General features: G+C 40.6%; 3 protein-coding genes across 8 annotated transcripts; 2 read left to right on the forward strand and 1 right to left on the reverse strand.

Moving 5' to 3' along the window:
* The first annotated feature begins 1,324 nt into the window (after window positions 1–1,324).
* sparc (secreted protein, acidic, cysteine-rich (osteonectin)) lies at window positions 1,325–24,760 on the forward strand. The gene is made up of 10 exons (XM_042493781.2): window positions 1,325–1,471; window positions 12,968–13,033; window positions 13,369–13,422; window positions 16,155–16,248; window positions 18,373–18,494; window positions 19,128–19,248; window positions 20,932–21,065; window positions 22,272–22,420; window positions 23,358–23,506; window positions 24,303–24,760. Exons 2-10 carry the CDS (start codon window positions 12,977–12,979, stop codon window positions 24,329–24,331), a joined length of 909 nt encoding a protein of 302 aa, XP_042349715.1. The 5' UTR covers window positions 1,325–1,471; window positions 12,968–12,976; the 3' UTR covers window positions 24,332–24,760.
* Window positions 24,761–29,175: 4,415 nt separating this feature from the next.
* g3bp1 (GTPase activating protein (SH3 domain) binding protein 1) lies at window positions 29,176–41,875 on the forward strand. Its single transcript, XM_042492923.2, has 12 exons — window positions 29,176–29,323; window positions 34,450–34,566; window positions 35,110–35,191; window positions 36,334–36,507; window positions 36,598–36,688; window positions 37,554–37,647; window positions 37,750–37,990; window positions 38,084–38,188; window positions 38,935–39,052; window positions 39,584–39,709; window positions 39,816–39,925; window positions 40,417–41,875. The coding sequence occupies exons 2-12, from the start codon at window positions 34,472–34,474 to the stop codon at window positions 40,663–40,665; spliced, it is 1,485 nt and encodes a 494-aa protein (XP_042348857.2). The 5' UTR covers window positions 29,176–29,323; window positions 34,450–34,471; the 3' UTR covers window positions 40,666–41,875.
* Window positions 41,876–45,391: 3,516 nt separating this feature from the next.
* glra1 (glycine receptor, alpha 1) lies at window positions 45,392–193,523 on the reverse strand. Of its 6 annotated transcripts, none has more exons than XM_088080727.1 (11): window positions 190,140–190,265; window positions 157,142–157,266; window positions 155,770–155,781; window positions 144,081–144,119; window positions 116,616–116,683; window positions 101,799–102,022; window positions 94,008–94,090; window positions 92,391–92,528; window positions 79,316–79,530; window positions 72,912–73,058; window positions 45,392–52,131 (listed from the first exon to the last, which is right to left on the reverse strand). In XM_088080727.1, the coding sequence occupies exons 1-11, from the start codon at window positions 190,208–190,210 to the stop codon at window positions 51,847–51,849; spliced, it is 1,407 nt and encodes a 468-aa protein (XP_087936853.1). In that variant the 5' UTR covers window positions 190,211–190,265; the 3' UTR covers window positions 45,392–51,846. The 6 variants fall into 6 exon arrangements, with proteins under 6 accessions (XP_087936853.1, XP_087936852.1, XP_087936850.1 ...); XM_088080726.1 differs by lacking the exon at window positions 155,770–155,781 and adding an exon at window positions 156,866–156,877 and having other exon boundaries at window positions 45,392–52,155; XM_088080724.1 differs by lacking the exons at window positions 144,081–144,119; window positions 155,770–155,781; window positions 190,140–190,265 and adding an exon at window positions 192,886–193,523 and having other exon boundaries at window positions 45,392–52,155.
* Window positions 193,524–288,358: the final 94,835 nt, after the last annotated feature.

Genomic DNA, 288,358 nt, shown 5'->3' on the forward strand with positions numbered 1-288,358 from the left:
ACCTCAAAGTGTTAATATAGCGGCGTTACAGAGGGTGTGGCGAGAGGTCAACGTCAAAGAGCCTCCTTAAATTAGACCCCTGCACTGCTCCCCCCTAAAGTAATGTTTCTCTTCAGGTAATTTATTTTCATGATTTATGTCCACAAGAAACTTTTACTTCCAGTTGATGAAGTCATGAGAAGTTATGAGTCTTTCTGACCCACAGAGATTTACAGGTGTGACTTAAACCTCAAGCCCGTGTTGATTTATTCATCATTTAACCGCAATATTTTCCTACATTCATCAGATCGTTTGGCCGCCTGAACATAACCGTAATCATGTCATAATCATGCTTTAGCTGGCACAAGTAAATGTTGTAGGAAAAAAGTGAAATATGTTAATAATTTTGCAGTTTAATATCACTCATGTTGTAACTCTATGACAGAAATCTTCTCTAAATACTATACATTAACCCTTTGAAACCTGGCACATTAGTTTTCTTGTGCTGCATTGAGTTGCCTTTCTCATGCGATTAAACCTTTGAAATTTGAGTTTAAGTAGTTTGATTTCTCATGAAAATTTCCTAAAAAGGCAATGAGCAACTCGACAAGTGATGTCCTGCAAAATGCAAGAAGTTAGGGGAAAAAAAAGACCTGAACTTTGCTCTAATGAGGAGAGAGAGGTTTTGTGAGTACACCAAAGGTTGAAAGTAATGAGGGGGCACTCTAGAGGCGACGTGCCATGCACAAACCCAGGTGCACCACCAAACTTAAAAAAATAAATACATTTTAAAAATCCTGGTTTAAATGTATTACATACATATTAGAGATTAAAAATGAGAGCAGTGATCTGCTCAAAATTCATGAACATCAAATGAGCCTTTGGGGGCGCTGTGGAGCACTTTGACCACATCCAAGTCCAATCACTGCAGAATCGCAAGTTTAACTTGATGTGCATGCAGATTTTAATGAGTTTTCAAAAAATCCAAAGCCCCTTGAAAATGGGTTTGTGCAAAAAAAAAAAAATCTATACAGGAATAGTACTTGAACCCTGACACTAAAAGTGTTAAACATAAATCCAAATGTTTAATCAATACACCCAACTGTGTAATACATATAATCAATTAAGAAAGTTAGATTTACTTTCATTTTTCAAGGCAGTTAGTTTCAAAGATTATTTTGAGTATAAATAAAAATTTCCACTAATTTCTACATTTTCAGACTGGGGCAGTTTCAGCTCCACACATCAAACAGCCGGTGCAGAAACTTAAAATAGTTTATTTTTTCTGTCTTTATTTTTTCAGTCCAGACTCAACATGAAGTCCCGCCTACCAGGGCAGGAAGAGAGGGGGAGGGGAGGGGGGTCTGCTGTGTCCTAACTGGGACGTCCCACTGGAAATGTCTTCTGTGTGAACTGCCAGAGCAGTTAGATTGTCCCGGACTCCGCTCACAGCTGACGTCTCTCCTGGTGTCCCTGCTCTGCAAAGAGAAAGGTAAGAAAGTCTGTTAGTCACTCATCAGGTGACCCCGCTCAGCCTGTGACCTCATGTTTCGCTCTTTAATCTGCAAAAATGTATTGTATGGAGGGGGAGAGAACAATCAAAGTTTGCAGAAAGTCTTTGGAAAGTTTTGGTTTGAGTATTTTGTGATGCTGTAAGCTGCTCTAAAACTTTTTTTTGCCTTAAAACAAAATAAAACCAAATAACCAAAATAAAGCAGGCAGCAAAATCTATTTTTCTCCATACACGTTTTGACCTGCTGCAGTCTCTAAATCCACACCAGGACGAAAAAATCACACTTGATTACCTGCAAAACATTCTCCTGCACTGCTGTTTGTTGGTGTTTTATCTATTTTTCACATTTGAAATGTACTTTCTGAGGTGACTGATGTGAGGTGTAACAGGCAGCCTCAGACCTCAGCCTCCTCCGTCATTACTGCCAAAGCAGCTGCGAGGAAAATCGCTCCCTGCAGGTAAACAAGCTGTGATTATGAGGGTCCATTCTCTGTGGAGGTATTGTGTGCCACATCGGCAACACGAGGGGGAGGAGGGGGGAGAGAGGGGGATTTAAAGCACGAGGGGGAGGAGGGGGATGTGGCTGATGTGTGGTTTGATTTTTGAACATTAAAGGCTGATTATCTGTCACATAATTCACCGTCAGACTTCAGTTTACACGTAGAAACTACAGCTTTGTCTTTGGTTTTGAAGATTTTCCAGTTGGATTCTGCAGCAATAATCTCTGTGGAAATAACTGAGTAGAAAGAAAGAAAATAATGAAGAAAGAAAGAAGGGAGGGAAGAGGAGAAGAAGAGGGGCGGATGCACTGTAAAATCTGACAAGTTTATCTGACTCAAAAAGGAAAGTAAATAGAACGGTTTACCGTTATTTATGTTTACTTTACATCAAATTGTTGCATTTACTCAAAATTTAGCCAAATTTACTTAATTTTAACCCTTTGAAACTCGACCAAATTAGCTTGATTTCTCTCAAGAACATGGGAAGAAAGCAGAGAGCAACGAACGAAGAAATGACCCAAAAAATGAGCAAGAAAAAGTACAACAAAAAAAAACCCACTTGAAAATTAGTTAAAAATTAAAAAAGAAACAAAGGCAAAGACTTGGCAAAAGGTGCTTTAAACTTATATAATCTTATAACATAACTTTTAAAAAATATTTTTTTCTTCTCTAAGCATTTTACCCTAGCTTTTAAATAAGTATTTCTCCAAAAAAATAGTTACTCACAACTCAAATAACATTTTTTTTTTTTTTTTTCAAATCACAAAAAAGTGTTAGTAACTTCAGTCAAGAAAAGTCTGACTTAACTTGATTATCACAGAGAGGATTTTGCCAATGATGAAGTTCAGAGATTTTTTCTTGAAACATGTTTAAGAAAATACAAATATGACAGATTTACAGCACGGTAAACTTGGTTTACCGAGATTGATTAAAATAAACTTGTTAAACTTCTTAAGTTGTAACAATTTCACAGAATTAAGTAAATATAACTAAATTTTAAGTAGCAATTAGATATAAAGCCAACATAAATTGAGACTAATTATTAGTTATATTTATTTACATTTTTCAAGGCAATCTTTTTAAGTAAAATCAACTAGTCAGATTTTAGAGTGCAGGATGCAAACAAAGCCTGATCTTTTCTCCGACAAATATCTCCTCTTCCCTCCCTTCATCCCTCTGTGACTCCCCCTCTCTGATTACTCCCATGTAAAGGAATGCGTGTTGCCATGGCGATCGGTTACCAGCTGTTTGAGACACTCTGTTAGTTAGTTCAGATGCCTTCAAGTGTCGAGACGTCACCGGAGCTCACACACAGGGAGAGGGCTCTGCAGATGACTTTGGGTGCACGATTGGTCCGCGTGGAGCTGTTTTTATTGGCTGTGATTTTTAACTGTCGAAGGGAAAAAAGTCTGAATTCTGCAGCAGACAATGTGTCCACAGTTTGTCCCTTTTCCTGTTTGAGCATGACAACATCAGTGTGCACAAAGCCAGCTCCACAAAGACAGGGTTTGCTGTAGAAGAACTTCAAAAATCTGTTTTACTTATTGCAGCTTCAGTCAGATGTTTAGTTTAGTTAAGTTAAGTTTAGTTTAGTTTAGTTAAGTTGAGTTAAGATTTGTTAAGTTTAGTTTAGTTTAGTTAAGTTTATTTGCACACAGTGTTTGAGCTGTGCAGAGTCGTGCATTTGTGCAGAGTTTGACACTCTTGTGCTGAATGAGGGAAGTTTCTCTGTGCGTCCAATTAACATGCAGGGGCGTCACAGTGGGGGGAAATACGAGACTCTGCCATTAAAAGTCTGGTTTTGTTTGCAGTTTTTTGTTTCTAATGTGCCAGAACTAAATCGAAACTGTCTGAATAAATCAGTGTAAAGCTGAACATTTTATAGTTTTAAAAAAACATAGTGGAAGCTCTCTGAGGCCTCTTTCACCCCTTAAAGGTGCAAAATGGTTCAGTCCGCCCCTTCACTAGGAATCAACAGCAGTTAAGAGTCAGGGCTGGAGCACCAACATACACGGTCATATCTGCGCCCAAAAAAGGGAAAACAGGGTTCCAAAAAGAAAAGCAAGCAAGAAAGAAACAGGTGAGAGTGACATGGATTAAAAGAGGAGGAGCCCACAGAAGGCCGGTTTCTATTACAAATTTGCGAAAAACTAAAGCTATATTTATGAAATGTCAGTAAAACACAATTGTGAGATGACTGTGTTTCCAGTGAGTGATGCTGTGCGACTTCTCTGGTGATAACATCCCAGTAACCATGGCGATGGATGTTCAAAACATTAGCAGCTTTATTTCTATTGCAGCCACCGATCTAGCCGTCATTATTTCCAATCCAAGGCCGTGTAGGCGTGTTAAGGAGCCATGATGGAAAGACGAGCCCCTTATACGTGGGAGCGGCCACGTATGAGGATTTCTGGGAGATGTAGTCCACGGTTTCACAGAGGAAATGTGGGTTAAAAACTTTCTCAGAGTTATGTGATGCAATAACAGCTCTTGTAGCTCCTGCTGCATCATGAGGGAGCCAGTTCCTACTGACAAGCACATAGACACAGCATCATGTGACCTCACAGCATCATGTGACCTCACAGCATCATGTGACCTAGTAAAGCCAAAATTGCAGTTTTGTGAAATATGACTTTTTTGAATTGCCTGAAATACCACCTCATGCGGGAGTTGTTGTATTTTTAATTGATGCGTTTCCATTAGACGTATTTTATATTCGCAAATTCACTGCAATTTTAGGGTTAATGGAAACCTGCTGCTTATGCACAGGCTCTGGTTGCTCCGCCCCTGCTCACATGTACGATGTGATTTTCGGAAGCCCTTTCTTGGTCTACTATGCAGCAACGATGTGTTATTGGGTAAATCATTCAAATATAAGACACATCGTGCATTTGAGTCTGCACTGTTACATTTAGTGCAATATTTTCAATGTTTCAGTGTCTTTGAAAACTTGAATTTTGAGTAAAGTTCCTCCATCTTTCCTCTTGCTGCTGTTTGAGTCCGGTCAGAGCAGTTTGTTTCCTCTCCGCTCACACCGACTCACACGTTTAAGAAAGATGCCATCGCTGTCTTTGGATTCTGAATGAAGCTCTTGTTCTCCGTGTTTGTCACACCTGTCGAGGAGGACAGAGGGACAAAGTGTGAGCATTAGTATGAGTGAGGTGGAGACAGAGCGTCTCTGGCTGCTTAATTGTTGAGGTGGACCCAAGTGGGAGGAGGACTGGAAATACTGGGCCAGTTTGGCAATCTGTAGAAAAACTCTAATCCCCCCCAACAGGAAGTAAGGATTGTGCTGCTGTCTAAACTCGACGTGGAGAAGAAGAATCTGGAGTTTAGTGAGAGCAGGAAGGACGGGAAGACGGAGCAAAAGATCGAGACAGGACAATAATGCAGAAATTTAAAGGATGAAAGAGAGAGATTTGGGGTTTTAAAGAGAGAAACAGAGACAGAAAGTAAAGGTGACTCAGTCTGTTAAGATGGAAAACTCAGCGGCTTCAGGTTTTCATCACTTCCTGAGTAGGAAGCGAACAGACAGCTCATGGAAAATCCTCCCTGAGCCGCTGGAATCACCGTTATTAGTGATTTTAGTGCAGGAGAAGCTACATTTATATAACCGTGCTGTGGTTTAAATCTGCATTTTTTCTCTGAAGCTTGAATTACTGCAGGTGGGACGTTTATAATGATCAGAATTGTGGTGATATTCAGTGATTTTTTTTACTCGCTGACCACATACAGTCGATGCTTCCTGGCCTCTCAGAGTTTACATAAAACATAAAGATGGAGACGGATCACTGGACATGGCGAGACATTTTAAAACGAAATTTGCACCAATGAGACTTTGACAGGTGATGTCTTAAAACAAAGATTTCAGTTTGTCTTTGCAGGGAGGCGGAGGAGGTCTGATGAAAGTTTTATGCTTTTAAGTGTCGACGAGATTCAACTTTATTTAACAAATTTGATGATTTTAGACACAAAATTACAAATTAGAAAAAGACCACCAAGACACCAATGACTTCACTTGGACTTGAGCCTTTTGACTTGAAAAAACTTCATACCCTTCCCCCTGAGAGCAAAGATTAAAAAGCAGAAACCCAAAGTCAAAAGTTTGCATTTTCAGGGCCCCAAAACACTGTTGTCGTGTGAACCAAAGGCCAAACTGCAACAAAAGTTTAATGTTTCATACCTTGTCAATGGCTTCTAGAGCAACATATCGCCTAAAGTGAGTGTGAAATGTAAAATAATAGTTACACCGAGTGTAAAGCAGGAAGCGGCGGGTCTGTCCTGATGGAGGGATGACTGAGTCAAACAGGAAACTCAGGTTACATACATCCAAAACTCCTTTTCCCACAAGCGCTCCTCCGCTCTGCTCTTTATCTTTGTGCTCTTTGTGCTTCCTGACTGATCGGGATGACTGCTGCTCTCTCTTTCAAACTGCTCTTTGTCCAGAAAACTTAAAGGGGGTTTCCTCCCCCCAAAAAACTCCCCGGAGAGAAGAAGAATGTGTCAGGTGTCTTATTGCCGGTTGAGGTGGCAGCTCGAGTAGAAGGGGCCTCGTGATATTCGAAACTAGAAAGCAGCGGCAGCACGTCGCTGAGATCGACCTTTAAAATGAGCGAGCGTAAAGATTTCACCTCTGAAAAAAACTATAATCGACCATTTGTGCTATAACTTTATAACAGTTTACATCCTTTGGCTGATTTTTACGAGGCAAAACTCAGAACTCTTGACACTGTTTTTAGCACCTGCTGGACCTTTTTACATTCCCCTTTGGTCCCAAAAATCAGTCCATCATAAAGACCAAATGGAGACAGCTGTTGTGGAAGAGTCTCTTTCCTCATCCAAGATTTCATTGCTTTCCCTTGATAGTGATCCGCACACCAGGAGGCTCCCATTAAAGGATTTTATTCTGCAAAACAAGTGATGTTTCAAGCCAGTATGCTCCTCCTCAGACTTGCAAAGTCCTGGTTTGCAGATCTGTTCATCATGGATCCAGCAACCACTGAGGGATGTGTCTTATTTTGAATTTTTCTCGTCTTGATAGTGAATCAAAATCAAGTTAGAAAGAAGAAACAGGTGTAAAAGAAGCAGACAGAAGACGATATATAGAGACCCCAGTAAAACTGCACTCGGAGGGAGTCAGCTCATATACTACGTCAGTTTAAACACGTTGATCTGAAAGGTATGAAAAATACAAATTGAACGTGTTTGTGGTTTGCAGAACGTACGATGGTAACATGTGACCGAGGAAGAAAGTTGAAAGTCCAAACTGCATTTTTTGAGGTCCGATTAGTCAAGAGAGAATAATTGTGCAGAATAAAAAAAAAGCCAACACATTTATTGTTGCATTGTCTTTTTCCACCTGTCAGATGGAAATCTTTCAGTGCTTCACGCAGAGTCGAGGCGGCGCTTTTACAATGGCGACCAGTGTTTCTGAAGGTTGCAGTGATGAGAAGTCATAAGCAGCTCAGAGGTGGAAAAGTACAGAAACCCTGGCAGAGGACGCAGACGGTGACGTCTCCAAATAACCTGCACACAAGAAAAACGTCTCTGTACTTTAGAAAAAGCTCGGCTGAAAAAAAAAAAAAGCAAGGTGTTCTGCTGACGGGAAGTTTCGTCAAAAGAACTTCTGACACACAAATAAGTGGCGTGTCTGACGGTGGAGCGAGAGCTTAAAGAGGAGGAAATGAAGTGGTGTCATCTCCAAAAGTGTGTGTTTGATTTGGAGGGACGCGGTGTTCCTGTCGTATGTCCACTTTAACATATTCCTGTTTGGTCCGAGTCTTTGGGCAGGAAAGAGGAGGCCGGACGGACTGACGTAACAGCAAAACAAATTATTTTATTTGGAAAGCTGCTCTCATAATCAAACAACGCCGTGGCTAAAAGGGAAACTTCAGGCTCATAAAGAGGCCTTTTTTCTCCTCAAATGTATTTAATTTGGGAGGTTAGTTGGGTGAGCAAGTGTAAACTGGCTACGGAGGAAAACAACCTGCTGCTAATACAGATATCCGCCTCACTTTCTCTCTGATTTCTCTCTTTTTTCAGCCTCTCTGGGCTTCAGATGCTCTTTAAAACGAACAGATTTAGTAGAATTCTTTCCTCCTCTCCTCGGTGACATAACTGGCGGGTTTGCAGGCCTGGAAAAACAACCTGTAGCCGTCTGTCTGCCAGCAAACAGTGCAGACAAACAACGCTGGCATGCAAAGGACTCTGAGGAGGCAAATACTGCGAGAGGAGAAACAGTGATTTCCTCAGTCTGTGCACAGAGATTCTTATGATGGAGGAAAATCGCAGTTAATGAAATGAAATCTGATGTTTGTGAAGTGTTGTGGTCTGTTTGAAAAGTGCAGACACATTGAAACTCAGTTGCCAGAGAAAAGCCCAGAGAAGAAGAGACGTAAAAAACAACAACCCAATCACCAGAATCTATGTTTGCATTGTACGTTTCTGCAAACCACAGACACATTACAGTTGTACGTTTATACGTATCGTATCACAAAGTGATGTAGTATCTGAGCTTACTTTGTCATCGCGAGGTGGAGGAGATAGTGGATGGTGTGATACCGAGAGCAGATGCAACTAACATCAAAAGCTGTGTTTCCAGCAGCTTTTGGGCTCCAGAGAATGGGTGTTTCTAGAGACCTGTTGCTGTATTTTTAACCATCACAGTGCCACAAAAAACGATTTTTTTCTACCTAGATATTTCTGCATTTCCAGGTGTTATAGTATCACCAAAACCTGAGTATTTCAAGCGCATAAATGATCTTTTTTAGCATTCCAAAGTTGTCAGATACTACCATTTTTGCAGTGCTTTTGTCGTTATATATCTAAGTGCCAAAAGCCGCCTTTCGATTTGCATGATACACTGCTGGACAGCGTAACCTCAGAACGCGGCCGGACAGAACGGCCACGTTCACCCATCGTGATGTTACTATACATTAACGGACAGCTGAACAGCATGCTGCCGCTTCAGCATGATGCCCAGATGGGTGGCGTCATTTGAGAACGCTGCTGAATGCAACCTGTCGCATCTGCTCGATACACAGCTGGATGGCATCAGGTTGAATATAAGTGACTCAGAGTCTGGAGTCTGCTTTCAGTCTGGATGCAACTTTTTTTTTTTTTTTTTTTACACCGAATCAGCTACCCTTTTCGCCCAATCCTAACCATTTGCTTTTGCTGACGTCCCAACACCTGCCCACAATGTCCTTCAGCATTTCATGTGAATGCGTCTAGTATCAAGCAATGCCACCGATGCACGCTGCATGAGGACGCGCCCAGTGCCGTCCAATTGACTGCTGGCATATACCAACATGGCCACCAGTTCTGTCCAATCGCATTCTCATCGGACACCGTCCAGTCTCACTCGTGTTGGATGCAGAAAGTGGCTTTTTGGTGTCACTCTTGTGCGCCAAAAGCACTTTCAGAGTAAATGTATACGAGGAGTTCTGAGTCAGGACGGATTGACAAAAGACAGTTGACTTTAGCTTGTCATTTTTATTTTCCACAGGGGAAATTCTGTATTTTTAACCACGATATGTCCTCAAAATTTAGTTTCAGCCTCAAGAAGTTTTGTCCAAACAGTGACAAGACTTCAATGTCTGGAAAGAAAAACAGTCGTAGTAAAAATGCCAGATACATGCATGGTTTACTCTTTAAATGCCCTGTTAGATGGTGGTACAATGTTAGCAAAAATGTCCATCATGTTGCACTTTTAAAGCACATCATTGTGGGAGGACGTGGCTCTAAAGGGTTCATCTGATGATAAAACATGTTTAAACTTGCTCTTAAGAAAAAATGCTAGATCGTCAACAGCTTTACACGTCACTCATCTCTGAGCTTTGACTATTTTGAGGGTAACATTAGAGGAAAAATGCGCCTACAGGCGACTATCAATAATTCTTTGTTGTCCAGATGACAGAAAGTCCTTTTGTCGCTTGAGGACTCTTCAAAAAACGCACGTCAACACTCTCCACTTCTGTGCAAACTTTCCCCTTTTCACTGCATCTGTCCAAACATGTCGCCCTATTCAGACGCTCCGTGTCAAGAGGCCCTCCTGCGTTTTTCAGGACGCCCGGCAACCAGCCAAGCGAAGCCAGCGTCACGTTAAGTTTCCCTCAAGGCGATGTTTTTTTCCAGAGGCATTCATCTCCACTTCCTCCGAGTCTGATTGCTGCTCATGTTATAAGAACAAAAAAGAAAATATTTTAGAGTATAATGTTCCAAAAGGAGATTGTATGGCTTGTTTTTTATTGATTTATTGTCGGGTTGAACCTGCTGCCCTCTGATCCGAGGCGCAGGAATTCCAACTATTCCCAGCTCTGTTTTGTAAATCTTATTATCCCCCGCTGATCTCCTGCAGCGTTTCGGTAGATTGTCCAAACTGTGTCAGCTCGTTTCAGTGTTGTTGACCTGCATGAGGAGCTCCCTCTGCAGCAGAGACTCAACAGGAACAAGAGATACTGCTCTTTTTGATATCAAGCCAAAAAAATGCAAAGACATAAAGGAAACCGGGCGCATGAAACTACAGAGCTTTGATCTTATAGTCGGCCTTCAGCTCGCCCAGATATACCATACGTCCTTTGATGTCGGGAGAATAGAGATCGTTTGTGGATGTCTGGGCGAAACAGCTGATTTAATGGAGGTGGAGAGGGAGATAACTAATAGAGGAAGAGGGAGGAAGACCAAGCAATGTCATGCTCCATTACCGAACAAAGGAGCCCTTATTTAGTCCCTCAGACGAGACGTGATGAAGGAAGAGAGGCAGCGACGAAAAGAGAGAGGGTTCCCAGCAATAAAAGCTCAGACAATCAGATGGAGATGGAGAGATAGCGGACTCATGGAGATGACACACGGGAAAACTATACATTTTCTGATGAAAAAGTCGTGTTAGTGATGTAGTTACATGAAAAGGAGCCTGTCAGAGTGTGCAAACTTGACCAAGATGGTTTTTTGCTTCAAAGAAAGCAAAAACCTGGAGGTTCGTGCGCACTTTAGACAAATACGTGAGAGGAAAAACGTCCATAGGTAAGAGAATGAATGCATACTGTCCTAACACTTGCAAAAAACTTTATTTAAATACACAACATTTCAGTCCTTAAAGCAGTGATTCTCAACATATGAGCCAAATCTGGCCCTTGATAGAGTGCTTGATGCTCCCCCCAAACATTTTCATATTCATAAAAAAAACAGACTGATACAAGACATGTGATAGAAAAGAGGAGACAAACATACAAAATCGGGAAGGAAAACCAGACGTGACAAACGAGGAGTGATGTTACAAAATAAAACAGGACACAGAACATGAGTATCGAGAACAAATAACAGAAAACACAATTAAAGAAACCCAGGATCATGACAGAAATGATAGAAATGTCCTAAAACTCTAGAAACATTGTAAAATCTGAGAAATGACCAAAAATCCTAGAAATGTGCCTAATATCCTAGAAATGTCCTAAAACAAGAGAAACATCCCCAAATCCTTGAAACATGCTGAAATCCTACAAATGTCCTAAAACTTTTTAAATGTCCTAAAATTCTTGAAATGTCCAAAATCCTAGAAATGTGCTAAATTCCCAGAACTGTCCCAAAATCCCAAAGTGGCCCTGAAAACAAAGCAAGCTGAGTTTCCCTGTTTCCAGCTTTTATCTAAATCAGGTATAAATCAGGAACTGAATCTTCTCCACACGTTCAGATGCACGAACACATCGAGCTCTTACATAACCGGCGGGAGTTTACAGATGTAAATATGTGTTTGGTGAAGCTGTGTGGAAAGTCATTTTTCCAAACACGGGCCTGGTGTAAATATTAGCAGTGTGCAGCCTCGGGTCGTGGAAAATGTTGCTGTGAAGGTGCACGCAGAGGCGGGGGCCATTTTCACGCCTGTTTCCACACAAACAACAGAGCGAGAAGTCGAGTCGTGTTTCTGAAGCCTAATTTAGTGCAATCAGCTACTGTGAGCGCCGTGATTTACGCGCCACAATGACAGAAAATCCCCGTCAGCGGGTGAAATGATGTTCTGGGAGAGTCTCTACAACAAACAGGCAGAGGCAACCTCAACGCGAGCTGCCAGTAAACAAAGCGGACACTGAGGGTTTTGTTTGGGGAACTGGAGAGCTTCCAGCGGCCCGTGAGAAAAGAAGAGTTGTGTTACATGTTGAGTCCAGATGCTTTTGTTGTCTTCAGAGTGACTGCAGGGATCCGTGAGCGCAGGACGAGTCTGAGTTTAGACTTTATCATCTCCAGTTCAGATGATTCTTATTACTCTTGGCTCTTATCATATCCCGATGCTGACTCGTCTTATTATATTTGAGTAAAGTAAAAACTTAAAGTTAAAATCCAAATATTTCTGGTGTTGTCAAAAAGTTTAATATTTCCCGTTTTATGCTTTTTTTTCTTTTTTTTTTTAGATTTTTCCATTCTTATACTGTGCAATACTACTACTACTCTTACTAATAAGTATAGCCTAACCAAATACTACTAATAATAAATTAAAAACGAATCAAAAATAATTAATGATCTGAATTATTTAAGATCAAACTTAGTTATAGCCAACATGATACTTATCAGTAGATCCACATTTTATTTTTCAGAAATTAGAAAGCAGAATAGAAAAACAAGTTTACATAAAAATCAGTGATTCTTATACATCTTACCAAACCAACTTTTCAACAGACATCAACTGTCAGTCAAAGCCCTTAAATATGTGTCAATTTAAACCTTAATTACATTTAACAGACGCAAAATTCACCCACGTAAAGTTGATGTGAACGTTGAAATGAACTACAGAGACCGAAACTGGTTTTTGTACCAGGTCGTAAACGTGTTTATTTCTGCTGTAAAGTTGGGCATTTTAACATGGCGGTCTTTGGGAATTGACTCGTTTTTGGAGCCAGCCTCTAGTGGACATTTTAGGAAGTGCAGTTTTTGGAAAAGAAAAGAAAAGTGGGTTCACCTTTTGCTCTTTTTGTCTCCGCAGACTTTGAAGATGAGGGTGTGGATCGTCTTCCTCCTGTGCCTGGCCGGCCACGCCATGGCTGCTCCTGTGAGTGTGTGTGTGTGTGTGTGTGTGTGTGTGTGTGTGTGTGTGGTCTGCTGTTGTCTTTACGAGCGTGTTCCTCTCTTTGTGTGTTTTCCTGAGTGTGTGTTTCTCCTCTCCTGATGATCAGTTCACGTGTGAGTGTTTCCCTGTGTGTGTGTGTGTGTGTGTGGGTGTGTGTGTGTGTGTGCGCGTGTGGGTGTGTGTGTGTGTGTGTGTGTGTTTCCCCGGTGTGCTATTGTGTGTGTGTGAGCTCACTGTCTGCCTCTAATTTCCTTTTCTCAAGCGCTTTTTTTTGTTCACGTGCACGAGTGTTAATGTCTTGTGTGTGTGTGTTTCAGACTGAGGAGGAGCCCGTCGTGGAGGAGCTGGTAACTGAGGAGCCAGTTGTTGAGGTCAGTCCAGATGTTCCTCAGAATTTCGTGTTTTTCTTCTCTGCTTAACCCTTTGAAACCTGCAGCGACATCGCTTTTTTGTGCTGCTATCAGATTTCACTCAAAATCAAAAAAGCAGCGGAAAAGCTATATTTATAATGATCAAAATTATGTTGCAAAATGATTCTTTTCTTAAGCACCCTTCCAGGACATTTCCTCGTTTGTTTGTTTTTACCTTTAGTTTTCTAATTTTCAGGTAATTATCTTGTACTTTTTAATTTTTGATAATTTCTTCTTCCCATGTTTTTGAAAGAAGTCAAGCCAACTTGGTTTCAGAGGGTTAAAAAATTAAATAAATCAGATTAAAGTAGGTGTTAAATAACTAATATGTGAATCAAAGACTTCAACACTCAGATCTCTGATGGAGTTTCTGCTTAAATGAAACAAACTCAAACATGAAAGCCAGATGTTCATGATAAAAAAGCTGCTGGAGCTCGTTAGAGGAGCCTCTCCAGATGTTTCTTTGTAGTTATTCTGTTATCACTTATCCAACATGGTGACTTCTGTTTTGTCGAGCTGATTATTTTCCCACCGTTCTCCAAAACGTTTGTGTCCGTCCTCCAGGAGCAGCTGAGCTTTTTCAGTATGCTGATACCATAAATTTGCCTTCCTCAGCCATGCGCATGCAGCTGCAATGATATTTTAGAAGAGTTTACTCTTAATTTACCTCCAATTAAAGTAGATAATCTGTATAAAACGTTGATATACAACCTGCTTGAGCTTCTTGGTCCTTGGATTTCATTGTTATTGTAATTACAGATAGAATTAAAGGACAAAACTACAAAATAAAAGCAAAGCTCTGTTTGGTTCACGCCGCCGTCCACAGATTGTTTTGGGAAACTCGACCCAAATACTTTTGCTCTCATGTGAGTTTGATTTGGCGTGCGTGATGTGTTTCCTGAGCCGTGCAGCTGCTCGCAGAGACGATGTGATCTGTGATGGAGCTTTAGGGGTTTCATCACTGCGGCCAAAGACTTTCAGGGGTATTTATTCACGTGACGGCGGCAATGAGCTCCCGCAGCTGATTTATGTCGTTATTGAGGCTAAGAAACAGTCGATCTGTCACAGAATCATTGCAAAGTGAACGTAGGAATGTGAAATTAAACTGAACCAATCACAAGTTCTCCGACTGCGTAGTTCGTTTGCTCCTGCCTGAATTTTTAGATAAACAAAGAGCTGAAAGTTTGCACTATTTCACAATAAAACTGCATAAAAGTCTAAAGAAAATGGATGTAATTTTATGCAGCACATTTAAAGTTTTCTTTCTCACGTTTTGTTAATCATCTGGTGACTTTTGTGATTTTTCTTTGGACTGGTTTTTGCGTCCCGACCTCCAGATTAAACCGATTAAAACGTTAGTGTTGATGCATCATCGGTAAGAAGATCCAGATGTTGTTTTGCAGCTGACCTGGAAGCTCCGATGTCAGTTTGTCCCTCCCGAGTTTAATCTGTTAACGCTGGAAATCCTGATCTGGATACTTATCCAAATCTAATCAATCTGTTCCTCCCAAATCCTTTTGTTTCCTCTGAGGCTTTCGAGAAATCTTTCCAAATAACAGAAAGCAGCAAAAGCATGAAATCCTTCCAGCTCGCTGCACGATTTCGCCTTTTTAGGAGCGAGAAAAATCCCCTTATTAAAAACGTTTTCTGACTGGGCACAATGTCCAAACTTTCGTCAGCGACACTAAACGTCCAAAATATCCCGGTATGAAACGCTCGAGCGAGACTTGATGTGAACGTTTATGGTTTCCTGCTCCAGAGGTCCAGCGGGACCAGCGATCCCACAGCTGTTAATTTTAGCCGCCAGCCGGTCAGGAAGCCATTACGTTCTTCATGGCTTCACCACATGAGGATCCAGCTGCTTGTTATTGTTGGATATTATGGTCTGGCTGCTCCCAGACTCTGTTTGGCCTTCAGGGAGGAACCTTCCTCAGCGGTGACGTTTAAACCTTATTTTGAGGAAAACCAGGGATATTTGAGCGGTTTGGTTTTAAGTGGACGTCGAGCAGAAATAGACCTGCACGAAAAGCCAAAAAAATTCAGAGAGTGCATTAACCCTGGAGTTCTCTCAAAATACGGGAGGAAGTCGATGAGCAACTCAAGATGAAATTAATAAAAAGTGCAAGAAAATTCACTGAAAATTAGTGGAAAAAAAACAAAACAGAAAAAAAGGAAATAAACTTGAAAAAAATGAAAATGTTTGTGTAAAAAAATATAAATAAAAATATATAAAATATAATATAATATAAAATATATTTATACTTAAATAATAATTTATTCAATAACTGTTTTCATATTTATTTTTTTCTCTTTTTCTGTATTTTAATTTAACTTAATTTATTTATTTATGTTTTTATTTTATTTTATTTTATTTATTTATTTATTTTTGCAGTTTCTGGGACATCTCTCGTTGAGATGCTCATTGCCATTTTCCTCTATGCTTTAAAAAAAACATCAACAATATGCTTGGGTTTCTTATGCTTAAATACTTGTGAAAGGTGTCTCAATGTAGCTCAAGCAAAGTGATGTCGATCCTGGTTTTAAAGGGTTAAGGGATCAGACAGGAGGAGCTCAGATTTTCTCTTCTGGTCACACACTCTCTTCGCTCTCTGTACTCCAGAAAACTTTAAATTCTCTGCATGTGACTCATAAAGCTGCTCTCCGTCTGACCTCTGACCTCTGCCATCCCCCAGGAGCCCGAGGTGGGAGCCAACCCGGTGCAGATTGAGATCGGGGAATTCGACGAAGCCATTGAGATCGTTGAAGAGGAGGAAGTTGTTACTGAGAGTAAGTTCAAAAACTTTTGTCACTTTTAGGTGAATTTTGCATAAATTCACACAAATTCTCAAGAGATTTACCCAAATTTTCCCATAAACGCTGCACCCCTGATCCCATCCCTAAAATAAAAATCAAGTTCTACCACAAATATGGGGGGCAAAACTCTGGTCCCCACGAAGTAAACAATTTAGTTTTGGGATTAATTCCCCCCATATTTTAACATAATTTTATTAAAAGCAGAGCCATATTGTTTTATGCTTTGTTTTTGTATTTTTATGTTATGCTTGTGTTTTTGTTGAGGACAAAAAAACACGAGTATCATTAAATGAACGAATAAATAAATAAATTCTAAAAAAATATGGGAATAAATAAATAAATGCATAAATAATGAAAAAAAAAGTCATGATGTCATACCACATGCAGACACAGAAATACATCATGAATGTAGCTCTACAAAAATGTATAATCAATATTTTTATTATGAATAAAAATGTTACTAAAAAATGTTACTATTTATCAGTATCAAAATGTAAATTCAGTTGTGTTTAACATGTGAGAAAAAGATTTTATTAATTTTAATTGTTACAAAGGTAGAAAAAAAATATTATAAATACAAAATATGATGAAGTAAAAATTATCAAAAAGGTCAAAACTTCTTTAGAAACCCCTGAAAAATTACATCACATCACTGTACAGACGTGCAGACACATTTAAATGTGACACTTCTGACCCAAAACAAAAAGTCAGACCTCCATAAATCTGTCAGACTTTCCGAGTTTCAGTGACTTTATTTCACACATCGCCCTCCTCTGACGCACGCCAACATTTGATTGAGCTGCGTTTCTCTCGTCCGTCCTGCAGCGACGCTCTCTGAGCTCCAGCGTTTAGTGAAGCCTCAGACGGGCAAATCAAACATCCGTAATAACAGACTGTCGGAGGAGACGGCTGTAATTACACGTTCCAGCTTTAAGTAGAACTGAGCCGCAGCCTGCGGCCGACAGCAGCGCCGCCGCAGGAAATCAGCCCGACTGTACAAAGTGTTCAGATACTCAGATCTGCCTGAGCTGCAGTGTAGAAAGATTTACTGCTTTACTGCTGTAAAAGGAGAAAATATCACTACGAAAACCTACACTTAATTTGTGTCTTTAACTTTAATATCAACTGCGGCCATTTGTGTCGTCATTTTACTTATTAAAGTTGGAGTGTAGGACTTTTGCATATAAATGAACGTCTGTTACATTCAAGCCTGAACACGTGAAAATATTTTCGCTGAGAGGTGCTGCACACCACAGGCAGGTTTCCATTACAGATTAGCACAAAACGTAAGAGATATTTTCAAAATGTGGATAAAACACAATTGTGAGACGACTGCATTTCCACTGAGTGATGATGTGCAACTTCTCCTCTGGTGATAACATCCCTGTAACCATGGCGATGGATGCTATGTGATGCAATAACAGCTCTTGTAGCTCCTGCTGCATCATGAGGGAGCCAGTTCCTACTGACGAGCACATAGACACAGCATCATGTGACCTCGCAGCATCATGTGACCTCGCAGCATCATGTGACCTCGCAGCATCATGTGACCTCACAGCATCATGTGACTTAGAAAAGACTAAAAAAAGTGTTTCCATTGCAGGTTTATGAAACATGGCTTTTTAAAATCGCCTGAAATGTGACCTTGTGGGTGTAAAAACGTTTTTTGAAATAAATGAGTTTTTTTCAAATAGATAAACGCGTATTTTATATTTTGTAATTATAATTTGTGATGCATTTTACGTCAACTAGCCAGAGTGAAAGGGGCTCTAAAGAAAGAGATCTTAGTGACAAAGCAGCGGATGTTGCGAAAAACTTGAAAGTGGGTACAGAGGAGGGATTAGGAGTTAACCTGCAGATATATTATGCATCAATAATTCCTCCTCACTGCCAGGAGGGGGAGACAAAAGATCCACGCTGCAGCTTTAATTCTTTCCCACAGAATGATGAAATTTTTCTTTGGCAAAAAACACAAACGGCAGCGGGGGACTGTGAAGTAATTGTGTCTGGACCGGGTCATGGTGTCCGTTTAGTCTCTGTTAAATTAACGTTTCCTGAGAAATTACTTGTAATGCTTCTGTGTGTGCTCGTCCACAGACCCCTGCCTGAACCACCACTGCAAGAAGGGCAAAGTGTGCGAGGTCGACGACAGCAACACCCCCATGTGTGTGTGCCAGGACCCCTCCAGCTGCCTCGCCGCCGAGGCCGAGTTCGAGCATGTGAGTCCAAACACATTTCTTGGACGCATTTTTAATTTTCCCAAGTATTAAAACCTTTGAACCCTGAACAAATTAGTGTGAATTCTTTCAGAAATATGGAAGAAGACAATGAGCTGATGATCAGAAATGTTCCACAAAGTGCAAGAAATTAGTAGATTTAGAAAATGTTTAAAAATCAAGGGAACAAGTCTCGGCAAAAAAACAACAGAAAGCAAGGGACAATATATACTTTTAATTATTATCATTACTTAGTTTACTTTTTGTATCAGAATTATTTCAACTTTTGAGCATCTTTTGTATTTATTGTATTTTATTTATTTTTACTTTTTTAAACTTATTTTCAGATAATTTTTTGGGTACTTTTTACTATTTCTTGCAAATTTTTGGTTAATTTCCTCTGCCGTTGCTCATCATCTTCTTCCCATGATTTTGAAAGACTTCAAGCCAACTTGCTCAGGTTTCAAAGGGTTAAGATGAAATCTAAAAAACACTATGGAGCAGAGTTCAGGGATATTTGGTGAAAAGTGAGGTAGAATTTCATATATTCTGTGTGAATAGTGAACGCAGCTTTTTATGAACTCTCATCAGGCAGAAGCTCAGAGCTTTGAGAACTCATCTTTTTTCTTTTTTTAGGTTTGCGGCACCGACAACAAGACCTACGACTCTTCCTGCCACTTCTTCGCCACCAAGTGCGCCCTGGAGGGAACCAAGAAGGGCCACAAGCTGCACATCGACTACATCGGATCCTGCAAATGTGAGTGAATCTTTCCCAAAGAGTTTCCCGAAGAATAACGGCTCTGCACGTTATTTCTAAAGCTGCTGCTGCTCCACTGGCTCCGACTCTACACTCAGATATTTTAGATTATCCGACACTTACAGCGACACTAACCGTCGCTCTGATTCAAACTGAGTCTCATGAAAGTGATCATAACTCCAAAACTTCAGCTGATTTGGTCGAGGATGGTGACAAACCACTGAGAGGTCAAAAAATAATTGTATCAAAATTTTGATCATTAGGAAGAAATGACCCAAAAATCTGCAAAAACAACAAAAGTAAAAAGTACAAGAAAATTAAAGAGCAACATAATAAGAAATACGAAATTAGTAAAAAGAAAAAAAACAACCAAAAACAAAATTAGTTTAAAATGAGCATGTTGCTGCCTCCATCCCGAACACGCCTGTCTCTCAGCCGCCAGAGCTTCACGTTGGCATTTAATCAAATGAGCCAAAAAATTTGTGTTTGCAATTTAACACTTGAGATATAAAACATGTTTTGGTGTGAAGGAGACAAATGAGAATGACTACTTTGAGTCAACAAAATAAAAAGAAACACCATAAAAAATTACACAAAAAATGTCAATGAAATGAATAAAATTAAAAACCACAAGTTACCGGACACACGTATTGATCTATCTATTAATCTTAGCAATAAAAAATACAATACACAAAAAAGAGCGATAAGAACAAACACAGAGACGAAAGGAGTTCGCTCCGGTACACACATAAACACATACATACACATAAACACATACACACATACATAACATAACTCACAACTTTTGCAGGATAATCTTCCTTCATGCCTTTTTTTTTTTTTTTTTTTACAAGATAAGATAGCCACTTTAGCTGGAATTTTAGCTCATTATCTCTGAACTTTAAGGACGCTGTTTTGTTTTGACATGTGGTTTCTGTTGTTTATGTGTTTCTGTGTTCACTGTTGAGGGATCAAATAAAGGTTTTCCTCATCGAGCTGAAAAGCTGCAGCTCAGCTCTTTGTGTCCTGAGTGACGACCTGCAGGCTGCAGGGAGAATCTGTCCCAACACGCAGGCTGCATTTCTGCCACTGTTCAAACTAAACACGAAACACACACACACACACACGCGCACACACACACACACACACACACACACACACACACACTCTCAGTGTGTGATGAGTCAGAGATGAGTCAGGGCTGAAAGGTTCACATGGAGATTCAGGTGGTGTTCAGAGCACAAGAATTAAAACTAATGAAAGTCATTAATTTGTGATATTATTTAGATGCAGATAATTTTTTTGCTAGAATTTTTTGCAACAGTTTTTTTTTTTTTTACCTGTGACATTTCCATTTAAAAAACAAGAGAAGAAGGCAGGGCGAGAAATTTATTTTAAAAAAGAAAAAGAAAAAAAACACCAAGAAATTACCTGAAAATTAGCACATAAAAACCCCAAACAAACTAACAAAATGTAAAAAAATAAACACATAAAAACAAGGAAAATACTTGGAAAAAACTTAAAATCTATATTTTATATATATTTATATATCCTGTAAAATAATAAAATAATTTTAAAAAACTTGATATTTTTCACTGAAGACTTGAGGTCGAATTTATAGCCTAACATGTAAATTACCATCATAAATTAAAGGTAAAGTTTGTGTTTTTTTTCTCCCCGCAGTCATCGAGCCCTGCATGGACTCGGAGCTGAACGAGTTCCCCCTGCGTATGAGGGACTGGCTGAAGAACGTTCTGGTGACTCTGTACGAGCGCGACGAGGACAACAACCTGCTGACCGAGAAGCAGAAGCTCAGGGTCAGTACGCACATTTACGCTGCACTCCTCTGCACAGTGCTGCACATTCGTGTGTACGATTCCCACCAAAGTCATTTTGACGAAAAGTCAAAGACATTAATATGTTGTTGGTTTTAAATTTTGTGTCCAAGTGACCAAAAAACATCTTTCAATTGTCATCTTGACCTAAAATGTTGTCGTAAGGTGTACGGTGAACAAATCCAACATCTGCAAAATGCCATGATGTTAAAGTTTTTTTGTTAGATATTTAAAATATTGTCAGTCCCATTTTCATTACAAGCAAAATTTTAACATCTGTAGGCGGGTTTATGTTAACCCTCAACCATCGCCATGGTTACTGGGATGTTCACCAGAGGAGAAGTCGCAAAACATCACTCAGTGGAAACACAGTCAGCTCCACGTTGTGTTTCAATCACATTTCAAATATCGCTTAATTTTGTGCAGATCTGTGAAGGAAACCCGCCTACTGTGTAAATACTGAATACATGTGCCAAACGCAAATTCTGTCACATTTTGCGTGTGGTTGAGTGCTAATGTATTTTATTCTGTAAGATATTTGGGAACATAAAACAAAAAGGGCACAATGTAAGTGTAAAGTTTTGCACATTGATTTTAATGTGTTCTCATTACGCTGCACATTTTGTTCTCGTTAAAAAGCTGCGTGCACGGAGACGTTCATCCCTCCTGAGCAAATATCCCTTTAGCACAAAACTTTAAAAGCAAATATTGTCCTTATAAAGACACGAGCGTTATATATTTACAGTGAGCAGAGACACTTCACACACAGAGGAATTTAACTAAATGAGGGTTAGTTTGCTCTCAGAGTCCTCTATGAGAGAAATAACACATAAATGTCACAAATATTTAGAGATATATAACTATAACGACAGTAGAGATTGCATTTTTTATTGCACTTCTTTAAAACTCAAAGGTTTATGCTTGAAAAAAGCCCCTAAAAACTATCTAAACAGTCTGAGAAGGTAATAATTCAGACTGAGGAAATGTTTATATGAGTGAAATATTTCTAAATACCAGAGAGGAGTTATGGTCACTGTATCTTTAATAATCCACACATCTCTCCACTCTGAGCAGAGCTCCTTTAACTTTAGTGGATCATTAAGGAAAATGAATAAACACCTTTTACAAACAAAAGAAACTTTGTGCAGCTTTGTGTTTGTGCTAAATTTGAGCTGTTTGATGTTTCAGGTGAAGAAGATCTACGAGAACGAGAAGAGGCTGCAGGCCGGCGAGCACTCTCTGGACCTGCTGGCTCACGACTTCGAGAAGAACTACAACATGTACATCTTCCCCGTCCACTGGCAGTTCGGCCAGCTCGACCAGCACCCCGTCGACGGGTACGATAAACACATCACTTAATCACAGCTGGACGGGCTCATTACAGGCCTTCACGCTCAAATACGGGAGGAAACGGGGAGATTTTCTGGACAGATTTGAGGTTATATTCTGATGAGTCAGCACTTTAGATCTTAAATCTGGGTGGCGCTGCGGTCGTGGTTGAGCTGCTGGCAGACTGAGAGCTGATTGGTTTTCCTCTGATGTCACACCGCAGCAACCGCGCTGATGGATCCAGCAGTCACCAGCGGCTGCTCGCTTTAAAACGACTTTTTCTAAAACGCAGCGACGTGACTGCTAAACATATTTAAAAGCATTTTTCCTTTTGGTCAGCAATAATCTTAATTTCTTATTAATCAGTTAACCCTTTGACATAACTTTTCCTGGGCTGCATTCAGAGGCCTTTTTTATAACAAAGAAAACCCTGAACCCAGGTTGATTTCTCTCGAAAACACTGGAAAAAAGGCAATGAGCAATTTCGCTAGAAACGTACAGCAAATTGCAAGAAATTAGTGAATTTGGAGAATTAAATTTAAAAAAAACAAATTAATATTCATAATTCAAATTATTTTTTAATTTAATTTATTCTAATTTTCAAGCCTTTTTCCCCCCAGGTCATTTTAAACTTTTCTTTTTATTTATTTATTTATTTAAAGCAGTCAATACTTGTACAATAACATCTGCAATCAAATGTATGGTTTTCTTTTTGTTTTTTTTTGATCACAAAAAAGTGACCTTGTGATCCTGAAATTTCTAATTACCTTCTGTAATCATGACACAACACTTTTTCCAAGTATTTCCTTTAATTCCACATATTCTTTAATAGAATAATTAAAAGTTTATAATGTAAACACATCAGACACTCGCATCAGTTAACCGTCAGACGTCTCCCACAGACGTTCCCCTCATGTTCTGGTTCTTGTGTCCGTGTGTCATCAGGTATCTGACCCACACTGAGCTCTCCCCCCTGCGTGCTCCTCTCATTCCCATGGAGCATTGCACCACCCGCTTCTTCGAGCAGTGCGACTCCGACAACGACAAATACATCGCCCTGGAGGAGTGGGCCTCCTGCTTCGGCATCAAGGAGCGTGAGTATCCGCCCGTTCAGTATAAACCGAGATCACCGACACAGAATAAAGATTACTGGTTCATACATCAATATGAACCTCACCTCGTATAATACTCCGTTTGGTGTCACAAACATGTACCCTGAAGCCCTTTAGTGCCATTCAAATAATTACCGATGTGCCTTACATGTTTTCTCCCCCCGAAAGGTGCAACTCAGGAGGATTTTTTCTTTCTTTATCTGTTGACGGTGTTTTTTTGTTTTTTTTGGTTGATTATTCAGACTAAAAATTGTCTGAATGACCTTTTTAAAGTTCTTTTTTTGTCCTAAATTTAAATATTCAGTTTGCCATCATAGAAAACAGCAGCAAATTCTCATATCTGAAGAGTTGCTTTAATTGTTTAGTCCATAAACAAATAAACAAACAAACAAATAAATGAATAAATAAATGAAAAATGAAAAAAAAACAACCAGTGACTGATACCAATTTCAGGATGTCTATAATGCCAATACCATTTTGACGTAGAATACTGATGACAGATGACAAAAATATGTTTTTGGTTTTAAATTTTGTGACCAAAAACTCGACATCTTTCGAAAGTGTCATGCCATCTTGACACTGAATTTTTGTTTTGAGGTGTGGAGAGCGGGGCTTCTCCATACCTAACCCTAACCCTAAAACTAACCCAACATCTGCAAAATGTCATAGTGTTAAATTTGCAACATTGATAAATATTTTGAAATGTTTGTTGAATCCATATTGCTGATTGATTAATAAGTGCTGACGGACGTTTGTGTGTGTTTGTGTGTGTTTGCAGAGGACGTTGACAAAGACCTCATCATCTGAGCTCCTCCGAGCTGCAGCAGTTTGACAACTCCTAGTCGCTACTAACGGGACGAGGTGCTGATCCCTAAGTTAAAAACAAATCACAGTAACGGTGCTAATTGCAAATTCTTTTTTTTTTTTTTGATTTTGTTGAATAATGACCTTTCGTACCTATACCACTAAAAAAAAGGTAACTAAAGAGAAATGTGCACAGTCTGTACTAACATCACTCTGAATCCTCTTGTTGTTGAACAAAACACCCAGTTAAAGAAAAACTAAAGACCTCTGATGTAAATGTATGTTGTTGACGATATTATATATATATGTTAAGATTTGTTCAAGGTTTAAATTGGAGATCAATTTGAAATATTATTGTGAGGAGACAAAACTGTAAAGTGGAAAATAAAGTTTCTAAATAAATGCTCCCTCTGCTTGCTTTCTACAAAACAACGATTTAGTTTTTGCACTCTTTTGGTGGTGGACTTTTTTGTCATTTTGTGTATTTTTGATCTTTTGACTACTGCTTTCTTTGTTCATTTTTATTTGCCACACCGAGTCCCAGACGAGGACACGCGTGTACTGATATTTGACACAATAAAGACGATATATTGTTTGGACTTTTGATGAGGGGAAAATCTCGCAGGCTGAGAGTTTTTCTCATAATTAACATGTTTCTATACTGACACTGAGAGCTCGACCAAACTCTTTTCATGAATAAAAGTCTATGAAAAGATCCTGAAATCTCTGCATGCATTCGTATCTTTCTCCTCTGCTCGGGAATTTTTTATTGAGATGATCTGACGTGATATCGACACGTCTCCACGAGTCGTGAGTTTGTTTATGAGTGAAACTTGATCAGATGTCTTGTTAACTCAGATCTGCAAAACACAAAAGCAAGCATTACATGGTGACATTAAAAAGCTGCATTTTCAAAAGATTACACTCTTGAACCTGATTTCAAAAATTGTATTTTTAGGCACACAAAACACTCTTGTAGTGTAAACAAAAGACCAAACTGCAACATTTCATGCAACTGTTGCTGTGTAAACAGCCCCTAAGAGAAGAGCATTTAACACAGTGTCATGTGTATAAAAATGCACGGCGCGATGTGGGGGAGCAGAGACGATGTTGTTTATATAAATGGTGAACAAAAGAGGACCAAAAACTGACCCTTGTGGTACACCTGTACAAGTGTCAGAAAGGTTTAAGATAAACGAGAGGAAAAAGCAGCTAGTTTGTTTACAGTAAATAAATAAATAAAAATCAGCCACCAAGTTCAAAGAGCAACTCAAATGCTGTTAATCCACCACATCTGGCATTGTTTCTGTTTCTTGTACGTTTCTGCAAACCAAAGCTACGTTACATTTGTACACTTGGTCACGTATCATTTGAGGTGTTAAAGTGCAGCCAGTCGATGCAAACGCAGGTCGACTGCTGTCTTCTGATGTTCTTGCAGTTGCACATATAGAAAAACTTCTTATAAGATTAGAGATGAGACTGACGTGTTTGAACTTTTACAGCCTGTCATCATGATCTTCATTAGAGATGGGTCTCTTCTCCTTTAGAATAATTAGTAGGCGTCGGCCGGGACGTCGCCTTGCTTTTGATGTTTTTACTGTAAGAGGATGTCTAATGAGGCACTAAGTAAAAACATGTGAGTGGAGAATATACGGCCTTTAAAATAAACATTTAAACAAGTTTTTTTCAACATATTTTTCAGTTTTTAAATTTTCTTTTCAAGTTTCTGGGGGGGGGGGTAGAATAGTACAAACAAGTACAAACAATACAACATACATTTCCATGTCACCTATTACAGTTTTTTTTGGTCAGTTTGTGGGATATTTCTTGCCGGGTTACTCATAATGTTTTTGTGTGTTTTTAAATAAATCAAACCAATTTTGTCAGGTTTCTTTATTTTTTATGCTGTGCTCATTTCTCGTCTGGTTCTGGGTGCAGGGTTATTGATTTATAATTAAAATGCGTGTGAAAGGAGTCTAAATGTAGCACGAGAAAAACTCATGATGGTCCAGGTGTTAAAGGGTTCATGTTGTACAATAAACAGTGTGTTTGCTTGTGATGTATACATGCAAAATGTATGTATTTTCTGACATTATTGTGGGCTGTCACGGCGTGCACGCAGAGGAAAGAATGCAAAGCAAACCGCAGGAACATTTTGTTCAGGACAAAACGTGCACTGAAGTATGCACTCTGACCACAACACACGGCTGTTGTGTGTTTGCTGCACAAAGTGTTCAGTCTCCTGTCTGCAGCTACTGCGATACACTTTTATTCTGAAGGGCCTGGCTGTGCACGCAGCTGCTCGTGGTCCCCTGGGAGACGGGCGAGGGAGAGCCGGAGCACCCTGTTACCATCTCCACCCGTTCATCCAGACTCCAGCGTCAAGAATGTGAAACAACAGCCGAGCCTCGTCCACAAAGCCCAAGTCCCTCCTCTCAGCTTCCTGCTGCCGCACGCCGACGCTGCGGCTGACAGAGGGCCCCGAGGGCGGGACGCTGCTGCAGCTTCAGAGGGATTTTTTAAATGTTAACACAGCAGAAGCTCTTGCTCATGAAAGTTCACCTGGCTCAGTCTTTAATCAGCTTTTCTGTAGGGAGACGTCCCTCCAAAAAACTTTAAAGTGAACCTCAAAAAGAGCTTTGAGAAAGACTGATCTTGATTTTTACACCTGCTGCACATTTTACCACAATTATACATTTTATGCATTAACCCTTTCAAACCTCTCGTGCTGCGTTCAGACACCTTTCACAAGCTACTCGACCCTCTGAACCCTGATTTCTTTCGTAACCAAAGGGAAAAAAAGCAATGAGCAGCTCGGAAAGAAATGTCCCACAGATTGCAAAAAAAAAGAAAAGAAAAGTTAAAAGTAACAAGAAAAATAATGAAAAATTATTATTAAAAGGACAGCATTATTAGAAAGCAAAAAAAGTATTTTTATAATGACAATAATTTTATATTTAAAATCATATTACATAAGAAATATAAAATAAAATATATAAAATTAATTCATTTAAAGCACTTTTTTAAAAGTTTTTGGTCATTTCCTTGTAACTTTTTACATACTTTTTTTTTTTTTACAAATTTTTGGATCATGTCTCGTGTCTCGTGAAGCTGCTTGTTGTCTTCTGCACATTTTTTATTTATTTATTTATTTTAAATCAGATCAATTTTCTCAAGTTTCAAAGGGTTCAAATTCAGCCCTTGTATGTCACATATTTCTTGCAGGCACTTTTTCTTGTTTTGCCTGATTGAAATAAGCAGCAGTTTTCCACACAGACAGACGTCTGCTGTGGACGTCTCTCTGCTGCAGAGGGCGACAACATGAAATGACAGAAAAAGGTCAAAACCTGTTTGCAGTTTGATCGAGCAAACAAATAACAAAAGAAACATCTAGCGTGGCTCAGACGGCTGCAGGTCAGCAGCTGCAGGTTTGACAAACAGAGAGCGTGGAAATGAGCCGGTTTATACGCTGCAGGACTGATGAGGGGAATGGGGATCAGGTGTGCAGGTGGTTTGCAGGTGTGTGGGAGTAATCAGCTGATGGGGATGGCGGGAAAACGGGGTTACTGCAGGGCGAGACGGTGCTGGTGCAGTTTGTGTGTTGTACAGAAAACAAAATATATCTAGTAAATGTCTTGAGGCGTCTTTTTATTTTTATTTTTAAGCAGACAGGGAGGAGACAGTTTGTCTTCTATGACACAAAACTTCTGCTCTACACATTAACCCTTTGAAACCTGATCGAATTGGTTTGATTTCTTTCAAAAACACAGAGGCAACTTCACAAGACATGGCCCAAAAAATAACAAAAAGTAAAAAATGTACAAAAACTTACCAGAAATTAAGCCAAAAAAAGGCCTAAAAAGTGCTGAAAATAAAATATGAAATGATTTTATATATTTTATTATATATTTCTCCTGTAATATAATTTTAAATATAAAATTACTGTAATTGTAAATATATTTTTCTGGATATTTTCCCCCTTTTTTAAAAAAAAAACAAAAAAAACAATAATCTTCTCTTTTGTAAAACTAAATTTTAGATATTTATCTTGTCACCAACCATTTTTCTCAGGTTCAAAGGGTAAAATAACTCGTGAAAGACGCAGGCGCAGCACAGGAAACCTCAGGAAGGTTAAAGCATTAAAATGAGGAAAATTTCTGCAGAATTTGCATTAAAATAAAAAAAATTATTATACATTTTTTAAAAACTGACAACTTTTAAAGAAAACGCATCTTTTAAATCCCCTTGCAGGTTCAGGAGTTCTGAGGATGTTGGTTAAAAAAATAACTAAATGAAAGCAGGAAATTAAGTATTAATGTCGAACATTTTTTAAAGCTTAAGTATGGAAAGCACATTTTGTGCGCAGAGCGATATGACTGTGTGTAACATCAAAGAGGGCCCTAAGGGTTCATTTAGACTAAAGACACACACACACACATAGTGGTATTAATAGGTAATAGATGTTAATAATATATGAAGTATACCGTATGTGGGTATATTTTGTGCATTTGTGTGTGTCCTTTTTTCAATTAAAAAAAGGGAAAAAAAGAAAAACTGAATAAAACTTTGTCGCCCCCAAGCGGGTAAACAGCTGCGGTGCACCACCCGCTTCAAACTTAAAAAAACAAAAAAACAAAAACGCACCGGTAGACGCCAGTCGGTAAAACAATCGCACCTTCAGCCATTGCTGTAATTTGATTGGCCCTGTTGAGAAATCCAGGTAGAGAGACAACCCTTCGGGATTGGCTGTAATTCAGAACTCCTCACAGAGGCGCCATATGATTGGTGCATGTCTGACATAGCTTCAATGTGATTGGCTGCCTCGCTTTTAAAGGGGGCGGGCTGTCAGGTTCGGTTGCGGGGCTGTGAAACCGGTAACCGAGCACTCCAGCACGTTGTGAAGCCGCTAGTGTTTCTGGCTGCCGCTGAGGTGATTCACGGAAATCACTCGTTTCTGAATCCACGACTTTTTGTTTTTTGATAATTGACCCACTGGTAAGTTCCTCTTTTAGATGAAATATCAATAAGTTTCGTTAAAAAAGGTCAGATTTCGTTAAAAGAATCAGCAGATTATCTGGGTCGCTTTTCTCGGGCTCCGTCTACGTCCTGGAGTAGACATGGTTAGCTGTTAGCACACTTTAGCATTAGCACGGTGATCGTGGCCTAGTTCTTGAAATAAATAGCACTTTTGTTATTATTGTGTTATAAATCGCCGTCAGGTGATAACATAGTTATTACTATGTAGAAACATCGGGGAATAGTCACCACCATCACTGTTTAGTTTCACTCTGGGTTTCCAGGAGTTAGCCACCGCCCATGTGTAGCCCACTTCTAGCTCTCATTCAGTCGTGACTCCCTCCCTCCCTGTCCTCCCTAACGTCCTCACTCGCTACTTTTCCTCAAATTTTTCAATTTCTGCTTCCCGGGAGTCTGGTGGCTGTGATCTCCCCGGCCTGGCGGCTTTAATCTCGGTGTTCGCGGGTGTAAATGTTCCCGGGGACCGGCCGGGACACGTGCTGGGGCTGCTCCTGACGCCGGGCTTTAGCCGGTGTCTATTGCCCTAGTTTTTTGGGGCTCTTCCAGCAGCTGTCGCGGTTTTTAGCTCCGCGGAGGGCCAGCCAGTGTGCCATGTGAGCCCGGGTTAAATCTGGAAACCGCCGGTGGAGTTGTCCTCAAACGTCCCGCCGCGGTGCGGGGCCGCCATGACGGGAGCGGAGTTAGTGTAGGCCGGTGAACGGCACCGTGACTGCGGGCACGGCGTGGCCTTTGTCTGCGTGCCATGCTGTGCACTTTCACACGGAGCTGCCGTGTGACTCCGCTGCTCTTTATCTGCGCGTTATTCCCAAAATATTCCCCGCCTGATGCCGGCCCGTAACATCACGTCTGCTCGGCGCTTTTGTGTTTGTGGCGGCTCGTTTTTGTGTGCTGGTTGCTGAGTGTGTGCCGGGACAACAGATGGCTGTAGGCTGTGTGGACAGGTGTGGAGGACAGTCCACGAAAGACTGGCTGCTCAAAGACACCAGTGTTAGCCAGGGCTGTGCGATACAAAGAGATCACGTGGATCTGAAACATAAGGTTATATCTCAGCTTAGGTAGCAGATATTTATTTTTATGAGATAAATGTTGTTTTTTCCTGATTTTAAAGGTTTTCACAGTAAAGTGATTCTTAACTTGTTTTAATATTTGCATCTGTAATATTTGTCATTACATCTGCGTTAGTAATAGTTATTGATGAAGAATTGTGTTAGTATTGTAGCAGTGACTATTGAAATAAAATATTGTACATCAAAGAGGGAATTTGGCTTAAAGAAAAAAAAAAGTTAGATTCTGTTTCCCAGTTTGAGCATTACGAAAGTGCTTTTGAGGAGGTTTAAAAAACATTGAGATATATATTGTGTATCGAGATATTGCTTAAAAATTCTCTGGTGTTTTGGCGCAGAGAAAAAACACATACATGTAGAACAGAAAGAAAATGACAGAGTCTGACAGAAATGTGCACAACTATTTTTTAGGTGACGTTCGAAGGTTCACAGTGTCAAGAATAAAAAGAAAATGAAGTGTACTGAGAGGGTAGTCTGAAAGGATGTACATTCATGTGTACTTACCACAACTGTTTCAACATATTCTTTGTACTACAGGGTTCAAAGTGTACGTCTGGTGATACGGCTCGGGGATTCATCGAGATTATATCCATCGTAATATGAGATCAGTCTTAGATTTTATATATAAATATCTATCTCGAGGGTTGTTTTTTCCTGTTTTTAAAGGCTGTTAACTTACATCCCCGTTGATGACGATATCACCGCACATTTCCAGCATTACACAATTACTATCATCACGATTGACAACAATATCCTGCAAATTAATGACAACACCTTTTTTGTTTGTTCAGCAAGTGCTTTCTTATAATTAAAATTTAAACCATTTATTTATTGGAGGTGTGTGAAAGTCTGACAGGAAGTCGAGGAGGAAAGGAAATGAGCAGATTCTCCTTCACGTTGCTCTTAGAAGAAGATATAGAAGATACACTTTATTAATCCCTGAGGGGAAATGGAATTTCACTCTGTCATGCAAAAACAGGCTATATATACACACACACACACACACACACACACACACACAGGACCTAAATGTGCATATATATATATATGTGTGTGTATATATGTATGGGACAATGCACTATTATATGTCTTTACAGTCCCACCCTTTACTCAAACAAATGTATTCCTACTTCATGTTGTGTTGTGCTATTTTATTAATACAATACACTTTTGACTCATTTCTAATAACTGCTGCAAATGACTGAGGAATGAAACTACATTTGTTTTCTTTTTGGGGAATTCACAAAGTGAGACAAACTGTTGGTTATCATTCGATTGTGGATTGTAACAGAAACAGAGCAACAGCAGTCGCGTCCTTAATTTGTTTTTCCTTCCTCGCGGGCAGGCATTGGTTTCACTTCATGTCAGAGTGTGAAAGTCAACTCGCAGAGACTTGAAAGTCGCTATAAGTGGTCGATCCATCAAACGTGGCGAGCGTGTAGGCACCGCGTGCAAATATTCATGTAGGTGGCTGCTTTTATTCAACATGAGCGCTGAGTTAACAAATACAAACATACAGGAAGCATGTGTGAAGCTGAAATCACAGCAAACAAGCTTCAAATATGCTGTCAAGCCTGAAAACACAGATTAACCCTTGAGGGACTGTTTGGTGCATTTTAAATGTTTATTCTTCTTTTCTCCTACAATAAGTCTCAAATACACTGTGGAAACTAAATAGTTACATTCAGACTGTTCAGGTCCAAAAATGCTCCATTGAAACCCATTCAAACTGACATTTTTGATCCCACAGCCATCAGAGCAGAAAAACAGGACTTGTATTATTTCTGGGTGTCATTCTGGGCTTTTGACTCTGAATTTGTCATTTTGACTATTTTCCACCTGATGAGGTCATTTTGACCATATTTGGCATATGGAGGAAATACATGCTATTTCCACTAGGTGACCTGTCACAGTCAATGTAGCTGCTGATCACTGACAGATCCCAGACTGTCAGCAGCTACACTCACACACTGACATATCCCAGACTGTCAGCAGCTACACTCACACACTGACGTATCTCAGACTGTCAGCAGCTACACTCACACACTGACATATCCCAGACTGTCAGCAGCTACACTCACACACTGACATATCCCAGACTGTCAGCAGCTACACTCACACACTGACATATCCCAGACTGTCAGCAGCTACACTCACACACTGACATATCCCAGACTGTCCGTCCTGGAAGAGGGATCCCTCACTATCCTCTACCGCTCTTCCTGAGGTTTCTTCCTCTTTTTTTTTTTTTTTTTTCCCCGTTACAGGGGTTCTTTTTGGGGAGTTTTTCCTTGGGTGATGTGAGGGTCTAAGGGCAGAGGGATGTCATACACTGTAAAGCCCTCTGAGGCAAACCTTGTTTTGTGATAATGGGCTATATAAATAAAACTGACTTGACTTGACTTGACTGTCAGCAGCTACACTCACACACTGACGTATCCCAGACTGTCAGCAGCTACACTCACACACTGACGTATCCCAGACTGTCAGCAGCTACACTCACACACTGACGTATCCCAGACTGTCAGCAGCTACACTCACACACTGACGTATCCCAGACTGATTAAAAAATAAAAAATCCTCTTGGCATGTAGTATATTGAAAATGTATTTATTTTTCCATCTAAAAACTTGTGACATTACACAAAAAAACATTTTAAAGGGTTGAATTTCTATAAATTAATGAATGTTTGATGTTTATGATTAGGACTGATAAAAATAAATTCGATTAGAAAATCATATTATTGTATAATATTTTTTAAAGCTTGATTTTGAAAAGCGCATTTTGAGTGCAGAGCGTAATATTAAAGCGGGCGTTAAGGGTTAATTTTGAAGGTGTCGGGCTGCACGTCGGGGCCGACTCAGTGAAGGGAAGAAAATGTTCTAATAAGAAACGTTGAGGCGAGTGAGGATTACATCCCATCATCCAGCTGCCGCCTCACATGGACGTCGCTGCGTTCCTGATCAGCAGGTCGTGATGCGGCCAGACTCGTCACCCGCAGCCAGAACTTCCTGGTTTCAGTCCAGGCGCTTATGCAGACGAAGGATGAACGGCACCAAAATCAAATCAAGGCGACCTCCAGCTCAAACGTCACAGTGTGCGACACACGTGGCTGAGGGTTCTGTAGCGGCGCGGGTTCGATTCCCTGTGCTGCACGTCGCTCCTCTCCCACCTTTTCTGTCTCTCTGAACTGTCCCATCGATAACGGGAAAAATCCCAAAAATAATCATCTTAACCATCATATCCCGCATGTGTCAGTGTGTGTTGTACGTTAACCTGAACCAAAGATGATAACGGTTATTAATGATCAGTTAAACGATCATTAAGAATTTCATTGGTGTGAAATCCAGTGGATTTATTCATCAGCTGTTAGATTCTGCAGTATGCTGCTGTGAACTTTGACTGAGGATAAAACACGTTTGTTTGAAATCAGCAAAGTTTTTATGTTTGTTATTTTCTCCAAATAACAATTAATTAATTAATCAATCGAACGTTCATTTTACCAATTGATCGATGAAGGAAAGTGTACATGTACACTTTACACTATTTAGAGAGTTTTTGTTTATCCGAAATGATTTACGCTTCAAACTGGCGGCAGGATCGGATCTGACTGATCTCAGATCAGGACACAAATATACATTTTCGGAAGTGTCGCTGCTGCAAAATGCAAACTGCCGCGTGTTTGATGTCAGAGGTCAAAGTGGTCTTCAGCGTTTTGCACAGCAACAAAAAATAGACGGACAGTCGTTGAGGCGTCCTGAAATCCACGGCGGGTTTCGGATATTGACATTAATTTACAATTAGACAGCGACAGATAACTTAATTGTTGGCTTGACGACACTAAAGATATCACAGTGACGTGAAACAGAAAGTCACCAATCCTGACTCTGGAAAAACTGGAAACGATGTTTTCTGGATTTATTGATTATTGAAATACAGATCGATTAGCGGCCGCTGTTTCTGCACCCGTTCTTTACGTTCCGGGACATTATTTCTCTGACCTCTTCCTCCTTTCTGCAGAGATTTCCAGTTGACCAAAGAAATGGTGATGGAGAAGCCAAGTGCCCAGCTGGTCGGGCGAGAGTTTGTCCGACAGTATTACACACTCCTGAACCAGGCCCCCGACTACCTGCACAGGTGAGACCGCCGCCGGCACCCGTCGGGTGATTGTTGCTGAGTTCAGCAATTATTCCATCGAGCAATATTCCTCCAGCTCGTGCCTGTAGGCTGCAGCATGTGACTCATGTTGTGAATAATGTGTTATTCTTACTTATGTTTCTCTCTGTTTTTCATTGCAGCATTACATGTATTTATACTTTTAACTTGCATAGTAGTTTTACACACTGCATTGCATAATAAGGCACAGTTTTATTTGTACACACCTATACATACATTTATTTTTAAATATTGACATATTTCAGTTTTATATTTCATGTTTGTATATAGTTTATGTATATACTTGCTGTAATTCTCTGCTGGCATCAGAGCGACTTTAAAGAACCACAGTTTCCTCTCGGATCAATAAAGTCTTTCTGATTAATAAATGTGTGCAGACTAAAGGCAAACGTTGTCTTTGTTTTCTGCATTGAAGTCTGCATTTTTTACAAAATATTAATATACGTATCATGACCCCCCCCCTCAGTTTAAATGGAACAAATGAACCTTTTTGTGTCCCCTCAGGTTCTACGGAAAAAACTCGTCCTACGTGCACGGCGGCCTGGACAACAACGGCAAACCGGTGGAGGCTGTTTATGGACAGTCTGTAAGTGGCCTCATCTTGCAGATAACAGCTCTTAAAAATGTTATTTCCATAAAGCGGCGCTGCACTTTCACTCCCACGCACCCACACTGAGTGGAAAAAAAACTACAGAGCTGCAGGAAAAATTGTCTGCTGGAGCAGTTTAGTCCAAAAAGGACAGTTAGTCTGTCTCTTGTTCTCTCTGCTGTTCGGGAGTTTTAAGAAGCTGATAATGAGCCCTTTGGACAGCTGACAACACCAGTCTCTTTCTTTCGCTATATATATATATATATATATATATATATATATATATATATATATATATATATATATATATATATATTACATTACGGTTTACTCTCTGGTGCGATTTCCGAATATTTAAGTATTTTCCTCTAAAATACGAAATACTGTGAGGAGTACGACTCAGCAGCAGGAAACACCTGCACGCACACACACACACACACACACACACACACACACGTATACATATATGTGTGTGTGTGTGTGTGTGTGTGTGTGTGTGCTCAAAGGGTGAGTCGTGACAATAATACCTAATGTGATGAGGATTTCAAACCTCATGAATCAGAGTCTTCATCACAGCAGCTGGAAATCAGATTTTTTTTTGCCAAAAAACTTTATTTTAAGGTCATATTAGGCACCACTAACATACACTCTGATTTAAAAGCTGTGCAGAATAAAGTTCAGGCTGCTGCTAACTCCTCAAACTGAATAAAAATGTCTTATTTCTTGAGAGAAAAAGTTCTTTTAAACAGTCAGATGAAATTAAATTCTTACATTTTTCTGAATGAGTTAAAGTAGTCATGAAAACCACAAAAAGTCATTGAACTTGCAAGAAGAACTTTGTCTGGAAAAGTTATGGGAAAACAAAATATACCCTCAAGAAAAATTGGCCAAAATAACTTCATTTAAAATCACGAAATAAATTTTAAAAAATCTGATTGGCAGTAAAATAAACAGAAATACAGTCGTTTAAAAATAGCTGTAAAATACAACCATTTAAAGCTGTATGCTCCTCCCCTAAAGCCCAAATGCATGCTTCAGTATTTTAAATATTCAAAAAAAGCTATTAATTACATCGTAATGTAAAAGAATCTGAGGAGAGTTTCTGTCTTTTTATTGAACGTGAACTCGTCTCTCTGCAGGAGATCCATAAGAGGGTGATGGCTCTGAGTTTCCGCGACTGTCACACCAAGATCAGGCACGTGGACGCCCACGCCACCCTGAACGAGGGCGTGGTGGTGCAGGTGATGGGCGAGCTGTCCAACAACATGCAGCCCATGAGGAAGTTCATGCAGACCTTCGTTTTGGCGCCCGAGGTTCGCGGTTTGGCCTTTAACAGTCGGACGCACGCGAAGCTTCGTCACTTCTCTTTGGGCTTTAACGTCTGTGTTTTTTCGCTCCTGCAGGGCACCGTCGCAAACAAATTCTACGTCCACAACGACGTGTTTCGTTACCAGGACGAGGTGTTCGGCGACTCTGATTCGGAGCCTCCGGAAGGTGAGATCACGTCCATGATGTGTAATTAAAAATATTTTCCTCCTTTTCATCTTCTCCGGAGACACGATCCCTCTGATCTCTGAACTTCATTTTTCTGTGCTGAGACGCGTTTCTCATTTACGCTCTGCAGATGCACGTCATGTACGAACGCCGTCGCATCATAATTCAGCTGCTTCGATCGTCTCTCTTTGAAGCTCGTGTCTTTTTTAATGACGCAGCTGAAGAAACCTCTCAAATGTTTGAGTCTGGGAATATTTGATTATAGGTGCATAAATCAATTTTCAACACCAAACCAGCCTCATCATAACAAATCTTCCTCTGTCTTTGTGGGAATCGATTTCAGCGGGGCGATCAAACCTTTGAAATAAAAAAACAAATTAAAAAAATCAAAGGAGGCAATGAGTCACGAAAGAAGAAATGATCCCAAAAATTCCAAGAAATTTAACTAAAAATTAGTAAAAAAATAAAGAAATAAAATTAAATTTAAAAAAAAAGAAGAAATTATCCCAAAAAATACAAGAAAATCAGCACCAAAAAAGAAAAGAAAAAAAAGCACAGAAATGACCGGGTAAAAGTGCTTAAAAATTCGAATAATTTTGTAACATAATTTTAAAGATGTAATTTTGATGGTTATCAACTCAATTTTTCCCAGGCTCACTCAATTTTTCTTTTTTTTTGACCAAGACATTTTTCACCAGCTTTTTTTTAAAAAATAGTTTTCTAAATCTTCTCATTTGTGAAAGATTTCTCAGCAGGCTGCTGATTTTCTTTTTCCGTGTTTTTGAAAGAAACCGCAGCTCTGTGCTCAGAAGGTTAAAAGCAAAAAGAGGCTGATGGGCTGTTTTCTTTGTTTTTGTGTTTTCAGAGTCGGAGGACGAGGTGGAGGAGATCGAGGAGCGGGTCCCCTCGCCTGACGTGGCCCCCGAGGAGTCTGCTCCTTTCTACGACCCGTCGGCCTGGTGCGCATCCTTCAGCATTTGATCTGATGTGTGAACTTTCTTTGAGGTCTGTAAAGGTCGCTCAGCTGATGTGCGTGGTGTGTACCTGTCCGGTGCTTGTAGTTCGGAGCCGGCGGTCCCCGGGGACGAGGAGGAAGCTGCGCCCGTGAGTCCGGAGCCGGAGCCGGAGAAGGAGGCGGAGGCCGCCGCGGTGGAGCTGAAGCCGGAGACGATGCTGGAGACGCAAACAGACGCAAACACATCCGACGACCAGACAGAGAAAAGCCCCGTCTCCGCCCCGCCCACCGCAGAACCCGCCGCCGCGCCCGCCGAACCCTCCCCCGCCGCTCCAGAGGAGAACAGGGTGAGTGTGAGCGGCTCAGGGACACTTTTTGTTTTAAAATCTGATGAATGAGAACTGAAAGACCTGAACGTCTCCCGTGTTTCGTCCTCTCAGCCGTTCTCCTGGGCGTCCGTCACCAGTAAGAACCTCCCTCCCAGCGGGGCCGTCCCCGTCTCAGGAATCCCCCCACACGTCGTCAAAGCCGCTCCCACAGCACCGGTACGTCCTCTAAACCACCTCAGGACGTCGCTGAGGACCCTCCGTCTCTGTCTCTCTGCATACAGACTCGTGAAATTAAAAATTCTAACTATAAAATCTGTTTTTGCTCTTTCCTCTGTGATAAATGAGTTATTTTTAAAGACCAAAAAATCATTTAAAAAAAAAATTCTTTTAATCATTCCTCCGTGGCTCACGGTTTTGAAGGCATGTTGTCTTCAAAAGAGAGAGAGAAAAAAAAGAAACATTTTTCATGTGAAATCATCAATAATTTTAAACAAAAAAAAAAGAAAGATACCAAAACATTTTTTAAAAATTCACAAAAATTCTATTTAAAGAAAAAATTGCCACATTTTTTTTTTAGTGTTTCTAAATTATTTTATTACTTTAATTTTATTTAATAAAGCCACGATATAATCATGAAAAAGAACCAGTGAAGATTATAGATGTTTCAGAGAACGCAGTCTTTAAAAGTCCTGGAGATTAAACAGTTAAAATGTGTTTGAAACGTGTAAATAAAGACGGATCTGTGATGAACTCTGTGTTTTTAGGAAGTTTTAGAGAGTTTTTCACTGCAGACTTGGTTTCCCGTGTGCAGATGAAGGCAGCAGGACACGCGTGTCCCCTGCTGGACGCGTCTTCATGATGATAATCACAGTTGTTGTTTTGCCTGAAGTGAAGCGATGAATCTCCGCGGCGGAAAAGCCGCTCGTCTCTTTTTTTCTTACAAAGTGTGTCGACCGTTTCAGCCCAGAGCCGAGGTCAAGACAGAGTCCCAGACAGCAACACAGAGACCACAGAGAGACCAGAGACCCAGGGAACAGAGGCCCGGGGGTCCTCCGCCGGTACACAGAGGAACCAGACCAGGTACGCACGCACACACACACGCACACGCACACGCACACGCACACACACATACACGCACACACACGCACGCACACACACACATACACACACACGCATACACGCACACACGCACACGCACACATACACACACGCACACAGTCGTGGTGTTTTCTGCTGAATGTGAGAGCGAACGTGACTGCAGGTGTGTGAACATTCAAACTTTATCCACAGACATAAGAAACTTTCCTAAACTTTATTTATAGCACTTTACTAACACGGTTACAAAACAGCAATAAAACAGAAATACAGTTAAATGCAAACAGTCGTTCGCGGCATGCGTTCACAGTCCAAAAATAAAGCAAAGACCACTTCCTGAGCTGGTCTGAGTTCGTTTTGAGTGTTCAAATATGCGCCAAAAAAATGCTGAGTCATCGATCTGAGTCCGAGTGTGAAAACAGATTATTCGCGCAAAACCGCCGTGAACTGAGTCACGAAGCAGGAGGTTGTTTGATGTGTTCTCACAGCGTTTGTCGCTCTGTCGGTTTGTTTCAGTTCGGGAGGGCGAGCAGGGCGAGCAGGAGGGGCGCAGGGTGGCCCGGTACCCCGACGCCCAGCAGCTGTTCGTGGGAAACGTCCCTCACGACGTGGACAAGACGGAGCTCAAGGAGTTCTTCGAACGTGAGTCGGATTTGACGATGAAGCGAGAGCTTCTTAAAAGTTGTTTCTGCTCTGAATTTGGCGAATCCGGCGATGAATTTACGGTGAAGTGTTCTCTCCTCGGCAGAGTACGGCACGGTCCTGGAGCTGAGGATCAACAGCGGAGGGAAGCTGCCCAACTTTGGTTTTGTGGTTTTTGACGACTCTGAGCCCGTGCAGAAGATCCTCAGCAACAGGGTGAGACTTTAACACCAACTCAGTCTGCGTTTGGGTCTTTCGTTCTGCGTGTGTGTGTGTGTATGTGTGTGTGTGTGTGTGTGTGTGTCTGTATGTGTGTGTGTCTGTATGTGTGTGTGTCTGTATGTGTGTGTGTGTCTGTGTGTGTGTCTGTATGTGTGTGTGTCTGTATGTGTGTGTGTGTCTGTGTGTGTGTCTGTATGTGTGTGTGTCTGTATGTGTGTGTGTGTCTGTATGTGTGTGTGTCTGTATGTGTGTGTGTCTGTATGTGTGTGTGTGTCTGTGTGTGTGTCTGTATGTGTGTGTGTGTGGTTTTAAATACCCTCAGTTTAAGTCTCTCATCGCCCTCATCCCGTGTTTGTGGAAGAAATCGAGCGTTTGCTCGGGTTTTAAAGGGTTAAGGTCACAGACACCTCGAGGTTCTCGTGACTTTCGTTCTGTTTAAGTTTTTTAACTATTAACGAGTTTTAATCTTTATTTTTTGTCTGCAGCCCATTAAGTTCAGAGGCGACGTGCGGCTGAACGTGGAGGAGAAGAAGACCCGGTCTGCCAGAGAGGGCGACAGGCGGGACGTGAGGCCCCGCGGCCCGGGAGGCCCCGGCGGTCCCAGAGAGCGAATAGGAGGCGGCGGCGGACCCCGAGGACCCCCGGCCCGCGGAGGCATGGCACAGAAACCCAGCTTCGGCTCCGGGCGGGGAGCGGGGCCCAGCGAGGGCCGCTACTCGGCCCAGCGCCAGTGACCCTCTGGCGCGCTCCGAACCTGAGTCAGATTACGATCCGGATTCTCCCGAGCCGGTTTCCTGCGGCGGGAAACAAATTGGACGAGCCTAAAATAAACAAAAAAACCTTCTTTACGCTGCAGCCGGGAGCAACAACGAGCAGGAATTAATCACGTCAGTCAAATTCTGGGTCGCTGCACAAACACGCGGCCCGATGTCTGACGTTTCCTCCTCGCCGTTTCTCCTGAAAAGTATTTTGAGGGATTTCGGAGAGTAACTGACGCAGGTTTGGTGAAGCTTTCACCGTCAGATCACGCCGGCTCCTGCTGAGTTCAACAGCCCGTCTCAGCGTCTGTCTCTCCTGAGGACGGCTGCCTCCTCCTCCTGCCCCTCCTCCTGCTCCTCCTCCTGCCCCTCCTTCTCCTGCTGCTCCTCCTCCTCCTCCTGCTCCTCCTCGTCCTCCTCCTCCTCCTCCTCGTCCTCCTCCTCCTGCTCCTCCTCATCCTCCTCCTCGTCCTCCTCCTCCTCCTGCCCCTCCTTCTCCTGCTGCTCCTCCTCCTCCTCCTGCTCCTCCTCCTCCTCCTCCTGCCCCTCCTTCTCCTGCTGCTCCTCCTCCTCGTCCTCCTCCTCCTCCTTTCTCACCTGCTGCTTTTTGTTTCCCTCTGAGGAATCCAGAATGTCACTCCTCTTTTTTTCGTTTTTTTTTACCCATCTCTTCCTCCTCTGTCTCCTCCTCCACCATCACATGTATTATCTGGACTTTTTTTTGTCATTTTTTTGTTTTGTTTTTCATGCTGAACTTGAATTTATTAAGAAACAAAATCGAAACACGCAAACACATGAAAAAAAGGGTAAATACTACTTGAATTGGGGATTAAAAAACCCAGAGTTTAGGTTTTTTTCGCGTTCTCTCTCCCTGTTTCTTAAAGGAACGTGTACTTTTACTGCTTGGGCAATCCTGTGTATTGCTGCCACCGTTGTATCTAGCGATGGATCTGTCTTATCTTTTTATTCTATCAGGTCAAGAGCTGAACTGTAGTGGTTTTATTTGAGTAATAATGTTGGCTTGTAATATGTGGATTCACGGACGCGTCTGAATGGAGCATGTATCAAATCATGTTATCAAATCCTGTTAGCTTCTTCTACCGATGCACTTCATTTGTCATCATGTTTAAAATGAGCTCACCTGCCGATGAGAGAACTAAATTAAAAGTGATTTACTGTTTTAAAACCTGTCGCTCTGTTTCATCGTGTTTTGGCCGAATGTGCAGATTGTGTGTTTGAAGGATAAAACACTGACAGAAAAACACTTTTTTTTACAATACAGCTCTAAAAGGAAATTATTACAACAAGGAATATTCTCATAAATGACTAGATAACTGAGTCAAACTAAAACTGAAATAACTGTACAGGTTTTTATTGCAGGTTATTTTCCAAAAAACGAACAAAATAAAAAAAAAAAAAAGATGGTGCAGGTTTAATTAAAGCAAAGAAACAGCCCGGACATCGGTTTCGATTTCAAAAATATGAGAAGAAGACAGCAACTTAAAAAAAAAAAGGCTAAAAAAATAGCAAGAAGTTTAAAAAAAAAGTTAAAGAATAAGCACACAAAGAAAAAAACAAAACAAAAATGACCTCATTGAACAAAAGCGCTAAAACTTATATTTTTCTTTCTCCTGTAAAATCATTTTATATATATACAATTGAGACAATTATAGGCAGAGTTTTCTGCACATTTTGCTACATTTTTTGATAATATTTAATAAGCTTATTTTCGGGTCATTTTCTCGTCAGCTCTTACTGATATTCTGCAGTTTTTGGGACATTTCTCGATATGTTTCAGAGGTCTAAATGCTAGTTTAAAGGCATGTGACTGCAGCAGGTGTTAAAGGGTTAAATCTGCAGTTTGAATCAGCTGTGAGCGGGTTTCTTCTTCTTCTCTGCTGTCAGCAGTCTGATGGACGTGAAGTGCCGCCTGCGAGTTCGTCACTGTTCAGCTCTCAGACAGAAAACAGCAGGCAGGAGATTTATTCACCGGAAAATCCTCAAAACAAGGAAAACCAAGAACGCTGTGAAGTCAGCTTTTACAGTGTGTGTGTGTGTGTGTGTGTGTGTGTGTGTGTGTGTGTGTGTGTGTGTGTGTGTGTGTGTGCAGGTGCTGCTGTGTGTTAAATACAGTTCATGTGAGTTTTAACATATTGAATGGAAATTACAAACTGTTTTTGTGCCTAAGTTTATCTTAGAGAGACAGAGCAGAATAAACAATAAACCAAAGTGCATCAGCACAACAACCAAAAATACCAGCAGGGAAAAGTTAATTTAACCGTCTGAAATCGGAGCAAAGGACTTTACAAGACAGCCCAAAAAGCTGCAAAAAATTTACAAGATTTACAAAGTTACAAGAAATTATCTGGAAATGAACCAAAAAAATACCACAACACAAAACAAAATGACCTAAATAAAATGCTGAAAAAAATATATGCAATTTTTTACAAGTTGATTTTAAATATAAAAAGATTATAAAATATAGTTTTCTGAACATTTTTTCTTCACAATTTTCTAATAATCCTCCTCTCTTTTTTAAAAACTATAACTCATTTTCTTGTTGCCTTCACTAATTTCTTCCAGTTTGTGTCTTTTCGCCGATGTTTCCCAAAGCAATCAAACCAATGTGCTCAGTTTTTAAAGGGTCAAATAAAATAAAAAAAAAAAACAAAACAGATGACATCCAGGTTTTAAAGGGTTAAAGGACTCATATCTGATTTGAACTCTCAGCTGAAGTTTGAGGTTTTTAAAACAATATTTCAGATGCAAACGATGCTGCTGCGGCTCTTAATGGACTCGTGAGTGGTGCCGGGTTTGAGTGTGTGACCTGAGTGTGTGTAACAGCACGGTGTTGACACATGCTCACATGGTGTGCACACGTTGTGTACATTTCTGAGTGTATCAGTATTCTGTGTGTGTGTGTGTGTGCAGCTCCTCCTGCAGTGAACACACACATTATTAGTATTCGTGGCTTCCAGCATGTTCTGGTCCAGCTGGCAGCAAGACCCCAGACATACAGGCACTGTGTACACACACACACACACACACACACACACACACCGTTATAAGAAGTCCAGACAGGAATATATTTTATATATTTTTTTGTCCAGCTTTAATATTACACACACAAAATGCTTTTCAAAATCAAGCTTTTAAAACGATAAAACATGATATTATTTTGTACTTTCATTGAGTTTATTTTTTTAACCAACATCACTTCTAATCATAAATATTGTTTTTCCTGCTGACAGTCTGGGATATGTCAGTGTGTGAGTGTAGCTGCTGACAGTCTGGGATATGTCAGTGTGTGAGTGTAGCTGCTGACAGTCTGGGATATGTCAGTGTGTGAGTGTAGCTGCTGACAGTCTGGGATATGTCAGTGTGTGAGTGTAGCTGCTGACAGTCTGGGATATGTCAGTGATCAGCAGCTACATTGACTGTGACAGGTCACCTAGTGGAAATAGCATGTATTTCCTCCAGATGCCAAATATGGTCAAAATGACCTCATCAGGTGGAAAATAGTCAAAATGACAAATTCAGAGTCAAAAGCCCAGAATGACACCCAGAAATAATACAAGTCCTGTTTTTCTGCTCTGATGGCTGTGGGATCAAAAATGTCAGTTTGAATGGGTTTCAATGGAGCATTTTTGGACCTGAACAGTCTGAAGTTAACTATTTAGTTTCCACAGTGTATTTTAGACTTATTGTAGGAGCTGAGCTGCAAATTCACTGATTACACTCAAATACACAATCTGGACTACATTTATGCATGAACAAAGCCAAAAAATCAAAAAATGAAGAATAGAAAGTGTGTAAATGCGCCAAACAGGGTTAAAATAAATGTTTAATCTTGTCGTGACCAGATATTTGTTTGCGGTCTTCGCGCTGAGAGTCAGATCAAAGTGATGCAGATCAAAAACACACCCTGTATGAGGATATAGCTTAAATTTGTTTTTTGTGTCGTGATTTTCTCATGTTGCTGTAAGTCTTTAACGTCATTGAGCGTCGTGTTCGCTCTGTTGTATTAAGGTGCTCCGCAAGTTAATGAAGTTCACTCACTGACGCACGAGCTTTCTTCTTTTTGCCACAACAAGAAGTGTCTCAAACACACCGAGCCGGATTAATCAAAAGCACATTAACCCAACATGTCTGTGACCGTCACATCAGTGTGACCGTGTGGCTGCATGACTTCAGAGAGCTGTGTGTGTGTGTGTGTGTGTGTGTGTGAGCGCAATGAATGTTGGTAAAACAACAAAAGCAGCAGCAGAGGTTTGCTCTGTGCAGGAGCTGTGTTTTGTAAGAAGTGAGCTGAGAGCTCAGCAGCTTCAGGAGCTTTTCAGAGCTGCTCACAGCTGATTCCTATCAGCTGATGATCCTCCTGCAGCCGCAGCTGCTGGATCCAGAAGCACAGCAGAGAATCAACACTCTTAATCTGCATGTGCAATGATGGAAACTGCTTTAAACAGGATATCATGCATTTCATTTTTGATAACCTCATGGCAAAAAAACCAGCCATTTCCTGTTTTATTTTCTTGAAATTAATTAGGCCCTTAATTTAAGCTATTTGTGCTTTAAAATGACCAAAAAACTGGTACAAATGAAATAAAATAAAATAAATAAATAAATACACATATAAAAATAGACATTAACTGAAAAAACATGTCTGTAACAGTGATGTCAGTCAATAACGACGCCCTACAGCGAGGATTTATTTGCAATTTTTAATACTTTTTCTTTAATGATTACACAGATCCTTGAGTCGAGTAACAGAAAGCAGAAGATCCAACTCCAACAACCTTGACAATGTTCAAAAACAGGTAAAGAGATTTTTGTTCAGAAAACCTTTAATCGTTAATAGAATTAGTAGTATGACATATTTCAATAAATATTTAGATATATACAGATACAGCAGAAACGGTACATTCTTTTTTTCTCTTCAAATTGCTTCACATTTTTTTGTACAAGCCAAAATATCTGCCATTTTATTTATACTCATGCAAAATATTGTTTCTCAGATTAATGAAAAATAAAAAGGATTTGCTGAACTTTTTCTTTTTTTTCTTTTTTTTTTCATCCTGCTTTGATGTGCACTCTCGGATTATAAGCGTCGTAATGAGCATCGTAATTTTTCGCAAATCAAACGGGTGCACTTTGTGCCAATACACAATAGAAGCAAGTAAAGCAAAAATTAAGGCCATTCCAACTTGTGCAAAGAAAATAAATAAATAAATATCATAATCATAATGTTTCCTTTAAATTCACAGCAGTTCAGGAGTCACTGTATCCCCCCCCCCACCCCCCCCAGGGCATCGGATTGTACAATACATACAATAAAATACAAGAGAATCAAACAAAACCCCCCCAAAAACCAAGAGAATCATTAATCATTGACAAATCAAATCATGCTACTTTAAAATCCAGTTCAGAACCGAAGGATTTAGAAACTTCCGCAAAAACACGTCTCTCTTTGTTCAGTCCGAATGCATCACGTCGTAATGCAATATAAACCCAGAATCTATCTGACGTTATGAACCCCTCCTCCCCGACCCCGTACAGTATAACAATGATTAATACAATGACGTGAGGCCTCATGACCAAGCTTTAAAATGACGATGATACACACAACAGCCACGCCTGAGGAGAGGGGATGACTCATGGAAAAATGGTCGTTGAATAATGCACGATATGCTTGTAGGTCCTCGTTTTTCAGTTGCATATTCAACCCCCATATGGCACGAGAAGATATGTATGTACGAAAATGGACGACTGCTGTTGGCAAAGAGGCCGATGGGTCCGAGTGATTTATTCGGGATGCAGTGTCTATGGCACGGGAGGAAAATAACGAATCGTCCGAGTTAGACCGAACCTGCGTTTTCAGGCGTGTTAAGGCTGTGATCACAGAGGAGGTTCTTTAAACGCCACTCTGTAGCGCTGAAGGGTCTCAAAATGAAGCTGGTTTATTTTTTTCATTCAGCCCTTCGAGTTCGTCAAATCGCGCCACTCTGTCAGTGCTTTCGGTGTACGAGCATGATGCCACAAAGCCACCATCCGCGTCCAACCAGAACGCAGCTAGAAGGCGTCAGATGAAAACGCCCTCACAGAACCAGAGGTGCTGTTATTACATGCTGCTGGACGGCTGGACGGCGTGGGCGTGTTTACTTGCAACTTGCATGGGGCGGCGTCACTTGAGAACACGGCCGCACTGAACCGGGTACGAGCACATGAAACGCTGACGGACAGCGTCAGGTAATAACTGCTGCTAATAATGTGACATGAGGTGCACGAAAACAACAGACTTTCGTGTGTCGTCTGGAGTTCGCTTTCTGTGCGGATGTGTTTTTTTTCTACACTTTACCATGTGACTTTTTTGCCTAAATCTAACTGTCCGTGACTTTGTTGCCTAATCCGAACCATCGTGATAGTCGCCGTTAGTTGCTATGTGCTGTTGTGTAAACATAACGACGGTGCTGCATCATCCCACCACGGTTGTTTGCTGACATCACAGTAACAGCATCCCGGAGCGTAAACAGCTGATGCAGAAGGATACCCAAAAAACGTCAAAAGTAGACGCAGAAAGTCACTGACAGAACGGCACCACGTGACAAGCTCGCATGAGAACGTGTTGTCCTCACCCAAAAAAACTGCCAAATAGTTGGTCTATGCAAGCAGCTATTTTCTCATATTTAATTGTTAGGCGGCGACCTCTAGTGGCCGCAGTAATTATGACGGGAGCAAAGGGGGAAGTCAGATGATGTCATTAAAGAGCGGCAAAGTTGGAGGACGTTAGGGTAGATGGATGGGTCAAACAAACACAGGACTTTCACTCAGGACACTGCTGTTTGTGTCCTGTGTGAAATCATCAGTCCATCCAAACCGCCATCTTTTTTTCTAAATGAAACCACATTGTTTTTATGTTCAACACTGTTGGTATATGCCTCTGTTGCTGGTACCGTTACGCAGTTTTGGAGTCATAGGCAGATGTCTTTTGTCCCTCTGTGCTGAATTTGTCTAAAAATGTCGTTGTCATTATAAACACCTGCTGCATTCTAACAACAGTCACGTATCTGCTGTAACCACCGAAAAATAAAGCATCCTGAGTGATCACGGCCTGAAGAGTTTTACGTCTCTGTATCTGGGAAAGAACCGCTGAATTAAATGCATAGTTACTGCGATGGAGCGTATTTTATGGCACTTCCACTTTGACGTTACATGTTTGAATGTGAACAGAAGGATGTGTGTGTGTGGCGTAGCCCTTCAGATCAGTCTAACACACTCTCAAATAATTCAACTCAAAATTTAAATTTAGGGTGGAATAAAACAGGAACATCTCCCACAGTAAACGCACATGTTGACACACCGTAAAGATAACTTCTCATAATTTAAACAATCTGTGCTACCAGATCCTGATGTGTCATTTTTACTGAAACATGTTTTAAAAGTAAAAACTGTGTTAGAATAAATGGGATTATTTGATACAGAAATACACAAAATGACTACAGCCTCTTAAATTTGTATTGCACGACGGTGGCGTGTAGTTAGTTAAATTTACATGCTGGCACTACAGAAACAATAACAATGAATTTGACATTGAGTTTTGAATCTGTTTTTTCCGATCTACCGAGGGACCGTAGATGCAAATAAGCTCTAAAATATAATCTGGTACGGAGCATCAGCTGCTAACATTTATATTTTTAACTGTATTTGGTTCCTTTTAATTAAAATAAAGACACAGAAGAGTTAATTAGGATCCTCTGGTGTGGAGGAGACATGAAGTCCACAGATAACACAACACAACAGACAGTAAAAGAGCTCAAAAGTCAGAGTAGAGTCAAACAAACACAGGACTTTCACTCGTGAGGTCGACGTTTGTGTCCTGTGTAAAACCAGAAGTCAAGGTTGAGTAATTTTACCTACTTGCGTACTTTTTAGGGTTGAGCTGAATACTCAGATGAAATGAGTATCCAGTACAGTTAATGTACTTTGTACAAGCATAAGTTTCATCAGAGTAAAATCTATCAGTGTGAGATTAAATATTAATACTTCTCTTATCTTGTGATCATAAATGATCTGAAGCTTAATGCTGAAGCTCTTCTGTAAATAGTTTCCAGAAATTAAATATAGAAACTTCTGATTAACAACAACAATTTCAGGCTTAAAAACATTAATTTCTGACCAAACTACACCCAATTACCGGTTAAGCCGCGTCCATTCAGAGTGCAGATATGGAGATAATTTAGTAGGTTAAAAAGATACAGATCGTGCTGTAATAACTCGTACCTTGTACTTTACGTAACAACAGTCCATAACAATGTGGCCTATTTCCCGTACCTGCTAATTTCAAATGAGAGCACAATCTTTTTCTAAACCTAAACAAATCTTCTTTTCCCTGAACGAACCCAAACTGAAACTGTTTCTCAACATCGACTACATGTTAAAAACTTCAACTTTACATATGAACTTAATTTTGGACACATCATGTGAAACCACCACCATGTTTAGAGGTTGTGGTCATTTCATGTGTTTCTGTGAGATCAGTTTGAACAAAAAGGTAAGTGACTTACAAACAAAAATAACCACTTTTCTTTTCATAAATAAATAAATAAATAAATAAATAAATAAATAAATAAGGGAATACAAGAATGCAGAGGGAAAATGCATCAAGTTTCTATATCAAAATATGTCTCTCTATATATATTTGGAATATGTATATCTGAAGGTAATCTGGCAAACCCGAAACACTGCATCTGGCAATCATGTGATAAACACAGACCGAATGATATCACATCCTGCAACGAATCTTCATCACCTGCCTCACAACAGCAGCAAAAGGCAATGAGAAGAGCGTCACTGGAGAAAAAAATAAAACATATCTTTGGTTTTGCTTCAAAACCAAGTTGGACTCGGGCTTAAACATTTTGCTGAACCACACTTTGTTTCTTTATGTTTTTGTTTAAACTCGGTGTGACTGAGGTAATCGCTCACAGTAAAGTGGTTTAATACTGTGGGAATAGTTTTGGAAAATAGAATTATTCACTTTCTTTGAAAAAAATTAGATTAGAAGATCAATATCACTCGTGTGTGTTTTGGAGCTGGATGCTCATTCGCCAGCTAAACACAATTTTTAAATTGAATAATTGAGAAATTCAAAAGAAAAAATTCTGATAAAAATACAATAAATCTTAAAAGCAGTATGAATTTGTTCAGTTTAGCTTTGCTACAAAATTTCACCCCTTTCACCTTTTTACATTTGTGAAATAAAAAAGTGCTTTGAGATTTTTTTGAATAAACATGACAACATGAATGAGAAAAGAAATTCACTCATTTGTGCAGAAAAAAATCTAATTTCTGCACTTTTTTTTCCAAGTTGTGTTTGGCTCAGATGTTTTGGCTCAATTCGTTTCTCTGGACATTAATCGTCATGCACCGAGTCAAAGTCTTTGCACACGTTTGATTACTTTACCATTTTATCTTCTCCTTTCTTTCTATATTTACCGATGAGCTTTAAAGACCGTTTTGCAGCTAGCGGTGGGAAAAATGAGCCAGAAAACAATGAAAGGTGACGTTTTTTTTTAGATGGATTTGCTGAAAGGAAAAAATCATAATTGCATATACTGATCATTGCATAGAGAAGCCTGGTGCAAAGTAAAAAAAAAAGACCAAAAACCCTCAATGACCTGCAGAACGATCAAACCCAACATGGCTATGGCAAAATAAATCCTGCTTTTATCCTCCGTGTGCGTGATGAAGTAGCTTTTCACAGATGACGGCGTTTGCAGCTACAGTCGTGTGAATGAGATGGAAATACAGTCAATTAAGGTATAACAGGTGCTATAATCTGTATAGTTTACTACATATGTCCTCTCAGCGGGGGAAGGGTGGGGTGTCACATTAAGGCGGGGTCAAAGCAAGGAAGCACTAATAAGATGTAAACGTATCTGTGGTTCAGTCCCGATGAACACAACCAGGAAAGCAAACGAGGATCCGTCCAGGATTCGCTCCAGTCGATGAAAGCAGGGATTTAAAAAAACAAAACACCCTGCAGAAGCCCGAGACGTCGACTGACACGACGTGACGTCAAACCTTCCTCTCGGCGAAAAGGTCGGAGCTGCAGAGCGCTGCACAGCCACAAGCGACATGTTTACTTGGCACATAAATTTAAAGAAAAACAACAAATGCAATATGAAATAAATTAGGAACACCACAGATAAATGAGATATTTTGTCTCAAAATCTTCAGCACTGCTCGTCCAGTGTTTCTTTATTTTTTTATTTTTTTGTCCAGTCGTATGATTGACAGCGGCAGCAGCGAAACCTCGAGTGTCTCTGCAGTTTCGAGGTTTGTTGGCGGCGGCGGGGGCGGGGAGGAAAAGCGTTGAGGAGTGCTTGCAATACACGTTTGAAGCAAATCTAGATATATAGAATGCGTGATCCTTGCATCGCTTTTATTGAATGGAAGCACCGATCCGCCGTCCGTCCTTTTTTTTGGGGTGAAAAATCCCTCGTTTCCAGATGCCCCGCCTTTGCAAATAAAGTTTATTTTCTCCACTTACGATAGATATATGAGTATATTACACTGCTGTATGCTTCTCGCACGTCCCCCACCCCGGCCCGACATCACTTTGTCATATAGAACTATATTTCTGTTCCGCACAAAAAAGAAAACCCGAAAATCAAATACAAGACCCTTCACAAGCGTCTTCTTTCCTTCCTGTCCGCCCACTCCCACACAGTCTGTTGGGCGTGCCTGCAAAAAGTCTGTGTTTGTCATCTTTTCATTAATATATTGCCACATTCATATATCATGCATTTTACTGCATTGCTATTGCACTGGTCCGGATTATTCGGGAGGTGGGAAGAGCCGGAATGAGTTGGGATTTGGGGCAGGAGAGGAGGATAAAGGGAAAAGAAAGCAATAAATATCTCAAATATAGGAGCTGAGGGGCGACTGCCACAAAGAGCAACTTATCCTCGTCCACGAGAAGAAGAAGAAGAAGAAGAAGGGCGAGGAAAGGAGGCGTGGTTGGCGTGAAAAAAGGGGGCAATGATATCTCCGATAGAAGTCGTCTCTCTCTGTTTCCTTCTCTTTTTCTGCGTTCTCCTCTTCGCACTGTTCTCGCCCTCTTCCTCCTCCTCCTCCTCCTCCTCCTCCGCCTCTCGACTACTGCTTGTGGATGTCCTCGCTGCGGATGATCTTGTAAATGATCCAGTAGAAAATGTTAAAAATGAGGAAGACGAGCGGGAAGGCCACGCGGGACACCGTGTCGATGCGTTTGGCGCGGCCGATGAACAGCTTCTTCATCTCCTCGATGCTCTTCTCGGGCGCGGCCGAGGCCGGGGCGTTGTTGTTGTTGCCCTTGATGGCCATGCCGTCTTTGGCCTGCAGGCAGGCGGGGCCCATGCCGTAGCCGGGGAAGCTGAAGCGCCCCTCGCCTGTCTCATCCTCCTGCAACACAGGCCAAGACTCAGGCTGTTAGGAACCAGAGAAAGACGTTACTGTTGGAGGTGTGTGTGTTTGTGAACGTGTGTTTGTGAACGTGTGTATGTGAACGTGTGTATGTGTGTGTGTGTGTGTGTGTGTGTGTGTGTGTGTGTGTGTGTGTCAAAGGTCAGTCTGATTTCAGTTCAGTTCATTTCAAAGAGATTCTGACATGAAAATCAAATATTCCAGATGACATGAAGATGAAAAGTGAGAAAACAAACTTTTAAAGTTCAAAGTTTTAGGTTGAATTTGGTGTTGAAATTTAAAGAGCACATGAAACAACATTTTTGGGATTGATTAGAGATCATAAAGTCTGTCGGAAGCCACACATAGAATATATTAATCGAAAGCAATCGCTATTCTTCATAAAACAGGGAGCTGTTGAGTAAGAAATGTCTGTATATAATGTACTGAAGTTTGGGGAAATGCACGTGAAACAAATCTACAACCTAAAATTAAACTTCAGAAAAGACTCTTAGAATAATACAACAATACATACATTTTTCTATTATGAATCTACTCATATCTTTTGACAGGATGATCCTCCTTCAAATCTGTAGACATTGTGAATTTAAAACATTGGAAATTCTTTTTCGAGTTGTACACAAAAGCCTTCCTGTCTGTATTTTTTAGATTAAGAAAAAGAAATCATAATTTAAGAGCGCTGTTCATTTTTAAAACATGTAAAGTGAGAACAAATTTAAATTTATTTCAGTTTTGGGAAATTGCGTTGCTCTCTGTTGAGATTTTTAGCCTTAAAATGTAAAATGATTACAAATTATTATTAATATTATATACATATATATATATATATATATATATATATATATATATATATATCCTGCTTGTTATTATTATTATTGTTACTATTCTATGTTTATTCCTTTTATTTTGTTATTCTATTTTTCTAACATGTTTTTGCATCGAATCTCTTGTTTAATTCTACTTAAATTCTTTCCTGCTTTAGTTCTGCATCATTGTTTGGCGTCTATTGTTAGACGGCAGTCGTATTCTTGTAATAAAGTATTAATGAATATCACGGCATTAAATGCGTTTAGGTGTTTGTGTTTTTGATGTTCATTCGTCAGAGAAACATATAAAGATTTGATTTTATTGTGTGACATTTACAGCGTGTCCCATCAGCACACACACGCTGACACCGTGACATTTCTGATATCGTTTTTTTTCAGCGGTCACTTGTGGCACATTGATTTGTTTCTGGAGTTTTAGTCCACATAATGAAAGAGCATCGAGCTGATTTTCTGCACGGTTAGTCGCCCTCTGGAAAAGGCCGATATTCAAACCCTCCGTTCTTTACATGTTCATCTCATCCATGACAGCCAGTCAAAACCAGAATAAATGCTGACATTGAACTTTCCTGCAAACCACAGAAACTTTTTTACAACCATATCCAAAAATTCTGTTGAAACTTCTCAATCTTTTAACAATAACAATTTCAACAAAAACCCTTTTCGTATCACTATCCCAGAAAATGCAGCCGCGTCTGGGAAAAAAAACAACCCAAAAAACAGATTTTTGTGGCACTATCACAGCAGGAAATGCAGCAATGTCTCTGTAAAAAAACAACTGGTTTCACTGTTCACAGGTTTTGAACGGCGGTCTGCAGGCCGTCTACCATCTGCCGATACACTACGTCACTTTAGAAATGTTGATAAAGATACATATTAAACATACAAATGTGACGCCTCAGTGGTTTGCAGAAAGGCTTCACCTGTTTACACCTACAGGTGGTGCAGAGTAACAAACTTTTACAGCGTCAAACTGCACACAGACATGAGAAGAACTTGTAAACTCCACGCAGAAATCCCCCAAACGGAGGATTCATGAATCAGGAGCTGAACACTGATCACACGGCTCGTGTCTCGCCTTTGTCAAAGTCATCAATACGAGACGAAGCCGAACAGCGAGCGTGTTTATCTCAGCCGTCATGGAGACTGAGGCGGGTGAGCCGGGGGGCGGCGGGATGGATCGGATTGATTGACACGTGCTGCAGTCAAGGTTATGGCGCGTGTGCGCTGCGTTTTCACCCGAGCACGCCGAGATATTGAAAATCCTATCAGCACCGCCACCCCGCCTTTTCATTACAGGAGACACAATGACTTCCTTATCGGGTTCAGAGACTCCAACACAAACACTGCGATGGGCTGAGAGACACTGAAGGTGTGTGTGTGTGTGTGTGTGTGTGTGTGTGTGTGTGTGTGTGTGTGTGAAGTAAACTAGGGAAATAGCAGGCGTTCCAAAGTGCCCTTCAAAGTAAAACAACACCCATGAAATTAAAAAATCAGCAGACAAAAAGCCCTCCAATGAGCCAAATTTATTGTGATTCACATTTTTCATAAAAAGACGATGTCGAAGGCTTCATGCATGAGCGCAGCGTCTGTTCCCTTTGGGGCGCTGTGGGGAAGCCTATCAGCGGGGAATCTTTCCAGTGCATTGTGGGTAAGAAAAAAAGGAGCATTTTGTGATCAGAAAACAAGCGAATGCAGCCCGGAGCAGGAGGAACTGTTGGCAGCAGGAGAACTTAACGACTGACGCAAAACCTCTGCAGCAACAACAAATCAACCAGCCAGGAGGAAAAAAAAGGCGGCTCGACTCTCTTCTGTTGCAGCAGCGAAGGAGACGAGGCAAAATAATCAATCAATAAGCCGATAATTGACCATTTCTATTGATAAAATGATAAAAAAAGAGGTTAAAAATGTCACAAAAATCAAATTAAAGGAGGCAAACGCGAGCACAGGTGGGAAATGTCTTACTTGTGTGTGTTTGCTGGTATGTATAACATTCGTGTGTGTGTGTGTGTGTGTGTGTGTGTGTGTGTGTGTGTGTGTGTGCATGTGTGTCAGTGTGTATCTATAGATGTGTGTGTGCGTTGGACCACCAGGTAGCGATCCATTTTTAGCGCCCCGTGTCCCCGTTCTGTCCTTGCATCCACACCAAGCCATCTATTACTGTTAATACATGTACACACACACACACACACACACACACACACACACACACGCGCGCACACACACACACATTAGCCACGATGCTAGCCGACCTCTGCCCGTCCTTCAGTGACGCTGCTAAACTATTACAGATGCTCTGCTTTATTCTCCCTGCCATGTGATTAATGTGGAGGGCGGAGGGACGTGAGGAGGAGGCGCAATGAGGAGGGCGACGGAGGGAGGGAGGAGACGTGATGAGGAAAAGAAAGAGAGGAGGAGGAGAACAATAAAGGAGGAAGGAGGAAGCCCTGCAGCCTGTCCAAAAACCTTTTGACGTCAGAGGACCCCTTACTGAAGTCAAACCCACGACCTTGGAGGGTCCAGGTGATTCATCACCTTCACGACTCTTCAGAGTTTCCTCCATTAAAGCAGAAGGACTGTAAGGTTCATGGATGGATGGATGGATGGATGGATGGACAGAGGAGATAAACAGTTGTATGAAAGAAGCTTTGCCCTTTGAGTTGGACAAGAGATTCAATTAATGGTGTTGCTTTAGGATGCAGCTCACTCCTCCTTCTGTTCTCCTTCCCTCCTTCCTCTCTTTATCTTTCTCCTCCTGCTCTCCTCCTGCATTCAGCCCGTTCTGAGCGCAGAGCGATTTCTACGGTAATTAACTCGCAGGTCATTGAAAATGAAGCGACACACACTGATTCACTGTGTTTTCACCTGTGATAAGATTCAGTGACGCCACACGTGCAAACAGCTACAGCAGCTAAACGACAACAATGAAATCCTGTTCGGATACAGTTCAAATGAGAAAACTTGTCAATAAACTAAATCACGTTTGTTTATTATAACCTCTTAATAAAAAACGGCGCTGAGCAAACGGACGAGGAACAGCCGAGATACCAAGAAAAAAAAGGTTAAATCTTGTTGTGTTTGGGGGAGCTGCGTTCGAGTAAAGATTAGAGACGGTTTCAGGTTTTTCAGGTTTTCATCTGCAAAGAGCAAACGCTCACAGACAGACAATCTCTTCTCTTTTCAGTATCTAAAAAAAGATCTGACATTTGGGACAGACCAACGACTTTGGTGAGTCGCACAGAGGCGACCTTACGGTGTCGGGAGTTGGGGAAATCAGGCGGCCTCGTCTCCATGACTGAATTTGTTGGAAGCACTTTGTGACAAATAATTAATTTTCAGTAATCAAACTTGATTGATCGACTGTGATGTTGTCTCCTATGTATTAGATATAACCTCCCAACATATGAAGTATTATCTCATATGTACTGATGTTATCTTTTGTGTGCCAGATGCATTTTTAGGTTGAATTTTGGGCTGTTTTGAGAGTGAGAAAGTCGTGCAGAAAGAAGCACGTGATATACAGGGAAATTAAATTTCATCCAAATGCAGCAAAAACAAAAGGTTTTACCTTCTCAGGTAAATACAAATGTCTGCAATCAAACATTATGGAAGGCCCGCCTGTAACATCTACGTTCCCCATGCATGCACACATGCAAAACACCAAGCAAGCCAGTGAGCGAGCAAGAGAAAGAGTGATTTCTGAACTAACGTATCCGATAAAACGCCACCATAAAACTCTGATGAGCCCACAGCACACGTTTCAAATGCCAGCTGTTATTTCAGCACCACGGATAGCACCGCTCTCCATCGACTCGCAGTCGAGACGCCTGCCGAGCTTTGGACCGCTGTTCAAGGCCAGCAGACAACAAAACTAGCTGTTTTAGTTACTTATATTTAATATATAAATATATATTATGGTATGTTCAAACTATGTGCAGCAAAGTTACAAACCGGCTGAGCATGGCTAGTTTCATTGTTGCCGAGTAGCAGTTCAAGTGAACAGCAGGTTAGTTTATTTTCTTTAAATGCTACAATAGTGACAAAATGTATAAGCGCATAAGTACAACAATCATCTGTCTGTATCTATCAGGAATTATTACAGGCAGAATACAGACCATTTATAGAAGTATTTAAAACACATTATGCATTTTTTTCACGTCTTGAAAATGATCTGGGGTTGTTGAAGCGCTCTTGATCTCGGCATTTCTCACACCGTGACTGCAGCCTTGGCGGCGGCTCCAGAGCTCGGTGACGGTGGTTCAGGGGTGGTCTCTGCCCCGTCACTGACACATAATTCATCTTCTTGCCATAATGGGCACAGCTGAGATCTGAGCTTCTCAAAGGCAGAGCTCGTACATCCGAGACTAATTCAGACTGGCTCACCATTATTTTCCCCTTTTTGTCATATGAAAAAGTTTTTAAAAAATAACTGAAGAATCCAATCAGACCTGCAAAATGGTGCAGGTTCCTTTTTTGTTGAAGCCGATCAGACAAAGCGCTTTTTTGAAGCTTGCTCTGCGCTGTTGAAAATATTTTACCAGGTAACCACTGAATCACTGGTCCTTATCTTAAACTCAAAGATCTGTACCTTAAAATCTGCATTTAAAAATGGACAGACAACTTCTGACTCAGGAGAAATATGAAAATAATTCAACAATGACCTTTTTTCCATGACCAAACTGAAGATGTCGAGCTAAAAACAGACCTTGACAGAATCTGTTTCATTTTCACTGATGAGATGAAAATGTTAGTGGTGGAGTATCAGACTTTCAAAATGAGAGACTTGGATAAAAAAAGGATAAAAATTACTTAAATGTGACTAACACTGATGAGCATTTTCATCTCAACACAAAGACAAAATCTAAATCATTGCCAATCTGAACCGTCTAAAACTGCACACTTTGAACATCAGGCAGGTTTCCATAAAAGATTTGTGCACAACTTGGGCGATATTTTTGAAATGTTGATAAAACTCAACATGGAGCTGACTGTGTTTCCTCTGAGTGATGTCATGTGACTTCTCCTCTGGTGATAACATCCCAGTAACCATGGCGACGGATGTTCAAAACATCAGCAGCTTTATTTCTATTGCAGCCACCGCACTAGCCGTCATTATTTCCAATCCAAGGCCACGTTGGCGTGTTATGGAGCCATGATGGAAAGGCGAGCCCCTTAAACGTGGGAGTGGACACATATGAGGGATTTCTGGGAGATGTAGTCCACGATTTCACAGAGGAATTGTGGATTCAAAACTTTCTCAGAGTTATGTGATGCAGTAACAGCTCTTGTAGCTCCTGCTGCATCATGAGGGAGCCAGTTCAGTTTTTAGGATGTCATGTGACTCTACATCATTCGACCTAAAAATGTGTTTTCATGACATGTTTGAGAAATATGGCTTTTTCAAATCACCTCATATGAGCGTAAAAGCCCTTCTGTGATAAATAGGATTGGCGTGTTTCCATTAGGCGTATTTTATATTCGCAATTGAAATTTGCACAATTTGAAAGTTAATGGAAATCTGCCTAATAACAAGAAAGGGGGAGAAAAAGGAAATTGGATGAAAGAGAAGTCAGAGCGCAGGATGGAGAAAGAGACAGTAAGCGAAGAAATAAAAGGGAAGAACAGCTTGAAATGCAGACAGAAAGAGAGTAAGATGCAAGTATAATAAAAAAGATCGACAAATCTGGAAAAAAACGAGAGAAGGAGACTTTAAAATGCAGAAAGAGGTTGAGAAAAATTGAGCGATGGAGAGAGAAGAAGATAAAGAAGGGAAAGCAGAGGGAAAAAGAGAGCAGGTGGACCTCTTAGCTCACTCATCCATCATTCTTTCGTCTCCCGATTGAAGCCTTTCTGTCCGTGCCGCCGCTGATGTGATTAATCGAGCAGATTCGCAGGAAGCAGAAAGCAAACTGCGTCCGGCCCGCTATCCTCCGCCATCTCCTCTGCAAATATTACCCTTGGATACTTGTTTTAGGGACCCGCATTTACATAAAACACGATTCGGAAAAGGTGTCAGCCCCAACTAACGCCGGCATCAGTCTCCGCTGAACGAGGCCGCGGGACGAATTCCTCGGCTTGCGTTCCGCTTTATGATTTCCGCCCAGAAGCAATTCCAGCCGAGCGCAGGGGAAGGAAATATATTATAAATTTGCCTTTGCTGATCCATTTTCTGGTGGATTCATTTCGAACCGTCCTCCACCCTTCCTCCCCTGTTCTCCCTCTGCATCTCGCCTCGATTAAGGCCATTTGAGGCTTTTTAGGACGTTTCAGTATCAATATGTCAGCGGTGAGTGGATTCTGAGAGGAATGTCGTAGATTCGTGTTTAGGAAATTATCCTTTTTTTTGCTTTACGGTTCAAAAGATATTTAAAAACTAATATTTTTTCTTGAGCTGCCCGTGGTTTTATGTATTGACGTTCGTTCTTTTTTAATTTAGGACGGGTTTGATTGATATCAGCTGTGATCGACTTCACATCCAAGTGAATGTGTGTAAAGCTGCATTCACAACAACCTCTAGTGGGTGTAGTAATGATGACGGGAACAAAAGAGGAAGTCCGGTGACGTAAAAACGGCTGTACGAGGAGTTCAGGGAGGACATATGTGTCAAACAAACACAGGACTTTGACCCAAGAAACCAGTTTGTGTCTCCATGAAAGAGTCACTGTTGACTTATTTTAACACGATGCACTTTTCTTACGTCATATGTGCAACGTCAAGTTATATACTTAATATTTTTATATAACCGAACCAAGAAAAGGTGCTTATTTTAATCACAGAGCCTGAAAACCTCTCTGTGCTCTGAAAGAGATATTTTAAAGACATACTACAGTAGATTAACCCTTTAAAACTTAGAGCAAACTGGCTTGATTTTTTGGGAGAAAAACATGGGAGGACCACAAGCAACTCATCAAATAATGGCCCAAAAATGAGCAAAAATTTATATATATAAAAAAAAAAAACCCAAACAAAACCACCAAAAAACAAAAACAAAAAACAACAACCAACTAACCAACCAAACTAAAAAAACAAGAAAAAAAAACAACAACAAAAACACATGTTGATCCAGTTTTCGGGGGGTAAGACCGGAGACTATTTGTTGGTAATTTTTATGTCATATGAGTATAGTGTTGTCTTTGACTCTCCATCCACTCATCCATCCCTGCTTTTCTGTGTGTGTGTGTGTGTGTGTGTGTGTGTGTGTGTTAAAGTCTCTGCGTCTCATCAGGCCGCTGACCTGAAACGATTATCCACATGATCTGCTGCATCGCTCCTTTCTCTCTCTCTCTCTGTCAGCATCTGATCTGAATTATATTCCAGGGAAGCCGCGACACCTTTAGCTTCATGCATTAAATCTGACGTTTAAATGTGGATCGGGGGTCACTTCAGCCTAACGTACGGTTAAATTTTGCCTCCATGTCAGATGAGCACAATGAAAACAGTTTTCATGTTGACCTACCACTGAAACACTGTACTATAAACCACAGCTTTAATTAATATTTTATATTTTCATGTTAATTATTACTGTAAACATATTCCATGAAAAACCAAAAACAAAGTTTAAATCTTCTGGTGCTCTCATGAAAAGTAATCTTTTCATTTTAATAATAATAATAAATATTATTATTTATTATAATAAATATTATTATTACAAAGGGTAAATAAAGTGTATATTTGTAGATTTTTTCCTTTTTTTCGCAAAATGTTTTTAAAATTAAAAAAAATTTAAAAAAAAAAACAGCAAATATTCTTTAAAGAAAACACACAGGCCTGTGGGTTTGGACGGTATGTTTTCTTAAAAAAAACAAAAAAACAAAACAAAAACTTGTTTAGCAAAAATTTGTAGAGAAAAAGGAAATCACCAAAGGATTTTAAAGAAAAAAAAATCAATAAAAAAAAATCCTTTAATAATAATAATAATAATAATAATAACAACAACAATAACAATAACTGTTATTATTATATGTTCCTTTTTATTCTGGAGACTGTGCTGACTGCAGCAGTTTGGCTCACTTCTGTTTTTAAGAGTTTTTGGAAATATGGAGGAAGATAATAAATCAGGATTTAGAGATACAAATCCATTCTGTAATGTTACATATCATATCAATTTGCACTTTGTTTATAGTTTAATTGCTCTCTGTTTTGTATTTAGTGATAGTATTTTAACCACGTGGCTCATACAGTGATGCAGCACATCCAAAATCAAATGAAAAGAACCGGCGTTACAGCATCAGAGAGTCCAAAAGGTCGATCCTTTGGAGTCTTGTAGGAACACGCAGCGCCTGATGAGAATCCGTGTTTTTAACTAATCCACTGGCTTTTAGGAGCATAATCAGGCCAAGAGGTCACAGCATTTCCTCGGCCGACAGGAAACCACATAAATATGGATTAAACACACAGATCTGCGAGGTAATGTGCTAAAGAAGCTGCAGAGAGCTCCAGACACAAAGTATCGCCGTGCAGAAAACACGCTGCAGAGAAACAACGAGGCCTTCCTCTCTGTCAATTAAGCTCTTCTTCTCCCTCTAATCAGGAGACAGCGAGCGTGTTGCACGTCGCTTCTCAGCCGAGCCGTCAATCAGGAGGTGGAGTTCAGCCCGCGGAGATCACTGATCGCTCCTTAATCCCCGCGCTCTCTTATCTGCCTTTGTTCTCAAAGCTGCCGAACAGCCTGCGAGATCAAGGCATTTAGAGCAAACCAGCATGTAGAGCCCCCCCCCGCCGAAAAACGCCTAATCACAGCTAACGAGCTGATTACAGACGATCAGTCAGGGAGTCCGTTTGCCTAAAAAGGCTCTATCATTGTTTAACAGCGTGCACGAGCCGGGGTCATGGCCCCCAGGTCAATTCTCAAATGTACATCTCTTTTCCCAGAAGGCCGAGCGTGCCAAAAACAGAGCGAGCTGCAGGCGAGGAATCATCTGAAGGCTTCACGCTCACTCTCATTTCTCCCTTCGTGTACCGTCCGAGGCTTCAGCCCCGAATGTTTTAGAAATAGCCCCAATCCTAAATATGTGTATCGATTTTCAAAAATATGAACAGGCCTTCGGTGCTGTGTTTTATTTAGCAGAGGAAGTGGGATGGCTGTTTTTTTATTTAACCCTCCCCAAAGCTACAAATATTTTTCCTTGAGCCTCTGTGAGTGACTCGCAGAAAATGCATCAAGTGTTCATCCCTCCTAATGTGCTCAAAGACCGCTGGGAATTAAAAATCCAACAATAATTTGTGTTTTCATAGTTTCTGGCAATAATAAATGGTGTAATTTGGGCTAATTTTATTTTGAAGGGCCAAAATCAACAAAAGTTGTAAGAGTAAAAAGAAAAAAAATGCCACTATTTATTTACAGAAAACCTGCAGAAATAAATTCTACAAAAACTTTTACAGAAAATGAAAAAAAAGAAAAAAACATCAAAAAGATTGTTTGTGAAAAAAAAGAAAATCACCCCAAAATCTTAAAAGTAAAAAAAGTCCTTTCTTGGTGCTTTACAGATTATTTAACAACACCCACTCTCCTCTCATACATAACAAACAGTCCCTAATAATGATAAAAAGCCCCGGATCCAATAATCTGTCCATACTTCAAAGTATTCTGTTTCCTCTCAGTACTTATTACAGCTACTAATATTTTTAACATCAAATCTCAGAATTCAAGTTTTTCAAGGTAAATAAATGCCAGAAAAAGCCTTAAATTGAGCTTGTTCATCAAAAAGGAGGATCTCACCGGCCTGCCCTACAGAGGTTTCGGGCTAAGCCCCCAATGTCCCTAAATCCTGGGAACGGCCCTGCCGAGGACAGCCGCCAGACTTCAGCCGCTTTCTACCTCCAGGCTGATGTTTCACTGTGATACCGGCCGGGATTTCTCATGTCGGCCGGTTTGTTTTTTTAAAGCATCTGACAGCGGCGCTCAGATAATTCCTCACAAATCATTTTATTTTTTAATGAAAGCCTTTTCTGGATGTAAAAAACACTCATTTGCATTCTGCGCCCCGAGTCTCACAAACGAGCCGAGGACGCACGGAAGACAGGCCCGACTGAAACTGAGGCGAGAGGCAGAAATGTTCCGACTCGCCTTTGATTTCTAAAGCGGCTCCTCTTTCTCAGGCTGGAGAGCCGTCTGTGTTAAACAAGCGAGCTGCTGCCGGGCGGCCGATCCTTCAAGCACGAGCGCCGCTATTGATCTGATGCCTCTGCAGCTGTTTCTGCAGCCCAGCAGGGGGAGGTGTCACTCCGGCCTGGACGCTGTGGAGCTCTCCCTCTCTCCTCTCTCCCCTCCTCTCTCCTCTCTCCCCTCTCTCCCCTCCTCTCTCCTCTCTCCTCTCCCTCTCCCCTCCTCTCTCCTCTCTCCCCTCCTCTCTCCTCTCCCTCTCTTCTTTCTCCTCCTCTCTCCTCCCTCTCTTCCCTCTTCTCTGTCTTCCTCCCTCCTCCCTCCTCTCTCCTCCTCCCTCTCCTCTCTCTCCTCCCTCTCCTCTCTCTCCTCCCTCTCCTCTCTCTCCTCTCTCCTCCTCTCTCAGGGCTGCAGCATCCGTCTCTTCGATGCCCTCTCGCTCTGTCTTTCTAATTAGACAGCCTTCTGGAGCAGGTAGCCTCAGTCCGATTGCTCTCGTTCTTTCTCTCTCCAGACTATCAGTGTCACTGACGAATCAATAAAGCATCAGAGTAGAAAGCACAGAAATCAGCACACCTGGGACTGCCCCGACTGCTGCTGCTGCTGCTGCTAACTGCAGCTACCTGCTGCTGTTAACTGCTGCTGCTGCTGCTGCTAACTGCTACTGCTGCTGCTAACTGCTGCTGCTACTGCTGCTGCTACCTGCTGCTGCTGCTGCTGCTCCTGCTAACTGCTGCTGCTGCGGCTGCTTCTGCTGCTGCTACCTGCTGCTGCTGCAGCTGCCTGCACTGCAACTTCCACTCCAACACTGAGACACCAGACAAAGAGCAGCCATGTGTCCATGTCAGAGCAGGGACGGTGGGTCTGTGAGGCAAGTTTGACCTTTTCAAACCTGGAGAGACATCTCTTTTTCTTGTCATGTTTTTAGACGCCATTTACAAGTATTTAACCCATTGAATCCCAAGCAAGTTGGTGCAATTTCTTAAAAAAAAAAAAAAAAGGGAAAACAGACAAACTTGGCAAAAAATGTTCCACAAACTGCAAGAAATTAGTAGATTTAGAATTTTATTTTAGGAAAAAGCTAGGGAAAAACTATATTTGTAATTATCACAATTACATTTCCACGTTACAGAAATGTTATAACATTTTAGGCACTTTCTCTAAGTCTCGTTTGCCTTGTTTGTGTTATCCATTTTTTGATTGCTTTTTTTTGTTTTCATACTAATTTTCTGGTATTTTTCTTGTACTTGTTTACGGATTTCTTACTATTATTTCGGTCATTTCTGTTATTGCTTCTTGCCATGATTTTGAAAGAAATCAAAATATTTTTCTCAGGTTTCAAAGGGTTAATGTCTGTTTTAAAAGATTAATGTTTGTGAGAGGACCAGACAATTTAAACTGTGGTTTTGGTTTTCTTTAAAAAAAAAAAAAATATCGGAAAAAAGACAATGACCAATTTGGCAAGAAATGCTCCACAAATTGCAAGAAATTAATAGATTTAGAAAATTATTTTTAAAACAAGCTACAGAAAATGTTAGGGCAAAAGGAAAAAAGCCAGGGAAAAACTCTATTTATAATGATCATAATTACATTTTTTACATGTTATAGAATTGTTTTAAATTTTAAGCATTTTTTTAGTATTTGTTTGCTAGTTTTCTTTTTTTTTCATAACTACTTTTATGGTATTTTTATTGTACTTGTTTTCTAATTTCTTGCTAGTTTTTGGGTAATTTCTTCTTTCGTTGCACATGTTTTTGACAGAAATCCAGCCAGTTTGCTCAGGTTTCAAGGGTTTCATTCAGAATTACATATCTGCAAATTTCAGCAATCAGACTGATCAAACACTTTTCCACCTCTCTGATTCCTCAAAAAATCTTGACTGTTGCTTCCAGGAATCACAGTCTTATATATATGTGCTCTCTCGCTGCTTCAAACAACACTTTAAAAGCAGCACACATGCACCCAACAGTTGCATAAAAGCCACAAAGCCCTGGAGGACAGATTCTTCAGATTCGGGAGACTTCTGACTGCACCTCAAAGCTCCTCATCACTGCTGCGACCACAATCACAGTAAACAAATCCCTCCGGGGAAATATCGCTCTAATCCCACACATCCTACCGTCCTAACACAATTAGCACACAGCACTGAAGACGTGTGCTAACCGTGCTGCTGATTCCCATCGAACATGACTGCATGTGCGGCACACTGTGTTCTTTCTAACACCAGCACAGATCGTTAAGTTTCTCCTGTTTCGACTTTCACACGCCGCACGTGTATCGGTAATCGCTGTCTAATAAACCCTCTGGAGAAATGATGCATTTCTAATGACGGCAATAAAACACAGTCCTGATGCACTTTTTATATATTCAACAGAACAAAAAAAGTTCTTGAAATGAATCTTTACTTATTCTGTTTTACACAGGGAGCACTGAGCACAGACTGAAATCTTCCGAACACTCGGTGGGTTTACATTAACCCTCAAATTGGGCAAATTGTAACTGTGACTGTAAGATACGCCTAATGGAAACATGTCAATTTTGGGAAAAAAACATTTATCCCTCCAAAAAGTTTATATGCTGACATGAGGTGGTATTTTAGGCAATTGGAAAAAGCACATTTCACTAAACTGCTATGTAAACACTTTTTTTTGGACTTTTAGGGGTCACATGATGCTATGGCTATGAGCTCTTTCGGTAAAAACCGGCTGGAACAGCGATGTCTTAATAAAAAAAACAGCTGCTTTTCGTGGCGCTCTCTTGGCAGGAAATGTGGTCACGTCTCTGTAAAAACCAACCACTTTTCATGGCATCAAACTGGCCGAAAACACAGCGATATTCTGCTAAAAAACACTGATTTTTGTGCTTTCCCAGCATTGCACACAGCAGTGTCTTGTTAAAAAATAGACACCTTTTGTGGCACTATTCTGCCAGACAACTCTGTTTTTTGTGGCAATACCCCGGCAGGAAGTGCAACAATAGTTGGGTTTCTATTAACCCTCAAGTTGCGCAGATTGAAACTGTGAATATAAAATATGCCTAATGGGAACATGTCAATTTAAAAAAAAAAACAAAAGTTTTTATACTCGCATGAGGTGGTATTCCATGACAGTCGCAAAGCTCCACATTGTGTTATATCGATATTTTGAAAATATCGTTTAAGTTTTGTCTAAGTCTCTGATAAAAACACACCGATGAACCTGGATCGGTCAGTTGCACCTTTATGTATGCATGACAGCGAACACATGTCCCTTGCGTCGGTTTTGTGCGTCGGCTGTGTGTGTCCTCAAAAATGAATGTGACACGAGATGCAGTACCTATATTTAACCAGCGGTGGCAGCGTAGAGCAGATGTGACAGAGTAAACACAGCGGACACGTGCTCCCCGTCCTCCTGACGGGTTTCATTTAGAGGACTTACGTATCACCGACGTCGCCACTGTTGCCTTTTCTACCATGATCTCAGCATTAACACGATAGTAACCTCCTCGAGTGTCGCCATGTCTGACGTTTACGCAGTCAGTAGCCGTACACAGCCTGAGCTCTCTGGTGTGCCCTCTAGAGGCATCCTCCAGTAACACACGTCGAGTATAGAAAAGGATATATACAAAAACGCTCATGGCTGTGGCTCAGAGGTAGAGCGGTCGTCCTCCAACAGGAAGGCGGTACATGTCAAAGTATCCCTGAGCAAGATACTGAACCCAAAATTGCTCCCGATGCTGCGTCATTGGTGTGTTAGTGCGTGTGAATGGTTACGGAGTAGCAGGAGGCACCTTGTGTGGTAGCCTCGGCCACCAGCGTGTGAATGTGTGAATGTGACGTGTAGTGTGAAAGCGCTTCGAGTGGTCAACAAGACGAGAAAAGTGCTACACAAGTGGAGTCCTTTCACCGTGACGCAGCCGGACACGGACGTCAGGTTTAAACATTAAGTATATTTCAGCCTTTACAGTTTCTGGTGTTTCACAGTCGTGCTGCGTTCACAGTCTCCACCCGTTCATTTGTTTCTGGACAAAGAGAGTCGAGTGTGCGGTGAGCGGCCGCACCGCGGCGTCTCTGCAGGGAGGTTTACACGAGCTGCAGGCCAGCTGAGACGGTGTCCTCAAACCTGACAGATCGCCCTCTCAGAGCCGTAATGGAGGTCTGTGGATCACATTAGACTCACATTAGAGGGACTGGCCAGAGAGGTTAATTAAGAGCGTGCGCCGCCCGAGGACTCCTCTCGCTCTCTCTCCCGCTCTCCACCATCGCCGGCTTTCTTTACCAGCACAGCAGCTGGGATTAATGGTGATGATCTTACCGAGGATGCTCCTACTTTTAATAACGGATTTTATTCTTGCGTCCCGAGGAGCTGAATTTGAACTGTTTTACACTTTAAATGATTCCCACATTTAGAGCGCATTATGCAACCCTCTCAGCAAAATCCGGTTTACAATGCAAATAACCAAAAATTGTTGTTTTCTTAGTGTCCTTAAAAGTCCTTTTAGTTTGTGGTGGAAAACAGAAATCTCCTTAATGTTTTACAGCTGTCAGGTTTGTTTTTTAGTAGTAGTCGCAGTGGGAGTTGTAATTTATTTTGGTCCTTGTTAGGAGTTTTTTCAAGAAATCCACATAATTAAGAATAAATAACAACAAGGTGATGAATGAAAAGGGAGAAAGAAAAAGGAAAACAAAAATATAGACCAAGAAAGTGTAGACTGAAACTTAAGCGTATTGTATCTACACGTATTATTTATCATATTCTCACAAGTAACTTCACTGTCAGAAAAACTGTATGTCTTTAGTACAGTTTTGATCAGAGTTGATTCTGTTCACGCAAACTATGACTAAACATGTCCGCCAACGTCCTTTTTAGTCTAGATGAGGAGGAGCAATGTCAGTAAAAACCAACGGCTGACAGGTAAGGATAAAAATTTAAGTTTAAAAACAGAAATATTTACTAAAAATCTCTATTTTGGTTGCTGCGTCTTAAGCTGTGTTAAGGTGCGTTAGCCAGCTGCTGACTGTTACGAGATCACCAAGCTTTTTTTGCCTGAAAGCTAATGAGCACGTATGAATTTAAATCTGTTTTCGTTCAGTTTCCATCCAATATTAATTTCCACTTTCAGAAACATCTCTGTCATTTAGCTGATGCTTTCATCAGATGGCCTGACGGTGCTACAGGAACATTTATTTTTCACCGTGTGGCTTCGGTTCAGTGTGTGTTCACATATATTCGCCTCCTGCTGCTGCATGTTATGGATGGAAAATCCTGAATAAATAAATCACACAGCACGAAAAATAGACTGTGGAGTCACCCGAATTCACCTCCAGACAGGAAAAACCCGTCAGTCACGTGTAACGAAGGAAATTAAACAGCAGCTTTTGTTCCAGATTCTCCTCCAGCATCACAACATGACATCAAAAAACTCATCGTGTTACGCAACAACACCTGGATTCACCTATTTTGGGATATCAGCTAAAAAAACACATTAATAAGGATTCCTTAATAATGAAAAATGCTGTCAGCTGAGAGATGTTTGACTCAGCTGAACAGATCGTTCATTAACCCTTTGAGACCTGGATCTGCATCCGTTTTCTTCTGCTGCATTCAGACGCCTTTAACAAGCATTTGAAATGTGTGCAAATTAGTATGATCATACTGGGAAAAAAGGCAGTCAGCAACTACATGTAATGTCCCCGACACAACAATAAGAACAAGAAAATGACCTAAAAATTAGATGAAAGAAAGGAACAAGAATCATTTGGAAATTATTAAATAATAGGGGAAAAATTTGCAAGAAAACAATATTTCTGATTATTTAAAATATGTTTACAGAAAAAAATCAAATAAATTTATTATTTCTATTTTAGCACGTTTCTAGGTAATATTCTAGTTTTATTCTTTTTGTTATTTTCCTTTTTGCTAATTTGAGGTAATTTTCTTGTAACTTTTTTTAATATAAATCTCTTGTTAATTTTTCGGTCATTTTTTGCTATGTTGCTCATGGCCTTCTTCCTGTGTTCTTGAAAGAAATAAAGGTTAGGTTAGGTTTTAGAACAAATGAGGTAACAGATCGACGGCCTTGGTTCACCTCATCATGTGAGTAAAAATAAACCATGTAACAGTTAAAAAAAAAAAAAAAAAGAGGCGGTAGACGTCAGAGTCTGATTCACCTGAAAGTGCAGCAGCAGCCGGACCGCTAATCTACCTCTTCACCCACCAACACAGCTCAGGGGATTGGAGATTACAACAACAGGATTTAGGATTTAGACTTTTTAAAAATGTTTTTATTCATTTTGCCCCAAAACTCCCCTCAGGTCTCTGACTCCCCATTCTCTCTATGTTTTTTAGAGATTTATTCTCTTCTCTATGCGTCATTTATTCATTTAAACTGAATTTTAATCCTTCAATTTGGATTTATACGAGTTAGAAATTACATTTTGTTTAAGAAAAATAAAAATAAAAAGAATAATACTAATACGATAAAGATACAAAAAAAAAGCAATAAACGAGTAAAAAGTTACTAGAAAAGTACCTGAAAATAAGAAATAAGATAAATTAAAAAATGCAAAAAGAAACAACAAAATAAATGAATGAAACTGTTTAAAAATTTTAAATGTATTTTTTCCCCTTTTTTTTCAGCAACATAACTTTAAATACAAAATTACAAGAATTCCGAATACAGTTTTGTGGATTTTTTTTCTTAGTTTTTTAATAACATCCATAATCCCCCCAACTATTTTCAGACAATTTCTTGATCATCATTACTTTTTCTTCCTCATTTTTGCATCTTTTAAGTTGCTCATTATGTTTTTTTTTTTCCTTTTTACTTTCTTGGTTTTCAGAAGTTTAATAATTTAAGTGTCCGTATGAGAGCTGCTCAGTAGTGCATGAAGCAAAAAAAACAAGATATTTCAGCGCTAAAAACCAGACTTTCTGGGGCCCTGATAGCATCTGCACTGGAGAATTACGGTGGCCAAATGTGCCCGTGCGGGTAACTCCTGCTGGCGGAGCGACTGGCGTCCGGTTTAGTGCTTAGCGAGCTTGAATGACGTGACAGAAAATCTAATGTTGTCGCTTCTTTAGACTTTCTTAATGTTACTGAACTTGGTTGTTTAAAACTGGATAGTGAAATGAGTCATTTTTCAGGGGTTTTGACCCTCAAAAAAAAGTATCCACTGATTTACAGACGTCTCTTTCCCGATGTAAGCCAATACGGAAAAAGTCTTTCTGGGCCTGTTGGCATCACGACCCGGACGCTGTAATTCCACTTTGGAATATTATGTAAAATTTGCATCAGAGCCTGGTGCACTTCATGGTAACATGTAGGTAATATGTAGGTTTTACGACAGTGGTGTTGCACTCAGAAACCTTTGGAGGGCGCCAGAGTGCACAGAATTACATAAACCAAAAAAAAAAAAAAATTTATTCTGGTGACTGGTTGCAATTTATTGAAAAAGAAAAAGATCAATGGATACTTATGATCTGACAATAATCAGCCCTCACAATAATAAATATAAAATAAAAGATGACCTTTGGACCAGACTCTCACCTAAACCTGATTGTGCCTCAACGCTTTCACCAGAAACTAAAACAATCTCATCCTGAATTGGACCTTCTGGCACAGTGTCCTCACTTCGCAGGACCGTTGTCCCCTTCACCATCATTGTGACACAAGGTCCTCATAAATACTGAAACACACGAACACATTCACACACACTAAAAACGTGTCAGACTCAATCAAGCAGCGCGAGTCATGGCAGGCACGAACACATGCCCTACAACTCCGAAACGCACAACAGCACTCGTGAATGCACTCATGCATGTTCACCGGCTGTATGGACACACACACACACACACACACACACACACACACACACACACACACACACGGTCGGGGACTGTATGGATACTTTACTGCGGGCTCATCGTTGCGTTTCTTGTGGCTGTTTGTGTGTTTTGCCCTCCGCCCACACAAACACTCAAACCACCAGTTTCACAATCAAGCAGCGCTTCAATATTCCCCCGCAGGCCTGACAGCTTTACTCCTTATTCAATACGACCGCCTCGGACTGAGAAATCCAAGCGGACACACACAAGTGATTGATTAAATGCTTCAAAGACAAACCAACGAAAGAAGAAAAAAACCCTCCTCAGTCCTCCAGGGAAACATTGACATCGTGCTCTGTCATTTTTACTAAATATATCCAAATCAGTTTGGATAAATTAAATTAACTGACACATTTTTCAGGTCTTCGCTTTATCTCAGTTTCATCAAAGGCAGCATTCTTCAGCCCGGAGACAGTTAATAAAAAATTAAGGTGGTTTTGAGGTTGATATATGTGTGTTTTAGACTTCACAGGGATGTCGAAACAGAGACAGACGAAGGTTGTCTGAAGTCATTATTGTGTTTAAACGCTGCTGTTTTTTTCCGTCAACAGTGGTTTAAGCAATACTTTTAATACACAAACACATTCACTAACACACATCAATACGACCCTCACAAACACAAAACACCTTCCACCAAAAATCTGGCAAAAAGTTAAATTTTGTAGTTTTTCTCAAGCTTTTTATCATATAACCTGATTTTAATCAGCAGGTAGAGTTTACTCAGCTGTCATTGATATTTTTTCTGAGTATTTTAGAGACTTCCTGTTCATGCTGGCTTAAAAACTAAGATCAATCTCAGCCTCAGAAACAGAAAATAATCTCACTTTAAGGGCCATTTAGTGGCTGATCCAGAGCTTTTGATCATATCACATAAACTTATTTCCACAATATATATCTCGATATTTTTAAACATCCTCTAAACTACTAACTACTAAAATATGAAATTATTAAACAAACTGCAATAAAGTGAAATAAAGTTGCCACTGTCATATAATAAGGTTGAATACACAACTGTTATAATAACATTTAATAAAATCCAGTTAAAGGATGTTAAAGAACTTTAATAATGACATTTTTAAAAAGTATTGTTATGATTAAATAAATCAAAGTAGGACCCGCGGTGCTTTTATTTTGAAGGATCCTTATTTAAGGATCTGAGAGTGAGAATATGTTTGTTATTGGGAGTAAAAATCAGGATTCAGTCCAACACAGACACACACATTCAGTCAAAACCAAAAAAACCTGCGACGCTCTCATGGCTGTTTCTCCTGAATGATGCACTCCAACAAAGAAAAGTTTCAGAGCCGGAGGGGAAAGTTTCTTTGTTTTTCTTCTCGTCTGCATTGTGAATCCATTATGAGGCTCGTCTGTTTGCTCTGAAGCTCGGCTTTTAATCGCGCTCAACGCTCAACGCTCCGCCCATGAAACATTGATGCCACGAGTCTCTGTGCGGTGATGAGCTCCAACACAAAGCGATTCTGCAAAAAGGCCCGAGGACGGACGGAGGGGAGCAGGGATTTTATCCAAACTGCATACTGCATACGTGTTTACACTGCCAAAAAGTGAAGGTTTTAAACTATTTGTTTCTCTTCTGTTTGGAGACATCAACACCAGTTTGGACAAAGCTGAAGCTCGTGTGTGAACAAAATAACCGTTTGTGTTTGAACACTTTGAAACAGAACTCGTCTGTGCGCTCCTGCTTCTTAAAAATCATTTCTCAAACGTTTTCTCTCTTTATGTCCTTTTTTCATTTGCATTTTAAACAAAGATTATGGATTCAAGTTAAGCATTAAACTATCCAAATTCATCTTTGTCAAATCCTTATGTCAAGTATTTTGGTGGTGTCAGAATCACCGTCGTCACGTGGATAACTTCTGACTTTTAAGAACTAAAAACACACTGGTTTATGGATTAAAACATGATGAATGTGAATGTTTGTCTGCGTCACAGATGCAACAGTGTGTTCACCTTCATGTGTCGTCGCCTCCGTCTGAAGCGCAGCAGCTCCTTGTGTTGGCGGGCGATGAAGTTGACGGCGGCGTACTCCAGCAGGGCCGAGAACACAAACAGCAGACACACGGCCATCCAGATATCGATGGCTTTTACGTAGGACACCTGCAGAGAGGGGACGAAGCGCCAGAGTTTGAGGAAGTGTCAGTGAGATCATCGTGGTTTAGTGCTGAACGATGGAAAAAAACAAACTGCGATGACGAATATTGATCTAAAGCTCTGGTGCCCAACAAGAGGTCACCAAGACCTTTTTGATTTTCAGCCGTACAAAAAACTTTGTTGGGTCAAATTTAGATTATGATTCAAAGTATAAAGTATAAACTCCTGAACATGCTAAACTGCCTTGTATTGAAATAAAAAATATGCAATAAAAACATCATTAACAACAAAATCAAACAAAAAAACAAAGAGCTACTAGAACAATGACCAAGAGTCAGCGAGAAGAAAATACTGAATTTGACAAAAAAGAAGCGTCTTATATCTGTGGAAGTGTGTGACAATCACAACAAAACAAAATTCACACAGGAAATCACATAAACAGTTCAAAAAATCGCACTTATTGCAATCAAAATTTAGGTTTGTCGTACAGTTTATCAGTTATTCTGCACTGTTGTTGTTGTGCATTAAATATAACAGGAAATTCTATACAACATCTTATCGGGGCGTCAGTGTCCTTAATGAGCGGGAGCCGCTGTTCTTTGGGTCGCCGAATACGGGATCAGCCACCGCAGTGTGACGTCAGCTTGTGTTTCTCTAAAAGTTGAGTCTTACGGCGTTTTCCCAGCAGCAGCCCAGATTCACCATCTTCATTCATACGAGCGGGAGAAGTTGCATTTTCATCGCAACACTGGATTTGGTGTGAATGCAGTCTTAACTGTGCCCAAAACGTGTCTAAATATGTGGCCGTGGGGTGATTCAGTGGAGCGAAAAAGCTGCAGAGTCTCAGGTTTTGAGGCGAGGAAGAGACGCGAGCGGTCAGTTGTGGGTTAATCCAGTTTGAATGGAAATTCTGAGAGAGAGAGGGAAATTAAAACACTCTCCGCTGATTAAAACTCTTCAGCTGAAGTGCTCCTGAACGCGACTTTTCACCTCCACAGAGTCAGACGTTAAACCACTCAGCTGGCTTTGCTCAGGGGCCGCTTTGGAAAAATGACAGGAGGCCGGGGGCCGGGGGCCGGGGGCCAGTCGTTACAGCCCAAGACATGTTTCTGGGATTTTAGCACATTTCTCTGATTTTAGGACATTTCATGGAATTTAAGATATTTTACGGAATTTAAGATATTTTACGGATTTTAAGATATTTCTAGGATGTTTGGAAATTTCTAGGATTTCAGGATATTTGTAAGGTTTTAGGACATTTTTCAGATTTTAGAAAATTTCTAGGGTTTTAGGGCATTTTTGAGATTTAAGACATTTATAGGATTTTAGGATGTTTCTAAGACTTTGGGACTTCAACAGGATTTTAAGGACAATTCTTGTATTTTAGGACATTTTCCAGATTTTAGGATGTTTCTAGGATTTAAAGACATTTCTCTGATTTTAGGACATTTCTCTGATTAAAGGACATTTTCCAGAATTTAGGATGTTTTTAGGATTTAAGGATGTTTCTCTGATTACAGGACATTTTATAGATTCTAGGATGTTTCCAGGATTTTAAGGCATTTTTCAGATTTACTGACATTTCTAGGATTTTAGGACGTTCATAGGATTTTGGGATTTCTACAGGATTTTAGGGACAATTCTTGGAATTTAGGACATTTTCCAGATTTTAGGATGTTTCAAGGATTTTAAGGCATTTCTCAGATATAAGATGTTTCTAGGATTTGGGGATGTTTCTATGTTTTTCCAGATATATCTGTGACTTAAGGACATTTTTAGGATTTTAGGACATTAGGGTCTTAGCCAAGACCTCTGTCAGGGAATGTGGGGGCTCATTCACTGACACTTTTTTTGATCAACAAGCTCTATATTGATAATGTTTTATGCACTCTGGCACCTTATTTATACTAAAAGTACTAAAAAAGGTCCCAGTGTGAATCACTTTATTTTTATTGTGAATTAGAATCGTTGAGGGGCCACCTGGTGCCGTATTGGGGGCCAGCTTTGGCCCGCGGGCCGTAAGTTGAATATCACCAGTCTGGATCAAATATTATGATGCCGGTTATATAACAGCAGACTGAACAGACCAAAAGCTACAACACGAGGACTCAGCACACAGAGCCGGCCGCCTGTCAGGAGCTTCCTCATACAATCAGAGACGGACAAGGTGAGCTCCGTCCACGTAATGAGGGCTAAACGATGTCTGCTTGGATCTTTGTCTGATTGCTATCTGCCCGCCAAGTGCCATTTTTCAAGTGCATTCACTCCGACCTGTCATAACGGCGCTCCGCGTCTGCACGCAATTACAGCGTGCAGCCTGAGAGGGAGATCCCCGCTCTGTCGCACAGAGAGAAAACCCACAATCAGCCGTTTAAAAACCAATTAAACTCTGACTTCAGATCACTTTCACAAACACACGCAGTGCTCATCATCGCCGCTCTGCCTTGTTGTGATTCATGAGTCTGATGCACATTTATCTCCGAATGCCCGACTGATTCTCCCTCAGAGCTGCAGAGAGCCGCTGAGGCCTAAACGGTCAACTGGTTCACTCGGTTTGATGGTCATCGAGGCAGAGCGAGAGAGCGAGAGAGAGTGAAGCAGAAAAAGAACAAGAAGAGGATTCTTAGATCTGACCAGTTCAGAGATATGACAGTATTTTAAGAAATGGAGAAAAGGAGAGAAGACTGCCTGCTCCGGATAATCAAACGTAGGTCAGAAACTTGAGTCGGGTGCTCATGGAAAATCCCGGCACTCCAAAAACTGAGAAAACGAGGAGGAATTACATTAAAAAGCCTTGATTGTAGTGGCTATAATCATTAAAAATCCAACATGTTTTCACCACTAACGGCCTTCGTCAGGACTTTAAAACATTTAAATTTATAAAAAGGACTTACCATCTTTCTGTGTGTGAAATGGTTAATGACACGCGTCAAAAACATTCATTTTCTCATATAAACAGAAACATTTGTTTGGAGATGCTTCAGTCAGAATTCTGTTCTCAAAATACGGTTTCTATATTTCATTTTTTTCTGCTGTGTTATATTTACTTTTGGAAACTGTATGTGTTGCTTTAAGGTTTTATTTTGAAGGTTTTTGGATGGAAATTTAAAATAAGCTCTTTGTTTTGGGATAAAAGCAGATTCAGAAAAAAAGTCAAGAACTCTCAACTTCTATGAAGCAATTTAGGCAAACACATCAAACCCCCCCCCCCCCAGCCTGGAAACCTAAACACAAAATGAATCTCTCTCTGAGAGCCGCTTGAAAGGCATTCTGGGAAAGAAAACCACTAAGTGAAGTAAATGAAGCCGGTGGAGAGAGAACAAATTGTTGGACATCATGTCTCTAATCAGTTTATTTCCTGCTGTCCTTTTCTTTTACTGCCAGTTTGTAGCTTTGTAACGTTCTGTAGAAACATTTACAGTCAGAGACAAACTGAAAAAAAAAAAGCTCTGTTTTATTGTGCTGGTTAAACAGAGCGCCACGGGGACGGCGTTTTTCTGCCGGCCGACCCTGAGGCTAATATCACCCCAGTTTCCTTCGTCAAAAAGCCTATGGGATTTTTCCATGGGATTTTGGATTATTGCAGAAAAAAATAAGCTCTGTCTGACATTTATGATAATTACATGTTTTGTTCAGTAAGATAATTTTCATAAATAAACACCACTTTTAGGATTTTTTAAGCCTTAATGCAATCAGAGGTAAAAAGCTGACACTAGGCTATAAAGAAGTGGTCACGTCGGGTTCACTGCAAGACTGTACAGCCATATTTGGCATGAGCAACTGCCTTTTTATCCCTAATACCTTTTATTTATTGTATTTTATTTATTGTTTTGCTTTTTCAGGTATTTTTTTTATATTTTCCTTTTATGATCTAATTTTTTTTTTTTTTTTTACTAATTTTGTTATTTCTTCTTAAATTGCTTATTGCCTTCTTACTATTTTTAGAAAAAAAAAAATAACCAAGCCAATTTTCTTAGGTTTCAAAGGGTTAACCATGGCACTGTATTGGATATTGGGGTGCCAATCTTGATTGTGTTTTCCCCAGTCTGGAAATAAAATACTGGATTTCCTAATTGTCACATTAAACACATCATGTAATGTGCTAAATAATTCTCAAAAATCAAATATTTCCTCTCCCGCCTTTATTTTCTCCTCCCTCCTCTCCTCTCTTTGCTTCGCCTGACATGGCAGCCCTGTGTGGCATGTGAGAGGAGCCGTGTGTTTAGGTGAGTGTGTGTGATTGATAGTACACACACACACTCAGATGTGTGTGTGTGTGTGTGTGTGTGTGTGTGTGTGTGTGTGTGTGTGTGTGTGTGTGTGTGTGTGCAGTATGCCCACCTAAGCTCAGCTGTGCTGTGTGATCATTATTGTGACAGCTGAACTGCAGAGGAATCACGGTTCACTTGTTCAATTTTTAGAGCGCATGAAGCACCTAATGTCAACAAACAGTGTGTGTGTGTGTGTGTGTGTGTGTGTGTGTGTGTGCGTGTGTGTGTGTGTGTTGGGGATTACAGCTTCCCTGGACATAATTATACAATCCTACTGGCTCACGCAAAGTCGGACCGTTTTTTTTTTCTCCCCTTTAATCTGAAAATCCCTCACAGGAAAAGATTTCTCTCGCTTTTTAAAACTTATTTTTCTCATCTTTGTTTCCTTCAGCTTCCTCTGTTGAATGTGTTTTTTTCATTCCTCTCCTCCTTTTCCATTATTTCTCTCTCATCCCTCCATCTGTCTGCCTCTTTTCTCTCCTCTCTGACAGAAATGATTCAATGAAAAGGACATTTTTGTCTTATCTCTCCCTTTATTTCTTTCTCCACCTTTCCCTATTTGTTCCATTAATTCCCCTCCGTGTCTCTATTTCTCTTTCCTTCATTTTGCCTCTCCTTGTTTTCAACGTTCATTTCTCAGCAGAAACTGAAATGCTCTGTCTATCTATTCCAATTGTCTCTCACATCCGTCTTCTGTTCTTCAGCTCTCTCGCTGCATTTGTTTATTGGAAATCTCTGCTGAAAACATCAGCCGTCCTCAAACTTCACGCCACAGCTCAAACATCTTTTTTCAGTCGCTGATAAAATAAAGTTTACCTCCTGTATTTGGCCCGATGTGTCCTGATAAGCCATGATTGAAACAGACACAGATGTACTGTAAATGTAATTTGTTCTTTGACCCAAATATTTGTTTCTTTAATTACTTATTTGATCACTATTTTATACTTTTTTATTGTTATACCTAAAGGAAAAGTTTGAGGAAATCTCCTTCTCTGTTTCTTGCAGAGTTTGGAGAGGAGATTGAAACCATTCTCATGTCTCAGTGGGTGAGTTTGCATCACAGATTCGTGCAAAACGTAAGCGATATTTTAGATATTTAATCACACAACACGCTCTCGTCACAGCTCGTCACATGGAGCCGCTCCGTCAGCGACCTTCTGAGTCTACTTATGATGATTTAGGTTTCCTTCTGCGTCAGCTGTTCACGCTCCAGGGTGTCGTTACCGTGTCAACAAATGCACATGGCGGGATGATGCAGCACGCTATTTATGTTTACACAACAGCACACGGCGACCACGGCGGACCGTTGCGATGGTTAGGTTTAGGCACAAGAGGCATATGGTAAAACCCCGAACACATCCCCACAGGAAGAGATCTCCGGACTCCTGCACCAGAGTCACTTTGTGGGAGCGTTGCGCGCGCCCTAAAGCAGCGCACTCTTGTGTTATTACCTGACGCTGTCCTTCAGCGTTTCATGGGCACGCTTGTCCAGCTGCGTTCTTAAGTGATGCCGCTCATGCATGTTGCATGTGGACGCGCCCGGTGCAGTCCGTGGTTCTGTCCGAGCACGATGTTATCTGAGTCCGTCCAGCCACGTTTCAGTTGGACACCGAAGGCGGCTTTTGGCATCACGCTCGTACGAGTGGCGTATTTGATGAGTTGGGAGAGGGACCAGGCTGACCAACACCTTTAACGCTCACTAACTTACAGGCTGGTTTCAATTACGGACAAACCGTCGGGTTAAAATGACTATTTGTGAATTTAGTGGGAGTTACAGGAACAGTTGTTTTTTTGCAAACAGGCGGGTACAGTAACGTCCTGGTGATGTATTCAGGGAACTACTGGAGACACAGCACAGAAGTCCTGGGCCAATTTTCCAATTTCAGTCCCAAAATATGACTGTTTCTCACTTTAAAACTCTTAATTTTACACTGTTATTGTCTTACAGCAGCTCAGTCCGGCTGGCTCTGAAAGGTGCGTTTGATTCCTCACCTTGGGCAGCGAGGCTCTGGAACCGGAGCTCTGTGTGGTCATGGTCAGCACGGTGGTGATGCCCAGACCCACCCGGGCGGGCGCCGCGTCCATGTTGATCCAGAAGGAAACCCAGGACAGGATGACGATGAGCAGCGATGGGATGTACATCTGGATCAGGTAGTAGCCCATCTGACGCTCCAGGTGGAAACGAGCCTCGATACAGGTGAATTTACCTGCCGGGGGAGGGGAGAAAATGCATCATTTCATTAAGAAGGAGAAAATACATCATTTCATTAGGAAGGAGTTTACGAAGAGGAAGATATAAATGATTCTGACAAACAGTCAGTATGTTTCGGTGCAGTGAAGCCACGGTTATAGATCGATCAGGTCATGGTGTGTCACTTTTTTATCTAAAATAAATCTAAAATATGACCTCTTCAGTTATGCACTGAGCCCGGGAGGTGACAAGGATGTGTGTTTTTGTTGTTTGTTTAACTTGTTTTTTTTAATTGTTACTAAAATGTACCCGCAATGTATTTGTGTTTCACGCACGCAATCTATTAAAATGTGCACGCAAAACATAAATAAATGAAGTTCATAGGAGGTGGCATCAATCCTCTCTCAATTTAGCCAAAACAGGTCAAATATGACGATCATGAATGAAACCAGGTCATTCTGAGGCAGAAACAGCCTTTCAGTAACAAAATGGGAGCTGCAATCACTTTTTCGGCAGGTTGAAAAGTGCTTTTTATGTGCTGTAATTTGCGCGTGCTTTATTAAAATGTGCAAGCAAATACGAATGAATTGCCTGCACACTTTAGTAAGATGCTGGTGTGATTAAGTAATTTGTGCATGCGGAAAAAACAAAACAAAAAGCCCACATCTTTGTCACCTCCCAGGCCCTGAGCCAAAATTACAAACGCAAGTCCCTCCTCACAGCCCCCCCCCATAAATAACACACACTCACTGTTGTAAACACGCTGGTGCGTCACCACGTGACGGAAAAGCTCGACTTCTAATCGAATTATCTGGGTGCATTTGTCCGATTTCGTATTTATTCGATTTAGTTCGATTTCAGTCGCACCAACACGTTCACATGGATTTTAAAAGTCCAGTTTTAGTCGGACTGCCACAATAATTCGAACTTTTCTAACTTTATGTAAATGCGCTGAATAGATGCTTTCTTACATCAAATGAACCATAACAAAGCTCAAACTGAGCGGAGCTGCTTTTCAGTATTAATTCTGAGCATAAAAGATTCATTTCTACAAAACTTAAAAGCAAATCACAGCTCACAGACAAAGTAAAAACCTCCTGTTATGTTTTACTCCGTTTTGTTGAAATCTATTCTGATTTTAAAAGCAAAAGAAAACGAGTCGACCCTCCAAAAAGGTTATTACTTTGTAATGAGACGGCTGCTGAGACTTCCAGCTTCAAACACGCTCACGACTCACTTCTGTATTCAGGGAGCCAATCATTTTGTCTCAGTGGGTGTCCTGTTTTTCAGCATCTCGTTGGGAAAATTGCAGCACATCAAGAACAAGAGGTTGATTCCAGGAAAAATAAATAATAACGGCCGGTCGATGTTTAAACTCGACTTTAAAGCAAAATGTGCTCTCATCAGTTTCCCCGAGGCGCCGCCGTTTCATTAGCGCTGAGGAGCGATTCTGAATTCTCTATTATCTTCATCTGAACAGGCACATTATCCCAACAGCGACACCGCCGCGTCCCCCGGAAAGACACAGGTGATGAGACGGAGGGTGTGCGCTGAAAGAGGCGAGGAGAGAGGGAGGAAGGAGGCGAGAAGGAGGGATTAGAGAGGGAGAGGTTGTTGGACCGGCAGTGAAAAGGAGGATAAGCCGCGGAGGGAAAAATAGAGGGACTGAAGACAAAGTTGACAGCTTTGAGACAAAATGTCATCTTTCTTCAGCTCCGGCACTCTAAGCCAAAGTGTAAATCATGAGCGGAAAATCAGAGGGACACAAATGCTCGGCTTTGCTGAATATCAAATGAAAGCAAACACGGTAAATACTTGACAACAAACACAGCAGGTGGTTTTAAACTGCCAGTTACTTGTTGCAGGAAGAGCAGAGTCGCAGATCAGACGAGCATGTTCGACTGAAGAGGGAGATGTTGGCGCCTTGTCTTCCCTCATAAACGCAATATTTTTGTGAGGTGGTGGCACATTATTAAAGCAAACTAAAAATAAAAGCTGTGACGCACGACAATAATTATTTCAACCGATAATTTCCAGCTTCTCATGATAAGATACTGATAATCGATAACTTTGTTTGTTTTTCATTACCTGAGGGTATGAAAGGCTGAGATGTGGTGAGTTTGTGCATTTGCATAAAAAAATCACATTTTTTGCAAAAGAAAGTCATTTTCAAGAGCAAAATCAATTTAATTTTTATATATATATATATATATATATATATATATATATATATATTTTAAAGTCTTATCTTCTTATGTCAGCTTGAATTGTACAAAAATAATGCTGAAAATAATATTGTGTTTGAGTTCTAGTGGATCTACAGAGAGGAACGTTTCCCAAACTGTCAGGAAGCAGCAGCTACAGAACCGTCCCTAAGAAACGGCTCTGCTGTGATCTCTGCAGGTTTACATGTTGTTCTGCTTGTTGTTGGAAGGAATCAAACATCAGATATCAGTTTATTCTTTCAGCAGAACTGAGCTGGAAACTCACTACACCTGAACTCAAACCACGTGTCCTCTCATCATGTCCTCTCATCGTGTCCTCTCATCATGTCCCCGTCACACACACAGCAGAAGGAGGGAGACGGCGGCCGCTTACACCGGCGTTCAGCGGTTACGGTGAGCAGCGAGCACGCTAATAAATGACAGTAACAGGACCGGATTGAGACATTTTGGTGTCATAGAAGAGACTGAGATCACCGGAAGGACAATGAGAGCGGAGAGGACAGACGGAGACACAGAATGAGAGTAGAGCGGACATTCGGAGACTCGGGTGCATTTACATTTGTTTAAATGTGGATTAATGCACACTGTCCCTTTTTTAAATAAACAAATTACAAATTAAAATAGCTCAAACAATATTTACCAGCGTTTTTGTCGGTATATTTTGGCAACGATGATATGATATGCATCTGAGGAACAATGTTCTCGTTAACACGGTAATTCCTCGGCAGAGGGAAGGCGGTGGTAAAACAGAGCATTAGCCTAATAAAATATTTCCTGGCCCTGTGGTTAACACAGAAATATGCTGCATTTATTTGCATTTATATGCTGCAAAAACGATAAACAATATGGATACTGGAAAATATCGGCATATTGTTGGCATCTGTGCTGCCTGTATTACAGTATGTTGTAGAAAAACAGAAATATACCATGTTTCTGTTTTTCAGTGATAAAGTTTAAAGTCATTTCACGGTATGAAAACTGTAAAAATGCAATTTATTGCTGGTGTCTGCTGCCAGCTCTTACTGTTATTTTACAGAGAAATTATTTACAGCGTACGCTTTTCCTTTGCATAAAATCAGGTTGTTTTTCAGAGTTTTATTGAGTGTCTGTTGATAGATTAGTCCTCCAATTGGCTGGTTTTTTTCTTTTTCAGAGGATGTTAGGCACCAATGCATCAACTTGAACTTGATATTTTATTTTATTTTATTTTATATTACCCTCCCGGTGTCACCTTCCTTTAACTTCTTAATTTGTATTTACTGCTTTCTTATGTGCTGAGCAAACTGTGTTGTTGCAGTTGAAAGTCTGGTGATCTGCAGCTGCCTGTTGTTGTCTGCCAGGAGCGCCGTTAGTCCTTGTGTGACTGCGAAGGGAAAGTAACAGCGGATGTTTACGCTCGCAGCGTGTTGCCGTGAAAAGCGAGCGGAGAGATTAGGAGGAATGAAGTCCACCGCCTTCTCCTAATCTCTCTGCTCCCGTTTTACTACAATATGCAGTGTGTGTAAAAAAAATAATCACAATAGCTCAGTTTTAATTTCAGTCACTTTTTTAAAATCTAATTTCTTTTACTTTTTCTGCACGGGGCCTCACAGCAATCACCTGTCAATCAAACACTGTGGGTGGGATATGTGAATACTCTGGAGAAAATACTGAAAAAACGAACAAAAAGTGGCATTTTCTGCACAAAAACAACGTGCATACAGAAAATCTGCACCAAAGATAATTACATTAACACACTGCAGTGGTCTTATTTACATTGCAGTACAGTAGCAACAGTAACAAATGTCCCTTCTTCTCTTTCTGTAATGTAATGAGCGCGCCGGGGCTCATAATAAACCGCCAGAGAGCCAGGGAGCAAGATGGCCGACGATCCATTTAATCAAAGAAGATCAATGAAAGGCAGCCTCATCAATTAGAGTTAACCCTAACAGACCGGAGAGGAGGAAGAGGCCGGGAACGAGCGGAGGAAATGTGATGTTAGAGCGAGAGGAGAGAGGGATGAGGAGGAGAGAAAGGTGTGAGAGGACAGGGGGAGAGAGGGAAGGAGAAACTGACAGCAGCAGGAGGAGGAGAGGAAGAGGAAGAGGAGGAGGAGGAAGAGGAGAGTCGATGGGGTTGGACTTGATTTATAGCTGTGATACACTTCAGAGCTTTTAAGTGCTGTCCATATTTTCCATCTGATAAGAAGATTGAAATTATTCAGCCGGACCCCCTATCTCACTGAGCAGTCTCTGTGTGTGTGTGTGTGTGTGTGTGTGTGTGTGTGTCCTGTTTCTAATACTGCACACACTCTCTCTGGTATGTACAGAAAACTGTGTGTGCATGTGTGTGTGTGTGTGTGTGTGTGTCGTAGTGTTTCCTGATGCGATAGTGCCCCCTAAACCAGGTATTTTTATCCAAAACATGATCTTTACTCATCATTAAGTGGGTTTTTGTGAGTAAACTGAAGCAAACTTTAACCACAGTTTTGCTGAAACTTAAAATTTCGACATAATGGCTACATACTAACGTAGAAATGTATCCGCGGTTTGCAGAAACGTACAGTGGCTGCATTTATTTTGGCGATGGGGTTGTTAGTGCGGCTGCAGACTGAAGGCGTATTTGTACAAGACTAGTACGACCTGGGGACCTCGAGCTATTTTTAATAATCACAGAGGATGTCTGTGATCTTAATCTTGTGTTTTGTAAAGTAAAATTTTCACTGCAAATTACCAATATTTTGCCCAAAATAGAGGTCGTGATAATATGAGTCCAACACGAATTTGCATCTCGGAGATTTCAGGTTGTATTTAGGTTTATTGTTTTCTGAGTGCATCTTTTCTGCCTTTTGATATCATATCTGAGGGATAATGTCAGTAAATCTGACTAAAGCACAGACTTTTCTTATCCAAAACATGAGGTTATTTTCTATGAATGAAATATTATCTCCTATGTAGATTGTGTTATTTCCCAGGGCTATCTCCTACTTCCGAGATAAACAGCCTGATTAAGCCTAAACTTTTATCTCCTAGCCTATGTAGGAATCCAATATGTCCTAATGAGATATTTACTACATAGGAGATAACATCCTGTATATAGGAGATAATAACTCATATGTAGGAGATAACAACCTACATGTAGGAGACAATATCTCATGTAAGAAGTTAAAAGTTTGTCTTTTAAGCCTATGTATGAGCTAATATCTCCTATGGGATATTTCTTACATAGGAGATAACATCCTGTATGTAGGAGATAACTCATATGTAGGGGATTAACATCCTAGATGTAGGAGACAATATCTTGTTTGTGAGAGCAGAGCAGCCTAATTAAGCCTAAAAGTATATCTCCAAGCCTACATAGGAGATAATATATCCTAAATGAGATATTTCCTACATGGATAACATCCTCTATGTAGGAGATAATAACTTACATGTAGTAGATAACTTCCTATATGTCGGTTCGTAGTAGACAAAATCTTGTATGTAAGAGGAGAGAAACTTAATCAAGCAATAAAGTTTATTTCCTAACTGAGATATCTCCTACATAACAGCCTGTACGTCGAGTAATATCTTGTATGTAGAACATAATATCCTGTATGTAGGAGAAAATATATAGGAGATACATTTTTGGTCAACAACTGCCCTCAAAACCACCCCCCAAAAAACAAATGCCTCTGTCTGAAAAACGATTGTGGCAACAGTCATTTGATGGTTCACCACGACCAGAATCTGCAGAAATGTAAAGCAGCACTCACATTACAAATCATCTACCAAAAATGTGCACAAGTTCAATTCACCAAGTCAGCGAAATCACATGGTACTGCGACAAAAGTTTAGTATCGTTTAACTGTAGTTTGGCTAGAATCAGAGTAAGTGGGTGAGGGTTTGGAGTAAGCGGTGAGGTGTTGGTTAAGTTCGGGTGAGGAAATGTCCCGAAATGTTTGAGTGTAAACGCCTCTTGTACCCAAACACACTATTAACATGTCAGCAGCCAGAAAACAAAAGTGCCCTGCAATGCAGCAGAAAGTGTAATTAGTATTTCAAACAGGGATTTTTCTTTGTGTGTGTGCGTGTGTGTGTGTTGGGTTGGATGGAGGGATGGAAAGAAATAAAAAAGACAACAGAGAGTGGGAGAGGAGGAGGAGGAGGAGGAGGGGAGAGAGATACGAGGAAATGCTCGCTCTCTCTTGGAGTCACAACAGACTGCAGCTAATAAATCTGAGGAAAAACGACACCTTAATTCCCCCTTAATGCTTGATTGGAAAGCAGCGAGGCGTGTGCGCGCTCAGCCACGCACGCTAACACACACACACACACACACTTATACATGCGCGATCGCACACGCACACAAACGTGTGCAGACACAGTCAAAGAGCAGCAGCATGGCTGGAGAGTAATAAGCCGGAGATGAGATGAGAGAGGGGCAGAAAGAGAAATATGGGGAAAGGAGAGAAGAGATGGAGGTGGGAGGGCTGGGGGTAAATTGTCCTTGAAGAATTCGTGCCTTCTGCTGAAGAGAAGAAGAAGATAGCGCAGATTTTAATTCATTATGTTCAGATTCGACAGAATGTTTGAGCCTCTTCTCGCGCAGAGTTTTGGTTTTACGGCACGTAAATTTATCGTAAGCAGCACTGTAAGCAGAAAACTTTGCTATTGAGTCTCCACCTACAACAATCTGAGCAGTGTGAACTTAGTGATTTTGCTGGTAGGGGTTAAAATCGAAACAATAACAAAAGATGCAGCAATGCCGTCATTGCAGTCAGTTTCTTGTGGTTTGGATTCCTTAATGTTAAGTGTTCAGGAGGTTTTTAATGGGAGCCGAATGAGCTGCAGAGATCTCTTCCTCTCCAAAATAAACGTAACAGGTGACTTAAACCAGTGAAACCACCAAATAAAGCAGTTTCACTTTAAAAATCAGTGTTTTTCAAACACTGTTTGGCTTGTTGTAGAGGGGCTGATGTGCGCTCACCTTTTTACTCTGATTACTCAAGACTTAAACGTCCAGGAGATTTTTATTAGGAGCCAAATTCTCCACAGAGGCTTTCTCCTCTTCAGAGTAAACAGACCAGGTAATTTAACTCTTTAAGACCTGAGCAAAATGGCCTGATTTTATTTAAGAACACAAGAAGAAAGCATTGAGCAACTATGCGAGAAATGACCCCCAAAAATTAACGAGAAATTAAAGAAAATTTCCTAAGAAATGAGGGGAAAAAAAAGTAAAAAACAAAGACCAATAATAAAACAACCTAAGAGAGTGTTAAAATAATACATATATATTTTTTGTAACATAATTCTAAATATATAACTATAATAAATATATAAATATGCAAATCTTTTTACATTTTTCCTTGGTGTTTTTTTTTTTAAAAAACAACAATTTTCTTATATTTTTCTCTCGCTCTGTTTTTGGACATTTTGCTTGTCGTTAGTGGTCTTCAGGCATTAAACGACCTGGCCTGTTTGAAGAGGGAGAGGTCTTTTCTCTAGGCTGAACAAATATATTACATTGTTCATGTTGTTTTTACACATTTTAATTCAGAAAAGTTACATAAAGCAACAAGCTTTGCTGAGATAAAACTTATTAGTTAGTTTGTGACGAAGTTGATTCTACAGGATGGCATTTGATTTTTATTTGTTTAATTTTCAATTATGTGTAATTGAAGTTATTTGTATTATTTATGTTTGAATGTATTGCTCCTGTGTTCATACAGTTTGTAGTATTGTGAGGTTATCTCAGGGACAAATCCTGAATATTTAATCTGTATTTTTACATGGAAAATGTGTCGCTTTTGTTTGTGAATGCAAAGATTTGGAAACAAAACAACCCACCAAACTAAACACAACAATCAAATGATGTGGCCACAAAATGAGTTAATAATGCAGGAGCGAGTTAATATTTTATGGTGGTGGTGCAAATCTTCGAATAAATCAGATTTTATTTAGATAACTGAATCTGAAGCTCGCCTTCGAGTCTGTCAGTTTGTTGTTGATTTTTTTTTTTCACCTGCATGTTGCCAAAATTGATTAATACAGTTTAACTTTTGTTGTTCAAACAGGAAATACCATAAAAGGAATCACATATGATGACAGACTGACAGGAAACAGACTTACACGTATTTATATAACAAAGCAGTGGATTACCACTACATAGTCTCTGCTGTATGTGCATGCATGCAAGTGTGTGTGCGTGTGTTTTTGTGTGTGTGTGTGTGTGTGTGTGAGTGGCAGTGCTGAGTCGTGTCAAGGCTTTTTCGTCTGGTGGTGGATCGTTCATCTCCTCAGCGGCGACAGCAGACGTCAACCTCTGTGTGAGTGATGGCTCTGAATCTGAACTAATCAGCCTGCGCGCGCGCGCGCGCACACACACACACACACACACACACACACACGCACACACACACACTCACACACTCTGACTGTGATCAGTGGGTCGATGTTTAGGGGATGGATTTTATCTTGACCTGTCATTTTATTTTTTATTTTCGGAGAAGACAGTTTCCTTGAAAGTTTGTTTTGCTTTGTGTTGTATTTTATTGATAAGAAAAGTAATTCAGGAGAGCATCATATTTTCTACAACAGTAATATAAAAAAGACAGACACTGAATTGTATGTTTAACCTCAGAATGCAGCACTATTTTGAGAGCATCCTCTCTCTGTCACTCCATGTGTTTCTTTAGTAAATGTTGGGAGACATGATGCAGATGTACTTGTACTTCATGTAAAGTTATGTAGGTCAGGCTGATGGGTGTCATTACATACTTAGTGTAATGCCTTAGTGTGTTGCCGTAAAATAACTCAATGTTCACCTGGTTTCACACGTTACATGAACACCAGTCTCCTTGAGGAAAGTCCTGAGTCTGTTTGACCGATCCACCTTCCTAAACCTTCCTCTTACGGATGCTCTTTGTATGACTTCCTTCTTTACTTCTGTCAGCTCTTCAATCATGTGGTCGCAGCTTTTACGATTAGATGGGTTTTATGCAATACTTTTTGTAGGTATTTGTACGAATAGTGCAGTAGCCTGAACAACAACAGGAGTCAAAGTCTTATCAGGGTTAGTGCAGCAAAAATTGGAGATTTGTAGACTAAAGTCGTATAAAAACGTCATGACTGGTTTTTTCCGGCTGCGTGATCAGCTGATGCCGACTGTCCGCGTGTAATGCTGTGGCAGCAGGTACCTTCAGGCCTTAGGGATGGGATCGAAAACCTGGTTCCATTGAGGACCCGGATCTGTTTTTTTCAAAACCTGAAAATCAATAAAGTTTGAGCTTATCTTTACAGCCATTGAGTCCCGTGGGTCCTATAACGTAACCTCACATCTCGAGTCGAGTCATTTAAATCCAATCACTTGTCTGCATACATCGCTTGCAGGCTACTTCAAATTAGACCTAAATGCAGAACATTCGACTGCTGCACGACACCAGAACAGTCTTCATCATCCACGAACAGCAGCAGGAAGCACAGCCAAACTCTGCAGCAAGTCCCGATAAAAATAGTAATCCAAGGCCGAAATCCAAGTTAAAATCGACAGGATAAGAGCTAGTTAGCAAGGTCGGCTCAGTAAAATGACTATTCGGCGAATAAAACGTCATCATGATGTCTTCAAATGAAACATCTGGAAAAAGACAATGTATTTTTTTGGCGAGAAACTTGAATAATACAGTTGATTGTGTGAGAAATTTGTTTTCCTAACAATATAAGAGAGAAAAGAGATGAATTACAACCTGTTTAACATCACAGTTTACATAATTTAAACTACTGATGTCAAGATTTTCAAAGTATATATTTAAATCAAAATACTATCATTTATTTCCAAATTACTAAAAATGTGCCTGAAAGTGACAGTAAAACCAGTTCTGTTAGAAACGTATTGAAACCTCATCTTTCTAACAAATAATAGAAAAATATTGATAGTGGTATCGACAAGGACTCAGATGGTTAAAGACTCTCGATAATGGTATGAATATCACTAAAAAATAAAAATCCCCATCCCTTGTTAGGCCGTCCAGCGACATATAATAACGCCGTAATAACGTCCGCCCACGCTCTCAGCTAAAGCCGTCGAGTTACGAATCGAGCGGATCAAAAGGTGGTTTTTGGCGTTGGGATCTAATGTCGGTATTTGACGACTTTGGATCGAGAACGAGCTGCACAGCCGTACATCGTCGTGACAGTTTGTTTCTCTTTACAATCTTTGATGCCTTCAACTTTAGATCCCACGTTGCAAAAAAACAAATGACGTTTCTCAGCGTGTTAAAGTCTGCAGTGAAGCAAACATTTAAATATCTCTAACTTCTTCAGCTCTATTTGTGTATTTTCTGTTGATTTCAGCCTCCTACTCACTCAGGCTGATATAGATTTCCGTGTTCATATGTTTTGTGTTCTCTGAGGAGTGTAAGAGCGGCGGACTGGCGAGGTGGACGGGACAGATGGTTTTCAGCCACACATTGGAGGACCTGGAGGGAGAAACAGAGTGCGGCGGCCGCCCCCGTCCTCCGTTAGATTCTCCTTGCTCGAGTCTTTTTCTGCTTCTCTCTCTTATTTCTGTTGTTCTTCAGTTTCTCACATCACCAAAGCAGCCCTCTCTCTGTGCTTTTTCTTTTTCAAGGCTGTCCTTTCTTCAAATCCTTTTCATACTTTCATATTTTCATCTTTTCTTTCCGTTTTACAACTCTCAGCTTTTGAATTTTCCCCTTTTTTCTTTTGACTTCTTTAATCTACACTTTCTTTTATCCGTTCCAAACCACTTTTAGCTTTTGGCTTTTTTCTTCTCCACATTTTATTTTCTCACCTTCTTTACTTTTTACTCCTCTCACATCCCTTTACGTCGATTTAAAAAAATACATATATTTATATATTCTCTGCTGCTCGTTCTCTCCTTGTTTAAATTCTAAAATGTTTTTAAACATTTTTGCAATGACATACGAACAGAAAACTCTGAATAAATCAACAGTTATTTCGGAGTTTGTGGCTGAAACAAACTTTGCAGCTCAGTGTTTCTCCTCTTCACTGAGTCACACTGAAAGTTTCATGACATCGGAAGGAAAATAGGAAAAAAAACATATTTGGGGAATATGTGCCTCCATTTCAGTGACGTATTCTCCGTTATTTCCACATTTCACACAGTCGAATAAATTCGGGCAGTGACTCATGCAGCGTTCAGCAGAGTCTCAGGCAGACTCCCAACAACGACCTTGTCTCTAATTTCAAAGATTTGATTCTCAATTTATTCTTCCGTTATTAGAGATATGCATCCCTCTCTTTACTCTTTGCCTTGAGTCCTGCTTTACTTTTTTTCTCTCTTTCTCTCCTCCGCTCTATCTTTTCTCTCTCTTTCCTCTGACAGTGTAAAGCCTGCAGAGACACAGACAGAAAGCAAATAAAAAGAAGGGAGAGAAACACGATGGCAGCATGATGGAAAAAAGAGGAAAGGGACGATTAGGAGGAGACAGACAAAGACGGAGGAATGTGAGCGATGAAGATGAAGATGAAGAAAGTGGAAAGGGAGAACGTAAATAAAGATGGATGTGAAGACGGGTTTGTTTCTGTTGTAAAACATTTTTCACATTTCTCATTTTAAAGCCGTTGTCTGTATTTCAGGGTTTTTCCACAGAAAAATGAAGCCAAGTGTGCAGACAAAACAGTCAGCTAAAGTCCACCGCAGCATTCACATGACACACTCCTCTCAGCAGGCGGCTTTCCATTAACCCTCAAAACGTGAATATTGAAATTGGGAATATAAAACACACCTAATGGAAAATTTATTGCAAAAAAAGTTTTTACACTCGCATAAGGTGGTATTTCAAAAATATGATTGATTGATTCAAAAAATGATGATTCAAAAAAAGCAATATTTAGCAAAACTGCAATGGAAACCTTTTTTTAGTCTTTTCTAGGTCACATGATGCTGTGAGGTCACATGATGCTGTGAGGTCACATGATGCTGTGTCTATGTGCTTGTCCGTAGGAACTGGCTCCCTCATGAAGCAGCAGGAGCTACAAGAGCTGTTATTGCATCACATAACTCCCCTAAAAAACCCTCTAACGGGGGAAAAATGGCAGAAACCTCAGGAAGAGCAAATGAGGAGGGATCCCTCTTCAGGACGAACAGACGTGCATACATGTCGTAGAAAACAAAACAAAAAGAAACACTCAATAAATTAAATCCATATGTATGCAGCTGTTTTTCAACGAGTCATTGCTGTGGTTCAGCAGAAGTTTTGCCACAAAAAACAAACAAACAAACAAATAGATATTTTAAGCCAAAACACGATCTTTTCCTAACCATAACCAAGTATTTCTTGTGCGTAAATCTAACCGCACATTAACCACGGTATTATCAAAATGTAAAGAAAGACAAAGTTTCAACATAACTGTGATGCAATAATGTCAATATGTAACTTGGATCTCTATTTTATTCTTCCCCGGAAACTTTCTACAACATTACTGATAAGCAAAACACAGTTTTGCCTAAAAATCTCTCTATAGTTAGAGAGGTGATTTGTATTGTCACAACAGTGGCAGATTTTTTCATCTGTCACTTTTACATCTCTGTGAGAGACTAAATGTCCTTGATACGATGTAGATTTTAACAACGTGCAAACCAAACAGCAACAGACGCTCATCGAGAAGAAGAAAGGAGAGAAATGGTCGTTGGAGGCGTCCCCGCTCACCTGTGTTGTAGTGCTTGGTGCAGTAGCGCAGGTCCTTCTCCTCTTTGAGTATGAACTGAGGTAGCGTGAGGCCGTCGGCCACCTGCACGGCTCCCTTCTCATCCCACTCGAAGATGAGGTCGTTCATGGTGTAGCCGACTGGAGGAGAGAGAGAGCGGACAGCAGGAGTCAGACTGTGTGGGCATCGCTTCAGGAGGAGGATCTTTGTGTCTGTGGTCGCGGTGCAGAGGCCCCCAGTGAGGGGTCCAAACTCCCCCCGCAGGGTTTCAGGGGGTTAACCCTTTGAAACCTGAGCAAAATGGCTTAATTTCTGCTAAATGCTCGTAGATATTAAAAAATACTCAGAGCTCTCGCTGCAAAGATGGTGTGTGAAGTTGGCCTCTCCTCCCTCTTCTTCAGACTTTTTTTTCTTTTTAGTTTAGCTTTTGTTTAGTTTAGTTTTTTTGTGTATTTTTTCTATTTAATATAATTGTTTTGTTTCTTTTTACCTTGCCTTTTTTTCTTGCTCTCTTATATTGTCTGGTTTCGTATTGTGAAGCATAAAAAGCGTTATAGAAATAGTTTATTATTATTATTTTTTCAACATAAATGCCACTATAGCAAGGGCTCCATTTGTTCGTTTCGTTTTTCTCCGACCACCACAGCGGCATAGATGGATGACGCGCGACGACGATGTTTTGTTCTTGCATATTGATGTCGATGGACGAAGGTCTTAGCCTGCAATTCGGTAGGTGATGTCATCGTACAGTCTGCATACATCACACTTGATGTCGTACCCAAGTTTGTTAAGATCCACGACGCAGTTTTTCTGCACTAAACTTACTAAACTAAGATTACAAAATTCTCCCAGTCTGCAGGAGGCTTTAAAGTTTGTCTCCTTCAAAGGACGAGATAACATCCCATTTATTGGAGATCATGTAGGTTTTGGTCAAAAATGCCTCTCACAACTTCTGCAAAATCCTTATGCTTTTATGTATTCTTTTTTCTGAACTTGATATTTCGTGCTTCTACAGCAGCACAGATCACCGTCCTGGATGTTCGCACAGTCTGCTCACGTCGAACTTGATATCGTACTCAAGTTTGTAAAGATCCGCATCGCAGAGTGACGCAGAAATCTGTCAGTCTGCAGGAGGCTTCACACACGTGCTAAAGGCTGCGTTTGGTGTCAGTATTACGAGCATCGATATTTACATTTCAATAATGTCTACACCCAGCTCTGAGGTTATGAATGTTGCTCAGGCAGACGGTAGCTTTATGAAGCTTTTCGGTATCCGCGGCTTCCTTTTTATGTGTTAATATCAGGACTGACACCAGATCAGCGTGTTTCCACTGAGCGTTGTATTGTTCTGTGTGTGTGTGTGTGTGTGTGTGTGTGTGTGTGTGTGTGTGTGTGTGTGTGTGTGTGTGAGATGAGCGCTGACCCGTTGTATCACATCAGAGCTCTCTGAACTTCTGCTCCTGTTTCTCTCATTCCTCTCATGTCTGCTCAAAGAATGAAAAGGCCACAGAAAAAAATCTATATCATAACCCCCCACCAGACGCTCGCACTGTGTGTGTGTGTGTGTATGTGTGTGTGTGTGTGTGTGTGTATGTGTGTGTGTTTGTGTAATCACTCACAGCTCTCCAGCTGCATGATGCAGGTCTGGACGTCCATCGGGAAGTTCTTCAGATCCATGGGACAGGCCAGGACCAGTGTTATTCTGCACACACGCACACGCGCACACACACACACACACACACACACACACACACACACACACACACACACACACACACACACACACACACAGAATTGAATTTAATAGAAATTTATTTTGAACAAATAAGAAATGAGAAACAAATACGCAGACATTTTTATACAGATAACATTTTCTTTAACAACACATACCTATATGTAATCTATATAAACAGATTATCAACCTAATCGAATATCGGGGCCGATATTCTGCATGTTGCCAATTATCTGTATCAGCGTTTTATTTTAATAATTGCCAGAGAAAAAATAATAAAAAGAGCAATGAAAGTGTCAGCATGGGGAGACTTTTACCTTATCAAACCTCAGGGAGCCTTTTTTTTATTCATTCATTTTTTATTAAAATTTTCACTTGACTTTATAAAAAATATGTATATGTAGTGTGTATATGATTTTGAGCATTTCAGTTTTGATTTAACATTTGTTAAATGCATTTAAATTAAGTCTTATGTTGGATTTTTTTATATTCCAAATTTTAAGTATTGATGAAAAGATTTTTTTATTTTTATTGTAAATGCAAACCAGTTCCAAATATTAGTTATTGGTCTCATTAACTACTAATAATCGATATCGATGTCTGCCCTGAAAAACCAATATCATTCGACCCCGAATATAAACAATATATAACTTTATGTAAACAAATTTACATTATTATTTACAGAAAAAGAGAAAGAGAAAAAAAAGGAAATAATACTACAAAAAAGTACAAAACAAATACAATAATCCCTGTAAACACCTGATGACTGTCACCCATAAAAATCATATCCTCATCTGTTTTGAGCTGGTTAATGTTTGAACGTTGCTTCAGCCACATCTTTAAACTAGAGCGCGACCGTAAGTTGTTTATTTAAGAAAGCAGCTTTCTGAGTACTTTTGCAGTCGTATCGGTGCAAAATCAATCCACATAGAAATGATATATTCCAGCTCAAAAATTCACTATATCGGTCGCCATATCCGTAATCCGTAATTAATTTTTCCACTATAAAATCTGTATCAGTCCCAAAAATCCCATATTGGTCGGGCTCTACTTTAAACTATTCAATAATTTTTAATTTAATTTTTTTTTTTTTTTTACATTTGTCCGCACCCTGCAAATTTTAAAAATTAAAATTTCTCTTTAGATCATAACCTCCATCTCCATCACAAAAAACTCACAGAAACATCACTCAACACTAACAGGATTATCCAGATTATCCACCAGGACGCGTCTAAAACAACCTTTCAGTTTTAGATTAAAATAAAATCCTTTTAGCTGCTGTTGTTATCTGGACCGACTTGTAATGAGTGAAACAACAGCTGTAATTAATCAGTTACTGGCAGCAATTTCCATTCTGCAAACATTTAGCTTTATTCTCACACAAAAATCATTACAGAAGATAAACCGGTTTAATTGCTTTGCTCGAAAAAAAAAGGGGCAAACGTTCCAGATTTAAAGGGTGAAAGTCAAACTCAGTGAATAATAACGTAACACTGCAAAAGTTCAACAGATATCACTCGTTTTCATTGAAACGCCATTTGATTAAAACAGATTTGAGTGGATTAGCACTGAAATAATGAATTAATTAGTTGATGTTTTTGAAGATCATTTATCAAGAATGAACGCAACAGATTTGCTCGTCTAAGCTTCTTAAATAGTTTTTAATTACAGTGTGCAATATGTAAAACGTAAAAAAACAAAAAAACAGACATCTTTGGTTATGTGGAATTTATATATATATATATATATATATATATATATATATATGTACATAACCACACACACACACACACACACACACACACATACATATACCTATCTAGAAAAAAATTACACATTACAAAAGATATAATCTGTTTTTTTACATTTTACATATTGCACACTGTATTAACTAATTTAAAAAAAGAGACGGATCCATAATTGGTTCCGTCTATTTTGAAAACACATGATTATATCCCATATTTTAAATAAACATTTCACAGCAGCTAATATTAGGGTTTAATGGCGAGAGTGCAGCAGCCTGACGACGTGTTTTATTTCTCTGCTGCTAGATATCTCATTTTAAAATGAAAGTCTTTAATTTCAGTAATGCATCATATCAGTTATGAAATAGTTTTTCCATTAATTTCTGGGAAAAAAAAGTTGACTTTAGCAGAGATCCATTCCCTCCATGTGACAGCAGTAATTAATTTTGGTGCCTGGGCCTCTAATGTGTCACCGCGATGCGGGACCGACTGCCCGAAACATTTTAATTTTCAGAGTTTCACGGATCAGCCTTGCACGAAACAAGACTCGCTCCCATGTCGCTGCACGCCTGCTCAGCTACAGGTTTTCTTCCTGTTAGTCCTCCAGCAGAGAAGAAGACGGTCGGCAGTGAAACTGTGACCTCAAACTGCTGTCTGTATTTTCCTCGTTGTGATCTTGGCTCTTTGGGAGGTTACTCAAAAAAAAAAAAAACTACGTCCATCTCCATTTCAGGCTGCATCCAATATCTATGAAATAATGTTTTTGGTAAAATGATTAAAGGACGAAGCTGCTAATGATCTGTGTCTTTGTTATTGTCAAATAATAAGACCAAATCCAACAATATGTCCATCTGTCTCTTTACAACTTCTCCATGCTGTTGCTTATTGCTTCCTTTACATTAACAGGTAAATTAAACGCATATTTATTTTTTAAAGGTGCAGTAATAATCTCAAACAGCTGCTCACTGTAGTTTTTAATCAAACAAACAGGAGGACGTTGTGCATTTGTTTTAAGAAGCAGCTAAATAACCATTTCTTTGCTCGTTTAATTCATTCCACCTCTTATTTATTTTTATTGCATATTCTGATTATTTCTTAGGAATTTTTTATGCACTTTTACTGTTTTGACTCATGTTGTTTAATAAAAAAAATAAAATAAAACTTCTTTTTTTATTTTCCACCTCTGGCCTGTTCTGCAACTTATTTATTCATTTTTATATTTATAAATCTAAATATTTCTATAAATTGTTTGGTTCTACATTTTAGCACTGTTGCATGTAAAGCACTTTGGGTTGCATTTTATGTATGAAAGGTGCTATACAAATAACTATTATCATTTTCATTATTATTATTATTATTATTATTATTATTATTATCATTTGCTGGGGACTATTTTCAGCAGCGGAGTAATCTATATTTGATGCTCCAGTGAGTGTTTCCTGGGAGCCGGACGGTTTATGTGTGATTTAGATTTCTGCAAACGACGGATACAAACATTTGCACATTTTTATCATATCTGTGTTTCTAAAATGACGGAGTATACGAGCTGACTTTGTTTGATCAAAAGTGACCAGCGGCTTTAGGGAATTACTGAATCTTTTTCAAAAACTATTTAAAACAGGTAATATCTCATTTGATCAAAAGCTCCAGAACAGCTCATAAATAGACCTCAGCATGACGCTATTTTCGGTGTCTGCTGGTATTTTCTTTTTAAACCACAGTCCTTTTTTCGCATTACTGATGTATTTAATTGATCTAATTTTAATTATTATTTTATTTAGTGATTTTGTAATATATGTCATTTGTCTGATAGGTGACGTTTAAGTGGGAAAAATAGTTCAATAAAAAGTAAAAAAAAAAAAAAAAAAGAAAACAGTTTTGAGTTATTAAGAAGCGGATGCTTTTCTGTGGGTAATGTGTGCTTCTTTTTACACACAAAAACATTTGGTTGTGGTTCGTAAAAAAATCATGTTTTGGCTTAAAATACAGAGTTTTTCTGAAGAAGCTGCTGATAAAAAAACATCCACCATCTCCTCCACCTGAAGGACACTTTGACAGCTATGAAATGTACAAATGTAATGTACCTGTGGTCTGCAGAAATGTACAATGCCAACACTTTCCCCGGGGCACTGGCTCGTATCTGCAACACGACTTTGAGGGTAATTCTCAGGTAGTAAAAGCTAATAACTTCTGGCAGAAACCACCATCCATCACCGCTGTCATCATAATCTGTAAATCACTAAATGCTACGTTCAAGAGAAAACCAAAATAAAAAAATGAAGAAAACAGCTCCAGTTTCGTGAGAGCAGAGTTCGAGCTGTCAGCAGGTTGTCATGACGTGCAGGCGGTGATTTCGCTGCACACGCTCAGTCCTTCTGCTCTGCTCGAACAGGACACCCGCTGCTGCTACAACACACACACACGTCCAGTCGGCCTGATGTACAAAATAAACTTTGCCGCGTCTGCACATTGTTAGTCCCTGACAGGATGCTGAATATGTATTACACACATGATGTGGCCTCCACAGATGTCCCACTTTCTCAGAGAGGAGATTCAGCTCTGTGGTTTCCTGTCTGCTGCGGCGTGACACCTAAATGCCGAATGCTGACAAAGTCAGTGCGTCGCTTTAAAGTCCTGGAGCTCCGGATGGAGAGGAGCCTCCAAACCTGCACACGATTTTGCTCCACTACAAGAAGATTACACGCACGATCAAGCGCCACTAATGCAGGACAGATGCTGCATTTAATGACCTCAACAGTGACAGATATTAAAGATATCTGTTTATTCAACACATCTGAAGTCGTCACATGCTGCCGCTTTGCAGTGCGTCTGCACAACACGCTCCAGGTATCTTTCTGCGTCTGCTGTTGACGTTCTGTGACGTCAACACAAGCACATGGTGGGATGCATGTGGTTATGTTTATGCAACAAAAGCACATAGCAACCAACGCCGGGACCTCAACAAACACACATGCTGCCACTGTTACTGTACACTGCTACGCAAAAGAGGCAACGCTAAGGTGTAGAAAAAAACATCACATTCACACAGGAAGCGAACACCAGAGTCCTGCATGAAAGTCCAAGGTTTGTTTGGTCCGCCCACCGCTCCTTCTGCTCGCTCATGCTCATTATATTAATTGTAACAGCATTTCAAACTGACGCCATCCAGCGTATCATATGGCCACATCAGGATCTGACAATCCTTGAAATGTGATAAAATCCTATAAACATCCTAAAATCTGAGATACGTCCCAACATTTTAGAATCGCACCTAAAATCCTACAAATGTCCTAAAAAAACAAAAAAATTTCCTAAAATTCGGATGTGAGCTGAGAATGTGTAGAGCTGGGTGGTACGGTCTTGAAATAATATTAAAATATTTTTAGGCCATATCACGATACACGGTATATATCACAATATTTGAAATCTCCTCAAAAGCTTCATAAATGCTGGACTGGACAACAAAATCAAATGTCACGATATGACAAAAAATACGTAGGTATTTATACTGTGAAAATATTTTACTGATGACTATTTGTACTTGGACAAAATATTAACACGGCGGGATATTTAAATTATCATTAGTAATGTGGATTTAATGACTTAAGTGGGTGAAATTAACTATTAGAATAAGTAAAACAGTCTGATGAGTTTAGAAAATGACATCACTTCACTGCAGCCTTTAAAATCCAGAAAAGACAACATTTGTTTCATATCACGATATGACGATATCCAAAATCTCAGACGTTTGTGGTCTCATATCACGGTAACAGTATGCATCAGGTATATCGCCCAGCAGTGGTTTTATGCTACGTTATCTGAAGCCGAAATCACTGACAAAGCGACGATATTTGACAACTTCAGACTGACAACAGGCTGCAGATTTACACGTTTGTTTCTCCTCTGTGCTTTGTGCCTCTATGATTACATCACGCTGCGTTTGTCTTTGCTGCCGACAGACTGGAGTCACAACTCACATCATCACCAACAAAATGACAAATGCTGTTGTTTTTCTGGTGAGGGCAGGCTCAGTTTGAATCACTCTAAAATAATGCATCATTGCTCTCTTTGCCTTTTTTAAAACTGTATTATTTCCACTTTATTTAAGAGAACTTTTGGCCTTTAACACAAACTACATGATGCATTTTGTACAAGCATTTTTTAAATTAAAGTATTACAGATTTTGCTTTTGATACGGCACCCCGACAAGCACAAATGGGACCACATATCGGGCTGAGAGCGAGTCCCGCATTTTCTTTTGAAGTACAGCAGGAGATCTGACTGCGTGTGAATCTGATCGCCCAATCTCAAAAAGTTCACTTTCATCTCGGCGGAGACGCGGCCATCGGTCACGACTCCTCCTCGCGCCGCTTCACTGTTGAGCGATAAACATCAAAAAAATGAGTAAACAACATTTACAAGACCCACTTTCTCCTTCTCCCCTCGGGACGGTTTAATATCCCGAGCCGCCTCTTCGCCTCCGAGATCAAGCTGATCAACGGAGGGTTCATTCTCATGTTGTCAAGTTAACAAATGAAAGCGGCAGAGGGGGAGCGCAGGGCTCATCCCTCCTCTGACGATATTTATAAAGGGCCAATCTCACTCCTCCTCCTGCTGGACACGAAGGTGAAAACTGAGGCTGATAACAGATTAGACTCGCCGCTGGAATACTAACAGGCTGACTAGATTACCATGGCTGCTGCGGCTCTTTCTCATTCGCCCCTGAGCAGAGGCAATAAAAGCGGAGAGGAGGACGAGGACCCGGCAGGCTAAAAGGTTTGTCGGCTGAAGGCGGCTATAACTCTGAGAGCCTTGAATGGGATGTCTCGGAGATACGAAAAGAAAAAAAAGGGGGGGGAGTTGAGCTCTGGAGGAAATAAAAACCTCCAACTTTGACGCAATAAGAGCTCTCGAGAGCCGGAGATGAAGGTGTGTGGGATGCAATAAACAGGAAGTCTGCGCAGTCACTTTCTATCCTCCATCATAGTTTTATAACTGATTGTTTCAATATCACCTCCAGACTCATGACCTCTCTCCTCCCTCTGCTGCTGAAACTTTTCTATTACTGTTAAATCTCTTTTGAATGATCATTGAACACATTTACTCACCAGTGTCCAGACGCTGAGCTGTTTACAACCACCCACAGTTAATTCTGTTGTTTAATGAAGCAGTCTGGAGACTTTAGGACAGAGACACTCAACTTACAGCCTGCGGGACAAATCTGGACACTGACAGGGTGCTGGGTGGGCCCCCAAGCGGGTTCTCATTCACAATAAAAATAAAATGATTCTCGAAAAATCTTTAAATCTACAATTATTTTTGTACTTTTAGTATACATAAAGTGTCAGAGTGCATAAAACAGCATCAAAATAGAGCGTGTTGATCAAAAAAAGTGCCGGTTGAGGATCCCCCACACCCCCGACAGAGGTCCTGGCTAAGACACTAGTGTCCTAAAATCTGAAAAATGTCTCAAATCTTATAAACATCCTAAAATCCAATGAAACCTCCTGAAATTCTAGAAATGTCCTAAAACCCTAGAAATGTCCCCAAACCCAAAAAATGTCCTAAAATCCAAGAAATGTCGTAAAATCCAACAAATGCCCTAAAATCTGAGAAATGCTCTAAAATCTAAGAAAATTGCCTAAAATCCAAGAATTGTCTTAAAATCCTACAGACGTCCTAAAATCAGAGAATTTTTCCAAAATCATCTCAAAAACCTAGGAACATCCAAAGACACTGCCTAAAATCCTGGTTAACAGTTAAGGGCCTCAGTGACTGGCCCCTGGCCCCTGGCCTCCTGTCTTATTGCAGAAGTGGCCCTCAAACAAAGCAGGTTTGGGGGCCGCAGGATGTGTCCGTGCTGCAGTGACCACTTTAGTACCGCCGTTTTGTTTCACAGTTTGAAAATCAAAGCTCACACTGCCGGCGCTCACCGTATGCTGTACAGCACGTTGCCGTTTTTCGAGATGCGCAGCAGCTTGTTGTCGGTGGTGACCTCGTGAAAATTGGCCCCCTTCTCGTTGGCGAAGAACAAGTCAGGTTTCCAGATGGAGTCCAACATAGAGGGGTCGAGGTCCAGCGAGTCGTCGGGGTACTCGCTGTAGGCCAGCCGAGGGTCGTTCCACTGCTGCCGCAGGAAGATGTTGACTCTGTAGTCCTGAGACACAAAGGACAGATGACACAAAGAGGTTAGAGAGAGGGAGCCGCATTTATCAGCTCTGCAGCGACGGATGAATGAGAAAACTAAAATTACTACACATTTTGTAATGACTATGTAGTACTATGAAGTGGACTAACAGCATCCTGAGTACAGTCACACTCTGTGTGTGTTGTAGTCTGAGCTTCTCCGTGGTGCGTCGTGGTAAAAACAGCCCATTCTCATTTCAAACTCATAATATAGTGCCGCTTTTGCAGCACTTTAAATGTTGTATGTTCTGTAGTGATAAATCTGTAGTTAAAGTCTGTAACGAATCATTGTTGTATTGTATGTTGTCTCTCCTGGGAATTAGGCCACATGTCACAATGACCAGTATACAACCAGTATAGATGAAGCTTAAATAAAATAAAAAGATTTTAAAAAAAAAAGATTTTGTTGCAAAAAGCCACATTTGCATGATACGCTGCTGGACAGCCGGACAGCACATGCTGTGCAACGTCAGATGAGAACGCAGATGGACAGAGCCTGCTGTGTCTGCATGATACGCCGCTGGACGAAGCCACGTGAAAACGCTGCCCGTAATGACGTCACATAAGGAGCACTAAGGTCCCTATAGGACGGGAAGGGTGTCGGGTGGATGCAGCAAAGCCTGGACTTTCATGCAGGAGTTCAGTGTTCGCTTCCTGTCTGAATGTGATGTTTTTTCCTGCATTTTCCTCATCCTGACCATCAGTGCCAACATGTGTGTTTGTCTGCAGCTTCCATGAACATCAGCAGCAGACGCAGGAGGATACCTTGAGCATAATATGTCCACTTGGACGTCCACTGCAAAGCAGCAACATGTGACGACTTGGGATGAGAATGTGTTTAAATATCACATAAATCTCCTAACAAACTGCTTTGTGTGTGAATTATTTCTGCAGCATTCAGCCTCTGACTGATTTAAGTTGTGATGAACACAACTACAAGCCAACAGAACAAAGATATATCAGATTTATTTCCCCCAAATTATTTAAAAGAAACAAATCTGCATTTGGATGGTAGCAGAAGCTCACGACATAATTAACTCGTGTTTCTGGAAGCTGTTCTGAGGAAGTTTGGAAGCCTTATAACCAAAAATGCCTTTTCAAACATTACAATTCAATGTCAGGTTTTGGAGTTAATTAAAGGTGCAAGAGCTTATTGTATTTCTACACTCAACAATCCCACAGAGGAGAACAACAAGGAGAACAATCGCTGCGCCCAAAGGAGCAGAAACAGACCAGAATCCACCGCAGCTTCACACAAATAATAGCAGTTTAGCTTCTTCTTGACTTGTAAGATCTCTCGTCTTTTTAGCTCGTATCCCTGTCATCACCGCCGCTCTCTGCAGCTGCTCTCTCTGGAGGAGCAAAGTCTCTGTGAAGCAGAGGAGGCAGGTCGGAGGGAAATTGATTCGGCAGAGAAATTAAATTACAACAAAACAGCAAAAGTTATAAAGCATAAATCCCACAAACACCTCCAACACGAGGATGCGAAATGTGTCCGCAGGGAGGTGTTCTCTTTAAAAAGAAGATGAAAAACATTGAAAAAAGAAAGGCTCGTGGAGGGTCACCGCACTGCTGACTGGAGACGCTGTGACGGATCGGCAGATAGCGGCAGATGTGGAGATGGAGTGATGGACAGGATTTCGCGGCTGGATGAGCAGGTGGTTACGGCTCTTCGTCCATATGTCATTTTCTCCTTCATGTGAATGGATTTTACTGATCAGGGTGAGCTGTGGCCTGAAGCCATATCTGAGATCTTTTTCCTGCCTGTGAGCCAGCGTGCAGCCTCTGATCCGCATCAACCGACTTTTAGCTTTTTTCATTTCTGTTCTTGGAGGTTGTGTTTGCTGTGCTTCGATGATAAAACACTTTTTTTTTAAGGTTTGGTTTTAATCCTTAAAAACGTGAATCGCCATCACTTTTCTTGTGCTGCATTTGGATGCCTCTTAGAAGACTTGAACAGTGAGCTAAGAGGTTTGATTTTTTTAATAAACATGGGAAAAATGCAAAAAAGCAAACTGGCAAGACATGTCCCAGAAATTGCAAAAATTTAATAAAGTTGGAAAATTATTTTTCAAAAAGCTAGTAAAAGTTTCCAGAGATCCATATTTAAAATTATCATTAGAGTATATCTTAAATTACTGTTATTTTTTACACAGTTTTTGGAGGTCTTTTCTGTGTTTTTTATTTTATTTTGATTTTTTCCTTTTCTGTTTTTATTTCTTTTAAATTGCTCATTTCCTTGTTCTCGTCTTTCAAAGAAATCGAGCTAATTTGCCCATGTTCAAAGGGTTAAAGTATTACCTTCACAAAAGAAAAAAACAGTAAAACTACAGAAAAAGAGGAAGGTGCCAGGAATAAGAGATTCGTGGACAGGCAGATGGATGTGAGGAGGGCTGGCCTGATACGAAGCTGGGCGGCAGCTGAAGGTCATGGAGCCGCTGCTCCGTCTTTAGTCTTACACCAAGTGATGGAGAGATACAGTGACAACGACATTCGGAGGTAGAGATGAACAGGAGATAGAAGGATGTAGAACAGTTCTCAAAGACGTTCACGTCTCACGTCACAGAGTCTTTTACAGAAGAGATAATAACGAGTGCTTCTGTCGGGTTTTGAACTACATTTTTAAGGCTTTTCTTTTGTGATGTACAACAGATCGAGTTCTCCATCTGTCGGCAGGTTTCCTTTAACCCTGAAAATGCACAAACTGAATTTGCGAATATAAATTATGCCTGATAGATTTTTGAAAAAACTTCCATTCATTGCACATAACTCTGAGAAAGTTTTGAATCCACAATTCTTCTGTGAAATCGTGGACTACATCTCCCAGAAATCCCTCATACGTGGCCGCTCCCACGTATAAGGGGCTCGCCTTTCCATCATGGCTCCATAACACGCCTACGTGGCCTTGGATTGGAAATAATGACGGCTAGTTCGGTGGCTGCAATAGAAATAAAGCTGCTGATGTTTTGAACATCCATCGCCATGGTTACTGGGCTGTTATCACCAGAGGAGAAGTCACACAGCGTCACTCAGTGGAAACACAGTCAGCTCCACGTGTTTTATCAACATTTCTAAAATATCGCTTAAGTTTTGCACAGATCTGTAATAGAAACTCGCCGACTGATGAATGAAGACAGCAAGCCAGCCAGCTCTGAAAATACAGATCAGAGTGAACAAGAATGAATATCATGAAAGTCAGGTATCACCATCAGATCATGTCTATCATATTTAGTACGCGCATTTTCAGTGTATTTTCCTGATAGATGTGCACGCAGTTCACAGGAAAAACAGACCACATGCCAAAACTATCGCCGCGGATCATGAGCCTGCTGCCTGCTCGGGGTCGCAGCACGCCCCGCGTGCTTTGTGTTGCTTCTGCGTTCAACGTGAACTTGTTGAAGACCGCAGTCAAACGTTTGACGACAGTGAACGATCTTTGAATCTCTAAATCTTTGATTCTGATCAGTAAAGCAGAGTTCAATGTTGGTTTTTAAAGGTTTCATCCAGCCGACTGAAGGTTAAATCCAGACTGCAGCACGGAGATGAACCTCCTCCGTGCAGCTTTAAAACCTTCAGTCTCCACTGTTTAACTGAGAGATCAATACGTCTCCTACAGGTCTGACTGTGTGTGTGTGTGTGTGTGTGTGTGTGTGTGTGTGTGTGTGTGTGTGCGTGTGTGTGCGCGCGTGCACAAATATGTATCTCTGGCTCTGGCTTTGTGGGGACAAATTTAAGTTTTTGAGGTTTAGAACATTTTCCAAACAAGGAGATTTCTGGAAATGTAAAAATTGTAAATATTGTACTCTATGTTTTTTATTAGTAAATAAAAAACACTTTGAGTTTTCTCAATTTAAAAATTTGACTTAAATGAATGATAGAGTGTACTAAATGACATGTTTATGGCTTTAGCACATTGTAAAATCAGACAGGTATATTTTACTTAAAAAAATAAATCTAGGAAATCAACTGAACAGAAAATGTGTTTGTTTATTAAGTTGTAACATGTAAATCTGCAGACATCACAGCAGAGCCGTTACTTAGGGACTGTTCTGTAGCTGCTGCTTCCTGACAGTTTGGGAAATGTTCCTCTCTGTAGTTCCACTATAACTCAAACACTGTATTATTTTCGGCATTATTTTTGTGCAATTCAAGTTGACATAAGAAGATAAGAGGGGAAAAAACGAATTATAAAAATGAAATTGATTTTGCTCTTGAAAATTACTTTCTTTTACAAAAATGTGATTTTCAGCTTTTTGTCTGAAACGCGTTTTTTTTCATGCAAATGCACAAATGAAATTCATCTTTGCTCGACACATCTCAGCCTTTCATACCCTCAGGTAATGAAAAACAAACTAAAAGAAGTTATCGGTTATCTGTATCTTATCGGCCACGAGAATCTGGTTTATATTATCGGTTTATTGGTTAATAATCATCATGGTGCATCACTGGTTATGATATCTTCATATCTCACTTCGGAGTCAAAGGGAAACTTTAAGCTTGACAGAAATAGTGACTTGATGTATATCGTGATATATATCAATATCGACTGACATGAAAAAAATTACTGAGCGGCAGATGTGAAGAAGACTTTTTTTAAATCGCCCAGCCCTCAATAATAGTTATATTTACTTTGTCAAGAAACACAAACTGTTTGTTCAATCAAACAAAGGACTAACGTCCTCCATTACCCCTTCTGAAGGTTGTTTGGAGGTTAGAATAAGAAGGTTAGGGATGGAATTAAGAATCGATCAAGGTAGAAGATATCAACTGTTGCTCTGACGGAGCTTTATTGTACAACCTCAAGCGCCCGCTCTCATCCCCAGCTTCACAATCAGAGTTGGAGTGTCTTTATTCAGCGTGGGCTGGCATTTAGCTCGCCCCTCCATCCCCCTAATTGTCAATTATTCTCGGAATATGGAGCTCGGCCACTTCGGCCAGGCTGGAGCCATCATTAAGCTGCGTGGCGTAGCAGAGAGGCATCGGGGGGATGAGGCACGGCCACGCCGGCAGCCCCAGCGGGTGGCATTTAAAGGAGCAATCAGCCACAGTGCTGCATAATGTGTGTGTGTGTGTGTGTGTGTGTGTGTGTGAAATACAGTCACATGGCAATCAGCCTCACTGAGACCCCTTCCCCGTTTATCACTGTTTATTAGACGAAATATCTCACATGAAACAAATGAGCTCGACCTTTCAAGAAGGAGTCGCCTTTTCTTGTGCGGGAGAAAATGATGAATAACCTGAGACGGCGCGGAGATGAGGAGCGTCTGTCGATGGAGAGAGGGGACGAGGGAATACAGAGGAGAGGATTGAACCCACGCCGGCATCATCAGTCACACGCCCGCCTGCGGTTTGACACCGGCGTGATAATTATGAATTGAGCGTTCACACACGTCTGGCTTTTTACTCAGCTAATTGTTGTGAAGTTGCTGAACTCTTGAGCACCTGTTCTGTTTTTCTCCTTCAAGAAAGTCCTCAGTCTGACTCCTGTGTAAACTGGGTTAGTATTTCTGATGCAGTTTTAAACTGGTTTCAGCTAGTTTATCTGACAAATGGATCAATGTTTGCATCAACAATCATGTGTCCTCAGCTCACCTGCGGTGTGGAGTTCCTCAGGGATCAATCTTTGGACCAATCGACTTTTTATTGTACAAACGTCCTCTGGGTCATTTGTTCAGCCAATTTCAAGCAACATATCCTACATTTTTTCCCCCACGAATAACTATACACACCTATACAAAGTTATGAAATTTATGCAGTGTTACAGCGGTTAGGTTTAACCCTTTAAAGCCTGATCTTCATCAGTTTTCTTGTGCTGCGTTCAGATGCCCTTTACAAGTGTCTAAACCTCTGAAACCTAAGAAAATCAATTCAAATCATTTTGAAAAAAATCTGGAGGCAATGAGCAAGTTGGAATAAAATGTCCATAAAAAAACAGGTATAAGGTGATAAGAATTAGCTGGGGGGATTATGTAATATGATCAAAAAACTAGGGAAAATTGCCCAGAAATTTTCATTTATGAATCTAATAATTATGTATTCAGAGTTATTCTACAAAGTAATACATTTGTTTTCTTTCTTCCTTTCTTTCTTTTTTTTTTTTTTAGCACTTTCTTGTGGTCATTTTTTTTCACTTTTCTTTTTTGTTGCTTATTTTCAGGGAATTTTCTTGTAACTTTTTGAAAGAGTTCGGGGTTAGGGTCCCTTCATTTTGGTCTTTAAATGGCTTTACTTTTCCTGTAAAATGCGGTTTTAAAGTGACATGCATTAACAGTAATTCCTGAAACAACAGATTATTTTTTGGAAAAGTGGTCAGTCTGCGGATGTCATTCGGTCCATAAAACCTTGACTTTATGGGTCAGAGGCTCATCGCGGCTGCAGATGGATTCACATTCAGCGCATTAGACTGCGAGGATGAACCGACACTGCTGCATTCTAGGATTCAAATGAGGGGAGAGTAATGTGAGGGTGCAAATTTACGATTTCAGGGAATTGGAGTGAATGGACGACTGGCTCGAGGTTCATTAAAAAATGTTGTTGACGCTGCGGTGGCTCTGTACCGAACACTCCCTCCTCCTGAAGACGGAGGCAAAGTGCTGCAGGACGACGGCATATGTGCAGTGAAAAGTGGCCCTCCTACGACGTCTGTAGGCTCGTGCTCGTGGTTTAATGTGCAGACATAAGGCCGGTGGACTGTTAAGTGCTACCCCAAAATTACCATCCACCACCGCCACGCTGCTATGAAACCATTAGCAGAGGAAATGCTGTACTTACACAATACCGCACTCATTTCAGCATGTATTAAACTCAGGCAGTAAACCACGCATGAAAGACCGCAATCTTTCCTCCTCCTCTTATTTTCCTCCTTCCTCAAAACAACAAACGCAAAACAACTAGAGAAACAGCAGCGGCAGCAGCCATATTCTAATTCCACGCCTGTCATAACATCCTGCCGGCTCCCTGGATGCTGCTCAGGTAGGGAGGAGAGGTAGGAGGTTACGGAGGCTCACACATTATGGCAGCACATCTGCTCTGCTCAGACAACATCGCATTGAGGGAGGAAGATGCTGTTTTCACTGTGTGGCCTCACCACCTCCTACTCCTCCTCCTCCTCCTCCACCTGCAGCAGCACTGTCGGATGTCACATCAATTTAAAACAACAAACTTCTGCTGGTTTAACATCACTGATTGAATTAAACCCGTTCTGTCAGAGCTGCAGTGTGATGCAAGAGTTAATATGTTATATATTTGTCAAACTATATCAAAAACTGAAGCTGCATTTCACAGATTCAACCATTTTGACCAAATGACGTTTACATGTCGACATGCTATTATCCAGCGACATAAAGTAATGAATGAAAACTGGAAAATGATCATGTAGTGGAAATCTGCTACAAAAAAAGCAAAACTACGAGGCACCAGGCTACTGTATATCAGAGGAAGACACTCTGCAGCAATTATACACCCAAAATGAAACATATTTAGACCAGAATTTATACATTTGTAGAGAAATAGTGGTAGATAAACAACACTGACTGCACAGACACAGTGCAGATGCAAAAAAAGTATAAAGACACAAGCTTCCATTTAAATAAAGGTCTCATACATTCGTATGTGAAATGTCACATGACAGAAATATGATCTTCTTTTTCTTTCTTTTGCTTTTTGAGATATCAATATAACTAAAGAAAATAAAAATAAAAAACTCCTAAAACTATGCTACTAGCTCGGCTTTAAAATAATATTGTGATATTTTAACAAATTTTTACTACTAAACACAAAGTTATTAAATGAACTGCTGTTATAAAATAGTTTAGTAGTTATTGACATACAATAATATGATAAAGTTGAATATACTACTGTTATAATAATTGTTATATATATATATATATATAATACACAACTGTAACTTTTATGTAACTCTACTTCTGCCTTTATTTCTCAGAGGGGCAATTAAGAATTCACAAAATATTAATTTTATTTTGTTATCCCTATGATACAGACTGTTCCTTTAACCATTAGAGTCTGCTTTAATGTTAAACACACTCCTATCGCTCTGTGCACAAAATACCCTTTAAAAATCAGCTTTTTAAAATATTATGCATTAACATTTTTTCTCCTTTCATTGAGTTCATCTTGAAGATGAAATAATTATTAATATTCTTTATTTTGCTGCTGACAGTCTGGGATATGTCCGTGATTTGCAGCAGCATTGACTGTGACAGTGCACCTGGTGGAAATAGCATGTATTTTTTCCATATGCCAAACTGAAAAAACTGAAAGAAAACTGAAAAAAACTTAGTAGTTTGCTGTTTATCTGCCTTTAAGGACGACTATGACTGTGATAGATGGAGGAGAGAAGGAGTGAGAGAGGGATAAAGCAGGCAATCATACTTTAAGTAACACAGTGTAAAGCCTGTTCACAGAGCCAATGAATGAGCGGTGAGATAACTGTGTGTGTGTGTGTGTGTGTGTGTGTGTGTGTGTGTGTGTGTGTGTGTGTGTGTGTGTGTGTGCGGAGGAGGAAAATAAAATGATTGAGGTTTCTGTGTGTGAAGGATAAAGAGTGTGAGAGCTCTGTGGTGGGAGAGAAGTATGGCACAAAAATTCACATATAGAGAAGTAAAATCAACGTCTTTGATAAATATCTCATATCAGCTAAGATTTAGATTGATTTCTTGAGAGAAAGACACAATGATAATGCAAATGATTTTTTAAAATTAATTCACCAATTGCCTCTTGTATCAATGTCACACAGTTGAGGATTTTGTTTCCAGCTGTGATGCTCAGAAGATTCACTGTCTGCTGGCTAGTTGGAGCTGTAACTTGGACAATATATGGAAATGCAAATTTAACGGAAATTGTCCATTTAACCATGATTTTGCAGCATGGCTAAAAATCGAGGCGAGGAATGTGTAGGTGGCTGAGCGTACTTTATGCATAACGTGTTTTAAACTTGGCATGATGGCAATAATGGTGGTGGGATCGCACATGCAAAGTGCAAAAATGGCCAAGAAACTCATCAAAAAACACCACGTGTTTCCTCGTCAAATAGTCAATAACCTGACTTCTTTTCTTAAAAAAACTATAACTCAATCTAGTCTTTGTCTTCTGTCTGCATCGAGCACACTGATTGGCTGTTAAACACGGTTTCATCACCATCAAATTGTCCCTGAGTTCATGATGTGTGTTTCTTTTATTCTTATTTTGATTTTGTAAAATTGGTCTTAAATTGAATTCCTAGTGGCATTAAAGTCTTAAATCTAACCTGTAGGAACCCTGATGATACTCCTACATTATGTCATTCTGAAGCAAGATCTAATTATTGGTTAAATTAGGTCAGACGCTAACAACCAATTGTACTATCAAAGCAACAAATCTGATTAAAAAACCATATTCGCACCTCCATCTTTCTAAAATGCAGGTGTGTTAGAAAGTATTTGGTCTCAAAAAGAAGATCTGGCACGCTGCCCTCACTCACTCACTAACGTTTCGTCCCTGTAGACCTTCGTCAGGAAGATTACTCGTCTCTCAGAAAGGTCCAGAGGGACCCAAACGCTAATATAACCAATAAACTGTGATGCTGATCGAGAGCAGTGTGCCGGATCTTCTGTCCAGGACGAACAAAATTAGAACCAAATAAAACATTTTTAATATCGACATTTTTTTTGGTGAACTTCATAATGAAAGTCCACATTTTCTAAAGACTGGTTTTTCCTTGGATATTGATATTATAATTGTTGTCTTCAGCTGATCAATAAGATACATGTACACTGCAGTCTGGTTCAGGAATGATTTAAACTGATTTTAGTAAGCTAAGTACGGCTTATTTGTATCATCATTTTTCTTTTATTGGTATTTAATGTCTTTTTTATGGTGGATATGGATGTTTTGGTCCAGTCAGCATGATCCCTACATACTGTGTGTGTGTGTGTGTGTGTGTGTGTTGGAGAGTGAAGCAGAACAGTGTGATGAAATGTCTGAGGTTCGAGTGTGTGTGTGTGTGTGTTTAACAGAGAGTGAGCGAGGCTGGTGTTTGTATTCTTAAAAAGAGAAGAAATAAGGGATGCAGAAAAGGAGTGAAGGAGTGGGACGAAAGGATTGCGTGTCTGCCTGTGCGTGCATATGTGTGTGTGTGTGTGTGTGTGTGTGTGTGTGTGTGTGTGTGTGTGTGTGTGAGGGAGAGAGAAAGAGTGAGCGAGCAAGCGAGCGGGGAGAGCGCTGAAACAGGAATAAAGCCGTGTACCGCCGGGACTTCAACACGCACTGCGCCATTCTACCGACTCCATCTATCACTGTGCTCCGGCCCCAGCAGCACTGTGTGTGTGTGTGTGTGTGTGTGTGTGTGTGTGTGTGTGTGTGTGTGTGTGTGTGTGTGTGTGTGTGTGTGTGTGTGTGAGAGGATGGAGGGATATTGTAGTCCAAGCTCAAAGCGAGAGCTGCACACTGCAACGAGCGCTGTGGCTGCATGAAGCCGGCGTCCTCGGCCCGCGGCTCCTCTGCGTTGCCTCTGGAGATCTAAAATGGATTTGCTGGCTTGATAAAACCTGATAAATCCAATTATTTCTCTACTTTGTTTTCGCTCCTAATCCACCCTCGCAGAGATTAGAGCAACAACACTAACTGCGGTCAGCAGTGGGCGACTCAGCATCCACAAGTCACCCTGCCTTCAGCGCTTGATTGACGCGTTGCTCCGTCTGACTGAGCGAGCCGTGAGCGAGGTCAGAGGCTCCAATGACATCTGAGCTCTACATTTTATTCACACACACACACAAAAATCTATCGTTTCCCCTCACAGGGGTGAACCATTGCTGCATCACCAATAATCCTCTGTGGTCAGTAATTTAGGCGAAGTTCCAGAGAAAAATCTGGAAATCGGAGAATAAAAAAGAAACCTCTGGAGGAGATTTGAAGAAGGGTTTTTCTCATTTTGGAGCAAACTTCACGGCTGTCAGGAGATTTCATCAAAAGTCAAAGGGTTTTTAAAGAAGCAGAAAATACACAATCTTGCCAAAATTTATTTTGGAAGGTCCAGAGGGACCCAAATGTTAATATAACCAATACGCTGTTTTTCAATAAGATACATGTATATTGCAGTCTGGCTCAAGAATTGTTTAAATTTATTTAAGTAAGATATTTCTTATTTGTAGTCTTATTCGTATCATCTTTTTTCTTTTTTTTGGTATTTGATGGTTTCCTCATTCGGGAGCAAATTTCATGGCCGTCAAGAGATTTCATCACAAGTCAAATGGTAATTAAAAGAGCAGAAAATACACAATCTCACCAAAATTTATGCCAGATGCATGAACGCAGCCAAAATGATCAAAAAATGAAGAATGAAAAGCGCATAAAATGAGCCAACAGTCTCTAAGAGTGAAGTTAATCTTTTACAGTGGAGTGTAAACGAGGGAGGCGTGAAACGGCGATGTGCTGCAGACAGCATGAAAAGTAATATTAAAAATAATAAAGAGTGTTTCTGTCTTAATTGACGCTGCTTCACAGCACAGAGCCTCCGTGTTCACAGCGTTTGAGTCCAGATATCAGTTTTATTTTACAAAGATAGTGAGAACAGCCATTAGCACAGCGGTTCAGCGCGAATGTTCAAAAAAAGAGCTACTCTGTGGGTTTGGAAGAAGATCATGGTTTAAGATGACTTTTTATTACATCAGGATTATTAAAAATTAAAGATTTCATTGAGTTACAGGCTTTATCATTTATGTATAAGGCAGAAAGCAGAATACTATTAAAAAATCTTCGAAACTTTATTTGTTTTTATGTCAGGGGATTAGGAACGCATGAGGAAAATTCATTTTAAGCACCAGTTTGCACACTGAAGCAGATGTGTATTTCAGCGTTTGGCATCAAACTGTGGAAGTGTCGTAAAAATATTTTTAAATTTAAGAAGGTGTATAGAGATAAAATAATTAGACTATATGAAGCTAGCGGGTAGAATCTGTCCCCGTGTTGAAGGTGACTTATGATGTATGGCTCTTGATTTTTCTACGTATTTATTTTAAGTAACCGTCAACGACAGACCATCTGTTTCTTTTGTTTTCATATAATTTAGGAAAGGGGCACGTAAAATAATATTTATTTTACATTGTCTCCTTTTCAGTCATGGAACGTGCATTAGAGCGGTTTTGTATCTAAATCTGGTTGTTTATGTCCAGAACAAATAAAAACGAAATAAAATGAAAGTTAAAATGAGTAAAACTGTCACATAACAAAAGTTTCATACTCGACATAAATGAAAATAAGTCAACGCTGAGCCAAACAGCGGTCTGCTGGGTCAAAGTCCTGTGTTTGCTTGAATCATCTTGGTTGCTTTTTAGACTGCGTCACCTGACTTCCTACAATTATCCAAACAAATAACATAAATAAAGACGGCTGAGTCGCAGCTTACAACCTCAAACCAACGACTGATAACATTCACAGCGGTCGGTTGTTGTGTGAAACTTTGGCTCTTTGTCGTCTTGTCTTCCTCTATATTTTTTGCCTCTGCTTGGTATTTTGTACTTTCTCTGTTTTTTTCTGTGTTTTTATTGTTTGCCTCTCCTCAGTCATCCCCCATCTGTCCATCTCACTCCCCCTTCGCTTGTGACAAGGATCGATTCGGCCTCTGCAGGAGGGAAAATCTGGAATTTGTTCTGCATGACGACAATCTGCAGCGGGCAGCACTTTCTTTGTGCGAGTGTGTGTTAGTTGGTGTGTGAGAGTGTGTGTGTGTCCTGGGGAGGTTCAGCTTGGGATATCCTCCTTTCCTCACTACAAGTGCCTTTGTTCTGTCTTTTCCTTTTGTCCTCCTTTCTATGTCTTCTCTCTGCTCTTTCTTTTCACCTGCCATTTTCCCTCTGTTCTTCTGCATTTCCCTCCACAGATATTTTACCTTCTTTCTGTCTTTTCTCCTTCACTGTTTCCTTCTCTTCCTCTTCATTTACATTGTTTTTTTGTGAATCTGTTTGTGGTAATGAAGGGATGGTCACCCAGTCCAACAATAGAAATCACAGTTATGTTTTTAATAGTTTTTGGACAAAAATAGAGCTTTTCAGCACAGATGAAGTGAAGTCAGGCTGTATATTCTCAACTGAAGAACATCACCATCCGTTATCCTTAACCTTTAAGGTTTTAAAATCAGGGACTAGGGTTGAATACTGCTGACATTCAAACCTGAATTTGATACAAACATTACCTTTTTTTGTCCCTTCACCCTCAATAATTACAAGAATGTCGTTTCCTTCAGCCTCCATATTGTAAAATCATGTTGCACCTCTAAGCTGCAAACTGCTGTTTGAGACTAAAACAAACAAAACCGGTTGTGTTTTTTTTAAGAGCTCTGTCACTGTGTTCACATTGTGCTTAGTGCCACGAAAGCTGAACACAATAAACACAAGTCCAGATTGTGCCACCAAAACCGGGTATTTTGAGCCAAAACGTGATAATTTCATAACCGAGGTTTTTCTGCTAAATAGTAACGTACAAATGTTTCATATCAAGTCAAGTCACTTTTATTTATAAAGCCCATTATCACAAATCACAAATTTTCCTCAGAGGGCTTTACAACGTACGACATCCCTCCGTCTTTAGACCGTCACATCGACTGAGGAAAAACTCTACAACAGTCTCATTAACTCCTAAAAATCGGTATCAGTATCGGCCCTGAAAAACTATCGGTCGACCCCTACTTAAGATGATTCCGTGCTACCAACTTTACCCACGTAATTTCATCTGGACCGTTAATAATTTGGTACCAAATCCTACATGAGACATTTCAATATTTATTATTTAGCTGTGTTTTTCTCGTTCCGAGTGGACAAAACTCACACACGGCGCTGATGACGAAGTTTTTTCTTCATCAGGTGAGCGAGGTTTACACAGCTGACTGTCCACACGCTTTTGAGGATGATGATTTATGTGTTTTATGAAGGTTACAGCGGCGGGTGTGTGCTGTTTTTAGTGACATTCATGGATGCCGTGGCTTCTGAGATCACCTCACACACACACACACACACACACACACACACACACACACACACACACACACACACACACACACACTACAGTTGAGTGTTATCTGCGTTGGGCCTTGTTGCTCTGTGAAGGTTGATGCTTCTGTTATATTAACACTAATGGATTTTCTGTGTAATGAATGAGAGAAAATTCCCCCCCACTGCTCACGACATCATCGCCGCCGTCGCCATGGCGTTGTTATGCAAATGGCCGCTGCGTTGATGCGCTCTTTTAAATGAAGTGTTGGAAATGGGAGACAAGCTCAATGAGCCGGAGAGATCTCTAAACACTCGCAGGACGAAAGGCTTTTAATTTTTCAAAGGAAATAAAAATGAAACTTTGGATGCCCTGAATATCAGCGCCGCCAACTCCGTTTCAGTTAATCGCATTTTTCAGGGGAAAATTGCCCGAGCCGAAATGGAGCTGCGGCGGGATGTGACACTTTCCATTAGCCGCTCAACCATCAACACAAATACACTCACACAAGTGACAAATAAATAATATCAAAATCTACATGTCGAGATGTATCAGAAAGTTCTATTAAGAATAATTGTGCTTACCATTGTTGTTTCAGCGATGGACCCAAAACTGTTGATAAAAATGTTGCAGGTTACGTTTACCGGTGGACCTGCGGAGAGGAAGAGGAGAGGGAAAGAGACGGAGAAGTTAGATTTCATCAGAGAGAGTTTTTAACAACCAGAATGGAATAAAATGTTTTTGCATAAATCAAGAGATAAAACATTTCACACAAGGTTGTCAGAAACTTCTTTATTTTCCCGATCCGTCACAGAATCACATCTCGTCTGATAATGAGGCTAAACAGTTTATTTCACTTCATTAATCAGTCTGACACTGTGTTTGTGTTGGCTGTGGGGGAGGGGTTAATTTTCCCCGCTGGTTACTCGGAGCAGTTCACTTACTGTCAGTCATGTCGATCGAAGAAAATATGCCAATTTCAAGCTACATTGATTTATTTTTGCCACTTGGGGAAAGTGGAACAAGCTGCAACACAGCACTGATATATCATCACCTCATGTAGCACTTAGTGTGGACATGTGGACTAATCAGACGTCCAGTTACACACAGAGACGTTATGACCTCGGCGAGTGTGTCGGACTGATGGATGTAAGTCCAAAATCTTTTCTTTTAGCTCTGCTTTTGGGCTCCACCAACCACAAATACCTGGCTTTTTACCCTCTAAATTCTTCCCCAGCTTGTCTCTATCTCTGTCTTTGTGCTATTTGTTGCTGGACGATGGCGTTCAATGGGTTTATGAAAGATTATGACCAAAAACATTACAACTACTAAATTCAAAATCAAAATAATGAGCTGAAAAATGTCAAAATACTCCTCAGAGCTGAAAGGAAACTGCAAAGTTGTTGATAATTCTCTTTTTAATGTTAAAAATGACCCCTGTCATTTCACACAGTCACTTGAGCCACTGTTAATCTGAAGACACTGATAAATGCAGCTTTGAGATTTCTGTTTCTGTTTATTGACCATTTTTCTGGCTCTGCCTCAAGACATCAACATCGCCTTTTTAACCCCGACTACGAAAAAATAGCTGCCATTGAGCAGGACGGCAAACCTGTATGAACAGCAGAAAAGATGCAGAGTGAACATCCACACTGTCTGAATCTTCTGCTCAGGAAAGAGATACAGAAAAACATCCACTTAAAGCTGCACTGGGCCCTCGCACCGTCCAGCCAGCTGGGAGTCCTGGTGGGACGTCGATTGTGGGCACGATTCTGATGTTAATTTCTGCTCCGAGTGCCTGGCACCCAAACCCAAACCAGTCTCGCTCCTCGTGCAAAAAACCTAAACAAAACGACCAACGAAGGCAACGAGTGCTAGCAAATCAGACGGACAGCAGGTTACCTCTCACCTTTGCTATCCCAGGAAATATGCTGCACGGGAAATGACTGTTACGAATGTATGTTCACTGTGTTGTGCTGCAGAACACCCAAACATGCATTTTGTTGTTGTGCAAACCACAAAATGTATATTTGATGGATACTGAATGATGGTTGTTGTAAAGATAACGGGACGAGGATGTCTTCAGGCCTGGAGGACGAATCAGGGGCAGATTGGACAGTTGTATGGCAAGCTCCTGTTTCATGGTTCAACATTGCACAAAAACTCAAAATCCTCCCAATATATTATTACTGATTGTTTCTAAAATGTTTAGAAGTTGGCACATGAATCATTTAATAAAGGGGAAAGATTTAAATTTATAGTGTATGGTGGGAGATACAAAGTGTAATTTGAAAACTAACAGTTATATTTTGACCAGAAAAAACCTGTTTTTTAGCCTAGATACATTAGAAAATATCAATTAATGTATTTATAAAAATATTTACATGTGCCTGCTCATTTAAAGGTCAAAATACAGAATTCATGTTGTGTGTGTGTGTGTGTGTGTGTGTGTGTGTGTGTGTGTGTGTGTGTGTGTGTGTGTGTGTGTGTGAGCTGAACTGAGAAAGAGTGTGTGTTGGTGTGTTTCAGTCCCTGTGTGTGACCGGATATTAAAGCAGCGGAGAGGACTAAAGCTAAAGTGAGTTGTTGACAGACTGCAGGAAGTAAACAAAGCGAGAGAGTGTGTGCTGCGGTGTGTTCGGGGGCCGGCGGCGAGGACGTGCTGAATAAATGAATCTCTGTTCTGGACTTAAACACTCCGACAGCGTCCGAACAGCCCGACAACAGCGGCAAGTTTGTTCAAGAGTCGCTTAGAAAGAAGACGTGTAAACAACTCATTACGACTTAAGAAAACGAGGAAATCAATTTCACATTCTCTTTGAGACTTTTAAAAACACTGTCGGTCAAACTCGGGCGATATCAATAAACACAGAGTGTCATTTCAAAGGAATTCATAATGACAAAAAATAGTCCCCCTCACTCCCCCGTCAGAGATGAGACGCTGCGTTCAAGGTTGCTCTCAGATGAAAGTGGAAGTAAATAGCGTTTGAGCTTTTTGCGGCCGCTCCATCGATTCGCTGCATTACCAGGTTGTACAAACACAAATGCGATTACTCGGCGGCGGGAGCGGAGCTGCGGTGAGGAGCGTGGAGGACGGCCAAGCAGACAGTCAGCCTCTCTTCTGTGTGTCAGGCGGACATGATATTGACTTTAAGAGCTGAATCACAGAGTAACCTCTAAACTCCTCATTCAGGTGCTGACTGGTTTGAAGATGACAGAGAGTCGATGTAGCGAGCAGACTGAACAATGTGTTCGGTTACAGCGCCGATATAGTGAGAGGACGCATCACCTCTCAGACCGAGGCCCAAAACGCCCTCTAACTCTATTACTTAGCGTGCACACACCATTTTATGCTAAGTGGAGGGACGGAGGGGTGAGGTGAAGTGTTAGGGCTGCACAGCCCTCTAAACAGAAACATTTTAAATATACTTCTTCTTCTTTAACCCTTTCACATCTAGCTCGACATTGGGTTTCCTGTGCTGCATCTTCAGACGCCTTTTAATAGCATTTGAATCTCTGAAACCCAACAAAATTGATTTTGTTTTGAAAACAAGGGGGAAAAATAATGAACATTTCAGCAAGAAATGTCCTGATAATTGTAAAAGAGTATAAGGTGACAAGGGGGGTAAATTATTAAATATTATTTAAAAAAGGGGGTAAAATGCACAGAAAACTACACTTTTAAATATTATTATATATTTAAAATAAAAAATGAAAAAAACCTTTTGCTTATTTTCTGGTAATTTTTCACTAAGTTCTAGAAAATTTCTTTTGACAATTCTTGTTAAGAAACTTGTCGCCTTCTTCCCAATGTTCTTGAAAGAAATTAAGCCAATTTGCTGAAGTTTAATAAAGGGTTAATAAAGATCCAAAAATTACAATAACCATTGTATTATCTCCATAAAATGTTGATCCAGCCGACGGACGGATGAGAGGAGAAGCAGACTGCAGAGGGAGTGACTGCAAACTCTTAGACCGAGCACAATGAACGGTAAAGTTTCACTATGAATGCAACAACACGCTGGTGACAACAGTGTTTTCTAACACTAATCGGAATATATATATATATATATATATATATATATATATATATATATATATATATATGTGTGCGTGTGTGTGTGTGTGTGTGTGTACCAATATACATATACGCTGCACTGTAAGTGTCTCAGGAGCCAGTGTGACTCCTAAAGATGCAGATTTTTAATGTTTGTTATCTTCAAACCACAGAAAGAATAAAGGAGAGGTAATACAAGACTAATCATCTTTTTACATAATAATTTCACGGGTGTAAAGTCCTTGAAACTGTCTCACCTGTTGACATCTCTCTCAAAACATTGCTCTTTTTTCAGCTGACCTTGCTGAGAAACCTCTCTGAATTCCTGAGTGTTTTTCCTCAGGTAGCAGCACTTCTCTGAATGTTAAAGAGGCCGAGTTAAAGCGTGGCATAAAAACAGCATGAAGAAAAACACTCAAAGTGTTTTCTCATTCATTTATGTAAACCGATATCCACTTAATCCACTGCTCGCAAAGACTCGGGACTTTCTGCGGATAAAAATACATTAAATTCAGTTACACTGCATTATTGTTTACATTCAGTAGTTTTTTGTTCATCATAAAAGAGGCGTGGGCCTTTGAAAAAAAACAACAACAATTATTAACTATTATGTGCTCCAATACAAGCAGGCTGGTCCCAGAGTGCAACTCTGCATTTTCTACATATAGAAATGTATTAAAAATGCTTAGACAAAGACATTATTTGCTCTTTGTTTGTGACATAATTAGATCGCTGCGTACAAACTTCTGCAAAACTTTTGTAATGTGATTACTGTGATCCCATTATATTTAATCCACTTTTCATCAGACTTGTGTGTGTGTTACAAAATGTTGTGTAACACTGTGCTGTATTACAGTCATATTCTTATACATGTTCACGTAAGTTAAGGTCAAACACACACACACACACACACACACACACACACACACACACACACACACGGACACAGAGGTTGCGTTTAATGTCCCTGGCTAAATTCAGTGTCTAATTCCGTTGGCCGGCGGCTAGCTGGGAATGAAGGAAGGGGTCTGGATTATTTTGATGGCCAATTACTCTCCCTGTCACAGTCTGAGGACCGCTGGAGGCCACTGGGGAGGAATATCATCTGAGAGTCATTCACTCACACTCTCTCACACACACACACACACACACACACAAGCACGCAACTATGGTTAAGCCGTAGAGTGGAATCATAAGGTTGAAGATGCACGGTTAAGAGGGGAAAAATCATTACAGCTAGCCGGAGGCGACCGCCTCCTACGTGACTTACATGTACAGCATCTAATTAGAACAAACAATAGATTACTCACAGGGCTGCGTGAGGAGAGGAGGGCGAGGTAATAAAGATGGAAGAGGGGGAAAAAATAAATCTGATATCAAATCAACCAGGTTTGCCTCCAGCGCAGCAAACAAGACTGGCTGCAGATGAGTTTGTTTCACCGTCGCTAAAAAAACAACAAAAAACAGCTGGATCAGGACGCTTTAAGTGATTAGAGGTTAACCCGTTAAAAACTGGATCAACATCACTTTTCTTGTGTTTTTGAACCTTTGAACTCTGAGCTAACTGGTTTACTTTCTTTTAAAAACATGGTGAAAAAGGCCAATGACCAACTTGGCAAGTGCTTGAAAAATTGCAGGAAATAAGTAGATTTAGATATTAAAAATCAATAAATACATTAATTAATTAAAAAGAGGAAAAAATGTCTAAAAACTTTATTTGTTATTGTCAAAGTTATATATTTTTTATTTTTTTCTGAATTTTTTAAATTTCTTTTTCTTTCTCCACTTTTTTTCTTTTTCTACCTTTTTGCTAATTTTCTTGTCCTTTTTTTCTGATTTTTGGGTCATATCTTCTGAAGTTGCTTATTGCCTTCTTCCCATGTTTTTGAAAGAAATCAAGCCAATATACTGAGTCTTCATTGCCTCAAGAGTGAAAGATAAGTAACGCTTCCACTATGTGAACTATGGAAGCCTGCAAAGTGCGACACTACTGATGCATTAAACTCTAAACGTGGTGGGTCATGAAATTCCTTAATGTATTTGTTTTTTTCTGTAGTTTACTGGATTATTGCTGCACTCCTAACAAACCGCTCTGCCGTGCACAAGCCTCTCCGCAGGGAGCTCAGAATCGCTCTCAGAAAGTGATGAGAAAATTGTGGAGAAACACAACTTAGCTCATTATGCAATGGGATCCCTCTGAGATTTGGAATAACAAAGGTGCCAGATTAATTTGTGGGAACAAATTACTAGTTTGAAAAACAGCATTCATCTGCATAAATGATCAAAATATCAAAACAAGTTCTGTGCCAGGAACTGCACAGATCAGAGGATTTTTGAAAGATTTTATCCAGCAGCTTTCTGACTGATTTAGACCACATACTGTAGCACACACTGCTGCAGAGTTTTGCCTCCTCTTGTTGATTGACTGAGCAGGAAACTGGATTATATTTCCTGATGGTTACAATAACTACATTGTATGTACAGACCAAAAGAAATCTGCAAAGTTATCATCTTTGAAAATCACTGATAAGTTAAATTTGCAGGTTATTATGTAGCAGATATGTTGGAATTTTACATTTCAGGACAGCTGTAGCTGTGTGGTTGCTACAAAACACCCGTGTTTGGTGCGTAATAAGCTGTTGGAAACACAGTGATGGGTTGCTACAAAAAAAAAAGCTTAGTCCCTAAAAAGCTGCTGGAAACACAGCAATCATTTGCTAAATCACAACCAGTTTTGTTTTTTGTTAGTCTTGAATGTCGTCTGCAGGCACAGTAATGTATTTGTGGTTTGCAGAAATGTACAATACCAACATCTTCCACTTATTCAAAAGTGGTGATGCTAAGTATCAGTTTACCTGTTTTGGGGAGCACAATGCCTGCTGGAAAAGCACTGATTTCTCTGTAGAAAAACAACTAAAAATCAGCTGAAAACACAGAAAATATACTCAGTGCACAGAAATCTACTGAGAGTATCTGCATAATTAAAGCACTGGGTGTCAGTTCAGTTACAAATTTTACTAATTTTCTTGATTTTCAAACAAAAAATGGATATAATGATCACTTTATTTGACACCAAAGGAGTTGTCGAGTGAGTGCACTCGAGGATAAATGGACTCTGGAAGCTTGACGGTAAATAATCACCTCAGCTCGACCACCTGACTGTATCTGTCTGATGTCTACGGGCTCGACAAACCCGGTGAGCAGCAGCTCTGAGGTGTCTGAGTGCATCAGAGGGTTTATCCATAAACCAGCTGGTATTACATTATCACTGTGTTTCTCCTCCGAATGGCTTTTCAGGCCTTACTCAAGTCCTCTGACACATTTCCTCTGCATCCGGGCTTTGTTCAAAATCCCTCCTTCAAAGTCCTCTCGCTCCGTGGCAGGAGGGAGGCGAGCAAAGGGATATCATAATTTGTCTTCTTTTGACGTCCCTCGCGGCGCGTGACGCAAAAACCCGAGGAGGAGGAGGAGCGGCTAATACCCCCCCCGAAAAACCTCCTCCTTCTGCTTCTCTCCCATTCTCCGCCACAGCAGTTCATTTAATAACCATCCAGAGGAGGAGAGAGACAGTTTGTTTTATAGCTTTCCAATAAAGACAGAAGACGGGGGTGCAGCACAAGAAGAGAAAGAAGCGACAGCTCATTAACTGTCATGGAGGACAGGCGGGCAGCATGACTCACCGGCTACTGTAGCCGCACACTGATATCTGCCTCGCTCTGTGTGTGTGTGTGTGTGTGTGTGTGTGTGTGTGTGTGTGTCTGTACACAAGTCTGTACTTGTATATGCTACATGTAAGGACACTTGGAGACAGTGTATCACCTCGCCTCTCGTATAATAAAGTAGAATGTGTAAGTTATTCAGTGCAGTCTCATAATTTCTATTTTCAATATTTTTCTATTCCTGATATCTTCATTTTTTTGCCGAAAGTTCGAGTTTTACCTATAGGTGCATAGTAACTAATTTGTGATGTTAAAATAATGTTACCTCGGAGCCTCACAGTGCGACGCTGCAGCCTCTAACAAAGAGCAGCTTGGCAGTCAAGAGCACTCACTCCTCAGCAAAGTCTGAGGATGAAAACATCCCACAGCACACTGACTCGCAAAAAAACCCAATAAAAACAACAAAAAGATGCTATCTCAGCTGACTGAGGGGTCTCCGACTGATGATTCGAATCTCAGTCATTTTCCCCTAGCTGTTTAAAAATAATTTTCTAAATAGAATATTTTTCTGCAATTAGTGAGACATTTCCTTTGCAGGTTTCAAAGGTTTTAATGTTTGTGAAATGTGTCCGAACAAAGCACAAGAAAAGTGACTCAGCTTTCAAAGGGTTAACCTGGTTCTAACCTAAAACCACAACAAGGTTGGAAAGTCAATCTGGTGCTCATAAATAGAGAAACGTGCACAAGGGACACACACACACACACACACACACACATATTCAGAACTCTAAAAGCAGAGACGTGTGCACTGTATACACACACGATAAAGTGAAAAACAAACAGGACATGCATTAAATCGACACACTTGTAGTGTGCAAACACACCGAGGGCAAATGAGCAAACATGCTCGATAAACAAATACACCAATTTACACACACACACACACACACACACACACCATCTACATTAAACTGTACAGATAGGCCTAGATATGCAGGTGCATTGGGGCGTGTCTGGAACATACACACGCGTGTTAACCTGAAGGACACATCCAGTAAGTATGGAGCACGAGCACACACACACACACACACAAAACATATTAACTCTCATTAACATACAGCTTTGCACGGATACATAATGTCTGCACGCTTGGTTGCTTTTTAACCTTTTGCAGCTGACAACATTTGAATATACTGCACACATCCTCTGCATGCATCCTTCGTGTGTCCCTGCTGGGCCACCGTACATCAAACCAAAGCAAGTCCACAGCCTGGATGAGTCAACGCAACATCTAGATAAGTTAAAGGTAAATTAGTAAATTTACACATAAAATTGCACTGAGGATGGTGTGTTTCAGATCTTTTATGAAGCTTGTGTATGAATTATTCAGATTATTGTGTGAATGTTCTTGTGAGATACATTCTGACTCTAGCAGCTCTTTGCATGTAAACTCAAAAGTTAACGGCACTGAATATACACGCACACACTCTACAAACACACACACACACACACACACACACACACACACACACACACACACACACACACACACACACACGCTGAGGAGGCTTGCTGAGGTGCACGAATAAATCCCTCCCTCCCTCCCTCCCTCCCTTTCTTAAACCGAACTCCACTTTCATTAAAAACAAGTGACAACAGCAATAAAGCAGGATGAAACAAACGGCTCGGCTCGGCCTCTCAGCACTTCTGTTAACTGCAGCGGCCGCAGAGACGCTCAAACACTCCCTCCGCTCTGTGTGTTTGATTTCACACACAAACAGGAGCTTTAGAAACAATGTGTTCCAGTCCGTGTCATTAAAACACTGACGTCGTGCTGCATTATGTCAACATGTGACTTCTGGAAGCTTCCAGGTTTCATCAGCTTGTTGAAACTTACTGACCAACAAGTCTTTTAACCCAAACAACCACAGAGTCTTTTGTTTCTTCCCTCTAATACAACCCACAGGAGTAACTCCTAAATTAGCGCCCCTACTGATGGCTCGGGATGGTATCGTTAAGATTTTAACGATACTACTACTCTTACCGATTCTGCTTATCGATCTGGTGCTTTAAAGATACTCTTATTGGGTTTTTTGGGGGGCGGTGTTTAAGAGAAAGGAAAAAAAGAGAGAAAAAAATTACGGAATTAACCTTGCTTTATTTTCAGTGCAGATAGTTGGGGCGGATAGTTCGCAGAACCTTTTCATTATTTGAGTGTCTTGTTTGCTGGTCGTCATCATCTACTCATTTTTCACCCCGAAGCCGAGCTGACAGAGAGGAAAGAGTGTTTGGTGGTAATCCAGGAAGTAGATAGGTCTAAATAGAGATGGTATGAAGATGACAGCCTGATAAACCTGCCAGGGAAGTGCCTGTAATTGCTTTTTTAATGATTAATAGTTGGGCGGGCTTCCTGCCCTCCCCCCCTTCCCTCAGCAGACTTGAAGCTTTTTTTTTCGAGCGTCAACTTAAACGTCTCGTCGTCGTTGTGATTTTTAAACCGACAGCGGGATCGGTGGCGGCGAGGTGTGGACTCAAGACATGAGCCTCGGGGACTGTTTTATCTTCTCTGTATCAACACTGGCTCAAATTGAGTTTTTCCAAAAACACGGCAGCTTGGCGTGTTTTTGGCTCCGAATCTGGTCACTAGCTCCAAGATGAAGCTTTCCGTTCCCATCGGAGCCGGCTTCATTACAAATGCATCCAGTCACGGCACTGGGAGGCGTTTTGGATTAAAGCATCCACCAAACAGCAGGTTACACCACATCCACCAAATGCCATATGTTAGGGTGATACAGCAGGTGCATAAAGGCCGCGGGGAGCGTCATTCCTGCCAATGTAGGGCTGAATCTCAAACCCAGGGATGCCAAGTGAATACTTTAAGATCCGATGCAGTCTACATCTCGCCGTTATAAGAACAGAGAAGCGTCTTTAACATCATTCTTCCCTCTACTTTAATTTATTTGGCAAAAAAGCTTGTTACCCTGTTTGGACATTCATTTGGAGAAAAAAAAGCATGAAAATCAAGACGGATTCAGCCAACATCTCTGCCAACACACACGCCATTTCCCCTCTAACTACAACAGGAGACAATATGATGCATCATTCATGAAATTAATTTTCTTTCACTGTCAATCGACCAAGCCAACAACCAAGTCTGTGCTCTTCAGTACATTAGCATGAAGCAGCGATGTACAAAAGCCCGAAGCAGGCGGACTCGCACAGAATCTTTTTATGTCGTTATTTCAACTCTGCAGTAACTTCACATGGACGGAGGTGAGGTCAATCGTTCTCAGAGGTGTTCAGAAACAACAAATTACGACATACAAAACATATTCGAGCATTGTCTTACTCTGCGCCTCCAGACTTGAGACGGTTTTTAATCCACGTCTGCTGCAGTTTCTCTGTGAATTTTTCAAACTTCTCGCCTCTATGCGTCACTACTTTCAGGAATAGCTTGTTTATTTCCACAATTTGACCGGTACGCACAGCTGTAAACAGCACAAAACTTTGGTACTTTTATGGCGCTTCTCCATACAGAAATCATTTCCTGCCCCTCCATCTGCTGTCCTTCACAGCGACATCACATCATGTGCAAACTACTTAAAAAAACCAAAACTCATTTGTGGCACAATCCCACCTAGAAATGCAGATTTGTCAAAGACAAATGCTTTTCGTGGCATTATACCAGCTGGAAACACGGCAATGTGTCCACAAGAAAAACAAGAGCTTCTCATGGTACGACCCCAGCTGGAAATGCAGAAATGCTGCAGTAAAAAAATCGCTTTTGTGGCAATATTCTGCCTAATAACCATCCACTATCTCTCCCACCTCCTGATGACAAAGTCAGCTCATTAATTGCATCACAGTAGTAATGCTGATATTATATGTATAACATGACAAATGTAACATACACTGTATGTAGTAGCAATGATGCCACTTCACTGAAAGAAAATCTTTCTCTCTTTGCACAAGTGAAGACTTCTGTCAACTTGCTCAGTCTCTCACTTTAGAGTCCTATTTCTGCCAACAGATATATTATTTAACACGTCACTCGAATGCACAACAATACACAGATCCATCATCTCTGCGTGGTTTCCAGTTGAGTCCTCGGCTCACAAACATCCTCGTCTTGCCTCGTCTCTAAACTCCAGCGAGGCTCAGGGGTCTTATCAGCATCAATCAGGGACTCGCAGCAGCCGTCCTCAGGCCTCCGGTTGGTGGCTTGATCCCCATCTGCCAACAATGACTCAGCCAACAATAGCCTCACGAACGGAGCTGCTCTGCAACGCCACAGCGCTGCAAGCTGGGAGCAGCCGCAGTTCACTTCACGCTGAGGACGGACGGAGGCGTTGGAGCTGTGCGTGTCTGGGGAGCAGATTTAAGTTTTGATGAGCTCGGGAAGTCAGACTGCCAGATGTCGGTGGGAGAAGTTAAATCCAGAGATTTCTTCAGACAAGTGTTTGAAAACTGTAAAAATCGGACTATTACTACGGATTATTGAGCGCATTTCTGTCAAAAACTCACAAATTTTTGAAAACAGCATTTTGTATCTTAAATAATACAAACAGATATCAAAGAATTACGTCTGATCAATTATAAAACTGCTGCATTCATTTTTTTTTCACGCCAATTTTGAAATGTAATGTTCTGAAGAATTAGGTTGTCGAGAATATAGGGTGAGGGAAATTAGGAAACCTTTTGGTTGGTGAGAGACTTGTGACAATGTGTTTGTAAAAAACATAAAAGCGTGGTAAATCGAAACAACACAGTCTCACAGAATACATAAAAAGGTAAAAAACCCTTCACGACGCATCACGTGGTCTTGGGCACAAAACAAGTTAAAAGTACTAATGGCAACACAGAAACAACGCTAATGCAAAGTCTATAACGAACAGTTGCAGTTTGAAACATGTCGTTACGTGGTAAATGTGAAACAGCCGCAGTTTTTTTAGGTTTACAGAAAGAACAACACTTTCTTAAATTTAGAGAACAAAAAATATTTTGTTAAGTTTAGGAAAAGATTGTGGTGTCACTTTGAATAATTAGGATTAGGTCATGATTGATTTAAATTTAGGCACTTTGGGTAGTTAAGTAGAGTCAGTACTACGATGACTTTTGGTTTCACACAGGACATGAAGTCTCTTGGGTCAAAGTCCTGTGTTTGTTTGACCATCCATCTTTCTATCCAGAAAATCCTGCCTACTGGAGGTTACCACCTAACAATAAACGTAAACTCGGGTAAAGTCATGTAACAACATTAACTGAGGATGTAACGATGCATCGCGAGGCAGTTAAAACTCGATACTAAATATATGTGATTTAAATCTGTGAAATGAAAAACGAACCGTGATACTCTTTTTGAACAGCAGAGGGTGTAATCTGCTTTTCGACTTCGCTTGCTCGATGTGTCACATCATATGTGTCCAAGACAAAAGCCAGCTTGCCAACGTAAATAAGACGAAGCAAAGGCTCCGTGACGGGCAATATTAAAAGACATCGGGAAGAAATAAAGGCGAGAAGATAACAGAAAAGACCGCAACGACAACTACACGTCCAAATGCAGTATTTTGTATCATTTTGTGTGACATAATTAACATAATATTTTTCAATCATAATTTTTCTGTAATCTCATTTTGTGTTTTCAAAAAATCATCAGAAAAACGTATAGTGGATTGCATCAAACTGTGAGTTGAGTAATTCGTTACATCCCTAACATTGACCTTTGTTTTCAAAAGGAACACGAACAACATGTACGCAGACCAGTGACTGCACTTAAAGGACCCGACTCGACTCGAGATGTGACGTTATGTCACAGGATCCACGGGAGTATTAAAAAGATCAAACGTTACTGATTTTCAGCTTTTGAAAAAAGAAGAACGAGCTCTTCTATAGAAGCAGGTTTCGATCCCTATCGCCTACTAAATTCTGGTATCCAAAGACGCCAAGCTAAACATCCAGACTGCAGGTCTGTTCTGAAATGAGGTTCAGGTAGAGACCGTTCGCACACCTCGTGCTTTCACAAGAAGGAAAGAGTGTGGGTGGTGCAGCAGACCTCAGGAGGGCTGTGAAACCAGGTTTCTGTAGGACTGTCTTGGCCCTGCTCTCCTGTGCTTTATTTAACTCTCTCCTCTCCTGACGCTCAGTTTCCTCTCCTCTAAGTGACACCTCAGTGCAGCAGCTTTGAGGCCGGATTTATGCACACCAACAAATGGCACCGAGCTGAACAAAGCAAACAGAGAAGAAAAGTCGCAGGCTACAAATTAAATGAATAATACTCTGAATTACGCAGGATCGCCTCCTTTGCAATCGAGCTGCCTTCAGCACAAAATACTACAATGGCTGCGAGACATTAAATATTTATAGGCCGTCGTCTGTTGGCTATATGGTCCGCAGAAAGCAGTTTTACTTTTTATTGAACTAATATATATTCCCCACACATGCTCATGGAAGTTAAGGAACGCGGCTCATTTTACAAGCGGGACGGAGGTGAGAGTGTGACGAGGAAAGAAAGAAGAGAGAGAAGAAGAGGGTTGTTTTTCTTTCCCTATTGCTGTTTTTCCTCCATTATGTTTGGACACGACAGCTGAGGAGGTGATCATTTTCTTCTTATCCTCAATGCATAAACATCAGAGCCGAAATGCCAGCGCGCACAAGAGAAAAAAAAGGTTTCCCCGGGAGCTTTAAAGCGTCATAAATCTCCTGCCTCGATAGTGAAACAGTGAAATAATGAACATTTTATCAAACGCTGAGAGCTTTATATTCCTGGAAGTTACTGCTAAAAAAGTTTGGAGAAGTCGTAAAACTGATTTTGGTCTTAGTAAAAAAAAAAAAAAAAAAGGCCTTCAAAGGATCTCTGGACACAAATTCAGAGTTTGTGTTGCAGGTGTATTTTGGCAGGTGTGTGCACTCTATTTTTTACTACTTTAACTGAAATATTTGGCTCTTTAATGGTCAAAAGTATCAATTGAACACTTCACTCCAAATCTGAGTGTTGAGTGTTAAGTTTGAGTTGCTCTAATGGCATCCGCTCGTCTGCTTTCACGCTGCCTTCATGTGTTCCTCCAAAATACTGTATTTATGAGTTACAAGCACATGAACGGCCCTCCAAAGTCTTAATTAGGAGTGGGAAATTTTGATGATACCTGAGTTGCAGAGTTTTGACGTTTGCGTGACGTTTCAGGGCAGCAGAAATGATGGAAATCATGGAAACAGTGTCAACAACTGACGGTAAAAACATTTCTATTTTGTTATTATGTTCCTTGTAGCTGGTATTTACTTTTAGTAGTTGCATATTTTAGTATATTGATCTATCAAAGAACGACTTCCCAGCTGGGAAATTACGACCGTCCGACATCACATGAACGCAGCCTCTTGTCCAGATGTTGAAGCTGCTGCAGGGATTCAGACCGCGGAGCATCAGCGAGGTCCAACACTGATGTTGCTAATAAGTTCTGGCTCACAGTCTGTTTGAGTTCATCCCAAAGTGGCTGGATGTGGTCGAGGTCATGGATCTGTGCAGGACTCATTTAGGGGCCATTTCCAAATCGCATACTAATTAAAGCTGGGGGAGGCAGATATCTGACGGTAAAAAAAAGGCAGAATTGGAAAAAGCACCCTCCTCCTGCAGCTTTCCGCTCGCCGTCCAAAGCCCCTCCCCCAACACAACCACAGGCATATATAAGCGCTTCATACAGTAACCTGATGTTTCCCACAGTGATTTGTTTCATCTTATTTTACTTTAGAGCTGCACAAAGTTCATTCTCTCGCTCCCTCCTCACCTTCGTCTCTCCGTTTATCAGAAAACAAATGAGACAAGAATGAACCCCACAGTCCCTCGCCTCGCTCCCGCCACCGCGGACTGCTTCACTTTACTTGAACGATATTTTCAAAACACCATAAAACACAATTATGAGATGACTGTGTTTCCACTGAGTGATGTCATGTGACTTCTCCTCTGGTGATAACAGCCCAGTAACCATGGCGATGGATGTTCAAAACATCAGCAGCTTTATTTCTATTGCAGCCACCGCACTAGCCGTCATTATTTCCAATCCACGTAGGCGTGTTATGGAGCCGTGATGGAAAGGCGAGCCACTTATACGTGGGAGCGGCCATCGCAGTAGCAGCATCCTGGAACGTCAACAGCAGACGCAGGATACCTACAGCGTGATATGCAGACGTAGAAGTCCACATGTGAGTTTCTTCGCAGTGTCGCCAAAATTGAAACTGCTATTTTCTCTGCAGGATTCTCTGCTGTTGAATCAGACTTTCACCATCTGAAGGAACGGGCTTCTCCTCTCTGATATGACCTGTGATTGGCCAAAGTCTCTAATGATGGACCTAAAAAACAGAGCCGAGAGGAGGTGCAGAAGTTCAAAGCTTATTATGGGATTTTTGCCCAAAAACGCCAAAATAAAAGTGCCTAACCCAGCTTTAAAATGCCACAAAAACAGACACGAGCTGTATTTTTCTCTCAAATTCTCAAACTTTCAAGGATGTTCTCTGACTTTCCGAACACGCCTACAAGCAGGACTACAGGAAAAAAAAGAGTGCCTCTCAGTCTTCAGCTGCTGTTTTATTCATTTTTTTCCTTCTCTTACATCCAGACACGACAACGGAGGAGGAGATAAACATCAGCGCCGTGAAACGCCGGAGGGGAGAGGAAAGAAAACGCTCGAAAGCCGCGAAACATTAAAGCGCCGTCCGTCTCCCAACTCAAACACTATCGAAACAAGACGTGTTTTTACCCCTCGTCTCCTCCTTGTGTCTACTTCCTCTAAAGCCACCTGAAAAAAAGAAACCTGTCGGCGCTCTTGTTTGTTTCTGCGTCTATTCCCATGCAGATGCCGTAGCCCTTCCTTTGTGCCTCATCCCTCTTCATTTACACCGACGGCTCTCATTATTCTGCCACATATAAAAGAGCATACCTGGCTTCTCCTAACAACAGTAAACCCTTTTGGCTCTAAGCGAGGAGGTAAACAGTGCGGTTGATCAGCGGCGGGGGAAAAAAACACTTCCTGTCACATTTTAATTGGAGTGGTGCGATGAGGAATAGCGGTTTCTCCCGCCAACATATTCAACCATCCATCATCGCCTCCTCATGGAGTGAACTTTAGGGAAAAACTTCATTTTCCTCCCCCGGCGAGGGAGGAGAAATGCCATTATGATATGTTTTACTCCTCCTCCTCTCTCTCTTTCCATGAATCTATTTCACTCTCCTTTTTTCTTTTTTATTTCCTTTCTTTTCTGGTCTCATTGTCGCTCTGCCTCTTGCTTCTCATTCATATTCTGTCTTTCAGCCACAGGGTGTTCAACTTTCATTATGAGATGAAATGTATTCAAAGTGGGAGGCAGGAGAGGATGGAGAGATGGATGGATGCATGGGAGCCTGGTCAGAAATCACCTGAGGCTGTGTGTGTGTGTGTGTGTGTGTGTGTGTGTGTGTGTGTGTGTGTGTGTGTGTGTGTGTGTGTGTGTGTGTGTGTGTGTGTGTGTGTGTGTGTGTGTGTGTGTGAGAGAGAGAGAGAGTTTTTCTATGCATATTTACTCAAAATTGGCATTCATGCCTGCGAGCATTTCCAGTTTTTCCGTGTGACGTTATGTGTGCTCTGTATGTTTGCAATGAGAATATTTGTATGTGAGTGTGTGTGTGTGTGTGTGTGTGTGTGTGTGTGTGTGTGTTTGTCAGTGAGTGCTGGCATGTAAGTATTTCCTGTCTCTGTTTACACATATTATTCCAACACACACGCACTAAATATCGGCTTTCTTTATGAAATAACTTGTTGGACATGTGAGATGGAAACTTCCGGAATAACGAAGGTTTTAGCCGATGAATTGATGCAAATATAACTATTTTGATAAAACACATTGTCTACATTATCTGTACAGAGCTGTACGGAGCTCCCCTAAAAAAACTCTTCATTGACATTTGATTTCCAGATGATCCACTTTGTTTGAATCAGCCTGACAGCATCCTGTCGATATGCAGAAAAATGAAAGTATTTAGCGTACAAACACTGCATGGTGGTCAACAAACAGTGAATTGCAATATGTAAAACTCAAAAATTACAGATGGAGATGTAACAAACTCCAAGAAACTGTTTTTTTAAACAAAAAACACTTAAAAATTCTAAAATGCATTGAAAATTTTGCTAAATATTAAATGGACCTGCACTGGTAGAGTGACTTTCTAGTCTTCTGACGACTCAAAGCACTTTTGCACTACGTCACATTCGCACACACACATTTATACACTGGTGGCCGAGGCTCCCATACAAGGTGCCATTCTCTCTCACACACACACACACACACACACACACACACACACACACACACACACACATAATATGACAGGTCACTTTCCATATTGCCTTCCTCTAACCCCTGATAGTGAACGGAGCCTGCAGTGAATTAGCAAGCAGCGTCCCTGGAACCTTCCAGGGCTTTTCCAGGCCTGGTTTTGACTGACGGGCAGACATGACAGGCTGGCAGCTGCTTGACTGCAGAGGGACAGAAATCAATAGCAGGTCTCTACGGCTGCAACGCGGCGGCAGAGACGAGGTGACTGAAGCTTTATTCCACTGGATTACTGAGGTAGTGATGCTGCAAACTGTGTGTGTGTGTGTGTGTGTGTGTGTGTGTGTGTGTGTGTGTGTGTGTGTGGGTGGGAGAGAGAAATAGAAATGTGAGCAGTGCTGTGTTTATATTGGCACTGTACACATGTGTGTTTGTGTGTGTGAACACGAGCGTATGTGTTCGCCTGATTCTTCCTGCTTGTTGTTTGCACGTTTGCCCGACCGTGTGTTTGTGCAGATGTACTGTTTGTCATTTGTGTGTGTGTGTGTGTGAGTGTGTGTGAGAGAGAAAGAGAGACAGTCATCTGCTCAATAAATCAGTGTGTGATTTAGCAGTGTGTCGTGATGCTGCGCTGCCAGCTCAATGCTTTTAATCATCTTGAGAGGAAGGTAGATAGTCATGTGAGATTAGCGTAGAAACACACACACACACACACACACACACACACACACACACACACACACACACACACACACACACACACACACACACAGTCCGCCCCCTCACCTCATCCCTCAAACACTGGCATGCACTTCGTCTCTCCTCACCGATAACACAGGTCAATTCGATATTCTCCCCTTCTACCTCTTTTCATGTTTCAGATCATTCAGGTGGGAATTAAAGGTTTTATTATTTAAACACCGTTTTACTGTCGTAGTAACAGAATCCCATTCAGAAAACTCCTATTTCATCTTTTCATTTCATTTAGGCCGCGTGTTGTACTGCCTGGTGTTAGAGAGGCGACGGATTTTTAATTTAAACCCTCTCCAGTTTCATTCGGCTTCTGACAGAGACTCGCACAGAGCCCACGTCTTTACACTGAAACTAAATTCCCATTTTGGATTAAAATGTGTAATACGCACTCCCTGCAATACAGAACGCTTAATTAGGGACTCTGCTCTTTTTCTCTTTAAAAGTTACATCCAGACTGAGACGATGATGAGTCCACACGGGGATTCGTGTTTTCACACACTTGGTGTGTCCATGCAGTATTTACATTCTGCAAATGAGATTTTTCTTCTTTAATTAAAATCCCTTGCATTCATAATTTAATCAAAGCCAATTTTTCACTATTTGATCTTGATATCTTTATAAGACACTAAAAGAAAATTCAGAATCTCCTCTTTTCAGTTTATTTTCTTTCTGATTAAAATGAGGAAAAATACAAAGCATTAAACCTTTGAAACCTGAGGAAATTAGCTTGTTTTGTTTGAAAAGCGTCGGAAGAAGGCAATGAGCAACTTAATAAGAAAAGCCTCCAAAACTAGCAAGAAATAAGTAAAAAGTTACAAGAAAAAGAAGAGAAAAACATATTTAATATTTTTATCTATATTTTTTCTATATATTTTTTTGTCTATATTTTAAAATATATATACATATATATATATACATATATATATACATATATATATATATATATATATATATATATATATATATATATATATATCTTTTATATCTTTTATTTTTTTTTGGGAATTTGCAGGACATTTCTTGCTGAACTACTCATTGTTTTTCCCACATTTTCAAAAGAACTCAAACCAATTTTCTGAGGTTTCAGAGGTTTAAATGCATGTGAGAGGCGTCTGAATGCAGCACAAACTGGGGTCGATCCAGGCGTTAAAAGGTTAATGTGTATCTGGATTTTACTGTAAAGAGATCCATGTAAGCCAAGTGCCTTTTTTTTTCTTTAAATGCTTTAAAAAATCTATTAAATTTAATGTCTTGTCAATTGTAATTTAAATGTGTGTGCAGCTCTGGTCGGGTCACTGCAGCTGACGTTATTTCCTGTCAATAACGCATGATCGATCGGGACACGAGCAGCGTGTTTTCATGCATCGTGAGTTACGGCATGCTTTCACGTGTTGTTAAGTGCGTCTGTGTGTGAATATTACGTGTGGATTTGGAGTCAGATCTGCAATTATTCTGCAAAATAATGCAGAATAATTGCATTAGGAAAAATGCTATTTTGTAAGATGTTTTACGGGTCGACAGATTAGGCGCCTGGCTGATTATTGGGGCCGATATTTGACATTTTGCCGATTATCTTTATCTGCATTTTATTTAAGTGATCTACATGATGATTTAAATGATTAAAAAGTGCAAATGCATATCGGTTCCACATGTTGGTTATCAGCCTAATTAACTCTTATCAATTGGTATCGGCCCTGAAAAACAATACTGGTTGACTTCTAATGTGAAGCAGGATCACGGACACATCTTAATTTCAGTTCTTTAAAACCATGTTTAAAAAATGATAAAAAATCTACCTTGCACGTTTTATTATATATAGATTTTACTGCTCCTGCCTGCCTGTTTGCACTATGTATTATTGTACATTTGTGTCTGTTTGTCAGCCGCAGCGTTGCTTTGACATCAGTCCGGATTTCTATTGAGTATTTATTAGTCTGAAAAGCTGAATAAAGTACCGCACCCACCGTCAAAGGGGTACACACACACAAACTGTCATAAACCTTACATCCCAGTCAAATTTCAGGAATGTATGACATATTTCATACAGCCCAAGCTTAGTTCTGTTGTGTAACTATGAGGATTTATAGTAATTTTTTTAGTCGAGGGGAAGCCCTGCATCACACCCAAGTGTTTCCTTTTGACAGCAGCTTGCACTCATATTATACTCTTTAAAATAGGCCACTCGGACGGGCATTAATCTGTTTAGGGGGATATTCTGCTTTACATTCACCAAAACCACTCTATGTGCTCCAGCCTGCAGTAATCATTCTGCAGTGTTAGCTTTCTGCACCACTGTGCAATCACATTATGAAGGTGTTCTCCATGAGACAGGCCACTTGGATAAGCATAAATCTACATAGCAGCACTTTTTTTTTCTTCCCTCTCAATAAAAAAAAAAAAAAGTAAAATAACTGCAATATGCTCCAACCTGCAGTCGTCACATTAAAGTGTCACCTCTCTAAAGCACTATGCAATCACATTACAAAGCCGTCCTCCATGAAACCGGGCACTTGGATGAGCATAAATCTACAGAGACAGATTGAATCCTCGGGCCTCTCGCACGCCACCGAGGGGGAAGGAGAGCCCGGAATCTGTTAGCAGACAAATATCCCTTGGCCTAACATTAATCTGCATAAAGCGCCGGTGCGAGGAGGTGAGTTGTGTGTAATATGTGCTCAACATCCCACAACAGAAGGAGCCGAGCAGAGCCTCTAATCAGGAGGAACGGCTGCTGCCGACGGCGGCCGCGGCGAGGCGCCGGGCCCTGACCTGCTGACTGGATTCTGCTGAACACGCTGGAAGAAAAATCTCCTCTCCCCCCTACTCCATTTACCTCCCCCCTTCTCCGTGTGTCCTGGTTCATATCTTTTCTCTCCTTCCTCCTCCCGCTCCTCCTACATCCCTCCTTGATGATGGCTTTCTCTCCCTGCTGAGTATTTGCTCAGCTTTCCCTCTCTACAGTACGAAGCCCGGGAGGTGCCACAGAGAGTAAAAACAAGGGTCGACAGATTATCAGCTCATTATTAAGGCCGATATTTGGCATCAGCAGATTATCTGTATTTGTATTTTATTTTTATGATCACTGATAAAATCAATTAATTTAAAAGCACAAAGAAAGTGTCAGCACAGGAGGAACTTTTACCTTCCAAAACCTCAGGGAGTTATTTTTATTTATTTATTTTTTACTTAAATCTTCACTTGACTTTATAAAAAAAAAATGCTGGGAACTTGCTGTATATGATGTTGACAAAAAAATAATAAAATAAAAAGGCCACATTTTACCAAATCGAGCGCACGATTTTCTATTGCACGTCCTCGAGATACATTTCATTTATTTTGGTGAATCCATTGCGTCATTTTGGTTAATTTGTGCCATTAAGATAAGTGTAATGTGTATGACGTTACAGAGTCAGCACAACAGAAAGCGTTTCTCTCTGACGCCTGAAGTTCACCTGCTTCAAGTAAACGACGCTGAAGTTAGCTTCCAACTCAGCAGTTTAGGAGAGAGTTAAGGAGCGTAATTTGCTATGCTTGACACCAATTCTTGGCTTTTTGCACCTCCAACTGTGGTGAAAGTATGTCTGAAGTTTTTTTTTTTTTAATTGTCCACATTGCCTGAAATCCACTTTCAAATTAGAGAAACCTTTATTCTATTTGTAAAAACGCAATTTTTTTTTGCATTTTTCACATTTAGACCATATTAAATCAGGTGTCCCTCAAAAACCACGAGAGTTAAATGGAATCTTCTGAATTGGAAGATGCAAATCAGAAGCTAAATTCAGCATTGTTTCCTTGAAGCAGTTGCAAATTCAGACTTCAGGGAGAAGAGTCGGGTTCTCGGGCTGGCTCTCTGTTACGTTATATAACACTACACTTATCTTGAGCGTACAAATTAACCAAAACGACAGAACGAATTCATCAAAATGAGGGAACAAATGGATCAAAACAAGGAGATGAATCAACCAAAACGTGATAACAAATTAAAAGGCGGGAATGAAATGTAGCCTTGATTTTATTTTTATTTCTCTCTTTGGCACCTCGTGGGCTCCGTAATTTTACCCTTTTTTTGTTTCGTTTCCTTTGTTCTTTCTTTTGCTCTCACTTCTTTCACCTTTTTCATTTTTCTTTAACATTCTTGTCTCTTAGTTTCTTTTTTTATCTTTTCCTCAATGTCCTCCTCTTTACTGTCCCTTAATTGAGTTTATTTAATGACTTTATTTACTTTATTATTTTGTCCCTTTTCTTCCGTTCTCTACATAATTTCATTTTTATCTTCATTACCCTTTTCTTTGGTCCTTTCCTTTGCTCTCTCAGTCTCCCATCGTCTCTTTTCTCCTCTTGCACGCTACATCCGTCCTCTCTTTCCTCTACATTAACCTAATCTTTTTCCCTTCATGTCTCCTCCGCTGTCCTCCCCTCGTCTGAAATTGACATTTCCACCGAAGTTGTCTAACGCAGAGCGGCTCTGCAGATTAAAGAGATGAGCCCGCAGGCAGCTTTGTAGTAAAAATTTGCGTTTGTGTTTGTGATGATGAAGAACAAGGTGTGAACGTCAATAACCATCATTACGAGTAAAAGGTTTGAGGGTCCCACGGGGGACACTGAAGGACTGAATCAAAGCACCGAAGAGAAATAAAATACTCTTTTATTGCTTTCTGTGCAAAGTGAGAACTGCGATCAGAACAAATCAATGAGCTTTAATCTCCAGCGTGCCAAATTTCTCTCTGATAAGTTATTAGTTGTCAATAAAAGTACTTTTGTGTGATTTAGCAGCTCGTCTGAAGGCCAGAGAGGACGTTAAATTCTGTTTGTTACTGACAGGGAGTGTATCAGCAGGGATGGCTGATTTTTTTGTGTTTAGAAAATGTCCAATTCTTATTTAACTTTTCTTTTTTTTTTATCATAGTTACAAAAAGTGCTTCACCCCAGTGCATGCTGGAGAACACGGACTTATGAAGCAAACAGAACCACATCGTCTGCATAAAGCAAGCAGAACACACCTCCTCTATATATTTTCAGACTTGATCAGCCAATATTTCACCATCCAGTAGCTACTCAATCTGTGCGTCAATGCTCATGCGGTTACCAAACATCGTGGGTGTTCAGCTCGACAGTCAGACTCCCTGCACACAGTTGCCCAGGCCGCAATTGTACAATATCACGATCTGCATCACACTGACCACCAAGTGCAAACACAACACAAGTTTTAGCCCTCTGGATTGTTTGCTAGCTGAGCTGATTTGTGTTATGGCCCAAATCATGGTGTTTTCAAGAGAGTAAGAAATTGTGCAACTGTCTATTTCATTTTAAAACCTATTTTATCAACCTTTTCTGCCCTGTGACTCTATTTTAAACATTTATGACTCCAACAACTTGAGAATTTCTTACATCAATATATGGAAGACCTTTTCATTTTATGAAGAAAATCAAGCATCAAATACAGAACGTGACAAAATACCAGTATATCCAGACTGTAATGTCAGTTTTTTGATCATCAAAAATAGGGACCATAAAAATGTTCTTCATGCTTGTCATGTCAAGACATATCGCTATAAATTTGCACAGTAGTAATTAGAATTTATTAGAAATATTTCTATTTTTGCTGTCATTTCCGGATAATGCCTCAATTCACAACAACAAATATTATACTATGAGATGAAGACTGACATTCACTTTCCCCCCAACACATCTCTGAACTCCTTAAGATATGATTCTCCTCCTGCTATTTGCACATTAAAATGAGAAATTATTTCTCATTAGCTCTGCATTTCTTCTCCCCTCTGCCGAGCCAGTGGGTAAGTTATGCATCGCAGCAGCCTGGAGGCAGACGGGCTGCTGCCTGCTAATATAAAACGTTGTCTCCTGTGAAGCCAACAGTATTGGCCAGTAGAATAAGCTCAAGAGGTAATTGGGGTCTTTAGTCTGCAAACCAAGAGAGTCTCTCTCAATAGCATTAGTCACCCAGAGTAATCAGACACAAAAGGATCATATCTGCAGTACTGCGGATAAAGACGCTGCAGAAGTTGAATTTTTGTTTTAATCTTCTTAAGACGGGGTGATCACAGTCCACTTTTTGAGCATTGGGACCTCCAGTGTTTTCCCTGCATTGTTGGTATAATTACTAAAGAATATTCCGATGCCAGGAAACATTGAAATAAGCTTCCTTAAACTGTGTCTGGCAGCATTGCCCCAAAAGATTGCCCCGTGCATCACCTCTGCTTTTTGCTCCATCACCAGCAGTAATTGTCTGGAAAGTCCTGCAGCACTAATTGCAGGATGGAGCACAATGTGCATCTGTGTGTGTGTGTGTGGAGTGTGTACGGGGGGTTTCTACTGTACCGTGGCTTCCTCTCTGTGCATGTAAATTAGGGCCACATACACATTAGTTACGACTGACAGGAGCCACTGTGTAAAGGACTCGCTGTGCTAACAGCATTAGCATGTTAAGCTAACGAGTAAAGTGGGCTGAGACAAATTCTTCAACGCAGATCAGCACAGAGCAGTTCTGTACTGTACTGTACTAGATCATACTGTACTCTGCTTATACTCTACTGTATATAATACACAAGCCTTCCTCAGTCAGAAGAGTACAAGATGTTAGCTGATTTTGCTTTATTTGCGGCTGTGGGCTGTAGACAATGCCTAAGTAATAAAAACAGCGGACTTTACTGCCCTAAGAGTCTTTCACCGCCGCGTGGTTTCTCACTGCCTCGAGTCATTTCATTGAGGGGAAAGCAGCAGAGAACGCCGTTTTCAAGCATAGCAGTAAGTGCACACAGTGGTTGCTACCTTCATGAACGTGCGCAGATTTTGCACATTCACCGCTCCAAACATCTGAGGACAGATACATGGCTTTGGCTGAACAAATAGAAGAAGGCAGACATTGCAAAAGAAAGAAGACAGTATGAAGGCGCTGTGTGGTGACTGAATACCTCGGGTTGTACAACGCAGCACAAACAACTCATCACAACAACCAGAAGAAAAACTAGGCCTGCGATAATATTGCCACCAAATGCAAAATACAATCAAATTGTTTCATTAAACCTTTTTTTTTTGCATCTTGTTTACTCTGCCAGCATTACTTCTTCTTTGGTGCTCATGGTTTCAGTAAAATGAACTGAATGGTTGAATCGAATCCTGCAAAGCTAACCATGTGAGTAGCATGTCTATACTGTCAAAAATTTAAACATTTATATTTGTATGCATTACCTTAGCAGCTAACTGACATTATCTCCAAAGGGTAACTAAAAATCTGCTTTTATACTTCTAATGAACTTCTATAGAAATGAACTGCGTGGTAACCAGACTGAGCCTCTAACTGACAGGCCAAAATGTGCAGCCACACCAGGCTAGCATAAGAAGTAATATTTGAAATGTTAGAATAAATTGTCAAAATATGCAGGAATCATTGGAAATAATAATGACCTAAGTTGTTGCTAAATGCAAAACGTTTTCGTAAGCAGCTGCTGCCGCTATGGTCCAAGCGGACGTGTGCGGTAGCTCGCAGCTGCTTACGAAGACGCTTTGCATTTTGGTGAAACGCTTTTGGAGTTTATGCATGACGGTGTGAAAGCAGCTTTAGCATCAACTTTTGCTTAACTATTTCTCAAACTAGCAAGATAACAACATCACCCCTAAAACTTCTTCCAATCAAAGGTAGGCTGCCTCACACAGTCACTTATTTACCTCCAACATGCTCACTGACGTCTTTACTGTTTTATTCTGAATTTCAAGAGAGAATGTGGCCTAAAGGCACGAGATGCCATGTGGGACGAGACGTACCATCTTGTGAGGTAATCTAGTCTTGGGATGTTGGGTGTGATCCTCACAAGATGGCACCCGTCTCCAGAAAATTGAACACCGTGTGTCACCAACTTCACATTCTCTAACTGCTCTTCACGTACTTCACTGTACTGTTTTGTAGTATAGTGCTCTGCTCTTTACAACACTGTACAATGCTTACTGTCCATTAGACCGTTTCACTGGAACTGCACTGTCAAACAATAGCTTGGGTCCATGTTTACTTCCTGTCAGCTGATGTCATTCACATACACCGAAAAACAACTTTGCACTATACTGTACTAACACGGCTACTACTTTCACTATACTAAACTATTCTATAACATCCCTCTATGAACTACACCACAAGTTAAATCATGATTTATGAAAACAAGGACTGTGTGTGAGCAGCTCTGCAGCGTTTGGAAAGCCTCCAAAAAGATGTGAAACTTTTTTCAGCTTGTTCCTCTCTGCAGAACACTACGAGGACCCAAATGCAATTTTGGGCGAAACATTTGAACTTAGTAAAGGTTGTGCTGAGTCAGGATCTGTGGTAATGTTAGCTCCCAGCTGTCAGGGACACAAAGGGATACAGCACAACGACAATACAGACATTTTACTACTGTAGAGTTACTACTACAGTATGTTGCAACAGTAAAAATCCTCTACACTGTACGTCTGTATTTACTCCTGCTAAAATGAAATGAAAACATTTCTGTGATTTAAAAGCTGTGTAACAGCTTGTGCAACATCCAGTCCACACTGTCAAGTTTTTTTTTCACTTTTTACTCTCACTCATGACTCACTATCAGTGCATCATTTGGCACCCAGTAGGGATTTCATTCAACTTGACGTTGAAAGGTGTCGTCCCATCATACAGCTACTACACTATGCACAAGAGCTGTCCACTGTCAGGTGCAGATCTGCTGCAAAATACACACACGAGCCATATACGTGCAAAAAGGCTTGCTGTTAAGCTAAAAATGAAACCTTTCTTCCCTGCAGAATGATAATGAGTTCAGACACAAGCCAAATTATACAGAGCTGTGTGTCTTCAGGAATCTTAACTTCCTCAGAAAAGGCCTTTTTTTGCCAGAGAGAAGAGACACTTTTATTGTGATGAACAGCTTAATATCTGCTGTTTTGGCGGAATTAACTGTTGTCATGCTGAGCACTTTTTCCCCAACATGTTCACTAATGAAACAATTATGTGCGCTATTAAAGGAGAAAAATGTCTCAGTCAACATAACTTAAAGCTTGAATTATTGCTGATGTCTGACAAAAACTTCTGCTTTCCACTAAACAATTACATTCGGAGCATTTTAATTGACATAACCTACAGTAATACATCTCTACATACTCAAACCAAGAAGGCATTCTTAGTTTTCTCAACATTTCTGGAAATGCCTCATCATCGCATGACAAACACAAAACCTTGGTCAGGGAAGAAAAGAAGAAGAAGAAAAAAACAAGAGAAAAAAAGGGAAAAAAGAAAAGGAAAGTACCTTTCTTGTGAGTAGCTTCATTTTTGGAGCCTTTGGGGTCTAATAAAAAAAAGATCAGAATTAAACACAGCATATTCTAACAACACGTTACCAACTATACGTTGTTTGTCCTCGTTAAGGAAAACAACCGCTTTGTCTATCAAGGAGCGAGCAAGACAGCAAGGCTCGATTATCTAAGGTGTCGCACTGCTGCCAACACTCAGCGGGGGTGAGTGTGGGGCAGGGGGGGAGACTTAGGAGGGGCGGGGGGGAGGGGGGGGGGCAACATACTGTGAAGGCAATAGCAGGAAGGAGGGATGCACGAGTCTGTAGAGGAACAATCTACTGCCATACTGCAGCGGGCAGGAGAGGAGAGGCGATGCACTGAGATGAAGAGCAGGAGGAGGAGGGTTGCAATGCAGTTCTGTCAAGAGGAGCTGAAGTCAGACTAGCAAAATGCACTACAGGAGATGCAAGAGGCCAGAGAGAAAGAGGAGGAAGAGGAGGAGGAGGAGGGCGGGGAGAATGCAAAGACTACATGTCAAACTGGCTTCGTTTGGATTTTTGCCTCATTTGGCCTTTCAAGGAAATTACACTTTATGTTTTCTTGTCTTGTTTTGGGCAACAAGTTGGTGCTGAGATGAATGTTCCAGAATGACTTGACTGAGTCCAAAATTAAACCCGTTTTTAGGGCTGACCCGAATGCTTTGATCGTTGCCATGGTAATTAGGGCTGGGTTTAAAAAACTGCATTACAGGAATACTAGTACCTTTAAAGTAATACTAATACCAATAGTACTTCATATGACACCCTTAATGTAAATGGAGTGGTGTGTAGTATGGCCATACTGTCAAACATTTCGGCGGCATCTCGGCACACTGAACTGCCAACTTAGTCAAATACACCGCAGTCAACTTCTCCACACCACAGACTGTACAGGTTGTAGCTATTGCTGCAGGAGTGTGAGCTCTGTGCCAGGTCACAGTCAGGGAGAGTCCTCCTGGCCGCAAACACAGTGACTGGGCTAACTATTGGCACCACATGGCTAATGTTATCAAATTATCTTTAACAGGTTTAACAACAGAGTCAGAGTTAAAGACGTGGTACTGGGTAAATTTTATTGCTGCTCCAGGAGTGTGAGTTCTGCGCCAGGGACAGTAGATGAGAGTCCACCAAGCCACAAACACAGTGATACGGCCAACTATGAGCGTCCCACAGCTAATGTTACCTAATGGTGTTACGTAACGGTATTTAACTGGTTGAATGACAGAGTTAGAGTTATTGACATAGAACTGGGTTATTTCTGTTACCGTTGCAGGAGTGTGAGCTCCATGCGCATTGTGAGAGTCAACCTGGCTACATACACAGTGACTGGGCTAACTATTAGTTCCACATGGCTAATGTAACCTAACAGTTTTTAACAGGTTTAACATCAGAGTCTGTGTTAATGACTTGGTACTGGGTTATTTCAGCTGCTGCTGCAGGAGTGTGAGCTCCTCACCACGGACTGTTGGTGAAAGTCCACCCGGCCACAAACACAGTGACTGGGCTAACTTTGAGAGTCCCATGGTTAATGTTTTATATGGCATAACATTTTTTAAGGGGTTTAACGATTTTAGTTCTTGGTAATTTGGTCATGCCTTAAATTAGTTTAGTACCAATACACAGCCATAAAGATAATCAAGTTGCAAATCATAATTTGAATGTCAAGTTTATATACATATCTATGGATAGATGCATATCACAAAAATCCCAAATAGCCAATAAATTAAGAAAAAATAATCAAACATCAACCATTATTCATCAGTATAGTTATGAGTTATTCTCAAACAAGGTCATTTAAATTTAGTTAAGATTTTATTACTCAACTTGCTCTCACTTAACGTCTGTCACCAGTCAGCTAGTTAGCCAACTCTAGTGACACTAGCACAGTTTGACCGCATGTGACAAGCTAGCATCAGCTGGAATAGTTTCAAAAGTTGCAAAGATGTCCCCCAAAATGTTGAGATGTGCAGAAGGAAACTAGCATATCAAAAATCTATCTACTTAAAAACTGTAAATGCAAAGTATTCTTTTTTTTAGCTGCAATGGCTAACATTAATGTGTCCTGCGTGCTATCAAAGTAGCAAACTGCCGCGTTATTTTAGGTGCATCCAAACTGATGTTTCAAAAATTTTGACTTATGTTCTCATCTCTCATAACCCCCTCGAAGCTCCAATTGATTGTGGATATTTCCCACTAAAGCCTTGATGCCCAATAACTGGTATTCAGGACAGCCCTAATATGTTTAGTAAAAAAAAGTTCTCAAAATGGATCTTTTCCCCTCTCGCCATAATTTGACTGCGGCTACAGAAATGGAGCTGTAACCCCATAGGAATGGATAAATGATCCCAAAATCTGAAATGAAATTATACTTCTTGCTTCAAATGGGCGCTATTAATTTGAAGTCATTTGGCTGAAATGGAGCCCATCGGAATGACAAAAGGTTCTACTGCCACCCCAAAAAATGTAAATCTTCAACCGCTTCCAAATGGGCCACATAATTTCAGTCGTTCCACAGAAAGGGAACTTTTAGTCTCCGCAGAGGGTGATTTATAACAGAGAAACGCCTGATTTCAACGAAGTGGAAGTTAAGGCCGAACGATTCATTGTTTCACAGTGACAAGGCCTTTTCCCGTTCCCTCCAGGAAAGTTTCAGTCTGTCCTACAAGAGACTGATGTATCATTGAAGATCGGCGGCTTATCTGATTCAACTAAAAAGTCAAGAAGTACAAGAAGCAAAAACAAGTTTTAGATTAGCAGATACTCAAGCAGAACACACGTGAAAAATACACTCCTGTTCAAGCCCAGGAGTCTCGAGGACTGTGAATTAAAAGTCCTTTCTGAAAATATCCTCATGTAAAGGTCAACCAGCTCACTCTGACCTTCAAACATTTAATGGTTTCGGAGCAAATAATAATCACATCGAGTGTTCGACAGCAAATGTATTTCTTTGCAATTAATCTCAACAGAAAAGCCACCACGCAACCTTTGATTTTCATCAAAATGAACAGCTTCATTCTCCTCTTATGACTCTGAACTATGATCGAAGGCCAAAAAAATGTCCTCCCACTACATACAGAGGAGCTTATTTTTCATCCTTTCACAGCTCAGATTTGTTGATTGATGTCCTATTTTGCCTCCGAACCGCTCTGAACTGAGTAAACCGGGCCTGGCCTGCTTTGCTGTACTTGACAACTGCCATTGTGAGGGATGGCGAGTACGCCGAGTGGAAGTCTGGGAGCGATATTGTAATCTGTCATTGTCAGCCCGAAAAAAAAAAGGGAAATGGCTGCTAAGATAGATGGAAAGTATTTGTCGTGACCATGAACTGTTGTAGACAGGTGACTTAAACTCTATAATCTGCCTGAATCCATGAAAGGCAATTTTTCCTCCCTCTTCTGCGCGCGGCAATCTCTCTGTGTCAGGGCTAAGCCCGGGCTTAGCCCCGCGGCCAGGCAGCCTGTCAAACATCTGAGCACCTGATCCTGGCATTAAAACCGCAGCAGCTTTGGTTTTCGGGCTTTGCTTTGCTGGCAGCAGGGATCTCATAATGCGAGCTAATTACTAGCGCTGTGCGGAATCAATTCTCCTGGCTTTGCAGAGGAGGTGTAGAAACAAAACGTGAAAAAAATCGTCTTTGTGTTGGAAAACAAAGGTGTTTTTTGTTAGATGAGTACAGGGATTTTCCCCTAAATGTTTTTTCCTCTCTGCGGTGTACTCGCAGGCTGCATGCATCAGCGGACGATTAGACACGTCTGCCATGTAGAGCCTGGAAACAGCAGCTTACCGCCTTCGTGATTGTGTCACAGTGGTAAACAATTATGTGCCAACCTCTACGTCAGGCTTTTTACACTGATACAGCGGGTTTAAACCCTTTTTCCTCAAGCTGGTAATTAGAGGTGTGATGGGATTCCACGGGAGGACTGAAAGGCCTTTTATAAAGCAGTATCCCCCTCCTTATAAACTTATTAGCCATGGACCAGTGGACTGCACAGGGAGGAAGACAGAGTAATGTGGCCGTCAACTGTTCTTACACATCCCAGATTAGCCGTGCAGTGTGCATCGCCTCCAGCTAAAGAGTTTTACTACCTTTAGATCAAGAGAAAACAATGCTGATTTGATGTATTTATAGCAAACTGCATGTCTGAAGAGGTATGGAGTTCTTGGTTTTGCTCTAATTATCGGCTTGATTGCTTCTCTTTGAGCTCTTGATAAAACAAAACTGCCACTCTTGGCTGCAGCAGTATCAGTGCAAACATCCTCGCCTCTTTTTCATTCGCCCGCTCCTCTCCCCCCGCCCTCCTATCAGTCTCTCTTTCAGTCCGTCTTGAGTGCCCTCGTACGTTTGGCTGCCTTTTGCCATTACCCTCTTCAATATTCCTCTCTTCGCTGCCCTTGCCCCGCTCCTCCTCCCGCTAGACGTTGAAGCGTGATCAATATTTTTGTCATAACTCAGGGGAGAGTCACCTCTGCGACGACATTAAAATTCCTCGCTCTGTGCAATATAGTCCCCATCCAAATTTCCTGGCTCGGAAAAGGATGGGGCCATTACCTAGAATACTAAAAGAGCCACGAGACCTTCCTCTGGGCAAGGATGTCCCTTTACTCCAACATATTTCTGCGTTTGCATCCTTGTAGAAAGTAGCTCTAAGAGGAAGAAGAGGGAGTAGATATTACAGTTTGCATCTCGGAGCTGCTTATTCAAGTGTGCTGCAAGTGTTATACATAACTGAGCAATACCGAAGCCCACTGGGAACTGTGTTAGCATCAATATTCTGGCGCTAAGCTCGTGGAAACATATTCTGTGTTTGCAGAGTGAGAACCGGGGATTGCACTTCTGCCATCTGCAGTTCTTTCCAATCTCCTGCCGTAAGCAAATCCCTCCAAGACGGTTATCCATTTGCAATACCTTCCTTCACCTCTCCCTCTCTCTCCCCCTCTCCCCCTCCATGACCCATCCGTCTTTTTCCCCCGCAGCCATTCCTCCATCCCACGCTCATTACCTTATGCCCATTAATCCCATTAAGTAGCCATTAAACAAGTGCTGATAACACCAAATGAACGTCAAGCTCCGACAGCTAATAACTACAGTCCCACCTCGGCACGTTCAACCCTGGCAAGGAGAAAAGGAGGTGCAGGGAGGAGCAGGGGGGAGGGGTGGGGGGGGGTGTAGTACAACACAAGAGTAGTATAGTGTAGCATTGTGTAGTAACAAGTACTCCAGCTGTGAAGGAAGAGAGAGAGGAAAGAAAAGGGGAAGAAAGGAGGAAGCCAAACATGTAAATATACTGCCGTACTTTGTATATTTACTCGTGTCCACTCGTTCAGGCGAGAAAGAGCGCGTCATTCAGCTCAGAAGCAAAGGAGAAGATTCAACAATTTTTTCTATTTATTTTTTTTTTACACTGATCATCACTTGGATTTAAGAGCAGAAAGAAGGAGGGAGCTTTGCCAAACCAACCGTAGGAGCAGCGTGAAATAAAAGGATTGTATCCAAAGAAGCAAAAACCCCGAGCTAAGGCAGCCGCAGCGGCTGTTCAAGAGAGCTGGAGATGAAAACCTGCAGACCCACACAACCATGATGCACACTGAATTTAAGGTCGGCGGTGCGTTCAGGGTCTTTTTCAGGCACGGATTCCTTTCTTGCGGGGGGGGGGGGTGAGTAGTGGCGGCAATAGATAGCCGGCACACTAGAAGCTCGTTCTGGTTGAGCTTAAAACCAGAAGCTGGCTCGCGGTCGTCGCTGTCCTCGCTCGGCTTGAGTGATGAGTGAGGACAAGGTTATGGCGGAGGGCGAGAGGGGGGAGTCGCAGCTGTAGTCGGTGCCATTCATTCATCAAGTGTGCGCACACTCAGACACAAGAGGAGTCGCACTTGTGCAAAACAGACACTCAGAAACACACCTTTCCCTCGCTGCTACTCTCGAAGTCCCTATCTCGCTCTCATTTATCTCTGCAGCACCATGTGGTCATTCATTAGCGGGGCAGGTAGATTAGAGAGGCCCCGTAGTTACATCTCCCGTCCTCACTGTTGAGGAACTTTAAAGCATCGACGTCTGTCTACCCAGCTGGTCAGCCAGGTTAAAAGAGTCCAATTTGTTTCACGAATCAACACGTGCACAAGACTTGAATACTGAGGAGGCCCGGAGGAGCAGATGGAGGGAGGAGGAGGGAGGTCAAAGACCGATGTGGAAGTTAGCGTCGCCCTGGTTCCCTCATCAAAAAGCCACTGGGAGTTTTTCTTTGGAATTTGGATTATTGCAAAAAAAAGCTCTATGGCAAACACATTTATGATACTTTATTAGAGTTATTCAGGGTTATTTTTGTCGAGTTTGAATCAAGTGTGTTTTATGACGAGTTAATGAGACAAAAAAGCATCTTAAGTCTTCTTAGACTGAGAGAAAGTTGAATTCAGAAGGTGTACAGTTTTATTTATCTGGTTAATAAGGAAAATACATGTGGAAATACTGCTTTTCATAACATGTTATGGGTTTCTATTGTATATTTATTAGTCTGAAAAGCTAAAAGTAAGTAGCCCACTCACTGCTGAGGTGGGAGGTTCGTACTAAACACTTATTCTGTCATATGCAGTAAAACCTGGTGAAATTTCAGGGAGGTATGAAGGTATGAAATATTGCATAGCACCTAAGCCTATTAATGTGTTATTTTTGAAGTCTTAATGTCATTTTCAAGAATAAAAGCTAATGTTAGGCTATTAACAGAGTACACTACGGTTAAATGACTTAACATCGCCAGCACAACAAGACTTTAACGCCGTGATGACGTTCTGTAGTCTCATTGAGCAACCGCCTTTTTAAGACCCATAAAAGTTTCAAAGTTTACAGAGGGTGATTTTGGACAAATTTTATGTTGTAGAACAAAATGTTTAAGTATCTTAAACTTGTGTTTACCACAGACAGATTTCAGGCTCCTGACCAAAAACCCACTCAAAAAACCCATTGACTTTGAGACGAGGGAACCGCAGGTGCTGACATGCTGACTAATTTCCAAGTTTTAAGGCACTCTATGGGTTTGTCTCTCATCCATGCAAGAGGAAAATGGATGTTTAAAGAAAAAACTAGACAATAAAAACACTTAGGACGAGATGAAGCAAAAATGGCAGTGTAAAAAGAAAAAAGACGGAAGGTAGAGGGGAAGGACACATTAAAAATGACGGATAAAAACACAGCAAAGAGCAGGATAAATAAGGTGATAAATGATGGCAAAAGATTGATGAGAAAGGAAGGTGCAGAGCGGGTTCAGATACTGAGAGAATGAAAGACTGAAACAAAGCAGAAAGGAAGAAAAAAAGAAGGGAAATGTATGAGGGGAAGAAGAAAGGGACACAAATATATTATGTTCATAAAAAAAGATTAAAAAACTTTAAGAGTGTAACAAAAGTAATCAAGAAAGGTACAAAAACATGAATGAGTCAGTGAATGAAGGGTAGAAGAAAGGAAAGAAAAGAGGGGGAGGAAAAAGAAAAGAATGAGAAAGCAGGAAGAGAGAGAACGGATGAACTCATGGATTATAAATGGCTTGTCCCGAATGTGTCAGGAGTGTTTGCTCTCCTCTCTCCGCGATGGAGGGACCTGCTAAATCAATCGGAAGCTTTTTGCCCACACAGTGGACCAGCGGTCATGATCAGTGTAATTTCCTCTCATGCTGGCACATTTGTAGCTTGCGGCAAATCTCATCTCTTCCCTCCCCCGCCTCCCTCCCTCCCGGCGCCTCCATCCACTGTTGCTCCGCGGCAAAAATTAGCATGGCTGGTGCTAATTTGATGAGGTGTGTGGGCGGAGGAGAAGAGCAATCATACTGCATTTAGAGAAACTAGCTGCACTATCACGCTGTCAGCATTTAGTGGCTTTTACCTTCAGCGCTCCGGCTTCAGTCCCGGAGCTGCCGACTAATATTCAGAGGAAGTTGCTACAGGCGGGAATATTTGTTGCTATAAGTTTCTACGGGACGTTTTGAAGCCATTACATGATTTAATAATGTACAAGGAGGCCTAAAAGTACTTTATTATGTAGAATACACAAACTGGCCACCTCAACGACAAAAATATAAGTTGCATGGGCGCTTATGGAAGCTTGACTTGCCTGTAAACTCTTGTCCTCTTTTTATTACCACTTTTAAGTCAAAGCTTACAATGTTCCTTTTTATTCTGTCTTCTGCACCCTGCTAATGACATCAAACTTATTTTACATTTGATTTTAAACCATTTTCTTTTTATCTTTGCACCTCTTGTCTGCACTTTTGCTATTTTTAATAGTGATTTTTAAAAAATCATTTAGCAATTGATTTTGCCTTGTATATCTGAGCTATTTGATTGTAAATCTTTTCGTATGTTTTTATATTTTATTGCTCTGTAAGGCACTTTGAATTGCCCTGTTGTCTGAAATGTGCTATACAAATAAAGCTGCCTCGCCTTGTGTACCATTGAAAAATATTTATATTCTGAAGTCTTTTTCAGCTTTTTCTTCTTTTTTGTTTTGCTGTTTTTTCCTTCTTTCTTTCTCCTTTTCTTTTTTGTGTGAGCTGTTTGCTACTCATTAGATTTATGTTGCTACCTTTGTAATTTCTGTTGTTAGCTTTAAAAAATATTATATATCCTTTGATGTGTTATCCTGTAAAGCGGTTATTCTTAAGCACTCTTCCTGCTTATATTGTTATTCACAGTATGCCAAATCTCTAAAAAACCGAAAGCTATAAATCTTAAAAAAAATTTAAAAAATTGCATTTGATAGTTTTGATTTGTTACTTTTTATAATCATATAAACATTATTATTGGATAAAAACATTTGGAGTTTTGATCTGGAGAAGCTGCAGTTCAAAATGAGATCAAACTTTTCAATTCACGATGAAGACCGAAGTGTGGCCCGTAACAGACGGACTCCCGTCCGTTAAAGAGGAGCGAGAAGTCGACAGTGACAGTTAAAATTATTATTTAACATTTATGATTAGGACTGATTAAAAAAATCAATTCAATGAAATAATATTAACAAATAATATATTTTAAAGATTAATTTTGAAAAGCGCATTTTGTGCACCGAATGATTTGAGTGTGTAATTTTAATGAGGCTCTAAGGGTTAAAGGATCATTCTGCGCATTTCAACACTAAATTAAACCTTAAAATCCTCGTATATATTGTGTCATGTTCCCTCAATCCAGTTATTATTGCTGCTATTATTATTATTATTATTGTTATGTCGGTTGACTTAGAAACATTTTGAGAAAATTTGTCCTCTTCCTCACTGACTCCCTCTCATGTGGTGCAGAACATGTTTTTGTTCCTTTTTTCTCTCAGAGTTTATTAAAGAGCAGAGCTGTCAAGCTGTTTATGTCCTGAATGGCATTAATGCAGGGGCGTAGTTAGCTGGTAGGACACACACACACACACACACACACACACACACACACACACTATTAAAAAAAAAAACTGCATGAATGAGCAAGTCGGAGAGCTCACGCTATGCCGCTCTGTCGACCTGACAGCCATGACAGAGTCAGAAAATTCACATCGGGCCCTCTCTGCTAACAGTGGCCCCTGACACAATTAGCTTAGCACATTACATAAAAGATGTGCTCATCCTCCCAAATATGAACGTCTCCATCACTGATTGATTTGGTTCACAATGACCCAAAAAGAAGAAGTGAAAGACGACAGTATACCTCTTTAGGAATATGAATTTCAACACTTCAAAGGCCATGTTTTTGTGTTGACTCTTACATTTTTGAAGCTTACTGAGGTCAGCTGGAGGACAGTTTTATTATTATTATCATTATTATCATTATTATTATTATTATTATTATTATCATTATTATTATTATTATTATTATTATTATCATTATTATTATGATCTGCACGTCTAACAACATTTAACATTTCTTACTGACATCCCCTTAGCAAAATAAAAGCCATAAATTCACATATTTGTCTCGACGGCCTGTTTAAATCCTGATTGGTAAAGGTCAATGAATCGCAGTGAATCACGCTGGATTGATGCCAACCAGAGCTGAGGAGAAATCAAATTTGAAAAATATACAAATGGTCTCAAAAATGGACTCTCGATGATGCCTCAAAAAAAAACACCCCGTCACAAATTGTCGGCGGGGCAGGAGGGGACGAGCAGCCTCAGCCGTTCTGCAGCCGCGGCAGGTTTAAGAAAACACACTTAGTCACGGTGAACCCCCTCCGCCCCTCCCTGGTCTATCTTGCATGAGCTGCGAAATCCCACGTACAAAGATCACCATATAATGGGTTATGCCATTATGGGCTCAGCAAAAAAAAAAAAGAAAGAGAAAAAGCTCCATGGCAGCATTCATAAAAACATAAGCTGGTGTTCACTGCTGCACATTCTCGCAGTCCGGTTTCCTGTGTGTTCAGTGTACCAAACATCAGGACAGCTATTCATTTCACCTGCAGCCAGTCAGTAACAAGACACGGTACGTCCCTCCAGCTTTCGTCACTCCCAACACTTCACAGCAGTGTCGTTCTCTGTGACATTTAAGCCTTTCTGCTGGCTTTTTGGTTTTACTAAAATCACAGCAGCAGTGTGGAAGTGTTACATTTGAATAAGAAGAGAGTGAATCAATCCAATCAAAAGTTACAATCTGATATTTTGACTCTGATATTCAATTTGAAATCTCTATAATTGTCACATCTCTGATGTGCTTTTGAGAAATTTGTCTCAACTATTTTACCTTAAAGGTCCATTGTGCAGGATTTTGGGGGATATATTGGCAGAAATGGAGTATAATAGTTGTATCTATGTTTTCATTGGTATTTCCCACATAATTAGAATTTATACGTGATGATAGCTCACAACGGAGGCTGGGAGGTCAAACTTCCATTTTTGGGGTTTTTTTTGCATGCATGCATCTTTGGCATCTTTCTGTGTCCCCTCTCTAAGGGGGCGTTAACACGACAACGGTTCTCGCATGAAACGTTAAGCTTTTTTGTGGTTTGGCCTTTCGTTCACATGATAATAGCGCTTTGGGGGCCTAAAAATGCAAACTTTAGAAAGCAGTTTCCAGAATGTGACCTTTTTAAAACACCACGTCCTTCTGTCGCCATGCAAACTAACAGCGTGCAAGTTGACATCACAGCCGCACTTTGCTCATGCACATGGTCTTCTTTATGGTGTGTCATTACAAAGTTACACCACTAACTACTGGCCTGGCGTGCATACTAAAGTGTTTTTGGTTGTTTGTGGATCCGTGTACGCGAGGATTATTTTCATAATGTTATCACTGAACGCAGATTTTTTTTAAAGCAAAGGAGAGACTTTTCTGTTTCAGTCGGGCCATTTTCATCTAAACGTGACTTAAATTCGGATGTTTTTGAATCCAGCACAGGCAGGTCTTCTCATGAGTTTTTTCCTCAGCAGCAGTTTGTAGAGTTTGAATTGCGAGATGAATGATTGATCTGTGATTGATCTGTCAGAGCTAATAACATGTAAATCACGACACGTTTAAGATTGCAATGATAGTGTATCGTAGTTTATTTATTGTGATAATATTGCATCGTGGGGTGTCTCGTGATTTCCATTTGAGTTTTTGCTGTGGCAACAGTAATTCTACATTTCTGGCACACGTAGGAAGTTTTAGTTGCTTGCAATCTGCAACTTCACCACTAGATGCCACTTAATCGCATACACTGGACCTTTAAAGTAAACTGGTACAAGTGAATATCAACATTTTGATTTACATGTTTTATCACATATACAACTTGTTAGATTTTAATAAAATTTGGAGGGAAAATATGTGTACCTCTTCTTACTGATTGAACCAGTGCTCATATCCAGAGCGATTTAAAATTAATATTAAATATCAAAAAAAGGTGTCAAGAAAGACACCAAAAGTTATCATGTATATAAAAAAATGACTGTATATATTTGATATAATATGCAATAGAGCAGGTAGTAGCTGAAAACCAGAGCACACACTGGTTAAGTGTAGATTTACACACAGGACGGTGAAATATCACAAGGGTACTCATATTTCGTACACTCAGAACACACAAATGACCTGCCCAACTAAATATACGGCAGTAGAAATTACTCACATCCACTCTGAGAACTAAGATATGTCAGTATTTAACATGCAACAAGGCTCACATGTAACATTTAATCAGTTAAATCAGTTCATGTTGAGAAAAAAAAAAGACAAGGTGAAACTTCGGCCAATTCCACTTTGGTTTCTGTGGTTGTGCAAATTTCTGTCTGTTCCAATTACTTCAATTTTGGTCGCATGATTTTTTTTTTAACGTGTTGTATTATTCATACACTTTAATGAATATGGAGGGTTGCCCCAGTTCTCTAATGCCATACAAACGTATTAATGTCCAGACCATGTTCCTCAATGTGAGAATATAGAAACCTCTGACATGTGTCTTTCAGGGGGCTTCCATTCAGGGAGAGGTCACGAAATATTATATCAACATCATCACCAACATCATCATCATCATCATTCCTGTTATAATAAAATCATATTCAGCAGCACTTGTAGGGGAGAGGCACATTACCTTGACCACCAAAACAAGCACTCAGGATACTGTGTGGATACCAAGGAATGTAGCCAACTCGCACATTTTAACTAGAAATCCTAAAATATTCTTTTACAGTGTGACGGGGGCTACAAGTGCAAGACAGGAGTTTGTTAAATAAATAAAAATAAAAGAAGGAAAAGAGGTTCGGGGGTCTAACACCTGAAATAGCCTGATTCTACATTTTGCAGGTTAAGCAGGGGGGCAGATTTACCTTTGATGACCTCTGCAAAGGGCAAATGAAAGAGATCGACAGATTGAGAACAACCAAAGACATTGAGACGGTTAACACAAAGCAAAATGATTTTAGTAACATCTCTCTATACAAACTTTTTTTTATATGAATACAAACCTTTCTTGGTGGCAACCTTGACTAAACCCTTAAAAAGGCATTTAGAGAAGGTAATGAAATGCAGAAACAACACATTTTCAGGATATTGTTTGGCTACATTCCTGTCTTATCCGACTGAGTCTTGGTGGCAGCTCCTACCTTTGAAATTCGGTCGGATTCTGGCGTCGTAACCCGAGACTTTGCCCATGAGCTTGTCCAGGAACTCGGAGGGCGGCATCGGGGAGGCAGCTTTCCTCGCCGCAGCTTCTTTCGACGCCGCCAGGCTGCAAGACAAGAGGGGTAAATTCGGTTAAAGAGAGGGAGAGCGCGATGTGTGCGAGGGCTGCGATCGGATCGTAATGAGAGAGAGAACTTTTGACAGGCGGAGATCAACATTCTTTGTCCGAGTTGTTGAGATTCACATCCAAAACAATTCATCATCGACAACAGCAGCCTGGCAGTGATACGAGCACCCGAGAGAAAAAAGGGTTAAAGGTCACAGCAGCCTGACAACAGAGCGATCATATAAACTGTCCTCTCCGGACGAAGCTGCTGCATCGGTCTTTTCTTTAAATGGCCCAAAAAAACTCGATTTACTGCAAAGATGTCACAAAATGTGCACCTGAACTCCTGGAAATGAGTTTATTACAGGCGCTGCACGACTGGGTGTCACACAAAAATCCAACTAATAAAGTCAAAATTGTACAGAGCTCATAATAAGAGAGCCCAGCCGCCAGAAGAAAATGTTTTCTGCAAACCACAAATACATTTGCACATTTAAAATATATCAAATTAACGTTTCTGAATGTATGTAGTATATAAGCTGACTGTCATTTGGAGGTGGAGGGGACTGTGGATAGCGTGACACATCGGTAAGAACTGAAGACTACGGTTTGAGGCAAAAAACAAAAAAGAAAACTTGAAAAGCTGCGTTTTCTGCAACATTTTGGCTCCAAACCCGTTTATTTTTAAGTGGCCCGTCACTGTGTTAGATTGTGGCATCAAAAGTTGGTATTTTAAGTCATACTATGATATTTTTCATACCACAATCAAAAGTTTTTTGTGCCTATATGTAATCGTACGTTAACGACAGCAAAGTTTCAACAGGTCTGCTAAATAATACTGTACAAACGTTACATATTCATGGCTTGAAAAAGTGCAAAATGTCAACATTTTTTTGGCAAGAGAAAATTCATAATGACATGATTCAGACTGCTGCTTTACACCTTCTCGTCAAAATATGTCACTTCTAGCTCCAAATCCCGTGATCCATGATGCATGTGTGCAACCAACACGTGTTGAATTTTGCACCAGTGTACAGTTTACTGGTACTGCGTTCTTATCCTCTGTGTGAGTTGTATTTCTCTTTTTTCTTGACATTTCTCTTGTCTGTTACCTGCCGAGGGACTATGGATGTTAATCAGCAGCTAACTCCGGCATGTTTACATTTGTATTTTACACTTATGTTCAATAATATGCCGTACCCCATTTAAATAAACATTAAATATAAAAATATAAATCTAAAAATCCAAGATAGCAGCAGCCAAAATGCCAAACTTAAGGCTTCTAAATGGGAGTCCAAACATTAACGGGTGATGTCATCATGGCTACATCCATGTAAAAAAGAAAACACAGGCTATGATTAAGATGCAAAAATTACAAGTTTAGTATTTGGTACCAGTATTAGACCCTGAACGCCATTAATTATCCAATCATTGTTTACGTCTCTTGACTCCTGGAGGTGTTTTGCATTGAGAAAAAAGTCAGAATCTGCCGACACAAAGGCTTCAGGTAAGATGAATTTATCATCATTTAAATTTATGTAGTTTTATTTAATGTAATTAAAAAATGATAAAATAAAAATGAGCGTGACGCGTTAGTTAAACACACTTTGTCTCTTACAGCCGTGATTCAGACTAACTCGTCTAACCAGCTGTGTGTCCTGCTGAGTGCCACATTGATTTCACATTAAGGCCGTGGTATTTGCACAGCTGACTTCTTTACCTTATTAAGGCCGTCATGCTCATTAGATGATCTCTCTGCATAATGTCAAATCCCCAGTGCGGCCTTTAGCCCGCAGACATACGATGACTCCAGCGCCAACAGTCAATAACACACACACACTCACACGAACACACACACACACACACACACACTCGATATGATGGAGTGAGCCAGAGTATCCAGACAGCGTGTGTACTTGAACGTTACGGCCAAAGAAACATTCTGAAAAATAAACCGACTGCATCAATAAGAGGGAAAAGATGAGAGTTCGTTAATTGGCTCCCTCGTTGGCGCCCTCGACACCTCAGCCGTAAAACATGTTTGACTTGTTGCATACGGTCAATGTCAATGTCAGCTCGATACGCAATATGGTCCGTTTCTTTCACACACACTCGCAGATATGCCGGCCAGCTCGATGGACCCAAAATGAATTACAAAAACAGTTTGGTGAAGCAGCGTTCTGTATTTTACGCACCATCAGCCTAAAAAAATATGAGAAGCAACTTCTGTAGATAATTTTAAGAAGCAGCTCAAGATGCATTTCGATGCTTTTGCTTTTCATTAATCCCAACTTCTATTTATCTTTCATCGCAAATTATGCTTCATACTTCTTATACACTAGTTTTATACCTTTAATGCCCTTTACTGTTTTTACTTTTGTTGTTTAACTGTTTTTATTCTATTTTATTTTTTATTTGTTTTCCACCTCTGGCCTGTCTGCAACTTATTTCCAGAGTTATGATATACATGTGCTGTATTATTTTATTTTAATTTATTTTATTTTTTTATGAAAAGGTGCTATACAAATAAAGACTGCTATTGTTGTTATTATTATCATCATTATTATTATTATTATTATTATCATCATTATTATTATTATTATTATTATTATTATTATCATCACTATCATCATCATCATTATTATTATTATTATTATTATTATTATTATTATTATGAATTCTTAAGCCAAAATAGCCAATATTATGTATTTCGAGGTCAGTGTGACCTTTGACCTCAGAACAGCAGATTCTTATCAGTTCATCTTTGAGCCCAGGTGGACGTTTGTGCCAAATTTAAAGAAATTCCCTCACGTCTTTCTGGCCTCGCTATCACCAGAGCGGTGGCATAAAAAAAGTCTTCACTTTCCGAAATGTCCCGAGTTTCCACAAAAGGATCCTCATTCTGCAAAAACATTCCCTTCTTTCAAATTACCTTTTTTTTCCCAAAACCTCCTTAAATTCAAGGTCTGAAACTTAAATATGTCCTCACAAAAACAGAAGTGCTAACGTGTCCTCACTGGATTTTGTAGTTTAAAACACATTTAAACATTTTGTGTGATTTAGCTACAAAGCAAACATTTTAAGGTTGATTTTTGGAATTGATCTCAGCAGAAAACTCAAGGCTTTATGTTTTTTGTTCAATAGTTGTGTGTCTCTGATCCACTGGTGTGATCCTCAGTTACTGATGTTGCTTTTATTTCTTGTGTTTCGGGCTGCGGGAGCGTCTGAAGGAGACGAGTCCGGGGATTTGAAATGAAATCCTTTGCTGCTTGAGTGAGATTGAAAGTGAACTGACAGTGACTTCATTCTGAGCGAGGACTGAGCTGACCCGTGGCCTTACAGTGGGGCCGCATTAGCGGCCACTTGTAGTGCGGTTTGTATTTGATTGCATCATTTCTCGCTGCGCCCGGAGAAAGAGCACGGACAGCAGGGCTATAAATAAGCTGCTGTACTGACCCATTTCATTTGGCTACAGCTTCACAACGAGCGTTTTAACCAACAAGACACGGGGAGAACTTTCTCGCATTTTCACCGAGTCAGTTTTAAACTCTGAATGAATGCAGTGATCAGACGGGGAAATATATGTTTTAATACAACTATTTTAGAGCTGCGGCTCAGTCACCATGAGAAAATGTTGGCGTCGTTTGCTTTGGAAACCGTGTTATATTTGTACTAGGGCTGCACAGCAGAAGCACTTTCCTTATTTGATTATTTGTAAAATTAATAATGAATCGATGAAAAAAACAAACAAACATGAAAATGTTGCTTAATTCAAACAATACTTAATGTTTTTTTGCCTCATTCAAAGCTCACAGCAACATACAGCACTGCAACGCCTGTCCATTAATCAAGTTCACAAGTTCGATTAAATTCTTGACGACCAATTAATCGACTGTCAGTTGATCATCATCCCTAATTTGTACATTTTTCATGCATCAAATCAATGTGACGTCAATGACCTGAACTGTCAGCTGGAGGTGGACGAGAGACGCAGCTCTTCAGCTCTTTAGGGTGTTTATTAGTGATCGGTCGGCGTGTTTTCACCACAGATAGTGAACCGAAAAGTGACACTGTTGGCACAAAAACTGGCAGAAATATCGCTGTGATAGTGGCAAAAAAGCCGCTGTTTTTTTAAGAGTCATCGCTGCCTTTCTGCAACCAAATGAGGGTGATTTTTAGTAACTCATTACTGTTTTTCCACCCAGGACAAGACCACGAAATGGATGTTTTTATTGAGACATCGCTTCGTTTCCTGCCTGGATTACGCTACCATAAATGTATTGATTTAAATCACTGTATTTCCTGCAGTGCCACAAAAAGCAGTTTTTTTTACCGAAACATCTCTGCCTCTGGGACATGACTGCTTTTTCTGTCAGGATTAAGCCACCAAAAGCAGGTATTTGAGTCAAAACATGCCCTTTTCATATCCATAACCAAATGTTTTTTTTTGTTTGTTTTTTTTACAGGTTGACAGTGGTTTAACAACTCGAGCTCATCCAAAAACTTTTTCCGTCTTTTGTTGACTTCTTTAAACTTTGTTCGGTTTGTGTCAAATTTCCCAACATAAAACATGTCCAGCTGAATTTTTGTGAAACATGAAATATTCTCGATGCTTCGTGCATAATTTATACACTCTTGTGTGATTAAAAATTCTCAGAATTAATATTTTACTGAATTTAAGAATCACAGCTCCAGCATTAGAGCATGTAGCCACAGAATTGGACACAAGTATAAAATTAAAAAAAAAGAAGCTAGTTGAAGAAATGAAGAGTTAAAAAGTCAAAAAATCCATTAATATGATAATAAATGATCATTATTAAAGCACAGGAGGAAGTAGAAAGCCTGATAACAAAGTGTCACTTATTTTAGGTTCGGCTCGCTCGTCATTCACTCTGCTGATCAAAATCCTCTTTGAACATTTGAGCCTAAACATGACTCATAAAAATGTATTAATATGAATGAAACATTTATTCGAAGCCTAATAGGAATTTTTCGGACATTAATGTTTTATCTTTTTTCTGCTCGGGCCAAACTTTGACGGAGAGAGGAGAAGTTATGGGCTGTGTTTATGACGAATAATTCATTTTGGTGCTGGAACATTTTCACTTTGCAGCACTCAGACGTCCAGTGAAGCAGCAGTCAGTCTCCGCCGCCGCGACGTCCTCCGCTCGCCTCAGCTGTCGGTATCAATGATTGAAAACTGACAGAAGTGTTTCCAGAGGAAGTTGATTTCAGGCTACAGAGTTTGACAACGTGAACTGACTTCTCTTTTTTTGTTTTGCTCGAGTTTTTAGACTTTTTCAAGTTCAGAAAGAGACAAAAACCTGCATCTGACCTCTTGACCTCCAATGAAAGTCTGAAACATTTGAACAAAAAAGCAACACAGAGTGCTAAATTGAGACTTAAAATTATTCAGCCATTAGCTGTAGCTCCTGATGAGTGCGAGGGAGGACAGCATCGCCCGCATTAATCTCTCATAAATTAAAATGACAGGCGATACAGTCGATCGCGCTTAAATTTTCACCTTCTAAATGTAAAACCGCTAAGCGTGACTTTCAATATGGTAAACGGTGACGCGCGGCATGATAAATGGCGCCATTAGCAATTCATAAACACGTAATGCAGTCGACGCTGTTGCTTTATCAGGAAACTGCTGATCAGAATCACAGCGCGACGGGTGAAAACGCGAATCATGGAGCCGACGTGATCGGAAAACTAAGAAAAACGGGGGCCGGCCCCCTCGTTAGTCCTCGTGTCGTGATGTGTTCATGAACGCAGGCAGAGTGTGTAGACGCAACATCACACTGTTGTCCTTCTGCTACAAAACCGTCCACATACACGCAATACACACACATAAACACACACGCGCGCACACACACACACCGACCTTCCAAGCAACTCGCCCTCATCAGTGAAAAACATCGGAAAACAAATCATGCAGGGCAGCGAGGAGACAGTGGGAGGAGGGTGGTGTGTGTGTGTGTGTGTGTGTGTGTGTGTGTGTGTGTGTGTGTGTGTGTGTGAGGGGGGAGAAGAGGAGGAGGAGGAGGAGGAGGAGGAGGAGAGCAATAAATGAATTTTGGCTGCTGTCTCCGTCCACGCTGTTAGCAGCCGCTCAGGTCACCCTGCTGTCAGGCGACGGTGGACTCGGGGTGTCTGAGGGGCCGAAGGAACCTTTTTTTTTAAAAGGCACCAGCTGCGTGTGGTGGGTAGGTGGGATGGGGATCAAAACCTGGTTCCACTGAGGACCCGGTTCCGCTTTTTTTCATAACCAGAAAATCAATAACGTTTGGCCTAATCCACACTGCTGTCGAGACCCGTCCAAAACGTCACATCTCGAGTCGAGTCATTTAAATCCACTCACTCGTCTGCAGGCTTCATCAAAATAAAGATAAATGCAGAATATTCAACTGTCTTTGGGATAAAAAAAAAAAAAAAAAAATCTTTAACTCACACACTGGCACACTTCATCATCTTCACCCAAACTCAAGTCCAGTCAGATAAAAACAGCAATCCAGAATAAGAGCTGGTTAGCTGAATAAACGATGCTGCATAAGGTTTCATTATGATGTGTTCAAGGTCGGCTCAGAAAAATGACTAGTAGGCAAAGGTCAATAAAACATGACTTGTTCAAATGTAACATCAGGAAAAAGAAATTTAAGTTTTGGGCGAGAAACGTGAATAATACAGATGTTGGTGAGAGAAATTTGTTTTCTCAGCAACATAAAATGAGACTAAAAACTCAAATTGTCTTTCGATGTGAGAGGAGTCGGTCTTTCTTTTAAAAGTCTTCTTGTGAACGGTAAGCACTACAAGCCACCACATGTCATCGTCTTCACTGGAAGGAAACAGTATCATGTTTTCTCCACCAAAGGGACATCTAACAGGACACTGAGGGGGGCACTGGGGGGGCACATCGGAGGCAGCTACCAGTGGCGGTGGCGGTCGTGCAGTCTCCCTCCGTCTGCAGCATTAAACAACGCCGCAACAACGATGATGTTATAAACGAGCATAAATCACGGCGCTGATAATGACACTATAATGATCAGAACTGAGGATATTGATGACGGCGCTGAAAATGAGCTGACGTGACATAAATAACAAAAATAAATAACACTGATGTGATTCTGTGTCTCATGAATGATAATGACGCTGTTCAGGGAAAATAATGAGCTAAATGCTGCGAGAACGTGATCTCACATCTCCATATTCTTACAGTGTATGAAACCGGCTCAAATGCTGTGTCTCTGTGTGTCTCTGTGTGTCTCTCTGTGTGTGTGTGTGTGTGTGTGTGTGTGTGTGTGTGTGTGTGTCTCTGTGTCTCTGTGTGTCTCTGTGTGTGTGTGTCTCTGTGTGTGTGTGTGTGTGTGTGTGTGTGTGTGTGTGTGTCTCTGTGTCTCTGTGTGTGTGTGTGTCTCTGTGTGTGTGTGTGTGTGTGTGTGTGTGTGTGTGTGTGTGTGTCTCTGTGTGTCCGCAGCTAACAAATGAGGCCATGCTCTCTCTCTCTCTCTCTCTGTCTCTCTGTCTCTCTGTGTCTCTGTGTCTCTCTGTCTCTCTCTGTCTCTCTCTGTCTCTCTCTGTCTCTGTCTCTGTCTCTCTCTGTCTCTCTCTCTCTCTCTCTCTCTCTCTCTCTCTCTCTCTCTCTCTCTCTCTGTCTGTCTCTCTCTGTCTCTGTCTCTCTGTCTCTGTCTCTCTGTCTCTCTTTGTCTCTGTCTCTGTCTCTCTCTCTGTCTCTCTCTCTCTCTGTCTCTCTCTGTCTCTCTCTGTCTCTGTCTCTCTCTGTCTCTCTCTGTCTCTGTCTCTGTCTCTCTGTCTCTCTCTGTCTCTGTCTCTCTCTGTCTCTCTCTGTTTCTCTCTGTCTCTGTCTCTCTGTCTCTGTCTCTCTCTGTCTCTCTCTGTCTCTCTCTGTCTCTGTCTCTCTCTGTCTCTCTCTGTCTCTCTGTGAAATGATGACAGTGATGCTGATGATGCCGTAATGATCGTAAATCACGACACTCGTAATCATGTTATAACCTTCCTGAGTGATGATGTTGATGGTCAGACTGAAATACTGAATCGCATCATAATGTCACAGCAGGTCCTGATTCTGATGAATGTTACAGTGACGACTGCGTGTTAATTTGTTAACCTTTTGCTTTCGTTAGGTTGTAGCGTGCTAAATACGCATTCATTTATATATATTTATTGCTCTTTTATGCAGAATTTCTCTCTCTGTTTTGTAGTTGCACTATCTTGAGAAGTAAACTTTTTAAGTCATGAAACACATGCAGAGATCTCATCTTTAAAAATAAAGTTATTTTTCTGTTTGCAGCAGAGTGGATATGCAAAAATCAGCTATATGTTCTTTGCTGTATTTCATGCTAAAAAGTTTTGGAGGGACGGAGATGCATCAGTCACATTGACATTGACATTTAAATTAAATTCACAACCTACACTCACATCAGCATGTGTAAAAGCTACTTCCGTCCACAGCGTAAAACACTGATTTCATAATAAAGGCTCTAATTATTCTCTATTCTTTTATTCCGTATTTTGAGAAAAAAAAACAGTGTGATTCCTTTTGTAATTTTTTCTTCTTTTTTTTATCCTCAAAGTAAACAATGTCTGTATTAATTTTGTAAATGCATTGATCATCTTCAATCTGCATTTGCATATTTACTAATAATTGCTATATTTGTATATAATTATTTGTGCAAATTTAGCCCACGTAATAAAACGCTTTAAACAATAAAGGCTCTGAAATTCTTAGACTCCGAAGTCTTTTTGGCTTTTCTATTGGCCGGCATCCATGTCACATGACTGCTATGTGACATTATGAAACCAAACACAATGTCCATTATATTTTAAGATACTTTTGGCATTAATATACATTTTGATAACACTTCTGGGGAAAAAAGTGCATTTTATTTTCATAATCTTCATTCAGTGAATGCATGTGAACTTTAGTTTGTTGGTTTTTATGAAGATGATTTCAGGTCTTGCAAGAAAGTTAATGAATTATGTCTTAATAACTAGCAAACTACAAATAATATACATTCACTCACAAAGACATAATGAAAAAAGGGTAAAAATTTCTTACTAGAAATGTTAAAACTATCTAAAAAATAAAGCACTTTCTGCCCACTGACAATAAAGTTAATGTCTGCTGTTTTCTTTTGTTTTTACATAAAAACAGTCATGTAACACAGAAACAGGCCAATTGAAAAGAACATGCAAAAAAAAAAGTCTTAAAAACTGAAGGCTGTTATTGTACAGCTAATATGTTTTCCACTGTGGATCAACGTAAGTATTAGTGGGTTTAAAATAATTATTTCCGTGCAGGATTTTAAAGGTGTTTTGGCTTTTCTGTTGGTAAAGTGTTCAATATTAAAGATCTGGCATCGGTTTATGTGAGTCTGGGAGAATAAGTCCAGGTCTGGAGTCACAGCGCGGACAAACACAGTTAGAGGGACTAAATGACAAACAGTCTCGCAGTGTGTGAGGGGTTTTGAGTCAGGCTGCTGCCTCATGATTCAGTCTGAGTCTGCTGGAAAACAGACGAATCTGGAGCAAATAAACATGTTGATGGAGGCACGCTTTGGGCCAATCAGGACCAAGATACATCAAGGTTTTGTAACATTTGTGGCCTTTCAAACTCTGAAATTTTGACCTTTTCATTGCTGAACTCCCATTTGGGAGGTGGGTAATTTTTTAAATGCCAGTGCACAGAGCCAACATTTGTCACACCTCAAAGTTTGATCAGAGTCGAGCCAGAGGTGCCGCACATGTCACATTCAAGAAAAAGCCTGAGATGACGGCGCTACACTGAGGCCCAAAAAAGATGTGGGACATTTAAAGTTTTAAAAATAAACTCTTTGAAACCTGGATCAACATCAGTTTTCTTGTATACACTTTTCAGAATTATTTAAACCTCTGAAACTTCATCAAATTGGTTTAATTTTTTCATGGAGAAAAAAGGCAATAAGCAACTATGCATGAAATTCCCTGAAAACTGGAAAAAAAGAATCAGTATAAGGGGACAAAAATAATCTGAAATAAGCTTTAAAGAGAGAGAGAACATCAACAGAAAATTATCAAATAACTGGAGAGACATAAATTAGATCTATAATAATAATAATAATATATTGATAATTATATGTTTGAAAAAAGGGCACAGAAAATAAGTATATATTTAATTATTATTATTTTTTATTTTATTATTTTATTTTTTGTTCTTTTACTTTTTTTTGCAAAGTAATTTTCCTATTTATTTTCTATTTTTTTATTTCTAATTTATAAAACCAATCACGCCAAATTGCTTCAGCAAAACAAATTTCTTTCATAATCATATAAAACACCCTCAACATGGTCAACATCAGCATCAACATCATCGTCAAACAACAAAGGTCAAAGGTCACGCTGCATCAGTGATGCTGGAAGAATCGTGTAGGAGAGAAGTTCAGGAAAAGAAAAGGAAAACAGTGACTAAGGAGAGACGCGACGTGTCTTTACTTCCTGTCTTTCTGCTCGTCATCATGACAAACAGAAAAACAAACTGCAGTTATTTACACCCGAGTCCTCCATGACCTCAAATTTGACATCATTTGATTCCGGATGTGCTTTTTGAAATGTGATGCCAAAATAATAATTTAAAAAATGCATCAGTGCCATATTTGGAGACTCCTGTACGTCATGAGCAGAGTTCCCTCCAGCTGTCCTTGTTGTGGGGACAGAAGGTCACATGTCTGCAGGACAGCGCTGCACTTTCCTTGTCAACCATCTAAGATAAAAAACCTAATTTGGATTTTTTTTTTTTTGCTCTCACACACGACATGATCTGATCTCACATTTTGACACGAGAGCAAGACGAGCTCACAATCTGCCTGGATTTTGCTTTTTATCCTCTTTGCCAAAATATATTTTGAGTTGACTTACTGTCCAATTTCAACATCATGAGCACCCATAATTTACACTTCCTGGGAACAGTTTCCTGTATTACACATGATTGGACTGTATGAAAATGCAAAACATGCAACAATCCAGTAACTGTCAATGATAGCCCAAATTTCGACAAAAATTACATAATTGCTCTTGGTTTGCAGTCTACCTGACACCTCCTGGAAAACTTGGTCTTGCCTTGGTTATTGGTTGCTCAAATAAATCATCAGGTTAAAGAGGTTTAGGGCCTTTTGGCTTAAAATACCCAGTTTTGGTGTCACTATGCCGATACTAAGCACAGCGAAAGGTCACTAAAAAATCCACATTTAGTGCCCAAAAAGCCGCTTTGGGCGAAAAATCTCGGCGTCACACCAACACGTTTTCATCCAACGTCGTCACATGTTGACGCTGTGGACTTCTGCGTCTACATATTACACTCTGGGTATCTCCTGCGTCTGCTGCTGACGTTCAGGGATGACACGACTGCCGCCGGGATGTCAACAAAAGCACAGGGTGAGATTTTGCTGCAAAATCAGAGTTATGTTTTGGCAACAAAAGCACACGGCAACCAACGCAGGGACGTCAACAAAAGCACACGGCAACCAACGCAGGGACGTCAACAAAAGCACACGGCAACCAACGCAGGGACGTCAACAAAAGCACACGGCAACCAACACAGGGACGTTAACAACACCGTGACAGGTCTTTATAAGCGTCTACATGGGCTGGTTCCCTCTTATTTGTGTACATCCATGTAGGGCTAGACCCAAATATTTGGCTATCCAGGTATTTGTTGATTGGGTAAGTATTTGGTTTTCAATTTGGGCATTCGGATATTCTCTCTTTTGCACAGCACAAATGTCATTTCAGAGTTTCTGATCACACACACACAGTGTTTAAAAACGCCGCCCCCCTCTTCATGGAATAACATACAGAAGAACCTGAAATTGTCTGAGCTGATTTTTAATCGGGGAATTTGAGTCACTTTTAAAGGATCCAGAAAACAGCACTCTTGGTCAATGTGATTGCTAATTCTCGCTGAAATTAAAAAATTGCACATAATGTATTTGATAATTTTGTGTTGCATTTTATTTGGACGCTCGTTTTTATACTGCCCTCTTGGCCAAGTCGCCCTTGAAAAAGAGATTTTAAATCTCTATGAGTCTTTTACCTGGTTAAATAAAGGTTATATCTAATTTCTTTTGGCAGCTGGGCTGATTATCACAGTACCTCACTTGAAAAATGAGCAATACTCTCAGCTGATACTCATATTTCATTTGCATCCAATAAAACAAAGCACTGGATGCATGTGTCGCACAGAAATTTTAAACACTAATCAAGTCATTTTCTTTTTTTTAGGAAATGGACAGCTGAGAGCCTCCACAGCTCTCAGCTTTCATATGTAATTGTTACAAAAAGCAAAACACAAAGAGCACGGCTACTGCTCTCAGACTTCCACTTGTCCTCGTATTAATCACAAAGCAGCTCTGAATACCGTTTAATGATATTACATTTATTAAAATCATGTAGAGTGTGATTGTGTTAGCTGTGAAAATGGTCTCAGATGACTGTGACCACTCAGATTAAATCAATTACATTTCCATAAGTGATTGCCCAGTCCAGATGATGTCTGTTTAAACGTCTAAGTGCTCTCTTGTTGATGCGTCCCTGAGCTCACACCGGTGACTGACGAGAGCCAGTCCAGTGAATTGATGATTACGACGCTTGTCAATAGGTTATCAGAGGCGAACAACCTCAGATGTCCCCGGAGAATCAGTATGGACAACCTGGAGGAGGGCGCCGTCTCTAAAGCGTCAATGATCAGATAATGGACCGCTCCCAAAACTGCAGAGCTCACACGCTGCGAATCGATCAATGAGAAGACATCAGGGTTTTTTTTTGAGGCCCATCACACTTCATCCAATTCTTTTCTCTGTGACGGCAAATTAGGTGGATCAGAGATTATCTTGGCGCCAATAATTCCCACTGCGACGTGACGAATCTGAGCTTAATCCTCTTTATAACGACGACAAGTGGGAGTGTGATAGGATCAAGCTCAGAAAGGAAAAAAAAACACATTTCTGTTGTTTGGGTGCAGAGCTCGCCGCCGACGTGGTACAATGAAGCATAAGAGGCATGTGAAATGCCTTTTTAAATTAGCATTGAACAAACACAGTGCTCGGATGATGACGGTGCAATCAGATTAGTCACAGACTGGGATTACACCAGTGTGTCCTCAACACACAGATAATTTCCTCTGGACATGCAGCACGGGACAACGCTTCAGGCTGAATTACAATGACACTACCAGATACAGAAAAGGGGGGGTGGCCTCTTGTAGCCTCTCAGCCTCTAAGTGTTGGAGGACTCTGAGGCATGCTTCTCGACCCCCTGACCTCGCTCTCTGTGCTTTGTGTGTGCAGCCTCCTAACATCCAGCACAGTGCACTCAGCACGCTCCACATTACAGCTGATAATATTTTGCAAACGCAAATACTGCATCAAAACTGCATCACCAGCCGCGATAATAATAATCGGTCTAATAATCAGCCAGGTCGACTTCAGGTGATAAACCAGGTTTGAATCTGAACCGACCAAACAGAGAAAATGCAAAAAGAAGTCAGAGTGAGAGACACATTTCAGTAATATCCACCTCTGTGTGCTCTGCTACTCACAAAACACATATTCATCGGGTCGAAGAGCCAAACGTCTGCCAGGTGTCTGCTCCATTTGCATAAACACTTGGCTTATACATCAGATCGGTGCTTTTAAAAGCCCACCTGCTTTAACCCTTGAGGCTCGCTTTAACGTCACACACACTTATACCACTCTGCACGAGAAAAGCACTTTTTAAAATCAGGCTTAAAAAAATTTTCTAGATTAATATTATCTTCTACATTTATTGATTTTTTTAACCAACATCAGCCCTAATCATAAAGATCAAATATTAATTATTTTTCAAGTTTTTAGATGAAAATAACACAAAAATTGATTCTTTATTAAAAATTGATTATGATTATTATCTGTATACTACATGCAAAGTACTGCAGTGTGAGTGCAGTGTCAAAAATGTCAGTTTGAAAGGGTTTCAATGGAGCATTTTTTGACCTTAACAGTCTGAATGTAGCTGGTTTCCACAGTGTATTTTAGACTTGTTGTAGGAGCTGAGCTGGAAATCCACAGATTAAACAAAAATGCACAATCTTGCCAAAATGTATGCCATATGCATGAACACAGCCAAAATGGTGAAAAAAAGAAGAATGAAAGGTCATAATATGTGCCAAAAAGTCAGTAAAGGTGAATATTATCGCAAACAGTTCACACTGTAAATGAATCTGACTCATGTTTCTATGAATAAACTAGTTACCGGAAAGTTCCACCTCCCTCTCTGACTGAGACATTACTGATACAGGAGAAAGAAGCAGTAATATCTGCTTTAAATTCAAAACACCGTCAGCGTTCGAGTCACGTTGCCGTTTTTTGTGGAGCTCTATTTTCCAGGTGTGGAGGTGGGAGGTTTTGTACACATGCACACACATACATGAATGAAAAACATACACAATCAACACATTTAAAGTCCTGCAGAGCAATATTCATCCTGACTCAAAAAAACAGAAAACGCCAACAACAACAACATCTCAGCGCTCGCCCTGATTCTCTAAAATAAGCTTTTCTGGGGAGCTGATCTCGTTTAGGGGGGGCCGAGCGCCCCGTAGCTATCCCAAATCCTGCACATCCGCAACAACTACAGGACAGCATGTGTGAGAAAGTGAAGTGAAAAAGTGGAAAAAGGAGTTCTTTGTGTGTCATTTCACTTGATTTCTCACCTACAGGGACAATCTCTCCAGCTGTGGCCACCCAGGAAACATCTTTTCCAATATTCCTCCTAACGCTGAGTGTGTAGTTTTTAGAGGTCCAGATGCAACACGACAGCTTCAACATCCCAGCAGCGACCATCAGCACAGTGAAACTGGAATGAGCCTTTTCACTGAGGACACTGAAGACGTGTCACAGCAGGAGGAGGACAGGTGAGGGTTAATTATGTTAACGATGACTCTACTTATGCCTTCCATGCACAAGACTTTGACTTTAAATTCATATTTAAATTAAATATGATTTTAAATCCTTTTAAATATTCTTTTTATCTTTGCACCTCTAGTCTGCACATTTGCTCTTTTAAGTTTTTATTTTCAGTTATTAATTTTACTTGTTATATCTTTTCTCTTTACTCTCTTATTAAAAGTCTCTATCCTTCCATATGTTTTTTATTGTATTGATCTGTAAAGCACTTTGAATCGCCCTGTGTATTTTTTGAGTTTTTGTTTTGCTCCTAGTGGAAAACATTACACTGAACTCTCTTAAAGAAATATAACATGCACGTGCAGCGTCCACCATGTGCTAGTGTTGACATCACGGTAGTGTCAGCAGCAAATACAGAAGGATCCCCAGACCATAATATGTAGACGTGGACTTCCACTGCAAAGCGGCAACATGTGACGACTTGAGATGACCATCACTCTAAAAACAAACTGCATGTTTTAGTGCCACCACTGTAAAGGGCTGCATGTATACCCAAACTGTTGGTGCTATTTTTGATCTTGTCAACACGTTATGATTTGCTGATAGTGAGGTTTTTGTGTTGTGCTTTGGCTTGAATATGTTCTTTTCTTCATCTTGTGTTACACATCTTTGCAGCAACATCTCTGGCAATTTTACGATATGGCAAAATATGAGACTTTGGATGAGAACGTGTTGAACTTTCTTATGTAAACAAACATGCATGTAAACACGTCATCATGAGGATTACGGTCATTTTCTTACATGATAAGATTAGTGGATAACAGGATTATTGTGATAGGCCTGCACAGTAGCCACTTCACAGTTAGTGGTTGCACGAGGGTTTGGCAGACTGAAATCTTTGGCTTGAGGTCAAAGGTTCCACCAAAGACGCAAATATAAAAAATTTAAAATGCTGATATACTGTTGTCAACACCTGGACATAACAAAAGGCAAAATAAGACTTTAGTCTGAAAGAGATGATTAAGATGTGAAGTAAGTGAAAGAAAATACTGCAGGGAGCAATTTAGGAGAAATCCAGACATCTCAAAGGGAAACGCCACCAATTTAAAACTGCACCTCTATAGAGTTGAGGAAATAGTTAACATCAAAGCACTAAAGATATCCTAACTTTAGTCCCCAAAACCCAGAGCATAACATAAAAATGTTAGTAAATATCCCATCATATAAAACTGCATCACGATTCAAGGGATGATTCAGTATATATCATTTTTTTTAAAAATATATATATTTATTTTACCATCTAAAAACACTGTGGCATCATGACAAAAAACTGGCATTTAAATAATATCTAAATTGAATATTTGATATTTATGATTAGAACTGAGTGTGAGTATTTGACACTGCACAAGAAAATAATGTAGAAAAATCAATGCTTCAAATAATTGACATATCCCAGGCTATGATAGTCACAAAAGAAATCTACTTTGCATGTAGTATACTGGAAATAATGATTTTTTGGGGGGTTGTTTTTGTCATCTAAAAACATAGTGCCATGATGACAAAAACCTGTTTTTTTAAGAGTTAAAATTCTGAAAATTAATAAATATTTAATATTTATTATTAGGACTGACATTGGTTAAAAAATAAAGTCAATAAAAGTAGAAAATAATATTAATTTATAATATTTTTAAAGCTTGATTTTGAAAAGCACATTTTGTGCACAGAGCGATACAAGTGGACCCCAAGGGTTAAACTGGGCGTAATATGTAAATACACACACACACACACACACACACACACACACTGGAAAGGGGCCACTGTGGACTGAAGTGTTTCACAATAGACTGTTGTAACCGCCAATAGTCCAAAGCCGTCGGCGGCCTCTCCATCTGCTCTCGTTGATAATCTCCCCTCTGAGCGTCCTTTTCTCCGGGATGCCGTGATCAAAGTTCGGATTTGCTTTAATTATTCCAGATCAATGCTGGCCGTGGCTACTTTGGAGACGCGTGGCCAACGCTGAGGCAGCAAAGCAGAGGGAAAAACAGCTGAGTCGTCCGGTGCCAGCGTCTAATATGCACACAGCGAGGAGAGGGGAGAAAGCGAGAGCGAGGTGTGGGCTAATGCAAGGCTCCGATCATTAGCCCTAAGTGTTCCTCATTATGTTCCTAAAGCCTCTGAAGACCTGGATCCCTAATTGATCTCATCCTGGCATTTAGCAACACTCAGGAAAGCAAAGGACTGCTCGCTCCCCCACTGGCACAAACAGATAGGCCGCCTGCTCGCTGCAAATGAAGGCCTGATACTCGGATGGCTGAGCTGCGTCACACACTCCACTGCTCCAACAACACCAGCAGAAAAAAAGTCACATTTTCACATTCACGGGGCAAAAAGTCAAACGCCCTCGCTCCGATTTTTCTGGTCCATTCTGAAGCGATTTTTCCTGAACTATTTGCAGAGCAGATAATCGGGTAAACACTCGCTGTGTCTGTGGTCGCTGCAGAGGCTCCTGTTGGCCTGTGTTTTCTGCTCCTGCTGCCTCGGTGGTGCCAACATTTCTAACATGCTGCAAACTCAGTGGTTTTCTGTTTAAAATCTGCTTTCTCAGCCAGAATGCTCCGGAAATATTTACACACAGGCTCACATGAGTGACCACAGTGTCCACCGGGGACATGAAATGCATTCATGTGTGCACACTTCAGGAGTAAACTTACTTTATAAAAAAAAAAAACAGTCACAAAAATTAACAAAAATTTAATTAAAACAGACCACAGTGAATTCTGACGTCCACGACCTGCTGGGCCACTATTAACCCTTCTCACTGCTGTGTATAGTCATCTATGCACATACTGCTGTGTGGTGAAACACGAGTATTAAACTGAAATAACCAAGTCACTGGGACTAGATTTTGAACTACAAGGGCTACAACAACAGGTAATAAAGCAGGATCCACCACGGCCAAAGTCCACAGCGCTGTGCCAGCGCTGAAGAAAGGATTGAAAGCACCCAAATTATTCTGCTGGCTTGTTTGTATTTCTTTAAACCAATCACAATCATCTTGGATGGCGCTAATCCTGGGCTGCAGCAACAGTGCTCTTGTGAAACAAAGACAGAGCCAGGGCTGGGCGATATGGCTTTAAAACAATATTGTGATATTGTGAGGCTTTACTGCCATACACAATATAAACCTCAATATTTTTAATATAACTACTAAAATCCTAAATTACTGAATGAACTGCAGTTATAAAAAGGTACTATAATATACATTTCAAATGTTGGCACTGAGAATTTTCCCCCCAGTGGGCAGAAGAGATGGCATTTTCAAAAAATGACTCTGAGGAAACCCATTACAAAAGTTTGCATTTTCAGGCCCCCAAAACGCCGTTGTCGTGTGAACGAAATGCAAAACCACAACCTAAGTTTAACATTTCATGCAAGAAGCAGTGCCATGTTAACAGCCCTTTAGCTGTTGTTGTTGTTGTCATACATTGAAGCTTTACATTTCTTTATGTTTTAGCGACGCTGTGGTAACCATGGCTAGCTTAAGGCGCAAAAAAATGTATAGTAAGAAGAAAATCATGTTTATGCTTAAAATACCCAGTATTTGTAGTACCATCCTTTCTGGAAATACAGCAACAAGTTGGTAAAAACAGGCTAAAAAGACACAATGACTCAGTAACTTTTTTTTTTTTTTGGTTGTTGGTGTTGAAGACTGGTCTGCAGCCTAAGTGACACGTCAGTCAGTTCATATACTACGTCACTTTAGAAACAATGAAACGATATGATACAGATTAATTTAACGTATTCATGGTTTGCAGAAATGTACAATGTCAAAATTTTCTTCTGGCAACTGGACCGAGCCATATGATAAACTTTGTGTGACTCCATTAAAAGTTTGATAAGTGATGCAAAAATTAAGATTTTTATGCAGTTACACTGTAGATAAACAGAATTGTGTAGGCTGAGTCATAACCTTTTAAATTATGGTAATCAATCAACGTACACTTCATACAGCTGCTGCAGGTTTGGTCCAGCCTACGAAAAGCACAAACACTGCCGATGGTTTGGGGTTTGATTCCCATTGGAAGCTGCAGTGTTAAAAATGCATGCAGTCACGGTGCTGTGAGGCACTCTGGATACTTTGGAGTCCACAAACTTCAATAAGTTTCATGTGATATTAAAGCTGCTAAAATTAAAAAGCTTTGAGGGCACGTTGGAAATGAAATTTGAGGTCTATATTTAAATCCCCAAACAGCAGAAATTTGCACAGTTTCAGTCCCAGAGGGCTGCGGCGCGCTCAGACATGAAGCCTCAGCAGGTTTCATATTCAGCCGTCTGTATTTCAATAAAAACATTTAATAACATCTGCAAACAAATACATACATTATTTGTCAGGATTAATTCTAAGTGTTGTAATTATGAATTCTTTATTTGATTTTACGTCTTATTTTATTGCTTTTTTGTCATTAGATTAAGTTTCATTTTTTTAAGAGTTTGATTACTTTTAAACTGGGAAACTTTTTGAAATTTAAGCAATAAGATTGGACAGTTTTAAGATTCATTTCTGAACAACAGCACGCAGCAGTGACATGATAGAGGCCGGTTAAACTGCTGGTTCATGTAACTCTTGAACTATCACAAACTTAACAGATTAATTACTTGTTTTGTATCTTAAAGGGTTCTGAATCAGTTGTCTGCACACAGTTTGTGACTGCTGAGCCAGCAGCTAACGGTGCTAACTCCATAAACAGCACTAAACAGCAACTTATCAACAGAATATGAAGAAGTTAGCAGTTTTGACTTAACGTCAAAGATGTTTATGTACTGATTTGTCGAGGTATCTACTGAAATCAGCATGCTAACCAGCTGGCCCCGGTCCGTCCTGTCCCATAATGCCACTGGTACCTCGAGAGGCGACAACGTGTCATTGTAGTGTCAGCCTGTTCTCACTCTGCACTCATAAAACAGCCCCACTTTGTCAGCGCTTTTGGCGAAAGTGCATAACAGCAGAAGCCTGCTTTTGCATGAGCATGTAACACCACTGGACGGCGTCAGCTGAGAACTTCGCAGTGTTATTATACGCCAGCTGAAGGCCAGATGTAAACATAACCACATGCAGCGTCACCCCACCATATGCATTTGTTGACAGCACGGTAGCAGCATTGCAGAACGTAAACAGCAGACGCAGAGGGATACGTAGAGCATAATATGTAGCCACAGGAGTCCACTGCAAAGTGGCAACGTGAACATGTTGGTTTTGTTATCGACTGCTAACTTTTTAGTATCTCAACATGACTAGTCTGTATAGTTTTTAATTTTTTTAAAAGTAAATGTAACATTTGGCAAGCATCAGTTTAAAACATGACCTGATTGTCATACACTTGCTTCCAAATTTGAAATCATCAAGAAAAGGAAACATCTGAAAAAAACGCTTAATTTAATGTTAACATCGCTGAAATCTGATAACGTGATACTGACCGCACAGGGAATGATCATTAAACTGGGTTTGTAAAAAAAAAAAAAAACCCCAAAAACATTTGAACTGAAATTAGAAAACATGTTGAGGTCTCTTCCTTGTCTCTCTCCGTCTTTCTAAACGGCCTCTAACAGAACAGAGCGTACTCGTCTGTATTCTGTCCAACTTTAATTACAGGAATGTATCTCAAAAACATTTCCAGGAATTCACCTTCTGTGTAACTGAGTTACAGCTCTGAAGGCTCATTGATAATATACTCTGGTTATTTATGGTGCAAATCTGTCTCTGTCTGCTAATCAATAATGTATTATCATACATCAAGTTTTGGAAATGAACCTGCCCAGAAGTTAATTATTGTAGAGATGGTAGCGAACTGCGAGCAGTCGATGCTTTTTCATTAGAGGACTCGAGAGATTGATCACATAAAAATATATATATATGTTATGATTTGTTATGATGGGAGATGTGAGTGATAAATACGGGCCGGGTACCAGCAGAACAAATGAAAGAGCCTGAGGGGAGCTTCATAAATAACACAGTCGCTTTAATTTGGCTGAAGCTGGAGTGTATGCTAACTGACACTGGATGATTTCTGAGAGGGGCGGCTGGCAGGGGAGCGTGCTGAGCTCTCCACCTTCCTGTAGAGTCCTTGAGCAACACTATAAATCCCAGACAGCTCCAGAGGCTCCCTTCTGTAGCCGACCCTGATCCTTGAACTCTAACCCTGACTTCCTGTTTACTACAGCAAGAAAAAAAGACAGATTTGTCCCTCGGGGGATCAGAAGAGGATTACAGAAGTTTGAATTAACTGCAACAATTTACAGGGTTCCTACAGCCTGAGGCAATTCAGATTTGAGACATTTTTAGACTTTTTAATGTCAACTGGAATTAAATTTAGGACACTGAAGAAAATAAAAGTTAAATACTTAGGGCCCAATTTTGCCCAAATGTTTATGGTAATACAAAATCTGACCGCATGTGCGTCACTTAGTGTTCACGCCATCCAGCATCGACCTCCCAGTGACACAGTCAGCTTATATACTACGACATCTTAGAAACGATACGATACAATACCATCCAATACGATACGATACAAGACAATGATGCCATACCACACTGTTTGTTTGTGCTTTTATGTTGCTAGGAAAATCAGATCTTACAATACTGAATTACACGTGAAATCTGTACGATAAAAACTCAACTGAACTAAGCAGTGTTCACAGCATGACAACAGAGGCCTCACCTTCCTTTTCAGCAACATTTATCAACCCAACAACCAGAAAAAAGTTGGCAATCTGTAAACCACATGTGTTACATTTGTACGTTTAATCATTATGGATAACATGTGATTAGGTTTAGGCACAAAAACCACTTGGTTATGGTTTTTAAAAACCTTAAGATCTGGTTATAGTGGCACAATCACGACTGGACAAGCCGGCAATGTCTAGATAAACTATGATCCTTTGTCTTGTGCTACTATCTAGTAGGGAACGTAGCAATGTCTCAGTAAAAAAAGAGCCATTTTTTGTAGCACAGACCCGGTGGAATAACTGCGACAAGCCACTAAAAATCCACCACTTCAACAGCTCTGTGGTTAACAAGGTTAGGTTTAGGCACAAACATCAGTTTGTTACAGTTTGTTACAGTTTAGTAAAAGATGTTTGGGTTTAAAAAAAATACATTTTGGTGGTACACTCACGGCTGGAGAAACCGTTGATGTGTTGCTGAAAACCAAAAGCTTTTCATGGTACAGCACACAGTCGTAAGACATGGACAGGTCTGGGGAGGGGGATCGAAACCCGGTTCTATTGAGGACCTAGTTCCCCTTTTTTCGAAACCCGAGAATCCATAACGTTTGAGTTTATCAATACTGCTGCCTCATACTTTGGGTCCTAAATGTAACATTACATCTCAGGTCGAGTCACATCATTTAAATCCAATCACTAGTCCTAAAACATCAATTGTCCAACAGGTATTAAACTAAGCCGAGAAGAAATCTGGTGGTCACGGTGGGATCACAGCCTCTGTGGTGAAGCACATCAACACTGTGCATAAAATTACACGTAAATGCTGTACTTTCGACTGTCTTTGGCTTTAAAAAAATATATATAACTCCGTCATTTCTATCACAAAATATGATCACAAAGTAAAGACAAAAATATCAGATCAGTCAAGTGTCGGTCAAGTCTCGGGTCTTTAGTTTGGTGACTCTAGTCCAAGTCTCAAGTGTGCAGCTTTGGTTCGCACAAAAACTCTGATATGATATAAAAGCAGCGACAGTTTTCTATTTTCCCCAGTGAAAAAAAAGCACCAGAGAAACAAGATTTTTTTCTCTTATTTTTCACTTCAGGTTTGACCTTGCACTTCACAGAAACAACCCAGAACAAAGACTCTTTTCTTCTCATTATGTTCCAAGTTCTAGGTCGAAACTTACAATCTGGTTGTAGGAAAACAGAGCCGGCGAGCGGCGACGTGACTGTAAATCCCGATGACAGCCAACACTGAGTCACAACACTTATCCAGCTAATGAATGCCACAACTAGAAATGCTACACGGAAGTGAAATATCACTCAAGGTAACATGACATTCAACGAGTCATTCTGTCACAGCTGTGGTTTTTTCAGACCGTCTAACCTTTCATTTAATGAACAAACAGCCAGGACCTTCAGTCTTTGCTAAGTCACTGTGTTCTCTGTAAAAAGTCAATTCTGTCCCAATTTCAATCCTGCCCGCTCAGGATAAGGACTTTTATTTAATATCGAGACTCAACAGCGTCTGACATCCAGGGCTTCTTTACTTGACATAATTTACGAGAGCCGACGAATGACCTTCTCTAAATCGCCAAATTTCAACATCAATTTATTTCATGAACTGGGAGAGTCGGATTTAATTTACCCTGTGGTGTGATGAAGGTGTGTGTGTGTGTGTGTGTGTGTGTGTGTGTAGTGGTGTGTAGAGATCCCCACATGCAGCTGCGTTTTCAAGGCCAGCTCAAGGTTACCCTCCAGCAGCAGACAGGTAAACGGCAACAGCCTCGACTAAATATTCACCTCGCACATAGAAATTATAGATCGCATTGTCCCTTTAGATTTTGCATACATTTTCCCGTTCAGCAGCTATTCGATACACGTAAAGATCTTTGGCTTAAAGGTGAAATGTTTAGATTACATGTTTATACGGACTGCTCGCTGTTTCCACATGACTGAATAAAGAGTTTAATTGAATATACACTCAATCCATAGAGGGAAAGGTCACTCTCTGCACATTTTGTTCAGTAAGATGAATAGTCTGCATACTGAGGGGCTGTTGCACGCCTGTGTGCATAGTAACCAGAGAGGCGATCAATCTGCGTTATCACAGCGAGGCGGATGTGAAATGAGCAAAGCACCTGATCAAAAGAGGGAAAAAGTGACGTGTGTTTGTTTCTGTGGAGAAGCCGAGCTCCCGGAAACCTGCGGATGTTTTATTTGTTGCGGTTACACTGCGACAAACGAAGCAGTAAAAGCACACAGAGCCTCGACGTAAATCACCTCCAACGCCTGATTTAACCCTCTGAAACCTGCAGCAGCGTCACTTTGCTTGTACTACTTTTTAGATGATTTTCACAGGTATTTCAACCTTTGAATCCAGAGCAAAGTGGTATGATAACATGGAAAAATCTTCCATAAACTGTAAGAAATTAATAGATTTACAAACTTTAAACTGGAGGAAAAATTCAATGAATAAAAAAGAAACGAGCTATGGAAAACTATATTTTTAATTATTATAATTACATAATTAAAATTATATTACAAAATCATTAGATTTTTGGGTTTTTTTTTTCAAATTTATTTTTCTGATTTTTCTTTTTTGTTTTATTATGAATTTTCAGGTCAGTTATTTAAAATTTTGGGTCATTTAATCTTTTGTCACTATTGCCTTATCACCATATATTTGAAAGAAATCAAGCCTATTTGCTAAGGTTTCAAAGGGTTAACTTTGGTATTTGTCACAGTTTGTCATAATTTTAAAATTATTATCATGTTTATGTAATTGTTATGATTTTAAGCACTTTTTAAACTTTATTTCCTATTTTGTTTTGTCTTTTTCTTCATAATTTCAGGTAATTTTCTTGTACTTTTTATAAATTTCTTGCTATTTTAGGGGGGTAATTTCTTCTTTCCTTCCTCTTTGCCTTCCTCTTGTGTTTTAGAAAGACATCAAGCCTATTTGCTCAGGTTTCAAAGGGTTAAAGAAAAAACAATAAAGCCCATACTGGCCTTCCTCCACTCCTGCACAACTGTGAGATAATAAATTGAGTATATAATTGTATCTAAATCAGCAATTATGAATTTCCCTTGAGACACACTCGTGGTAAAGTATACACATGCTCCAGTTTTAGCTTAAACCTCTTTTCCAGACACATCACAAAACACACACACACAAAAAAATTAATGGCTCAAAAACATGCATACATGAGCACAAACGTAGAAATATCCGGGCGAACACACACAGACGTCATGTTGCAGAGGAGGGAGCCTTTCCCAAAGCTTCCTGTTCTAACGTCAGAAATTCTGCTGCTCCAACAACAACCTCCCGCCTGCCAGAAAAGCAATAAGGCAAAGATGTCAATGGCTGTTCAAAGGCCTGTCAATCATTCTGACTGACTGATTGGTATTCCTGATGGTCATGGTTTTGTGCGTCGGCATTCTCTAAACGTAACGCAGACTGGTTTGATTAATCGCTCCTGCCTGAACGGTCGATGGAAGCGGACGAGGCCCGAGGAGATCGTCATGTTCACCTTGTGCACCCCGAGCCTGTTCCTGAGCTGTGATTCTGCCTCAGGTACGGACCCAAAAACAGTCGCATGGTCAGTGGCGTAGCGGAGGGTGTATGTAGGTATACCCTTCTGTTTTTATGGCCATTAAAGAAGTATTCACATATATAAGTGGTCAAAAGGTTATTGGCCTGGCCGATATTTGACATTTATTTTAATGATCACTGATAAAATTAATTAATAAAAAAGTGCAAGAAAAGTATCATTATGGAAGGAACTTTGTCGAATCTCATGGAGATATTTCTATTTTAAAAAAGTTGCTGGGAACTTGTTGTATATGAAAAGTTTCAGTTTTTAATAATATTTGTTAAAGGCATTAAACAAAGTTTTATGTTTGCTATATTCCAAATTCTAAATATTGACAGAAAGATTTTCATTTTTACTGTAATGCGTGTCAGTTCCAAATATCGGTTATCTCACATACTTCTAATAATCTGTATTAGTATCGGCCCTAAAAAAACTATACCAGTTAACCCCGAAAAAGAGACTCCTCACATGAATCTCAGCCGTCTATGCAGTTAGACAGCTGCAAATACTTTTTAAATCGCTGCTCCATGACCAGAGAAAACAGAGAAAATGACTTTGGCATTGGCTTTGGCTCAAAATGTAGAAAAACCCCCCCAAAAAAACAGAATATATCAGACCAATAAACATAATAGAACTTTGTTCATTTGCAAGATACCGGCCAGCCACATCTCGAACTACAGGTAAACCTAAGCTACAACGTGTTTCTGTTTTTCAGAAACACACAACTAATTTGTGTAAACTTACCAACCCAAAACATTCACAGTTTTTGGGGTCAGCGAAGCGAATCACATCACAACTCTTCCTAAAAATGTCTGTCGTCTTAAAAGATCCAAATGCTGAATTTGACTGGGGCTGTGTCAGACTCAGAATCTGATTTGTATGTTTAGTACGTATATTCGGCAACTCGTTTTGTTTTTGACAAAAAGTTTTAAAGTCTGAACAAACTCTGTGTTACGTTCTGCGTGACAGCAGCATTCACGTCATGTAGCAAACAAGCTAGCGGTGCTAACAACGGGCCGTTAATGTGCAACAATATTTTTTGCCGACACTATTAACTTGCTGTGAGCTGTAATTTCACCACTTCTTCACCTCAAGGTGCAGTGTCTCTCTCTTCATCGGTGCTGCTGCGTGCATGTCTGCAACTGCTTGTACCAAAGAGGAGCGTTAAAGTCAAGAGAGCTCACTCTGCAGCAAAATCTGGGGACCAAAATGTCCCCTTAGTGAACATAAAAAATGAATGCTCAGTCGACTGAGGGTCTCCAACTGATGGCTCTCTGACTTTTAAGGGGCATCCCTAAATTTGACACAAAATGACTCATACAGGATGTTTTTTCAAGTGTAAATACACACTCGCAACATGCTAATCCTTTAAACGTGTCTCTGTTTTGTGGGTAGGGGGATTTAAATTCGTACTGTAAAATTTTTGAACACATTAACCACTCAGTAATGTGATGTAATGAGATTACTTCTTACATCATCCATTTTTAATAAAATAAAGAGGTCAGATATCAGTTCCAGTTGTTCAAACCAGTGACAGCGTTTTGAAATCTGGTTCTTCGTTTTGCTCAGAAAGTTATCCCTCCTGATCTAAAAACTTTGGTAAATAGAAGTTGAGATGTGCTGGCAACAGGAGAAGTGATCTCACATTCTTGGCACATTCTTTCAGTCGTCTTGACAGAATTCACAGATTTAAACCTGAATGCAAGATTAAAGTTTTTGTTGCGATGAACATTTCCTGCAGGTCCCATCTCACTCTAAATTCTCAGCTCTCCTCTGCTGCGTCTTTGATGAATAATAGGAGTGGAGACAGAAAGAGGGGAGAGATATGTGCGAGCATTAAATGTGTATTCATCAGGTCCGGCCCCGGCCATTGACAGGCTAATCAATGTTTAGTAATAAGGCTGAATGTGGAATGAGGTGTGGGGGGTCTGGGTCGGGACGGAAGGGAAAGAGATATCAATTAAGTGGGGAACTGCCGAGTCCGGGCCCGAGGAGCTGAGACGGCAATATTCTGACTCCGGTTCATTAACTAAACAGTGTGTGCTGAATGCAAAACTCCTGCAGACACCCCCTCCGACAGCGCCGCCCGAGCCACCCATCCCACCCATCTGTAAACGGCTGCCTGATTCAATGGAAATGAGGCAGTCGCTGCAGCAGGTAGAAAAACGCCTTTGATAGTTCACATAATGAAATACCTCCGAGGCCGTGCAGGGAAATAATATCCGAACGTGATGCAATAAAGCGAAAAAGTGCAGGGTGCCTGCGGGCTGGAAATGCAAAACAGGATCCGAACACATTACCAAATTATATTGGGAGGGATTTGCATACAATATGCATTCGGTGTAAATTGGGAGAAACAGTAAGAAAAAGTAAACAGGCTCGTTCCCAGTTTGTTCCAAAAAATGATAATTTAGTTTTGCAAACATCTGGAGGGTTTGTAGCATGCAGCTCCGCCAACAACAGTTCCAAGTTAAAGCCTGTATTCAAAAAATGACTTGTTTTTTGTTTGCTTCCTCAGATTAACAGTGTTGAACAGAAAGTGCATTTTTAAGGTAATTTTAGTAAGAAATTCTGCTTTCCGGCTTCGTTATTCCTCCACTATACTACATTTCAGAGGGAAATGTAGTACATTTTACTCCAATCCACAATCCATGTATCTAATGGCTCTGATTGGTGGGCATTTTGCATACAAAACATAAGATCAACTTGTTTTATTGGACTCACAGACCTCTATTTAGTTTTAGTAGGGTAGGTTTTACATTCCTAGAGGTAACCCCACGAAACCTGGATCAATGTCGTTTTTCTGTGTTTAGATGCATTTCACAAGCTATTTAACTCTTGAAACTGAAGCAAACTGGTTTAATTTGAAAACATGAGGAAAATGAGCAGCTTGGTAAGAAATGTCCTACAAATTGCAAAATTTAGAAATTCTGTGAAAAATATGTCCAGAAAAATACATGTATAATCACTATAACCATATATTTAAAATTATGTTACATTAAAAAAATGCATACACATTTTCCTTTTTTAAAGGATTTTGGGGATCATTTTCTTGTTTGTTTTTTACTTTCCTTTTTTGTCTTATTTTCTGGTATTTCTTTTCTTGTTACTTTTTTCTGAAATGCCTCAGCAGCGCTCCTCTTTTCTGAGCTACGTTTATGCTCGCTGCTGGGTCCCCAGCACGAGGGTGTATGAGCCAAAAATGACGTCATTATGAATTTTGCATACAGCATGAAGGCTCCACAAGTTGTCAGTCTTCGTCTCAAAAATGACCCACATTAGGCTGAAAATCTGTGTGAACAGGAGGTGCAGAAAAAAATAAAGCTCATGGATTTTTCCAGTTCCAGGATATGAAAAGCTGTTCTGCACATGTACTTTTAATACTTAATTACATTTTGAGACTTTTACTCAAAAAAGGATCTGAATACTTCCATCGCTGTGTCGCAATCATCATGCAAAACCAGACGTTGAAATAAAAATTGCTGACTTGTCACGTTGTTACCAGGCTCTTAATAAAATGAATAATTCACATGTTGCCTGAACTCAGTGAGCTCAACAAACCGCAGACCTGCTGCCATTATTCATGATCCCCAGAGAGCAATTTAACGCCTGTGAAGGGCAGTGACATCTGACACTTTTTCACTCTTTATTAAATGCATTCACCTTGTTGATGATGCATTAGGCATCCCACAGTGGCCCGGAGCCAAACACCTCCTGAATCCAACCTGGCCGCTGCTGTGCATCTGATCTATCCACCACACAGACCTTCGCCGATGCAGACCGTCTGCAGAACCACCATCAAAAAAATCACGTCATCTTTTCTCTGTGGTTTGATTGGGTCAAGTTTCACTTTCTCATTGATAATTCTGATACGAGAGTCTGTTTTAAAACTGTCGACTCGGTTTGACAAATGCACACCTCAGCCTCTTTGGTGGAGCTCGAACACTGAGACCGACGACAACGCTGACAAGAACCACAGCCGCCATCCATGAGGCTCACCTCTCCACAAAACTAGCAGCTACTGATTCTGTTCAAAAACACCACCTGATGATAACAACAATGTTGTCCTCTAACCGCCAACAAAATGATGGCTGCACCTTCACCTTGTTTCCAAAATGCTCCCTTGAGCAAAACTACACAGCAGTGTTACCATACGTGACTGCTGCATACTGCATGTTTCGGCAAAACCACAGATATGCTACATTTGTACGTTATTAAGTCCATCCATGGTCTTAACTGGCCTTCTGGGTACAGGCTCAGGGTCCCAAAGTGGCCCTCACTTGACAAATGTCACTACATTTAGGGTGTACCAACCAGGAAGAGACTCAGAATAATCAAAAACAGACTCAAAAACACCACAAATTAATAAAAAGGAACTGCAAAGAGATTCAAAACAACCACAAAGTGACTACACAGAGACACAAGACGAAAATTACCTCAACTAAAACAAATACAAAAAGACACAAAAAAACCACAAGGAGACTCAAAATGATTAAAGAGACACACAACTACCTCAGACAGACACAACAACCACAAAGAGATTAAAATGACTATTAAGAGACAAAAAACAACTAATAAAATTACCTCAAAGAGACAAAGAGACACACAAAAAATAGAAGGTGACACAAAATGACTACAAAGCAACACAAAAACAACTAAAAAGGCATGAAATTACCACAAAGAGACTCAAAACAACCACAAACAACCACAAGATACAACAACTACCACTAGAGACACGCAATGACTAAAAAGGACAAAGAATTCCCACTACAAGACACATATCGACTAAAAAGAGACGTAAAACCACCAAATCTTCTGTGTCTTGAGAGATGGAGAGGTGGAGGGGCCCGCTGTCTCGTAGCCCTCTGATGATTATGAAGCAGACTCACTGAAACTTCATGTTTCAACAACACTGTCGTTAACATGAGCTTAGATTTAGGCGCAAAAGCCACTTGATTTGGATCAGGTTTTGGCTGAATTACCCAGTTTTGGTGGCAAATATCATGACAGGAAGTGCAGTGATGTCTCAGAAACACTCGTCGTGCCTCAGAAGCCACTGAGAAAACAGCAATGATTCATTAATTCACAGTCACTCTTGTTTGTTGGTCTCGAGCAGCTGCTGCAGCTGATCTCACAGTCTACGATGTCACGCCATCCAATGTCCCCTCCGCCTCCAGAGGACAGTCAGCTCATGCGCTACGTCACTCTAGAAACATCGAAACATATGAAATATACAAATGAGATATACAAATGTGAGGTATGCTGTTTGCAGGAAGGAACAATGACAGCTTTTTCTCGTAGACTGAGCTGTGCTGCAACTCTAACTCGAGGATTCGGGGGTTTGTGCGAACATACAGCATGCGAGAGGCCCTTGATGAATAGGCAACTTTGAGGCAGCAGGGATGAGTAAATGTTGCTTCCAGCAGGGAGCAGAACTGGAGATGACCTCAAAACCAACATGAGCACTAAATATGCAAAACTATGGTTGGCTGTAGCTGCTGGCAAAACCTCGAATTATAATAGAACCAACAAGAAAACAGCAGATATATGAACTCTGAGAGTAAAGAAATGTATGTTTGGTCTTTCTGGGTTGAGCTTGATGTACCAGCAGCAGCAGCAGCAGCATGACTGTTTGTTAATCGATTAATGGATTGCTTGTAATGAAAGAATAAATTACAACCCAAACCTCATAAGAACTGATCGTCTTATTGAACCGTGGAGACAAATGAGACGCAGATTTTCAGGGAAAAAAGGGCAGATCGAAATGATTCACATTAGCACTGTTTTTTGGAGGAAAAGTCACCTTCAAGTGGACAGAAAACACAACACACCGAGTCACATGACCTCCACAAGCTTAGACCACAGTGTGTGTGTGTGTGTGTGTGTGTGTGTGTGTGTGTGTGTGTCATTACTAACAACAGCTTTAACCCTCTGAAACCTGGAGCAACATGACATTTCTGGTGCTGCTCTCAGATGCCTTTCAGCAAGTATTATTTACAACCTTCAAACCCTGAAAAAAATTCTTTAAAAAAACAATGAGCAACTTGGCAAGAAATGTTTCATAAAAACTGCAAGAAATTTGTAGATTTTGAAAATTATTTTTAAAAAGCGAGGGAAACTATACAGAAGCAAAAGGCAAACGCTAACTATATTTATAATTATCACAATTAATATTTAAAATCATTTGTAAAAACATATATATGTATGTATATATATATATATATATATATATATATATATATATATATATATAAATAAAATAACTTTCTCCATTTTTTTAATTTTTTTTCTTTACTAATTTCTTGAAAATTTAGTGGTTATATCGTCTATCATTGCTAAGTGCCTTCTTGAATTTTTGAAAGATTTGAAAGATCAGAAAATTCAATTTTATATCAATCAATAATATTTTATATATATAGCAGCTTTCAAATAACTCCAATGAAATTCAAAGTGCTTTCCAGTTTAACTAAGGAAAAAAATCGGAATAATATAAAAATTGATCTTAAAAGATGGATCTCAATAAATAGAATAAGTATAAACCACAAAAGTGTTCTAGTAAGACACTATATAAAAGGATTGGCTTTAAGTTTACATTTAAAAGTAACAATATTTTTTTTTTGGGGGGGGGTGATTATATGATCAGAATTTCATATTTAAAATTATGTTCCAGCATTTTTTTAATTTTAAGCAATTTTACCCTGTAATTTCCTTGTTTTTACGTCTCTTTTCTTTTTTCTTATACTTTTCACTAATCATTTCTTCTTTCATTGATAATTCCCTACTTCCAAATTGAATGGAAGTTGCTAGAATTGTCTAGCCAAAGAAGAAAAAAAGCTGGGGAAAAACTATGAATATAATGTTCATAATAATATATTTAAACTTATGTTACAAAATTGTTATAATTTTAAGCACTTTTTCCAGATCACTTCTTTGTTTTTGTTTTTGTTTTTTTTTACTGTTTTTCTTTTTCCTTTTTTTCTGTTTTTAGCTAATGTCTTGCAGATGTTCGGCCAATTTCTTCTAACACTGCTGAGTGCCTTCTTCCTGTTTTTTGAAAGCTTTTAAAGATACAAAAAATGAATTCTCTCGGGGGAAAAAAACTAGGGTAAAACTATGAATATGATGTTCATGTTCAAATTTTATTTTTTTACTCTTTTTCTTTTACTTTTTCACTAATTTCTTGCAATTTTTGTAGCAAATTTCTTCTTTTATTGCAAATTGCTTTTTCCCATGTTTGTGAAAGAAATCAGGCCAGTTTGCTGAGGTTTCAAAGGGTCAAATAAGTGCATCACCTAAATGCCAGCACATGTGGCGCCCTGAGAGTTTTCTCCACATGCCTGTTGACACCCATCCTCAGCGCAGAGCGCCCACTAGTGGTCGCTGTTTGCTCCCTCACACAGAGTCCTGCCGGGATCCACTTCATTCAGTTCACTAGTACGTGCACATGAGCCCCAATAACGCACACAACCCAGAGGCAAACTTTCACAAGATTTCACCTGGATTCCCCCTCGAGCCTCCTGCAGGGAGCTCTGCTGCTTTTCCCAAAGCAATAAAAATGCAAATTCCAGTGTTCATACAAATGCCACACATGATTATTTCCACATTTCATGCCTGCGCTTACCTGAAAAACACTACCGTTTCCCACAAATAGATCCCCAGCGCGTTTAGTCGGCACATTTTTGCCAGTCTCATTTTGTTTGGAGGGGGGAGGGGAGGGGGGGTGAAGGTGTTGCTGAAAAGGGAGAGGAGGGGGTCACTCTTGGAAAAAAATCCTTTAGTGGTGGAAAAGGAGGAGGAAGAGGAGAGGGGAGGGGGGTCTGTGGTTATGGTTTATGACCTCCAAGGTGAAAATGTTCCGCTTTGTGTGTGTGTATGTGTGTGTTCAGATCCCGGAGTCGCCGGTACGGAGCCGCCGCGGGGTGCTCATGACCTCACCGGCCATGAAATCATGCTTGTGTCCTGCTCCGGAGCCGCCACCGCGGAAATCCACAACATCCAAGCCGAGATTGTGTTCAGGACCACGGACAGAGGCAGGCGGAGACACCGGTGAGGCTGCAGGAGGAAGCGCGTCCAGGTTTTGGCTCTTAGGTGGGGGGGACAGAGAAGGGAGGAAGAGGAGGAAGAGAGGAAGAGGAAGAGGAGGAGGGGAGGAGGAGGAGGGAGGGGGTCTCAAGAGGAGGTTAGCCTCACAGGCTGCTGCTAATTGACACACAATTACACCCAATTACTCTTAAGTCCAGTCTGCGCGATCCGGGAAAGCGGAAATCAGGCATATTCCTTCAGTGGTGGGAAAAAGAATCTGGTTTTGGCTGCAGTCTCAGTGTCTCCAGAGGTTTTGCAAACTGTTAAATCCCCTAATTCCACTCACAGGACAGAGCCAGTGCTGTTCTCTGCAGGGTTTCTCTCACATGCATCCCAGAGGCAGCCGGTGCGTCGCTCTGGATCCGTGCGTATCGGCTGTCGCGGGAGTCCCGGCGCTGCTGCTGCTGCTGCTGCTGCTCAGAGAGGGAGGTCTGCGGGTAGAACAAGTCTGCCTCCTTTTCCTCTTCTCCCTCTCCTTCTTCTTCACCTCCTCCTCCTGCTGCTGCTGCTGCTGCTGCTGCTTATCCTCCTCGTAAGTGTCTCCCAGGGGCGAGTAGTAGTAGTAGTAGTACTTGGCGCTGAAGCAGCACGGCTCAGCTACTCCCATTGTCTGGTGGTGGTCAAGTTGGAGACGCACCGGCGGCCGCTGCTGCTGCTGCGCTCCGCATCCGCTCCCATCCGGGCACCGCTTCAAGAAAATCAAGAATAAATCAATCCCCTCAGGAGAAGTGTTATAATAACGCGGAGTCCAGCGTGACGCACTGCTGTGGAGCCTCTTCCATGGCAGGAGAGCGGCGGTGACAGTGGCTCCTTCCCGGCCGGCGCGCACACAATCACTCACGCGGAGGTACAGTAGAGACAGAGCAGCCAGCCTCGGTGCGCTCCGACACTGTGTTTTCTTGCTGCAGTCATTTAGCAAACTCCAAAAAACGCACCTCACGGTGGACAGACACGCCCACAGGACGCTGCCATTGGTCAGCGCGGGGCTGGAGCGCGGCACTGATTGGCCGGCAGAGGTGTCACTAGCCGGACACGAGTTCTGCCCCTTACGCATAGATCCCCAAAGGAATATCCACTAATAACAAGTTACTGTTGAGTTTAGACTGACTTTACAGACACAGCATGTTCTTATAGAGAGATGAAATATAATAAAATATTTGTCTGTGTCTCCATCACCCGTCTCTTACATCATGAGAGCTACCACTACGAGCTCTATCTCCACATGAAATCACACATACAGCTTCTGTTTTCCCCAAATCTTCATAAATATTCACTTAACATATGTACATATTAGTTTTTGATCTTTTTTATTTGTACTTAATAATATGTAAACAGTGTATCATGTATGTGCATTTGCCAACAATTTTACCACTTACTGTGCAGTAGTATTTATAGGATATATTTCTTTTTTTTTACAGTAAATAAACTGCACACCATGTGTGTATTTATTATCTTGTGCAATCACTCATGTACATACAATATCTGTATAGGTAAAAGGTGTATATAGTGTATTTTCATTTCATATAATTCGTATTTTGTAATATTTTATCCTTTTTTGCATTCAAATCACTTTTTTTGCGTTTTTCACTGCTTCTGACTCTTGAACTGCAACAACGTGTTTATTTTCTTATCTTATCTCCGTGGCTGTCAACAATAAGGTAAAACTGATGTAATACTAAGAGAAAAGGAGATTTCTTTTAACACTGAGGGCTTTACATATGGCAAAACTATATAAAAATATAAAAATTTGAAAGCACAACAAAGACGGGAATAAAATATTAAATCAACGAAAGTAGAACAGAGTAAAAAAATGAAATTAACAAAAAAAAATAGTAGAAAAGCAGCACGGGTGTACAGTAACGAGGTATTATACTTCCGGGTTTTTGGGTGTGGTTTTTTTGGCGGGGGGGTCAGATATGTACTTTTACTCCACTACATTTCATTTAAATGCTGTAGTTAGGAAAAATTAAATGCATTAAAATTGTAAAAAATAAAAATAAAAAAAAAACCGTGTAAAGTAGGCTCCATTTTTAAGGTGGTGTATGTAACGAAAATTGTGTTAAACATCCTAATTCTCTAAATTGTGACCGCTCGCTTTTTGACTTGAACTTTTACTTCCAATACTTGAGTAGGCCTACATTTGGCATGATAAAAGTACTTTTGAAACTTAAGTACAGGTAATATCAGAGGCGTTAATACTTTACTCAGGTACCAGCTTAACGTGTCAGTGCAGGGAGACACAAATACTTGCTGTACTTAATGACATTTTTATATCAGTTACTCACCCCGTGTTACGTTGGATGAAGAAGAAAACGTCGTTTTTGTCGCATGTCTCCACAGTCAAAAGAGTCCAGAGCTCGCCTGTCCTCAGAAACTGCGACAAACAGAGTCCAAAAACAGGCGAGCTGTCCTCAGAAACTGCAATAAGAGTCCAAAAACAGGCGAGCTGTCCTCAGAAACTGCAATAAGAGTCCAAAACAGGCGAGCTGTCCTCAGAAACTGCAATAAGAGTCCAAAAACAGGCGAGCTGTCCTCAGAAACTGCAATAAGAGTCCAAAAACAGACGAGCTGTCCTCAGAAACTGCAATAAGAGTCCAAAAACAGACGAGCTGTCCTCAGAAACTGCAATAAGAGTCCAAAAACAGGCGAGCTGTCCTCAGAAACTGCAATAAGAGTCCAAAAACAGGCGAGCTGTCCTCAGAAACTGCAATAAGAGTCCAAAACAGGCGAGCTGTCCTCAGAAACTGCGCAAACAGAGTCCAAACAGCGAAGTTACATCACGTCCGTTTACAGAATCTCAGTCTACTGGTGAAGTAAAATCCGGGTCTGGTGTATCCAGTCGTTTATTCAGGACAAGTTATTTTCGCTAAAACTCAACAGTAAAAGCACTTCCGTGTTTGAGTAGCGCGCCATGAGCTCACCTGAGTCGCGCGTGCGTACGAGCTCTGTTTGATTAGCGAGTTCAGGCGCATGCGCGCTACTCAGCTGAGCCCGAACTGAGGTGTTTTAAAGGTCCATTTGCAAATAAACATCACAGATATTTAATCATATCTGAACTGGAACTTGAGATAAAAGAAATCTGGTTTTACAGTTTTACAGCTCCATGTGCCATTTTATTCTTTTTAAAATATTTAATTACTTTACTTTGTGTACTTTGTCATTTAACTGTTATTTACAGTTTGATTATTTATTTATTTTTTTATCGTTTATTATTACAATTAACATTTTTCTTATTTATATCTTTATATTTATAGGTTTTATTCTGCCTCTGGTGTCTCCTCACTTATAGTAGCTTTTCCTCAGTTCCTGCTTTCAGTGAGTACTCCTTTTTTAAAGTGTTTTCTTGCTATACAAATAAAGTCTGATTGATTGATTGATTTATATGATCTCATGTCATTCTTAAAGTTTTACTGGTGGATGATTGTTGTTGTTTCTGTACTTGAACGTTGTAGGTAATCTAAGTCAATAAGTCATTAATATCATGGTGTGATATTATCACACAGAGATTTATTGAATGTATCTGCTCTGCTATTATGTATAATTTACTGAGAATACGTCATTGTACTGGGTGGTGATCATGAATGGATTTGTTACATTTATGAGCTGACTTGTAATGGGGTGGTGGATGGTGTGACACAGGTGAGACACCGGCCAAGCTGCAGACTGTTCAAGACCAACAAAAAATGAATACAGTTGTGTTTCAGCGGCCCATCGCTGTGTTTCAATGGGGCACAGTATTAAGAAAGAGTGCATTTTAATTCTAAATGTAAAAATTTCCTAATCATAACAGAGTGGTTTTTGACCCTAACCACATATTAACCACAGCGCTGCTGAAACATAACGTTTCATCAAACTTGCTGCCTGGAATATAAATGTAACGTATCTGTGCAGAAGCTGAGTTATACTCCTCCTGTCCTCTAAATAGTTCACCCAAAAACAGTATACATTGTAAACATTAGCTTACAGAACCTATGGAGGTGTCTTATATGTACATTTACTATTGTTTTGGGTGTCAAATATATGAAACAGATGTTATAATTTGCCATATGCATCATGTACTGTACATAATATAATTGCAGCGATATCTGTTTTTATTTTTTTCTTTGCTGACTCCAAACTTCAAGAGAATGACTCAACAACAGTCATGTTAGTTCATCTAAAGTTATCTTAATCACTCATTGGGTGGCCAGCCGTCAGGCCAGGCTGCCACTGAATCTGTTATTAATATAGACTTCATTGTTTCCAGTGCAAAAATCCTAATTTGGTGTTTTGTCATCTCAATATTCCCCTTAAGTCAGAAGGCCAAACTTTCATAAAAAATGCAAAGAATATTCTTGTTCTTGAGAGGATGAATCCTTGTGATTTTCATGACTTTCTGTCCGTAGTTTTACTGACCATCAGGAAAAACATTAAAGGGAAATTTGTTGATTTTCATCCGGCCTTGAATCACTGCAGCGTGTGCAGATGGACAGTGTTACAGTGTTACATGGTGAGCCCTCGCTGGCCGATGAGCGGGGAGCTTTGGGCGCTGGCACCGTGAGAGGGAGGTTGAGTGTTGCTCTTCAACATAAGCTGCACATGTTGTAACATCACAGAGGTGGTTGAAAATCAGCAGCGCTTAAATTTAATTTGTACAGTGGAAACATCTAAATCTGACTGCAAATTGCAATGCACTTTACTGATCACAGTCATTTTCCCCAGAGGACGAACCCCTGTCATTATCTTCTTTTAACATCACTCTCGGAACAAACTTTAATTTTTTTGGTGCCACTACTGGCAAGGGCTGCATGTATTTGTGCCACTTTTGATCTTGTAAACTCATGATTTGCTGATGGTGAGATTTTGTGTTTTGCTTTTGGCTTGAATATCTTCTAACCCGTCACTGATTCTTTTCTTCACATTGTGGTACACGTCTTTGCAGCATGATCTCGGGCTATTTTCCATCTTCTGCATATTGATGTTTCATAATTTTACATGAAATAAGACAAGTGCGTTTACGCTAACTGAGCGGCACTTTACAGTTTATTTAATCTTGTATGATATCACTGCAATATTGCTATGATATTATGATAATGGCTTCTGTGATATTAATGTAGCACTCTCTATTTCTGCACACACACACACACACACACACACACACACACACACACACACACACACACACACACACACACACACACACACACACAGCTCCTCAGGACCGTTTTGTCCGAAGTGTCCGCTGGAACGTGACTCTGATTCTAATGCCTGCCGGCACTGAAGGAATCACAAGGCTGAGTGATACTGAAGAGCACACACACACACACACACACACACACACACACACACACACAGAAAAACAGAGAGGGGGAGGCACTCCTGAATATGGAGATTATATCTTCATTAGTGTGAAAAGAAAGCTGCTCCTTCTACAAGGACTCCACCTCCGACTCGGACCTCAGATTTAACAATGAACCTCATGGAGAAGGATTTTAAATCATCTTAGTCACAAACAACATGGCTGCAGGTGTGAACCACAGCTTGGTTTGGTGACCTCAGAGTCCAAATTAGTCCAGCTCATGCAGATTGCATGGAAGACATTAGGTGTAAGACAGCATCCATCCCTGCAGTTTACCTACCAACAGTCTGTTCTTAAAGAAAACAGCACCACAATAACCCACACATCCGCCGTGCTCCACACTGAACACCAGCTGCTGCCGTCTGGGAGGAGGTTCAGAGCACCTCGCCGTCCACTGAATAGATTTAAAAACTCTTTTATCCTGACTTCAATAAAAACTTTGAGTGGATGCAGATCAAATACACACAGATGAAATTGATGATGGAAGCCAACAGAGTTTTTGTTTGACTTTTTGACTGCTGGTTATATTTCAGGGCAGAACTTTTTCAAAAAAATCTATTTTAGCATCAGTGTTTGTTTTATTATGATGTCCTTATGTGATGATTGTTTCCTAAAGCTGTTTTGGCTTCTATGCAGGATGTGTTTCCTGGTGGGAGGCTCAATACAAATTTGCTACAATGTGGGACATGAAAGTGAATTTTGATTCGTGGTTCATAAGAAATAAGTAATAAGTTTTATTACAGATTCTGCAAAATTGTGGACTGAGGAAGATATGTTTTGTTGGTCACCGCAGCAAAAACAGCAAACCTTTCTGACTTTCCAACAGGACAGTTTTCTTTTCATAATCCTGTGCAAAGTGGGAAGTGGAAAGTGAAATGCAAAGGAAGCGTGATGAATATTTAAACCATTACATAGCCATTATAGCTCTTTATGTAAATGTGTGGTAAAGTGCTGTAGTGGTTATTTATAGTCGCAGCAGGCTGTAATTGGCTTCAGTCGTTGGAGGGGGTCGACCCACCCAGCTGACCTGTCACTGCAGAAGGTGGTGCACGTGTTGCAGCTCAGACCAACAGCTGGTCAACCAGGGCGGTCGCCAGAGTCAAATGATGGCATTGTACAGAAGATTTCATTCCTGTGATGTAGTTTACAAAACATGTGTTTAGTTGCTCGTAAGGGTGATTGAGAGATGGTGGCTGGTAACACAGTCGCTAGAGGAAATGGTTATGGCCTAATATCCATTTTGGGGGGCACTATCCTGACTAGAAATGCAGCAATGTCCCAGTAATAAATCAACCACTTTCCGTGGCACTATACCAGCTTAAGTGTCACAGTAGGCGGGTTTCCATTACAAATTTTCAGAAAAATTAGACGATATTTTCAAAATGTGGATAAAAAACAATGTAGAGCTGACTGTGTTTCTACTGAGTGATGCTGTGCAGCTTCTCCTCTGCTGATAACATCCCAGTAACCATGGCGATGGATGTTCAAAACATCAGCAGCTTTATTTCTATTGCAGCCACCGCACTAGCCGTCATTATTTCCAATCCAAGGCCACGTAGGCGTGTTATGGAGCCATGTTGGAAAAGTGAGCCCCTTGTACGTGGGAGTGGCCACGTATGAGGGATTTCTGGGAGATGTAGTCCAGGATTTCACAGAGGAATTGTGGATTCAAAAACTTTCTGAGTTATGTGATGCAATAACAGCTCTTGTAGCTCCTGCTGCATCATGAGGGAGCCAGTTCCTACTGACAAGCAGATAGACACAGCATCATGTGACCTAGAAAAGACAAAAAGGTGGTTATATGGCTTTTTCGAATAGCCTGAAAACCACCTCAAGTGAGCACAAAAACTTTTCTGTGAAAAATGGGAGTTATTTTTGAAACTGACAATTTTATATTCTCAATTTCAATTCTTGCAATTTGAGGGTTAATGTAAACCCGCCTATTAACCACCATCCCCTTGACCTCCCGATAATGGTCAGCTTGTGCATTATAACCCCTAAGAAATATGATAAAATGATGCAAATGTAATATATTTGTGTTTTGCAGAAGCATAATGCCTACCTTTTCTCCTGGTGACTGGGCTGTGGATGGCGTGACAGCTGCAGAACAATGCTCCAGACTAACAAAAGTGGCTATTATTCTTTTATTTTTTAGCACATTTAGACACATCTAGCTATGTTTATGGCAAACAAACATTATATTTTAAACCCAAACATGATTTTTTCCTGACACTAACCAAGTGATGTTTGTGCATAAACCTAATCAAACACTGACCACAGAGTTGTCACAACATTCAGTTGAAGACTGAAATGTGAAGTTTCAAAAACTCACAGACAGAAGAGTTTGCAGAGATGTACAATGAAAACATTTATTCTGGTGACTGGGTTGGACCAGAAGGTGATGGTTTAATTTTGTGGTGGAGAAACTCAAGTGAATGAGAATCACTTTGTCATTTTGTGTCAGCGGCCTCAGGCTGCCTCAAAACTAGCAGTAAAATTGAATTGACATTTTCAAATGCTGTCAGACTGCTTCTGGACACACTGCTGCAAACAAATATCATCACCCAACAGCTTTATTACAACTCGTCTGACTTTCACAGTTTTGATCATGGTTACACTAACCATACTGTGTGAAAATGTGCCGCTGACTAACTTTTCACCAACTTTTTTCATCAGCATGCCATCTGTATTTCTGTAAATGGATTTCATTGATTTGTTGGTGGTGTTGCTCAGAGTGGATGCAGGATACCATCTGCCTGGGATTGTTTTTAATGTGATACTTTATGGATCTCTGTGGAGGCGTTTGGTTCCCGCAGAGCAGCTCTCCTGGAACTGACATCAGGTACACACATGTTGTATCAACGTGTTTGTCTGTGTTCAAATGTATTTATTCATATGTGATGCTTTTGTTAGTGCTGCGCAAATACATTTTCATAGTGTTGTTTCATGGAAATGCAGTTAAAATTGCAAAACACTCAAACAAAACAGTAACAAAAAAGGGACAAAAAAAACCAAAAAAACAATGTTACTCAAAAAAATTTATCCCAAAATTAAGGATGACATTGTTTGTCAAAACTATTATAATTGTTCTTATTTGACTTATTTGACTTTATGGTTGAAGTTAGGTTATGGTGAAACACTAAAATGTTAATGTTAGGGAAAGACGGTGGTGATGGTAGTGTCATGATTCCTGCATCCTCCTCCTCTCCTTCACTGCCAGTACTTTTCCACTCACCTCACTCTGCTCTGCTCCACCTGCTAGCCACGCCCACTGCTGCAGCCTGCTCTCCCCTCAGCTGCAGCTCATCTCCAATCAGTGCAGTATTTAAGACTCTCCAGTTCACTCACTCTTTGCCAGATTGTTCCTCTGCCATGCATGACTTTCCAGCGTTCCTTTGCCAGATTACCTGTTGCCGACTCAGCCTGTTCCGACCAACCCCTCGTGCCTGCTACCCGGTGTACCTACCTGCCTTCTGTCCCTGACCACGTGCCCGGCTTGGCGTTCTGCAATCCTGGCGGCTCCACTGGCAAAGACCTCCCGCTCGACCACGACGATCCTTCAGCCTGCTCCTCGGCCAGTGCCGTTGCATTCTCGGACTGTTTCCTCGGCTACGGATCCTCTGCCTGTCCCCGACCACGACCCAGCGTTATCCCCGACAACGCTGCCCCACGTGTTGTCGGCTTCCCGAGCTACGGGGTTTCCTGCTCTCCAGCCACGGTTGGTTCCAGCTCCGTGTCTTCATCTCGTTGGATTCCCAGAGACATTGTTGGGGTAATTCACCCGAAGAACGGACTGAACATTTGTGAGCTGAACTTTATTCGTGTTGGTTATAATAAAAGTTATTACCAACTGACTTTGAGTGTTAGCGTACTGCATCTGGGTTCATACACACCTCGTTTCAGTACAATCTGGCCAACAATGGACCCAGCAGACCCTAGCACTCTGCAGTCTCGCCTAGCCCGTGTTGAAGGAATGCTCCAGCAACACGAGGCTCAGCTTTCCTCCAACGGCTGAGGCTCGCCATTCTCGGCGTTGGGAGCGACTCTGACTCTGCTGGCTAACCAGGTTCAACAGATGGCCACCACGTTGACTCAACACGCTGTTCCTGGTTCGAGTCCTGCTGCGGCGGCTCCCCAACTGGCGCCACCTCCCTGTTCCGCGAGACCCCGGGTGGGGACACCTGAACGCTTCACGCTGGAGATCCAGAGGGCTGCAATCCGTTTTGTGACGAACTGCTCCATCCTGTTGGCTCTTCAGCCACGCACATTCGCCACTGAGGGAGCCAAAGTAGCCTTTGCTATCAACCATCTCACTGGCCGAGCACGATTATGGGGAACAGCGGAATGGGAGAGAGGTACACCAGCCTGCGTTTCATTTCAAGCCTTCGCTGATGAACTACGGAAAGTGTTTGGTCCCGTGTCCTTGGGTCCTGACGCCTCCGGGAGTCTACTGAGTCAACGCCAAGGAAGTCGGACGGTCGCCGACTTCGCCATCGATTTCAGGACTCAGGCCCGGCAGAGTAACTGGAACTTCGGCCGCCCAGTCGCGATGCCTTCCTCAGCGGGCTAGCACCATACATCAAAACGAACTAACTGGTCTCTTTTGAGCTCCTCATTCCCTCGATGGTCTCATAATGAATTGACCCTGAAGATTGGACAGGCGGATTCAGGCGGGGAGGAAGGAGCTGCGTCTGGAGGGAGGGTTCTCACGGTTCCCAGGTCACCAGCGGCATCACCACCCCCGGCTTAGCTCCAGGCGGACTCGAGTCTGAGTGGGGCCGGAGCCAATGCAGGTTGAGTCGCACCAGATTATCTGCTGAGGAGCGTGAGAGGCGGGCGTCGGGGAGACTCTGCCTGTACTGTGGACAGGCTGGACATTCGTTCCGGTTGTCCAGTAAAGGGGGGCTCAGCAGTAGAGAGGGCATACTGCTGAGCCGATCACAGAACTCTGCTTCCAGTCTCCGCCCCTTGTTACCGTGCAACTTCGGTTGGGTGAAAAGACTCACACCCTGGCCACGTTTATTGACTCTGGTGCCGACGTGAACCTGATCGACGAGGAACTGGCTCGTCAGCTGGGACTAACCCTGGTCTCCCTGTCACGTCCTGTTCCGGCTAACGCCCTGGATGGTCATCTTCTGGGTACCGTGACCCATCAGACTACTCCCGTCTCCATGCTCCTGTCCGGTACACATCACGAGACCATTCAATTCCACGTCCTGAGGTCCCCAGATCTGCCGTTGATCCTCGGATACCCCTAGGCTCGCGTCGTCCACAATCCCCACATTGACTGGTCCACGGTTCGATTGTGGCATGGATCCGTCATGTCAGCAAACCTGTCTTCAGTGGCGAGGAGTCTTCTAAGGGGATTTCCGCACGCTCCAGATCTCTCAGGGGTACCCACGTTACCCACGACTACGGAGAGGTGTTTGACAAGGCCAGGGCCACCTCCCTGCCGCCCCACCGCTCCTACGATTGTGCCATCGACCTTCTTCCTGGAGCGGCCCCTCCGAAGGGTCGGCTCTACTCTCTCTCCGCACCAGAGAGGCCATGAACACCATCAGAGACTCCTTGGCTAGCGGTCTCATCCGACCGTCCTCATCTCCTGCCGGGGCGGGTTCTTCTTTGTGGGGAAGAGGGCCGGTTCCTGCTGACCCTGCATTGACTATAGGGGGTTGAACGAGATCACTGTTAAGAATCGTTACCCTCTCCCTCTCATAGCTTCAGCATTCGAGTTACTGCAAGGGGCGACCATCTTCACGAAACTTGATCTACGTGCATGCGCCTACCACTTGGTTACGCATCCGTGAGGGGATGAGTGGAAGAGCGGCCTTCAATACCCCACTGGACACTATGAGTATTTGGTGATGCCTTCGGGCTCACCAATGCTCGGCAGTCTTCAGGCCCTGATTAATGGCGTCCTCAGAGACTATCTTAACAAGTTTGTGTTTGTCTATCTGGACGACATTCTGATATTTTCCCGGTCCAGACAAGAACACGTCCATCATGTGCAGACTGTTTTGCAGCCTCCTCAAGAACTCCCTGTATGTAAAGGCGGAGAAATGTGACTTCCATGCATCCTCTGTCTCCTTCCTCGGCTATATCATCAGTCACAACAGTATGGAGATGGATCCTGCTAAGGTCTACGCCGTTACCTCATGGCCTGTTCCTGATTCCCGTAAGGCAGCTGCAAGCTTCCTCGGATTAGCCAATTTCTACAGAAGATTCATCCGGGGTACAGCACGGTGGCAGCCCCCCTCATGGCGCTTACCTCTTCCAGGTTCGGTTCCGCTGGTCTTCTGAAGCCAGCAACGCCTTGACCACCTCAAGGCGCTTCAGCTCTGCTCCCATTCTCCTCATCCCGATCCTGATGGACAGTTCGTGGTGGAGGTCGGCGCCTCGGATGTGGGGGTGGGAGCAGTTCTTTCCTAGCCTCGGGAAGGATGGGAAGCTGCATCCTTGCGCTTTCTTCTCCAGCGCCTGTCTCGCGGGCGCAACTATGACATGGTAACCGTGAGCTCCTGGCGGTTAAGTTAGGCGCTGGAGGAGTGGCGACACTGGCTGGAGGTGCCAGGGTTCCATTCCTCGTGTGGACTGATCATAAGAATCTGGAGTACATCCGAACTGCAAAGAGACTCAATTCTCGCCAGGCCGCTGGGCCCTCTTCTTCGCCAGCTTCGTTCACCCTCTCCGCCCAGGGTCCCGTAACATCAAGCCTGGCCTGTCCCGCCAGTTCCTGGAGGAGGAGGAGAGTCTTCTCTCCCCTGACCGCATCCTTCCTGCCTCCCAACTCCTGGGATCCCTCACATGGGAGATCGAGGAACGTATCCTGTCGGCCCTGGAACAACAGCCGGGTCCCAGTTCATGTCCCCAGAACCGTCTGTTCGTCCCTGAGGGGTTCAGATCAGAGGTGCTACAGTGGGCTCATTCTTCTCGCCTCACCTGCCATCCTGGGATCACCCGCACTAGAGAGGTCCTGCAGCAGGCGGTTCTGGTGGCCCACATTAGTTACTGACACCAAAGACTTTGTGAACTCCTGTCCGGTCTGTAATCAATGTAAGACCTCTCGTCAGGCTCCAGCCGGTCATCTGCATCCACTTCCTGTTCCTCGCCGCCCATGGTCCCCTTCGCTCTGGATTTACGTCACGGTCTGCCACTGTCAGGAGGCAACACCACAATCCTGACAGTGGTGGATCCGGTTCAACAAGATAAGCGCATCTGGTGCCTTGCCCAAGCTCCCTCTGCCAAGGAGACTGCAGGTTGCTCCTCCAGCATGTGATCAGACTGCACGGCATCCCTTCTGATGTGGTCTCCGATCGGGGGGCCCCAGTTGCGCCTCAGCTTTCTGGAAGGAGTTCTGCCGACTTTTTGGGGCGTCCGCCAGCCTGTCCTCCGGTACCATCCCCAATCCAATGGACAGACAGAACGGATGAACCAGGAGATGGAGACGGCGCTTCGCTGCATGGCCTCATCTCACCCCGCCTCCTGGTCTTCGCAGCTCTTGTGGGTGGAATTTGCCCACAACACCCTTCAGAGCTCTGCCACTGGCCTCTCCCCCTTCCAGTGTGCGTATGGGTACCAGCCTCCTCTGTTTCCTGCCCAAGAGGGGAGCGGCCTACCCTCGGTGGAGGACTTTATTCGTCGTTGCCGCCAGACCTGGAACCGAGCCGGACCACGTTGTTGCGGCCGCGGTGCGCTATTCACCTGACTAATCGGCCTTGATCCCAAACTCCCCTACCAGGTGGGTCCAGCGGGTTTGGTTGGCTACAAGGACCTTCCGCTGAGGTGGACTCCGCATAAGCTGGCTCCTAAGTTCGTCGGTCCGTTCCCTATTGAAAAGGTCATCAACCCAGTAGCTGTCCGTCTGGCGCTACCCGATGCCATGAGAATTCATCCCGTTCCCGTCTCCAGGATCAAACGGTCCGGAGAGTCCTCTGCAACCCTGCCGCTCAGCCGCCTCCTCCACCTAGGATCATTGGCCGGGGCACCGGCTTACACGATCCGTCGCCTCCTTGATCCAGGCGCGCGGCAAGGGTCTCAATGCCTCGTCGACTGGGAGAATGCGGTCCGAGGAGCAGTCCTGGGTTCCGGCTCGTCAGGTCCTGGACCGCCGCCTCATCGAGGACTTCCATAGGCGTCATCCGGATGAGCCGTCCCGTGCTGCTACTGGTGAAGTGGTGCGTCCGTTCCTGCCGTCCTCCGTTTCCTTCCCTGGCCCTTCTGGTTTGAGACCTGTTCCAGGGGTTCTGTGCACGCCGCCAGAAGGATCCTCCTTCTGGCGGCGGCAGCGGTGACAGTGGCAGCGGCAGCAGCGGTGGCGTTGGCGACGACGATGGCGGCGATGTCGGTGGCGTCGATAGCGGGCTTGACCATGTCCGAGGAGTTTTGACCCTCCTTCCGGGCCCCCGCCCGCCCGGCTTCTGTGACTTTGGGTTTGGGACGTCGTGGGCCGTCCCTTGGGGGGGGGGTTCTGTCATGATTCCTGCATCCTCCTCCTCCCCTTCACTGCCAGTACTTTTCCCCTCACCTCACTCTGCTCTGCTCCACCTGCTAGCTAGCCCTGCTGCAGCCTGCTCTCCCCTCAGCTGCAGCTCATCTCCAATCAGTGCAGTATTTAAGACTCTCCAGTTCACTCACTCTTTGCCAGATTGTTCCTCTGCCATGCATGACTTTCCAGCGTTCCTTTGCCAGATTACCTGTTGCCGACTCAGCCTGTTCCCGACCAACCCTCCGTGCCTGCTACCCGGTGTACCTACCTGCCTTCTGTCCCTGACCACGTGCGCCCGCGGCGTTCTGCAATCCTGGCGGCTCCACTGGCAAGACCTCCCGCAATTCGACCACGGCGATCCTTCAGCCTGCTCCTCGGCGGTACGTTGCATTCTCGGACTGTTTCCTCGGCTCTGGATCCTCTGCCTGTCCCGACCCACGACCCAAGCGTTATCCCGACAGCTGCCCCACGTGTCGGCTTCCCGACTTCTGAGGTTTCCTGCTCTCCAGCCACGGTTGGTTCCAGCTCCGTGTCTTCATCTCGTTGGATTCCCAGAGACATTGTTGGGGTAATTCACCCGAAGAACGGACTGAACATTTGTGAGCTGAACTTTATTCGTGTTGGTTATAATAAAAGTTATTACCAACTGACTTTGAGTGTTAGCGTACTGCATCTGGGTTCATACACACCTCGTTTCAGGTAGAGGTTTGGGGAGGTTGGGTTTCACATTAATCAACATGTGCCGGTGTTTTCCAACTGGCTCATTTCCAACTGCAGTGCTTTGGTGGCATGTTTTTAAACCAAAGTGACAGGTTAAGGACCACAAATGAAACAGGACACATAAGACAATAAGTTGCTGAAATGGCAACAAAAGCTACAAAATTAGAATGCACAAGCTTTTGTACAAATCATACAGAAGAAGCTAAACACTGATGCAACAACATCCAGGGTTTGGTACACGTTGTCATGAAAAGCACTAAAAAGCTACAGCGTAAAGTAGAAATGTAACAACCAGTAGAAGGCCTTTTCATCATAATGAGATGTTAGTTGTATATGTCAGTACGTTCTCATTTCAAAGTCATCAAATAGCGCCACTTTTACAGTGATTGTGGCACAAGATCCCACTGCCAAGGCTGCCATTTTATGGCTGTATGATACTGTGGCGTCAGCTGAAAGCATCCCCGGCCAGAACCATTTGCAGTGTTATGATGCACTCCTGGACGGCTGGATGGCCACTGCTGAAGCCACATGATATACAGATGGGCGGCATCAGCTAAGAAACCCTGGACTTTCATACAGGAGTCTGATGTTTGCTTCCTGTCTAAATGTGATAGTTTTTTTTTCCACGCCTTGCCTCGTGCCTCTTTTGCATAAACCTAATCGTCCATGCCACCATGTGCATTTGTTGACATCCCAGTGTTGGTTGCATACTTTTGTTGTCTAAACGTAACCGCATGTGGCATAATGTGAACATGTGCTTTTGTTGACAAGAAGACAGCAATAAACAACAGTAAATGCTAATTTTAGGGGTCATTTCTTGCCAAGATTCCCATTACCTTTTTTTCCATGTTTCTGAGAGAAATCAAACCAATTTGCTCAAGTTTCATTGGTTTCAGTGTGAAAGGTGTCTGAATGCTGCACAAGAAAAATGATGCCAATTCAGAATTAAAGGGGTTAAGTTGTTCAAATGTATTTTTTGGTGCTTTAATCACTATAAGCTGAGTGCTATGTAGTTCCATTAAAGTGGAGAGAAGGCAGACATATCTACAGAGTTAATGGTATAGTGAACGTATTGTCACACAGACCTGAGACCTGAAGCAATCATCAGGAAATGACCTGACCCAAATAGACTGAATACAGTTTGGATCCAGGCTGAGTACCTGTGGTGCGGTCGGCAGGTGAGTTCACAGCAGAAAAACAGAAGAATGTGATGTCTCTTTATGCAAAGACAGCTGAGTGGTGTGATAAACTCTGAGTGCAGTGAGTTGTTATGGTGACTGAAGCGTCTGGCAGCAGCACAGCAGACTAACAGTGTGTATTTACTCACATGTTTATGCTCAGTGTGGACGTCAGTCTGCTGCCCATTCAGGAGAATCATCTGCTGTCCACACACTCTGTCCTTCATCAGTTTGGTGCCGGGAGGTGAGCAGATGGTCCGAGTCCAGACAATGTTCAGCAGCAGGCCTGCAGGACGGATCAATAACAACAGCAGCACCTTAGTAATATTTATCTATGACCAAAGGTCATCGTGTCCACTCTCAGCGAGTTCAGAGGAAGACTCGAGGAAAGGCCTGAACTCGAGCATTTTTCATATCGGAGCAGATAATCGATGTCTGCTATAGGAGGCAGAGCTGCAGTGTCAGAGTCACAGGAGGAGGCGCAGATATCTGAAATGGATCCGACATGGCGAGAAGATATGACTGCAGCATGAAGACAAGAAATAGGTCCCTCTCTCTACAACACTGTACACAGCGGAGCATCTTTCTTTATTAAAGTTTGGTGCTCTCGATCTCTTTCTCGTCACCACAGATGTTTCCACTTCCAGCGGCTGATTAGACCTCTGCTGACGCCGTGCTCTGTGTGCTAAGAGCCCTTTTCCACAGAAGACAGTTTGACGTGTCTTAAGAGGAAAAGCACAGGTGTAAATAATTCAATCTTGTTGGCTGAGTTGCATTTAGCTGCTTCAGTTTGAGGGTCCTGCTGGTCTGCATGCTGGCGGTCACAGAAGGCGGGTATCTGTTACAGCTTTGTGCAAAATTTCAGTGATATTTTGTTTGAAATATCGATAAAACACAATTGTGAGATGACTATGTTTCCACTGAGTGATGTTGTGCGACTTCTCCTTTATTTTTATTGCAGCCACCGCATTAGCCGCCACGTAGGCGTGTTATGGAGCCATGATGGAAAGGTGAGCCCCTTGTACGTGGGAGTGGCCATGTATGAGGGATTTCTGGGAGATGTAGTCCACGATTTCACAGAGGAATTGTGGATTCAAAACTTTCTCAGAGTTATGTGATGCAATAACAGCTCTTGTAGCTCCTGCTGCATCATGAGGGAGCCAGTTCCTACTGACAAGCACATAGACACAGCATCATGTGACCTCACAGCATCATGTGACCTAGAAAAGACAAAAAAGTGCTTTCATTGTAAATTTCTCACATATGGCTTTTTGGATTTTTTTTTTTTTTTTTTTTAAAAACTAAACAAAACATTTTTTTTGCAATAAATAGTTTTTTTTAAATGGATGTTTCAGTTCGACATAATTTATATTCACAATTTGCGCAGTTTGAGGGTTAACAGAAACCTGCCTACTGTTCCCATCCACTCGTGTGTTTCCATTGTTTACCTCCCCTCCAAGGAGTTTGTTTGTTTGCTTGTTTGTTTGTCAGCAGGGTGATGGAAAAACTACTGGCCTGTTTTCATGAAACTTGGTAGAAGGGTGAAGCATGGGCCAAGAAATACACCATTATATTTTGGAGTGGATCCGAATCTCAGGGCGGATACACCAATTATTTTTCACTTTTGTTAACATTGTGAGACAGGGCTTTTGACCTTGGCAGACGTCTGCTCTCTCTGAGTGCCCTGCAGTCTTGTCGCCGTTAGTGAGGAGATCCAGTTGGATGGTTGGGCTCACATATACCCCTTACCACTAAATTTAGTGCATATGTATGCAGTTTTGTTTTAAATGTGGGAATAGAGGAATAGATTTATTTCCCATTGCAAGTAGACCAGAGCTGTGTGCACAGCTCTGCTGCAGACACCTTTGTGTTTATTCAGGAGTTTTATGTTTGACAGGACAAACCCAAGCAGTAACTTTAGGGTGTTTTTATTATCTTACTTGTTCTCTCATTCAAACTTGCTGACTAATTTTGATGATGAGAGTGTTTTTGAAGATGTTTGAGTGCTGCTTGGACGGGATGGACAGTGTTTTGTGGTGGTCTGTCGCTGAATCACTCTGAAAAAGGGGCCAAAATTTGCGTGTCCACCTGGTTGTCACATTTCCATCACAGCCAATCAAAGCTGAGCGAAGTGAGTGGCAATAAATACATGTGATTACTGCAGTCAGTTGTTCTAGAGTGAATGCAGATTATAACCTTTCTAAAGAAAAAAGAAAGATTTTAGGGGGCGTCGGTGGGTTTTCGTCCAGTGTGAAAGGGGCTGAAATAATGTCGGTACCAGAAAGTATTTTTTTTTGTCGTCTCATCCCAACTGTCAATATTTTAGCCATGAGGATAACTTCTTCCTAACCCTGACCCAGAGGTCGGTCATGCTGCTGCGTCCTGCTCTGACCAGCGGGGACGCTCTAAATCCCACTGACCTGTTCTGCCATTTATGCACAATCACAAAAACAAGGACTTGGAAAAAATAAATATACAAATGAAAAATCCTTGCAAACCTGCATTTCATCATCCTTACATAAAACAACTACGAACAAAGTATGACGTATGCAAAGGTTTGAGTTACTTGTGTTGAGTCAATTATGAAGGTCACATGGGTCGAGCCTGTGACAGTAAAGAGGGAATAAACGAAAAGACAAGACGGACACTGCAGCTAAGAATAGATCCAGGAAGGGCAGAATGAAAGAAGTGACATTGTTGTTCCCTGCTCATTTGTTGAGTGTGTGTGTGTGTGTGGGTGTGTGTGTGTGTGTGGGTGTGTGTGTGTGTGTGTGTGTGTGTGTGCGCGTGTCCTTTGCAGGGTGCTGTTGGAAGTGCAGTGGTCTTAAAGCCGCCTGCAGTTTGACAAAAACAGCGTTTTCTTCGTCAAACACGAGTGAGTCACGACCCGCTCACCGTTTCTCATTAAACATTTGTTCTGTTTTTCTGGCGCTCTTGTTTTTGCAGACCGTCTCCTCACGGTCAGTGACAGCCGGAGACACTTTTGTCTCTTTTCTTTTCTAAGTGTTTCCTTGTATTCTCTAACAAGACAGAGCCTCATCCCAGGTTTCGTTTTGGAAATGACCCAATTACCATCCCCCTCAATTCATACAGAGAGAGCTGCCCCAAAGTTACGACTTTAATAACCAGCCATTAGTGACGCACGGCACATTTTTGTGCCCATTTGGATGTTTGTCGCATGTTATTTTCCATCCTCTGGATAATTGGTCCCATACATGTGACAGTTATTTTCAGCGGCTATTTGGAGATGAGCAATCATTGTTTCTGTGTCCTAAAATGACAAATAACAAAGAAATATGAGATATGTTTCTGTTTCTCAGAGAAAGGCTTTTTGGAGGAGGGTGAAGAGCATTTTCACCAGTTTAAAATGAAAGTCCAATGTACAAGAAGCACAGAAAACAATTTCTGCAGCCACACGAGCAGAAAATACAACAGAATGTAATGAAACCACAACACAGGCTGAGATATGAGAAGCAGTTCGGCTCTCTGTATTAAAAAAAAAACAACAAAAAACTCTTGCTCTGCCTCTTCCTAAATGCCCTTTTTAAGGGTTTGTTGAAAGACGATCTAAAAAAATTCAGGAAATGATAATCCAAACAATAGATGACAAAAGTGATGGCGGTGACATTTTGCAAAGATTATGAGTAGACTTATGTGTTTAAACCCATAGAAACCTGAGCAAATTGTCATGGGAGCATGGAAAGAAGACAATGAGCAACTTAGCAAGAAATGGCCCAAAAAATTAGTAATAAAATTTGTAAAAAGTTACATGAAAATTACCTGAAAATAAACACCAATAATAGTAATGTAAGAAACAAAAAAACTTTAAGAATGTGCTAAAAAATTAGAAAACAAAACAAAACACAATTTTAAATATATAATTATAATAAGTGTAAATCTAGTTTTCTGGACATTTTCCTTTTTTTTTGTTTTTGTTACCATATTTAATAATTCCATTTTCTTGTCACCTTTATTTTCTTTTCCTTTTTTGCAATTTGTGGAACATTTCTTGCCAAGTTGCTCAATGCCCAATACAATCAAAAGAAACCAAACAATTTTTTCATGTATCAGAGGGTTAAAATACCTGTAAAAGGCATCCGCATGCAGCATAAATAAACCAAGGATTTTGTTACTTTGCAAAATAAATAAATAAATGATTTTCAGTTACAGGTAATGCAGTCTGACTCATTGATTATATTGGCCGTCTATGTCTCTCCAATATCTGTGTGTTGATGTTTTAAAAAAATCCACTTTGCTGAGGGAAATGAGCAACAACCTGCACTCAGAAAAGCCGTTTTGACGAAGATTTGGATGGTGTTATCTTTTTTGTGTTCCTATCCTCAGTTTGGTCCCTGTATCGAGCACTGGGAATAGTTTTCTCTGAACATAGTTTCTGGCAGACTGTGGAGTTTGGCCCATCAAACCCTCTGAACGGTGACTGGATACAGTGAGATCCTGCAGGTACAGACTGTGTGAATGCAGCACTGGAGGCTGCAGACTTCACAGGCAGGCCTCAGACTTTATACGGAGGTGCACACTTGCATCAGTCAGCTGAGCACCTGCAGGAACTCCCCGATGGACCGTGTCCTTCCTCAACCCTCTGCTCACTGCCCAGGTTTATCCTGAAGTTTGCTCAGTTGTTATTTCTTCTGCACTTCAGCCCAGACTCAGGAAAACATCTTATGATGCAAATAACCTGCAGCAGGAACACCCACACTGACAGAGAGAAATGCAGCTCATAACAGACAGGAGACAAAGTACAGTGCAAGTTTCAGCAAATGAACACAGACCTGCCCTCAAGTTTTTAAAATTTACAAAAGAAATTTGATGTTTACACACAAAAATAAATAAATAAATTAAAACTTCTTAAATACAAGCTGTTTTAGTGCTGCGCAAAAGTTCACTTTGCACGTAGCAAACAGAGCACACCTTTAACCCTGTGACACCTGAGCAAATTTCTTGATTTTTTTTAAAAAAGCATGGGTAGAAGGCAAAGAGCCTTGCAAGAAAAAAAAATTCAAAAAAATAAAATAAATAAAATAGTACAAAATAAATCAAACCAGCTTTCTCAGGGTTCAAAGTTAAAATACGTCAAAGTAATTCTGATTTACTGTTATATCCTCTGTAGTTTGTGTTTGTATTCTGTTCTTTGCATTTCTATTTGTTCTTCTGTGTCATGTGAGCGTCTTTCAGTATTTTGTATTTGTTTACATTTTAAATTTCATAAAGCATCTTTGAGTTCTTAGAAAAGTGCTATGTAAATACTGTCCATTTTTATTATTATCATTATTAATTATCTGAATTATAAAGTACTTTCTAGAGTTGTCTTGTTTTGAGATCTTATGAAGCACACTCTGAACTTTCTTACTTTTTGTGAAAGGTAAGCAGCTGAATGCAGAATGGGCTCGTCGCTCCATTTGGAGCCGCACACCTGAGGACACTGGTGTCGGGCCCTCAGGAGCAGGGAGCAGAAAGCAGGTAGCTGCAGGTTATTCTGGCTGTCTGACATTTCAGCCAACCGTGGAGAGAAGCAGCCGGCCGTCTCAAGGACAGCAGGGGCTGACGCACACCGCAGAGGAAGACGAGCAGGGGCCGAGGGACAAAAAGATAAAGACGGGGAGGGAGAGATTTGGTGATGGAGACAGAGAGGAGCGAATGGAGAGAGGTAGACTGAGAGAGAGAGAGAGAGAGAGAGAGAGAGAGAGCACAGCGATACAATTCATCAGTCTGGCTAAATTAAGCAGATTGCCCAACGTGGTCCCCTGTGTGAATATGAAGAAATGTGCCTCTTAATGTGATTGCCGGTGGCGGCCACGCCATAACTCAAGGTTGAGGTTGGATGATGCCAGTGCGTGTGCGTGTATGTGTGTGTGTGTGTGTGTGTGTGTGTGTGTGTGGTGGGGGTATTATACAAGTACATTTACGATGTGATGATGCCAGCCGAGCATCAAGGAGAGCGGACGGACGCTCAGGCCAGTCAGCAGCTTCACCTTGTCGGACGCAGGCCGGCGAGCAGAGCTAACAGCTGAGAGCATTGGAGCTAGCTCCTACAAATGTCTTTTTGCTAACGCTGTATGAAACACTGATACAGTTAACCCTTTGAAACCTGCAGTGACATCAATCAATTTTTTTGTGTTGCTTTCGGAAAGTATTTAAACCTGTAACTGTGGGCAAATTGGTGCATTTCTTTCAAAAATATGAGAAAAAAGGCAATGTAGGAAATGTTCCAAAAATCGCAAGCACTTCGTAATTTTAGAAAATTATTTTTTTGTCTAAAAAGCAAGGAAAAACTATACTTAAAATTATTATAATTACATATGTAAAATAATTTTACGGAATTATTAGAATTTTAAGCTCTTTATCCAAGACTTGTTTACCTTTCTTTTTATAGAGGCTCCACCCCCTTTTTTATTTATTTATTCATCTTTTTAAATTTATTTTTAGGCATTTTTTTTGTACTTTAAAGCAATTCCATGCTTATTTTGGGGTCATTTGTTCTTATGTTTTTCAAATAAATCCAGCCTATTTTTCCGGGTTTCAAAGGGTTAATTTGGAAATTGTAGATTATTGTGTCATATCAAAGAATTTAAGAGGACTTCTTGTTCTTAAGATATGATTTTAAAGAGATTGCTCTCTGAGCTCTGAGCTTTACAGCAGATGTTTTAACTGAGCTTTTTTAGGTGTAATGCAGCAGTAATTCTTTGAGTTGTAGCATTTTTACGCACAAAATCAAACGACTGGTTACTCACTTGATTTATTGTCACACATCAAGTGAGTGTAAAAAGAGCAAAAAGAATCCTTCTCCTTGATATTAAAATACTGAGTCAACATTTTGTACATTGGCTCTTTATGCAGCGTGACTGCAGATCGGCCACTTCTGATGAAGTTGGCAGATTTTTGCACTGATGATGCATCAAATTATAAATGCTTAAAAAGTTGAATGGAGAAAGACCGGCATGAAACACATGATTCCAGAAGTTATTTTTTCTTTGCTGAAGAATGTGTGCATCATCTCATCTCTTTCTTTTTAAAACAAATTTGGTCATAATTTCACAAACCACACAACAACACATTTCCCTGAATGTTTGCTGAAATGTTTTAGGATTTTAGGATATTTTAGACTGCTTTGATGCTGCATAATAAAGATGCTGCATAATAAAGATGCTGCATAATAAAGGAAGAGTTTAAGTTTACAAAGTTTAACTTGTGTTTTTATTTGGTGTTTTTGTGTGCAGGACTGAACAGGACCGAGCAAACACTGGCTGGATGGTGAAATTATGTATCTGGTCAAAAATGGTGCCACTGGGACGCTAAAAACTGCAGCATGATTATGAGGCCTGATGGTGACGTTTTTTTTCACATCCAGCAAGGGTCCAATGTAGACCCTCTGCCTGAAAGTCAGGTGACATAGTATGAAAGACCATCAGAGTCCAGATAGATAGAAAGTTCTGGAGGATAAACACGTGCAGCACAGCGTTTTTGCAACACACAAAAGGCTGCACAAACCCACCATTTCTGAAATAACAAAGCTGCATTTTTTTTATTCACTTGACCCAGATTAAAAAAAACGAGGCTGTACAAATGACAAAGCGCCGTTGTTCCTCTGTTTGGTTGCTGATTACAGGATTCAGCGAGTGTCGCATTAACGGTGATGTCACAGCAGTTAAATGCAACGTTGCTAAGAAGCTAAGAATCTATACTTCACTGAACTAAAGTGGGAAATGAAATATAAAAAAAGCACCTGGTACCAAAAGTGAGTCGAGTCAAGTTGAAACATTCAGTGTAAATGAGGCGTCTTTGAGGTGCTGCTAATTACTGATGAGCTGCACCTGTTAATCACCTCTGCCTCTCTGCCTCTGGACTCTAATGATGCCTCTCACTCTGCATTTATCTTAATGTTCACTCTCTGAAACCTCCACACAGTCCAGGTCAAACCCACAAACTAGGAATGTTTCTGATTTACAGTTTCAGTATTCATCAAGTCCCAATCTGTGGTTATTTAAATTAGCACGTTAATCTTGCAAGTACTTATTAGCATCTATTGGCATTAAGCATGCACTCACAGACCAGTGCTTCATTTCATCCTGCATTTCTATTGGATGGTTAGTAGATGTGAGTCCTAACAGCAGTCACACAGTGAGATGGTAATCCCAAATATCTGATACATGACCATGACAACAGCTGAGCCTCTCTCACTGTGCGATGACGGACCGCTGTTTTAGAGCCACGACCAAAGATATCGCCACCTTTCTGTCATGATGGTCATCTTTTTTGTGAGATAGCCCAAAATCACACAGATGTTTACGGCTTTCTGCACATTATGGTCTCACTGTGCATAAGATCACAGACCGAACAAAAACAGAAAAATGTAAAAAAACAAATTCTTTAGCTAACTCCATACGCTGCGTGCACTTTCACATAAAATTCTCCACATTCGCCTCCATTCAGGAACAACACAGAGTGAAGAAATACCAACATTTCCTCTGTTGTTGGAAATTGTGTAATTTCTCAAACCAGCAAGAGTTCCTTCGAGCTCCCATCTGCCCACTGAGTTCATACAGTGTCACTGAAATGCTGAGAATGTCCTTTTTTTTAAAGGTACAACAGCAGCTCCAGCCACAGCAGCATGGTTGGTCCAAAACAAAACGTCCTCTGGCGGGAACAGAAACAATGGCTGTCTCTCAGGAAGACAGAACAATGACTTCCTGTTGTATAACATCTGAGACAGAACCGCCTGCGTAACAAACACACCGGGAGACATTTCACAGAAAGCTCAGCTGCAGAAAATGATGGATTTTGCATTTGACTGATGCCTTTTTTTGTCTCTTGTTTTCAGTATCAGTCAAACCAGAAAGACATGATGTATACATACGGGTGAAAACCTATTCATCCCAATGTCCATCGGTGTCGCACCTATGTGTAGTCATGGTTACAGGATTATAATCATGATGTGGTCACACTACAAACTGATACCGACCGTCCACGTGTCATACTGACCCAGTAGGTGGCTTTTGGAGTTGGTATCTTCTGCGGAAACACTAACAAAGTGGCGGTATTTGATGACTTGGGAATGAGAACAGGCTGCTCTTACAATGAACAACAGTGTATAAAGGTAGATGCAGACATGCCAAAACTTAAAGAATTACAATAGTTGCAGTATAATTTTCAGCAAATGGACAAATTCCTCTGGATACTTGGCTGAGACGTGGCGTGACTATACCATGAGCCTGTAAATAAAGGAAGAGTGTTCAAAGGGTTAAAGCGGGTCGTGTTATTTTGAGGTAAATATCATACATGATAGAAATCTCTCCTTCCAAAGCGGCGCCTTTACAACGGTCACATTTTTCATCGTCCATGTTCATGTCTTGGACATTTAAAAAAGAATATGTGACCTTTACTTTGGTGTGCACCAACCTTTAAGCTCCGCTGACCCAGTTTTGAAATTTCTAAAAAAACACACAAAAAACAAGCTCTCAGATCCTCTTCCTCACTTTAGGTTAAAGAAAAGCAGGCGACCGTGCAGCGGCGCCGAGCTCAGCGGGAAACCATCCGTTCATTACATCAGTCAAAATCTCCATTGAGATTAATACCAACGGGTCGCGCCACTTTATTCCTGAGGAGAAAAATGCAGTTGTCAGTCGACCTAATTGCGCTCTCATGGTGCATGAGGGCCTGCTGAGTTATTGAGAGCTCTACCAGGAAAATCATGATCGACGAGCAGCGGGAGGGCCTGACATCGCACTTCACACGCTGGCTGCTCCGTCAGGACGGAGGTGGGGGGGGCACAGCAGCATCAGAGAGGCAGAATATGTGTGTGGATGGTCCAAAACAAATATGTTCATTATTTTGAATGCAATTTATATTTATCAGGTTGCATTATGTTGTAAATGCTTCAATTACATCCGACCAATCGGATCGATGACATTCTTGCTTCTTTCATCTGCAGTCAAAAATAATCAGTGAAGATAGTGAACTAATCTCCACAAATCGTGATCATTGCAACTTGCAATGTTTAGAGGATTTTATATCATTTCTGGGACTTAAGGACAGTTATAGGATTATAGGTAATTTCTCGGATTATAGCACGTTTCTAGGATTTTAGGATATATGTAGGATTTTGGGGCGTTTCTTGGATTTCACGACATTTCTAAGATTTTGGGACGTTTCTAGAAATTTAGGACATCTAGGATTTTTTTTAGAGTTTTAGGAGAATTCTAGGATTTAAGAACATTTATAGGATTTTAAGACTTTTTTGGATTTTAGGATGTTTCTCAGAATTTAGGACGTTTCTAGGACTTCAGCACATTTTTAGGATATAAAGACATTTATTGAATTTAAGGATGTTTCTAGGATTTGTAAGGTGTTAGTTGAGTATCACTGATAAGTACCATGGCAGAATGAATATTCATTAATAATGTATCTTCAGAATGCCAGCATCTCAATTAGGTTCTTTTTTTTCAATGTCCACTCATGGAAACTAAATTATGGCCATTAATATGACAGAAAAGGGATGAGGGTATGAGTATTTGTGCATTTGCATATGAAAATCGACATTTTGCATGTATAAAAGTGTGTATTTTTGATGTTTATGAATGTGTGAGACAGTCCTAATCAACAAAAATGATAATAAATACTGCAGCCTGTAGGGACGGCTCACAGGACTCTGGTCTTCACGGTTCAGTTTAAAACTGATCCTGTCTAACTGTATGTGTGCTCGCCGGGTTCAGGAGTCAAACTCGAACAGTGTGAATAATTTATTGAAGCAGGATTCAACTCTGAGACGCCGCATGAAAATCTGCTGCCCTGCCAAGTGAGCTGAGACACCAGAGCGGCTGCTGGATGAACGTACAGGTGTTTTATCTCTGTGTCCTGCGGCACTACATGTTCTCTGTTGTGGTTTCACTTTCCAGGACTGACAGAGAGACGTAAAGCTGCATTTCTTACTCCTAAGAGTCTGACAGGATTTTTTGGTGTGAACTCATGCAGAAAAGTTGGAAACAGGTTGCGCAGAGAGGAACATGGTGTACAAGCATATCAGCATTCACGTGTGTTTATTTTTGTATGTGATAGCGTGTAAACATATTGGATGTGAAGTGCAGGGCTTCTAAAAATAGATGAAAGTGTACATGCAGAGAAAACAAGTGCTGTGAGTTGGTGCTTTGAGCAAGAAGCTAGCATGCTCATGTTGAACAAGTGTATACCTCCAGGGCTGAAAAATGAAGATGAAGTGCCAAAAACTGCAATTCCTCTAATGGCCACCTGAGGCTGGCTCCAAGAGCGAGTCGATCCCCATCGAACCTCATGTTAAAATGCAGAAATAAACATGTTTGCAGCCTGGTGCAAAAAGGCTACATTTCTGTGTAACTCACCTCTTTATTAGGTCTTAAAATTATGCATTATTGAAGATGTGTCCACTTTGAGCGACAGGTGGATGTGTCTTTTGAAAAGTTGTTGCTATGACGACAACGTTGGTTTGGTAATGTAACCATTGCAGATTCACACTCGGAGGATTTCCATTGCAGATTTGTGCAGAACTTATTATAAAACATATTTTCAAAATGTTGATAAATTACAATTATGAGATGACTGCGTTTCCACTGAGTGATGTTCTGCGACTTCTCCTCTGGTGATAACATTCCATGAATCATGGCGATGGATAGATGTTTTTTTAAGTTTAGGTGTTTCCATTAGGCGTATTTTCTATTCCCAAGTTCAGTTTGTGTAGTTTAAGAGTTAATGGAAACCTGCCTAGTGAACAGTCATAGCCGTAGCTGTCACTATTTCAGTGTATTTTCAGTTGATTAAAGTCAATTGTAATGTGTTGTTTGCCTACAAAAGTCTTGTTCAGTGTTTTGTTGAACTAAAAGACCCTCGAAGGAATCAGATGTTCAGTTTTTATGGTAAAAACATTCAAAATGTTCTCATCCCAACTCTTTACTTATTGCCGCTTTGCAGAGGACTTCAGGGTCTACATACAACAATCCGGGTATCCTTCTGCATCTGCTGTTGACGTTTCAGGATGCCGCTACCATGATGTCACCACTAGCGCATGGTGGGATGGCGCTGTATGCGGTTTAGCAACACAATAACATGGCAACCAATGCCAGGATGTCAACAAACACACATGCTGTCATAGATGGTTAGGATTAGTGGAAAGAGCCACATGGTGAGGTGAAAAAAAAACATCACATTCAGACGAGAAGTGAACACTGGACTCCTGCATGAAGTCCTGGGTTTGTTGGACCCATCCACTGCCCTTCCCCGTCCCACCCTACAGGGACCCTCATGCTCCTTATATCACATTGTTCATGGCAACGTATGATAAGACTGTGATTGGTTCTGTCTGGCCACATTCTCAGCTGACACTGTACAGCAGTGAATCACGTGGACGTGAGAGGTGCCTTTTGGCGTCGAGATGGTGTGCTGTGGGCTCACTATGCAAAGGTAAGGCAACAAATATTTAAATAACTGAACTGATACTGTGTATTCAATGTTTTTTTTTGTTCCTACTATAAGTAGATAATTGTTTTTTTGCCTTGAGATTAAAGTAGATATATCAAAGAAACATTAAGAAGACTCTCCTGTGTGTGTGTGTGTGTGTGTGTGTGTGTATTTGATCCTCGTGCGTTTGACCTGGCCAGACTGGACAGATTAGCAGAACAGCGACCTGATGGCGCTCTAACAGGAGTCAGGTCACAGAGCCATATGCTCCCAGGTGCAAATATCATGAAAGTTTTATGCAGCAAACAGAGAGCTCAGCTTTAATCCCACCAGGGAGATAACAGATAGCAAACACACAAGCATACCTCTGCGCGCACACACACACACACACACACACACACACACACACACACACTCACACACATGTTCAAGTATATTCCACAAATACAGAAAAGTTTGAATATACAAACTTACGCATGCACTCACAGTAAAAGCCCTCAATTACACACTCACATACGCACAAATGCATGAACTGATTTATGCAAATGCACACATGCACACACTACATTTACACACACATGGAGAAATACACAGAACACACACATGCATCTTGTGGAGCAGGTAATTCCCATGGCGTCCCAAGCCCGAACACAGGATGACCTCTAATTTAAAAATCCAACGCGCCACGTTAGACAGCATGAATAATGCATGAGGCCAGTCTGCTTGTATTATTGCCAGGAGGAGGATGCAATTACATTTCCCTCAGGTGCCCAAGTGCTGTGGAGTAAAGAAGAAGAGAAAAAAAAAACACGATGAGAAACAAAAATCATTTTGGGATTATGTAGCAGAGGTTTGGTGGCCGTCTGGGGAGCAGATCTGGACGCTGCTCTGTAATTGTGCGGCTGTTTTCTTGCTTACATACACCATGACTGCAGGGAAAGTTATTGCTGAGCTCGATAAGGAGTTAATTAAAACAGATTGGAAGTTTTTTATTGTGTCCTTTACGGCTTAAAATGTTTGGGTGCTTGTTTGGAACACGGTGATAATGGTTTGTCTTTTAGCTTTGTCCCCGTGCAAATCGTAATCTGATTGAAAGAGTTTCCTTTTGAGTTTCAGAATTAAAATAACCAATATTAAAATACCCAGTATAATACGATTCTACACGCAGATGATGATTATCACTTTCTGCTGCAAGTGACGCACGTCTCTCCCTCTACCAGGGAGGCAGAAGCAAACACTGCCAACCAAGTCACCATACAAGGAGACTCAAAACATAAATCAAACTGTAGTCAACTACATGTGGCTACAACTGCATCCAAGTTCAAATGAAAAATGTACCAACTAATTTGCCTAAAACTATCCTAAAAACAGGAGTACAGTCTACAGTACAAGACGACATTGCATTTTAAAAGCAGATATTTTACAAAAAACATTAAGTTGTCAACCAGTATTTTGCAGATAGGTTCATTAACATTTTGTAATTTCCCAGATATGTCCACTGAAAACATTCCCTCAATATGTGAAGAAAGCGTGTTCTCATTCATAAAATACTGCTGCTCTGCCAGGCTTTCGGCATGACAGCGTGACCCTGAAAGCCACCTTTTGCATGTGCATAAAACACTGCTGGATGACATCACGTGAGAACACGGGGGGGACAGAAATGTTCACGGTGTCATAATAAGCCGGCTAATGCTGCACCTGGAGGGCAGGGCGCTGGATGGGTGCAACAAACCCCCGGACTTTCATGTGGGAGTCCAGTGTTCACTTCTGTCTGTATTCTGACTGCTGTTGTCATTCAGCAATGATAAGAAGCTAAAACAGCAAATCATGACGGTCATAACTAATAAATGCTATTGTATCCAGTCATGAAAACATCCTAAATTAATGCTTTATTGTCTTTTAATGAACAGAGAATATGAAACTCAGCCTCAGAAGCATAACTGAAAGTATTTAATTCTGTGGACGGAAAATAATGACAAATGACAGAACAATGTGAAATGAACTTTGACCTTGTCAGAGTCAGAGCGGCTGCCCGTGCACACTAACTTACTGCCTCGGGGTTGCATGCAAACCTGCTAGTTATTGCAAACACGAAGCGGGGTCAATGTTACTCACAGGATACAAATGTACAGCAAAGAGCATCCACTATATGAGTCACATGATATAAAAAAAATCAGCTTGTTTAGATAATCTGAGATGTGGATAAAATGCAGCGCAGAAGCAGAATATTTAGTATCTCAGGACATTAGGCCTAAAAATGTCACAGCTTCAGTTAAGAGACTGTAATAGTGAAACATCATGTGCTTGTCCTCATCTACTTGTCTGTTTCTTTCAACAGGCCGGCCAGGTTTTCTTCCTTGAGGCTCGTCCAAAATAGCACAGCGAGGAGTTACATCAGATCCTGTGAACTCTGGAGCCTCGGTCCAGCCGCACTCCGCTGCTCTATGGAGCGCTGCAACTCGGTGACGGACGGGAGTCAGGAGGAGGAGCATAGGTGACATCTGGGTTCATCATGAAATCTAGGGTTGAACATGTTTTATTACCTGCTGGTGGATCTTTATCGCTGGTATTGGAACTGATTTTTCAGTTAAGTAGCTGATTCATTATTCACATATACTTGAAACTGTTGTGTTTACATCATTGAATTCAGTTCATGACACAGAAATCAGTCTGCCTTGTTTAGAAGCCAAAAAAGAGACTACACTCTTCGGTTTTTGTCATATAAATGCTGCCTTATTGGAACTTGTGAGCTCGTGGTTATATCATGGGAAGTCGTGTTCATGATATGCTTGATGTTAAAATGTAAGTTTCAAGAACATCGCCACCAGGCAGTAGCAACATGGAGGTACATAACTGTCATTGAGGACACCAGGGCTAACAATATTGTGAACTAGTAAATAATACAGGAAACACAGAAGCATAATGACTGAGGGAAAAGATGAGGCTGTTGGGAATATCCAACCATCATCACATGTTACCGCTTTGCAGAGGACTTCTACTCGACATATTACACTCTAGATATCCTTCTGCATGGCAGTCAAAGCCAGGATGTCAACAAACACACATGACTCTGTCCAGCATTGTTTAATGTGCATGCAAAATATGCCTTCCGGCATTGCACATTTACATTAAAAGCACTGACAAAAGCAACACTGCTCTAGAGTTTGGAATGAGAACAGACTGGTATTCTTTATCAAATTGACGTTGGGATGAGACGTTCACAAGACTTTGGATTTTGGTTATTTAACATCAGAACTTAAAATCAACAAAACATCAACATCATCAGTCAAATTTATGCTGGCATTAGATGATGTCCTAACAATGAATTTCAGTCATTCAACCTTACAACCTAAATTCAACCAGATATCAAATAAATATCAACATCTAAACATTAGTGGCAAGCTAGGAGGGGGCTAACTTTTTTTACAGACAGGTTAAGGTTAAGAAAGGGTTAACAGCTCAGGTTAAGGTAAAATAGTCATGACTATTCTCATCAGGTTAGAGTGACTGAAGGGCTGGACGGTGGCCGTTCTAGGGAATGGTTTCCCAAAAGATCGACTGCAGTGAGCAGGTTTGCAGTGGAGACAGCTTTGCTAAATGTGTGTCAATGAAAAAGAGAAAATTACTGAGTTTTACTTTTCCAAACTTTGTTGTTGTTTTCTGTCATCAGTCAGCAAAGACAGAACATTATGTCAAGTTAGCGAGTCACGGTGCAGAGGAACTAGCTGTTCTGAATTACGGAGAACAAAGACAACATTTTACAAAAAGAGACTCATTTGTTTGACAAAGATTTTTTATTGCATTTAAGACTTTAAAAGAGTTAACAGTGTAGACGTGAGCCTCATTAACAAATGTGCCAGTAGTTGCTGATATTTGTGGACTTTGGGAAGGGTGAGAAGTCAGAAGTAAAGTTTCAACTTGATGCTAATGTTCAGGTGTGTGGAGCAGACAGTGACACGTCGAACGTCAGTTGTCTGTTTGACTGACGTCTACAATCCTGTCAGCCTGTTTCACCTCAGAAAGAAACATAATGGAGGAGAAATTGATTTCCGCTGCCTTCACTTTTCTCATTATCTGTGATGCATGTTCTCTTGAACACAGAGGCTGATCCAAACGGCAGCAGCGTGGAAGAAAATGTCTTAAATCCCGGGAAGACAGAGAAAGATGGTGTTAAACAACGTGGAATTGCCAATCAGCAGTTTCAGTGACATGCTCTCTTCTCATCAATAGTTTTAACAAACACACATCCACCGAAAAGGCCAGCTGGAGGACAGTCAGAGTTTCTTGTGCAGTCTCGGCAGATTTACCTTAAGTGACCAAAAGTTTGAGACCTGAAACAAAACTCTGTAAGAGAAGCAGCTGCTCTTGTCTGGAAGCATTTTTTCTGTCGAGTTTGCTGTTTGAGTGGAAGAAGAGGGGAAGCTGTAGCCTCGGCACTTTCTTGATGGAAGGATAAAAGTGTGTCTTTTGAAAACTCGAGAGCTGAAATCAAGTGGCATCCGAAGGTGACACGAGTACTCCGAGCTGCACTCCAGCAGTTTGAAGTATGTCCAGTTTTTTAGAGTACACATTGCACCACAAAATGCCATCGGTTCTGAAGCAGCATCTGTTGAATCTTAGAAAAAAAGACATTTAAATTGCAGCTTTTTGAAAAGAAAATGACTCGACGTGGCCTTGTGTGTGAAACCTTGACTTTTTTGGCATGGATTTATTTGCTAGAGCTTTCTTTCCTTCTCTTCATATGAAATAATTTAAATGTTGAAAAAGAGGAAAATGCTCTTCTCCACAGATGTGAGGATAACATTGATCCCGGGTCACTTCAGTTCTCTTCATCCAGCTGACAAGTGCTGATGTCAGACACACTGCAACCTCTGAGATACCGGCATCGATCAGTTTATGCACAGCTGCTGACCTCAGGTTTAACACGGCTGCCGGGTCTGTGTGTGTCTTGCATTTCTTTCTTTCTCTCTACGGGACATGGAAACCTGTCTTTTTCATTCATGTTGTAGATCTTGAGGCCCAGACACAAAATCAACATCAGAGAACTCGCGGTGACGAAAGCCGGCTATTGCAGATCGCCTCATGTTGTTTGTGTCTTGGCTAAAAAGTTACACATGACCACGATGCAAAGACTTCAACCCACCGCCAACCAGCATGTTTTGTTTTATATGAGAAAATTGGCTGTCTCTCCATACCAGCAGAAGGTGGTCATATATAATCATCACTCAAAAAAGGAAACAGGAGGACAGTCTTGATGCTAGTTAGATAGTCGGCACATTAACAAAGTCCAGCGTTTAAAGAACAGAGCACATTAACCGTCCACCAGTTAGCAACACAAACCACTGTTCTCTTCTGTTTCTGTTTTTGAGGGATTTCATTCTCCGACAGACTTACTCTGATTCAACATGATGAATTGGCTGAAAAAAGAAGACCAGGGCCAATGATGGCCAACAGTGCAGGACACAACGCAGCAACCAGGGCGACAGTAGTTACCAACGATCGATCGTTGGCTTGGTGTGTCAGGGCTTTTAGCTTCTTCTCAGAGACATTCAGACATCCCTCTCAGATTTTTCCAACACATTGTCATCCCAACTCATCACATGTTGCTGCAGTGTCCTTCTGCATCAACTGGTTATGCTCAAGGATGCCATTAACATAATGTCAACAAATACACGTCGGGATGACGCAGCACGGCCCTTATGTTTAACACATGGCAACCAACACCACTGTCATGATGGTAAGGATTAAGTAACAAAGTCACTGATGGACTCCTGCATGGAAGTCAGTTGTTTGCGGGACTATTTGCAATTTATTGGTGCAATTTGGTGAAATGACTACTGTTTTGTTCATATGAAGTTTGTTTTAATGCGACTATCAAGGCATCTATGGGCGCAGCATCCGATTCCAAGACAAATTTCCCTACAGGAACAATAAGTATATCGTATCGTATCGTATCATATTGTATCGTATTGTCTTGTATCGTATCGAATCGTATCGTATCGTATCGTATCGTATCGTATCGCATTGTATTGTATCTTAAATATGGTCGTGTTTGAGCCTTTAGACTAAAGTGAATTAATGTAAACTGAAGATGTATTTCAGAGAGAGTAGCTGTTCAGCATTAGGTGCCCTTATCTTGGTTTATGTTGTACTCTGTCTTGGAGCTGGATCTCAGTGTATTAAACATTTTGTTGTTGGTAATTTGGACCGTGTATTGCGTCAGTGTTAATACTTTAGTCTACCCACTCTGGACATTTGTAAATTCTGCTTTGCGTGGTTATAATTGTCCAATTACCTCTGGCTTTCTGGGTCAAACCTGTTTTTCTCTTGGTTAAAATAACATCAGTGAAGTGTGTGTATCGTAGCAAACATCTGCACGGCGGATCTGTCCGGCCTCGTGCTGCATTTATCTACATTACAACATTAGGCTGCTGACTTCTGGGACTGTGTGTGCAAGACATGTGGGGCTTATGAAAGCAGAAAAGATTCTTTTTCCTCCTCCTCGTCCTCAGCTCCTCTGCCTGTCTCTCGCTCTCATTCATTCTCTGCCTCGCTCGCCGCCTCTGTATTGTCCTATGAAGGCCGAAGCCCAGCTGTATTCCCGTGGGGCAGAGTGAACAGATGTAGCCGGCGTAGAGGAAGAGGCCGAGATGAGCAACTGAAGCTCGGCTGCCTTCTGCAAATTTGACTCTCAAATATTAAAAAAAAAAAGAGGAAAGTATGTGAGTCATCAGGACTATAATGTTTCCCTCCTCCTCGTCTTTATGCTTCACAGGACATTTTGTATGTTTTAATATTTTGTTTCACTGGCTATGTAATTTTTTTCACTGCTAGTCAGACATTTTCCTCCGGGGAGATGAAACTTGTTCTCTCACTAATTCAACAGTAAAGACTGTAATTCATATCTTAATGTTTAATGTAGGAATGTTCATATTAATTTTACCTGAGGCTTTTCTTTAAAACCGGTGCTTCTTAGTGGCTTTACTTTGTAATATATGGACAAGCTGCGGCTCTGATAAATAATATATATACACACACACACACACACTGATGTAAAACGTTAATAAAATTCACCATCTTAGGCATGTGTGTGTCTGTTTGTATGCATACAGTATGTTTAATGAACTTGCATTTACATGTGTATGATATATTGTGTATAATTATGTGTGTGGGCACAGAACAGACTAATTAATCACCCCTGGGATAACAGTAAAGTGTATAAAATGATTTTACAAATGAACCTCCATGGTCTTGACCATTTCTCAAAAACATCAGCAAACACACCACAACTCGTGAACTTGAGATTTAAAATCTCTTTTCCAAGAGTGACCTGGCTAAGACCTGGCTAAGCAGCTTAAAACAAGATTACAACAATAAATACAGACAGAAGTACAACTATCACACAATACAAAGAGCGAGCACAATCTCCAGTTAAAATGCACAAAGTGACATCATCAGATTTCCGTTATCACTGGAGTAGCAGTCACATTGACCAATAGTGCTATTTTCTCGACCTTTTAAAAGTGACTTAAATTCATTAAATTCATTCCATAGTGATCGGCTTAGACAGCTTGAAGTCCTTCTGTAAGTTATTCCAAGCGGAGGGGGCAGCAAATTTAAAAGCTTTTTTGCCAAGTTCTGTGCGAAACCTTGGGGACAGACATCAAAAGAGTACTGTGAGAGAGCGGGCCCACTGATTCTGGTTTTTACACATAAAAGTATACATGCACGCTTTGTTTTGGTTAAAATGACAAACTGCTCTGAGTCACTCTGAAGTGAGTGATGTCACTGTTGTGCAAACTGGACCTGAGTGTGTGTGTTCTCAACGATTCAGGAATACCGTACATGTGCACTTGTGTGTGTGTGTATGTGTGTGCACATGAGTGTGTGTGTGTGTGTGTGTGTGTGTGTGTGTCTAATTATAGTGAGTGCTTTGTGGTGCATCTCAGTGTGATCGGTCCTCACTGAGTCTGACATTCACATCAATAGAAGCTTGACGATGATGGATTCCCCGTCGCTGCATCGACACACACACACAAGCACGCACGTGCGCACACAAACACACACACACACACAAACACACACTTCTGCAAATGCACTCTGCACATGTGCGTCCACTGTCCCTCATTCTGTATCTCTCAGTTACTCTCACACACAGATAAACACACACAGTTTGTCCGTCTACACACAAAAAGCATGCAGCAATTTTTTTTTCTACCTTCCTCTCTCTCTCTCTCTCTCTCTCTCCCTTTCTCTTTCACAAGCAGACACTCAGACATTCACAAACACACACACACACACACACACCCTCACAGGCATCACTTTAATTATAATTCGGTGTTGTTGCACAGAGGACGACTGGTGACTGCTGAATGGTTGGTAATGGAGAAAAAAACAGGGCAGTCACGCAACACACACACACACACACACACACACACACACACACACACACACACACACACCATGTTTACAGTAGCAGGAGCAAAACTGTACAGTAAGCCTCTCGGAGGCTAAAGATAGTTTTGCTGAATTGCCTGGATGTGTTACTGGCAGAAACATTTTGATTTCAGGTGCCTGGCGTCTGTGCAGCAGCTCAGGCTCTCCTCCACATCTTCATCTCAATTTATTAGCTGCTGCTTTCACTGCTCAGCTTTGACCATGCCATTCTTTGGTCTGCTGTGTCCAAAGGGTTGTAATTAATCACTAACCTGCATTGTACAACATTTTAGACAATGGTTGAATCATCAGTAATCTTCAAACATTTAACGACCTAGGAATGAGAACAGGTTGCATGCTGTGTATCCCTCAAGATGTGTAAGATCTAAATATCTAGCTTCTAAATGTAGTATACTTTTACACCATTTTGACCTCTTTCCCTACACATGATGCTTTAGGTATCCTTCTACATCTGCTATTTACTTTCTGGGATGCCGCTACTGTGATGTCAACAAAAGCACATGATGGGATTAAGCTGCAATAGATCACTTAAAAAAAAGTTGATTCAGTGAATCAGTGTTGATTTTCTCTCGACTGAAATCAATCTTCCTCTCTGTAGGCAAGTACCCATTACAGATTTGCACAGAACTTATAATATTTTTATATTTATTTATTTACATTTTTCAAAGTGTCGATAAAACACAATTGCTAGATGACTGCATAGCCACTGAGTGATGTTCTGCAGCTTCTCCTCTGGCGTTAACATCCCAGTAACCATGGTGATGGATGTTTAAAACATTAGCAGCTTTATTTCTATTGCAGCCACCGCACTAGCGGTCATTATTTCCAATATGGAGCCATGATGGAAAGGCGAGCCCCTTATATGTGGGAGCGGCCACGTATGAGGGATTTCTGGGAGCTGATTATCCACGATTTCACTGAGGAATTGTGGATTCAAAACTTCCAGATGATCTGCTCAACTTTCTCAGAGTTATGTGATGCAATAACAGCTCTTGTAGCTCCTGCTGCATCATGAGGGAGCCAGTTCCTACTGACAAGCACATAGACACAGCATCATGTGACCTCACAGCATCATGTGACCTAGAAAAGACTAAAAAGTGTTTCCAGGGTAGTTTTGAAAAACAAAAAGGCTTTTTTGAATCATTTGGAATTTATATTTGCAATTTCCATTTGCACAATTTGAGATTTAATGGAAACCCGTCTTGTGCGTTTGGTCAGGAGCTTTTGCCACTCACCATGGTTGGTTACTTTAAAATCTAGCAGCAATTTTGTCTTTTAATCCAAAGAGAAAATGTCAAACTCATCACTCGCTAAATCTACAGACTGAAGCAACAGCAAGTGCAAGCAGCTCTGCTTTTATTTGTCATCGTGCAGTGTTCCTGCTTTACAGAGATAATTAAGTGAAACCTTCACCGTGGCAGTTGTAGAGCATGTTTTACTACTTAACACACACAACGAGGTCTGAAGGATGTCCTGTGTTTCTGATGTAAATGTCCAGTCAGATGAGTACACAGTATCACCAGCTGTTATCTCGCAGTCAAACCTCGAGCTGCTCTTCAGAGCAGAGCTGCCAGCCGACGACCAACGAGCCGTTTGTTAGCACAAATTATTAAATCCACTCTGCCTGTTAGATGCAGCTGTCAGGGGCAAAAGCTGGGACACGTTACAGCTTAGCAGCATCTTATATCTGCTCTTTTAAATATGAACAAGGCCCCCTGTGTGTGCAGCGTTTCGGATATGAAATGGAATAAAACGCACACATGGAAACAGTGAGTAAACCTGTTATGTAATTCTTGCTGTCTACTCAGCTTAAGCAGAGGAAGGTTTTGACTAATAGCCATATGTTGCTCAGAGTAAGATGAGGCATGTGTACAGAGAAATGCACTCTGGCTCCTCGCAGGGGAAAGATAACAAAAAAAAAAAAGATTCTCGGTTGACCTGAAAACACTGAAAGCTCTCCGTCATCTGCTGCGCATGATTTATTTTAAAGGTAAAGAAAGATGCAGCGCTACGTGATTTCCACGTGATGATGCTGATGACACATGACGGATGATGCCGACGCTCATTAAATGCTGCTGCTGAGGAGCCCTTGAGCAATGCGTTCAGCTTCCAGGCTCTCATGAAACACACTGTATGAAGCATTTTTCCACATGATAATAACTGTGTGTCAGTCATTGGCGCTGCAGCAACAGAGATTACCTTGAAACACAACAAAGAGCCTCATCTGCCTGTTCATGTGAGCGATGTGCACCAGGGGAGAAAAAATTATTTATGTTGAAATCACTTTTGCATTCAAGGTTCCTGAGTGAGTGTTGCAGAATGATTCGTGATGCCAGAACAACAGCAGGAGAATCCAGCTCACATTAATGTTCTGCTGTGTTTTAGATGAAGGTCACATCAGTCATTAAACCACAAGGTTAAAGCATCATGAGTCGATATTTTTATATTAACAATGGATAAATTGCCTTAATGTAAAGTGAAAGTGGTTGCTCACATCCATTCACGCCTTCCACCGGCAGCTTGTTAATGTCGTTACATCTGCGATGCTGTTTTGCTCCGTCCTGCACGAGGCTCTATATCACAACGGGAGTATACGCGAATGTTTCAAAAGTAGATTGTCTTGCCGTCTGATACTGACATTGCTTATTTTGTCATTTCTCTTGATTTTTCTCTGAGTTTTCTGATTATGCCACAGCAGAGTAGGCTACCTATATGAATGCATTCATTTTCTGTCTGTTTAAATTCTGTTCACTGATGTTTTTATCCACTTTGTTGTGCTGCAGCCTGCAGTCCAGCCAGGAACCAAGTACATCAAAGAATTTTGGCTGCTTTTCAGTCAAAAAGCATCTTTATGGTTATACAGATCAGTAATATAAAAAATCCAGTTAAAATGGAACAGATTGAAGATTTGTGGCTGTTTTAGTTATACAGATGAATAATTCATATTTAAGCTATGAACGAAATAGATATGAAGAAAAATTTAAATGTGTTTCTGTTACAAATACACTGCAGTTGTTAATTATGATCTACTTTGTGTCCGTTTCATGCACAGCGGCTGTTAGCAGGAGCGTTAAGTCTCCTGCTGGACAGAAAACAGAGAGCTGCTGGAGGGAGAAGAAGCAGATACTGATGATGCAATGTTAGTGATGTGAAACATGATCCTGAGTCCATACAAGGTGTTTTATTTTGAATATTGACTGGATGCACAGCTGTTTGACTTCCTGCCTGGTGCAATCTGCTCTGTGCCGTGCTGTCTGCCTCTGGCAAAAATAGACCCGGTGCGTACTTTCCGCAGAGCAGAGCGGCGTGCCGTGTCTGGGATGCTGCTCAGACACCCTGAGGCGTGCCCGGTGGAATCAAGAGCATGGTCTAGAATGTTCAGGAACGGCTCTGCAGGCCGTAACGCAGCATAGACCGACCCCATGGAATTCAGCCGAGTGTAGAATCAGCTCTGTAGCTCTACAGTTTTTTATTATTATTTCATTATTTTTTTTAGCTTCTTTCAGCTCCGTGACTTTGGTCTTTTATCACATTTTACTTTACAATTAAATGTTTGTATAAGTGACCTCCTGAAATTACCAATGTGTATTTCGGTCAACTATTATGTGTGTGTTTGTAAGTTGGGCTATTGTTACAACCCAGTGGAAACGCTGCAATGAAAATTGGAAAAGTTAACAAAAGGATAAAAGCATATTAGTTTACAAACTAACAATAAAAGTCAGTAATCAGTCATGTATGTGTGTGTAGAAATGTCCTTAGTAACCCAAAAGAAATAGAAGCTGTGCCAATGAGGGGGGAGAGGACTGTAAAAGGACTGGGGTATTCACGCACATCGGGCCCAGGTGTAACTCATTCACCTAATGAGCCTCCAATCAGCAGCTGCAACACACGCTACATTATCACGTCACCTGACAATCACATTACATGCAAGCACACACGGTGGATTACTTCGTGACGTTTTCACTGTATACATTGACAACCAGCATTATAAACTCATCATGACCTCACAGAAAAAAATGTCCACAACCTCTTCTTTTCTTAACATAACTGTGTAATTCTTTGTAATTTGTCATTTGTAACATAACTTTGTAAACTTTGTGTGGACTTTCTTTGCGCCCTAAGGGCCAAAAAAATCAATTAAAGCGGTTTTAGGGACATGAGTGCCAGACTGGAGAAAAGGAACAAGCGAGGTGCAAGGAAAGGACAAAGTCAGAGGAGCTGATTTAGAGGAGCGAAGGATGTGAATTTACTGAGAAGATTGGTTTTCTCTCTTTCTTATCAATACACTTTTACAGTGAATCACACTGCAATGAGCTCTGCCAAGTGTGTACCCTGTTAGCCTCCACTGCGACTGTGACTTGTCTGCTGGAAAATTGTACATTGCACAAGCAGCTGTCTGCATCCGAGTGCCGTGACATACAGTTGGCCTGTGAAAGCCCAAGAGAGACGTCAAGATGGGGACGCTTCTTCCTGCGCTGCAAAACCCAGGAGAGACGGGACGGAACCTGAAAGATTGACCAAAAAAAAGAAAAACACGCATCAGAAATATGGAAATAACATTAAATCCTAACCGAATTGAATTAAAATGCTAAAATTGAAGCACGCTCAGCAAGAAAACTACATTGAGAAGGTCTTACTGAACATGAACCCAGCTCACTCTCTCTGTTTGTTATGAATGTTGGATGTGTAACAAAAGTCCCTGAGCAACCTCCATGGCTTATTATTAAGATATTGAGGTTGAGGAACCGCTGGTGTCTGCTCCGCTCTCATTCGCCGCTGGTGTCTCTGCTGGTATCTGCTTCGCTCTCATTATCCGCCGGTGTCTCCGCCAGTATCTGCGAATGTCTGGCTCCACTCTCATTCTCCGCCGATGTTTCCACGGTGACTCCACCGGTGTCTCCAAATGTCCGCTGCGCTCTCATTCCCCGCCAGTGTTTTTGCCGGTGTCCGCTGCACTCTCATTGTCTTCTAGGATCTCGATCCGGTCCTGATACTGTCATTTATGACCGTGCTCGCTGCTTACAGTAACCGCTGAACACCGGTGTAAGCGGACGCTGTCTCCACCCTCCCTCCCTCAGCTCCGTGTGTGTGACGGGGACATGATGAGAGGACATGCTGGACGCGGTTTGAGTTCAGTTTTAGTGAGTTTTCAGCTCGGTTATGCTGAAAGAATATGAATATGGTCACAGAGCAGCAGGAGCTCTGTTCTGTAAATGAAGCTATCACATTTTAAGTATTGGCTCTAATGTGTCCCCTCATTTGTTTCCCACCCAGCGAATGATGGGCAGAATGACGCTGCAGAGTTGCTGCGCTCAGAGCTGCCAAATGAGGACGCATCCCAGGAACACAGTGACATCTGCTGCGCTGTAAAACGCTGTTATTGCTCTCTTTTATGGCGCTGGATTTGCTTTTCAGAGGACATAAAGCGAGGAATAGAGGGGCTGACAACATCAAGGGTAGAAAGGAGAGAGAAGGAGAGGGGAACGATCGCGTACGGGGCCACATTGTTGGAAATCCCTCGGAACGACTTAGCCACAACACCTCCGAGGGATTTGACTCGATTCCCTCTCTAAGTATCTCAGCTGAAAGAGGCCTCGCAGATGCAGTTTTGCACTCAGCATTTTTATTTTTTCCTCTGTTCTACTTTCATCTGACACTGCTGGCAACAGTAGTACCCAGTTACATCCTCTCCTCCAGTGTCTGTCCTCCATCACAACTACAATGTTTGGAAAAATTACACCAAAACACAAAAGTTTTTTTTCACAATCAGTCAAGTATCTGTGGTTTAAAAGCATCCAAACGTTGTATCAGGCGTCCAAACTGAGCACAGCCTTTGAAAGTGAACCTCCTTTTGTTTTTCTCCTCTGATGAAGCCACAGAGCTGTCGAGGATAAGTGGACATTTATGTTCGTCTGGCAGCCTCTCAGTGTTCGACAGTGTCTCTATGGCACTCATTTGTTGCTTGAGTATAAATGCTAATTAAGAAAGCAGCATTTGTTACCACGGCAACACCATGATTTGGCTCCCGACACCGGCAGCAGTTGGGTGTTTAAACTTCCAACCGTTTTGTTTCTCTGTCTCAAACTGTTTTATGTCCATCTGCTGTTGTCGAGGAAACGACTGTCCATGAAACACGCGAACACACACGAGCAGACTGTTTGTGTTGCGAAAGAGAAAACAAAAAGGAGGTCCAGACAAAAAGATTTAGTGCATGAAATAAAAATACTGCCGCCTTTTGAGTGGCATATCAGTTCACTCAGGAGAAGAAAGTGTCGGTTTTGTAAGTTTCTGCAAACTGCATATACGTTGCATTTTTACATCTTCTATGTGCCATACCAACATTTCTCAAATGACATCATGTATGACCTGACTTCAAGTGGAGGGAATGATGGATGCTGTGACACGTAGTGACTACGATTCGAGACCAACAAAACCAGTTGGGTTTTAGTGAGTTGTTGCTGCATTTCCAGCAGCTTTTTAAATGCCACATGAGGGTGTTTTGTGCCTCAAAAAGTGGTTGCTTTTTACCAAGACACCATTGTGTTTCCTGCAGAGATAATACCTCCAAAATCAGGTATTTTTTCCAAAGCAAAATCTTTTTCTAACCATAACCAAAATTTAACAACAGCAGGGTTAATACAGAATATATTGACTACTAACATGCAAATTTAATGTATCTGTGACTGGCAGAAATGTACGATGACATTTTTTTCTGGCGCCTGGGTTACATTTATTGTGCCTACATTGCGTCCCACCACTGTAAGCTGTTTAGGTGCTTTGCAGCACATCCAGAGAAAAGGAGTCTCGTCTGTTATTTTTCCCATGTGATGTGCACAGCTCGAGCAAAAATAGACAGTAAGAATGTTGTATTAATACTTATATTGACATTATACCACCTTTCACTACAGTTTTAGTGGAAGTCGAATTAGTGGAGCGTCGGCTTTTAATTGTGGAAATTCAGCAGTTGTAGCAGCAGGCAGGTCGGCAGCAGCAACGCCGTCTGTGTGAAAGACAAATGCGTTCTCATCCCGAGTTTCACGTTTCCGCTTTGCAGTAGACATCTGCGTCTACAAATTATGCTCGAAGTATCCTTCCGTATCTGCTACTGCTACCGTGATGTCAACACAAGCACGTGGCAACTGATGCCGGGGCTTGACAGTGTCCAGACACTTACTGCTGAAAGTTTTTGATGCACACCTGGTTTTACTTTATCTGATTTAGCAAATGTTTCACACCAACAGAGCAACATCGGAAAAACAATCAACCAAAAGACGATTCATATAAATCGCCATGGATCCAACAAACGAGAAAACTAAACAAAACAAAAACATTTTCACTACAAATAAAATGACAAAAATTAAACAAGCAGGTGTGCTCTTCTTTGTAAAACCTGACTGATCAGTTAAATGGATGAAAAGTGACGAGTTTGTCTGGAAAGCGAGGGAGGCCGTTTTTATTCTTCTGAAAACAATTCTTATTCCAACTATAACCAGGCACTGCTTTTTGTTTAGAAATTAATCATTTTTGACTTTTTACATTTTTTGATTAAAAAAACCCAACAAAAAACAGGAAAAAACCTGGAAACTTGAATTTAAAAACAAATCCTTGGCACAAAAATGGGTGTGAAAGTCAGATTCTTTAAATAGAACTTGCAGAGGAAGCACTCTGTAGGTTAACCATTTATTGATTTCTTTAATTACTCGGAGGGACTCTGGTGCAAAATCAGCAGCTTTTTTTTTTTTGCATTTTTAGCATTTACGTTTCGTGATGCTCATCGCAGCTGATCTCATTTATTGCAAATTGAGGGGAACACGAGGTCTGGCAGCAGGAGAAACAACATATTGGAACAAAACGTACACTTTTGGTTGAAAATAGTTAAACTTTGAAACTGTATAAGCCTGAGGTTTATTGAAATCTTTCCGTTAAATGATACCGACTGAAGCAACAGAACATGAAATCATTATCACATTAGTTGGTGTTGTTAGAGTAATGAATGCAAACTAATGTAACCGTCAGTTAGAGGACAGCCTGCAGCGCTGTGAAAGCAGAACAGGAAGCATTTCACTGAAGAGACATTCAGTCTGTCATATTAAACGAGACAAGAATGTCTCCTGTCTTTTTACGTTTTCTTTGTCCAGTGTGACCTCACGGATTACTCAGATATACAACATGCAGCTTCACTTTTACGTTAACCTTGAGACGGCGCAGCAGCCTCCACACCGAACACTGAAACGCACCCTCGATTTGTGATTGTGGCCACGCTTTCCCTTCTCAGCTTCTCTTTTCTTTGAGCAATGAACAAAAGAGAATTTTTTTTGGGTCATCTCGTCTGTGATTAATGAGCTGCATCTCTCACGGATTTTTATGTACAAGCACAACGCAGACACACTTCTGGCTCTGACAGTGAATGTACAGTATGTAGGCTATACAGTCACAGCCGAGTTTCTGCAATTCACATCTGAGTTCAGCTTCTAATCGGAAAGGAACACTAAAACATTTTGAAAACCAACTCTTAATTTAAATTTATCCCGCATAAAACAAAAGCTTAATATCAGTTTCCACACCTGACTCATGCAAATAGAAATAATAACTTTTAATATACACTGAACCAAAATTTAAACAGGACACTCATTTTTCACAGGTTTGAATTAAAGATCAAAGTTTTTTTATGCATAAAAAGTTTTACTTTTCTCAAGTCTTAAGTGCAAATTAATTAAAAATCCAACTTAGTGAGCATTTCTCTTTTTCTGAGATAATCCATCCAGCTGACAGCTGTGGCGTATCAAGATGCTGATTAAAGAGCATCGTTAGTACGCAGGTTTGTGTGGGGATAGTCAGTGTAAAAGGACACTGTAAAACTTTTAACTTGAAAAAGGACATTTATTAGGACTTCACATGGCTATTGCTACAAAAATGTGTTTTTAGTCACAGCTGTAACATGAGGTCATCATGGTGGATAAATGAAATGACAGAAGGCAGGTTTCCATTACAGATTTGCCCAAAACTTAAGCGATATTTTCAAAATGTTGATTAAAAATAATTGTGAGATGGCTGTGTTTCCACTGAACGATGTTCTGCGACTTTTCCTCTGTTGATAACATCCAGTAACCATGGCGATGGATGTTGAAAACATTAGCAGCTTCATTTCTATTGCAGCCACCGCACTAGCGGTCATTATTTCCAATCCAAGGACGCGTAGGCGTGTTATGGAGCCATGATGGAATGGCGAGCTCCTTATACGTGGGAGTGGACACGTATCAGGGATTTCTGGGAGATGTAGTCCACGATTTCAAAGAGGAATTGATTCAAAACTTCAGAGTTATGTGATGCAATAACAGCTCTTGTAGCTCCTGCTGCATCATGAGGGAGCCAGTTCCTACTGACAAGCACATAGACACAGCATCATGGTATCTCACAGCATCATGGTATCTCACAGCATCATGGTACCTCACAGCATCATGTGACCTCACAGCATCATGTGACCTCACAGCATCATGTGACCTCACAGCATCATGTGACCTCACAGCATCATGTGACCTAGAAAAGACGAAAAAAATGTTTCCATTGCAGTTTTGCCAAATATGGCTTTCTCAAATCACCTGAAATAACACCTCACATGAGCATGACAACTTTTTTGCAATTAATGGGAACTGACATGTTTCCACTGGATGGATTTTATATATTTGCAATTTCAGTTTTCACATTTTGAAGGTTAATGGAAACTGGCTGACTGTATCTCTGTGCATTCAAACTGCCATCAATAAAATGTTTGTTGTCCATAGCTCGCCCATAAGATGCCGTACCCACCGTCTGCCATCTGCCCGGTACATTGTAAATTAATCTGAGAGAACACTTTTCTACAGTGCCAGACACCATCCATAATGAGCAGCTGCCTACTCAAGTCAGTTACGATAACGAATTGCTGTCAGGTCAAGACCCTCGTACGTAAGTAAGTAGGTAAAGCTTTATTTATGAAGCACTTTTTAGAACATGCAGCTACAAAGCGCTTCACACACATGTACACACTTACAATAAAAGAGGGAATGAATAAATTAAGTTTCAATGAATTATATTATGGAACTCAGCACAACAAGGCAAGACAAGATGAAAACAAACTGAGAAAACATAAAACATGGAGTTGCTCTATAGGAAGGCTTACCTATGAAGGTGAGTGTTTAGTAGACACTTAAAACAGACCAAGGACTCAGCAAATGATGGACTGGGGAAGATTGAGTGATTGAGGATTGTGGCTAAAACAACAAATGTCACTTTGTTTTGAGGTTGGAGTGGGGGATGGATGAGAGGCGAAGATTTGAGGATCAGAGTGGTCGAGAGGTAGAATAAGAAACAAGGAGATCAGAAATGTAACTAGGGGCGAAGTCCTGCAGTGCTTTGCATGTAGGACCCTGTGGTTTAATCTGAATTTTACAGGATGCCAACAGACGCCAGTGGAGGGACGAAAAGTGTGCAGATAAAATTTTCTGAGATGGTTTGTGCAGAAATTCTTTGGTTGTGCAAACTTATAGTTGCGTGGTGGCTGCTCTCAGACGGTCTTGCAAGTGAACATACTGGATGTGGAGGTGCTGAGCTGACGTGGCTGCATGTGGTTTGTGGTTGTGAGGTCAGATGTTCTGCTACATTAACAGCATTGGATCCTGCAATGGTGAAATGAAGTTTTAATTCACAGTCAGCAGCTCTGCTTGACTTTCCTGCACGCTTCCTTGAAACTTGTAACATCTGCTGCATTTGTGTTGTGACCAGGCTGCTCATTTTAGAGTGTGTTTTTAGTGTGACCGCCCAAACACACACCTGTGTACTAACGATGACTTTAATCAGCACGTTGATATGCCACACCTGTCAGCTGCTGTTTCCTACGTCACAAATAAATGTTTCTAAAGTTACACAGCGTGCTTTGTCCCTGCACTAGAGTGGATGGTGTGACACCTCAGTGAGACGCCTGTTAAGCTGCAGACCACCGTCCCAAACCGACAAACAGCAAAACCAGTTATTTGTCAAGAAAAAATACAGATATTGCTGCCTTTCCAGCTGCTTTTTAGCCACCAAACCTGTATTTTTTTTAACTCCTGACTGTCTTTCACCCAGGATTGTGCCTCATGTACTGCAAGTCTTTTTTTTCCTTTTCCTTTATTATTATTATTTTTTTGTATTGTTCATGTGTTCAAAGAAGTATTTTGAAGTGTATGCCCCTTTTCTTTGTTGTCTTTGTTGTATTTTAGGAAGCCTTGTATAACACAACGGAGGATTAATACGTACGTTTGTCAGCACTAAACTCTTTTTGATGCTGTTATTATTTTTGCAGTGTCATTTTATATGTACATGTGTCACTTTACTGCTTAAAGTGCTTTTAATTTTTTTTCTCTTTTTTGTCTGATTGATTTTTTGTTTGTTTTGTTTCTCTTTCTCTTGTTGGTGTGTTTAAAGACGTATTTTAAAGTATATGCCTGATTTCTTTGTGCTTTTGCCTTATTTGTATTGTAGGAAACTTTGTATAAACATCTTTGCCACTACAGATGAAAAACAGCCTCCTGGCTAATTTGGAATTTTTATACCTCGTGTATTTATTAATTTGCATTGTCCCATCATAAATAAACTAAACTAAACTAAACTAAACAAAAAAGCTGTTATTTTTTTTACCGACACATCACTGCATTTCTTGTAGTTACAGTGCAACACAAAGTAGAAACATGATCTTTTAATCACCATAACTAAGTGTTTTTTGTTTTTAACCACAGCACTGTTGAATCAAAGTTTCCACGTACGCTCTACATAATAAAGTACATTTTAACATTTCCGTGGTTTGCAAACACAATTCCAACAGTATTTTTGGTGATCGGGTTGCAGTTACAGCAAAGTTTCTACAGAGCACAACACTCTCGGATCAGCCCGCCTGGTGCATCAAATCCTCTTTTCTTTGTAAAATGTATTTAAAAAGTTGCCACGTATTTGATTGTACTCAGTTAGCAGTTGTCCGCTGCTCACAGCTTCTAAAATTGTGCTGTTTTGAAGATGAGATGAAAGTGATATTGATTCTTTTTGATGAGACGCCTATTGAGCAAATTCCCCCCAAAATACCAAACTTTAAAATACTCTGAAATTCCTCTCAGACCGTCCACCCCCCCTTTTAATTTTTTTCTTTACAGATTTAATGAGATAAATCTATTAGGAATAGTGGCTTCTACCTGAATCTTCCTCATCAGTGCACTTAATGAACTAAGTGTCTCTAATATTTTATATGGCTGTATATCATCTTTAGCATCACAGTATTTTATATTAAACGTCTCCATATTTTATATCCTTGCAGATTTATTAAGGGAAATCAATAAAGTGATAATGGCTTTAACGTGGATTCACCTCATCACTGTCAGAAAGTGCCTCTCACATTTTATACTTTGTGTTAATTATTTCAATCAAACACACACACACACACACACACACACACACACTGAAACATGCTATTAGCACATAAAAACACAGAAAGTTCGGCGTCAGCAGAGCAAATAAGAAAACTCTCCTTGTGTTTGGGATCGTAAATCAGGTTTCCTGGAGTGTATGAAGTCTAATATGTGAGTGGAGGCCTCAGAGTGTTAATGTAACCTTGTACAGGGCGATAGTTGGCTGATGATTTGGCTCGGGCTGAAGGCGAGGCTCTGCATGGCGCAGGCGCCGCGCTGCTTCAGCCCTGCAGGGGGAAGAGCACGAAGCTCGTATTAAGATGGTGCTTTTGGCCGCTGACCAGTTCTCCTGAAAACACACACACACACACACACACGCACGCACGCACGCATGCGAGTGCGCACACACACACACACACACACACACACACACACACACACACACACACACAAACACTCACATGCACACACACAAACACACACACACAGTCACTGTATCCTTGTCTCTCTCTCTCACACACACACACACACACACACACAAACAAGAGCTCACAAGGCGCCATAGGTGGCTCTTAATCATATTATCCCTACGAATAGAGTGAGCAGCATGAAGTCTTAAGTACACTTCGGCGAGGTGCGTTGCAATCATACACACAGCATGCTAGGACACACACACATACACACACACACACACACAGACCTGCAGGCATCACAGAGACACTGAAATGGACAAACTACCTGTTAATATGTAGGAACACACACATGCAAACCGCAAAAACTGCATGCTTTTCTGTCATATAAATACATCTAAAAAACTGTTTTCATAGTAAGCACTAGTGGTGTATGTTTATGCAGATTTGTAGAAATAGTCCCCATAAGAATTGCTAATAGTGACATCTGATCATTTTAAAGTTGCAAGGCAATGTTGAAATAAAATAGAGCGCTGCTGTTGAATTTTGTGAGTATAAAGTGTTTTACTTACATATCAATATCCTATAAAATAAAAGTATGGTTGTACAAAAATGGCACAATTCAAAATGAGTCTTTTTTTATTAGTCATGTTTAGTTTTGATACTATACTAATTTATAACTTGATACTACTGAGCAAATAAACGTACACCTACAATCTAAAAAGATTGTATAATATTAGTATGTCTAATATAAATATTCACCAAAACTAAAACAACAAAAACAATTTCGTAATAAACCAGAATTATTTGATCTGTAACTAAAGAACCCAAATGAATCTTCCAGCAGTGAGAATCGTTATTGAGAATCCCCTCAGGTTTTCCTTCGGATCGCCTGTGATTAAATCCCACATACAAACAATGCAGGTGTTAAATATTGTCCAACGCGCTGCAACCTGAAAGACGCCGACAGGCAGCTTTCGAACGCAGAGAAGAACAGCAGGAATTCGATCATCACTTCGGGGAGAAAACTCAATAGTCAATTCAGCGGCTCAGCCTATTCCCCAGTCCCCCGTCCGCACTGTGAAATCGATATGTAATTTATCGGCGATAAAGCTGAGCATTGCCTTGGGCTGGTTAGTGCATGTTGGTATGTGTTTTGGTGTGTGTGAGTGTCACTGGGGAATGGTGCGCACACACACACACACACACACACACACACACACACACACACACACACACACGGTGTGACCTGGTTAGCAGTGTGATGCCCTGTAATCCTGGTCGAGCTGAGAGCTACAGGAAGGCTGAGCCACCTGAACTCAGCCTTGTTATATTTTGTCCTAAATTAGCTCTTTGGAGAATTCACACGGAATTCTTTCATGAAAAATTGAAATTTGTGTCCTTCCCTGCAGGATTTATGTAAAAGGGTCAAATCAATTGAATATTTTATTTTCAACCAAATTACCTCCAAGAATAACAAACGTGGAGTCCAAATTATTCTCTCAGGAGTCTGATTTTCAGTCAGTGCTTAACTTCATGAGCCCAACTCTCTGTCAGCCTATTATTCCAAAAGTCTTACCCAAAAAACAAATGCAAATCGCTACAAAGGCTTTTTCTTTTGGAGTAATCAAAAATACACACTCTTCCAAACCAACATGTTCTCATCCCAACTGGTCACATGGTGCCGCTCTGTCAGTGACCTTCTGCATCTACTTATGATAATTTTAGTATCCCTCTGCATCATCTGTTTACGCTCCGGCGTGCCGTTACCGTGATGTCAACAAAAGCACATGGTGGGATGAAGCAGCACATTCTTCTGTTTACGGCACATGGAAACCAGCATATTGGCTGTCACAGTGATTAGATTTAGGCAAAGCAGCACAGGATGAGGTGCAGAAAAAAATAAAAAAATCTCTGGATTTTTGCACAAAAGTCAGTTGTTTGTGGGACTCATCTGCCTCCACTCCCACCTGCTCCTTAAGTGCACTCACGCACCTTACATACGTTATTACCTGCAGCATTATTACCTGACGCTGGCTACCGCTGGTGTAGAGTTCGGGCTCTGAAGCTTACTTTCCTCGCCATTGAAGCCATATTAAGAGCTTTTGATTTAGTTCAGAAAACTTGTAAAGAGGTATTATGAGTTAGATTATAAAATTTTATAAGTGAGTAAGTATAAATAAGTAATATAATGTGATTTTACCGTTTATTTTTGATTGTAGATTGGTCACTTTTTGATTGTTGAGATTGATATTTACCTGACGACTGTGTGATGTAGCTATAAATGGTCCTGGTAAGCCTTTAAGTAGGTTATTGAAATGTTTTTGTGTCAGTCAGATTGTGGAAAACAATAGTTTTCCAAACACAAATGTGTTATGGATCTAAATCCTGAGTTTGATTTTGTTTTTCTGCTGAAGTCAGCCACATTTACAGTCTACAATAAATTACATTCCAGTTATTTTGAACAGAGCAGACCTCTGTGTGTTGTCTGTGAAGAACCTCAGGTGGCTAAAATGAATGAGCTTGCATGTTTAGACGTTGAACTCGTTGTGCATCTCTCCTCCTGCAGGCAGCCAGACTCTTTCACACTGTTTGTTGTGACTGTATTATTGGAGGAAGCCATCTCACCTCAGCGTTCGGCTCGGCGCTGTGGTGTGTGCCATGGCGACCCGGCGGGCGGTTTGTGATTGATCGCGCCGTCGTGAGGAGGGTTACTATGCCACGATGCAGAGGCAAATTAATCATCCTGACAGTGCGGCTGACATGTAATTTCTCCCCTACATGTTAGCAGAGTGAAACCTCCAGCAGGTGGAAATATGAGCAGTGTTTACCTCGTGGAGGTGGAGCTGCGCTCAGGCCTTATTTATTTACACACAGCATTAACATTATCAAATTAAATTATTTGTAAAAGAGATTGATGTTTGCATACATGCATGCTGACTGTGTCAGTGCAAGTCAATTCGTCATTTTACAGACTGGTTTAGTACATTAAATGTAGTTGTAATATATTGGATATTTGTGCTTTTATTTTGAAGATTGGACCTCCAACACTGTCTCTATCTTTAGTGACTTATGTAGGAGACATTTTTATATTTTGTCTTAAAACCACTCAAGGACAACCCATAACATACACTTATTTCACATGTGAGAAAAAGAGGAAGGAACGGCCCAAAAAAAACAGAAAAAAAAACATGTCATGGAGCTGCTGATAGATGCTGGCAGAGCCGACGGGCATTTTTGAATGAATCAAAAATATTTTATCTTGTGTCTGTCATGCACTCCAGAGGACATGTTGCACAGTGTGGAGATGTAAAGGGATTGTTTCGTCTTTGTCCTTTGACCTCTAACACTGACAGTGATGCATTAAGATGTTTGTAAAAAGCATCGACACACTCCTGACGATTGTTTGATCCATCTCGATGTCAATAAACCTGCTAAAATCTGCTACATGGATACATTTTAACCATGTCTAATAGGAAGTGTACATAAATGAAGCCACTTAAATAAAATATCAGCAGTTTCAAATGAGTCCCAGGCTCACTGAAGAAATCATCAGTGTCTTCTGAGAACCTCTCTGTCTGCTGTCCTTTACCACGATGTCCCTGGTACTCAGCTACAGTATGAGACGAATGTCCCCTTGCCTTCACCAGCCTGTCACAGAGCTCCTGATACAGACTAACAAGGCCAAAGGCCACATTCAGACAAATCAAACCCCATTTTGCTTCTTGTCTGTTAGACTGCAGACTGCTTGTATCGGTTGGTATTGTGTCGGCTGGTCCACTCTCGAGTGAAAAAACATGTCATTTTCACTGAGATCTGTTGCCCGAAGCCTTCGGCAGCAGTTGTTCTTCAGTTTGTCTTCTCGCAGAATGAGGACGGCACAGGAAGGGTTGATCCTGAGAGACAGCAGTGGACTGAGAACGAAGGTAGAAAAATGGAGAATGGCACCGGGAGTCGAGGCGTCTCATTGAGTTTTAGGACCCTCAGGTGAAGAGATGATGTGAAAACCAAGGACAGTGAGGCTGCTCAGATGTTTGTGCCATGGCTTCCAAAGGTGGAGCCTGGAGGCATGTGAGAAGTTCGTGTGACACCAAACAGAGAGGCCAAGAAGCGAATCAAACCATCATCAAGCAAAGGAGATAATGTTGCGCTCCATTCAAAGTCAGAGATATTCCAACCTTCTACTAGAAAAATTACAACAGAACGCTAACCCAAAACTCAGAGCAAATCCATGTACCCCGATTTCAGCGTGCTGACGTTACGCAACAATGGCAGCACTGCCTCCTCACTGCTAGACATCACTAAATCCTGCTAAATTTTAAACAAAAAGGTCTAAAGTCGTTCAGATGTAATGAGGATGCACTGAAAAAGCAGCATAGGAAGATTCCTTGATGGCCTTCCAGGCGATAAAATGTTAAACACAATAACAGCATGTTTTCACCTCCAGACAGGTATGCATGTTGCATGTCATTCATTCTCTTCCTCCCTAAAAACATGGCTCCAAGTGAGAAGAAAGTTTCAGGGCATCAGTTCACTTTTGGAGAAGTTCGATCAAAAGTTCTCTCTCACCCGTTTTCTCATTTTCTCATTTATCTCTCCTCCGTCTGTTTGACTCTCTCTCATTTTCTCTTTTTTTGACTGAAAGGATTGTTATAACACAAACCCTCCGATTATCTTTCTCTTGCTGTCTCTGTGATACATCAACATCCCTGAGAGAGGCAGCAGAGCCCCCAAAGTAATTTATAGATGCATAGAGTCCTTCCAGCCAGTGCTGAATGCATATTTCCCTCATAAACAGACCTCGCCATTAGCATACTCTTACTGTACTTCTTACTTTTTCTTTTATTCAAATCCATTTTGGCTGCACGGGACAGCTGCTGAATTTCAAATGAGCACGCTCAAATTCATGCATACCTATACAACACACATGAATGCATGAAACATAAATATGCACATGCATGCATGCATGCATAAAGGCTTCATTCAGACGGGAATACACACACACACACACACACACACACACACACACACAAACATACGCAAACACCCATCAATAAGTAATTACACTGCAAGGAGTTTTTTTTTCTTTTTGCATGAGACCATAATTTAATCTAGCCTTTCTAACGCGCTACCTGCTCTGTGTACAAATGTGAAGTCTCATAAAAACAGATCGTTCAGCGACACAAGCGGCATGGACAAACTGTCTGCTGCTCGTCGGGGGGCCGGAGGGGATTGAAGGGTGATGGATAAACATCGCAAAGAGCTGAGCACCATCGCAGTCTGCTGGTCTCAATCAGATTCACAACTAAAATCCAATCTCCATTTTTCACAGGGTCTTTTGTCCCTTAAATGTCTGCAGGTCATTAAGGATTCTGTCATCGTTCCAGGTCTGATAAACAATCAGTGGCTGCAGCCGATGCTGTGAATGACAAACGCTGTTGCTGCTGAAGATGTGTGTGTGCAAATGGAAGCCTGGTTGGTCGGTTAGCTGCTTCTACGCTTGAACACTAGATCTCCAGTTTGTGGGCTGGTCAGATATCTGCTGGTTAGTTAGTTGAATCGGAGCGGCATTCTTCGAGCTGAAAAAGTAAACCAACAATAAAAAACAACTGCAGTTCCTCTAATGGCCACTTGAGGCCAGCTCCAAGAGTGAGTCAATTCCTATAGACCCTCAAGTTAAAATAGCCAAATTTTCAGCAGAAATAAACATGTTTACAGCCTGGTTTTGCTCTCTATAAGGCTAAAAGTTATTCAGACATCCCAAGAACATCACATATCTCCACTTATTTGGCGCACTTTGATATCCACATATTATGCAGTAGGTATCCTCCTGCATCTCTTGTGACATTCCAGGATGCTGCAACCAACGCACTTTAGTTAAGTTAATTTGCACACAAAAAAAGAAGCTGCATAAAATCAGGACAAACAAAAACAAGAAATGTGCCAGGAGAGGTCAAGAAACTGGAGGCTCAGAAAACAACAAACAAAAACAAAAGAGGAAGAAAACAATCATACAAACATAAACTAAGATTTAACAGAGAAAAAAAAAAGATAAATGACACCAAAGAAAAGGAGCTCTTGATAATGTGTACTTTTTCATTCTATATCTGTAAAACTACAATATCTGAGGGAACACTGGCCAATACTGGCCCCAGCTAGCAGGGAACATTCCTGCAACATTGGCTAATGTTACCTACAAGTTGCAATTTTAAAGAAAACATTTTAATCTAATGTTCAAAGAACATTTTCAGAGTGTTTGTCAGTTCAAATATTGTCCCTAAAAAGTTAAATGCTGACGTAACGTTTTCAGTGCAACTTTCTGAGGATGTTTTGGTGATGTTGAGATGTGACAGATCATTGAATGTTCTTTTATAAAATGTTTCCAAAATGTTGCATAACAACAAATGAAGAACACTATCAAAGCAACATTCAGAAAATGTTTTCAGGATGTTTTCTTTTTTTTGTAAGTCCCCAGAATGATCCTGTGGGGTAGGATAACAGTCTCTGAAAATGTCACTAGAAATTTTTGGTGATAGCCTTCTTAAATGTTTTTGGTAACGTCAGCCATCATCAAAATCAAACCCAAATACGCCGTTTTTACAGAAGACATTTTGAGGAAAAGCACAGGTGTAAATAATGACGTTAATGACGGTGGAATTCCGTTTAGCTGCTTTGATTTTCCTCGTATCCTGCAGACCTGCAGACCTGCTCACCGTCACTCTCAGTGGAGCACGTTAATACAACAGAGCCGTCGTTGGTGTCATCAGTGACACCTGCGCCCACTGTGACAAGTCAAACTGTTTGGTGTGAGGAAGGCTCACTGTGTTTCTCCCTGCGGACCGAGCCTCACGCAGCTTTTACAACAAAAAGGTAAAACAGGCGAGTGATCCAACTGAGTGCATGTAAACATTCAGAAATGATGAAGATTCAGAAGCAGTTATTACTTTCAGGAAAGGCAAAAGGAGGATTTGAGTAATCAGTGTCTGGTGTAATGAGAATGGATTAGCAAATTTGCCTCAAGTCTTTGAAAGATTGGGGAATTTGGATGTTAAGTATATTTGCAAATGAAGATGCAAGATTGGAATATGCTGATGCTTTGAATAGAAAATCTATTGTGTTTTTGACAGATTGAGTTCATTAAAGTTTATTGTGACATTTTGGTCGCCTAAAAATGTCTACTGCAACAGGCCCCCCAGAACACAGTTGTTTATAGAATATTTATATATATATTTTAATGGTTTTATGTCCACATGTACCCACTGTCCATATGCAAACCTATGCCCATGATTTTAAGCCACGAGCAAAATGTAACATTAAAGCATCAAAGTTAACCATAAATGTAAATGCATCATTATAACTAAACAAGCAGCAAGCATTCGGTTTGTTCCACTTCCTCATCCAAATATGATCGATCAAAATACCAGTTAAAAACACTCTTTTTGCAGAGCTCCAGCTGTACTCTGCAGCAGTAATACAGAAGTCTGAGCAGACCTCACACTTCTGCTGGGTCAGAGGAGGGTCAGTGAAAGTTTTAGGACGTACAAGATCACGATCATGGCTCACTGAGCATGAAACGTATGGAGATGAAGGACAGGATGAGGATGGATACACATGCTTTTTGATATTTTTCCCATCCTCTACATGTGTCTGGGTGAAGTAAAGCAGAGAGTGAAAGTGCAGTGCGCCTGCACTCGTGTTCTGCGGTCTGAATGGCAGACTAATTGGCTGGCTGCTGAGCCTCCTGCCTGCCTGGTTGTCTGGTTCCTCTTCTAGTCGGAGATGATGAACAGAGTTTGGAGACAGAAGTCTGGCAGCTTCTCTGAGTGCGGCACGGAGCAATTTGACAAACCTGACTCACGAAGGGAGCCGATGTCTCTCAAGTGTCTGTATCCGAGCCCGTCAATTTACGCTTTCTCTCTAATGTGTCGATGGAGGCGATATTTGATCAGTTTCTGTGTTTATTCTGGTGACTCAGAATGACTCAAAGCAGCCGAGCTGAATGTGGGACTGTGACTCAACATATATCCTGATCAGATCTGTGCATAAGAAGTTAATAATCTTTCGACATAAACTCATTCAAAAGTACTATGTGTTTTACATTTTTTAATCCCAGTAACACCAGTTTTATATAGAATATGACAAGTTAACATTAAAACATTATACATAACATTAATAAATAAATAAAAAAAATAAACGTCTTGCACACAAACTTACATTTCTGTATAAGAAATGTATTTTTTAAACACCAATTTCAAAACATAAGGTAACATTATCTAATTAATAAATAAAAAATTAAATAGTACACATCTTATACACAAATTCAGATTTGTGTATAAAAAGTTAGAAATCATTCAACATAAAGTCATTTATAAGTATAATGCCTGTTAGATTTTTTTGAAACCCCAGTAACACCAATTTCAGATAAAATATGACAAGGTTACATTAAATAATACGTCAAATTAATGAATAAAAAAATAAATAATAAACTTTTTATACACATTTTTTTCTTCTTATAAACATCTTCTTCTTATACAAAAGTAAAAATTCAATGATACAATTCTTATGAACAAATTTGGATTTGTGTATATGTGCATTATGCTTTTTGATGCTGGCATTCAACAAAGATGTGCTGCAAACAAAGACAAGCACACTGAATTGCTTTGTATAATTTTATTTCAGCATTGTGAAGAGTCTTATAGGTGCATAAATATCCACACGTCAGGTTTACGTCCAGGCTGCTAAACATGTGCTGCAGTTCTGTCCTTTGTGCGACAGAGTTAACAAAAATCTGCACACATTTGTTGCAAAATCACGTCAAAGTAGTGCCAAAATTTCTTTGTCAATAATTGTCTCATAGCCCCCTATGTTAATACTACATGTGGACGAGTCAGAGCTTTAGAAAACTGATGCAGCTGTAAACTTGCTGTTACCACATGAGACTCAGCTTAAAGTTGGTCAGATAGGATTTGCTTTAGTGCGCAATCCCTAAAAATACTCACGTATTTTCAGATTCAACCTTGAATATTGCAGCTTTGTATCATCTTGTGAAACTTACAACCCAACATTTATCTTTCCAACATCACAACCACTTTCCTCCCATTCAGATGAAACACTTCAGTCTCAAACTTTTGATGTTTGTCATAAATGAGGTCGTAACATCCGGAGTTGAAACATTATATCTGTGATAAACCTTGAAAGATAAAGTTTTATTTACGTTTTTTTTTTCCACTGAGATGAAATTCTCATCTAAAGGGATTTTATTTAGCAGTCGACAGTAACAGTAACAGTTTAGATTGTGATCATTAAAAGGGTCAGCGCTCACAGAGAAAAGTGCTAAAAGTGAAAAATTAAGCCGGGAGGCCGGTGAAAGACAAGCAATGATTCTTTATTACGTCCTCGTTTATGTAACTTTCATCTCAAGGCCTAAACTTTTCTTACAGAATAAAGTATCATCTCTGCAAAAAGTGAAGAAAATTGATTGAAGCATGACATTTCAGCTTCATGTATTTATGTATTCACCTTTAAACTTAATTACTGCAGCCTAGTTTACAGCTCTGGAGCAGCCCCACGTCTCCGCACAGCCACAAACATTATTTCCCTGTTTGCATGCTTTAACCCTGTTGGCCCATGTAGGATGAAGTGTGTATCCGGGTCACATCCTTCAGGACACAAACAGTGCAAAGTGCTGACATACAGTATTCATGTCTGGAAGCGGCGGCTGAGGCCCCAGGTTGGCAGCAGATGAGGCCCTGGGCCCCTGTATAGGCAGACGAGCAGGTTTCGGGAAGTTAACGAGACATTAAACAGGACATATTTAAACTAACTTACATCACCTTTCCCAGCAGGCCTGGCCCACGCCACAAAGCATCGTCTGGCCTCTGCGACCGCGGACACAAAGACCTCTGCTCCACTTTCGGTTTCATAAACCTCCAGCTGAACGCAGCCTCCACCTTCTGCTCAAGTCACATGAGTTTTGATGGCACAAAATACAACCGAGACGAGGACCGCCCCACTAAAAGCAGAAAAGGCTTTCTTTTGTAAAATATGCGTTCATATGATAACATTGTTAAAATGATCCTCGCCGAATTTCGGCGTTTCCTGCTTGTGGTGTTCACACATGCAGCTTTGTTTAACGTCGCTGCCTGCTGCTTTGAGCTCTGTATTTCTACAGTTTCAGCACTAATTCTACTCATTCATGAAGTCGTGCAGCTCTGCATGGCTGGCAACACGGTCCTACAAATATTTCAAAATAAAATGCCTTGTGTCAACAACTGATAGGATTCTGTCAACAGAGGTGTCTTCAGAGGGCTTTTATTTTGAAACAGTCAATATAATCATCAAAACACCATTTTCACTCTATTCCTGCTGACAAATGTACACAGTACACGTAAAGAAACAGCTAGCCACCGTTTCTCTAGATGTGCTGCGGCTGACACGCAGCTGAGAAGCGCCTGACAAGCGCTGCCTGGGCGGGAAGTGTGAATGCTCTAACTTGTTAACACGGGCGCCAAAAAAATACAACACGTTTGACACGGCTCACATACTGCTGATGCCTGATGTGTGAACTGGACTTAAACAAACAAGAAGACGTTGGCAAACCCACCACAAGAACTGACTGTGTTAAAAAACTCAGTTTGGTCCAACCATGTCTCACCTGACGCCGTCCGGCAGCGTCCCATTTGCACGTGAAAGAAGCCTTTTGGCGTCAAAAGCACTAACAGAGTGGTGCTAGCAAAAGACAACGGGCTGTTCTTACCCAAGTAAACAATTAAAAACTATGTTTTTTTACTATTATTGTTATCGTTATTATTATATAGTGACGTCGACGTCAAACAATTTTAATTTTTTCTTTCTTTTGTTCTTTCTTGTTGCAGCAGTTTATCATTTACACATGTGCACACTCATCATTCATAATGTCATTTATGGACTCGCACATTCATTCGTTCATTCATTACTTTGATCACTCAGTTCAATCACTTTTTAAATCATTCCTTGACTTTAATGTATCAATGAGCTAATGCAGAACACTCTCGATCATGTTTACTTTATCACAAACACGACACGATTAATTCATGCATTCATTATGTGTTTGAGTCATTTAGCAGCCCGTTCAGTGCCGCGCTCCTCCAGTCATTCATTTTAATTAATTATTTCTCAATTCATTCAGTCATTCATCATCTGTCATACTTTGTAAAGCATCTGCTACTTCAAACATTATTTAAAATTAAAAATTCACTCACTCACTCGGTTTTAAGCCCTTCAGTCGCTGTCATATCTGCAGACGTTGTTTTGTATTCTGCTGTGTTTACACACTCAGACAGCCTAACAGACTGCAGCGCGAAGCCCCATCAGTTACCATGTATCCATGTGTACTAAATAAACCCAGTGTGTGTGTGTGTGTGTGTGTGTGTGTGTTTGTGTTTAGCCACAGAGAGAGAGAGAGAGCGAGTGTGTGAGCAGTGTAACAACAACAGCTTGCCTCGTCTTTTGTTCACGATGAGCTAATGAAGAAAATGGAGCGAAACCAAGACTGGCTTCTGGAAGTTCACACAGACAGGCCGAATTATTCCGCCATCTAAAGCTCTCATGGAGCCACTTTTTTAGACTTTTTATCGCTACCAAGAGCTCGAGTTAGGATGCTACATTTAACCACCGAAATAAAAACATCAAATCCAGCCTGTTGCTAAATGAACACCGCCAGTGAACATTTGTAAATAGAGTTTCCTCCCTGGGTTTGAAATGTGGCATATAAATAAAGGTCGCCTCGCTTTTCCTAAAAAGAAAAACCCAAAGCAGCATGGCAACAAATTTCCCTTTTTTAAAAAATGAAGAAAAAGAATCTAGAGAGCTATATTTCTAAGGATCATATTTATATATTTAGATTTATTTTAGAGAATATTATAATTTTAAGCAAATTTTCAGGTAATTTCCTTTTCTCTTTTTTTTAAACTTTCCACTTGGTCCAGTTTTTGTTTATTTGTTAAATTTATTTTCAACTAATTTTCAGGTAATTTTCTTGTATTTAAAAAACAACAAGCTAATTTTTTCCCAGCTTTTGTGTCATTTCTTCTCAAATTGCTAATTGCCTTCTTCCCGTGTTTTAGTAAGAAAGGCCACTTTTCCCAGGTGACAAAGGGTTAATGAAATGACAGCGGCTGTTCTCATATTTGGGAGCGTCTGCCTGTCAGAGATAGTTGACTGTTTGCTGTTTGCCAGCACTGCTCTGCAGGAACACAGCGGTCTGCTAACACATCTTATTAGCTACCTGGGGTTTTCCTGCCACCAACAAATCTGCAGGTGAACCCTACGAGTTTTCCTGCGTCTCCAGCTGAACGGAGCGAGCAGAAAGTGACCCGCAGCCTCCGTGTGAAGCAGAGGAGCTGGTAATGATGAAGGGCAGGACGGAGGAGATAACCACACTTCTAATTAAGGACAATGGCCCTCTGGAGATGGCCACTGATATCTCTCACTGTACTTTGTTCTGCAGCATGTACTGAATCAGGGACAGAAATTAACAGGGACTCCGGGCGAAAAAAAGCTCCTTGAAAGTTCACGACGTGTCTGAGAAATTAAAAATGAGGGAAAACTATTCATTGTGTTAATTTATTTAAAGGTATTGAAAGCTCATTTTAAGCACAGACCTCATTTTTAAAGTCTTTGTTGATTACGTTGACGGCTGCATTGTTGTCATGAGATTGTGGTGTTCTCCTGGTTTGTCCATTGTGTGCTCTTCTATCATCTTATAAATCCAGTGTATTATTATTATTATTATTACAGATTTCTGCAAATCTTAAGCAGTATTTTCAAAATGCCAATAAAACACAACTGTGAGCTGACTGTGTTTCCACTGAGTGATGTTCTGCAACTTCTCCTCTGGTGATAACATCCTAGTAACCATGGCGACGGATGTTCAAAACATTAGCAGCTTTATTTCTATTGCAGCCACCGCACTAGCCGTCATTATTTCCAATCCAAGGCCACGTAGGCGTGTTATGGAGCCATGATGGAAAGGTGAGCCCCTTATATGTGGGAGCGGCCACGTATGAGGGATTTCTGGGGGATGTAGTCCACGATTTCACAGAGGAATTGTGGATTCAAAACTTCTGGATGATCAGCGCAACTTTCAGAGTTATGTCTCTGTAGCTCCTGCTGCATCATGGGAGCCAGTTCCTACTGACAAGTGCATAGCCATAGCATCATGAGACCTATAAAAGCAAAAAAAAGATTTCCATCACAGTTTTGTGAAATGTAACTTTTTTGAAATCACCAGAAATACAACCTCATGTGAGCGTAAATTGACGTGTTTTTTATTTTAGATTTGCTCCTTCAGTTTGTGCAGTTAGAGGGTTAATGGAAACCAGCCTATTGTTTATTGGAAATGAAAACAGAAATGTGTGATGGTCAGTGAGCAGAGAGCTGAGGAGCCTCCGTGTCTGTGTTCAGCTGACTGTAGACTGAGCTCTGTACTGTAGATGTCATCTCTCAGAGTAGGACTGCCCAAATTCTGGAGGTTTGGGGGCGGCCGGGCCTCTCAGCCAATCGCTGCTGTCGATTTGGCAGCATCCCGCGGCCCGTGATGAAGCCATTAAAAGTGCCTGGCTGAGGCCAGATGGTCTGTCATTGAGAGAGAGAGAGAGGAGATGTCTACTAGGGAGATGGAAAATAGAGGAGAGGAGAAAAGGTCAAGATGGAGAGAAAGTGGGAAAGGAAAAGAGAGACATTAACCACTGAAGACGATGGAGAAAAGAGAGGACACTGAGGACATCCCAGGAGTCCAGAGGGGAAAAAACTCAAAGGAAGGAGGAAGGAAATACCAGAAAAAAACAGACCAACAGCTGGAAAAGAAAGAGGAGAGAGGCATGGAACCAAGTGGCCAGAAATGTGAATTATTAAGTTACCGTAGATCACCCTCAGTGTTCCTAACTGTCAAAATGACGTACAGCCTTCAGATTTTAAGTTTTTGCTTAAAAAACAAATCAGACAGTGAAGGAAAGTTATTGTATCCACATTTTATTTAACTTTTATTTAATCAGGATTTCTTCAAATCTCTTTTTCAAGAGAGACAGCAGTATGACGAATCACACATTAAAGAGCGACAGACTGAGAAGGCAAAACAGCAAAATGTTAAAAATCAACAGCAAAGATTTTTACAAACAAAAACAAAAGAGTGAAAGTATTCAGTGTAATTATGGTTTATGTGCAAAAAACCCAACATTTTCCTCAGTGCATAAACAGAAGTGACTCTTCTCAGTAAAATGTCAAGCACTGCCTAAATATATCAGCTCTAAATCCTAAACAGAATGAATTTGTTTGTTGTCATGGCGATGTGCCTCCTCCCTCTCTTTGTTTTTGTCTTTTTCAGTGCTGACGTCATTAGTGTCTCAGCCGTCCCTCACCTGCTCTGCTCTGCACACCTGACTTTCATCCCCTCGTCACTGTGTGAGAGCAGTTTGGCTTTTATTTGTCCTCTGATCTCACAGTCAGACCACTAAATCTGCCAAATAACAACGAAAAACATTGATTTACACATTTAAATCATACAATTTTCTCGCCCTGATGAAAACGCATCTCAGAAACATTTAAAATTTCTAACACAGAGGCTCTAGAGTGATAATTATGAGTTTGCATTTTTAAGGAGCTCAGAGTTTGAGCTTGTTTTTTGCAAGTTTTTCACTGAAATGAAGAGGATCTGTTTATTTGCTGACTCAACCTGCACATTTCTAAACTGAGCAGCTCCTCCTGGATGTTCTCAGCCTCCACCTGCTCTATGATTATTTGACAGTCACCTCAAGATGTGGAAAAAACGTTTTCAGTCTCCATTTTGACAAATAACAGAATAAACTCATTGAGCCACATCTGCATCAACATCAGTTTTCTTGTGCTGCATTCAGACGCTTTTCACAAATAAACCTGTGAGAACTGATTTCTTTAAAAAACATGAAGAAAAAGACAATGAAGAACTTGGCCAGAAGTGTTCGGTAAACTTCAAGACATCAGTAGATGTAGAAAAGTATTTAGAAAAGAAAATTAGGGACAATTTTCCAGAGAACAATGTTTCTAATTACCATGGTTATATATTTAAAATTATTTTACAGAATAATTATTTATATATATGCATATGGAGAAAAGAAAAACATGCTATTTGCACTGTCATAGTTAATGTTCCTGCAAATCATTGACATATTCAGCCTGTGATCATCCTAAAAAATAAAAATAGAATCTACTTGGCAGGTAGTACATTGAAAATAATTAAATTTTTTTGGGATTTTTTGCCATCTAAAAACATTGTGGTACCATGACAAAAACCTGGCATTTAAAGGGTTAAAATTCTAAAAAATAACAAATATTTGATGTGCGTGATTAAGACTGATGATGATTAAAGCGGCCCCTATTTTATTCTTTAAAGTCCGAACAAACAACTATTCATGCTGCAGACAATCTGATTCTGAACACAGACAAAAACAACGGTGGATGACGGACGTGCGCGATGATGATGCTAAACGACCTGAAAAACACTCCCACATATTTACTATTGTTTAGCTCCACTCTGCAGATCAGAGGTGGGAGGTTTTCCTCGGGGGGGTTTCACTGCGTCTCACGTCAGCTGCTCATTTTTTTAGTCAAAGCCGAATCTGTGTGACTCAACTCGGTGCGTCATTAAAACCATTCACAAGGGACTAACGTGTTACATCATCAATTTGGCACGGGCAGCTTTCTCTCTCTCTCTGCTCACCTTCATCTCTCCGTCTCTCCACCCGAATATTTCTCTCCTCAGTCCTGCTGTTTCCTGATGCCTCCTCTCTCTCTCCTTTATTCTTCCATCCCGTCATCTCTCATCTCTTTTATTTTCTTGGTTTCTTTTCACTTCATTTACCTTTCTTCTCTCTCTGAGACAGATTTTTAGGAACATGCTACTGAAAGTCAAACTGTTAACATATGATATAAAAAGTCTTTTACCACAACGCCTCAGACAACATGCTGCTGTTTGATTAGCAGCCGACAGACATTTCGGCATCAGACCTTTTTTGCTTTATGTAAAACACTTGAAGTACCTTTGTGGCTGTAATGTGACGTAAAAAAAGAAACCTTATTTCCACATGAAGCAGGTTCAACAGAGCCGGGTTTCTCTGTGTGAGCTGACTCGACAAAACCTCCAGCCTCAGTGCGATCACAGATACCACAAAGGCGTTATCAACTTGCTGAACGCAGTTGGATGGAGCCGGCTGTGTACACATGAAACACTGATGGACGGCGAAGGAGCGTGCGCTTCAAGGGCTGGTGGGTGGAGAGCAGTGTTGCCAGATTTCCGATAATTATCATATTTGTATTTTTATTCCAAAAGGTTTTGTACAATAATTTGATCGTGACACTTAGAATAAGCCAATCCGGTCTCAATCCGAAGTCGTCACACTGTGACGATCGGGCAGTGACCATCCATGTCAGCCTCTAACGTGTTAGGTATCCCCGCCACGTCAAACTTCGACATGAATCGACTTTTTCACATACATGCCCCATCCTGTCATATGGGTCAGCATGCTGGAACGATAATTTTGAGCCTCTGGTACGATAGTTTAACATTCCCAATCAGGCAGCACTGTTGAGGAGGCGGACTGGTCCCACAAACACCTGACTCTCCTGCAGGAGTGCGGAGGTTTTTTTCCACACCTTTACGTGTTGCCTCTTTTGCCTCCGTGACTGTGTTGGCTAACCCGGATCATCGTAACAGTCCGTGCTGATCGCCATGTAAAACATAAGCATCGTGCAGCATCATCCCTCCATGTGCATTTGTTGACATCACAGAAACAGATGACCAGAGCGTAAACAACTAATGCAGAGGGAGACCTACAAAGTCACGGACACGTGGAAGGTTACTGACGGAGCGCCACCAAGTGACGCGTCGGGATGAGATGTTTTTCTGCGCTCGCTGCTGCGTAACAACCAAAGACACACACTGTAATCCCACAGTCTCAACAGTCGGCTATATTTGAATAATATTTCAAACTAAATTCAACATTTTCAGTAAAGAAATAAAACTACACGCTGGTCCTCCAGCAGGAGTCCCTGAGCGAGCACCCCGGGGAGCTCAGGTCTCTTTTCGGGAAGCTGCGCTCCCTCTGGCTTCACTGAAATTCAAACACAGATGATTCATTCACTCTGCAGATGTAACATAATATGGTGGTGAGGGGTTTGTCCTCACTGCTCTTATTTCAAACTTTAGGTGTTTGGACAACAGTAGGAACTCTGTACTCTGTAAAAAGTGAAGTCCAAGTGAGACAAAACATCTTAAAGGAAGGAGGAAATATATGCTTGTTTTTGTCTTAGAAGATATGGGATTTTTTTTTTGTATGAGCATTTCACCTTTTTAGAGCTTTCAAGTCTTTTTGTGGCATTTTTAGTGAAGCTGAGCTGCTTGTTTAGATATAAATAAATCCTATCCTTGACATACCGCCTTGTTCTAGGACGATGGCACTGTTATTTGCTAAATTTAGGCACATTTTCCTTTATCATCGTCCTTGTAGATATTTAGATTAGCCTCCTTAATTTTTTGTCTTCAATTGTTATGAACTGTACCCTCCTTTATTTTTCTATTTTATTTTTTTTTAAAAGATTGGCTATATATATTTTTAGGGGTAAAAACTGTTATTATTTTATTTTTTTCTTCTTTATGGCACCTTTGTCACTACACATACACTGTCAGTTATTTGGTCTGCAGTGTGATCAGCTCCTGCTTCTCCAGCAGCTGATGTTCATCTGACTAATTACCACTCAGGTTAGACATTAGAGATGTTGCACGTCTTTCTTGTTGCCCTGATGAAGGTTGTGTTGGCTAAAACATGTTGGCTTGATTTGATCGGTTTCATCATCAACTAGCCTTTATAATAAAGCTTTTTATCAGAAGAAGAGTGCCTTACTTTAGCCCCCCTTTTTTCATCTACCCTCATTTATTTAATCAAACAATTCTAAAATCTTATCTTGACAAATGTATTTGTTCTCAGTGTTGCTGCACTAGTTTCAAGATATCTGTGATTCTCTGATACTTGATATTTAAAAAAAAACCTTTCTTGTTCTGTTGGTGGGTAATTTAGCTAATTCTAAGTGATATTTCTCCTTTTTATTGCTTTTTTTTCTTATTTTTGAGAGATTTATTTGATTCTGACAGAGTGCATCATGGTCCAACTAATGTTATAACATCAGCATCTTTTATAAGTAAAAAGAGTCTGTATTGTACACGTATTGGTGTCTGTAGTTTATTTTAGGATCAAAACAAATACTGTACAGTACAGTACTTTCTTTACACAAAACAGCTTATTTACATTTTACTACACTGACCTCATTTCATTTTCCAAGGAGAACACGTTTCCCTCTCTCCTCCTTCCTTTCTTTCCTCCCTCTTTTTTTAAAAGTGGAGCAGAGAGAGAGGAGGGGGTGGAGGAGCGATAAATCATCCTCCACCTTCTGAGTTTGGGTTTTGTTGTTGCTCTCCTGCATCGTGATAAATCGCCCTCCTGCGAGAAAAAGAACGTATAAAAACAAGAAAATGAAAGTAATAAAATAAAAGAATGAAACAGAAGGCCATTTCACTCTCTCTCCCTCTTTCTTTATCCCGAAACAGAAAAAAGAAAAAAACTCCTGGATTGGGGCGGGGCGGCGGCCTATCTGAGGGATGATGGGATGGAGGGAGTGAGAGAACAGAGAGACGTTTTCTGCTCTTCCTGGGAGTTCATGAGCCGTGAAGAGTTTTCGGGGAAGCTGAAAATATTGCTGCAGTCGTTCATCACGCACTTTCAAGGATCCTCCAGTCCCCCCTCTTTCATTTTCATCTCTCCTCTCGCCCTCGTTTTATATTCTCCTCCTCTGTATCCTCTCTCACTGTTTCTGTTTCAAACACCAGCAGAAACACGTCTTATTTCTACAAACAGTTAACACATGTTGAAATTACTGCAATGTAACTGGCTGATGTGAACGTATATAACCCCAGAAAAGCTCAATAAATACAACAGCACTGATATACATAATATATGCATAATATACATGTATCTAAAGGGGAAAGTATAACTCTTCAACAGTTTATATGCAATGTACTAAACAAAACGTTCTGGAAAGCAGAGAAAGACTGTACTAAGACATATTATCCATACAAATACTGCTAGACCCAAAGCTTTTTATGCTATATCCAGCCGTGACATAAGAATAGTAATAATTAAAAGATTTTTTAGTTTATTTTTTCATTTTTCAGAAATGGGTTTATTATTGGTCATGGAAAAAAGATGTCAGAAATTGGATTTTGGAATTTTCTATCACTCTGCCCTTAGGAGAAAAAATGCATATGCTATTAGATTTAATCAAGTACTTTTTACTCAGCATCTGGAGTCCATTAATATTTTATCCAGAGATGACAGACTGAGCTCATATGATGGAAGTATCACGAGTTATAGTATTTTTTTTATTGTCAGCACTCACATTTTATTCATTTGTTGTAATTATGACGGGTGCATTGATTTTATTTTTGATAAATCTTTGGTTGTTGCGCTGAAAATATATTCAGATGTAATTTTTTTGTTTTTTTCTGATGCATTTGTGAATGAATATATACATTAATTGAAAAAAAAACAAACAAACTCAGCTACACCACTGCTTTTTCAGTAAGTTTTTGGCCCTTTCGAAGGTTTGAGTGTAGAATTTTGTAAATAAACTAAATTTGATCAAATGGAGATATTTTGGAGTAGACCAATCAACCGATTGCCCAACAGATCAATATTAAAATGACAAGCGGCGCTTTATCTCAGAGTTTCAAGCCTCAAAACTGTCTTGTTGCACCAGTCCGGTAGCCTAGAAAAGTCGTAGTCAAGAGCAGGATATGAACTAACTGTGATCAGGAGGTGGAGAGGATGGTACGGCACGTACAGATGTCTGCCCACCTGCAAATTACTGTTCAGCAGCAACAAACAACAAAACCAGCTGTGTTTTAGTCAGTAATTGCTGTTTCTTGCAGCTTTTTAGTCTCCAAACATTGGTGCTTTTTAGTGACTCATCTTTGTGTTTCCAGCGGGGATATCGCCTCAAAAACTGGCAGCGTCTTTTACAGAGACATTGCTGAGTTTGTAGCAGAGAAATCAGGTATTTTAAGTCAAAACATAATCTTTTACTTTGTGTAACCAAACTGTTATGTGCCTAACTCCAACGCAGCTGAAATGCAAAGTTTCAGTGCTACATAATAACATCCACATCTAACTCATCAGTGTATTAAAGAAACATAAAATGCCAACATTTATTCTGGCAAACTGGGCTGCACACACCTCTCTCGTGTGTGTTTATCTTTACAGGTGGAATATCTTTGCACGACATCTGCTTTAATGCATGTAAATTAAATTAAAATGAAAAAAAGCTGTTTTTGTAAGGTGAGATCTATTGAAAAAAAATCTATGCTTTCTCTAATGGAGATTTATAAAATATTGATATTAATATTACATGAGTTTGAGGTTCTGTTTTCTCCTACAGAGGGTTTGTTGTTGAATCCGCAGTAAATATGATATCAATGAAAAATGCATCATAATTATTATATCTATACTGTATTTTTTTTTCTTCCCCTGTCTGTATCAGCAGTTACAGGATAAATATCACATACTTTTTTCTGATCAGTTCTCTTTTTCACCTGAGAAAATTGGACTCAAACGATTCTCTGTCGGGGAAATATTCCCTCACCGGAGGAAAATATTTATTATCGAACATGTTTAAGCCCTTAAATCTCAGTCATTATCCCAAACAGGAAGAGGTTCTGTAATGTGATTAAATCGACGAGGCTTTGCTCTCAGTCAGCCCGCTCGCTTTTAAACGAAAGTCGAGATTACAAGCTTTTCGATGACATCAAATATGCCACGCTCGCTAACAGGATAATAGGGATAATGGGAGGCTTAAGGCATCCCAATTTTTAATGGTAATGTAATGGCGCTGTGGGAACAAAACAGCACTCCAGGTGTAAATGTGTCAGTGAGCAGAGAAGCGCCTCCGCTCAAATATCAAACCTCAGCCAAGAGATGGAAGAAACCTCCCGCTGTTGACTGGGAATACACCAAAAATGTTCCTCTTCTTCAACTTACTTTCTACATATGGGAAAACTTTAAGAGGGAAGAAGTTCAGTCAGAGTTCACAGTGTTAATCCAATCAGAGAAAGGGGGATTTAACACCCAAATGCACTTGAGGTGGTAATTAGTGCTTCTAATTGACGCTGAGTTCAGACTGCAGGCTGCAGATTTCAAGCATTGGCAGAATTGGCATTTTAGCACCACCATGAAGTATGCATTTCATTAGCAGTTCTTTTGTGATATTTGCGACAACTGATTTAGTTTTATTTAGTTTATGTGTGGGTCAAGTAGGCCCACGAAATGTTGGCAAACATTTCTTAGGTCCGGCTGTTAGCTGATTGCAAACTCTTTGCTTTTTTGAGTTTTCAGAGACATTAAGATTAAATCACATCGAGGAGAACGTCTTTCTAACAACTTCATCATGATAATACTCAGAAGTGCAACCTACTCGTGAGACCTGTTGCCAGAATTAGCCTGAAAAAAAGGTGAAGTTTCTTTCTTCCTTTCTTTCCTTTTTAAAGATTATTCTTTTGGATCTTGCCTTTAAAGAGAGGAGGTGACCGGCCCGTTCTCATTCTGAACTCGTCAAACACGTCCGCTCTCTCAGCGCTTTTGGCACCAAAAACCGTCTTTCATGTCCACATGGATTGTGGCTGGATGGCGTCAAATGAGAAGGTGTTCAGACAGAACTGGTGGTGTTGTTATTTACGCTGGTAGACAGCCGGACAGCACTGGATGCGTCCACATGCAACACACAAGGGCAGCGTCACCTGGGAATACAGCTGGACACAACTGGTCGCGTCATGGTAACGGTATCCTAAAACATTAGCAGCTAAAGCATTAGGAAACCTAAAATTTCAGAAGGTCACTAACAGAGCGGCCATATATGACGAGTTGGGCTGAGAGCGTTTTGGCGGGACCATCCACTGCTCCTCCCGACCGCTCTATAACGCTGTCGTGCTCCTTATATTACATCATGAGCCGAACATGTTACAACATGTTCAACATACAACCGGTTACAGACATATTCTGCCTGAGCTTACTGTTATTATATTTAAAACATTAAAACAATACACACAAGATGCACCATATAATCAACACATCACACCATCAACTAGTAAAAAACAAAATAAAAACAACACAAAGACCAAGACGCTGTTACTAAAGCACGACACGTGGCCGCAGAAAAAGTGAAAAGTAGGGAAATATAAGTTTGACTTACGCCTTTTAAGACACTGTACTTCTGTTTCGTTTGTTTGTTGATAATATATTTTGAACTTATTGATTTGTTTGGTTTGAAATAAAGTCATTCATTCATTCATTAAATGTATTTCATTGTCTTTCATAGTAATTGATTGTTCCCTCTTTATTTGCTATAATGCCCTCCAACCTAAAATAATGTTTTCGAAAGAAAAGAGAAAATTAGAGAATGTCAAACGCTCTTTCTCTTTCAGTTATAAATAAATCTCCTACCCAATAAAATGTATTTAAAATATGTGGACATTCTTCACTAAGTGTCGTTTGAGGGCACATTGTTAACAATAAGGACTGTAAAGAAAGCCTTTTTTTCAGGGTCATCCAAATCGTCACCACCTGTGGCCAAACCCCCAAAAAGATGTCTCTGAGTGTCTTGATGCAGGTTTTTTTTTCAGGTACCATCTACTCTTGTACCAACAGCACTGTATAATATTTTCTCATCCGTCTCTGTAACAGCTGACTGCCTCCACGGACTGCTTTAGCAAGTTTTTTTTTTCACTTCATGTCAAACCTTTCCCTCTTTTTTTCTGTCACAGCACAGCGCTGCTCTGATGACGCCATGCTGACAGCTGTATTAGTATTTTCAAAATGTTTCAGGTCTCCTTATACCAGCGCTGACACTGTGGATACACTGTTATATATTTGTTGTGTTTCTGTCTGCTGGTTTATGACAGCAGGACTTTTAAGCACACAGGGTGAAATTCTTTTTCTGTAGATCTGAGTGACGTTGTTGTGAATGGAAGTTGCCCAGAAATGGAAAAAAGGTGCCTCGTAGAGAATTTTGGGGGGAAAATTATGATAATGATCATAGTCAAACTCAAACCTGCTAATAGATACGACAACAGCAGATACGACAAATAATGTAAGATGCAGGACGCATAATGTCAAAATAAAATAACACAAAGAAGCAGACCAAACACAACAACAGCAGACACAATAAAAGCATTCAAACCACAAATAAAAGGAAATAAAATTAATAAAACATAAATTAAAAAGGTAAAATAAATAAAAAATAAATAAATAAACAGGTGGCATTTATTAAATTAACACAAAATTTAATTCTTCTTGGAAAAGTTATTACCATAAACTGGTCAAAAGTGTAATCCATTACAATTTATCCTAATCCTTATTTTATTTATGTCAGAACAAGTTATTGGATTTTAAAATCAATTCACAATTCACATTTTTCAATGCCATGTTTCATCTGAGAACGTGACAGTAATGGCTTATTTTTGACTAAATATTTTAATGTCAAAGATGGGAAAAAAAAATAAAAACAACTGTCAAATGCATAATAGAAGAAGTTTGTCTTCAAGGAGGAAAAAAAAATTCTGGAGAGGTCAGAAAGAGTGACACATTGTTTAGTAGTTTTGCACCTTTCCTGCTTTAATGGGCTCAGGTGAATGTTAGGCCACGGGGAAATAACACTCGTCTAAATCATGAAAAAGAGAGGGATGACATGACTGAAGGAGTGGATGGAGATAAAGAAGACAGAGGAGGGCAAAGTGACATAAATTCAAAGGAAGGCAGAAGAACGCACATGAGAGGAGAGAGTCAGAAAATGTAGAATTACAGAGAGAAAAGTAACAAGGAAAACAAAAAGTGGAATAAGGGCACGGAGGGGAAAAATGAGACAAACAGAGAGAATAATGCAAGGGGTGTGCAATAGAGGAAAATAAGGGGGGGAAACACAGAGGACAACAAAGACAGAACAAGTGAGATCAAAAAACACGGCAACGCAAAGATACAAAGAAAAAACAAGAAAGGAATTCACAAGAGGGAGCAAAATAAACAGAAAAAGGTCAAGACACAGAGGAACCAGACAGGAGACGAGTGGAAGGAATAAACGAGGAGAAAATGTGGTAAAAAAATGACAACAATGGTGGAAAAGGAAGGATTGAGGAGCCTGATGGAACTGAAATCAGGCGGCAGAGAGAGGAGGCGGACAGAAATAGAGATGAACGCAGAAAAGTGGCGAGCAGCGACAGAAAATCAGATAAATGTAGAAGAAAGAAAACGACAGAAACAGAGAAAAGAAGAGAGACAGAAGTAAAAAAAAAAAGACTCAAATTACAAGAAGAGGAAAAAGAGAGAGAATTTAAAAAGGCAGAAAGAAGCCGAAGAAAAAGAGAGAAAGTAGTCAACAGTAATGTTGGGCTGAGGTAAACTAAGTGCGACACACAGGTGATCACAGCAGGGAGCACGGCTTTTGTTAATGATGCTGTTAATTAACAGAGTGTGTGATGTGCTGAGGTGGCACCTGTCATAGACGTTTATCATCTTCCTGTCCTCACGTTGCTGCTTTTTTTTTAATGCAGGAATGCTTCTTAGAGTCTGCTGAGACAAGGTTTTTTTGTGTTGCACGGTACAAACATGAAGCCTTGACCCTAAATACCTTCAACCCTTAGAAGAGGAAACAGTTTTGTTTATTTAAGATGGCAAAATACACAACATGGTGATATTTTCGTTCAGTTTTGAGCTGTCCTTAAATCATCAATTAGGAGAATTAACAGGCTACTGCTAAACTTGCCACATACGTTCACCCTGTCAGTGCTTTCGGTGTATGAACATGACACCAAAAGCCATCTTCCACATTGTCTCGCGAATCCAGAATCAGCATTTTGAGGCGGGTAACAATTTAATGAATTATGTTACATGAATTTTCAAGTAACTGCCTTGTAACCAGCCACTAGTTCTGTGACTATTTTATTTGCAATGTAATCGCTTCAAGTCACCAGCAAATCCTCTTTAGCCTCTTTATCAACTTAATTTCCAAAACCCAGCCCTTAAAACCTGATCAGAATTACCCTGAACCCAGTTCTGAACAGTAATTTTGACTTTTGCACTAAAGCAGCGGCACACCACTAGAAACAAGAAGACAGTTTTACAGAACAATAAGACGAGAAACGACAAACACTTTCCTTCTATAAAATATTATTGTCAAGCATTTCTTCCACTGATTAAAAACATGAAGCAACCTGAAAAGGAAAGGGAACATGCAATGAAAGTCCTTTGCTGAAACCAGCCTGCCTGTTCTTTTTGTCCTTTTTGACCCTTGTCGTGTCGTGACCACTGTACATCCTAAGGATCCATGTCTGTTTAATCTGAGCACGTCAATAACTGCCACTGTGGGTGATTCAGCTTTTCTGCATAACATGGCCTCCGGTCATCGCTATATTCTCCTCTTTTGTTTGATGTGGAGGAATCTTCGGACAGAGAGGTTGGAGGTCGACTGAATGCACTCAGTGGCTGCCGGAGACAGCGCTGAGGGCCACGCACTTACTGTGATCAAAGGGACACACGTGAAACATACATGTGCGGCTTTTAAGCTGCATGCAGCTCTTTTCGTCCTTAAAGGGACAGTTCATCTCCAAAACCAAATTTATTATATTCTTCCCCTTACCTGCAGTGCTGTTTTTAATTTGAGATAGTTTTGATGTGAGTGTTGAAGATATAGTTTGTAGAGACGTCCGTGTTCTCTTATAATGAACACAGATAACTGTGATGCTCAAAGTGCCAAAAAAAAAAAACCAACAAATAAAACAGAAACATTTAGACAGCATTTAAAACTCTTGACCCGGGTACAAAAGAAAATCCACAGACCTTTTTGTGTAGCCAAAAACCTCTTTTTCTTCTTTTCACTGCTTTTTATATATTCATTTTAGAAAAAATGCCTATTCTAATTCCGAACTCATAAAATAGCGTCGCTTTGTCAGTGCTTTTGATGTAAGAGCACAACGCTAATAGGCACCTTTCGCCTGCGCATGAAATACCTCTAAACTGCATCAGAGAACAGAAAGAACCGGTCACAGTGTTTTTATATGCTGGTGGACAGATGGACGGCACCTGTGTCGTCTGCCTGAGTGTATCAGGCAGACGACACAGTGGCACAGTGGTGGTGGCAGACAGAACGCAGCCGGACAGAACTTGGTGGATGCACCTGTTCGCTTCCTGTTTGTATGTGATGTTTTTTTCTGCACCATCTGCCTCCTTCCCGTTATCCTAACCATCCATTACTTTGTCGCTTTATCCAAACCATTCGTGGCAGCACGTGTGTTTGTTGACGTCCCAGGATTGGTCGCCATGTGCTTTTGTTGCCTAAACATAACCATGTGCTTTTGTTGACATCATAGTTGCGCCATTATGACATGTAAAGAGCAGGTGCATAAGGATACCTTAAACGCAATATACAGAAGCAGAAGTCCACTGCAAAGCTGCAATATTACATTGATAAATATCTCTTCAGGTAAAAAGGGAAAATACTATTTTGATTTATGGGTGTTCATTTTAACACACAGGCTGTGAAGTTTTTATGCAGAAATATGACGTCTGTTTTCAAGTCTTTTCCCTGCTGACCAGAGCACACTCTCTGAAAGTCAACTAATCAGATCAAACCAAAGAAGATCAAATCAGAACGAATCATTGGATTTCATCTCATGCAGTTACCAAAGATGCATCACAGTTGTCTCAATCCCCAGTGACTCGTCTCTCACCGGTAAAAGCTAATAATCATTAATCTCAATGCCGCAGTCTGTGGTAGAATCAACACTCGTCGCTGTGTTATTGTCCAGCTGCCAGTTTATGATAAAGCTGCCAATCCCAACAGAAGCCTTTCTGCCTTTTGTCCCGATATCGTCTGTTTCTTCATCGCGCGCCAGACAGAATGCTGCCAGATAGGCTTCTGTCTGCAGCAGATAATTATTGCTAGATGCCTATCACAAGGATTGGCTCAGGTATAATCAACACCGCAGGAATGGATTTATTGATAAGAGGGAAGTTGAATACATCAAATAAGTTTCGGAAGATGATTTTATCACTTACAATAGTTGGACTGCCTCAGAATCTGTGAATCAGATGACACTTAACTCATTTGTCACCTTGATACATATCTGGAAGCTATTCTGCCCTAAATCAATGCACAGCTGGATGACAAAACAATTTGACAACACATTTACTTATACAAAACAGACACTGAAAACTAAAACACCTTGGTTGCACAGGTGTATGCACTTTAATTAACCTGACTGCATGCCAGCAGTTCATTTGTAAGCAGCTAATTATTCACCTGAATGGATAAATGGAATGGAAAAAGTTTCTCATAATGAAAATGAGCTTATTTTCTTTTATATAAATCCTGGTTGAAAATATTGTCTCTTTAAGCTTCATATAATACCACTGCCTTGACTAAAGGTACACTAAAAAGTTTGTCCTCACAAATTGCAAAACAATTGTAAAACAATGCAAAGACAAGTAACTTAACACCAATAAAAAGGACATCACTACACGGGTTTCCATTAAAACCTGTGTAGTGATGTCCTTTCCACTGAAACTGAGAATATTAAATACACCTAATGGAAACACATCAGTTTTGAAAAATCCCATTTATCATGAAAAAGTTATTACACTCACAAGGTATTTCAAAAAAACTTATTTTTGCAAAACTGTAATGGATCGTTTTTTTGACTGTTTGGCTCCCTCATGATGCAGCAGGTGTTAGAAGAGTTGTTACTGCATCAAATAACTCTGCAAAAGTTGAGTGGATCATTTAAAAGTTTTAAATCCACAATTCGTGGACTAAGGGGCTCGCATAACACGCCTACGTGGACTTGGATTGGAAATAATGACGGCTAGTGTGGTGGATGCAATTGAAATAAAGCTGCTAATGTTTGAACATCCATCATCATGTTTCTTGGAGTGTTATGGCCAGAAGAGAATAACGTGATGGAAACACAGTTATCTCGAAATTGTGTTTTATCGACATTCCTAAAATATCACTCAAATATTGTGCAAATCTGTAATGGAACTGTAATGTACTGACCAGTTGCAGTTCTGTATTTAATTGGCACAATTTTAAAATGGGGATATATTTATGATAAGAATCAATATCTATGACAAGAAAATTAACTTTTGATCATACATTTTTTTTGCAAAATGCTCTGATCCAATCTAATATGCAGTTTTCTACCTCTAGATTTCTAGTCTTTTTCGTAGAGGACATTTCAACATGTCCTGCTAAAGCACAGGTGTAAATGATAACATCTGATGGATGAATTGCATTCAGCTGCTTCTGTTTCAGGCTCTCAGTGTTGTTCATGCCGTATTAACGGTCACACTGTCGTTGCTTAATGGGACACCAAGAACAGAGCATTCATTAATGTTATTAGTACCACCTGTCAAAGTGTCTGCAGTGCAAACACAACATTGCATTTGACAGTATCAGTTAACAAGTTTTAGGACCGGGGGGCACGTAGACACTTAGGGAGTCAAGTGAGGAAACAGTTTTACATTTAAGGCCATGAGGATTGTTAGCTCCATTCTTATGATTAAAACCTATCAGCATCAGAGGACGCAGAAGGACAAATTCTTACTTAGCGCAGGTCCTTCGCAGCCTTTCTACAGTTCTGTTGTAAAAATCCGCCTCGATGGCTTCATTAGCGGGAGTGACCTGCGTGGCTCGACACGGATAAGCCTTATGCAGATGCAGCACAGGTCACGCTTTCTGCAGCTGCTGCAAAACGCCCAGTATCAATCTCCATAAAGGAGACACCCCGGTAAGGTCCCCGCCATTCAGCATCTGCTGGTAACAGGGGCATTAAGAGCCAAACAGCTGTCCACACAGGAGAGCAGTCAGAAGATGGAAAAAGTCAAAATGGATTACAAAAAAAAGGAGCAGGTACAAAAGTGAATAAAAGTTTTTGAGACGTTTTTTAAGGTCCATGGGATGCACCAAATGCTTACAGTAAAAAAAAAAAGTCCATAAAAATTCAATTTAATAACATTTAAGAATTGGGTTAGCATTAATATTCCATAAAACCTGCAACTATAACAACAAATGATTTGCTGTGAGATGAAGTGCGAAGAATATATTAATGTGAAAATGTCAACATGCTGCTCCATCTTCTTTTTCTCATTATTCTCTGCATTTTTGTGAGCTTTTAGCCCCTGATCCTTATAATATAAATAATAATAATAATAAGGTTTATTTATATAGCACTAAAAGCAATTTCAGGAGTGAAATATAATATATTGATAAAATAACCCTTTAAAGAGAAATTATTGGAATGCCTTTTGATATAAATAAGTCTTCAAAAGTGATTTAAATAAAAGTGATTTAAGATAGTGACTCTGCAATGACTTGCCTGTCCACTAGAGGCTGTCACTGTGCTTACCCCGAATTTGTATTTAATTCGATCAAAGTTGGACCCAAATTACTGAATTCATGTTAGGTTTTTGCTCTCATAAGTGCTGCTGTTCCTGCTGGCCAACAGTGTCGTTAGATATTTGATCGAATTTGTTTATTTGTGACATTAGATGACCAAAATCTGGATGCTTATACAATCATGACGACAGATTTAGAGATAGAGTACAGGCAGGTGAACTGAAACACACACACATACATGCTGAAGACAGTTTTGCAGTGAAGTGATTCCTCTCATGAATAATTCAGAGCAGATAAATTGAATTAGGACTCTGCTTGTGGAGCTGTGTTGTACTAAGTGTGCGTGGGCTGGGTCAGTGGCTCCAACTATTTATTCAGCAAGACTCTTCAAACACACAGAAAGACGAGGAAGAGAGAATAAGACAGACAGTAAGAAAGAATTAACCAAATATTCCTCAAAATATATTAAAAAGCTTTCGAAACCTTTTTGAAATTCAGTGACGTAAAATCTGGTAACACAATAGTCTTCTTTCCAGCTTTCAGACAGAGAATGCACAGAGGTGAAAGAGCTCCAGTTTAAACCTCAAGAAATATTTTTGGGAGTGAGGATGAAGCCTTTTTGTTTATATCATAGTATAATGTTTGTGTGTGTGTGTGTGTGCGTGCCTCATCTTTTTAAACCAACTCAGTAAAAAAAAAAGAGCAGCGTGCACCAGAGACTCGTCAGTGGACGCTTTGATCAAAGTTAAGAGTCGACTGTTTTCCGTTTTATTGACTGCAGTTTCTCCAAATACTTAATTTTCCCAAGGAGACAAGGATGTGTGTGTGTGTTTTTGTGTGTGTGTTGTGTTTTTTTTGTGTGTATGTGTGTGTGTGTGTGTGTGTGTGTGTTTGCAGTCGGGGGGTTATGAAGGAGGGAGTTGAGACTCAGAGCCAAATGGGAGCTTCCTCTGTGCCTCGAGGCAACTGTTGACTGTGGCGGAAAATATTGGACTCTCAGAAATAGCTGACGTTTCAGTGTGTCTTCAGCACACACACACACAAACACACACACACACACACACACACACACACTCTGTCTCTCTCTTTCCCTTCATATGCTTGCAGGCAAATGAGAATTGCTCTTATGTCATATGGCAAACAACCTTTTCTTTCTTTTGCACAAAAATGTAATATTAAAAACATAAACATGAACACACACACACATACACACACACTAACTTGTTTTTTGTCATCTAGGAGGACATTATAGTGACATGAGCCCACCTACACATGATGAACATTATGAGCTCACTGCAAGATGGAGTGCAAAGGTACAAGGTCAAACATCAGGTCACCAGGTAGCATGAATTCACAATTCTGACTATCCACAAACTGTTCATATTCTGCCATGCTAAGTGTCATGATCACACAATGATTGTGATTTTAAGGTGATGTTGTACAATCAGACCATAGTCTTTATAATAAAGATGGGTGGCATACCAGCTTCCCAAAAGTGAAGCTAAAACATTTCGATTGCCCCCTGGTGGCTGGCTGCAGAATAGGTCATAAACCCTGCATCCTCCTTGTTAACGAATGGGACATGAGCCAAACTAAAAATTCAAAGTACATTTTGAAGAAGTTTTTTCAAATATTATTTTGTTATTTTAGGAAGATCTTATCACCCTGATTTTTTTTAAATGTTGCTTGTTTGCTTTTAATTAGTTATTTGATGCAAGAAAAAAGGGGATTTAACATCATGATTGACACCTGTGGGTACCAATCGATATGCCTGGGATCAGTTGTCCATCTAAATACAGTCTATCAGTCAGACCATATATGAGCTTTTCATCTTCAGTCAACATAAACATTTTTAAACTGCATTTTGAAGATGACAATATGGTTGAAAGCCACAGAAAATCTAGCAAATGGACACTGAGTTGCCATTGTTTTATCAAACGACCTTTTGCAAGCCTAATAATAAAATTGGATTTTTTTCTTCAATGCTGCCACAGAAAATAAGTCCTAAAAGTGCTCTGGATGAAATCTTAGCAGCCACTGAGCTCAGTTGTCCATCTCTATGACATCTGAGCACTCCATGTGTTGATGAAGATTGTGTCTGTCAGGGTCAGAATTAAATGTGATTGAACTCTGTGCCCAGTGGAGAAGTGTAAAATCCTTTAGACAGTGTGTGACACCAGGGGTATAGAAAGAGTTGAGATGTGTCTTTCAATCCAAAAGAAAATAATTCTGCAGCTGATCATGTGTTGACTGCCTGACTCTTCAATTATCTACCCCAAATCCTTAATATCAATGTCTTACCTGGTCAGGATCATTGTTTTGTCCCTACATTTGAGATGAGTCCCCGTAACTCTGTTAACAGGTTGTAGTCCCTATATTGTAGCTTGCACAAGCACACACACACACACACACACACAGTGCTCGCCAATTTAAGACTACAGTAATCTGGTAAATTATAATGCCAAAGATGGAAGTGTTTTCTAGAAAATCATTATGTTGTGATCATTTTTTGACACTAGTGAAGTCCTCTGACACTTAATTTTTGTAATTTAAATGCACTGTTGAATTAAATGTTTAGAAAAGAGGCAACATTGATAAATAACAAGAAATTACATTCAGTTTTTCAGTTCTCACAATGCTTATTATTGTTTGTAAGTTTCTTTGTCACATAATTAACATATTAATACATTTTGCATTGAAATACATCGTTACCCCTCCAGGAAAATGATGTTGCTGTTACTAAAAGCCTTCAGTGAATACACACATATCAAATCTATGTTTGTGTTGCTTTACCCTGCAACACACACTTTTTGCATGCACACATCATTCTCCAAATGCACACGTGTATAAATAAAATACATATATATCACACGTATAATGGACTACATACCCATATACACACTTGACACCTGTAACTTAATATAAAATAAAGATCTTAAAGATTGCCCCCGTTATTGTCCTTTTTCTCTCACACACACAAACACAAGCCGGGGCATCAGGTGTATGGGATATGGGTTATCCATCTGTGTATGTAGGTTGCCAGGCTGGAAACAAACGAACACGGTGACTAATCTTGACAGCAACCACATGTTACGCAAGAAACTGCTTCCTGTCCATTTTTCTGCTCCTCCTATTAGGGATGTCCGAGTCTTTTCTCTCTCTTTCCTCTCCGTTCTTTCTTTTGTAGGATGCTTTCTCTCCTCCACTTCGACCACTTATACTGATGCTGCTGTTGTTGTCATTTTGTACTGCCCAGAAAAACAACATCTCTGTCTGCTTTTACCGATAAAGAGCTGGAAAGAGTCCTGCTTGTACAATGTGTGCTCACACAAATCTTAAAATAGTGTAAGAATATACTGTGTATTTTAGGAAGTTGCTCAAAAAGAAGGATTCAGATTTCCCAGAATCTGCAATTTTCTGATCCCACTCTTGCTTGTCAGAGTTATGTGCCCATTTCAGTTAATGAGCTGAATATTTGAGCAGAACATGAGACAAAATGTAACTGCACTAGATCATTATTGGCTGGTTAATCCTATACACTGACAATTCCAACTTTTCATTACCTTTCATATTTTACATCAATCAGCCAGGATAAGTATCACAAAGAAAGATCTGATAGCAAAGATCATAGAATCGAATGATGTGGACTGGTACAGGGAGAAATTAAGTTGATGTGGCTTTTTTCTTTTACACTCTGGGTTTTTTATTTATAGTTTTGACAGTTTTATTCAACAAGGTAATGATGCAGATCTAAAGGATGAGGCAACATAGGAACAACTTGCTGGATCTCTAACAGAACAAATTTTGATAGCCAAAGCAACAAAAGTCAGGCTCAAGTTGCTGAATCGCTTTCCCCTAACTTCTCAAATAGACTATTCATCATTGATGAACTACCGATAACTTTTCTTGGCACACTATTACTTAAAATATTCTTTCCAAACAATATTCCTCCCAAAATTGATACTTAAACTTCTCATGAAGACCTTAAAGTTTATTATCTGAGTATTTTCAATGTGTCCTCATCTCAAGTCATCCCATATTGCCGCTTTGTCAGTGGACTCTCCATATTTTGCTCTAGGTGTTGTTCTGCATCTGCCAGATACCATTACCAGCACTGGGATTTCAACAAAAGCATATGCAAAGGATTATGCAACAAAGACACAATTGGTTAGGCAAAAAAGTAACATGGTAAGGCCCACCCATCCCATTAGCCCTGTGGCCTTCATGCTCCTTAAATTACGTTGTTACCAGCAGCATTTCAAGCGTTTTAAAAGGTGGTTTTGGCATTGGGATGTTATGTTGAAATCACTGCAGAAATTCTTTATTTGTTATTGCATTATTTGACAACTTTGGAATGAGAACTGATATATTGAGAACTATACGTACTATTTATGTCCCTTGAAACTAATCCTGAGACTGGGCATCAAAAAACAATATAATTAATTCTTGAATCATTGAAGTAGGCTGGATTGCTTTCATATATCACACTCAGTCCTTAAGTAAATGTCAGCAGCATCATTAATAGTGAGGGAGCTCAGATTGAGTATAGTGAAAGATGTTGGGGGAGAAACAACAAATCTGTTTGTTATTTAAATACAACACCTTATGCCAGGATATGACTTGGTTATGTATTGTTTTTATACACTTACAGGGAAACATCCACACACAATCACTGGTGTCAAATCTTAAGATTAAAGTGCAGCTTCATAGAGGCTGAAATCAATCAAATTGTGCACCCACAGGAACGGGACAGAGACTGTTTTTGGATAAAGGAGTGCATCATCTGCAAAATGATCATTTGATAATGATCATTTGTATATTAATCACTCAGCCCACTACCAACTCTGTTTTTCTGCCATGCCTCCATGGTGGACAAAGAATCCAAAAACAGCAAAAAGTCTTGATGAATTGAAGTGAAGGGATCTCCATTAAACAATAGCAAAACTTTATTAAAACATCCATTGAATACATCTTCGTATAGTATAACTGAAGTCTCATCTATCCATTTGTATGCTCAGTACTTCCCAAACAAATGCATTTTCACTAAAACATGACCATTTTACCATTTTAGGTAAAAAGGAAAATGACCACCTGGAGTTCAGTATTGATATTCAGTGACAGATGAAAATCAAGGAAGTGGGTTTGTTGTTGACACATCAATACGATCCAAAACACAGAAAACAAAGTGAGAAATAAAGCAAAAAGACAGAACCAAGAAAATGCAGTTATTGCCAGGAACAATATGTTTTTAATGGGAAGTACCCCATTTTATTGTACCTCTTTATTTTGGTTTTATATACCAAAAATGTTTATTGTGGCCAGGGGCATATGGCTAAAGATATTTCCAAGGGGGTAAATGATTGAAAAATAGTTTGAGAACTCCTTACTCTAAACTGTATAGCTAAGGGTTTTTCTGTTAAAAATTTCCAAATCACCTACTGAATTGTCAAAGAGAAATAAAATAATGGCACTGCCAAATTTTTCATGTGCTTTTATTTGAAGCATCTATTTATTTTCAAACCTGACCTGACTGTTCAATCATGGGGAAAAACAATCCAATATTTCTTACCCACTAATAATCTTTTGAATTTTATTTTGCTTTCTCTCAGAAAGCAGCATAATATAAAGATGTCTGCACTTTAGCCCTGAATTATTCAAATGTTTTTTTGCATAATTGCAACAAGTAATATTTTGGATCCATGCATAATTAATGAATCTGGTGTTTAACTACAGTTCCTAATTGTGTTATGAACAAACAGCAGATGGGAACAGCACAGCAGGGGCTGCATTAACAGAGACAGAGCCGTCAGAGTTAACTTTTAATTGGATTCCTCCTGAACTGCGGACCCCACCGCACCATCAGCTCATCACTAGAGGAATCATTTAGTTGTGTTCCTCAACTCAGAATTGCTACAGATACATGCCAATTTTAGAGGAATACTAAACCAGAATTCTACCTTTTCAGTGTTATGTTTTCATCCCTGTAGGATTTAAAAATGCAGGATTGTTGATGGGGGCTATAGTTAGCTTGAATTCAAAAGAGGTACAATATATTCCAGAGTGAAAAAAAACAACAACAATGAAATCTCATTTATGTTTGAACCTACATTTTCGAAACAAACAAAAAAAGGCAAAATACAAACATGCAGACATCAATAATGATGCTGTGTAGTATGCCATATTTGGGAAAACGTATTGGCTTTATGCATACTTAATCTACAGAGAGCAATGTTTTTCCTTTTATTATAAAAAAGAGTTTGGTTCAGTGAAAGCAATGTGAATGAAACTGACCACAGCTGCCGTCCTGCTTATTTTCTGTTTTGTATTTCTTCAAAGGAACAAACCACAACCGTTTTCAGCCTGATTGCCAGAATAAATGTTAGGATTAGGACATTTCTGCACACCACAGATGTCATATTTGTATATTCTTGTGTAGCGGTTACATTGAAACCTTATGCTGAAATTTTGCGTTTTAACAATAGGAACACACAAACAACAAACACCACATGGTTAAGGTTAGGAAAAAATCATGTTTTGGCTCAAAACATCTGATTTTGGTGAAACAATCCCAGCAGGAAACTCAACATTGTCTTAGTTAAAAGCAACTTCTTTTTCTGACACTGTTCCAGCAGGGAATACAGTGATGTTCTGGTAAAGACAACCTTTTTTTGTGGTAACACTATCCCTGCGAGAAACCTGGTGATGTCTCAGTGAACTCCTTTTTGTGGAAGTATACTGCAAGAAAACTTGTGTCACAATCACTAGTGGCACTATTCATGGTGCAAACGTAGAAGACACCCAAATTTGGTGCCTTAAAACTAGCTAAAAGAGCAGTGATGACTTTCTTTAAAATAACTGATTTTGTTGTTTTTAAAAAAGTTTGGCTAAGGAGCACTCCTTAGCCTGTGTAGGTTTCAAAAACAGGTGCTCTTTGGATTCATAAAAACAAGATCAAAAATGGGAGAGGTCAGATTTGTTATTTCATTTGTCAATAAGTGAAAACCAAATTCCCAGGACACGCTGTTTTACAAAAGTTAAAAAGGCTTTAATGAATGAGCCTGACAAATACGCTTTTCAACATACAGGCTGCCCCGATGAAGACGATGTTAAAATGAAGCTCATTTATTAAAGGCTTTTTAACTTTTGTAAAACAGTGCGCCTTGGAATTTTTTGGTTTTGACTTATTGATGAAAAAGAAATAACAAGTCTGACCTCTCCCTCTGTTTTTGGTTTTGTTGTTTTTGGTGTCAAACAGTTGGCCGCAGCAGGTGCTTCCGTGGTTTGCAGAAATGTACAGTGCCAACATTTTCTCTTTTGATTGGACTGCCTTTCATTAAAAACAACAAAAGTCTTTTTTACCCGCTGTTTGTTAAGAAAAAGAAGAAGAAGTGACAGATTGGCATCAGGAGCGTTACTCCACACGGTTGTAAAGGTAAACAACTCAAACTACCAGAAAATCCAAGATGGTGCAGTCAATGTGCCAAATATCTTTACTGACAGATGTGTGTATACCGACACAAGACAGTAATGAGCTCTGGAGAACAAAGATGGGGTATACATGAAGTGGACAAGAATCTCTAATATTAATTTACAATTCAGACATGCCCATTTGGCCTTGCAGTTTATATTCAGGAAAAGAAAACCAGTGAAGGCAGTATTAATGCAGGACAGACGCAGGAGGAATAATTGAAACGAAGCTTTTACACCCATCTCCACCATGCAACTCATATTAATTAAGGCAGACAGCTGGGAAAAGAGCATAATCGGCTGTGAATTACCTCTGTGGAGGTCACACTGTGACAGACAATAAAGATATTATCGGTGCTGTGTCAGGTGAGCCGGCTGGTGGATGAATGCAGATGAGACGGAATGTGTTACCGGGCCGATCCAAGGTGAGCATTTACATTTTTTAAACGGCTTCCTCGCTCTCAGGTGTTTAACTGATACCCTGAATCAGGATGAGTGCAACAGTAAAACATGTTGAACTTTCTAGATGAGCAATATTACAAGCTGCCAAGTGTACGGAGGTCAGCGGTCAAAGCCCCGACACCTAAAGCTACCCAGAATGATCCTGTAAGGCAGGTAGATGCTGCGCTGCAGCGGCTGAATGTAGAGGAGCTTTTCTTGCTCTTTTGTCTGTGAGAGGAGAAAGTGATTCAGCAAAAAGGTTCTTGAAATTCTGAGTTTAAAGTCACAAGAGATAAAAATGAGACTTTGGGATTATGACTGTGGGAAGGTCATACACAGTACAGGAAGCGCCTTCACGTCAAATACTTTAAATTAACAAGTAGTTTGGCTCGGCCATCCAAAATAATTCGTTCTAACAATGAGTCACAGGCATTTCCTAATATGTCGCCCTTCTGCATAGTTTAAGAGAAAGTTTGGATCTTTTGAAGTCAGCAGTCATAATTACTAAAGGCCGCTGCCAAACAAAGGTAAACATAAGTCGATAACAGCTGCTTATACAGACGACCCACACAGCTGTTTTTGGGTGAATGACCGTCTTTATATTTCTACATTATTTTGTATGTTAATCTGAGAGTAAATCCTAACCCGTAATAGCATTAAAGGTGTGCTGGCCAAAGAGTTGTTTTTTTGTATCAAGGCTACTATGTGTAATAATAGTCAGAATATTCTTTTACTAATAACGCCCAATAAATGCAGATTATCACATATTACTGTATTGCTTTGTGTTTTAAATATATGTCATTGTATTGATCCGATATTGATCCGTAGTATTGACTTGCCAAAGTATCGGTCAGGTTTCACGTTCATAGCTTCAGGCTGCCGAATACAACTGAAAATAATCCTGAGAATAATGAAGGAGGTGATTTGTTGGCTGGACTCTCATGTTGAATAAACATTATTCAGATCCTGAGGCATAACTATATGAGCGGCTCTGATAAGCATGGCTTTGAATAGAAAGACGTCTGTAATTTGCATTCATTGGACCATTATTTGACAATACGGCCGCGTGTGTGTGTGTTTGCTCTGTATCTGCAGTGGGACAGACGTTTAAATGTATTCTCTGCGTGCCAGCAGACATCAAAACACAATTCAGCAGACGAGCCGTGCTTCCATTGATACTGGTGTTTTTTTAGGGGGAACAGCGGCTGTCAGCCATGTATCTGGCTGTTTGTGTGTGCCTGTTTGTGCGTGTCAAGACATCTCTAAATATAATTTCACAGACTTGCCAAGTTGCCAGCAATGCTGCCATTCAGAGAGACGAGGAACGTCTCGGCTTTACATCAGTGGGAGTGTGTTTGTGTGCGTGTGTGTGTGTGTGTGTGAGAGAGTGTGTGTGTGCATGAGTGGGAGAGCGAGTTTTGACAATGAAATACACCATGTGTTTCACCTTTTTCTTGGCCTTTTCTTTTGCTTCATCCAAGCGTAGTGACCCTGGGCTGCAGTCCAAGATGAGAAAACACACACACACACGCACACACACGCTAGACACATACACAAACACAGGGACAGATATCGGGACTTTAAGTGCACAAACAAATATTGTAGTTCTCCTCTGGCAGACACGCAAATACAGACATAACGATGACGTAACATAAACATACACAGCACACACATCTGACCTGTAGATATACACAGAAACACAAACAGAAACACCTGCATACAGACACTCAAATACATAATTCTTTGTGTTCAAGTTCTCTTTTTTTGTTCAAGAGGACGTTGAGATCCTGAATGTAAGAAATGCTTGTCCTCTGCTTGTAGAAAAATTATTATTATTATTATATATGTTATTCTAATAATTCTGACAAGCCGGAAAATTGGCCCAGAGGTTAGATTCCTATTAAATTCACCACAAAAACTAATTTTTGTTTTCTGTTTACTTGCAGCTCAACTCAGAGGCAAACAGTTATATTTATTTATGTTGTGTTCTTTTGGAAGCTTTAGGGCTCTTGCCCAAATATACACAGATCAGCAAAAACATTAAGACCACTGGGTGATCAATCGTCTTGTTACAATGCAATCAAACTGCAGAGAAACCTTGGGTCCTAATGCTGCCTTCACACGCTTCTTGGAAATATCATTACAAGTTATGAACACATGAACAGCCCTCCAAAGTCGTAATTGCGAGTGGGAGATTGGGAAATTTTGATGATACCCAAGTTGCCAAGTTGTGATGTTTACATGACGTTTCAGGGCGGCAGAAATGGCGAACAGCATGGAAACAGTGTCAACAAGTCAAAGACTATATATTGTGTTATTTTGTTCCCCGTGTCTATCATTTACTTTTAGTAGTTGCACATTTTAGTATCTGCATCTATTATCTGCAGCAAGCAAGCAAACTTTGAACTATAAAGCAGCCAGGCCAGTATACTAACACTGATAACAACGTTATTTTATAACACGAGTTGCATCATAAATGTATAAACATGGCGGCAAAAGTCAATTGAAAATAAATTATAATAAATTATAAATAAATTATTTTATTAAATAAAAAAAATTGATCACAAGTGTAACATGGCATTAATGTTAAATGCTGTTCATGTAGAGTGACTAAGATTAAATACAAAATCTAATTTAAAAAATAAAATAATATATAAAGATATGAATAAAATTCTCCCAGCATTATTTTAATGCTGGGAGAATTTTATTCATATCTTCCATCTAATCCACCTTTTTTGTAGCTTCTATGTTTCCACTTTACGACCTCAAAGCACACGAAAACAACAAAGTCAGTCATTTTCTGTTTGTGTTTTTCCTTCTTTCATGATATTCATACTCGATTTGGTTGCTGTTTTATTTTGTAGGTTCGCTTATCATGTTTCATTTCTAGTTTAACTTCCTGCGTCTGTCTGTTTTCCCGCCTCAGTGATTGGCTGCTCCTCCCTGATCAGTTTCACCTGCTCCTCATCAGCCTGCTGTCACCTGTCCCTCCTTATAGCCCTGCTCTCCTCCTGTGTTCAGTCTTTGTGCTCCTCTTTGCTTTTGTCTGTCCGTGTTGGTCACTTGTGATCCTTGTTGGGTTCCCTGTTTGTGCCTCTGGTTCCAGTCCCATTCTTTTCTCAGTTCAGATAATTGTTTTTTCTGTGCACTGTTTTACCTCCGTCAGCTCCCTAGTTTTGTCGCTTGTTTTTGTCTTTTGTTTGCTATCTGCTTGGTTTCTACCTCTGCCTGCCTAGTGTTCTGCATTTAAGTCCTCCTTTGAACCTTAAAACGTGACGCTGGCTGTGTCCACATGTGCACTAATATTCCACTCTTCCAAATATTACAGTATAATGAATTTGATGCAGGTCATGTAAACAGCATATTCCCTTTAGATATTTGGAATTAGGCCTTTTTTTTCAAGACATTTGGGACTGTATTGACAGAGAAGCTACTGCTACAGTTTTCTATATACTAAACTGAACTCATTTACCAATGTAGTTACAACTGAGGCACCTTAAGTTTGTCTATAGCGATTTATTAGATTGGTTAATGCCCTTCTTATTGTAGCTACCAAGATTTGTGTACACCTGTATGTTTGGATTGTGAGTTACATTCTGAGCTTCATTGTATCCAAAAATCTCTAAACTAAGTCGAAAATTCCAAATACATTTAAAATTACTCTCCCATTTTGGGAGTACTTGAGAAATAAAGATCCCCAAAAGACAGTTGTGTGTCTGGTTTCATTAGATTTTCACCCAGCCACGTGTGACGTAAAAAGATACCACAACCCATTATCATAATGAAAAATGAGACAAGATTGAACAATAATGGAATAACTACAAATCAAAGTACTCAACATCACTGTTAACCCTTTGAAACGTGGGCAAACAGGCCTGATTTCTCTGGAAAACATGAAAAGATGGCAATGAGCAATTTAAGAAAAAAAATTACCCCGCAATTAGCAAAAAAAAGAAAAGGAAAGAAAAAAAGAACAAACAAAAAATGTGAAAGTAAAATTAAAAAATGTATAAACGGAAATTATCTAAAAAATGTGCCTGAAATAATTTTGAATATATATTTATGATCATTATAAATATTCTTTAGTTGTAGAAATCTTTCCCTAGCCTTTTAAAAACAATTGTTCTAAATTCACTTGCAAATTACGTGACATTTCTTGCCCCGTTGCTCATCACCTTTCCTCCATGTATCCGAAAGGAACCAAACCATTTGTTTAGGCTTCAAAGGTTTAAATGCTTGTAAAAGGCATCTAAATGCAGCACATGAAAAGTGATGTTGATCCTGGTTTCAAAGGGTTAATTTATGCTTTATAGTTTCAGCATCGTCCTGAGCTCAGATGTGCACATGTACCAAACTATAACCAAAGACAAAGACATCCGTGCAAACTAGCACATATTCTAACATGCAGATGAACAAATGCCGGATCTCAGATGTACAGATCTCTATTCCAATGTGTACGTACACACACAGACCGATTACACAAGCATAAACACAACCAACCCAAAGATAAATACAAATACACACACCACACACAGATGAGAACGTCCTCTGATGTTCATGTATATGTTTAAAACGTGCACACACACACACACACACACACACAAACACACAGTGAGTCGGGGCTGTTGGCCGTGCTGATGCGAGGACAGATCTTTCCTCCACACTGAGCCGGGATGCTGCAGCGGTCTGCGGCTGACGGCTCGGAGATTTAAGGCTCGCTGCTGCACTCAGCTGCCTGCACAGGATTTTCTAATTAGAGTTGGTGACTTGGCTTCAGCTTCGCCTCGCAATAAATCACCGAGCCTCTCAGGTGCATTCCCCCCAGCCCTGCTCAGTGGCATTTCACTATCAGCACACTGATTGAGTTCCCCTGATATTTTCGTGCAGGAGTGGAGGAAAATGGAAGCGGTGTGTATGTGTGTGTGCGTGTGGGAGGGCGAGCATCCTCAGCACATGACTCAGCCAAACAGGTTTGTTAGAAGACATAAGAGGGTGGCAGTGTGTTAAAAATGTGCACCATATGTGTCACAAATCATAAACTGATAACTCCTTCTGCTCCGGGCCGCACGATGACTGCCAGCCATATTGTAAGTAGAACAGGGTGAATAAAAGTGGCAGCTTTATTGTTTGTTTATTCTGCTTGAGTAAGGCTTCTGCACATTTAATTCCCTTAACACCTTATTGCAAAGATTTGGAGGCCAATGTTTATCCAATTTTTTCCCTGTTTTTTTTTCCCTCTGTTGTGCAGAATTAAAGTTTGGTCATGCAGAACAAAGCCAATTCAATTTCTTAACCAAAACTTTAGCAATCTCAGTGCTTTCTTAAGGAAATGGAGGCTGATATTCAGTTGAGAATTCACTTAAATTCAGAGGAAATTGAGTTAGAAAAGAGATTAGCTTTGCATTTTTATATTTGTGTCTATATAATACTTGCGTTGTCTTTAGGTTCATGATTCCTTCTTAATGTGGCTGCTTTGCAAAGTGTTGGGGAGAGAATCTGTATTTCAAGTAAAAAATTTTTTTTTCAGCTAATATGGAACTTCAGTCGAGGTTGCCAAATCACAAATCAGGTCTCAGTATCCATATTATGTTACTGTAGGACACGTCTGCACTTCACTATTTATGTCTAGTGACAACATTCAGCGCCATCGCAGGATTTAGAGTGTCCTTTGAGTACAGCCAGGAGCTAAACGATGCCAAAAGCTGCGTCTTGCGGCTGTATGGTATGCCGCTGGATGTTGTCGGCTGAGAACGCAGCTGGACAGAAGTGTTCTTGATGTTATGATACAGATCCTGTACAGTTCCTCTGTCAGGAGGGAGGAGGACCACATGGTGTTGGGAGTCTAACCCCAAATTGCACAATTGCATTTTGCTTATTATATCTATTATTATGTTTTTATTGTTTGAGTGAGTGTGAGCAGCAGACTGTCTATCTAGTAGACCACCAGTCAGCACCTGCCATGGCAGCATGATACGCAGATGGTCCACATAATACGCCGCTGGACGACGTCGAGTTGAAGCACTGCCAGTAACAATGACATATGAAGAGCATGGAGGTCCCTGTTGGGCGGGTAGGAGGGGCGGTGGATGGAGCCAACAAACCCCCGACTTTCATGCTGGAGTCTGCTGTTCACACCCATCTGATTGTGATGTTTTGGGTTTTTTACTTACTCCTTCCCATGTGCCCTTTTTGCCTCATCCTAACCGTCTGTGCCAACATGTGTATTTGTTGATGTCTCGGCATTTAATTCCTCTCACTGCCAGAGGGGGGAGACAAAAATCAACATGGCAGCTTTAATTTGTCGTTCTCAGCAAACAAACTGGAGGCAGTTGTTTATTTAACAGGGATTTTTTTGTGTGTTATTAAAACAGCAGTGTATCTCTGTACACACAACCTGTAAGGATCAAATCATTGTTGTTTTTGTTGACTATAATAAAAACAGAATATTACCAGAGTCATCCATTAGGAAAATGTAAACTGAAACAAAAGGAAGAAGGATTGGAGATGTGGTAGAAAAAAAATTCAAAAAAATAAATATACTTTTAAAAAGCTGCACAATGCAGTTAAAATGTGACCGGTGTATCTGGGGTTAATCTTTTGTGTCATTCAGACCTCCATCATCATCTGTCATCTGTTGTTGCTTTTAAACAATTTGCGGAGCTTTTAGAGCTCCTCTGAGCTATTAAAGCCTTCTCGCGGAGAAATATCGCTCACTTAAAGCCCATCTCACATTTAAATTTTGGGTTAACAAAGTGAGAGGCTCAGACAAAAAGCACATTTGGCCTCGAACAGCTTTTTGTGATGGACCAACACTGGAAAGAGCTTTTTAAGTCATTAGCGTTTATCATCAGAGCACAGATACTGTATGTATGGCTCATTTTTACCTGCATCTGAATGCACAGAGACAAAAAAAACTCTGATTTAAACATTTAGGAGAAAGCTATGAATGGACATGCTATGGTATATACAGTGTGAGATGTAATTTTACTGACAGTCATTAATTTGGTTTGTGATGGTCTCTGAATCGACCTGCCTGAGGAGTTTAAACTGTCAGTGAATCACCGTCGTCCGTTTAATCACTTCTTTAATCTGATTTTATAGACTAATGTTCATGTGAAGTCTTCATCTCTGCGTTTTATGATTGATTTGATTCTAACTGCGTAGTATTTTGTTTTTATTAATCTGTCTGATGTGGTATTATGTTCATGTCGAAAAACTTCTAAACCTAGTTGTAAATGTGCTTCATACATATAATATCTCATATTTTCCTGGAACAAGTCACCAAAAGAGAATGTTAGTGTTATTTTGGTAAATCTAGTAAAATTAATGACTTAACCCTTTGAAAACTGGCTTGATTTCTTTCAAAAACATGAAAAGAAGGCAATAAAATGAAAGAAAAAACAAACAAACAAAAAATTAGTAAAAACAAACAAACAAAATAAAATAAAAAAAAAAACATTTGAAAAAGTGCTTTAAAACTATATTATAACTCTATAACATCATTTTAAATATGTAATTGTAAATAGAGTTTTTCCCTAACCATTATTTTTCTGCTTTTTTTTGCTGATGTTTTTCTATATCTAACAATGTCTTTCAATCTGTGGAGCGATTCTTACTATGTTGCGTCTCCTTTTTTTTTTTACCCCGTGTTTTTGACAGAAATTGCACCATTTTGCTACAAATTGTGAAAGGCACCTGAAAGCAGCACAAGAAAAGTGATGTTGCTGCAGGTTTCTAAGGATTGAAGTTGACATGAAGTAAATGTAACCGTAATCTTCCTCTAAACGTCTATATTGTTCTGTATCCTGTATTTTTGAAAGAAAGAACTTTCAAAAATGTTTCATTCAGCAGAGTTTTGCTGAATAGTCCAATAGCAACATTCATCTCTGGTGATTGCAAATCAAGTGGGCATATTCATGCAGGCCTTTGTGTGCAGGTTTATTTCTGCTGCGCTGTAGAAACACAGAAAGACATTTTTTCACCTTGGAAAATTGTAGCCGAAATTCTTACATTTTTATGTCTTCCAGTGTAAAAGTGTATCCTGTAAACAACGTCCAAACCACAGGTACACAGGCCGTGCCTCAATGGAGAGAGGGACTATTACTATGATTAACAGACCAAACACGAGTCTCTGGTTGGTAAAATGTTTGTGTTTCTGTTTCCATCGTCAGTCTTAATTAAGGTTCAGTGACTGGACACCTCATGCTGCACAGCACAGGTCTGTAATCTCATTTTGGGCTGAAACAACCTCCCTGCTGAATGCAAAGCCCGAAGAAATCATATTAATGTTGTGTGACATGGTTATTACCTGCTGTGTGTGTGTGTGTGTGAGTGCTGCGGCAGAGCTGCACTGCAGACGAGGCCAAAATGTAGAATGACCAGAGAGCTCCTGCCGCTGCCAAATATCAGCGTAACTGAAAAATGACCGCTTTCACAAGTAATTTACTCTCCTGATGGTGACACGATTGAATTGCACTTACAATGTCTTTGTAAAGATAAGTAAAGTGTGGCGGGAGAGAGAGAGAGAGAGAGAGAGGAGGAGATGGAGCTTTTATCAGCATTCACACACTTATGCACACACTCTCGTGTACTCTACTGATGACTAAAACTCTTGTGTAATGGCGTGAATGATAAGTGGATGTGCAGAGGGTCACACTGCGGAGTGAGACTCTGAAACCTCCTCTGTTTAACTTTAACTGATCTCAGCACAGCAGCTGAAGGATGGATGGATCTGATTGGCTGATTTCAGGGCAGACTGTTTATTAACATTATTGGATTTGCATTATCTTTGCAATATGTGTCTGTAGTGAAGCCTGGAGCTATTTCTCTGATTCTGCATGTCTATGAAGCGTGTCACACCTCAGTCCCATCCTGCCTTTCACCTCACACTGCAGGCACCGAGACCAACCTCTTCATTTCCTCGACCCAAAACCCCATTTTTATCCAAACCACCCTAAAGTGCCGTGTCAGTGTGAAGTGAATGGAAGTGAAACCCAAGCAGAGTCAGAATTCAGGCCTCATAAACCAGCTGTGAATTTAAAGCCTTTTAAAGTCTGGAAGTCAGTTTGAATGAAATTAAATCAATGAGGAACTTTACTGATCATTTCAGTTTCTCAGTCACTGGGCGGGTTTCCATTACAGACTTCCGCAAAGCTTAAGCGATATTTTCAAAATGTCAATAAAACACAATTTAGAAATGACTGTGTTTCCACTGAGTGATGTTGTGACTTCTCCTCTGGTGATAACATCCCAGTAACCATGGCGATGGATGTTCAAAACATCAGCAGCTTTATTTCTATTGCAGCCACCAAACTAGCCGTCATTATTTCCAATCCAGCAGCCACATATGAGGGATTTCTGGGAGATGTAGTCCATGATTTCACAGAAGATTTGTGGATTCAAAACTTCCGGATGATCCTCTCAACTTTCTCAGAGTTACGTGATGCAATAACAGCTCTTGTAGCTCCTGCTGCATCATGAGGGAGCCAGTTCCTACTGACAAGCACATAGACACAGCATCATGTGACCTCACAGCATCATGTGACCAAGAAAAGACTAAAAAGTGTTTCCATCGCAGTTTTGTGAAATATGGTGTCTTTGAATCATCTGAAATACCATCACATGCAAGCGTAAAAACTTTTTTTTATGTTTTATTTTTTTGAAACTTAAGTGTTTCCAACGGGCTTATTTTTTACTTTCAGTTTCAGTTTTGCGCAATTTGAGGGTTAATGGAAACAGCTATTTTTTACCCTGTTTTTTAGACGTGCTACTGTTACTTTTACTAGCGGTGTAGAAAACTATTAAAAGATATAATGATAGATAGGTAGATATAGATAGATATAGCTATAGATATAATGAGTGTGTTTGTTGCTTGCTACCTGGTGGCTAACAGGGATCCAAATAAATAATTCAGTTTATAAATATAATCTTTGATTTCCCTGCCCAAAGCTGAAAAAAAAACTACTTCAACATTCCTTTTTTCTGCTTTTTCGTTTCTTCCTTTTTTGTTCACATAAACGTCCTAAAATAATGGCCTGACTGAGAAATCAATCTGTGACCAAACTGTCACAGCTGACCTTTTTTAAAACGGCGTCCAGCCTGGTTTTGGCAGCGCGGTGGAGACGAGGCCCGACGCTGCTCGGTTCATTGAGTCAGCAGTTCTGGACGTGAAGGACACTAACTCAAAAGCTTTGACTCCTGGCTAATGGTATGGATCTACCCTGATCAATCCAATGTATTACTGCAACAGGAGCAGGACGGGGGGGTGAGGGGGGGTCCCAGGAGGATCACAGGGAACATCTCATCAGGAGGGGGAGGGGAACGTGGTCGTCCCAGTGCAGAACACAGAGAGTCGGAAGGAAACACATAAAGCTGCTGCTGGTTAAACTGGTGGATTTGATATTACATGATGCACCATTAAAAAACTGTTCAGAGAAGAATTATTCATTCATATTCTCCCTCACTTACAATAATTTTTACAACAAAGATGAAAAAGATACAAAAAATGGCTTGATTTCTTTCAAAAACATGGGATTAAAAGGCAATGAGCAATGAAAGAACAAAAATATTCAGAAATTGGCCTAAAAATGCAAAGAGAAAAAAAAGGGAATGGCTCAAAAGAAGGAAATTTGTAAACTAATTTTGAATATGTAATTAAGTTTTCTCCTCGCTTTTTTCCCAAAGACATTGTTCCCTAGCTTTTTAAAACTAATTTTCTAAAACTACAAATTTCTTGAAATTTGTGTAACATTTCTTATCAGGTTGCTCATTTTTATTATGACTTTGCAAGAAATTATATCAGTTCGGACTATATTTAAAGGTCTAAATACTTATGAAAAACATCTTAAAGCATCACAAGAAGAGTGATATCAATCCATGTTTCTGAGGGTTAAAGGAACAAATTTTACAA

The sequence above is a fragment of the Plectropomus leopardus genome, chromosome 8 (assembly GCF_026936395.1).
Source record: "Plectropomus leopardus strain MGB_pleo_1.0 chromosome 8, ASM2693639v1, whole genome shotgun sequence".
Taxonomy (NCBI): Eukaryota; Metazoa; Chordata; class Actinopteri; order Perciformes; family Serranidae; genus Plectropomus; species Plectropomus leopardus.

Excerpts from the sequence above, each read along its gene's own strand:
- glra1 (XM_088080726.1), bottom strand. The coding sequence starts at position 190,210 with ATGAGACTGGCAAAAATGTGCCGACTAAACGCGCTGGGGATCTATTTG. Across the intron at positions 102,023-116,615 it reads CCATCGCTGAAACAACAATG|GACTACAGAGTCAACATCTT; the intron begins GTAAGCACAATT and ends TTTGTGTCTCAG. Across the intron at positions 92,529-94,007 it reads CATCATGCAGCTGGAGAGCT|TCGGCTACACCATGAACGAC; the intron begins GTGAGTGATTAC and ends TCTCTCCTCCAG.
- sparc (XM_042493781.2), top strand. The coding sequence starts at position 12,977 with ATGAGGGTGTGGATCGTCTTCCTCCTGTGCCTGGCCGGCCACGCCATG. Across the intron at positions 18,495-19,127 it reads CCGAGGCCGAGTTCGAGCAT|GTTTGCGGCACCGACAACAA; the intron begins GTGAGTCCAAAC and ends TTCTTTTTTTAG. Across the intron at positions 22,421-23,357 it reads GACCAGCACCCCGTCGACGG|GTATCTGACCCACACTGAGC; the intron begins GTACGATAAACA and ends GTGTGTCATCAG.
- g3bp1 (XM_042492923.2), top strand. The coding sequence starts at position 34,472 with ATGGTGATGGAGAAGCCAAGTGCCCAGCTGGTCGGGCGAGAGTTTGTC. Across the intron at positions 36,689-37,553 it reads TGATTCGGAGCCTCCGGAAG|AGTCGGAGGACGAGGTGGAG; the intron begins GTGAGATCACGT and ends TTGTGTTTTCAG. Across the intron at positions 39,926-40,416 it reads AGAAGATCCTCAGCAACAGG|CCCATTAAGTTCAGAGGCGA; the intron begins GTGAGACTTTAA and ends TTTTGTCTGCAG.